General features: G+C 39.2%; 1 protein-coding gene, 2 long non-coding RNA genes and 1 other non-coding gene across 9 annotated transcripts; all 4 read right to left on the bottom strand.

Annotated features, from left to right (window-relative positions):
- Nucleotides 1-42,389: 42,389 nt before the first annotated feature.
- LOC109493621 lies at nucleotides 42,390-45,626 on the bottom strand. Its single transcript, XR_002147898.2, has 2 exons — nucleotides 45,515-45,626; nucleotides 42,390-43,592 (listed from the first exon to the last, which is right to left on the bottom strand). It is a non-coding gene; the product is annotated as an uncharacterized LOC109493621 (long non-coding RNA).
- Nucleotides 45,627-58,738: 13,112 nt separating this feature from the next.
- LOC102899622 lies at nucleotides 58,739-67,849 on the bottom strand. Its single transcript, XR_890970.4, has 4 exons — nucleotides 67,098-67,849; nucleotides 66,842-66,975; nucleotides 61,619-61,655; nucleotides 58,739-59,038 (listed from the first exon to the last, which is right to left on the bottom strand). It is a non-coding gene; the product is annotated as an uncharacterized LOC102899622 (long non-coding RNA).
- Nucleotides 67,850-70,768: 2,919 nt separating this feature from the next.
- Nucleotides 70,769-206,706, bottom strand: ERCC6L2 (ERCC excision repair 6 like 2). Of its 6 annotated transcripts, none has more exons than XM_045043706.1 (19): nucleotides 206,574-206,706; nucleotides 202,406-202,830; nucleotides 169,058-169,177; nucleotides 154,501-154,694; nucleotides 150,553-150,714; nucleotides 149,932-150,139; nucleotides 146,929-147,069; nucleotides 145,783-145,896; nucleotides 144,760-144,879; nucleotides 138,506-138,577; nucleotides 137,754-137,899; nucleotides 134,968-135,063; nucleotides 125,971-126,070; nucleotides 118,832-118,984; nucleotides 113,950-114,030; nucleotides 111,223-112,387; nucleotides 107,621-107,775; nucleotides 82,562-82,743; nucleotides 70,769-72,991 (listed from the first exon to the last, which is right to left on the bottom strand). In XM_045043706.1, exons 1-19 carry the CDS (start codon nucleotides 206,617-206,619, stop codon nucleotides 72,955-72,957), a joined length of 3,717 nt encoding a protein of 1,238 aa, XP_044899641.1. In that variant the 5' UTR covers nucleotides 206,620-206,706; the 3' UTR covers nucleotides 70,769-72,954. The 6 variants fall into 6 exon arrangements, with proteins under 6 accessions (XP_044899641.1, XP_011286597.2, XP_019671434.2 ...); XM_011288295.4 differs by lacking the exon at nucleotides 70,769-72,991 and adding an exon at nucleotides 73,859-76,230; XM_045043705.1 differs by lacking the exon at nucleotides 70,769-72,991 and adding an exon at nucleotides 76,499-78,136.
- Nucleotides 114,143-114,248, bottom strand: LOC111557714. The gene has a single exon (XR_002737941.2). It is a non-coding gene; the product is annotated as a U6 spliceosomal RNA (small nuclear RNA).
- Nucleotides 206,707-288,358: the final 81,652 nt, after the last annotated feature.

Below are 288,358 nucleotides of genomic sequence, written 5' to 3'. Positions count from 1 at the left end.
AGTGCATATACTAGACCCTTTATAGGACACTGATGAGGAGGGGAATTTGGGCTGGGCAGTCTCTGACTTAGGAACGCAGGCTTCCCAGAATTTGGGTAAGCAAATGGGCGTCAGAGCTCTCATCAACAAGAGGCAACTGCTTGGACCATGATTCAGATCTCAGAGGGTGGCCTTGCCGCAAAAGTGTGGCGGGGGTGGTGGGGAGGACACCTGCTTCGACCTGCTGCCTGGGTCAGAGTTTATTCACAGCATCCTTAGAGCTAGCAGAAAATAACATTTTGGGTGATCATTAGGGGTAATTCAAGCCACACTGTGTTTGACAGGTCTATTGCCCATTAATTAAGGCTTTGTGGGCAGGCCCAATACTTTAATGGCCATTTATAGTGTTGTTTCTAAGGAAAATTGCCTTCTGATTCCAAATCGCTATATTAAAATTAAACTCTTGAAATGGTTCATACAAGGTAGGATCTGGGCCCCATCCAAGAGACCCAAATGAATGAAAACCAATAATTAGCTTTTCTATCGTGTATTCTTACGTGTCAGCATTAAGGTCTGGTGAGCCTTCTGAGGTAGACAGAAAGGCTGGGTTCTAGACCTGGGGGTTCTCTATGCAGCCACCAGCCACATGTGGTCCCAGCTGTGATGGGCTCTATTAAGTACACACTGGATTTCAAATATGTAAAAAAAAAAAATATATATATATATAATATCTCATTAATAATTTTTAAAATATTGATAGCACATTGAAATAATATTTTGGATTTATTGTGTTTAAAATATAATATTAAAATTAGTTTCACCTGTCTCTTTGAAATTTTTAAAATATGACTAGAAAATACAAATTACATAAAATTTTAAATTACATATGTAATATGTGTAATTTATGGCTTGCTTTATTTCTATTGGAAAGCACTTCTCTAGACCAGGGAGGTTGGCAAAGTACAGCCCATAGCCAAATATAGGTCATTGCCTGTTTTTGCAATAAAGTTTTATTGGAACACAGCCACACCCATTTGTTTACATATTGTCCCTAGCTGTTTTTGAGCTATAACAGCACAGTCAGTAGTTGTACAGAGACTGTGTGGCTTGCAAAACCTAAAATATCTACTATTTGCCCTTTGACAAAGTTTGTCAACATTTGGTCTAGACTATCAGGGTTCAAATCCTGGTTTCTAGATTTACTTGCTGTGTGACTTGGGCAACTTTATATATGTGTGCTTCTGTGCTTTCTTTCTTTCTCTCTTTCTTTTGTTAGAACAACTCAGCAAAATAGAATTCCGGAATTATTTTTGGACAACACTGTTTCACACATAAATCAAGCAGGCCAAAAAAATAAAAATAAAAAGCAACTTCATAGACAAAAAAGCTAAAAACAAAAGAAAACTTTCATCTTTCGCCTTTTTAACCATCTTCTATAAGCCGACTTATTTTTTTTTAATTTTTTTGAGTTATTTATTTATTTTTGAGAGCAAGGGAGAGAGACAGGGAGAGAGAGAGCATGAGCAGGGGAGGGGCAGAGAGAGGGAGTAAGAGAGAACCCCAAGCAGTCTCCACACTCCTAGCACAGAGCCAGTTTTGAGCTCGAACTCACAAACCGTGAGATCATGACCCAAGCCGAAATCAGAAGTCAGATGCTTAACCAACTGAGCCACCTAGAACTACTTATAGTACAACTAAATATATACACACAAAAAGCTACTGGAATGCTGGGAATAAGATTGTTTTGTTGTTGTCGTTTTCACTTTTCTTATAAGGTTTGTCTTCTTGAAATTATAATGGACATAGTCACAGCACAAGTAAGGTCAGAAGTAGGACAGAGAATGCTGGGAAGTCTGGTTAGGTCATCAGAGATGACCCTAACAATATGTACAAAAATATAAAATGTAAATAAAAAATAAAATTTTCCTTTTTATTTATTTATTTATTTATTTATTTATTATTTTTTAAAAAAAACTTTTTTTTAATGTTTATTTATTTTTGAGACAGAGAGAGAGAGAGACAGAGCATGAACAGGGAAGGGGAAGAGAGAGAGGGAGACACAGAATCGGAAGCAGGCTCCAGGCTCCGAGCCATCAGCCCAGAGCCTGACGCAGGACTCGAACTCATGGACCACGAGATTGTGACCTGAGCTGAAGTCGGACGCTTAACCGACTGAGCCACCCAGGCGCCCCAAAATTTTCCTTTTTAAAATACTTAAAAAAAAATAAAGCAGGGCCTTGGAAGTTTTGGTTCTTTTTTCCTCCCCTGACGTAGATTTCCAGTGTGGTTTGGATGGGTGGCCAGGTGCACGTGTCACTTGTGGTGGCACCACTGGGTGGGACTGTCCACTGGAGGGTGACCAAGTTTAGCGTCTGAGACGGGAAGTGGAGGGTGAATAGGTCACAGTGGCCTTTTGTTGTTGTTGTTAAGTTTAACTTTTCCTTTCTTGCTGTCTAGTCTCCCTCGTTGGTCTTCTGCTTCTCGGTATGGACATCAACATCCTCATCATCTTCAGCTGCTGTGTGCCCACAGCTGCCTCAGCTTCCTCATCTTCCTCTCCACCCCCTTCCTCGCCATTGCTTTCCTCCTCTTCCTCCTCCCCCTGCCCTTCTCCTTCTTCTTCATCTACCTCACTGTCGGCCTCCTGCTCCCCATTTTCCTCACAAGCTTCCCATCACCAGGTGTGGCTCTTCCAGTCCTCACCTCCTGCACAATTTTCTTCTCTTGCAAGTCCTTGCTGGTCATCCTGAAGCTGGTGCCCGGGGAGTCTGACAGGAGGAGAGCCCCAGTAATCCCATGCAGAGGGTCAAAAGGAAAGGAAGAGGAAGAGAGGCACCTGGGTGGCTCAGTGGGTTAAATGTCAGACTCTTCATTTCAGCTCAAGCCATGGTCTCAGGGTTTGGGAGATCCAGCTCCACTTTGGGTTCTGCGCTAACAGAGCCTACTTGGGATTCTCTCTCTCCCTCTCTCTGTCCCCGTGCTCGGTCTCTCTCTCTCTCTCTCGCTATCACAAAATAAATAAATAAACTTTTTTTTTTTTTTTTTTTTTTAAGGAAAGCATGAGTTGGAGGACTCTGGCCACAAAACTGCAGGAGTCCAAGGTGGCAGAGGTGGTTGCGGTCAACCGAGAGCAATGTAAACATGGCTTTTCAGAGCAGCCGTTCGGGGGGTGATCCATGTTTTCATCTGTAAAATGGGGGTAATGATGAAGCTGACCTTATTCCAAGAGGTTGTGGTGAGGATCAAGAGAAATAGTACGTTGGGGCACCTGGGTGGCTCAGTCGGTTGAGTGTCCGACTTCGGCTCAGGTCATGACCTCGTGGTCCATGAGTTCGAGCCCCACATGGGGCTCTGGGCTGACGGCTCAGAGCCTGGGGCCTGTTTTGGATTCTGTGTCTCCCTCTCTCTCTGACCCTGCCCTGCTCGTGCTCTGTCTCTGTCTCAAAACTAAATAAATGTTAAAAAAAAAATTTAAAAAAAAAAGAGAAATAGTACATATCAACCATAGAGTCAATGTTGGATAAATGCATCATCGTCATTTTTCAGATGACATGACTGGAAATCAGAGAAAACAAAAGAGGCATGCCTGGGTGGCTCAGCCAATTGAGCCTCTGACTCTAGATTTCGGCTGGGGTCATGATCCCAGGGTTGTGAGATCAAGCCCAGGGTGGGGCTCCACACCGAGCATGAAGCCTGCTTAAGATTCTCTCTCTCCCATGGGGCACCTAGGTGGCTTAGTCGGTTGAGCATCCGACTTCGGCTTAGGTCATGATCTCACAGTTTGTGGGTTCGAGCCCCGCATCAAGCTCTGTGCTGACAGCTTGTTCAGAACCCGAAGCCTGCTTCAGATTCTGTGTCTCCTTCTCTCTCTGCCCCTCCCCTGCTCACGCTTTGTCTCTGTTTCTCAAAAATAAATACATGTAAAAAAAAAAAAAGATTCTCTCTCTCCCTCTGCTCCTCTCCCCACCACCTCTGCTCACGCTCTTTCTTAAAAAAAAATTAAAAATTAAAAAATATATTAAAAACAAAAGAAAAAGTCCTTAAAAAAAAAGGATTATTAGTGCCAAGAGGGTAAATTCACAGCCTGCATGAATACCGTCTCCCTGCTCAGATGTGTCCTCAGAATCGTTCTCAACACAGTTTTCCAGGCAGTAAACACAACTGGGCCTGGCATGTGGGCAGAAACCTCTTTGTCATTTCTGCTCCAAAGACATGGAATTTGAGGTCAGTTGTAGACCTGTAGATTCTGTAGACAGAATCCAATGTAAGTCACTCTTGGCATATCAAATAAAAACATATTGTACTTTTGATGTCCCCTAAGAGTTATAGAGGTTTTTTTTAATTTTTTTTTAACGTTTATTTATTTTTGAGACAGAGAGAGACAGAGCATGAATGGGGGAGGGTCAGAGAGAGAGGGAGACACAGACTCTGAAACAGGCTCCAGGCTCTGAGCTGTCAGCACAGAGCCCGACGCAGGGCTCGAACTCACAAACCGTGAGATTGTGACCTGAGCCGAAGTTGGACGCTTAACCGACTGAGCCACCCAGGCGCCCCCCTAGAGTTGTTTTTTAATTAGGGGCATAAAATACAAATAATATTTTGCACTTACAAAGTTCTTTGCAATTTGTAAAACATTCAGATAAAGTTAGTAGAGCAGACACTTATTCTACTTTCAAAGATGGGAAGATTGAAGGTCAGAGAATTGATGATTTCTCACCAGTAGAAAGCTAGCGAGAAAGAAGCAGGACTTAGGCCCTGGTCTGCAGGTCCATGATCTTGTATCTCTGGTCACCCTTAGAGCCAGAGCCCTCAACAGAAATGCTTTAGAGAACTGGCAGTATAAAATTTTGAAGCAAGCTGGGTACAAATTTTGGGCAAGCTGGTGTACAAATTCTGTAGGAATTTGTCTTCAGTTCCAAAAATGTTTACTTTCTTCAAATTTTCCAGAGATATGTCTCCTTCTTACATACCTTTCTTTTCTCCCTAAATTTGATAATGACAGGGTGTTTTAAATTTTTTTTTTAACGTTTATTTATTTTTGAGACAGAGAGAGACAGAGCATGAACGGGGGAGGGGCAGAGAGAGAGGGAGACACAGAATCTGACGCAGGCTCCAGGCTCTGAGCTGTCAGCACAGAGCCTGACGCAGGGCTCGAACTCATGGACCGCAAGATCATGACCTGAGCCGAAGTCGGATGCCCAACTGACTGAGCCACCCAGGCACCCCAATGATAGGGTGTTTTGATTAGCTATTGCTACATAAGAAACCACCCCCAAACTTAGTGACATAAAATAACCACCAGCCACTGACTACATCTCACAATTTTGTGGGTGGGCTGGGCTCTGCTGGGTGTTTCTTTCACATCATGGTGTATTAGCTTGAGCGGTGGTCAACGGAAGGCTCGACCAGGCCAGAATGTCCAGGATTGCTCATTTATATGGCTGAGAATTAGGTTGGCTGTTGGCTGGGAGCTCAACTGGGGTTCTGGAATGGAATGTTCTAGTCCTTTCTAGATAGCCTCAATAAGTGGAGTGGGCAGGATGGCTGAGTTCCAAGATGGAGTGTCCCAAGTATGTGGAAGCAGAAACTGCTAGTGTCTTATGACCCCATTTAAGATTAAGATTAAAGAAGTTATGCAGCATCACTTCTACTACATTCTGTTGGAAAGAGCAAGTCACTAGCCAGTCCTGATTCAAAAGGGGAAATTGATTTCACTTTTCGATGGGAAGAATGACAATGTATTTGCAGCCATCTTCAATTCATAACGTATGGTCAGAGAAAAAATATGTCTCTGCTGTAAGGAAAACAACAGAGCAAATAAAATGATAAATTACATCTGACGTTCAGCTGTGATCTGAAGAGATAAGAGAAAGTGTGAGACCATGGCAATGAGGGACAGGCAGGCCTAGGCAACTACTGCCGGGTAGGAATGTGGGCTCACCATTTCCAAAGGACCTCTCAATTTCCAAGAGAAGGCCAGAATATGAATTTTCATGTGAAGCCTCTACTTTTTCCATGTGAGCTCAACTTTTAACATCATACTGCATGGGACGAATTGACCTGTGAGCTTCCAGTTTTCAACATCTGCCTTATACCCTCATGGGACAGCTCGTCCTTTATGTGAAACACCTGTTGGCAAGACAGTTGTGAGCAACCCATTTACCAGAGAATATAATGTCACTACTTTGTGGTTGGTAATAAAGGGAGGAGAAAAGAACAAATTAATTATCATGAAGCAGGGTAGTCGCCAGGGGGAAAAGGCATTTCTGTCATTTATTTACTAGTATTTACTTATAGGACAATAAATCAAAGTCTCATGTCTACCAGAGGAAGCAGCAGTGGTCACAGTTGTGTCAGACACAGGTTTTTATATGATGAACACCTGGGGAAGATGGTTTCCAATTATTTCATGCAACTCTTATCAGATTCCAGGCTGGAGAAGACTAGGGAAGGGACAAGAAGGGCAGACTGAGTGGGGGGAGCCTAAGAGGAGATGCCCCAGCTCCCGGAGAGATGCGCTGCTGTCTGCAACAGAATGGAAGAAATGGGCGGAAGACGGACACCCTGGCTCGAGTGGTGTTCAGACCTATGGCCACCCGAAGTGATCCACCTGCCTGGGCAGGAGGTCCTCCCACCCTCCCCAGCCCCACGCTCAATGTCTGGGCCTTTTCTCCCCATGGAAACCAAAGAGCATTCAGTTCAGCAATGGAAAAAAATCTTTCCTGCAGGATAGGGAAGAGACACCCATGTTGAAGAGCTCCCTAAACAGACACTGGCTGTGGCGGGTAGTGGAGAGAACGCTTTGAAATCTGACTCCTGGAATACTGCATACACCAAACAATTCACAACATGTAAGGCCACCGGCGACTGGTGCCTTCTGATGGGAACTCTAGAGGGGACAGAAGCCACACTGGGGATAACATCCTCCTCCAGGGGGCTGCTTGAAGGGTTTCCCAGGGTGGGAATAGGAGCCAGGGATCTCTCCTTGCCTGCCGCCCATCCACACAGTATGTATGGGTACACATGCCAGGGCCTGGTGGGGCATTTGTGCCTCCATTTGCTCCAGTCATTCATTCAAGAGGGCTTATGAGCCAGGTGATTCCCCGGGCTCTGGGAACCCAGTCTTGACCTTGAGATGAGTGCAGGCTTTCCCTGCAGGACCTGCACTGCACAGCCCAGGAGGATGGGGTTATAGGTCAGGCGTCACCCCCGCTGCTCCCTGACTGCCAGGTAGATTAGGAATGGGGCTGCTGTCCCCATGACCTCAGTGAGCCAGAGGGCCAAAAGGATGTAGGTCATATTTTCCAAATGTAAACAGGAGTTAAAGTTGAAATTAAAAATATATGTATTTTAGTCTCCGCTTTGGGGTGAAAGAGGCAGTCTGGGAGATGTAGTTTGGGTGAGGAAAATATTTTGTTTCTAAATGTTTATGAGGACTGTTGGTCAGGATATTTGAAATTAGGGCCCTCTAGCGAATTCCTGACTACGTGGGATAAAATACTTCTGGGAAGAGCAGTAGAAACGTGGAAAACAAAAGAAGAATTGTAATTCTGGGGACAGAATTCTTATTTGTAATATTTATATAGCATATTCATTGCTGATGGGAAAACTGCCCTTATTTTGTATACGAGCATGAGAAGTAATTAATAACTAATAATAGCTGACATTTGTTGGACTCTTATTCTGTGCCAGATATTATCTTAGTAACTTTGCCTATATTGTCTTATTTAATTCTTGCATCAACCATCTGGGATGGGTACTCACATCACTCACTCCCAGAGGTAAGACACTCCCCCAAAGTTTCCCAGTTCATAACTGGCAGAACCTGAAATCAAACTCAGGAAATCTGAAAGAGAGAGAGAGAGAGAGAGAGAGAGAGAGAGAGAGAGGTAGAGAGAGGTAGAGGGAGAAGGAGTGGGAGATGGAGAGAGAATCCCAAGTAGGCTCCATACTCAGCATGGATTCCGACGTGGGGCTCGATCCCTAGGATCACGAACTGAGCTGAAATTAAGAGTCAGATGCTTAACTGACTGAGATACCTAGGCACCTCTTTTGTATTTCTTTTTTTAAAAAGTAATTGCCTTTAAGGAAACATACATACAAATGACTTGGGAAGTGCTTAACACATTCAAAGGAGCAAACTATTTTTGAGCAATCCAATTTCTTAGGTGAAACAACATAGAAGTACAGGACTTTCCCTGTTTATTACAGCAGCTTTGTCCAGGGTGTCTCCAGCAAAGTACTCCACCAGCACTTCCATGAATAAGTACTGCTAGGTTTGGAAACCACGAGGCCATGTGGCTACGTCTTCTAACGTATTTTGTATGACATAATCATTTCCCTAAATCTCTGCGTGCCCCCCTCCCAGCCCATATCAGCACAATTTCATTATAATCTCCAGCCAATTCCATTTTAGCACAATAAAAACTAGCGAGTTAATGGCCAGCAATTGAGGGTTCTGTTGAAAGTTTCATCTGGGAAAAGATATAGAAGATAGAGCTTTTGATCATCTTTGAGAACGCTCTTGCCTGCAGGCTGACGTGGTGGTCTGGACTTCCTCTGTGTTTATAGAACAGCCCTCCAGTGCTGGTCTTCTAGCGCAAAGCCACAGCCACATCTGCAGTGCCTCTGGTTTTAGAGCCTGCAACTGAAGCACTAGAAATGTTACATTTGTCCCCTGTTGCCCACCTCTCATTTTAGGTTTTTTTTTTTTTCTTCCTATTCCCAAAGGGGGACCACCTATTTTTGGTTAGATAAATGGTTCATCATCTATTGCTGTGGACTTCCTTTTATGATCAATTAGTTTGAGGCTGTCAGCGCCGCTTCAAAGCTACCATGTATCTTTCACACCCCTCTACCCTGTAATTTATAAGCCCTATGGGTTTCAAGAAAAAGAAAAAAAAAAGAAAGAAAAGAAACCCTCCAGTACTTTTATTAGCTGCTGAAATGCATCAGGGTACGTACACTTTGAACTGCACAGAAGAAGATAACCATGCCTGTAATTGGAATAACTCACATCGGTCCCCTCTTGGCTCCCTTTAATAACCTCTGCATTGTTTTATCCCCAGGATTTATTGATGACCTGCAGTACCCTCTCCCAGGCCCCAGCCCACTGGGGTGTTTGTGGGGGAAAGGGCAATGCGCGTGGCCCACTCCCTGACCTGAGCCGCCCCATAAATCAGGGCCTGCATTCGTCTGTGATGGTGAGCCAGATGGCAGCTGTTGTTGGAGGAGCTCAACAGGAATCAAGGCCTGTGATCTTTCCTGTTGCTAACAGGCCTGATTTTTTATGGCTGTCAGCATCCTTGGAATGGCTGAGGGAGGCATGCAGGGAGGCAGGGGGCGGGGGCCCAGTGGCTCTAGATCTCCGCTTTCTTCTCCCAAGGGGGCAAGGCACAAAGGTCTTTCTCTCTTCCTCACTGGCCAGGGGGCTTGGCCTTATACTGTGTTTCTGAAGAAGTTTCCTAGAGTGTGCAAGTGGAAAGCTAAACATAACCAAATACCTTGTTACAAAGGAAAATGGCGGTCAGCTTCCCTTTGTTGTTGGTACATAGGCCCTGAGCATCAACCTACCTGAAAGATGAGTGGCCCTTTCTGTTGGAATATTGCCTAAAACTCAGTAGCTTCTTAAAACATAGTCTTGTTTCCCAAATATCTTTTATATGGAAATAAAAGCAATAAAGCTAGTTGGTGGGTCCAACATTTGGATTTTTTGCTTTTCCAGAGTGAATGGACAGAAAATTCAGGAAGGATATAAGGGTAAAGGATGAAAAGCAAAGAGCTGGCCAGACTAAAGAAAGAAACCCCAGCTAGTTCTGAGGTACCTGATTAGGGGGTGTTAGCTGCAGAGATCCGGTCATTAAGGTGGAGTTGGACCACAGTGGGTGTACCGGCCTGAACACCAGTGTGGAGTAAACAGTTTATTAACAGTCCCTGTGTGGTCCAACAGCCTGCCTCTAACAGATGCAACCTCCCAGCAAGAACAGAGCCGGCCACAGGGCAGGGCCGTGTGGCCAACACCAAACAGAGCCTACAGAAGCCCAGAGGAGATAGTAATAGAATCCCAGATGCAGCCAAGTAGTTTATAGCACAGGAGAGTGAATCTATTTATTTATTTATGTAGGGCTTGAAGCTAGCCTCAGACCATAGCGACACTAAGCTTACAGATAAAGCAGGCACACCCAAGAAATCACATGCAGAAAGTTCTGGGGGTGGGGGGGAGGTGGACATCCAAGTTCTTAGAAACATTGTGGGTCCACTGAGACTCTTGGCTGTGACAATATTTGCTGCAGTGGGATTTAGCCTGCAGCCAAGTGTCCACTTTTCAAGTGTTGAGTCCAATGGACCACAGGTCCACTCCCATTTGGGACTGTCTGTAGGCCAGTGTCATGGCTCTTATAATCTCTAGAGGTCTTGCTTGTTTAAGAAAGAAAATTACTGAAAGAGCCTCAGGGACAGTTTACCAGTATAAGGCGTGTTCAAGACAGGCTGGCTGGAAGAAAACCATTCAGACGTTTCCCCCAAAGGGCAGGTGGTCTGCTTTCCTCCAGACCAATCGGGGAAGGGCCCAGGTGCTGTTGTCAAGGGGATCAGGCCACAGGTTAGACCTTCCTGACTAATATCAGGGCAGGTAGGCAGGGGTGAAGGTAGGCGTGAAGAATTCTTTTCCCAGAGCCAGGCATTTTGGCTTTCTGAGACACCTGTGAGATGCGCCATTGACTCATAATGTAAAAATGGTGGTCAGACTCTGCCTTCATCTGGGCCCACCTAAGCAGAAGCAGCGGAGGGTACAAACACAGGCAGACATTTTTTACTCCTCCTTGATTCAAGTGCTCTGACCAGGACTATGTTTGAACCCCTCCCATTGTAAAGCTTTCAGGAAGGATTTCCCATGTATGACCCACATAATTATATTGGGCTTTCTGGGGGAGTGCAGAAAGGCATCCACAGAGTGGTCATAGTGAGAGCCCGGGAACCTGAAGAGATAGAAGAGCTGTTGTGGTGGGCAGGATAATGGCCTCTAAGGATGTCCATGTTCTAATCCTTGGAACCTGTGAATATGTTACCTTACATGACAAAATGGGCTTTGCAGGTGCGATGACATTAGGGGTCTCAAGATGGGACATCATCCTGGTGGGCCCAGTGGAATTGCTAGAGTCCTTAAAAAGGGCAGTGGAGGGAGGAGAGTCAGGGGAGAGGTGACAATGGAAGCAGGGGTTGGCATGATGTGATGGATGGCCAAAGGGGCCAAGAGCCAAGGAATGGGGCAGCCTCTAGAAGCTGGAGAAACAAGGAAATGGATTCTGTCTTAGAGCAGAACACAGACCTACTGACACCTTGATTTTAGCCCAGTGAGATCCATTTTGTATTTCTGATGTCCTAAACTGGAAAGGTAAAAAATTTGTGTTGTTTCAAGCTTCTAAGTTTGCAGTAACAAACTTGTGACAGCAGAAACAGGAAGCAAGTACACTCATCACTTATGAAATGGTCTTTCCATGTGTTCACCTCCCTTGTAAAAAGGCTTTGTTGCCCCTCCTATGATTGGACACCCATGATGTTCTGAACAACTCTGAACAGGTGAAAAATGAAGAAATGAGGGCTAAGAGTAAAGAATTTGTTGTCTGAGAACAGATTCAGTGGCTATTTTAACAATCAGAACAAATAAGCCTTGCACATGAGACCCAAGGTCAAGAACTAGCAAAGACAGACAAGGGGGCTAGTCAGAGACTCAGCTGGGGAGTTCACTTTCATTCTGGAATAAATATGTTGGCACAGAAGTATTTTCCCCTCGGGCATCTCTGTCCAAGAAAAAAATACTTATTTTTTTCCCTAATTGTTAAATCTGACTTAAGCAAACATACACATGCAAATACATACACAATTCGGTCCTTGTTGAATTTCATTTTACATCTGACATAATGACCTAGGCTTTGTAAAAGCTGTTGAATAGGAAGGCAGTATCTTATAGTGGTTTGAGCATGCGCTATGGAGTCAGAGAGCTGGGTATGGATAAATGGCCTCTTTTCACATTAATGATTGACCATGGGTAGTTCACCACCATCCCCAAATCCCCATTGCCCCCATGTAAAGGGGAGCTAAATCCTGGTCCCTACATCACGGCATCATTGAAAATATTAAATGACATTGATGTCCTGGGCCCTTATCAGAGTTCTCAGCCCATAGGCACATAGCTGGTGCTCTACAAATATAAACTGGTTATCTTAATAATTATATTTGGTATAACTAAATGTACAGTTTAGTTAATTATTCATTTAATTAAGTTCATAATCTGACCCAAAGGTGATGAAGGTGGCTATGACCAAAAGAGCAAGCATTTGGGGTGCTGGGTGGCTCAGTTGGTGAAGCGTCCCACTCTTGATTTCAGTTGAGGTCATGATCTCACAGTTTATGAGATTTAATCCCGAGACGGGCTCTGTACAGACAGTGTGGAGCCTGCTTGGCATTCTCTGTCTCCCTCTCTTTCTGCTCCTCCCCCCACTTGCTATAAATAAACATTAAAAAAAAGCAAGCATTTATTGATCACTTGCTGTGTGCCAGACATTCTTTGAAATACTTTACCACGCAATAATGGAAGCTCAGGGAATTTGAGTAACTTGCCCAGTCACCTGGCTAGTCAGCAGCGGAACTCGGATTTGAACCCAAGCAGTCTCAACTTAGAGCCTAACTAACCACTCTGCCATGCTGACTTTCAAGGGATACCCTCTCAAGGCTTATGCCACGATTCCTATAACCACGGGATAACCAGCAGATTCACTTCAGCTCCTGGTTTTCTTATGTTCTATAGGGTCAGTGTAGTGCCCTGGGCATTTTCCTTAAGATTAAATGATGCCGATTAATATCTTGGAGATGCCATGCAATTAAAATCTTGGCTTCCCAGTGGAATACAGGTGGAGATGTGGGAGAGGGTAAATGATTGTTTGGCCAGGTGAGCTTGAAGCAAGTCTTCCAGGCGTCTCTCCAGCATTGTGGTCAGGGCAATCCCCAGGACTGCTAGTGATAGTTTAGGAATGATTCACTTGGCATTGTATTCTGGACACAGGGTGAGTACTAGGGCACTCACCTTTCGTGGGTAGTCATTTCCATGATTACAGACAAGCATGTGCTTTCCAGGATTCTGGAACATGTGGGTATAAGGAGCTATAAGTGTGATTTAATACCACTCTCATACGCAACTGGTGGCAGTTTACAGAGAAGCATGGGAAAGACAAGAATCTTCTACTGAAGGAGGCGATATTTAAGAATGCTTTCTTTTTCTTTGCTGTCATACTTTGAGTTTAAAACTAACAGTTTATATTCATACAGTAAAGTGAAATGAAATGAAATGAAATGAAATGAAATGAAATGAAATGAATAATGAGTTCCTGGTGTATTGCAGTGTAATTAGGCTGTCCTTGGGGGTGGAGAATCACCCAGTGCACTAAATTCAAAGTTCGCACTTTGCTTCAGTAGTAGGGAGGCTGCAGATTCCATTGCATGACAGTAACATTTCAGACTCAGCTTGTGAACCCTGATGGGTTCTGTAGCTATGAATATTATTGCTGTTGGATTATTTTATGTTGAGGCCTGGTTCTGTTAGTATTTTCAGAATCTTATTTCAGTTTGCACACATTTTAAATACCAGGAAGAGTTTAATGGGGAAGCCGGGCTTATGTAGGCTTCATAAACTGCAGGAAAACGAGCTGTCCTAGAGTCTTGGTCAGTTTTGTTGCCAGTTTGGAGAGCCAGGGACTCTTGTCTCAGAAACAACCAGACAGAACAGCTCAATGCCAGCAGGGGCCTTGGGGAAGAAGTGGGAAAACCTAATGAAACAATGAAACAATGGGTACCCAGGAGGAGCCAAACTAATAGAAACTAAAGACAGAGAAAACTGAATGATAGAATAAATAGGGCAAAGGTGATTTTATACCCTCTCAAGCTCTTCTTGCACACCCACATATGCTACTCAGTACGTCATTCATTCATTCATTCATTCATCAGATTCACTTCCATCTGATCATCATTTTCAGGAAAGATTCAGAAATAATGGATCATCAAAAATAAAAGCCACAGCATGAATGCAATGAGTGAGGGGAACATACAGAAGGCAAACTAAGGCATGAAACTTAACAGAGAAGTTAGGCAAAGGAACATTGTTCTCTCCAGTTCAATACAATCAAATCTCAGAGTGGATCTGGTGGTTGGCCTATGAGCATTTTTTACTTGCTAAAAAAAAAAAATCGGATAAAAGCAACAAACACTTTATTTTCATATTCCTCACTTCCATGTAAATAATGGAAGGATTGGGAAATAAGAGCGGTAAACTCCAGTAGATGAGAAAAAGAAGGGAATTAGCAAGACGTGGGAATCAAATGGGAAGTCACCAGAGGGTGGCTCAGAGAGAGGGGACAAGGAGGAGAGGAAGTCACAGACAAAGGCTCCACAGAGTATAGCATCACAGAGTGGAAGGAGCCCTGTCTGTACTCTCTAGCATCTCAACCTTCATCAGAAGGATCCATATTCAGTGAAATACTCTTTTAGCTTCTGTCTCCCCATTAGTCTATCAATTTCTCCCTAGGGAAGTTTCTAACCCATAGTACATCCATAAATGCTTGTTGGACTCGGGTCTAAAAACGATAAATGGAAAAACAAGTACAAGGAAAACGTGTGAGGTAGAGATGATGGAAAATAATAGTAAGGGACAAAAGGAAAGAGACATCTTTCAGGTGTTGGTTTGGATCTTTCCTGACCATTCTAGAATCAAGTGCCCCTCCTGTAGTTTTCCCCAGCACTGTGCACTTCCTTCACCGCAGTCTATGGTGGCCTGGTCTGTGTCCACCCGACTCTCTTCCCCAATGGACTTCAAGCTTTGAGCAGATGGCAAGTGTGCCCATCTGGCTCATTAGGGTGTTCTAGAAGCTAGCGTGGTGACTGGCTTCTTGTAGTTGTTCAATCTATATTATTTTGAATGAATAAGAAAATGAGGCAAAAGTTTTAACTCATCATGAAGAATCTCATGATGAAATAAGGAAATTTGTTTTCAAAACACCTGAGGGCATGAAAAGGTGTTTAGGCACCTCTGAATGAAGAGATTTATTTTGAAAATTAAAAAAAAAATTAAGGTTCTTTGGTGAAAAAGCAGGGAAAGCTGCTATAATAATAAAGATGTGTAGTATGATCTAGAATTTTGGTTTCTTTATCTTTAAAATAAATTAAGTCATCACCATATCCTTTTTGGGAGGGTTCAATGACACTGTGTGTAGAGTGTTGAGCGTTTACAATTTATTGGCCTTTACAATGAAGACTGGTAAGTTGAGTGAGATAGAAGCCCAATTTGAAGTGATTTATGAGAAAGAAAGGGGGGGTTGCTTTCCTGGCTTGTGTACCCAGGCCAAGAGGATGGCAGGAGGGGGCAGTATGGGTGAACCCCAGATTCTCTTGGTGTCTCCACAACTCTGGCTGTCTCCACAAACCTGTCACTGTGGCCACCAGCAGCTCCAGACTCATGTCAACAGTTTCACAGACAGAGAGGGAAATGGGGCTTTTCTCTATGGGCCCCAATTCAACAAAGCCCGAGAAGGTCTGTGATGAGCCCCACCCAGTTATGTCCTCACCTCCTATGCTCCACACCATGCTCAGGAACCTGATGTACCATGGATGCCCCACTCTGGGGTACATGCTTACCTTTCAAAAGAGGGCCAAAGCATTGCAGAAATCATTATAGGCCAGGAACTCATCCCAATTTCTGTCTCTGATATTCAGTAAATGGAAGCTATTAATGATAGAAGCAGTAACAACAAAATGCAGTGAAGGAAGTGAAGGAGAGGAAATGACCAACTTTTCCCTCAATTTTTCCACTTTATTCTTTGTTTAATAGCATGGACCTGCCCCTGGCTTTATATCTCAATCCCTACTCTGTATCTGAAAGCTTAAAAAATTGGAAGTCACATACTGCACTTTGTAAATAACAACGTTCCAATTTGATCAATCTGCTAGCCACACTCAAGGTAACTGGCATCTTGTAGCCCCTTCCCTTTTCCCGCCTCCTCTTGTTTGAATAAGTAAGTGTCAAGTTCCACAGAAGGAGGCAACATGCCTCCTGTTTTCTTTTGTGTACCTTGCCTTACCCACAGAGTACTGTGTTCCCAGGAAGTGTTTATTGAGTGCTTTTTAATAATTGAATGAACAAGCAAATGGATGAGCAAGCATGAATGGTGTTGCAAGATGAAACTCATGTGTCAAAACGTTTTCTCTAAAAGTAACTTGAGATGCCTGGTTGGCTCAGTCAGAAGAGCAGGGGACTCTTGAGTTTTAGCCCAATGTCGGGTGTAGAGATTACTTAAGAAAATAAAAAACTTTAAAAAATAAAAGATAAAATAGAAATAACTCACTGAAAATAACTGAAAACTCCGCCTTAGAAAATATGTCTCCTAAGCCAGTTAAACATATTTGTTGGATGACTAAGATGTACAGATCCGTGAGTTTGGCACACTTCCTGAAGATTTGGCCTCTGAAAAGTTTCCAATTAATGACTTCTTATTGTTTGTAAAGTAAGCTATTTTAATATTTCTCAGTGAAAGATTAATTTATCCCCTCGTATTTCAATTCTGAGCTGTTTTTGCTAATCCTACAAGTAAAACGTAGTCTGAAAGGCAGCATGGAAATCCAAAGAACACATTTACAAAAGAGCTCATCAACAAGGGAACATTAACACAGTGCCCTTGAATAGCTAAGTTCCGGGGGGCAACCAGCAAAGGAATGAATCAATTCATGTGCAATGAGTCCTGAAATGTTTCCTGAACGAGGTGAGTTTGGAATCATATTTTAAGGGAAGTTAGAACTGTGCATTGAAATTTGGAGTGGGGACAGGAAACTGGAAAAAGCAATCATCTAGTCACAAACATGAATTTTAAAACAAGACCGATAGATCTCTTTCTCCCTGTCCTTAGGAAAATACATTACCTCTGAGATTAATGAGGGGAAGTGGGGGTGCGAGAGCAGATGGAGGAAACTCGTGGGCAGTTGCTCAGTGAGCCCCCTCCTCCCTCTGGGCTGTTTCTAGAAGCAGGATCACTGTGAGACGTCGGCACCAGGAGGAGGATATGAGACATTGGACTAGACTAGCTGGAGTTTGAACACTGTCAGGATGCTGACAGGCTGTGAAACTCGGCATCTCTCAAAGCAGCAGAGGTAATCACTGGGGTATTTGGGCAGAGACATCCAGGTAACTAGGAGAGGCAACAAAGTATGTCGGAGGGACACTAAAACCCCAGTCCAAGCGTCAGTCTGGATTTACAGAGGTGATTAGTCTGCATGAAACAAACAAACATGACAAAGAGAGAATGAGAGACAACTGACTCGTTAGAAGAGCCTAGGCTATGCTTCGTAACAAACAATGCCCACGTATCTGTGGTTCAAACAAAAGTTTGCTTCTTGCTGACACTTCTTGTCCATTGCACGTCAGCATCACAGTCGCTTGTGAGGAGACCCAGGCTGATGGGAGTTCCATCCCGACACATGCGACCACCATTGACAGGATAGGACAAAGGGAGCTTGTGGATTCCTCCGCAGCGGTTCTTCAAGCTTGCGCCCAGAAATGACGCACATCTCTTCCTCTCGCATCTCATTGGCCAGAACAAGCCACGTGGCCATGACGAACTTCAAAGTTCTCCATCATCTCCTTTCAGTTTAATTTGCTAATAAAACTCGCTTCAGATTCTCAAGCTTCACACACTGTATTTTTTCTTTAAAGCCAGTCTTCATCTGGATTTATGTTAATATTTGTGAATAAATAAGTTATAATAAATGAAGAAAGCTTGGATTGTGTTCTGTGAGGAGTCGTCTTCTATGCCGAGTGAAGGGCATTGCTACAATAGAATATTCTTCGGGAGGCAGAAGTTTCAGGTTGAGAGCTGTTATGGTTGGTTAAGGACTGGCCAAGGGGAAGGCCCTTTGCTTTGCGTTATGCAAGAGCAGGTCCACAGCCAACGGTGCCTCAGTGCTGGGGGGAGAGCCTGCATGCGTGTAGTGGCCGGTGAAGGCAAACAGTCCACCCCTGGGTGAGTGGGGTCAAGGAGTGTCTGATAAATGTGTGTTTCTGTCAGTCTCTCTGTTTTGGCCTAAGACACTTGGGACAGTGAGGATAAAATCTGTCTCCTGTCCACTTATCTGCTCCAAGATTAATGAAGTAATGTCCTTTAGGGATTGAAATTTAAGATTAAACATAATAGCTTGGAGTGGAAATACAATGGTTATTCAAAGGGCACAGCCTGAATCTCAATCCACTAAGATTCATCTGCCAAAAACTTATTGAATTCCTTCCTGTGGACCAGGTACTGTTGTAGGCACCTGAGGCGTGGTGATGAGCAAGACAGATGTGGTGGATGCTGTGAGGTGCCACCCAGGTCCCCCTTTAGGAATGCAACTACTAGGAGTTCTAATGGCAGATGGCCCTCAGGTGTCTGCCCTCTGGGGACTGCCTCAGCTACAGGAAGCTGCCTCCCTCAAGGTCATGTCCACTTTAGACAGCAGCCCACATCCAGTGACTGATCAATGAGGGGCAACCTCAGGCGGAGAGGACAAGTGTAAGGGTCCTGAGGTGGAAATAGACTTCAGGAATCCGAGGAAGCACACTATGGCTAGAGTGGCATGAGCAGGGGGAAGTCGCCATGAGTTTAGTGAGGTAGGTGGGGACAGTCCATAGAGGCCAGGGCCATGGCAAGCACTTTAGATTTTAAGGGCAGTTAGAGACAGGGCACCACTAGTCCATAAGAGGCTGTCCATGATTTAGAAAAGGGTACTCATGTCTCAAGTTTAAAAAGAAAAAGAAAGAAAAGTTCTGTTAATGACCAGGTTAGTGCACAGTTTGAACAACCATTCCTAGGATCCCTGCTGGGAATATCAGGAATGAAGCTGACCGTGGCAGCTGAGACATGGAAATGGGAGGGGACAGGAGTAAGAGGGTAGGAAGAATATCAACCCTGGAGTTTAATCAGCAGCATCCAGCCTAGGTTGACCCAAACAGTGATTCCATAATTCAAACTGCATTTTAAATCGATGGCCAAACATATGTATCCTATTAGGACTCAGGCAAAGCTGCTGCTGTGTGGATGCACCGTTGACTCAGCCTGGCTCTCCCCACATGCACACTCTTAACCCCTTGACATGGGGGTGCACATGCAGTCAATAGTGTGCATACCCTTCCCACATACCCCCTCCACCTGTTCATGTCCCAGCTTATTTAACACAGCTGGAGAAGGCTGTGTTTCTTTGGATGGTTAGTTCCATATCTCTAAGTAAAATGGTGTATTTCTTGTATCAGATAGGAATTGTGTCCATCTGCCAGGACAGAGATCCAGCAAAAGCTGCTTAAACAAGATAAAGGTTTGTTTATCTCTCACATAAGAGAAACCAGACACAGGGAGCAGAAAGATAGAAGGAAGCCGGATCCTGAATGATTATAGAGCTACCATAGAAACCCTGGACTCTACATCTGGCAAGAAAAGAGATGAGAGAAAGGAAAAGGGGAATGCCCACATGCTTTTTGACCTTTTAAGGAGCTTTTCCATAAGTCCTACCAACAACTTGGTAGGATTCAGATTTCATTGGCCCTTAGTTACATCTTCTCTCTACCTCTGTCCTGACACAGATATGTCACTATTTATAGTTAAATTAATAATCAAAATTTCTATTTCTATTTTTATGACTATGTAAATATTGTTTCAGCTCCAAGAAATGAACCATTTCTTTTCTTACAAAGAAAAATTCTTGTAAAGTTCTTGGGTTTTCCTAGAGTTTTGACTAGCCTCTCCTTTTTTGTACTGCCATTATTATAGCCCCAGCTTCCCTCCACCCCCACCTTGACCCAGGGTCTCCATCACATTAAGTATTCTCTCTTTCTTCTTCCTCACAAAGTCCATTCTCCCAGGACCTCTTGTTCTTTAGTCTCACCCTCTACTGGTTGATCTCAGTCTGCTGCAAAACCGTCATCCTTGGACTTGTCATTACCGCTCTAATGGGTCACAGGCAGTGTGTATTGGGTTCCATATCTTCTTTCTTTGTTTACTCTAACATTTTTTTGGAACTTAGGAACTTGATCATCATAGATCAGCAACCAAAGAGGTGCTGGACTAGGCACCAGACATATGAACATCAGTGAAACATAATATAATCCCTGTCCTGAAGGGTTTCACAGTCTAGTGATGGAGACAGGTGGAAAAATAAGTAATATTACTTTAGTGCACTTACATGTGCTAGTAGCTAAAGCACAAGGCAGCACATGAGCAGGAGCAATGAAATCTATTTGTGAAATCAAGAAAAGCTTCATAGTAAAGGTGACACCAGGTCCTGAAAGAAGACTGTTTGCCGAATAGAGAAGTGGAGGAAGGGAATTCCAGGCAGAGGTAACAACATGTGCAAATTCACGGAGGCACAGAAGCCAAAGCCAGTTAGAGGAATACAAATTCAGAGATACTGAAGGATAAAACACCTATGATAAGGGTGCCTATGTGGCTCAGTCGGCTGAGCATCCAACTTTTGCTTTTGGTTCAGGTCATGGTCCCAGGATTGTGGGATCGAGCGCCATGTTGGGCTCCGTGCTGATGTGGAGCCTACTTGGGATTCTGTCTGTCTGTCTGTTTCTCTCTCTCTCTCTTTCTCTCCCTCTGCTCTTCTCCCCCACTCAAATGCTCTCTTTCTCTAAAATTAAAAAACAGCAGCAGGGCACCTGGGTGGTTCAGTTGGTTGGGTGTCTGACTTCGGCTTAGGTCATGATCTCATGGTTTGTGAGTTTGAGCCCCGCCTCAGGCTCTGTGCTGACAGCTCAGAGCCTGAAGCCTGCTTCGGATTCTGTGTCTCCCTCTCTCACTGTTCCTCCCCTGCCTGTTCTCTGTCTCTCAAAAATTAATAGACATTAAAAAAAAAGTTTTTTGAAGTTAAAAACAGCAGCAGCAGCAACAACAACAACATATAAGGTAGTCAGTTAGGCTGGTGAAGTAGGTTATGGCCAGAAGATACAGGACATAATATGCTTTCCAAGTTCCAAAAACCCCTTTGTAAACTTACGGGTATGTCTTATTTGCAAATTGTGGGTGGCCTAAGCAGATCTATAAATGTAGGCAGGGCATTAGAAACCCCAAACATTTCTGTAAAAGAAATAAAGTCTCTTCAATTCTGTTTGTTGATTGTTGGTTTCTCAGTCCCGATTCAGACAGAGGAGGCCAAGATGCTTCCATCGGGTTTACACACCCCTCACTAACAGACTGCTTGAAGTTTTTCAAGAGATAGAGTTTTATTAGAATGTAAAAACAAATAATTGGTTTAGTTAATCTAGTATGCAAAATCTTTGGTGTTCCTATGACACTATAAAATGTTAGGATTCGAAATAATTACAGATCTCTCTAGCACTCTAAATTTTCCCTGCTTTAAAATGCTAAAACGATTTTTACCTAGATGCATACTTTGCTTTCCCTTCAAAAGACAGAGTTAAACCAAGTCACAGAGGGTAAGGCCTTCCCCTTTCCACCTTTGCAGATTATTGGGTTTGTTCTATATTTGCAACATTTCTAAGTGCTTCAAAGGGGCTGTGGCAGACATAACCTCACCTCATAGACTCCTTCTGGCTCCACATCACAAGTCTCCTGGGTATTTTTACAATATTATTAGTTGAAAACCATTTAAAATATCTTTCCTGCATAAATGCATGCGTATATAGCTTCCCTGTTTCCCTGCAGTCCCCACATTATTGGTAGGAAGTAGCCAATCGGACAACTGTTTTATGAAGAGACTCATACCTGGAGAAAAAACTCCCTCACATTCCTTAAGGGTAGACCCCAGAATAAGGTACTTCATGGTTACTCCCTTTTCAAATTAGGTTTTGCCCTCATGGATCAAAGTATTCCATGGATTCTGCCATAATAGCTCTTTAGAGAAGAAAATAGTCAATTATTAGCTGAGGGAATGGTGGAAAGGTATATGTGTAGAGGGGAGGATTATACTGACAATATTTTGAAATCTACTTCTAAACTAAAACCTAATTCATAAGTTTTGTTAGGTACATTTGAAAGTATTGGGTTCATTCATTTACTTTTCCAACTATTATTGAATGTGTATCTAGTTTAACGCTAGGCACTTGCTGGACAATGAACAATGTCCTGCCCTCAAGGACCTTAGTCGTCCCCTGGGTGGTAGATGAGGGAGACTTTCTGCCACACAGTGTTGTCAGTGCATGGCGGAGGAGTTACAGCCCCCCACCCCTCACTGTTGCGCTCACATTTTCAGATTTAATTTCCACTCCTAAAATGACATCCTCTGTCCAATTCAACAAATTGCACTATTATAAAATGTCTTCAAAATTTTTTTTAAGGCTTTCTGGTCATTGCTCAACTGCAGATGATTTTCTTTGGGTTCAACCTACTTTAATATGGCTTTTCTTGGCCTGAAAATCTCGGCATTGCCACTGAGGACTCTCCTTCCTTCTGGAAAAGAATGTCAACTGCTTCAGGCTTCCATTCCAAAATTCTAAACCAATCCAATATCATTCTGGAATCGTTTCTAGGCATGTGTGCATGCATATTTATCCATATATATTAAAGTATATATATTCATGTACATATATGTAATATGTACACATATGCAAGTGTATATTTACACTTCTGGTTTTGCCCCTTTTTTCTTCATACTAGAAAAAATGCAATATAGGTAAAGAAACTAAAACATGAACTGGTTTAAGGCTCCAGATTTCACAACTCAGTGAATGGAAGGAATTTCGTAATGACCGAAAGAGGAGTATCCCCACGGTGTCCCACCTCTAAGTTTGCGGGGGAGACACCCTTTGGAAGTGAGTGTTATTATACAATTGTAGTTAATGAGACCATTTGGAGTTATCTTGACCCAAATCCTCATGTGGCAGACAGGAAACATCTGCGAGGGGAGAAGCTTATCCTGACAGCCAAATCCCTACAGGGCTTATCAGTTTTATGGGAACAATCGTCGACAAACACCCGTTCCATTTTGTGCCCCAATCGGATACCCTGCTGTGGGGCAGCCGTTCTCAACTTTTCTGGCACTCTGGAGTCACCTGCAGAGATTCTAAAGGCATTCCTGTTGACGTGCTGCCTGCAAGGAGTCTTCCCGGAGTGGGATGGGTGGGGCTGGGCACTGGACGCTTGAATAGTGATTCTGAAAATCAGCCCAGTTTGGGAACCACTGTGATGGAGTCATTGACCTAGCAGCTCCTGATATTTAGGGGCTGAGACTACCAAGGTGGCCTGTGTTCCATCTCCCTCTCTTTTTCCAGAGTGGAAGGTCCTGGAAGCAGGACAGGGATATGTGGAGCTGCCTGGACACCAAGGGTGTGGGCGTCCCTGCTGCTGTGGCCGTGTGGATGCCGCCACACACCTGGCCCGGAGCCCCACGTGGACTGTTGTAATGGGGAAAGATAAGCTTCTTGGAATAAAAAGAAGGCAGCCTGCCTTTTCTAGATTCTTGTGCCAAAGCAAGAGGTCTCAGAACCACAGGGTGGGGGGAAGCTGGTTTGTGGACGCAAAAAAGCCAAAGGACAAGAGGGCTCTGTGTTAGCAGATTCATTTATAAGGAAAATATCAGAAGCAAAAGGCACACATGGGAATATTGTTATTGGAAAGAGTATTTTGCTAAAGAATTTTTATAAATGGAAACTGCTTCAAGTTCAAGCCATATTTAAAAACACAACCACATGGGTGGCAGGAAGGAGGGTAACAGCTGTGTTCAAATATTTTTCTGAAGGGATGAACACCCGACCTCTTTCAGCTGTCCCTCCAGCAGGCCTGAAGTGGCTCTGTGGGTCTTGCTTGTGCTTGGACTGGCCCCCTCACCCCCTCTGAGGCCTCTGTGACCTGGTGAGGATGATAAAACATGGTGGTTGGTAAAAAAGATGTCCATTTTTTTTCACCTGGGGTGATTCAAGAACAGTTCATTTTGGAGGTGCCTGGGTGGCTCAGTTGGTTAAGTGTCCGACTCTTGGTTTCAGCTCAGGTCATGAATGATCTCATGGTTCGTGAGTTCAAGCCCCACGTTGGGCTCCACACTGACAACGCGGAGCCTGCTTGGGATTCTCTGTCTCCATTTCACTCTGTCCCTCCCCTCCTTGCTCTTTCTCTCTCAAAATAAATAAACATAAAAAAAGAAAGAATGGCTCATTTTGGTACTAGAGGGGAGAAATGGACAGAAACTATGTACAAGTTAGTGGAAAAGTCAAGGAGTCAGATTGCCTATGAAATTCATACCCAAGGAAGATCTTAGTCTGCTCAGGAATGTTTTTTTTCTCTCTCTTCTTTTGACCCATGGTAGAATGGACTGGGTTAATTTTGGGTGTTTCCAGGTGGCTTTTGAGGATGGGGGTTGAGGGGATTTGGGGAACTTGAAGCAAATAACTGTTTGTGAATAGAGCAAAAGTGAAGGTTTGCTGTGGCGTGCAGCCCAAAGCATAGTGTAGGCCTTCCTTGGTGGTATTTTTGGAAATTGCTCTGATTTGATACAACCTTTTTTGGCCTACTGGAACTATGCTTATCTAGAAAAATACATTTCTGTGTGAAACAAGGTATACGGCCCACCGTTAGACATGAGCTTCATGAGGGCAGGCGTTCTGGTCGGCTGCTCCCATGCAGTGTGCTCTGTGCCCAGACCAGTGCCTGGCACCAGCGGCAGGTACTCCAAATATATTTGTTGAACAAATGAAAGAGTAAGTGCCTGCCCTATGAACTCCCAGGAAGCATTTCTGAAGTAGACAGAAAACTCTTAATACCCATTTTCTCCAAAATTAATAACTTCAGTTCCCAGGAAACAAAAATTTTTCTGCCCTTCTATGTATTGTCTTATAGCATATAAATGTAATTAATGTAAATAAAATCTGTTCCATCCTGTTTATAATAATTAACATTTTGTGAGCACATACTGCAGAATCAGGCATTGTTGAAGGAGCTTTGCATATATTAACCCATTTTCATCCTATACGACCGTATAGACGAAACAGCTCTTCCCATTTCACAGATGAGGCAATGGAGGCACAGAGGATTTAGTACCTTACTTAGGGATAGTCTGCTAATGAGTGGCAGAATTGGGACTCCAGCCCAGGCAATCTAACTCTGGACTTTGTTCTCCTGACCACTGCCCGGCCCTGTATCCAGGGCTCATCAAGGGGACCCCTCATGGGTTTGTCTGCCCACATCCCACTCCTTCCTTCTGGACCAGCCATATCTGCCACCCTAAGGAGAAAGCTGTCTGCAACCAGAGAGTGAGCAGAAGGAAGCCAGATGCTCAGAGAAACAGGCAGGAGAGACCAAGAGTACTGGAGCATCGAACCTCTGCTTCCCAATGTCCTGGAGACCCACCACGTTCCTGCCATGGGATCCATGATCTCTGCAATGTTTCCCCTTTTGGCCAAAGCTAGTTGAAATGGGGTTTCTGTCACTAATGACCTAAAGTGTTCGAACTGGCAGAGGCAGAAGCTCAACTCTGAGTGCTACACCCAAGATTTCAGAGCCCTTTGCCTTTTTGTAAAGAAACAAGCCTTTGTCTAGAGAGGGATGTGAGCCCCTCTCACATGGCCTTCCCCACAAGGTGGGACTGTTCAGGAGTTGCTACCCCAGATGCTTTCAAAGATGCTGCAGCACTTTGTCTTGTGATCTCTTGTGAAGGGACTTTAAGATTCCTTTCAACAAGAGGGGGAGTCTGTTTCTCTCCCTCTTAAATTTGGGCCTGACACATGACTTGCTTTGACCAATTGACAGTTATCAGAGGTAGGTTATGTGACCCTCAAGACTAGGCCTTAAAAGTCCTTGCAGCTTTTGCTCTTGCTCTCTTGGGGCCCTGCCCTGAGGCCCCCATATAAGGAAGGCACCAGCCCCTGAAAGATCAGGGGCCTCGTGGAAGAAAACTGAAATGTCCCAGCTCAGAGACAGTGGCGTCTGCCAGCAAGTGCGAGTTGAGCGTGAGTCCCTGTTGGACCTTCCGGCCCAGCTAACCCTCCAGCTGAATGCAGCCACGAGAGTGAGCGCAGGTGAGCCAGCAGAGAAACCAACTTTCAGAATCAAAAGAAATAACAAGTCATGTCATTTTAAGCCACTAAGTCTTGGATTGGTTTCTTTCACAGCAACAGATAAGTGATACAGCCAGGTTCCATGTTGTAATTTTTCAAGTTCTTTAGCTAATATTCCTAATGGGAACAAATACAGGTGGCAGGGAGCAGGAAGCTTCCAAATGGCCTCTCCCTAGGTGCCTGGGTTTTGTTATTTGGTGAAGAGGTATGGGGATAGAAGGCATGACAGGAAAGGAATAATAACTTACAAAGCAGAGAGGCAATCGTTTTTTGGGTTTGTTTTTTTTTCTACGTTCAATTCCAGGAATTTTATTTTTTTATTTTTTTATATTTGTTAATATGAAATTTATTGTCAAATTTGTTTCCATATAACACCCAGTGCTCATCCCAACAGGTGTCCTCCTCAGTGCCCATCACCCACCCTCCCCTCCCTCCCACGCCCCCATTAACCGTCAGATTTTTCTCAGTTTTTAAGAGTCCCTTATGGTTTGGCTCCCTGCCTCTCTAACTTGTTTTTTTTTCCCTTCCCCTCCCCCATGGTCTTCTGTTAAGTTTCTCAGGATCCACATAAGAGTGAAAACATATGGTATCTGTCTTTCTCTGTATGACTTATTTCATTTAGCATAACACTCTCCAGTTCCATCCACATTGGTACAAAAGGCCATGTTTCATTCTTTCTCATTGCCAAGTAGTATTCCATTGTATATATAAACCACAATTTCTTTATCCATTCATCAGTTGATGGACATGTAGGCTCTTTCCATAATTTGGCTATTGTTGAAAGTGCTGCTATAAACATTGGGGTACCCGTGCCCGTATGCATTAGTACTCCTGTATCCTTTGGATAAATACTAGCAGTGCTATTGCTGGGTCATATTTTTAATTTTTTGAGGAACCTCCACACTGTTTTCCAGAGTGGCTGTGCCAGTTTGCATTCCCACCAACAGTGCAAGAGGGTTCCCGTTTCTCCACATCCTTGCCAGCATCTATAGTCTCCTGATTTGTTCATTTTAGCCACTCTGACCAGTGTGAGGTGGTATCTCAGTGTAGCTTTGATTTATATTTTCCTGATGTTGAATGACGTTGAGCATCGTTTCATGTGTCTGTTGGCCATCTGGAAGTCTTCTTTTTGAGTTTATCTTTGTGAATGGTGTAAGAAAGTGGTCTCATTTCATTCTTCTGCATGTTGCTGTCCAATTCTCCCAGCACCATTTGTTAAGGAGACTGCCTTTTTTCCATTGGATATTCTTTCCTGATTTGTCAAAGATTAGTTGGCCATACATTAGTGGGTACAGTTCTGGAGTCTCTATTCTATTCCATTGGTCTATGTGTCTGTTTTTGTGCCAATACCTTGCTGTCTTGATGATTACAGCTTTGTAGTAGAGGCTAAAGTCTCGGATTGTGATGCCTCCTGCTCTGGTCTTCTTCTTCAATATTACTTTGGCTATCTGGGGTCTTTTGTGGTTCCATACAAATTTTAGGATTGCTTGTTCTAGCTTCAAGAAGAATGCTGGTGCAATTTTGACTGAGATTGCATTGAATGTGTAGATTACTTTGGTAGTATTGACATTTTAACAATATTTATTCTTCCAGTCCATGAGCATGGAATGTTTTTCCATTTCTTTGTATCTTCTTCAATTTCCTTATAAGCCTTCTATAGTTTTCAGCATACAGATATTTTACATCTTTGGTTAGGTTTATTCCTAGGTATTTTATGATTCTTGGTGCAGCTGTGAATGGGATCAGTTTCTTTATTTGTCTTTCTGTTGCTTCATGATTAGTGTATAAGAATGCAACTTATTTCTGTACATTAATTTTGTATCCTGCGACTGCTGAATTCATGTATCAGTTCTAGCAGACTTTTGGTGGAGTCTTTCAGGTTTTCCATGTATAGTATCATGTCATCTGCAAAAAGTGAAAGCTTGACTTCATCTGAGAAGCAATAGTTTGACTGTACAGGTATTTACTTTGTGGCCTAAAAAATGCCTTGGCACATGAGACACCTGGCTGACTCACTTGGTTAAGCATCCAACTCTTGATCTCAGCTCACGTCATGATCTTATGGTTTGTGAGTTTGAGCCCTGCATCAGGCTGACAACACAGAGCCTGCTTGGGATTCTCTCTCTCCCTCTTTCTCTGCCCATCCCTCCTGCTTGCACTCTCTCTCCCACAAAGTAAATAAACTAAAAAAAAAAAAAAAAAAAAAAGGTAACAAAGGGTTCTTGTTCCCTGGCATTAAGTCTGAACTAAATGTCAGATGCCTTACCAGGTGCATAAGGAGAAACAGTACCTGCCTGGGAGAATGGGTATGTTAGCTGTGCAGTGTGAATCTATGTGGATAAAGCCCTGGGTGTCATTCAAGTGCTGGTCTGATGAAGTGCCCTTGCTAGAAAAGAATGTTCTGGGTGAGCCCTGAAAATATTTGCACTTAGAGTCCCAGGATCACATGGCCATGCATCCACTCTATCAGACCCTGTAATACTTGTGCTTCAGGAGAACCTGATACAGAACTAAGGTGGTCAAAACTTGGGATATGTTAAGCTTCCAAATCTGGAGTTCTTGACTCAGCCAGAATACTTATAAATTTAATGTGTTTTATACATCTCTTCTGATTGTACCAGTTCATTCAGGAAAAGGCTTTCCAATGCTTTGCTGTTTTTCCTCCTGGTTTGCTAGAATGCCATGGAATATAGAGCCACGGAGCCTTGAGATACAAGGGAGGAAAGGTCCTTGTTTTCTGTGAGGTTGGGGGTGTCTCTGATGGCTAGAGACAGACTTGAGGGGTGTGGAGTTGGATGTTGGCTCTTAGGGAATCTCTGTGTGCTCAGGGCCGAGAAAAATGCCTTACTTAATTGTGACCAAATTCTCACGGCCACATAAACTGGTGTCCAGCCAGATCTCTTGGGTTTCCTGGGATCTCACTAAAAAGAACGTAGGCCACAGGTGTGATTCAAGTGTCTGAAGGATTCGGGAGAAGGAGATTGCACGGAAATCTCTGGGAACGAGACTGTAGACAAATCTATAAGGGGACAGTTTCCTTGCATGGGGAAGGTATTCAGCATGTTGCAGGCTGCATGTTGGGTGCGGTGTGAGGAACGATTGGGGTCCAGGCAGGAATGTTCCCCCTCTGTCCCCAATGACACCAAAGCCTCTTTTTAAAAAAAGAATTTTTTTAACATTTACTTATTTTTGAGAGACAGAGAGAGACAGAGAATGAGCAGGGGAGGGACAGAGAGAGAGGGAGACACAGAATCTGAAGCAGGCTCCAGGCTCTGAGCTGGAGCTGTCAGCACAGAGCCCGACGGGGGGCTAGAACCCATGAACTGTGAGATCATGATGTGAGCCGAAGTCAGTTGCTTAACTGACTGAGCCACCCAGATGCCCCTTCTTTTTTTTTTTAATTTTTTTTTTTTTTAACATTTATTTATTTTTGAGAGACAGAGCATGAGCAGGGGAGGGACAGAGAGAGAGGGAGACACAGAATCTGAAGACACCAAGGCCTCTGGACACCAGGAATCTCTGCCCTACGGGGATAAAACTATAGCTTCAGGGACAAAGAAACAGTGCTGCGGGAGGGATGTTTTCATGCCTGCTGGGGAGATGGACTCTCCTGGGGGTGAGGCCGGCAGAGATTAAGAGCAGGTGGCCTGGGGTGTGGAGGGCACTATGGTTGGCATGTGTGTTGAGAAGTTTGGCCATGGAGCCCACAGATCCTTGTATAGAGCTTTAGCAGCAGGGCCATACCCTTAGTGCAGGCTGGTGAGATGAGCACAGACAGCCTGGTGGATGGATGTGGGGGCCACACACAGAAGAGGGATTACAGGGTTATTTATGTCTAAATCGTACAGCTATAGATATAGATGTAGATACAGATGTAGATGTAGATATATAGATATAGATATAGACATACAGATATATACTGTATATAGGTACATGTACATACACACACATCCACTGTTGGATTCTAAGGCACACAATAAGAGAGGGCTGATGTCCCATCCCAGAGCAAGTGGGGATTCCAGTCAAATTGTTCCAATGATTCTACCGGGGACCTACAAGCTGAAAGGTCACAACGTCCTCTGGACAATTTCTAGATGAAGACCTTAGGGCTCAGAGAGTAAAGTGATGTGTCAACAAAGGACAATACTGTAGACCTCACAGGCTAAATGTGGTCCAGGCCTGTTTTTGTGGATAAAGCTGTATGGGCACCCAGCCACAGCCAGTCAGTATTCAGAGGAGGGAAGGTTGGCATGTGGCTCCATCAAGGGCTTCGTTCCAGAGGAGAAGGTATCCCCACGCTCTCCGTCATGATCGCAGAGTAACGACCAGGGTGAAACCCAATGGCAATTCTGAATAGATGTCATCAAAACAAGGGCATCTTGGAGCAAAAGATTTTATAGCTCATGTCGCTTGCGGCGTTGAAGGCTGAGAGTGGCCTTGGCAGCTATGCTGAGACAATGGCTTGGGATGGAGTCAGCACAAACAGCACAGGCACTGCGGGTCCCCAGACAAGCTTCCTTTAAATTAGCTCATTCCAACCAGTAACCTGTAGCAGCTTGAACGTCAGTTGATGTGTGCTTTTCTTGCCAAGGGAGAGAGAAAGGGCATAAGAAACTTGTGAAAAGCTGCTAGAGAAGACATGATCCAATCTTTGGCAACTGTGTTTGGACTCAGAGCTTTGTGCCAGAGGTATCTCTACCTTTATTATGCACCATAGATATGCCAGAGAGCCGGGCAAGAAGGACTCAGTGGGGGAGAAGTGAGGAGGAGGGAAATTACGGAAAGAAACCGATGAACTTTATAGTCTTCAAGTGGCCGCTTCACAACACCTGGAGGCTGACAATCCCCAGACACCCAGCCATCAATCCTCTCAGACAGGCCTGGATGCAGAGGCAACCCAGGCCATAGGGCCAGAAGTGCAGCCAGCGCTGGTCCTTGCGGGGCGGGAGGGTGAGGAGGATGGCCTCTGCACCTGGGAGGCCACACGGGGCTGTCTGGTCCCCGAGGCTGCAGCAGAATGGGTCACGGCTGTCCCTGCTGATGTTCAGAGCCAACACAGCTCAGGTCCTTCTGCAGGAGCCGTGACGCAGCCTCACAGTGGCTCCAGTCCAGCTCCCCACTCTTCTTCCCTCGTTTTCTCCTTCAACCTCCAAGACAGCAAAATGTGCCACAGGAAAGGGCCTTGAGACTGCAAAGAAACCATTTCTGTGGGCACTGGCACTGTCACATGTGAAATGAGACAGGTGTGGAAGAGAACAATGAATTTCCACACTATTTATTTATTTATTTATTTAGAATGTGCTAATCTCTAACTTTTTAAAAATGTTTTTATATTTTTGAGAGAGAGAAAGCACACGTGAGCATTCAAGCGGGGGAAAGGTAGAGAGAGTGGGGAACAGAAGACCCCAAGCAGGCTCTGTGCTGACGGCAGAGAGCTTCACGCGTGGCTCGAACCCACGAACTATGAAATCATGACCACAGCCAAAGTCGGATGCTTAAGCTTAACTGACAGAGCCACCGAAACGCCCGACTAAACTTTTATTTTAAACCAACAGATCCATGTTTTTCAAACGAGATGTTAAAGCAAAGGGGGAACTTCGGGTTGGGGGATGGCCCAGGGGTGGCACACAGCCTGGTAAAGCTGCTATAACAAAGTACCCCAAACAGCAGGGACGAATTGTCTCCCAGTTCTGGAGGCCAGACATCCCGAAACCAGTGTCCACTCGGCTGGTTCCTGTGGGGGCTGTGGGACTGATCTGCCCCAGGCTTCTGTCTAGCTTGTAGATGGCGCCTTCTCTCTTCACGGTGTCCCTTCTTGTGAACATTTCCCCTTTTTATAAGGACATCGTTTGGGTGGGTTAGGGCCTGCCACCCTAACACCTCACCTTGACTTGATTGCCTCTGTAAATGCCCTGTCTCCAAATAGTTCATATTCTAAAGTACTGGGGTCAGGGCTTATCTGAATTTGGAGGGGACACAATTCAACCCAGAACAGAGTCTTTGGCCCACCACCTTCTGAAAATGGAAACACAGAGCTCCAGACACATTGCAAAGCCACATGGAGAAGCTTATCAGCCCCCTTCCCTGAGCTGGAACAGTCTACTTTGGCACAGACCTGTGCTAAATGAAACCCTTTGAGAATATGGGTTGTTACTTGGTGGCCTGATGTTGGTTTCTAAATGCCATTTGTATGGAGTAATGCCCAGGGAAAGGTCAGATTCCACGGCTGGCATAGGGAAATTAAAAGACAAGTCTGACATAAATGTCTGTGCTAGCAAGTAATGATGGGAGCATGTCAAAAGGACACGGCATGGGGCATGGAGGTAGAAAGTAGAGAGAGAGAAAAGAAAAAAGGACACAGAAGCTGCTTGAAAGGGGCGTCATTAGTGAATCTAGAATCATATGAACAGCAAAAGAAACAGTGCTTGTAACTGATTATAGCCTTTTGAATAAAACAGTGATCTAGGAGTTTATATTGATAGAAATGAAGGAATTGAAGAAAGAAACAAATGTGGAGAAAGGCATGTGCTTTCTTATAGCCATGTTAACTAATGCCAACTAATAATAGTTTAATAATTAGTTAGATTTAGAAAATCACCATTTGTAGCTGTCACAGTAATAATTAACTCAGGCGCGAATGACCATTACATGTTAACACCAGTGGGGGAGAATGTGATGGCAAAGAGGGTATTTAGATAGTCTCAAAGTCTCTTCCCACAGGTTATTTATTCGTTTCCAAGGGAAAAATAGTAACTTTACAGTACAGAAACCTGAGGGACATCACCTCAACTGAGTGATCATTGTTAACAAAATGACGAATGAAACAAAGTATCATCTTGTGCCTCCTCATATGATGCAGTAAGGACACAACAGCATGTCTGTGCTATTCCGCCTATTTGTTTTTTATGGCTGCTGTAAAAAAAAAAATTACAGCAAACTTGGTGGCTTAAAATAACAGAAACTTATTCTCTCACAGCTCTGGAGGCCAGACGTCTGAAATGGGCGTCAGTGATCCAACATCACTAGTTATCAGGGAAATACAAATCAAAACCGTAAGATATCACCTCACTCCAGTCAGAATAGCTACTATCAGAAAGACAAGAAATAAGAAGTGTTGGTGAGGATGTGGAGAAAAGGGAGCCCTTGTGCACTGTTAGTGGGAATGCAAATTGGTGCAGCTGCTGTGGAAAACAGTCTAGAGGTTCCTCAAAAAAACTAAAAAATAGGGGTGCCTGGGTGGCTCAGTCAGTTAAGGATCTGACTTTGGCTCAGGTCATGATCTCACAGTTTGTGTTTTTGAGCCCTGCATCGGGCTCTGTGCTGATAGCTCGAAGTATGGAGCCTGCTTTGGATTCTGTGTCTCCCTCTCTCTGCCCTTCCCCTGCTCATGCTCTGTCTCTCAAAAATAAATAAATGTTAAAAAAAAATAAAACAACTAAAAATTAGAATAGAATAGAAACATCATATGAACACTTCTGGTTATTTCTCTGAAGAAAACGAGAATGCTAGTTCGAAAAGAGCCTTTAAAAAAAAAAGTGTTCTTTTGGGAACACTGTATTGAGATATAAGACACATACATACAATTCATGCGTTTAAAGTGTACAATTCAAAGGTTTTTCGTATATTCACAGACTTGTGCAACCATTGCCACTACAACTTTGGAACATTTTCATTGCCCCCAACCCCCTCCCCTCCCCCAACCCCCAGCCCAGCCCAACGCAACCACTAATCTACATTCTGTCTCTAGAGATTTGTCTGTCCTGTGCATCTCATAAGGAATCCTATATGTGCTCTTTTGTGTTTGGCTTCTTTCACTTCACATCATGTTTTCAAGGTTCGTCTGTGTCGGAACGTGTATCAGCACTTCATTCCTATTACACGCATAGGCTTATTTGTGTAAAATTGTGTAAAATGGCCCGAGGTTACTTATTTCCTCACAGCAGGCTGAGACCCCTTAGTTCAAAAGCCACCGGCGCCACACTCAAGTTGTGCACATCCAGTTGTTTTAAGAGCTTAAGCTAGCAAATTTTTAGCCAGTTGGGGCCTGCCTGCTTTTCATGCTGTGGGAATCTACTGGAGTCTTGTGATCTTAAGGCCCAAGGGTGCTAAGGTCTTTCTGAGCTCTCTGACCTGAAGGCTGCCCGCCATGCTGCTGAATGGCCACACCTAGATATATCCATCCCCTTTCTGGCCCCTCCCCTGGGGTTGCCTTTGCCCTCTTCCGCTTCAGGCTGGTGGGCGCCTTGCCATCAGGCTCTTCAGGGCTCATGTTGTCAGGAACTTCTCCTTGCACGCAACCCTGTCCAAGTGCTCCCCAGGAGAGTCTGCTGTGTGTTACTGTCACTCATGGCAATTTCCTTTTTTTTTTTTTTATTTAAACATTTTTTTAATGTTTATTTTTGAGAGACAGACACATGACATGAGTGGGGGAGGGGTAGAGAGAGGGAGATACAGAATCTGAAGCAGGTTCCAGGCTCTGAGCTGTCAGCACAGAGCCCGACGCGGGTTTCGAACTCACGAGCTGTGAGATCATGACTTGAACCGAAGTCGTTGGACGCTCAGCCAACTGAGCCACCCAGGCGCCCCAACTCATGGCTATTTTTCCTTGATCACCTCCTCAAATCACTCAGAACTCTTACAATTCCTTTTTATTGCTGAATAACATTCCATTGTATGGATATACCACTTTCTGCTTATCCTTTCATCCCTTGATGGACACTTGGGTTGTTCCTAGCTTTTGGCTGTTGTCAATAGTGCTGCTATGAACATTCCTGAGCAAGCTTGTTTGAATGCTTGTTTTCACTTCTCTTGGGCAGAGGTGTACAATTGCTGGGTCATATGGTAACTCTATGTTTAATTCTTTGAGGAAGTGCCAGACTGTTTTCCAAAGCGGCTGCACCCATTTTGCATCCTTACCAGCAATGTATGAGGGTTCCAATTTTTCCATGTCCTTGCTAACACTGGTTATGATCTGACTTTCTAGTTATAGGCACCCTATGGGAAACGAAGCAGTATCTGATTGTGCTTTTGATTTTCATTTTCCTGATGACTGATGAGGTCAAGCATCTCTTCATGTGCTGTTGGCCATTTGCATATCTTCCTTAGAAAAATGTCTATTCAGATCCTTTGCTCATTTTTAAATTGGGTTATTTGGATTTTTATTATTGAGTTGTAAGAATTCTTGATACATTCTAGGAACAAATCCCTCATTTATATATATGATTTTCAAATATTTTCTCCCATTCTGAGGGTTGTCTTTTCACTTTCTTGATGATGTCCTTTGAAGCACAAAAGTTTATAATTTTGATGGTGTCCCATTCATGTACTTTTTTCTTGGGTTGCTTTTGCTAAGAATCATTTTAGTTCTTCCATTTTGAGTTAATTTTTTTAATATAGTGTATGTTCTTTTGCATGTGACTATCCACTTGTCTTAATGCCATTTATTTAAAATACAACCATTGAATTGTTTCAGCGTCCTTTGTTCAAACTCAATTGAGTGTAGACACATGGGTTTGTTCCTGGACTCTTCATTCTGTTCCATGCATCTATAAGTTTGTCCCTTTTTTTTTCAAACAATTTTTTTTTATTTGAGAGAGAGAGTGAGAGAGAGAGAGCATGAGGGGGGAAGGGGGGTACTGGGAGTGAGAGACAGAATCCTAAGCAGGCTCCATGCTCAACATGGGGCTCAATCCCATGGCCCTGGGATCATGACCTGAGTTGAAATCAAGAGTTGAAATGACTGAGCCACCCAGGTGCCCCTATAAGTTTATCCTTATGCCAGGACCGCAATGCCTTAATGCTTGGAGATGAAGTCTCTTGTGTGACTCATTCCCCCACCTAATGAACTGCTCAGGTCAGGATTCACCTCAAGCCCAGTGCCCTGCACCTGAAGGTGTGGTGTCTTTTTAGGGTGCTACTGCTCTAGGTATTAGGATTTGGCTATACTCTGTCAATGTCCTTTGATTTTTCTTCTTTCCAGCCCTTCTGTGATCTTTGTTGCCAACAGCCATTCCATTCCTCAGGAGTGTTCCCCTTAGACTGGGGCAGTGACTCCTGCTTCCTTGAAGCAGTAAGAGATCTGGTAGAGGGTAGTGGTCAAACCCACTGTCTACAAAGGGGGGGGCTTCCTCTGTGCTCCCCAACTCCCATGGACACATCTGCACCTCATTTTTGTAGCTCTGGTTTAAGAATACTAACATCAAGGGGTGCCTGGGTCGCTCTGTCGGTTAAGCATCAGACTTCAGGTCAGGTCATGATCTGATCGTGAGTTGAAGCCCCACATTGGGGTCTCTGCTGTCAGTGCAGAGCTCACTTCAGATCCTGTCTTTCTCTCTCTCTGCTTCTTCACCACGTGCATTCTCTCTCTTCCTCTCTCTCAAAAATAAATAAACATTAAAAAAATTAGAAAAAAAATAATGCCAAAGTTGAACCCAAGGTATGAAATGGCCTAATTAGAGAACTGGCAAAGATGTTCAAGAAGTAGGGGAATAACCTTGGAAGGAAAGAAAAAGGGCCCAATTCCTCAATATTTAGGCTTTTAGCTATCAAATGTTCTCCAGGCTTCTATCCCTTTGAAAGGAGGTTAAAAAAATGCTGAGAATTGAATTCATTCGTCATCAGGAATACTGTGCCTTTAAAACCTTCCCCAACCTGAAACATTTCCAAAAAGGGTAACTTTACAGACTCACAAAATAGAATCTAGAACTAGAAGGGCAACTGAAAAGAGGCAAACATCACTGCTTCAGGAGCAAAATACTGGGGAAAGGGGACCTCCCCAAAGAATGTTTTCATGGGAAAGAGGGATGTGCAGAAAGCTGAGATTGTACATCTCCAGAACAAGGTCACTTTAGGTGCTTTGCTAGAAACTGAGAAGATCTTATATGATCTGGGAATGTCTTCAGTGAAAGCATCACCTGCAGTGATTTTAGACAGAGGAAGTGTTGTTAATGTTTCTCATCTGGAGCCCAGCTGGAAGGGAATGGGGTGCGGGAGGGAGTCCAGGGACACCTAGAAGAGCTTCTTTGTTTCTTGGATGAAAAAACAGCATCATCATTTTGCAAATAGGAAGTGAAACATAAAGGGGTAAGAGACCAATACAAGATTTAAGTTGTGCGATCAGAATTTCAGAGTCTATGCCCAAGCTATAATCACTAGACCCTGACCCCAGAGGGCAAAGGAAGGAAAAATGGAAAAGGCATAGACTGGCTAGACTGGCCCGTTGTATCCAGGATGGCTCATCTTGGGGCCCCCACCCTCCTCTGCTGGGACACGGGGGTTGGTCTTTTCCCCTTGTCTATAACAAGGTGTAATTTTTTTTTGGTTTAAAGAGGTTTATTTATTTATTTAAGTATAATTTATTGTCAAATTGGGTTACATACAACACCCAGTGCACATCCCAGCAAGTGCCCTCTTCAATGCCCATCACCCATTTTCCCCTCGTCCCCCCCCGCTCCGATCCACCCTCAGTTTGTTCTATTTAAGAGTCTCTTGTGGTTTGTCTCCCTCCCTCTCTGTTTGTAACTTTCTCTCCCCTTTCCTTCCCCCATGGACTTCTAAATTTCTCAAGATCCACATATGAGTGAAAACATATGGTATCTGTCCTTCTCTGACTGACTTATTTCACTCAGCATAATACCTTCCAGCTCCATTCACGTTGCTGCAAATGGCAGGATTTCATTCTTTCTCATTGCCAGGTAGTATTCCATTGACTATATAAACTACATCTTCTTTATCCATTTGTCAATTGATGGACATTTAGACTCTTTCCATAATTTGGCTATTGTTGAAAGTGCTGCTATGAACATTGGGGTACATGTGCCCGTATGCATCAGCACTCCTGTATCCTTGGGTATTTTTAATAAGCACCAGGATAGACAAAGGGGTGGATTGCAATCTTTAAGGGGTCCCCTTTGCCCAAGATTAAGAGAATATCATATGATCAGAGCTCTATGGGATCTCTGGGGTTTTGGTCTGTTTCAAGGTGTTCTAAGCAGGGATTACCAACTTTTTTACATGATAAATACATGTTGATTTAAAAAGTACAAGTAAACAAAAGGATAATAATTACCTGGAACTCCACCTGATAAGATAACCATTGATGATATTTTCATCTCTACTCTTCACAACTTAAAAATACACACACACAGAGACACACATGTGAACACATATTTGATTTCTTCAAATATTGAGTCTCACTGTACGATAGTCTTTTGTAGTTTTTTTCCCACTCAGCTGTGTATGATGACTATCTTCCTTTGTCAACTGAAAGTTTTCACATCATTTTTTAGTGGTTTCTACCTATGAATGTATCACAGCCTTCTAGTGATACATTCTAGTATTTTTTAAAGTTTATTTATTTATTTTGAGAGAGAGAGAGAGAGAGAGAGAGAGAGAGAGAGAGAGCACGAGCAGGGAAGGGGCAGAGAGAATGGGAGAGAGAGAGAATCCCAAACAGCATAGAGGTAGATGAGGGGCTCAAACCCATGAACCATGCGATCATGCCCTGAGCTGAGATCAAGAGTCGAATGCTTAACCGACTGAGCCACCCAGGCACCCCTAGTGGATTGTATTTTAGATCAATTATCATGATCATAGCAGCATGTTTTTGCCTCTCCTGAGCACAGCCAGAACAGGGCTCTCTGTTGTATGTCCCTCTTGCTTTTCTTAATGTCTTAACTTTTCTTAATGAAACAAGGGTCTATAAGAGGGAGAACCAGTGACCTCATCCCAGGCAGACATGGAAATCCTGTTTAAGGATTCTTTATGTCTGGTGGTTCCCTTCCTTAAGCTCCAATGAAATTAATAGCTTTCTTTGAACAGATAATACTCAAATGGGATAATACATTTGGGATGATATGTAAGATACAAAATTGCTATATAATTGTTATAATAATAATAACAATATTGTTATTATAGATTAAGCTCTCGATTTTGGAATCCCATAGAACTTTTAGAATTACACAAAACAATATCTTGCCTCACTTTAGCCATAGATGTGCTCCTGAAATTTTGGGACAAACTAAACATTTAATGAATCAAATCATACATTCAAACCTAAATTTTAAAATGGTTTTTTTTCTTCCTTTCTGATGGGTGTTCAGTTTTCCCTTCAGACTTCTAATTCTCCCTTCAACTTTAGTTTCCTTTCAAACTTTTGTTTTAAGCCCCCACCCCCTTCCCACCAGAGGTGAAGGGTGGGCAAACACTGAAACCTTCAGAGGGACCTGTTAAAGGGCTGGTCTATGAGCAGGGCAACCTGTTTGCTGCCCCCCAGCCCTCCCCACTCTCTCCTCCCCAGGGAGTCTGGCCTGTGCGGACTGCACCCTACAGCTCCTGGGTTCTTTGTCTTATGGGTGGATTTGGCCAGTGGCAGCAGGAGATCAGAAGGAGGGGAGAGTGAGGCCAGGGAGTTCATTGCTCTCACTTTGTCTCTGCAAAGTCATTTCTCAAGGAGATATCCTCCTCATGACTTCTCTCTCCTTCTAGGTTCCCATAACCTCTCCCTCCCTCACCCCATCGGGTTTGGTGGTGGCAAAAGTTTCACTGCCTTAGCCCATACTTTGTAAGTAGCTCCTCTGTAAAGAAACCCTCTTCTATCTTCCTAATTTGAGCGTGCCTCTGTTTCCTATTGGGACTCTATTCAATAAAGTCTAGAGAGTTTAGAAACCCTTTGCTAGCAGATTGAATCCTTCCTTAATTTGGTGGCCAGAACTCAGGGGAGGCTTTGCTATTTCTCACAAGGGCTCTGTGAGTAAAGATAAGGGCTTGCAGAAGAGGGATAGGCACAGGGTCAGGCATCAAGGATCTGGGTGCTGAACAAATGGCAAAACCATCAGTGGAAAGAAGAGCATAGAGTTTAGGTATGTAAGCATTGGTGCCATGCTGCCTGGGTTCAAATACAGCACACTGCTTACTATGGCAGCCAACTTGAAGATGGCCGCCAGTAATCCTGCCTCCTGTATTTTGTCCTTGTGTAATCCCTCCCTTTGAGTGGGGGTGGGAACTTGTGACTTTCTAACCAACAGAATACCACAAAGGTGATGAGACATCATTTCCATGATTATGTTGCATAAGATTATAACTTCCATGCAAGCAGACCCTCTCCCCAGCTGGCTTTGATGATGTCAACTGCCATACTGTGAATTATCATTTAAAAAGGCCCATCAATCAACAGTCAGTAGGGAACTGAGGTCCTGTCCCGAACATCCCTCAAGGAATGGCCACTGGCCAACAACCCTATGAACTTGGAAGCAGGTCCTTCCCCAGTCGAGTCTCCAGATGAAACCCAGCTGATAGCCTCTTGAAAGACCCTGAGCTGGATCACTCAGCAATGCTGTGCCTGGGGTCCTGGCTCACAGAAGCTGTGAGATCATAAATGTGCTTTGTTTTAAGCCATTAACTATGTGGTGATTTGGGGCACCTGGGTGGATCAGTCAGTTAAGCATCCAACTTTGGCTCAGGTCATGATCTCGCTGTTCCCAAGTTCAAGCTCTGCATTGAGCTCTGTGCTGACATCTGGAACATGGAGACTGTTTCTGATTCTGTTTTTCTTTCTCTCTCTCTGCCCTTCCTCCACTCACACTCTGTCTCTCACTCTCAAAAATAAACATTAAAAAAAATTTTTTTAAGTATGGTGATATGTTGGCAACAAAAGATAACTACTATGGGCACCTGGGTGGCTCAGTCAGTTAAACGTCTGACTTCGGCTCAGGTCATGATCTCACAGTTCGTGGGTTTGAGCCCCGTGTTGGGCTCTGTGCTGACAGCTCAGAGCCTGGAGTCTGTTTCAGATTCTGTGTCTCCCTTTCTCTCTGTCCCTCCCCTGTTCATGCTCTCTGTCTCAAAAATAAATAAACATTAAAAAAATTTTTTTAATAAAAAAATAACTAATATACTTATTATCTGTGTAATTGCAAGGAAGCCACTAAACCAATTTATGTCTTAGTTTCCTTACCTCTAAGACCAGAATCAAACGCTTCTGCTTTGCAGAGCAGACACAAGAACAAATTAAGCTAACTAATATGCTTAAAGTAGCACCTGTCACAGAAGTGGCTCATCACATATCAATGTTGGTTAAGATTTTCAGAGCAGACTCTAGCTTCTTCAGGACTACAGCACCTTACCTGATCATAAGACTTGGTTGGCCCTTCTTCCTCTGCTCCTGTCCCCCAAGTTCACCTCAACTTTTTGCCCATTTGTCTCTTTGGTTAGCGTGGTATTCAATGACAGATTTCCACAGAGCAGAAAGCACTTTGCAGAGCCCTAAAGCATGAGTGTACTTTCCCAAACCTTTTCCAAGACTTGGCCACCCCTTCTGTCATTTTCTCTGCGGGCTCTCCTCCACTGCCATCTCTGAATTCCTTAGAAAACCAACTAAAACACAGCTTGGTTAACGCGTAGACAGCCCAGGAGCAGAGCACAAATCTGGATGTCTGTTCAACGGCATTTATTATAATGCATCCCTCTAGGGGCCAGCAGAGCATCAGAGAACCATGGCATGCATGAAGCTGGAGAGGAGTGTTTTCCAGCCTTGTGTCCCTCAAAACATAGTGTTCAGCTCAAATGTCACTTCACTGTTCTGCCCAGATCTTGGATCCGTCTCTCTTCCTAGAGTCTGAGAGATTTTTAGATCTCAAGGATCCTTTCCTGTCAGTCCTCTTTTCCTATACCTCCCCCACCACCCATACGCTCCAAACTTTCAGATCCATCTTTTCAACACAATGAGGTTAAGGTCTCTGAGCAACTTCTTTTCTTCTCGTACCCACCCTTGTACCTTTTCTCTCACAGCACTTACATGCAAAACGATTTCTCCTTTCCCATTCAGCAACCCACTCTATTCACTTCTGCCTCCCGTTCCTACCTACCTTGGTAGATTTGGTAGACATGGCTTTTTCTCATTGTCCCAAAAGTCAACCTCCCAAAATAAACGCACACCTGTTTACCCATGCAAATAAGCCAGAAAGAGGATTAATGGTTGTCTCATCTCCATGCACAATATTTTTTTCTGAGTATACGCTGCCCCACAGGCTGTGGTGGCGGGGGTGGGGTGGGGGCAGACCAAAAGAGGAAAAGGGACCTGTCCTAAATTAGCCACTTACCTAAATTAGCTCATTACCACTTCAGGAGTAAAACTCAGCAGTCCTGACCCAGAGCAGATTCTGTTAGACAACAGGATTGGCCTGTTGTCTGGGTCCAATCAGCTGGGCAATAGTTATGGTTCTTTCTGAGCTGTTAGGTAGGACAAGCCCACAGTGAATTGGAAATCCCAAAGGTCAAGGGTTACCTCCTATTTACATTCACCACAGAGAGTTGGATGTAAGAAGTACTCAGGAAACATGAGTGGATGTGACTCTGTTGTTTATTTCAGAGAAGAAGGCAGGGAACCTACAAGAGGTTGGAGCTGGTTTGGAAAAAACAGAAGACCGAACTTGAACTTCCGGATGGAGTCTTTCCAGAAGTTGTTTCATTGTAGCTATTTTGCCTTTTAGTGCACCTATCGCTTCAGGGGGCTCTACTGTACCCATTCTGTGTGATCACCAGGAAAATGATTCTTGGTTTTTTAACATGTGAGTAAGCGGATCTTCTGCATCTTTTAAATCTCCTCCAGCTGAGCAAGGAACCCTGGCACTGAGGGGAGAAGGGGGGTAACGCAGAGTGGGTTTGTCCACAGATTTATTCACTTAGCAACATCTTTGCTTTTTTCTGCTCCCCATTTTTTGGGTGGCGGGGGGGAGGACACTACAATACTGGGATGGGTGAGCCGACAAGTGGGTGGATAGACAGAAGAAGGAGTTTCCTCCTTGAGATTCTCATAATTGGTGTGTGGTTTACATCCCATTCATCTGGAGGGTGCTGATAGGAATTGGAAACAGTTTGAGCTGAATTTGCCTCTGGTGACACAAAGGTGCCAATCTCAGCTTGTCAGTGGTCTCTTGTCTCCTTCACACCCATCAGCTCCTGCTTTATTTTAAACAAAACACCTTCCAGTGTCCTTAACCTCAAGTAACCAGCACATGAAGCTCTTTGCATTTAAACTGAAAGCACGATGACGTACATAGAGTTTTAAAAAAATAGCAGGAGAAAGGTGCAATGAAGTTCCAGGTGTCCCTCTCTAAAAGAAGCTTTTAATGGCTGAAAACTTGCAGAGAAAATGTTAACCTCCCAAACCAGGAAACAGTACGTACTTTCCATTTACATGAAAGGAATTTCTCTATATCCACAACTCTGGCCCTTGCTGAGTTTGCTTACTACCTATGAGAGAGCATTCAAATCCACTCTGGTTCATTCTTTTCAATGCAATATATTCCATCGTATAGTTATATTTAATTGATCTATTTCTATTGATGGTAGTTTTGGTGGCTTGCAGTTTCTCACGGGGTGGCTTTGGGGACAGAAGTCTCCTGGCTGGAACATGGGACCTCGTGGTCATTTGTGTGTTTGTCTTGTTGAAGGCATCTGTCAGCCAACGGCCAAGCACACAGACTCTTCGAGATACTCCATCTGGCAGTGCGGGCCCACCATGGGAGAGGTCAAGGCCCAGAAACTGAAAGCCAAAGAGGTACAGATAAAGGCACTTGGGCCCCTGGGTCCCATATGGAGATGCCACCACACAGGGGCCTCTGTGGGGAGTGGGGAAACACCGTCTGGGAGTCTGAGACATGCACTCTAGTCCTACGTCTGCAGAAGAGTAAGGAACACAAGGAGCCTTTGTTGTGCTCCGACTTAGAGCCAGCCACCTTGACATGCCATGGCTTTCCTCCCCGTCCCAGGGACAGGTGTTACCAGCCCCTTGCAAGTAGAGGTGGAGTCACCTGTCCCAGGCCAACACTACTGTGGTCCTGTGGTGCATGCTGGGGTCCCTTCTCAGATAACTCTGAGTCTGAAATTCTTTCCCTCCCACCCCTGCCCTGGCCTCCTTTGTAACTTTTCTTGCCCTCTCCTTTCAGGATAAACTAAATGAAGTCAACACGTGTGTATTAGCTCCTACTCTTTGCAGGACACTTTTTCTCCCTCTCCTGTGGGTTTCCAAATGGGAGGCACCGTTGCCTAAGGGGCTCCAAGGTTTCAGATCACCCTCATGGGCCATAGATTCAAGAAGTCCCCCTTCTGGCAGCCTCCTTGGGAAGTTGTCACAGGATGCCCTCCTGACATACGGGACAACTGGTGTGAGGGCGGGGTGGGTAGGGAAGTGGGTCCTCCCTGCCTTCAGCCTCTCCTGCCAACCCGAGGAGCCCACGGCTCCTCCAGGCCACGCTGTGAGCTCCAGCTCTGAGTGTGCTGAAGGCTGGGCATCAGAGGCTGCACCAGGGCTCAGGCTTGGACTTGGAAGGGAGGGATCTTAGAGGTTCCTAGAGCCCAAGGTGGGGGATGGGTTGGTGAGGACAGACGGCACGCTTCCCCAGGTCTGGAGACTGAAGGAAGAGGTGCCTGCTGTCAGGAAATGTCAGACACCTGCCCTCTCCGCACCGCCCACCCCGCCAGCGCCCACCCGGCCAGTGCCCGTGGGAAACCGACGGGGAGAAGTGGATTGACAGCCAGTAGCCCTGGCCTCAGGCCTCCCGCTGCCATCCAGCCCCTGTGCTGTCAGCAAGGCTGTGGGACCTCCCCAGACTGCTTCAAGGTTTGAATAATAACAAGGGCAGCCTTTCACGGAGAAGTTACCAAGGCGGGAGCTCTCTAAGCCGAGGCCTTTTCTAAACCCCAGGACAGCAGGCAGGCCAGGTACCAACACCCACATTTTACAGATAGGAAAACGGAAGCTAGAGCGGGGTCCAGCTCTGCGTCTTAGTGCGCAGCGCACTTGGGAGCTAGGCAGACAAAGCGCGAGGCTGAGGAGGGAGGAAACCTGGGTGGCAGGCCGGGGTGGCTGAGCGGTGGCTCTGGCTGGGGCACGGGGAAGCAGTTGCATTATAAAAGCCCTTTGGGCCTTGTCTTTCTTGAATGGGGCTATTTAGTGGTGAATCCATAATGTTGGAGCAGATTGGACTCCTTGGCAAATCCCTTGGCAAAGCCCTTGGCAGGCTCCCTCTAATGGAACATCCAGAGAGAAAAAGTCCCCTGTCCTCCTCCGCGGCCCTCGTAACCTCCGGCCCCACCCACGAGGATCTTGTTTGCTCTGGCAGACAGGGAGCCCATTCAGAGCCCTCGGGTGGCACAGGCAGAGTCTGGCCCGGGAGCCTGGCCAGGCCGCGTCTGGGTGGGGGGGCCGGGGGCCCTCTAGAAGTCCGCGCTGGCTGGGGAGGGGGCGGGGTGCTGACTTTACTCTGGCCCGTGAGAATGACTGACTACAGTAAACCAGAAAGCCACTTCCAGCTGGTGGTACGAGGTCTGGTGGGCGGGTGTCCGGTGCCATCCTGCCGCGGGCGGGGCTGCGGTCTGTGCCAGCCGCAGGGAAGGCTGTTCCAGGGCCAGCAGCAGCCCCGGGCGGGTGCCGGGCTGCGCACACAGGGAGAATGTTCACTGTACCTGCCCCCCGGCTTTGGATACCCACAGCTTCCCAGCTTAGCACTTTAATTACGCTGCCATCAGAGGGCTTTGTTTTTATACAAGGAGGGGCTGCCCAGGCCTTTGTATTTTTCCACGGATGGGAAATACTACCTTACCTTAGGCTCAAACCCCATCTGATTATGACGGGGCTGTGAGCGAAAGTCACAGGCTGGCGCCCAAACTGCCCCCAGGGGTCTCCCAGCCTTGGGAGTCAGGTCTTCATTTCCAGCCTCTTGCTGGGGCAGCCCAGCCCCCACGCGGTAAGAAACCTGGCTGCCCAGGGGTGTCCCCTCACAGGAGAACAGACGCAGCATAAGGAATATTGGCGGCTTCTGCCTCCTGCCTTTCTTGTTTGCCACAAGTGTCATGACTAGCTGAAGGTTATTATGTTTAAATATTAAAAAATGCTTAGCTAAATACATCGGCTTGTTTGCTTTTGCTGATAGTAACAGTCTACCCACAGAACCCTTTCAAACCTCTTCAGTGTTTTGGAAAGTGGATAAGGGACTCATTCAGTGACGTGCAAGTTTGACCAGAGCCAGGAATGAAGCATGGATTTCATGAAATGAGGAATAGCCTCAGACCACACACAGAGACATTTCTGAACTCAGGGCCTCCCTCTCTCCCTCTCTCTCTCTCTCTCTGTGTGTGTCTCTGTCTCTCTCTGTCTCTCTCTGTCTCTCTCTCTCTCTCTGTCTGTCTCTCTCACACGCACACACACACACACACACACACTCCCCTCTTCTGACCCTGGCAAGCTAAACTGGCTGGGACTGACAGAGGGAAAGCCCTTAGTGGCATCCATAGCCAAAGGCCGAGGGGGCTTCCAGGGCTTAGGTGGCCCTTTGTTGGCAACAAGCTGATGAAAAAATGGATTAGTGCAGTGTGCACCCCACCCTAAAGAGAGCTCACACACACACACAAAGCCAGCGCCACCTGAACACAGCTGTTTCAGAAGGAAAAGTTGGAGCTGAATGGAAGGTTGAAATCGCCTTTGTGCGGGGAGGCAGGAAACACACACACGTTTTCCCCAAGAATGAGGCTGATTTTTTGGCGACTTCTCCCGAGTTCAGTGATCCGGGGAGTGCCCTTGGCAGCCCTACTGCCCAGGCAACAGTCACAGGAATCAGGTGGCCCTACTGGACATAGCATTTCTTCGTATCATACGCGGTACTGTAGGTCACGAGGAACACAGGGCTGCACAAAAATGAGATTATCAGATCTTCTGGGAGACACTGGGGCAAAACTATGTATCCACCCCTTCGTTGCAAACTTCAAATGGAGTGAACTGAACCTGACTGGAGCCCTGTTTGAAGTTTGGAAGATCTTAAGTTTTCTTTTTCCCTTTTGAACTTTTATGTAAATGGAGGTTCCAATGTATCCAGAGAGAAAATGAGGCAGTTCATTCCAGAAAGATTTATGGTGCTTTCCCAGGCACAATGAGTGGGGGTGACTATGTGGGATGAGGGCAGGGTGAAGGAGCACAGCCCCCTGTCCCTACAGCCCCAGAGTCCTAGTCACATGCCATAGGGCAGCTCATTATTAAAGCGATGAGCTCCCCCAAAGCCTCGGCCCAGGCAGACATCACCATCATATTTGGCTCGGCAAAGCCTGCAGGCTTTTTGTGGCTCTTGTTTTTCCCCCTCACCATCCATTGCCTCACACTGTGATTGTCCTTGGGGAGGTGGGAGAGGGGAATTGCCAGCACCTTCTCAGGCTGTCCCCACTCGCCTCTCATCAGGGAGCTTCAAGGACAGTGACCTGGAAAGAAGACTTGCGTGCCTTCTTTCTTCTTACACTCACACTTTTGAAATGAGAAGATGATTTTGCCAAGAATAAACACAAAGTTGGAAGCCCCGAGGTTCTGGTTTCGTTTGGAATGAAGAACCCACATAGTTCCAGGATGTCTCAATAGGTCACACGAGTTCTTCACCTCAAGCAGCACAGACCATCAGGGGAAGGAGTTCTCTCTCCTGAGCTTTCTCCAGGTTTTCCTGAAGCTTCCTCACATTCTGTGACCGTGCGGGTGAGACCGTTGATCCTGCCTTCTCCTGTCTACAGCATGAACCATGGAGATGGGACAAGAGCCAAACTCAGAGGTTCCTGGCTGAGCGGCCACTAAGCATTCAGGAAGGTTTCCTCCCTCCATTCTCTTCCTGGGTTGACGCCAGCTCTGACGATGATGTTACCTCCCGCGATAAACTCACTCATATTGTAACCCAAGACCTGCCCTTCAATCCCTTTGCCCTCTACCCTTACGAACTTGTGTCCACAATTCATGTCCCAAACCTCTGCCTCCAAGGCAGCTCTGCTCCTGTACCTCTACCCATCCCATGCACGTCGCTGCCACCTCTCGGGCACCCGGTGAACAGAGAGCTGGCTCAGTAGCAGCCACATGTCCTCCTGGGAACCAGCTTCTCATCTGTGGCCCCACTGGGTCACTCTCAGGTCAACCCGACTCCACAGGCCTCCCAGAAAGGGCAGAAGAACACCTTGTCCTCCAGCAGTGAAACAGAGACCATAATTTTGACCTTGTAGGACAGTGTGAAGACCAGGTGAGATTTCCCCCTTTTCTTTATGTCAGCAAATATTTATCAAATATCTATTATGTTCCAGGCCCAGAAAAATTGCTAATTCACAGGTATTTAATAAACATTCTGGAACACATTAGCAGAAAAAGGAGTAAGAGAGAGGGAAGGACTTTTTTCCACACAGCCATTCAAGGATCCAGACCCCCCCCCCCTTATGGTCCTGGAAGTGTCTCCATCCATCCGGTGGAAGGGGGAAAGGGCCAAGATTGTGTGCAGGAGGGGTATTGGGAGTGGTAATCAAACTTTTGAGACAGTTGTAGAGTTACACGAAATTATAAGAAATACAGAAAGATCCTGTGGACCCTTTACATCCAGGGTGCTGCCATGGGCCAGGGTGGGGGTCCTGGAGGGCTGTCTGTGTCCTGGCTGAGAATCGTGAGATGTGAGTGGTGCCCGTGACAGGTGCTTATCACCCCACTCAAATCAGCTCCCTGATGGGTACTCATGCTGGGTTGAGGACTGGAGCCCAAGCTGTGAGCAATCATGGGACACCTACAGGAGGCAAGCTGGTGTGACGTGACAGACCATCCTTAGCTCATAGGTGAGATGAGGGCGATGTGCAAATAAAGCAGGTGGAGAAAGAGGGATGCAGATATTCACTTACTTATCTGAAGCTGAAGGGGTTCCATGGATGGAATTAGAGGGCTGTGTGGTCTTTGACAAATCATTCAACCTCTCTGAGCCTGTTTCCACATCATCAATAAAATAAAAAGCACAACACCTTCCTCCAGGGCCTTATGAGGCTAAATGAGAGCCTTCATGAGAAGAACTTTGTGTGGTCCATGCACATATACTCTATTTTAAATAGACAAATACCAGTTGTAATCTTACCTTGCCTCATGAAGAATATACTCCACATTTTCAGAGTTAAAAATTACATTAATCTTTAATACAGTCTGCTTCTTGGGTTTTGCCATTGACATTGTTTTTAGAGAAACAAGTTAAACCAGAAGCAACTTTAAAATGGCTTCTAAGCCTGCATTTCAGTTTCAAGATGTTGATAGACAAATTCACTCAAAAGATGGGATAAAATCCAGCCATTGACAGATTAATTTAGTTCAAAAGTTGTCTGTTTATACTTTGAAAATGTCTAATGGTCTGTTAATCCCATGAGTAAGGATTTACCTGCTGGTAAGACCTTTTAAATATCAGCAGATAATTTAAAAGATGAGAAAGAAAGAAAAGAAGAAAAAGAGAAAGAAGAAGAAAGTTCTGGCTCTGGTTGATTGGTCTGAAAAATCATATAAATTGCTTTTTTATAGGTAGTAAAATTAACACATAGATATTGATGGATATATAAAGAAATATAAAAGGAAAAAGTAATAGTCACTCTTATTTCCACTGCCCAGAAGTAAACACCACTATTTTTTAAAAATGTTTATTTTTGGGGCGCCTGGGTGGCTCAGTCGGTTAAGCAGCCGACTTCGGCTCAGGTCATGATCTCACGGTTCGTGAGTTCGAGCCCCGCGTCGAGCTCTGTGCTGACTGCTCAGAGCCCGGAGCCTGTTTCAGATTCTGTGTCTCCCTCTCTCTCTGACCCTCCCCCATTCATGCTCTGTCTCTCTCTGTCTCAAAAGTAAATAAACGTTAAAAAAAATTAAAAAAAATGTTTATTTTTGAGAGAGAGAGGATAGACTATGAGAGGGGGAGGGGCAGAGAGAGAGGGAGCCATAGAATCTGAAGCAGGCCCCAGGCTCTGAGCCTGACGTGGGGCTTGAACCCACAAATCACGAGATCATGACCTGAGCCGAAGTCGGATGCTTAACCATCCTGGTGCTCCAACACCACTATTTTTTTTAATTCCCTCCTACTGTTTCATTTTTAGCCAGCAAGAATAAAGTGATTTTCATACTGTGCTGACATACCACAAAGTACTACCAAAGTAGACAACTCACTTTAGTTAACATCAGAAGACTCTTTGGGGTTTTTTAACCATTAAATATATATATATGTGCCCTCCAATATCTCTAGTTGTCTAGCAATATCTGCTTTTAATTTCACCCACATTTTCCATTTTTTTTGTCTCTCTTAAACTTTCCTAAAAACTTCTAGTACTCTCTATCTCACTGGTGTAAAAGAACACAGCTTTTAGAACCACACTGGGATTCCTCCATGACCACAGATGCTGAGGAGCCCAGTGACAACAAATATAGGGAGAGAAGGGGACACATGAGTCCTGCCTCACACGACTCTGTCCCCACGGATGTATTTCATGACCACCATGGTAGGATGGTGGTTGGGGCTCGGTCCTTCCTTTCATTCACCCTCCTCAACAGCAGGGGTTGTAATGCTACACAACTTTACCAAACTCTCTTGCAGCTGAGCTTTCGCACATGACTTTGAGTCAGCCACTCAGATCTACCTGTGATAGGTTTAGAAGATGTGAGTGAAGTGGGGACAGCATCTGTGGAATCTGGGCAAGCAGGAGGCACAGGGGCCTTCCACTTAGCCGGGCTGGGTGGTAGTGAGCAGGTGTGTTTTCTGGAGCCTGCAGTGGTAGTGGCTGTTTCTTGATTACTGAAGAGGCAGCAGCTCCTTGGCGGCTCAGTTCTGCAGAGTGGTTTGGGGATCATCCCTGAAAGCTCAGCCTACGGGTGTTTTTTTTTGTTTTGTTTTGTTTTGTTTTTTTTTTTTTAGCCCTTTCACCGATTCTGTAGGCCATTTTGCTTAATTAAGCCCAACTCAGTCACACTAGCTAGAGTGGATTCTGTTCTCTGCAACTGAGCCTCCCACTGATACTGCTGTTGTATCGGATCTATTTTGATCATCTGCGATGAGTCCATGTCCTATGAAGCAAGAAGGGGTCTGTCAGAGAAGTGCTATGATGGCTTGCAATGTGCCAAACTAATGTTAAGTTAATCTTCTCAATAGCCATATGAGCTTTGTACCATTATCCCTCCTATCATCCAGAAGAGGAAACTGAGTCACAGACGGATTATTTTATTTTCCTGGGGTAAAGAGACAAAAGCCAGCTTTGTCCCTGTGCAGTCTGGCTGCAGGAAGTATGCCACCCTACACCACCTGGCCTATGGTGCCTACAGGCTAGACAGTCTGATGGTTGGTCTAATGTGTCTGTTCTTTTGCAAGGACTAAAACCAAACACCATAAAGTACACAGTTATGAAGTGGGCTGTGTTTTGACTCTTTGATTTTGTTCATCGTAATAAAAGGTTTATAAATCAGGTTTATAAATCAGACCTGAGAGATTTTCAGATCTGAACTTAAACAAGAGACCACAAAGATCTCACTCCTACTATGTTTTCCCACGTGGAGAATTCACACTCTCTTTCCCACCCTCCCCTAACACCATGCCTCAGCAGAAGGACTTACCATAAGAAGACTTTTAGCTCTTAAAAACTGATTTCTTATGTCTTGCATTTGAAGTCTGGACTATTAACCAAGTTAATAACATATTTTTAGTCTGTTCCCAAAGAGGGCTGGGAGTATGAATCACACATACTGTATGGTCTTGCTTTCTTTGTAGGGAAAATTAGCGGGGAAAATGCTTTTCTCACCACTCCTCCACAGAGATAATTTATCACTACTTGAGGAGTTGTGTGTTTCTGTGACGGCTTGGTTTGGAATTGCAACAAACTCTCGGACTTCTGCAAAATTCCATTTATTTCTGCATGGAATGCAGCTCAATGCACCGATGTCTTCCATACAGCAGTCATAGCCCTATTAATAACAGTCTTCAGACCCCACTTACACTGAGAGCCTCGCCACTGCTGGCATCAAGTAGCTTGAGCTCGTAAGTTCACTGTACACCTCTAAGATCTTCCCCTCACCCCCTGTCCTACTCCAACCAGCACAAAAAGGGGCAATGCTAACTTGATGGAATTAAAAACTGCCAAAAACACATAAAAGAATTCAGGCCTGGGTGTAGCACTCAACTGCTAAGTCTGAAATCTTCCCCCGAGTGAATCCTCCACAAACCAGGTCAGTCCCCAAAGCTGACACTACCTTAGCCAGAGAGGGGCCCATGGCGCCATTAAAAACTCTTGCCAGTGGTTACTCCAGACAATGTAAATACAAAACTGGTTCTTGTGTTTACTTAAAGTTATTGGCATCAGACTCATTCCTGGTAGACAAAGATTATCTTGTTTACAGCAGCATCCAGATGATGGACAAGACTCTGTATAATATAAATTCAACTATGCAGGGTTGGGGGGGCACCCGTTAGCGTAAACAACTTTCCTCAAGCGAAACAAATCCTGCCAAGGCTCAAGCTGGAATTCATTTATTCTACTGCTTCAAGTTGACTTGCTCCAACATTAAACAACCACAAAAGCAGAGGGATAAGAACTGATGTCCGAGGCATGTGAGCCTGTCCCTTGAACTTCTGCATTTTTTTTGCAGAAGGTGTTTCTGGCCTTGCCATTCTGCAGTGTTCACTTCTCTGCAAATGTTGTCACCCCTGTCGCTTCCCAGGATGCTGTGGCTGTGAGCTGGGCATCCATACAGAGGCAGGAAGGGGCAGAGGCCCCCCTGAAGAGTTGCTGTTGTCCACTCGAAAGCATTTGGCCTGGTGGCTAAACCCAGACTTGGGAACCTTAGTGAACTGAGTGATATAGAGACAGATTTTAGGATTTCAGGGTAAATGTGAAGAGCTTGATGATGAGCTCCACCCAGTCTGGGATTCAGACTTGCTTGGCATTGGTGACACGGCCTTGCCGAGATTTATTCACATGAACAGCCGCAGGGCCTGCTAGGAAAGACTCATCTACGTGAAGACAGAATCCAGCAAAAGAGCCAGTCCCGTAGAGAGGCGTGACTCCAGGGCCCACCTGCTGACACGGTAGCAAAGACCCCTGAGCAGGAGAAATCCTGCTGGGGAACACAGTGACCTCCCAGAAGGCGGTGGGGACAGGAAGGAAGAGCAGCAGTGGCAGAGGTCACATCCGGGAGCCACCCAAGGAAAAGGAGACTCTGTGTGGGGGTGGGGTGAGTGGGGGAGGAACAGGACAGAGGGAGATCAGGATCCTGCCTCAGAACAGGAGAGGAATAAATGAATGAATGAATGAATGAATGAATGTGTCCCTTGCTCCAGCACAACGAAGGTGATCTAAGAACTGAAAGGAGACAGGCTGGGAGGGGCCGGCGGGACTTTGTTTCTCTGAAAGTCCTCTCCCTCTTAGGTTTTCTCCCTCTGCTGCCTGTATCTTCTGTAGATTAGGCCCACGTCTTTATTTTGGTGCCTTTGGTGTCTTGCAGGTGGTGGGATCTGGCATGGTGAAATGCCTCCGGGCCAGCTCTATCATCCGATCACCGCCCTGCCCTGCTTTCTTCTGGCTGCCCCCTCAGGGCGACCGGAGTTTGGAGTGCTCCTCTTGGCCATGTACAGGCCAGTATGCCTACACTCTTTGGAAAAACCTCCCTGAGGCCCCAAGCCACAAAGAAGAGCCACATTTACCCCCATCATCTCTTGGCTTGAACCACTCCCCACAAGTGTTGAGACCTTTGGCATCTGAAGGTAGGTCTTTCTCTGCAGCCTGAGCCCCACCCTTGTCTTGGCTGGTTCCATTGTCCATGAGCCTTGACTCCACTGATCCTCTCCTATCCTTAGCCTCGTCCACCCATACACGTTCCCCCGGACTGGAAAGCCCACTCTGACTTTACTATGGCTTGCCCACCCACCTCTATTCCCATGCATGTGTGCTTTGATTTCACAGACAGCTCTAGGCGTGTGGCTTCTCCATGTCCTTCTCATCTACGAGACAGGAGCCTTCTGGCCCCATTTGATTCTCTGATTCTCATGCCACCAACCCCTCTGTCTTCGTGCCCCTCAGACCTCTGCCAGGGCTCGCATGCCAAAGCTGGACTCTGGATCAGGCCCCTTGTCTGCCCTCTCTGCGCTCACACTTGGCCAGTATATGGTTTATCCGTTGCTCATAGAGATTACCCCAAAGCTTAACAGCTTACTACAACAAACACGTATTACCTCACACAGTTTCTATGGGCTTGGCTGGTGGCTGTGGTTTAGGGTCTCTCATGAGGTTGCAGAGGAGGGTGTTGGCCAGGGCCATGGTACCTGAAGGCTCGACTTGAGGCTGCTCCACACAGGGCTGCTGGCAGGGGGCCTCAGCTCCTGGCCACGAGGGCGACCCTGTACGACTCTTGAGCATCCTTATGACATGGCAGCTGTCTTCCTCAAAGCAAGTGATCCAAGCAGGAAAAAGGGCAAAAGGGAAGCCACATGGGCTTTTGTGACCTGGCATTGGAAGTCTCACACTTCACTGTCACTTCTGCTACATTTTGTTCCTTAGAAGCAAGTCCCCAAGGCCAGCCCACATTCATGGGAGTGGCATACTTTAAAACCACCACAGTTCACCTTATTCTCTTCCTCTCATGAGAGCAATCAAACCGTTTTCCTGCCCCCTTGACTGCAGCCAGAGCCAACTTAGGAAATCTTAACACTGGGTAGAAATTGCATCCACCTTCCAGAGACGGTGCACAGGCAGATGAACCCTGATGGATTCCACAAACAAGCCACGGGGGCAATGCTGATGCGTTTGCTCCAGCCTAGCTGGACCCTTCTGCTTCTGGTGCATCCTCTCCATGACCCCAGGGGCCTCTCACTGCTGTTACTTGGTGGCACATCCAAGTCCATCTCTCTCCTCACTACCAGACACCACTACTCCCAGCAGGCAGTTTGCCTCTGACTTCATTGCCTCCTCTCCTCTTGCACAAATGAACCTATATAAACTTACTTTTCCTCCCATCTTAGTGGAAGAGGGGCTTCTCTCCTTTTATTCAAGTTGGATCGTTCTGGATCTAATTCCATCCTTCCAGCAATTGGCACAGATTCCTCTCAATCTTTCATCTTTATGCTGGATTCCCTGCCCAACTATGAACAAACTCATGTTTGTTCCAGACTTTTCTTTTTTAAAGACAAAACAAAATAGCAATCCATTCTTGGCCCACTCCCTCTTCTACCACAACAACACACCCACAGCATCCTTCAGGACTGTCTTCTGTCTTCTCCACTTCACAGTTGGGCTTCTAGAAAGAGTGATCTGCACTTTGGTTACTTCTCCCATTCTTTTTCACCACTCCCCACCTCTCAATCCCCTGAAGTCTAGCCTCTACATCCCCAGCCTCCATGATATTGATGGGGCCATCATTGAGCCAGCTCCACAGAATATTCTGCTTTGTGTGGCTTCCACATAGCCCTGGGCTCCTTGTTGATACTTCCTTTCTGTTGACACACTCTCTCCCCATCCCTTTTGGCTCCTCACTCCCCTCTGGCTCCCTGATTCCTCCTAGAATGCTCTTGGTGTCTCTGAGGGATCTCACCAAACTCATGCTCTATCCCCTCCCTGGCCTTTCTCGACTGAACAGTCTTTGCTCGGGAGCTCAGAACTTACTGCCCAGATGCCCTTGGCACCATTCCACCTGGATGTCACTTGTGAACATTAACCTTAGCACGTCCCAAACCAGACCAGTTGTGTTCCCTCTCAAACATAGCACCCTTGTCCAACTCAAGCCAGAGCCTGGGAGCCTTCCATCTTTCCCCCACATATGGCCAATCAATTAAGCAATCTTGGGAAACAAAGCAAAACAACAACAACAACAACAACAACAACAACAACGATAAAGGCTGAGGCCATATTGCTGGGGTTCCCAGCTCCCTCTGCCACCTCTCAAGCTGCTGACATAGATCAGGCAAGGTCCTTAATCTCTGGGCCTCTGTTCTCTCATTGGTAAACTGGGCATAATAACAGTATCTACTCTGTAGGCATGTTGTGCTGGTAACAGGGAATAAGAGCCGAGAAAGGGTGGCTCTGACCATTTGGTCCTCTTCCCCCCGGTGGCAGGCATTGGCCAAGCAGTGCTACTCAGGGTCTGAGTCACAGACGAGAGCCAATTTGGGAAATGCTTCTTAATTGGTCTGTAATGGGGTAAGTGCAGAAGTTGAGAGTCAATGTTTTAACATTATAACCCTAAAGTGTTTTAAACAGTTACAGGGCCCAATGGATAATTTTATACATGTTAAATCTCATAATAAAAAGCTGGGGCTTCACTTCACACCCGTTAGGTTGTCAACTATCAAAAAACCAGAAGGTAGCAAGTGTTGGTGAGGATGTGGAGACATTGCAACCCTTGTGCATCGTTAGTGGGATTGTAAAATCCCAGTGCAGTCGCTGTAGAAAAGAGTATGGAGGTTCCTCAAAAAAACTTTTAAAAATGTATTTTTTTGTTCTTGAAAGAGAGAGAGAGAGGAAGCAGGGGAGGGGCAGAGAGAGAGAATCCCAAACAGGCTCTGAGCTAACAGTGCAGACGCAGGGCTTGATCCCATGAACCATGAGATCATGACCTGAGCCAAAATCAAGAGTTGTACGCTTAACTGACTGAGCACCACCCAGGCGTCCCTCCAAAAATTTTTTTTTAAATTACCATGTGATCTAGTGATTGTACTTCAGGGTATATTCCCCAAAGAATTGAAAGCAGGAAAGTGAAGAGATATTTGCACCCTCATGTTCGTAGCAGCATTATTCATAACAGCCAAAAGGTAGAAGAAACCCAAGTATCCATTATAGGATGAAAGGATAAACAAAATGTGGAATAATATTCAGCCTTAAAAAGGAAGGAAAACTGGTCACGTGCTACAACATGAGTGAATTTGAGGACACTATACTAAGTAAAACAAGCTGTATGCAAAAGGACAAATACTGTATCATTCTGCTTATAGGAGGTCCTCATCTAGGATAGTCAAAGTCACAGAGGCAGAGGGGAGAGTGGCTGTCACGGGCTGGTGGAGGGGGTGGGGAGCTGCTGTTTAATGGGTAGTTTCAGTTTGGCCAGATGGAAAAGTTCCAGAGATTGTCTGCCCAGCAATGTGGCTATACTGAACTCTACTGAACTGTATACTTTTAAATATTGTTTTAAGTTTATTTCTTAGGGACAGCACACGTGAGCAGTGGGGGGCAGAGAGAGAGAGAGAGAGAGAGAGAGAGAGAGGGAGAATCCTAAGCATGCTCCATGCATCAGCGCAGAGCCCTATGCTGGGCTCGAACTCACAAGCTGTGAGATCATGACCTGAGCTGAGATTAAGAGCTGGATGCCCAACCGACTGAGCCACCCAGGTGCCCCTACTGAAATGGATACTTAAAAACGATTACAATGGTAAATTTTATGCGTGTTTTATCTCAATTAAAATTTTTTTTGATAAAATATTAGGGCTTATATTTTGTATGTATTTTAAAATCACATTTTTCAGATAATTCATTTTATAAAAGTATCTATCCAAGAATTGGGACCAAAACACTGCACACTACAGATGCCTCCAGAAGCACTGGCCTAGGTCAGGTTCACCTCCATTCCTTACTGGTTTGCCTGCTTGCACTCTGACCCCTCTTCCACACATTCTCAACATTGACCAGAGTGCGCTTTACTAAACAGCAAGGTTACCGTTGTGTCTGTCTGTCTTGGGCAAAGATTTTCAGTTGTTTCATACTTGCTTTAAGGGAAATCTCAACCCCCTTAGCTGGGCACATGGAGCCCCCTGGGCTCCAGCGATGCCCCTGCCCGGCCTCACGGATCCTCATCCTGTGATGGATCTGCCATCCCATCCGGCGCCCTGGCACCTTCTCTTGATTACAGTGCCTTTGCCCCCGTGTCCCACCCACCTAATTCTTGTTTGTGTGTTAAAGGCCAAGGAAGCCTCTGAAAGTCTAGGCCTCACCATTGCCACATGTGTGATTAATCACGGGGAAATGAGCCTCCTTGGCATTGACAAAAATGTAAGACGCTGTAAAGTAAGAGGTCAGGCACTGTGATGGGCCACATGAGGGAAGCTTCAGGAAAGTGGGCACTCCTCAAATGTGGCTGGAAGACCCTCTGGCCTCTAGCATGTGTTTCTGGGTCTCCCCTGGTTCCTTCTCCAGATACATTAGCAAGCTGGAATGATCTGGGGGTCCTTCAAAGCTGGCAGGTGGTGGCATCAGACAACAGGACCTGTTGGCATGAACCCGTCGTCATGAAGTGCTCGGAAGATTCTGTCTTTCCTTTCAACCTGGGAGGATAGAGAGAGGCTTTGGGCCAGCTTTCTGATGTGCTTTCCAATGCGCAGGTTGCTGACTGGGCCAAGCTGGTCACCGCAACCCGGTGTGACCGCTGGCTCCTTCTTGGCTTCTTCCTGGGCCTCCCTCCCCATCCTGTGGGAGAAACCCACTCGCTGCCAGCCGGTGCTGGGCAAGATCCTGCTCTAGGAGTCTGGATTCGAACTGTGTGCCCAACTCAGAATAGGTTTTTGAGTGACTACTGAACGTCCATAGACAGAAAGGGCCTCTCTTACTTCATGATGCCTACAAGAAGGGGCATTGTCATTCTGAGGCCAGCTGTCCTTCCTGGAGGCCTAGTTCCCAGCCTCCTGGTGACAGTGTTTTTTGTTTTTTTGCTTTTTTTAAACAGTAAAAAATCTTTATATTATACATAGATCTAATGGAGGAATTAGGAATTATTTATGGTTTCCTGCAATCCTCCCAGGTATAATATGTCAGATTCAAACTGGAAACTATGCCTGGAATGAAATCCTACTTGAAACAGTTTCTTGTGGTTCATATTAATGACTGGCGACTGGCGGGTTTACACAAACAAAATGAATATTATAATTTGGTGGATAAGCAAATAAATTACTTTTATAGGGTTTAGACACTTTCCATGGAAGCTTTGATTTATCCAAAGAGGCGTCTATGCATACAGGTTACTAAATTGCCAACATGAAACCCTTGAGTCCTGGTTCTTAGATTAAACGGGAGCTTGGGCCCTCTTCTCTGCAGACTTCTTGCTTAAATGGGGAAATAAAATACTTGATAAGTAGAAAGATTCTTTGTTGACATTTTTAAGCCAGCTGGGAGCCTTGAGAATTTGAGGATGGACCTTTTCACAGGCCATCAAGGGCCTGATGGAGTCTGTGGAAGACAAAGGCATTTTAGAGATGGCCAGCATTGTCTCTTGCCCACTCTGGAGCTGTCTTTGGCTCTGCCATCCCCAGGCTTTTGGTGAGATTTCAGCTGGTTTTAACTGCCCCAAGGTAAGACAGGGTCTTTTCGGGTTTTCATTGCCCTGGAGCATGACGTTACTGACAGATAAAAAGGCTCTCCCAGGACAGCTATTAAAGCTCAAGGGCTGCATTTGTATAAATACCCAAACAAACCCATCAGGGAGATATATGACAAGAGACAAACTCTCAGAATCTCAGAGACAAAGATAAACAAAGCCAGTTGAAATGACAGAGCCAGACCAGACTGGGGTTCACAAGAAATGTCCCCTGAAGGAGCTGTTGCAGGCACACCTATGCGGAGAGACCAGGCTGAGAAAAAAAGGCTGAGCGAGGTGCTCAGTGTAACTTCTGTTTTAACAAAGCAGGACTCGCTCAGCTCAGCTCAAGTTGTACCAAATGAGATGAATTTGCTCTTTCCTGGAGGATCTGGTGGGAGACATGGGGGGGGGGGTGTGACTTTTCAGATCTGGGGCCCCTGGTCTTTTCTTGATGAAGGAATGCTGGCCTCGGAGCTCAAGGTGTGTGTAGAAGGTTCCCAGTGGCGGGGTAGCTGGGTCCAGCCAGGGAGCTCTGAGGAAGGGGCGTGTGCAAGCTGCCACCATTGTCCCCCCCCTCCCCCCCCCCCCCCGCCTCCAGGCACATACAGAGCTCAGGGGCAGGCCTCCAGACAAATCCATGCTACCCCAGTGACCCATGATGTGCCACTGCTCAGCCAGGGGCCTGTGATTTAGTTTTTCTACCCTAATATGATTCTAATCTTGTCCACAATAAGCTGGATCTAATAAAAAAAAATGGTGGAATGCCTGTGTGCAGTTAATGTGGATGGAGGATGACCAACCAGCCGCTCCCGGAATAGGCCCAGATAAAGAGCTCCCAGACCAGGTCTTGGGACAGCAGGCAGGGGGGCAGGTCTGCAGTGAGCAGGGAAGGCTTATGTTACTGCAAAGCTGAACTAGGTGGTGGGTCCTCAGGGATGCGGAGCGAAGAGGGCTCAGGAATCTGTACGCTTACTTTTTCTTTGCAACCAGTTATATAAATACATACGCAAGCTGGTTGCTGCCCGAAGGGTTCTGGCATGCAGCCAAACCATCCCCTGGGTCCTGGCACTTGGACACCTCAGCTTTCTAGCATTTAGAAGGCAACTTGATTGGAGTAGGCTGTGGATTTTGCTGATGCCGGGAAATTATTTTCTCTTGAATTCAAACCCTGCTTTGCTTGTTGAGAAAGGGAGATGGTGTGTTCTGGATAGGCATTGGCGAGAGATACCTCATTCTGGTTATTTTGGATGCCTCCAAACACCCAGCACGGATCTCTGGGTGCCCTTGGTATACAAGCAACAATTGAGGCCTTGACTTGAGTGTCATCTCCTTGGGGACATCTTCCCTGACCAGTCTTGCTCAAAAAGCAACAAAAAAAGAAAACAAACAAAACAGACAGAACAACATAAAATGACCCACCCTGGCATCTTTCATTTAATGCTATCTGGAAATATTTCTTTGCTTGTTTATTACGTCTGTCCCTCTGGACATGAGGTCCAGGAGAGCAGGGACCTTATTTGCATGGTCATGGTTCTATCCCTAGCATCTAAAACGGTACAGAAACACTGTGGAATGAATGGATATACTTTAAAACATACCCAGGGTTTGTATTTATCAGGTTGGTAAGATACGCAGAAATGACTGTCATGAAGGATGAAGCCTATACTCACAGGTTCCTAGAAACAGGAGGCACGGCACAACACCATGCAGGGAGACCTAGGGGAACACAGTTATCCAACAGGAGGCAGAAGGAGAGAGGAGGAAGCATGGGCATGAGTCTTTACTGTGGTTTTCAAGGGGAAGGAGTCAGTGAGCAGGCTAAGCAGCTGAGCAGATTTAGGATTGGCTAGTATGCATAATTTCTGCAGACTCTGAGTCATGAGGGTGGTCCCTCATTGTCTAGCACCAGGAATATTGCCTATAGTGCCTCCCAGACTGTAAAAGCCAGAAAGAAGAGGTGGTTTGGAGTCTAGGTTCCGGAGGGGGTAGTTTGCATATGAAAGACATGCAGGCAAGTTGTTTGCTATCTGCAGAAAATAGCTAATTCTGGGAAGGGCAGTCCCTTGCTTGGTTGGTCCCCAGGTTCCCAAGATGTCAAAGTATCATAAAGCACAGGCAGTAGAAAACATGATCAAGACAGAATGACGCTTTGACATGCATAGAAATGTAGAAGTTTACACAAATGTGAGAGAACCTTACATACTTGGAATGAGCTAAGACAACTAGGGCATCGTTCTATTTCTACAGGTCCCGAAATTGCCATGTTTCCTTTGGGTGGTTTTGCCAATGGAATACTCAGTGGGGAAAGATCTTTTCTGACATCACCTCTCCCCAACTTTTATTGAAGTATAACGTGTTTTCAGGGAATTGCATAAGGTACAGCTCATGAATGTTCATAAGCTGAATAGACCCAGGAAACCAGCACCCAGATAAAAAAAAGAGAACATTACCAGCAGTTGGAAGTCCTTCTTGTGTCCCTTCCATTTCCTACGGCAACATCGTGATGGTGCACAGGTTAGTTTTGTCTGTTTTTTTAACTTCACATATATGGATTCATCATTTTTTTCTAATTATATTTGCAAAATTCATGCATATCATTGCATATGGTAGAAAACAGTTGCTTCTTACTGCTATACAGTATCCCATTGCGTGTACACACCCCAACTTATTTATCCATTCAAATGTTAAGGGCCATTTGGGAAATTTCCAGTTTGGTACTAGGACCCCTCCACTGACTTTTCCCCACTCGTGTGTCAGCCAGTCTTGCAGCTGAGAGCAACAGACCTTTCCCTGGGCAATTTGACTCAGAAAGATGTATTTATTGGAACTGTTCAACGTAGCTCATAGAAGAAAAGGAGGGAGCAGCCGGGCTTTGAAAAGGGATGGACAAAGGGCAGGCATTTGGTGGAGCTGTGGAGTTATATGGACACAGCTGGGATGTCTACACCATTGCAAGCAAGGCCCTTCTCCGTGAGTCATGAGCGGGGAGAGAGGAGGGCAGGCTGCAGGCTGGGGCCGCCATGTGCAATCTGACTCAGGGCTCACAAATGTTAGGAAAGGAAGGTGACTAGGAAGGAAGGAAGGAAGGAAGGAAGGAAGGAAGGAAGGAAGGACCTTCTACTCGTGGCAACTCTGAATGACCACCCATCCTAACCTGGTATGGAACTGCAGGACTGGCCACTGGTTAGCAGTTACCAGGCCAGGAGGATGGCGGCTCACACGTGGCTTTTCCGGAGCTCCCGGACACTTGTGACTGACTCCCAGGAGCAAGAGTCTGAAATCCAGTCTCCCAGGCATCAGATTGGGATGACTCTGGGCACAACTGACCCTCCAGAGTCCCCAGCAGAATCAGGCTGAGCCTACTCTCAGGAGATGTAGCCTGAAATCATGCCCTTGTTTGGCTTCCCCTTCTTCCTCCGGGCTTCTCTCCCTCCATGACCCATCTACTCTGGTGCACTTCTTTAATATGTCACGTGCAGACCGCATCCAGTCCTGGAACTGCTCCTAGAGAACTGGACCTGAGCTAAAGAATCTCATGAGCAAAAGTATGGTATGCATGTGTCTGTGGTGGATTGTATATGTAGGTATGGTGTGTGTGTGTGTGTGTGTGTGTGTGTGTGTGTGGTGTGGTGTGGTATATGTGTGTGTGCTGTATGTGTATGTGGTGTGTGTGCATGGTGTGTTTATGTGTGTGGCATGTGTCACTAAGTCCGGGCTGTGAGGTAGAAGGAGAAGGGCTCTGATGCTGCCCTATGTCTTGAGGGTTTCTCTTCTGTGCCTTCTGCAGCCCAGAAGAGGTGACGGAGGTGGGGGAACTCTCCCACCTGCTCCCACAGCTCTGTCTCTTCCCCTCCTCATGATCCTGCTCCCAATCTCCTCCCTCTACCTTCTTCTCCCCTGTGCCAGGTATTAAGCATCCAATCCACCCCATCCGCTCTCCTCCACAGGACTCCCAACCCTCCATTATGCGGGTCGCCCTTTGGGCTCTGCCAATAGGGGGCACCAGAGGGAGGCTGCAGGACCTGTCCCCTTCTGTTTGTTCCTGTTCCTGTCAGCATCACCCCACAACAGTCGACTGTGACCCCAACAGTGGTTGGGGGTTCCAGTTTTCCAGTTTGCTTCCCTCACTCCTGGGGTCTGCCTTATCCCCTCCCTCAGGGAGGCCAGCACCTGCTGGCAGGGAGGTCCACTTCAGAGACGTGAGCCCAGTCCTGGGGAAGTCTACCTCCGAGCTTCCAAAGCTCCAGTGCCAGCTGGCACTGAGGTCTGGTTCCAACTCCTCAGGGCCCCTTCTCCAGGCTTCTAGGACCTGGGTTCTAAGATGCTGCCTTCTTCCCTTTGTTCCTCGGGAATGCCAGCTGCTTTCTTCAGTGATTCTCTGTGTGTCTCTTTTTAGAGTCTTTCAGCCCTCCAACACCTGTTCAACCAATTCACTATATTTAGCTGTCTCTATTAAAGTATGGGGCGGGGTCTGTCTTCCTGACAGGCTCCTAACTGGAAGTCCACTCTCCCTCTCCCCAGGGCTCCCAGAGGCATGGTCTCATGCATTGCTCAGGGTTCCCTTGCAAGTCAAGAGAGAAATCCAAATGATCAGTTTTAAAATTCAAATCTTGGGGCATCTGGTTGGCTTAGTTGGTAGAGCATATGACTCTTGATCTCAGGGTTGTAAGTTTGAGCCCCATGTTGGGTGGAGAGATGACTTAAAAATAAAATCTTAAAAAAAAATTCAACTCTTATTCAAGATTACTGATGAAACTATCAATGCAAACAAAGTGAAAAAGCTCCACAATGACTAAAATTGTGTATCGACAGAAGTCAAATCACCTCGACAAGGTTTTGATTGTTAAAGTCTGACTTAGGGAGTTGTTGGAAAATTCTATGTAGAGGAATAACAGGGTCAGATGTGTGGTGGGCTTCTGATGTGTTTTGGTTGCTCACTGTCTGTTCACACTACTCCCACCAACTGGCTCCATTCCATGCTGCCACCACTTTCAGTCCATGAGGTCAGGAGCTACTCTCCCAGACCAGAGGGAACACATGACTTAGGCCTGGCTCCTTCCTACAGGACTTGGAGTTGGCAGCACGCAAGCTGGAGTTTCTGTTGCCACTTTGCCACTGCATGCAGCCTGAGGATGAAGCCAGCTTTGGAAGAAGGGTAGAGCTGAGTGGTGAGAAGAAGGCCCTGGGCCTCAGTGATGGCCATTGAGTTTCCATATCAAGCCAGTCCTGAAACTAGCCTCACACCAATAATTCTTCTTTTTGGTTAAGTCAGTTTGTGTCACTGCAATCAAAAGAGTTCTACCAGATGGATCTATAGATTTTCTAGAAGACTTAAGAAGTGAAAGACGTGAAGGCACTGCAATGGTTGAAGCATTAGGACAGTGGTAGGAAATTTGAAAGGAGTCAAGAAATATTAAGACTTGGTTTCTGAGTAAACACAGTAATTGAGAGAAATGGAGACAACCAGTGAAAAAGATGGCACTCAGATTTGGGAAATAAGGTTGAAGATTGATGGTGAAATCACGGAGTTGGGAGTTAAACACAGGAGCAAGATGGGTGCAGAGCTGGAGATGAAGAAGTCCACTTTGGACACGAGTTGCCCGTGGATCGCCCAAGGCACTATGGTCACACCAGAGCAGCTGGGTGTGAGTGTGAAACTCAGGAGAGAGTCGGGGGTGGCACTGAAGGTTGGCAATCACCCCCACATAGACTGGTCACAAGCATGGCAATGAATGGAGATCGTCTGGTATGAGACTAACCCCAGGTTGAAGGCAGCCTGGCAGGACATGGAAAGGACAAGCTGAAAAACAGGAGCCTACCAGGGCAAGACTGACAGAGGTATAACGACAGATAGATGTGCAAGGACAGCCAGGAGAACAGCTTTCAAGGAAGGGAGCAAAACATTCAAGAAGGAGGTAGCGATTTGCTGTGTGATGTCATGGGCCACCCCATCCCCTCTAGAAAGCCAAGAGAGTTCTCTCCTGAATGACCAGACTGATGAGGCAGATTTCAAATAATGTTCGTCTCTCACTTCCCTTCATACCCTCTGCTTATATCTTCTCCTCTTCCCAGTCACCAGTGCCTCCACCAAGGTGCTGGAAGGAAGGAAGGAAGGAAGGGGGAAAAAAAAGAATGGAAGGGAAAAAGGTACTGATATAGGGACTCTGGCCAGGGAAAGGAAAGCTTTGGTTGCATGGTGTATGCAGCTCTGCCTCTGTTTATGATGTGACCAGACTATGGCACAGGAGTTGAATCATTTGGCTACTGGAGCAATAAGTTAGTAGCATTTCGTAGGGGGTGCTTTGGTTCACTTTTGGTAAGCAATTAGTGTTTAAAAGAGGTAAAGTTAGGAAGGACCTAACTTCAGACCATCTTTGTAGATAAATGCCAATATGAAAACACCCCTCACCAGAAAAAATAGTAAAATTCGTCTTGAGAAAAGAGAAAGCCACCCTTGTTTGGTTAGGATCTCTGGTTACTCTTTCATTTGATGGACATCCAGGGATTGTCCTGGAATTCTTAGATTCCAGCACCCAGCAAACCCTCCTATCATGATTAAGTCTTTCCAAACCTTGTATGTTGCACATCCTGCTGTATTTTTTGTTCTGGCCCCAGAGGAGACTGGGAAAACCTTTCAGCCTCTATTGGAGGTGGACGCCTCCTCATTCCTGCTGCAGCCCCATTTGAGAATAGAGCTTAGGCCACAGGATACAAGCTCCAAGCTGAGAATCTCAGGGCTCCATGCTGAAACTGTGCTGATTTTTTTTCCAAAGCATCAATTAGTATACTTTTTAGGTGTTAATACAAAAGACATCAAAAATGCAGTTAAAAGAAATGACACGTGTTTACACGTGTGGACTATTTCTGAAAAAGACATACAGGAAGCTGCTAACAGTTAGGGATGGAAAAGCTTGCCCCTGGTTGAGAGGGAGGGAAACTGTATGCTTTTTTGTACCGTTTGAATTTCATTTTATGGATGTATACCCCCAAATTAATTAAAAACTCTATAAAAAAAAGCAATAAAGCTGCTGATAGGGTATGTATTCCAGGAAGGAAAAGACAGCATAAGCATTACATAACAGATAAGGTCACAGAATTAAAACACAGGGATTCACTAGGGCAAATGCTAATCACATAGTCCCTGTTCACTGTTGGCCGGGAGCCTCTGCCCATCTTACCCAGGTCATGGAAGGATGGGTGGGGAGGAATCACCCTAATTCCCAGGCAGGAAATGGGGGCAGGGTGGGTCCTGGAAAAGGAACTACTGCTGACTCCTGATTTCCCAGCCACTAATTAGTGATGAAAATCCAACCCCCACCCAGGACAAAGGCAGCCCAGACATGGCCTCATTTATATGCAAAGGAAGTGGCCACAGGCTGATGCTTGGCAGGGGCTGGGGTGAGAGGACACTAGTGATGCCAGTGTTTGTGGGAGAATGAGGAATATGTCGCTAGTCCTCCCTGTGGGTGGGACACCTGTGGTGTCTCCAGGATGCTCCCAAGCAAGAGGAGCTGACTGAGGATAATAGAGAAAGCTGTCAGGTGAGCACAGGAGGGGGAGATAAATGTGGAGATGGTTCTAACTTGTCCAGGCCCAGAAATTCAGACCAGTAATCCACTAAAGGCTGGTGGAAGAGCAATGGGGCCTCTGAGGCATTCCAGATCAAACCTTACCTGACATCCACCTGCCCCATCCATTTAGTACTGCTGTTAACAGATCGTTTGCTGCCACCTGGCCCCCAGGATACAGCTGGTACTGTGGGTCATTCCATCACCGTTGGGAAGGTCAAGGTTTCTGCAGAAGAGCACTGCAGTGGTAGAGAAACAGACTCAAGGGCAGACTGCCTGGTTCCATATTGCCTCTGCTACTCTGTGTCTCAATTTCTTCTTCTACAAAGCAGAGATAGAAATAATACCTGATAATACCTACCCGGAAGGATTGTTGGCAGTTGAATGAGAATATCCACCTGAAGTGTTTAACAATGACGTGTATAGGAAGTCTTGCTCAATAAACGTGAGCCGAAGCCCTCAGTTTTCATTCCCCAGCCCAAGCATGCTTAACCTGAGTACCAGGGGAAATATGAGGTTTACAATCACCGAGGTCCCTGTGTGCTTTAACACGCTTTGGGGGGAAATTGGTGTTGAAAATAGATTAGGAAGGGGAAGAGGCTAAAGACTAGAAATCCAGGGAGAAGTCTGCAGGCATCCAGACGGAAGGTGGAGGGGCGGGAACTCGGGCCCTTGGCCGCAGGATTCGGGAAATACTTTGGGGAAATTCTCTCTAGGACTTGATAACAGGCTGCGAACGGGCACTTGGCCGAGGGCACCGGCTTTGCTGGCGGGAGGAAGGTTGGAAGGTAGGGAGGCGGCTGCGGGGCAGATCTTAAAGGTGTGGGAAGGAGACCGGCGGCTTGGGACTGGAAACTGAAACAGCAGGCCCAGAGGCGGCGGTGAGTGCCGGGGTGGGGTTCGGGCTGGAGTCGGGGGACCGGGTGCCGGTTCCCGAGTGCAGCTGGCGCTCGTCTAGGTGCAGTGTGCGTAGGCGCTAAGCCCGATTTCCAACTCCGACTGTCCGCTGCGCGGCAGTCGGGCGGGCGTGGCGGAGCCGCAGGGGGCACTCGGCGACCCAGCGCTGGGGACCGGCCGGGAGTTCCCCGCTTCCCGCTCCCTCCCTCCCTTCCTCCGCCCCTCGCCGGGCTCAGGGCTCCCATTCTGCCCAGCCCCCAGCGCCTCCGCCCTCCCGCTTCCCATGACCTCAGTTAGACGCGCTCGGGATCAAGTTCAGGCTGGTTTTCCAGCGGGCCGCGGGCCAGACCGCAGAAACCGCCGCCATTCACACCCGGCGGCCGCGCGCCTCCCGCGGCCAGGGCGGGTCCGACGCGGGCGGCGGGGGACGGACCTCTCGGCTCGGCCCCCAGCCCCGGCGGCGGCTGGCCGAGGGGCTCGCCTTTCACTACCCGCTCAGTTCTAACCCGGCGGGGCCCGAGGGGTCTGCGCGCGGGGGAGATACGCCTCTGTGCGCGGCTAACTGGGGTGGGTGGGCCTGCAGGAACTCGCGCCCACCTCCTGTCCGGGCTCCCCCGCCCCCGTCCAGTGCTAGTCACGGCCCACCCCCACCCCCACCCCCAGCCACCGCAGGCCCCGGTCCACCCCGAGTCCCAGCCACCGCGAGCCCGAGATTTCCGCACCCCCACCCGCCGCCGCTCCCCGCCCACCTCCAACCAGCGATCCTTCCTCCCTCCCCAACACTAGCCGGGATTCTCCGCTCCGCTCCCCGAAAGCCCCCAGGATCCCTTTCCACCTCAAGCCCCTCGCGAGCCGGGATTCCCGCCCCCACGCCACACAGCCTACCGCAAGCCCAGGAGTTCCCCCTTCCACAGCCCACTGCAAACTAAGGGTCACTTCCCCTCCACCCCAGGCTCCACGCAGGTCCAGGATCTCTCCCCGCAATCCCCGAGCCATCGCAAGTCTGAGATCTCCCTCCAAGCTCTCGCTCACCACAAACTTGGGAACCCTTGCCCCGCCCCCCGCCAGTTTTGGATCTCTTCCCATCCGTAGCCCTTTACAAGCCCGGTATACCCCTGACCCCGCTTGCCCCCCCCCCCCCCCGCGGGATTCCAAGCCCGGTCCAGTGCCCCAGACCTGGGGAGGGGGTTGGGTATTATCACGCGCGGCACACTCTCCCAAGCTCAAGGGGGAGGCAGGACCCCACAAAGGGCTGCCCCTCCTCCCAGCCTCACGTTTCGCGGTGCACAAGCCTCCAGGCGCGACTGGGAACGGCAGCCGGCCACCCAGGGCTTCCTACGAACCCTAGAACTTAGGACTTTCCCGAGGTTTTCGACTAACGGCAGATAACGCGCCCTGGAGGCGCAAGCCCCTGGAGTCTGCTTTCATGTTTTCCATCACTACAGCCAGAGCGTAACTTAATTAGCTTCTCCTTTCCCCAAAGGGAGAAAAATGAACCTGATACGGAGGAGCAGATTGTCTCCTCGGCCTGGGTGCGATGAATCCCGGGCTCGGGTGTTGCGGCCCCGCAGCCCGGGTTTCCAGCGAAGATTCTCAGCGGCGGTGGGTGGCCTTCTGGAAACTTCAAACGGCTTTACTTTATTTGACACAATTTCTACACATAGGCACCCTCTAATATTTGCCTGCGGGGCGGTGGGGTTGGAGGGAGGCGGGACCCGGGGCGAGGCGGACCCTCCCGGGAAAGGAACGCAGGCCGAGGGGGCAGAGCGCGGCGCACGCTCCGCGCCCAGTGCGGGGTCCGGCCCCGCAGAGCGGCAGCTGCGCGGCTCCCGGGGCCGACCCCGCCCTGCAGTCAGTCACACGCGCGAGAGGAAAGGCCAAAGAGCTCCCCTTGCCCGGACTCTGGAGGTGCTCCAGGGCCGGACTCCCGCGGGAAGCGCTGTCCCAGACATTCAGAGCAGAAAATTCCAGTTAAACTCCCTCCCTCTCCTCCCGCCGCCTGTTTCTCGCTCTCCTTTGGCACTTGTGTCTCCCGCTCCTTTGCGTAAGTTGGAGGTTAGGTTAATCAGAAGCGTTTTTATGTTTGGCCAATCCCAAACTCAAACTTCTCTACAAGGCACACATTCCTTGTCATTTGGCCTTTTAAAGTCCAGGGGAGACTGGAGGAAGTGATGCTCTGGCCTTCTCATTCTTTCAGGCTTGGCCCCCAGCCTATCCCCAGAATTTGGGGTGACCTTTTCTGATCACTCTAGCCCAAGCAGGTTTCTTCTCCCTCTTTTGGACTCTGGAAGCCACCTTGTTTCCACCAGTCAGAAAGCACACATCATTTTGTACTTGGGTTCCTTGGTGGCTCTTTCCTTTTACCCACAGATCTGCTCCTCCACTCCAACATGCCCTAGCACACTGCCATGCCCTAAGGTGTCTTTTAGTTGTACCTTTCAGGGCAATGTGGCAGCTCCAGGCCATTTCAGGAGGTCCCTGGCACCCTTGCAGGGCTGTTTTCGACTTCTCCAGGCAGGTTAGTGAACTACTGCCCCTGGAAAGGACTTGCCTGGTGATCTGACTTCTGGAGGGTCCTGGGTTTGACATTTAGTGTTCCTCCCACCTCACTCAACCTGCTCAACTTTGCTGCTGGCATTTCCCTTGGTGTGTGTGGGGGGGGGGGGGTGAGGGGAATGAGGGAGTGAAGAGGTTTGAGTAGGATGAAGTGTTTGGGGGAGAGCAGGGAAAGCTGATTTAGTGGGGGAAGCTATGAAGTGGCTGGACAGGGGACTGAGGCTCCACAACACTGGTGAGTGGGATGCTGGGGAGAGGGGGTGGACTTGGGAGTCAGGGACTGACCTGAAAGGATGGGGGGGGGGCTTTGCCAGGCAGCACTAAAGGGAGACTACTTAAGGCGTTGGCAATGGGGAGAGAGGACAGTGAGTGCTGGCTGCAGAGAAAGAGTCAACTATTGGAAGAATAGGGAAGGCGCTGGCAAGTGGGTGGGTGGCAGGATGGGGCCAGTGGGCATCCTCTGATCATGTGAAATCAGTTCTCAAGGAGCATGTGTTGGCATTTATGTTTTGAAAAATTACAACCTCTTCTTGTTCTTATCAATGCTTTTATAGTTTTAGGAAAGAAAGAAATTATGAATTAGCTGTTATGAACCTTCTTTTGGAAGTCTTTCAGTCCAGAAGCATGTATCACTTTACAAAAAAATAAAATCAAAGTTAAAAGATATATTGGGGGGGGACTAAGTCATATTTTGATAGGATGACTCACTAGAATTTTCTTAGAAACATATAAGACATTTAGAGATGCATACTTTCCCCCTTGTTTACATGAGTGAAAACATTATACAGTGAGTTAGTTATTTCTTTCAACAAGGGGCCCATTTAGTTAACTGAAAAGATGTCTGTAGAAAGAGGCATTCTTGATTTTTAACCATGAGAGACAGCAGTACAAAACCAAGAATGTCAGTTGGGCATTATCTGTGTCAGTGACAGAAAGGCATCAAACTCCCATAATTAAGACTAAATTTTCAAATTCAGGGGATAAATATAACCACTGCAATTGGTTAACCTACAGCAAAGCAAATAAAGTACATATTAGAAAGCTGAAAAACAATGCCAACGATAACTTTGGGTCTTGAAAAAGAACACTGTGGCTCCATGATGATCTCTGTTGTATGTCCATGGGTGAGGGGGCTCACTGAGAACGTCAGGTAGGTGAGTCCTGCCCAGTGACAGACTCAGACATCATATCATAGTGTGAAACTTAAAAAAAAAAAAAACAAATAGGTGCTTGTGTTGACCCCTAAACCTCCTGCACTAGGATCTCTTGGGGATGCACTTGGGCACCTATGTATGGAAAAGCCTCTGCAGGTGGCTCTGACTTGCCACTTTGGGCTGGGAACCACACAGCCTCTGACTTCCTTGAGAGGGAGGGTCAGTCTGAGTCTTTCCCCTGAAGGGCAGACAAAACACCCAAAGGGCTGTTTTTATATTTAAAACTCTGTAAGACCTTGTGAGGCAAGACAGCCCTCCTGTGGTTGCCCATTAACAGAGAAAAAGTGTGTTCTTCCCACCTGCCATAAACACCACATGAAGCCAGCACTGAGTATGTGTATGTGTGTGTATGTGGGGAGGGGGGGGGGGTTGGGTAGTGCACAAGGCTGTCACCCTGAGCAAATGCATGTCACTAGTGACAAGATGTGTTTCTGAACTTATGAGTCTTCTCTTTAAGGCTCCCAGAGGCACTGGGTAGAGGATGCTTTGCAAAAGCAGGTGGGGATGGAACTGGGGAATGAGATTACATCAATGATAACCCAGTGAGAATTAGGTGAGGGCTTAACAGGTGCCCTGCATGCTGGGCTCTTTGAAGGCAGATCCATCGTACAGGATCTTATAGATTCACTGGCATCCTTGGTGGGTCCTAGACCTACTGTTACCTGGATTTATGACATTGGTAGTAGCCATGGAGGTCTATTCATGAACTTTGAAGCAGATAGTTATTATATTCTTAACGATTTTATAGACTAGTAAATGTCAAATAAAACTTTTGGGTACTGACATATGGTTATCAACTTTTATATCAAGTAAGGACAATGAAAAAGACTGAAAATTACGATCTACCATCATTTTATACAAAGAAGACAATTTTAATATCATAAAGGAAGGATAACTTCAGAATTTAAAAACTGCACACACTGAATTTTTAAACTATACTGCCCTTGGCTTTCTCATTTTGTGTGGACTGGGGAAAAGTTTATCACCAAACTCCGCTCTGCAAAGTGAGGCTCCATTGTCTTGAACACTTAGGGGCAGCCACACTGCTTGCAGATGATGTTAATTTACTCCGAGAAGTGGTTTCAGGGCTTTAAGGGAAACCTAAGGAATTCAAGTGCAAAAGTCTCTCAGTATTTTGCCTCAGTTTCCAATAGAGTGCTTTAAAAAGAAGTAAGCAAAACAGACTATGGCAAATAAAATCTTGGAAACCTGAAGTTGGAAGGTTTTTTAGTAGTGATATGGTCCATGTGGGGTTTTTGTTGGTAAGTTTATTTATTTTGAGAGAGGGAGAGAGAGAGGGAGAGAGCACAAACTGGGGAGGGGCAGAGAGAGGGGGAGAGAGAGAATATACCAAGCTGGCTCTGAGCTGGCAGCCAAGAGCCCAATCAGGGCTTGAACCACCCAGGTGCCCCTGGGCAGGATTCTTATTGTCAGCCCTTCATAGTGTCTGTTCCCAGATTCATCAATGGTTTCTCCAACTCCTCCTACTGTTCCAGTGCAGGGAAAGTCAACCCTTACAGTTTCTCTCCTGGAACTCTGACTGGCTCCTCTTCATACCGGACCCTGTACTCTGCTTGACACACTGTGCCTGCATGAAAATAATGACATATTTCACTGATAACTGCTGAAAACTAATTTTTTAAACTCCAGGTCTGTATTTTTGCTTCCATTTTGACTTTTACTGATAAAAATATCTTTAATTGTATTTCATTATATTGTGTGAATATCATGACTTGAAAGTCATTATATTAAAAAATTTTTTGAAGTTTATTTTTGAGACAGAGACAGCGTGAGCGGGGCAGGGGCAGAAAGAGAGAGAGAGAGAAAGTGAGAAAGAGAGAGAGAAAGTGAGAAAGAGAGAGAGAGAGAGAGAGAGAGAGAGAGAGAGAGAGAATCTCAAGCAGGCTCTGCATCATCAGCACAGAGCCGATGCGGGGCTCGAACTCATGAAACCGTGAGATCATGCCCTGAGCCGAAACCAAGAGTTGGATGCTTAACCAACTGAGCCACCCAGGCACCCCTATATTAAAAAATGTAAAAGCATTTTATTTTATGAAAGGCCCACTTTCATTAAAAGTGGTATAAAAGCTGAGATGAAGGGGCATCTACTTGCTTATCCAACCTCCTCCCAACAGCTAGTCCCACAGCAGGCTGACAGCATTTCTATGTCAAGTCTACCACAGACTACACAACACATTCATTTTGTAGCAAGCACCTCAGTGGTGAAACTCAGCATCTGATAAATCTGAACACAACTCAGCTGCAAGTAGGAAAAAAAAAAAAGATTAATTTAAAACAATGATTTGCAAGCTGTGATTTTCAATCATTAATGGGTTGTAAAATCAATTCAGTGGGTTATGAGAGCATTAAAAACCACACATACACAAGAGCCAAAAGAGCAAATTCCTACGCATCTTTTCTAGATCAAAGTACAACTGCATGCCTTACAGGTAAATACTCTTTCATAAACATTTTATTTCATCACATATATACTAGGTCATGACATAAAATATACTTCACAGCCCTCAACCACATCACATTGAAAAACATATTTGGTTATTCAGTCTCTTAAAAGATTTCTTTGTTTCTTTGTTTTCGTTTTGTTTTGTTTTTTCCATTTCTGAGCCATGGCTCCCCACTGCAATGGCTGGGTACTCTGAAGCTCTCCCCGCTCAACACAACAACAATTTACGGTGCTCTTAGTACCACCATTTCCTGGTTCACTGCTATTTTCTATTTTCCCTCCTCTATTTTTCCACAGCTCCAGGAGCTCAACTTAAGGGAATTACCACTGGGCACCTGAATGTGGATCAGGTCCCTGCTGCCATGTGCCAGGCATGACGCCAGGGGCTCTACACACATGACTCTTTACAGATATGGTTCCTTATCTTTCACCCGTAGCAGTATCTCACCTATCCCTCTCGAGGCACTGGCACAGGACACATAGGGACTGAGTGAATGTTTCCACGTAAATGAACTCAACAATAAGCACATTCTGTTGATTGTAAACCACATAAATTCAATTCAGCAAAAGAGAACAGTTTCAAATAAAATGTTTCCTCATTTCGCCATACTTAATACAAAAGTACTATACAAAGCTTAATTTATATTGATTAAATCCTAATTGTTGTATAAAAAGTTGAGGCATTGGTGTTCTGTGGCTACTGGTAGTAGTTATATTACTTCGGTGTCATATCTCATATATTATAGTTATACAACATTAACCCTTTGATTTTGAGCAGTTATAAACTTATTTTAACACAACATCATATATTCATTACTAGTTATTACCCTCACCTAAAATAATTTAGCAATAGTACATGATACTGAGGGAAAAGGAAAACAGTTAACTTAATACTTTTCTAAATGCTAGTAAGAAAGAAACACATCAATGCACACCTGATTTGGGGGATGACCATAACTCGGCCTATGACTTCAAATGGAATCTGGGAAAGTAAACCAAAGGTGTTTTTAAGCTGAAAGGACACAAATGTTGAGTTCAAACCCTTCATCTTTCATATTAGGCAGTATCTACACACGAAGATAAATGACTTATCTACAGGCACATAATTACACAGTAAGAGAGATGTCCAAGGTCTCTTGATAACAAATCTAGACTTTTTCTATTTCATAACACAGGTTCATACTATAATACAATCATATTTTTAAAAGATCAAATCAGATATCAAGGAAAACAAATCCATCATAACCTTTTAGGCTAAAAAAAACCCTAGAGCAAGAGTTTAATAAAAATGCATGACAGCTGTGTTCAAGATAACATAGTGTGGAATACAGTGTTGTAAACATGGATGGCAGAAGTTCATGGTTACAGTAATTCATTGTGTGTTGACGCATTAGTTTTGTGCATTAGTTGTGTTTTCATCTGTATCACTTAAGCTAAATTTTTTCCACAAAAATTTCTCATTTGATTTCCAAAGCGAAGTTTCCAGCTCCTCTTTCCTTTTGGAGGATGCGGCAAGGGGCACTTTTTCACATAGAGTCTCTATCACTGCCAAGTCAGTGAGTTTACTAAGGCTGTCGTCATTCTGTTCATTCAAGATGTCCCAGAAATCTTTTGGTCTCTGTTTTGCTTTTTCCATGGGCCCTGAAAGAACTTTCTTTGGCAGTTGTGTGGGACTGTTCCCATAACTGTTAAAGAGGTCATCAAGAATAGATGTGTCGCCAAGTAAGCCTACCACAGAAGTGTTTCCTAACACTGGATTTTCTACCTTCTTGTTTTCCACTTTGAAAAGGGGTCCGTTTCTTGAAATGCCTGTTCTTGTTGGGTTTTGTTGCTCTTTCATAGTATTTTCTAATTTTTCTAACTCATATGCTTCAGACTTACTGTTCAGGGAACAGGATACTACAGTATCTTTGGATGCTTGGCTGTTTTTTCCATTGTCAGTCTCTTGGGTAGAGCTCATACGTGATTTGGTAGTCTCTCCGTCATTAGAAAGTACCTGTTCCCTATGGGAACCGTGATTTTGAAACTCAATGGATTTTTCTTTATATATTTTTGGGCTGCAAATTTGAGAAACTTTTTTGGGAGAATCTTTAAGTGCCAAAGTTGCAGAATCTGACAGCCCTTCTTTTATAAGAGATTCTGTTTTTTCAGATTTATTCCTGACTCTCTCTCTTTTCTGACAGGAAGTTTTAATGCATTCTGAAGCAAAATCCACAAAAAATTCTTTTACCTCCGGATACTGAGAAGCATAAAAGTCTTTTAGCATTTTCTGTCGTTCTTCTGATGTAGCATTAGTTATATTTTTAGCAAATTCCTTTACAGAAGGCAAGTTAAAATAAGAAGCCATTTCTTCAAATTGTTTTCTGAAGATTTAATGAACAAAACCAGTAGTTATTTTTATTATTTTATTTTTAAAGAACTCACCATCAGTGATATTAAAAAAAGACACAAAGCAATGTTCAGTTGATCCCTGAACAACACAGGTGTTAGGTTTCCCTGTGTAGTCAAAAATCTGAATATAACTGAATATCACTTTTGACTTTCCCCCAAATTAGCCTACTGTTGACCTTCTGTAAGCCTACAGAAGCCTTATTGATAGAGAGTCAATTAATACATATTTTGCATGTTACATATATTACATATACTGTATCCTTACAATAAAGTAAGCTAGAGAAAAGAAAATGTTGAGAAAATCACAAGGAAGAAAAAATATATTTGCAGTACTGTATTTACTGGAAAAAAATCTGCCAGTAAGTGGACCCACATAGTTCAAACCTGTGTTGTCCAAGGGTCAACTGTAATCTTATTGATTTCGTATATATTAACTTAATTCCATAATGAAAATGCATTTTACACTAGCAGAATGTGACCTCTTTCCTTATGCTAGTGAAAAAAAATTCTAGTTCATGAAATCACCAGCTTTTGAAGTTATTTTGATTTATACTATTAGGCATTTCCTGGGAATGATGGGATCCCAGCATGCTGCTCCTCCAGTCAGCCAACTTACGGCTGACATGAGAATCATAATTTATATAATCTGTCTGAAAATCTATATTGCATTCAAGTCCTATGAAATAAAATTGTCAAAAAAAGGTCTTAAAGAGAAAATTCTGAAAAATAAAGGGATTTTTTCTTCTCTCCTTTTTTCCCTTCTTCCACAAATACAACAAAGAAATTTCATACAACTTTTTGATGGTCCTAAAGGAAAATTCTAAACTGATAAACCTAGATTCTTTCTTCCCCCAACTGGCCTGCCTTGAGTATAGACAGCTAAACTAAGAAATGAAATGTCATTTAAAGGAGTGAGTTTTACTCTTAGTATAAGATACTAACAAAAGCTGTTGTATGCATGTGTGAGAAAATGGACCTTCCAGAACCCTGGTAAGACAGAGGCAGAAAGATTGTTTCACAACCTTGGACACCAGACTGTGCTCCTTTCCCCAGGTGAGGGTGCTATGGACTGAACTGCAACACCCTCAAATTCATTATGGGCTTCAAAGCCCTAAACCGCAGTCTGACTATATGGAGATAGGGCCTTTAGAAGGTAACTAAGGTTAAATGAGGTCATAAGAAGCCATCAGAAATATCTTTCTCGGCCAAGAGAGGACACGATGAGGTCACCATCTGCAAGTCAGGAGAGCCCTCACCAGGAGCCAAATCAGCTGGCACCCTGATCTTCAACTTCCCAGGCTCTAGAACTGTGAGAAATAACTTTCTATTGTTTAAGCCCCAGTCTATAGTATTTTGCTATGGCAGATGGAGCAGACAAAGACAGAGGGTATTGCTTTGCTGATGCTGAGTTGGGCCATGAATCAGGAGAGCTCAGTGTTTGTAAACATTCTTTTAAAAAAAGCCAGATGGTGTTGTAACACATGATTAAAAGTCCCAAAGTTTTAGAATTATGTTTATATTTGATATAGTTCCTTAAAACATTCATTTATACATTCAACAAACATTTATAGACCCTCTATGTGCTAGGCACCATAGAGCTATACAGCAGTGAACAGCCGACCACCATACTCTTCAAGGAGTTTATAGTCAAGCTGGAGGAGACAGACACATGAAAACCAAACCAGAAGAGAGTGATAAATCCCACTACAGATGTAAATACAGGGCCCTGTGGGTTCCCACAGAAGGGGTACCTGAGCCAGTGATGGATCATGGGTAAGGTAGCAGGGAAGGCTTCTCTGGTGTCACCAGTCAGGCAAGGGTAAGTGAGGAAACTGTCCAGGGAATGGGGAACATGCACAGGCCCACTTCAGAGAGAACCTGGTACACAGAGGGGCAGGAGAAATTGCCAAGGAAGAGGCTGACTATCATGAAGGGTCCATATGTCAATTTCAAAAGTTTGAATTTTATCCTGCACACACAAGAGAGAATCCTGAGGGTAAAATAATGATTTATTTGTAATGTATGTAATTTGGAGCTTTAAAGCCACTATTATTTTGCTGCTCAGGCCAGGTTATGTCAAGTTTGTGTTTCCTGTGATTTTAGTGGCATCCATCGTGCATGCTCATGACTTTTGTGGCTTCAGATGAGCACCCTGCCTTCTAGTCCACTTCACTGCACTGGTCCTCTTCACTGTTCCAAGTCCAGATATTATCTATGCCTGAGCAACAGCCACTCTTGCTGCCAAGAGAATATTTAATAACACAAATACAAGCTTCCAAATTTCTGTCCTGGAAATTGCCAATGTTCTTGTTGGAAAGCAACAAGCACGTTCTTAAAAGGTTCCAGTTTTTACTTCATATGAAGTAATGAGGTATTATTTTGTTTATTAATCATCTCCAAATCCATTTTCATGGCCTTTCTAATAAATATTTGTGCTGCGAAGATTAAGTTATTGGCAAAGTTACAGGCTGATGTCTTATTTATCCAAGACTTGGTGGTGTCTCAGCAGCTGCCAGAATACTTCACCTTTGCTGTGCTGACCTCACTCAGAATCTTACAATTCTGTCCCTTTTGGGAGGAGAGCTTCTGACCCCATGTTATACCAGTAGTATGCAAGTAAATTAGGCTGGGAGGTTGTCCTTTACAGGATGAATATGATTGATTATAATTCATTTTATTTTTGCCTTCTAACTTGCTTTCATAATTCTTGGTCTTTAAAAGAATTTTCTCTAAGTATTTAAGGAAGGTACACGCAGGAGGTATAAACTAGCCACTTTGTAAGGAAAATTTAATAAACTAACGTAGACACTCATAACTCACTAGAAGAAAGAAAAAAAAAAAGGAAATCAAAGACAGGTATATTTTAGCAAATATATCCAGAGTAGTTGTGTGTCATGTACATAATTCAAGTTCTCTCCCCTTTTCATGAGAACTGAGGGAAAATGGTGGGACACAGCTAAGTCATCTTCTCTTTGCCTGAGCTTTCTTAAGTGAAGGGAGAACTGAAACTTCATTCCGATGACCTGATGGCCACAGCTGGTACAGATTCGTGATTCTCATAAAAGAGGATGATTAGTGGGAAAGATGTGTCAGCAGTTCTGACATCGATCCCTAGGTCAGAGGTTGGCATTCTAACATTAGTCTTTCACTTAGCCTAAGGCATTTATTCCCTGGGATGGGCAGAGAAGAAAGTGAGAGAAGAAAAATCTAATCATTTGTTAATAGTTTTATTTTTATATACAGTGCTAACAGAGATAAAGACACTTGTGCTCTTTAAAAACTGGTAAAATCCATTATGGTCTGCCTCTGAACAAAATAATTGCCCAAAGCAAATTACCCCAAATTTGCCCAGAATCATCATTGTAAGTCTATTTATGAGGAGAGATGCTACTGTAGCATGTAGGGTGTTTGCCTTTCTGGGCAATGGTGGGTAGCTGAGAGCCACACTCTAGCCTACCACACCAGCACCCAAGGGCTGAGGAGCTACCTACCAAACCCGTGAGGAAAGAATTTGGAACAGGGAGAACCATCACCATTTGCCCATTGTCTGCAGAGGCCTTCAGGGTCAATTCAACCATGCCTTTCATCCCTGCTTAGCTCAGTCACTACTCCTCTGTCACCTGTAACCCCAGGCCTTTTCCTGGTCCTAGTCTCTTCCTCCCCAATCTAATGGAATCCCTCAGCCTTCCAGACCATTCCTCAGCCCCTGGAATGAGGCTATGCTCTACCAACTCCCTTGTTCTTCTCCCCAGATGGTCCCTCTATCCCTTCATGATGCCACCTCTTCCCATACGGCCCTCACAAGATAAGGCTCTTATACCTCACATCTTAAACCTCAGGGTTCATGCTTCACATGCTGCTTCCAGACCATTTTTTTTTTTCTTAAAGATTCCTTTCCCTTTTGCAGGTTTATGCTATCCTGCTAATCCATTCTTTCCCTCAATTTGTCAACTGACCTCTTAGTCGCTTCCTCCTAGTGACTGAACTCATGATCAATCCTGTTTCCTTTCCCATCTCCTGCCATCACTCTTGACAGCACCAACATCCATGTGGATGGCCCATGTAACTCCAACTCCTAGCCCACCAATTTCTTTACCACCATCCCCCACTCCCCAAGACTCAACAGAATGTCAGGTCCCTATTCCTAAGGACATATACTGCCTTTGTCATTACCATTAATTGCACAACCTGCAAATCCCTGAATTTAGTCACCTCATAATCCAGCTCAACTGTTTAATTCCCCCATGACAACAATGCTGGAAGATACTTCTGACCTCATCAAGCCTCCCCTTGTTTAGCTTAGGTTCGACTTTATAATTACTCCTTTGCAAACATCTTTCAGCTTCTTTGCTTCTCTCTCCCTCCATTCTAACCCCTGATAAAACCCAGCCATCTCCCTATTCTGTATCTGTAACTGAGCAATTGAAGCCTGGCTGAACAAAGTCTGCACAACTGCATGGATGCTTTTACTGGAATTACTCTCCAACAGGGACTTAACATGACCCATGAATTCTAGTCTCAACAAGCTTGCTATTCTAATTGGTAAATGATTTATTTCATGACTTTTCTCTCCTGAAATTTCTCTCCCTCTGATTTGATACTTTAATTCTCAGTTAATTGAGAAAATATCGCATCTATGCCCATCTTCCATCCCTCCTCTTCTGATGCCTCTCAAAGGCTAGACCTTCTTCAGTAGTCTGGATCCCACCCTCTCCTGCTCTGCAGGACTTCTGTTACCACTTCTCCAGCATGATCTCTTTTTTTCCATATTAGTTTTTTTCCCTCAACACACAAATAGGTTCTATTGTCTTCCCAACTTAAAAAAATTTACCTTTGACTGCACAATGCCCTCCAACTACCGCAACTTTTCACACTCACAGAGCAGTCTCAAGATTTGCCCATCCCCTGCTTCCCACCTCACCCTGAGTCTGCCTAGGGATTTGTAGACTGCTCACATCAAGGCAGCCAATGAGTTCTCCTGCCAGTTTTGGAAGGCACTTTTCCACTTCATCTGATTCTGGTTCTCAGCAGCATTTAATAAAATGAAGTGCTTCCTCCATTTTGAAATTTTCACTCCTCTTGGACTTCAGGACCTTATAGTGTGCCTCCTACCCAGCAGGCCACTGTCCCCTTAAGGCTCAGTCCTAGCTTCTCTTCTGTCTGTGCTGGGTTCCTAGGCTGTTCACATAACCTGTGGCTCTAAAACCATTTAAAATCTCAATGCTGATGACTTCCACATTTAGATCTTTAGTCCCCAAATCCCATTTCCATAGAACCTCAAATTTAATACAAGCAAAAGAGAAGTCTTGATTTTTTTTCAGTCCAAACTCCTAGTTTTCCCCATTTTAGTAAATCCAGTCTGTTGCTCCATGGAAAAGTTAAGAGTAGTCTTGTTTTCTCTCTTTCCCAACAACCAGTCCATACCAAACTGAATTCATCCACCAAACTCTATCTCCATGGGAACCACTCTACCGTAAACCACCATTGGCTAGTTCCTTATGGTCTTCCCTAGTCTGCTCTCTTCCACAAAGAAACTAGAACAATCTTTGAGAAACATACATCAGATCATGTTCATGCCTCAATAGCTTTGACACACCTGGGACAAAATCCAAACTCTTATCCACAACCTACAGGGCTTTGCATGCTCCAGCCCCATCTATGTCTTGGCCTTCAGCTCATGTCTTTCTGCTTGGTTTATTATGCACTAAGTACACTAGTCTTCTCTCAGTTCCTTGAGCACATCAAACCTCTTTGCTCCCTAGGGATGTCCTTAACCTAGTTCTTTGCCTGGTTATCCCTCAGGTCTCAGATGCCAACTCTGTTGCGAGGTCTTACTCTCTACCCAATAGAAAGCCATTGGCCCCCCTCCAGATCACCTTATTCTCTACCAACCAGGCCTGTCCACTTCTTTCCTATAATACACCATTTTATAATTATTTATAATTTTTTTTTTACTTTTGAAAGTTTTATGGTTTAACTCTCACTGCACTGTAAACTCTGTCCTTTTTTATCCTGTCTGTGTAAAACCTAGCACAATGCCTGAGTGCATATTAGGTGCTCAATATTCAAAGAGTAAATAAAATGCAATTAAGTGTTTCATTTATCCATATAAAATGATTTCATTTTTTTATCAGTTGAGGGATTAGCTTTCTAAAAACATCTAAAACATTTTGAATTTATTTTTTGAAGTATACAAATTCAGCTGCCAAGTATGGTTAAGATTCAAATTATTTGTGTATTTTATTAAGTAGCTATATTTCTTTTGAGAATAATTTTTAAAGTCCAGTGTTGCTATACACATACCTGCGGATCCCTTTTGGCGTTTCTCCAATTATAAAGGTGGTCTGGTCTGTGCGGTAGACTTTTTTCTTCTTTTGGCTTACAGGGTGTGAAATGTAAAGGGGAAATGAAATGTTTCCTTCACTTAGTTGTTGGTCTTTCTTTGAAAGTGTCAATATATCTGTCTTCATTTTTTCTTTATGTGTCTGGAAAGAGAAGGAATGCAAAACCTAAGTCTGAAAAAATAGTCATTTTTGGTCAAATGAGGAGATGGCCTTATTTTTTCCAAAACCTCTTTGTAATCAAGTATATCATATTCTCTAGTTGATAACAATATGAGAGATGTTAGTTAACTTAGATTTTTAAAAAGAAGATACAGGAATAAGTTACTTTTATATATTACTTTTATATATTTCATAAATATATATTTATATTTTATATATTTTATAGAAATATAAACATTTATATTTATAAAATATTTCATATAAATATATTTATATATTTTATATATTTCATAAATATATTTTATAAATATATATTTATATAAATATATTTATATAAATATATATATTTATGTTTTATATATTTATGAAATATATAAAAGTAATGCCAATACTACGATGTTTCCATGGTGTCCATCATTTAAAATATATGTTACAGAATATATCTTTCTTAAAGATATAATAAAAGTAATAGCAATAATATGATGCCTTCATTGTCAAGTTTGTTGGGATATTATATACATGCTGATATCCACAATCCTAAATGAGAATAAAAATTAATGATTATAAAAATAATGGCATAAAAACGAGATATTTAAAATTCTTAAATCAGTAATTTCCCTCAATATTATTAATCAGATTTTTGTTATTTAATTTTACATAAGTAGCCAAACTTTAAAATAATAACAATCTTTATGTGATAATTAAATAAGAAACCATTTTCATAAATCCTACCTTTTAATCTCTACTAGATTGCCAGAATATTTAGTGATTTTAAGATGCTAACTACAGTTGGTTGACACTATATATAGAATTATATTTATTTTACATACTATACTTGTTGCTTGTCTAACATAAATTGTTAAAAACACTGAGTCAAGAAAAAAATAATTTTAATTATTGGTTCCAATTTCCCTGAGAAGATGGTACAGTGAATACATGGAAAGCCCTACCCCACTCCAAAATGAGAAGACTAGATACAATTTGGTAACAACAACAAAATTACATTTGAGCTCAGAAGTGAGAAAGGTAAATCTCTAGGTGCCAAAAACAAAGAAGTGCTGAATAGGAGCTGATGCTCAGCAGTCCAGAGTTAGGGCCTTAAGTTACAGTTTACTAGACCCCATGTATAGAGGGGAGATGGAAATGACTGAACTCCCTGCATTAAAAAACAAACAAACCAAAAACACAGTAGGAATTAAGAGGCTATCCAGTTTGAAAATTAAAGCTAGGAAAGTCCAAACTGGGAACACAGAAGAGATTCTTCCTATTCTAGATAGGAAGAATCACTGGAATGCCCAGCCTGTGCCATTTGTGGAATCTGATTTTGTAGCACCTGGGTGGAATGGAAAATCTAAGCTAAAAACCAACATAAAAAACTGGTCCAGAATCAGTGAAAACCATAGATCTCAATGGGGAGTGAATATAAAAACATACCATGGGAAGATTTCTATAATCCAGAGAATGCTTTTGATTCTGATGGGTGGTGGTGGCGGGGGGGGGGGGGTGAGGGGGGGTGAGTTTGGGCAAAAATTATGAAGAATATATAAAACCCACCACCATGAAAATGGGCAGAAGCAACAAGTGTGAGAATATGTATCTGAGGAATTATAGATAACAAAGCAATCTGCAAGAGACTTTAAATCATTAGCAAGTCCAGAAAGATAAAGGAAAGAATAGAATATACTAGGGCTGGTATTATATAGACAGATCTGAAAGAGCCAAACACAAACTCTAAAAAGGAAATGTGGTTTTGAAATAAAAAATAGAGATAGGAACAAACTCAAAACATGGGTTAAGCAGCAGACTAAACAGCCTTACAATGATAGTTGATAAAGTGGTAGAGAAAGAAGACATGGCAGAAGACATACCAAAGTTTGTAAAATATTAGAAGGTAAGAACAGAGAAAACAGAAGAGATAATATAAAGACATAATGGCAGGTAACTGAAGAAGGCATGAATCCTCAAACTAAAAAGGGAAAGCAAATCTCTTGTGGGAAAAATAAAAATAAATCTGTACTTTGTTATATCACAGAGAATATCTTAAAAACTGCCAGAAAGAAAAAACAAGATATCCCACAAAGAAATGACAATCAACCTGAAGACAGACTTCTCATGAATACCACCACCACCAGAAGACAATACCTTCTACATGCAGACAGGAAAAAAAATATATAAACTTAGAATTCTATACCCAGTTAAACTATCTTTAAAGAATTCTTTTTTTCAGACATACATACAGGAGCTTGCTAGACACAGATTCTTGCTGATGACATAATTATTTTTCTTTTACAGGAGTTCAATGGGATTGAAATGGCACATATAAATGAATGTGTGTAGGGAAGAGTTTTTCATTCCACAAATATTTACTGAGCACTTGTTATCTTTCTGTCACCATGCTATGCATTTGAGAACAAAAATATTTACATATACAAAGAGGCCTTTCCCTTAAGGGACTTAAAAATGACAAGCCAATTTTTAAATTTTAAGATGGAACATTTAGTTTTTTTTAAAATAAATCACTTATCTCTTCAACTTATTATATTTAAACTCATTTTATTGAAATAAACTGAACATTGGATAACATGTAAGATATAACTGTATGCTATTTATTTTATTTTATTTTATTTTATTTTATTTTATTTTATTTTATTTCATTTTATTTTATTTTAAAGTGATCTCTATCTAACATGGGTACCGAACTTATGACCCGAGATCAAGATTCATGTGCTCTACACAGCCAGCCAGGCACCCTGTAACTGTATGTTTTTTTAGTAGCAAACCATTTCTAATGAAAATAAATTGACTTCTTAAATATCTATTGTGACTCAGATGAACAAACATAAAATGCTGAAAGTACTTTCTTTAAAGACATCATTTCTTGAATCTTAAAGCATCAACAAAGAGAGGAAAATGCTGACCTTTAAAGATAAATCTGTAAGAGATTTAAAAAAAATTTTTTTTTTTAACATTTATTTATTTTTGAGACAGAGAGAGACAGAGCATGAACAGGGGAGGGGCAGAGAGAGAGGGAGACACAGAATCTGAAACAGGCTCCAGGCTCTGAGCTGTCAGCACAGAGCCCGACGCGGGGCTCGAACTCATGGACCGTGAGATCATGACCTGAGCCGAAGTCGGCCGCTTAACCGACTGAGCCACCCAGGTGCCCCAAATCTGTAAGAGATTTGACACACTTATTTTACCTCACAAGAAAACAGATGACTGTTATAAGTTTCTAATAAAAAGGCTCATCATCTTAAGATGATTCCCAATAAATGATCTATTATTGTAAGAAGAGATGGTATGTTTACGTGAGGATAAGTGAAATAAACAGAAAAAGAAGGAACTGGGCCAACCAAGAACACTCCCTCCTCATATACTGCAATTTCTGAAGCCATGGAGAAATCATGCCAGACAATGGTAATTTTCAATAATTTACATGATTACTCTTGGTCTTTCTGACTCTGGCAAAGCATTACAAAGCTCACATTTTGTATGGATACATTTTTTTTAAGTCAGTTTTATAAATTCTTCAGGAAAATTCAGCTTTTCAACACAGGTATCAAACAGGTGGATCTTTAATTTTGCCAAGAATTCTATATTTAAAAACTTGATTGTGTTAGATAATCATTCTTTTCACACATGGGCTTAATACCCTATCCTTCATTAAAAACAAACAAACAAAAATCTATCTAGGTTCAGATAGGTTCATTTTAGTAGAGTACTTTGTACTGAAACAAGATTGTAAACAAAATTTTGTTTGTTAATTAACTTAATAAACATTTTAGTGGCCTTGTTACAAAGCTGGTTTCACTACTTTATAGTAAAATGGTATCCTTTACAATAGTGGATACAAGGAAAAAAGTTCCAAAGTTTAGTTCCAATTGCAGTGATAGTTATGCCATAAAGCAAAATTCAAGGCCTATGGCCAAGATGAAAAGTTTCCAGATTATGTGAATTGGACTCAAACTCATTCATTACCACTTATGTCAAAGCTGTGAAATCATATGACACTGAGGCAACACAATGAAGTAGCAACAGTTATAAAGGCTCGAGTAATGAAAAGTTCAGTAAAAAAGACTGGATTAGGAATTTAAAAGACAATACTGTCCCTCCTTAACACTAGGAGAGAGGGTGAGGTTGCTTGCTAAAGAAAGCAAAATAAATCCACTCCTCTTTCTGCTAAAGAGTAGAATGGCCAACAACTGGAATACTATGCCTGTATTTAAAAGGAAATTTTGCAATCATGACCTGAATAAGAAAGAAATGCCAGTTTCTGCAAAAGCCCCTAACTGTTCCTAATGTTTTCTTAAAAAGTTTCTTCAAAACTATACATCAAGATTTGCCTTGAGGAAGTACTTCTATATTCTGTGATTCTGATGAGTTTTTCGTCATATTACAATTTATGATTATAATAATAAGGAAATATAAAGATAAGAACTTTGTACATTGTATTGTATAAATATTTCTGCTAAGTATTTTAGAAAGCTTGACACTATTAGAGTATAATTTATAACTTAGTAATTGCTACATTCATGATTATTTGCCTAAGCTATTGGGTATTGTTAGGTGTTTCTACTATAGTGTTTTTATGAAAAAAATCAAATTCAATTTGTGGAATCTTTATTAAAAATAAAATCTAGTAAGTGGTTTACCCCTAGGAAATGTAAAAATACAGTTAAAAATTCATTTGATGATGAGATTAGTTGAATGGAAATGGGGGGATACTTAAGAAGAAGCTGGATTTATCGGAGAATTCTGAAATAATCATTCTAATCTATGGGTGGTAATATGTCTTCCTCCTTTGGACATACACATACTATATGCAGCCATCAGTTGAGAACTGAAAAAGTAAAGGAAAAACTGTCCCCCTTCAGACCACAGTTAACCAGGGCTAAAAAGGTAAAAGACAGGCTATGTCTGATTATGGTAAATCCTAATCTCATTCATATAATTAAGAATTTAAACACATGATATGCTGTTTTTACAAAAATAATGATTTATTATTAAAACTAAAGTTCATAAATATAAAAATTGTTTAATTCAGTTAAAACATTAAGTATATATCATTTCTGTAAAGGATAATTGTTCTAATATATTTTGGCCAAAATAGTCTCCTCATCTATTCACAGTTAAATGCTTAACTTGGAAATGGCTCACTTCAAAGACTTTATGAATATCACCTTTGATTTAATTTTCATGAAGTTATAAAATCATTATTGATTTTTCTGATTTGTCTGTAAATTGTGTTTGAAAATATATCATAAAAATTACTACTTAAAAATGTACAGGGGTGCTTGGGTGGCTGAAGCATCCAACTCTTGATTTCGGTTCAGGTCATTATCTTACAGTTTGTGGGGTCATGCCCCTGTGTAGGGCTGTGCACTGACAGCACGGAACCTGCTTAGGACTCTCTCTCTCTCTCTCTCTCTCTCTCTCTCTCTCCCTCTGCCCTTCCTTTGCTCATGTGCAAATATGCATGTGTGGGTGCACTCTCTCTCAAAAAAAACAAAAACAAAAATATAAAAAATGTATTTTGTATACATGTATACATGTATGTATATTTTGTAAAAAATATAAAAAAATGTACAATGTATACATTCTAAAAAATAAAACCTATAATTATTTTAAATTATAAAAGATCTACATTAGGATTATAGTGAATAAGAGAGCACTTTTGTAGGGAAAAATTCCTTCTTATAGAGTAGCCCAAATGAATCCACAGTAGACCTAAGCAACTGTATATAATTCTGTATAATTTATTTCTTACTGAGAAGTTTTAGGTTTATGTTGGTTCTATGAGGAAAGTTCCTTATCTTACTCATTGCTCTAAAGATCAATAGTAAGAAAGATTCAAATAACTTTTGATAATACTCTTTTGCCTTTGAACCAAAATTCTGTGTTTCAAGGCATTAGATCTAAGCCAAGTTACATTACTTTAAATGAAATAAGAGTTATTTTTTGAAAGGCAAAACTAAAAAGGAGATAAAGTATATATAGATTTTCAATATGAAAGTAAGAAAAATAAAACTGACTCTTAAAAAGTTTAAAGATAGCAATCTTTACTGTCAATGTGCTGAGAAAAGAAAAAAAGAACATTCCTCTTACCTCATAGCCATATGATTACATTAGCATGTTTCTATTTGCTATGTAGGAAATCTATCTTTATGTACTAGGAAGCTTCACTGGGAATAGTGCAGAGAATGTTTAAGTTAAAAAAACAACAAAATTTTCTACTAACAGTCTTTGAGGTAAAAAAAAAAACCCAACAACTTTGGAGGTAAATTACTGAAGAACTGCAGAGAGCACCTAGATAGGAATAGCAAGGAAATGAGCAGAGCTGATGGGGATCAATCTGTCCTATAGCCACCTACCTGTAACAAGTGGGGGCAAGAAACAGAACAATCCAGGACAGTGAGTTTCAAAAGGAATCATGAACAGCCTCCAATTCCCATTTTAGCAAGAGAAATATTATTGTAATTTCTGCCATCTTTTTTTAAAGTATTTATTTATTGATTTATTAATTTATTTGAATATGAAATTTATTGTCAAATTGGTTTCCATACAACATCCAGTGCTCATCTCAACAGGTGCCCTCCTCAATGCCCATCACCCACTTTCCCCTGCCTCCCACCCCACATCAACCCTTAGTTTATTCTGTTTTTAAGAGTGTCTTATGGTTTGCCTCCCTCCCTCTCTTTTTTTTTTTCCTTCCCCTCCCCCATGGTCTTCTGTTAAGTTTCTCAGGATCCACATAAGAGTGAAAACATATGGTATCTGTCTTTCTCTGTATGGCTTATTTCATTTAGCGTAACACGCTCCAGTTCCATCCATGTTGCTACAAAAGGCCATATTTCATTCTTTCTCATTGCCAAGTAGTACTCCACTGTGTATATAAACCACAATTTCTTTATCCATTCAAATAATCCAGTGAAGAAATCTGCCATCTTTCTAAAGCTCCTCAGGGCTAATTCCTGGAGACACAGCCAGAGCCAATGCAGACACTGTGACTCTTCCTCCCTGCTCATCTATGCATACCCTCCACGGAGGAAGCCTGGGCAGGGATAAGGTACAATGCAGAACAGCCTCATAGGATGGGTAGCCTTATCATAGTGGGCCACTGGGAATTATGGAAAAGTTTTATTAAGCAATTTTAGAATGGCTCTGTCTGCTAAGTTGGTCTCTCCAAAAAAACACCCTGTAGAACATATACCAGAACAAGGAGCAATAGATATGTAACAGACACATTCACTGTTTTGTTTTGTTTTCTTTTTTCCCCCATAACCAGATGTTTAGGTTTGATTAGTCATTGACAAAACTGGAAAGAGAGAGACTTTCAAAGGGATTGGAAGGTCCTGATGGCTTGGACCCACTGAGAAGCCTGAGTTTGGATTCTAAGATCACCAGAGTATCTGCCCATTATAGGAAAGCTCTTGGTCTACACCTTGTTCCTGAGAATGGCACAGAGCCTCACAAGCCACTCTACAGTCACTGCCATGTGTGGGTGTGGGTGCACCATGTAGCCACAGGTTCTCACAATGTCCTGATCACACCAACTTTGCCATAAAGACTAGAAAAAAAAATCAGTGTTCTTTTTTTTCTTCATTAAATCTTAAATAGTGAAGTCTGAGAGGCAGCAATGCTTTTGTTTACACATCTGTTCAAACAAAAGATTAAAAAAGAAATCTCCCTTTGGGTAAGGGCCAAACTCTATAAACACATAAGAAGTCATAAACTTCTTTGTCTTTGCAAAGCAGGGAATCAGGAGTACTATAAAAATATATAGCACATGTAAATACATTCATTCAAATGGCATCTGAGTGTCTAAAAGGACAAAAACTTTTAAGGGTCTTTGCACAGGTGTGAAAAAGCTCCTATCCTGAAAGTAATCATTCAAGATTTTTGCCTGGAGGTAGGAAATATTCCTGTAAATGCAGTTTTCCAATATTCAGGAAAGCCTAAGGCAACTATGAGCTACTCCTGAATTGTCTTTACTCATCCTCTGGTTGAAAGCCAGGTGGTTAGAGGACCCACCACAAATACATATTAAAGTCAAATTTTCTGCATGTTTAAAAATGACATTCAAATCTGAAAAAAAAACCCCACTTAGATTCAAATCCAAAATCTTTTTGGGGGCGTTGTTATTGCCATTCTGCTTTACTCCTGGAAGAAGTAATACTTACAATCCAGCTATATCTATGTATCTCTACCTGTATCTATATCTCTCTATATTTTTAATAGTATTTTGCTTTCTAAGTGAGTCACAACAGAACAACTTTATAATGGGTGTCCTGAGCCTAGGTTCCTTTTTTATCCACAACAGTCCATTTCTCATTATCTGATAGACGTATATATCTAACCCTGGGAGAGCAGGTGAGTATTATGGGGCATGCAGCACACACTGCAAACAGAAATAGAAAAGCCCCATCTCCTTGGGATCTGTGACCCTGAAGACACTGCCAGAACAGTCATCTGTGAGAACAGGCCAGGTGAGACAGTGGCAGTCAGAGCACTGGACTCAGCACCTTGGGCCCTAGGGTCCAGAGGAAACTGGGGAAGTTTTGTTAACTTTTTGAGCCTCATTACCCTGGGGGATAATGAGTGATTTGGGGATCAGGACCTAAGGGGGTAGGAATTTGGATCAGGGACTCCCATTGGTCTCTTTCATATTTAAAATTCACAATTCTGGGGCGCCTGGGTGGTTCAGTTGGTTGAGCATCCGACTTCGGCTCAGGTCATGACCTCCCTGCTCATGAGTTGGAGTCCTATGCTGTGCTCTATGGTGACAGCTCAGAGCCTGGAGGTTGCTTTGGATTCTGTGTCTCCCTCTCTCCCTCTGCCCCTCCCCTGCTTGTGTTCTCTCTTTCAAAAATAAACATTAAAAAAAAACAAAATAAAATTCACAGTTCTAGCAGTCCTTATAAGATCTTGAGAAAGTAGTAATCAGTAGGTCCTTAGCATCTTGTAGCCCTGACACAGTTTCAAATCTTTATATGTATTACTTGCATTATGGTAAAACTTTATCTAAAGACCATTTGAAGGTCCTGTACTTAATATTAATAATACCTGGTATGTGAAAAGATCACAGAAGGTGGTGCTGATGGAAAAATATTTAAAGAAAGCCTTCCTTGGCAGGAATCTGTCCCTACCTGCCTTTTCAGCAGCTGGCATTTCCCACAGGGAGCTTAGGCTCCTCCCTTGCTTCCTTCAGGCCTCTGGCTGGAGTTAAGGCTTCTAAATGTAGGCTGACAAAGCCACCAATGGTTCTCTAGCATCTTGGGAAGATCATTTCAAGCATGTCCCAAATGAGAGACATTGCAATTAGCTGTGATGTTTGATGCAGATTATTATTTGATGCAGATTATTATTAATAATAAAGTACTGAAATTTGATTATTATTAATAATAAAGTACTGAAATTAGCAAATTAGAGTGGATTCTGTATGGCCACACCATTCTGATGTGCCTTCTTGAATCCTGTAGAAAAGGAAGTAAAGCTTTTACACAGAGAAAAAGGCCAATTAAAAGTATATCCCACTAGAAGTGAATTTAATGATCAGGATCCTCTCTTCATATGGTCCAAGATGGCAGTTCTGAAACTATGGGTCTTAAAACCTCTTTACACTTTAAAAATTATTAAGGACCCCAAAGAGCTTTTGTTTGTGTGTGTTTTACCTATTAAACATTCAAAAATATTAGTTAATCCATTAAAAATAACAATAAGCTGGGTGGCTCAGTTGAGCGTCTGACTTCAGCTCAGGTCATGATTTCGCAGTTTGTGAGTTCGAGCCCCACATTGGGCGCTGCACTGTCAGAGCAGAGCCGGCTTCGGATCCTCTGTCCCCCTCTCTCTGCCCCTCCCCCACTTGTACTCTCCCCAAAATAAATTATTAAAAAAAAAATAACAATAAGCCAATTACATGTTAATCTGAAAAACTCTTTTTATTTTTATTTATTTTTAAATGTTTATTTATTTTGCAAGAGTGAGCATGTGCACATGCACTTGCATGACACAAGCAGGGGAGGGGCAGAGAGAGAGGGAGAGAGAGAATCTGCACCATCAGTGTGGGGCCTGAATCAGGGTTTGATATCACGAACTGTGAGATTGTGACCTTAACCAAAATCAAGAGTTGGATGCTTAATTGACTGAGCCACCCAGGCTGCCCCTGAATAACTTTTTTAACAACAATAACACCAAAACATTTTACATTTTCCAAGCAAACAAAAAATTAACATGAATAGTGGCTATTGTTTTTATATTTTTGTAACTATCTTTAACATCTGGATTAATAAAAGACAGCTAGAGTCTCATATCTGGCTTCTGCATTCAATCTGTTGCAACAAGGTTGTTTTGGTTGGAGTATATGAAGAAAATCAGCATCATGTAGACATGTCGTTAGAAAAGGGAAGAATATTTTAATGGCCTTTTCAGATAACTGTAAATATTTTTGATTCTATATCAAAACTCAGTTAAGGTTAGTTTCATGTAAAATCTGAAACCATACCAGTAAATTTTTACATTATTAAAATTCATTGGCATATGTTGTACTTTGGCCGGATTTTTTCCCCCAAGCATGACAGTGATATTCACTTGGTCATTTGGAAATACCAATGAACTGAGTTATGTAGATCTTTAAAATGTGACACATTCAATTACACAGCATTGGTAAGTCATATTTGTTGTTATCACCACCTATTGCATCAGGAAAAAATATGTAAGTATGGGGAATGTGTCATGGTCATGGTAGAAGATACAAGATTTTCAACATTTTAATTGAAAGCTTGAATTTATCCCTGGCAACACGTCCATGCCCACTGGTTTCCTTGAAGTACCAAACTCACTAGGTTCATTTTTAAGAAATTACCTACCAAATCCAAATAACCAGTCTGTCTGTCAGCCATTCTTTCAAGTACAAACGATGTTTTATTAAAAAAAAAAAGGTGGCTAGTTCACTTTGCAGCTCAGGTGTACAAGTGCTTATGTACACTCCCTATTTTAGCAAACAGAATAGAATGAAAGATGAGTATAAAAGGTTGAGATTTGATAAAACGAGCCATTTTTATCAAGGATAAAAATCAATCAAAGATATTCATCAGACAGTCGGTTAAGCGGCCAACTTCAGCTCGGGTCATGATCTCGCAGTCCGTGAGTTCGAGCCCCGCGTCGGGCTCTGTGCTGACAGCTCAGAGCCTGGAGCCTGTTTCAGATTCTGTGTCTCCCTCTCTCTCTGACCCTCCCCCGTTCATGCTCTGTCTCTCTCTGTCTCAAAAATAAATAAATGTTAAAAAAAAAAAAGATATTCATCAGAGAAACTAGCTTCCTTGTCCTGCAAGTATGTACAGAATCCAGAGACTACTAGGTATGATTTGGGGCCACTGAATGATTCATGATAAGCTGCCAGCAGTTTTCTCACCATTACTTTTACACCATTTGTGCAATGTCAGCAAGTGAAAAGGGCGCTTCAAGTTATTCTGAGAATAGTTCGGACCTTGCAGACCCCTGAAGGAGTCTCAGGTATCTTAGGGGTCCATGGACCACATTTTGGGAACTGGTCATCTACAATAAGCTGACATGCCTTCAATCAGCACATACATGATACCTCTATGCTGGAAACTCTGACCAGGATGATCGAGAGTGGATTCTGGTTTTACCCAGCTTTATGCCTACACACAGGAAAAGGCTTCCCCACTTCTTGAGTGAAAACAGAAGGGTCTTTCTGTCTGGAATAATGATTACCAGCTCCAGGCCTGGCTCTTAGCCTTCTTCACCAGGGAATGGTTAGATATTATGCACATGTTGAAAGTTACTTGTCGGAGTATAAACTCTAACATTTCAGTCTGTTCAGGTCAGTTTAACATCTTTTGATTATTTCTCTACATGCAAGGCCTTTCATGATGTGTTCCCTCAATGCAGTCTTACTCTTCCTGATGTCCAATAGATGCTGGCTTGGTTAGGCTAATCTTCTCACTACTGCCAAACACATCATGGATATTCATTTCTGGAGCCAAATTTCCTCAGCCTTGCCTTCTGCCCAACATAGTTCTACCCATGCTTGAAGGTCCAGATTCATGAGACTTTCCTTGCATACTTTTTTTTTCTTGCATTGTTATTTCAATTTCTCATTTGATAGCTTTATTATATAAATGGAATCTACCTTTATTTAAAATGCTATATAATCACATACAACATACCAAACCAAGCAGCAACAATGTTTGCATGTAGGCCAAAAATCCTAATTTCACCCACCAAAGGAATACAAGACCAGGGGGCTCTCTTTGAATAGGTAGGGCCCCTATTCTATTGGAAACGATTTTGATTGCTTAGACCTTACCTATGTAACTGGAGCTATACATGCCTCTAACACAGAGAGCAACCATATATATATTTTTTCATATTGAGTCCTGAGTCATTTAGCTGACAGCCTTTCAATAAATGAATGTTGGATGAAAAAACATAACGCAAGTAAGAAAAATTTTTGGAAGACAATTTACCAAAAGCAAAAAGTTCTTCCTCTTAAGGTATTCATTACTTCACCTGGCAAACAGTAAGAGATAGCCTTATATGCTGAATAAAAAGCAGGTTATGGCTTTCCAATTCCATTTTTTAAGCAGTTGCTGCTACAGTCATGAAAATTGTTTACAGATTAATTGAAAGTTGATTCTGATAGTAACTTGGCTATGAGATGAGAGTACCTTTTTTTATTTAAAAAATTTTTTTTTTAATTTTTTAATGTTTTATTTGTTTTTAACACAGAGAGAGAGACAGAGCATGAGCAGGGGAGGGGCAGAGAGAGAGGGAGACAAAGAATCCAAAGCAGGCTCCAGGCTCTGAACTGTCAGCACAGAGCCCGACGCGGGGCTCGAACTCACAGACCATGAGATCATGACCTGGGCCGAAGCTGGACGCTCAACCGACTGAGCCACCCAGGCGCCTCAAGAGTACCTTTAAAATAAAACATCAGCTTACCAACAATCTTAACATAAAAGTGGTGAGAGCTGACTCTGGTCATGTTAAAGGGGATATTATCCTCATCAGGAAAATTGCAAAAATATCACAAATTCCAATGTTTGATTAGGGACCACAGTTCAAACATATTTATCCTGCCTAAAGCCACTCCACTGCACAAGAATTCATGTTCATATTAAAAATTAGAGTAATTCCTCACATTTTTTATTTGTAGACTCTATTTGAGAAGGCTGTATTTAATAGCTACTAGAAATTCAATTAAAATCAGTAAGCTCTGATTGAATATCTATGTACCAGGTACTGTTCTAGCTCCAGGGAATAAGAGAATAAGCTTCCATTCCTAACACAAATGAGTTTCACAGTCTAACCAGGAATATAATGGCAGACATTGTTGATGGCCTATCAACAGCCACTGTTACTTTCTTTGTTGTCTGAACAAAATTGGAGTTCTCTTAGAGATGTGCTCCGGGATGGTGGATTGCTCTCTCAGTTCTCGGGGTGGGGGGGCTGGGGGGTGGGGAATAAATGGGGATTAGGCAAGCTAGTCATGTTTTGCAACAAAGATTGTTCTCCTCAACAAAAGGAGACATGTATGAGAGAACCATACCTTTCTGTCTTTGGATGATGCATTTGTATAAGAGAATGAGTTCTTGAGACGCAGTGGTCATCCTGCAACATGAGTCAAAAGGCCCAGGCACTAAATGTTGACTTACCAAGGCCAATGACACAGAAAATGAGAAAGCCTGAATCCTTATGATGTCATTGGGCTATAGCACAAAACCTAGAAATACCCCTCAACAGGCTTGCCATTATGTGAACTAGTTAATGGCCCACTGTATAGGTCACTTTTATTAATTAATCAATTATCTTTATTGAAATATAACTGACATACAATGTTACATTAGTTTCATAGTGATTTGATATGTCTATACATTGTACTAGGCTCACCACAAGTGTAGCTACCATCTGTCACCACTATTATAATACCATTGACTGTATTCCCTATGCTGTACCTTTCAGCCCTGGGACTATTCATTCCAGAACTGGAAGCCTGTATCTCCCACTTTCCTTCACCCATTTTGCCCATCCCCCCACCCTCTTTCCTCTGGCAACTATCAGTTTGTTCTCTGTATTTATGGGTCTGTTTCTGCTTTTTGTTTATTCGTTTGTTTTGTTTTTTACATTCCACATGTAAGTGAAGTCATATGGTGTTTGTCTTTCTCTGACTTATTTTACTTGGCATAGTGTCCTCTAGGTCCATTCATGTTGTTTGCAAATGGCAAGATCTCATTCTTTTTTGTGGCTGAGTAAAATTCCATTGTGTGCATACACCACATCTTCTTTATCCATTCATCTATTGATAGACACTTGTGTTGCTTCCCTATCTCTGCCACTGTAAATAATGCTACAATAAACATAAGGGTGCATCTATCTTTTTGAACTAGTGTTTTCATTTTTTTTGGGGGGGGGGGACAAATACCCAGTAGTGGAATTACTGGATCTATTTTTTTAAATTTTTTGAGGAACCTCCCTACTGTTTTCTGTAGTGGCTGTACCAGTTTGCATTCCCATCAACAGTGCACGAGGGTTCCTTTTTCTCCATGTCCTCACCAACACTTGTTGTTTCTTGTGTTTCTGATTTTAGCCATTCTGACAGGTGTGAGGTGATATCTCATTGTATTTTTTATTTGCATTTCCCTGATGATTAGTGATGTTGAGCATCTTTTCATGTGCCTGTTTGTATAGGCTAATTGTAGATGGTTATCCTATTCCTTGCAGCTGAAAGTATCCTGTAGACATATATACAGTATCACATAATACAATGGTAAGTACTATAGCAGATACACACACGTAAAAATGAAGATGAAGAAGACATTTACACTGCTTTGGAGAGGCCTTAGGGGACAGCTGTCTTTGATGATACAAGGGGAAGGAGTTCAATAAGCAGACACAGGTGAAATGGAATGCAAAAGCAGCACAGGAGCAAAGGTATGGCAGGGTAAAAGTCCACGGTGTGCCCGTAGACTGGTTCACAGTCTGAAAGCTGACCAGAAGAGTCTGTTCATCTTTACACCCCCAGTGTCTAGCACAGTGCCTGGTACAGAGTATCAATAATTTTGAATGAGTGTCTCAGAATGAGAATGAAAAAGCAGGCTAGGGCCAAATTGAGATCGGCCTTATGTGCCATGGAAAAGAAGCACGATAAGACATTTCACATAACTTTGGAAGGCAGAAACTTGAGGTCCTAAGTGATTGTTTAGATGTATTACTGCTAGATGAGGAAAGCTCACAAAGTCATAAATGGGTAGGGATATCTTTTCTGGCACTGTTACCCATGTTCTCCCTTCTTGAGTGGGTTTCCAATACCAGCACTGCAGCCAACAAATGGCACATATGGAGTGCAAATGAAGAATACCAGCATTTATGCTGCTCTGAAATGACTAAGATCTTTACATGATCTGCCAGTGTACTCTATTTAACGTCAACTTGTGGAGCTAAGACTTGAGAAGCCTTGACTTCATGGTGAAGATGGTTGTGCCTTATGTAATACTTTCATGCAGGAATTCAAGTGACCATCATTTTCTGCACTCCCACTCTGTGCTGCCTGTTGCTAGGCTGTGGTGTTTACGAAAGTGTACACAATGGTCCTAATCCTTAAGCAGCCTGTAACCTACCCAAGGAGAGAACAAACACATTTGAGGTAAGCAACACTAATATGGCGTCCACCGTGTCTACAATGATGACTGGCGCAGAGTATGGGTGTGAAGGGAACTTGGAACAGAGTGATCTCTGAAGACTGAGGCTTTATGAAGGGAAGTGGAACTTGAATTGGGTCCACCTGGAGTGGAGGATCAGACAGTAGATGATATGGATATAGAGGTGTAGACCGAGTAAATTTATTGAAGAGCATGGGTGCCAGGCAACCTGAGAATACTTCTCATTCAATAAGGAGGGACCATTTTCCCTGGCTCAATTAATTGTCCAGTGGTAGCTCTGACAACGTTTAAGTCATCTGCAGAGGATTTCCAGGAAAACCAGGAAAGTTGTTCATGGAATAGTGTAAACCACTTAAAATTCTCAAAACATAGTGATGGGTTCACTGTAACCTTACTGCAACTGAAAACATAAATTTATTCATAAGGTATCAATTATATATATATATATATAAAAGACACTATTTTAAATCTCTGTGGTTATCAAAAATGAGTCAGGGATATATCCTGCTATTTAGAAGTCCAGAGTTTCATTAGAAAAGAAGAAGAAGATGTGTACTTATAAAACAAATTTGGAAGTCATATTTTAGAATAACAGGCCATAGAAAGTACTACTGGGTGAAGCAGAAACAGTGTAAGAAGAAGGACATCTTAGTTCCAACTTAGGGAGAAGCTGGGTCAGGCTTTGTGGAAGAGACAACAGGATCTGAGGTAGGTTCTGAAAGGTAAAGAGATATGGAGATTTGGGGGGATGAAAAAATTAAGGCTCAAGGTTATTCCTGGTGGAGAAAAAGCATAAGAGAAAAAAGCAAAAAATTATGCCTTTGCCAAAACATCTTTGGCACAGTAGATAGTGCCAACAGTGTGACTGTTATTTCTTGAGTCCAGAGCTTTAACTATCTAACAAAATATTTTTTAAAGTGAAGGATACATTCAGTCCACTTAATTTTTTTGTTTAACTGCTAAAGTGAGGGTGATTCTTCACAAGCAAGTTATTTTGAAAAATCAGACTGATTTGTCATATTTGAAAAGTAAAATGGAGGAAAAAAAAAAAAAAAGTAAAACCACCAGAACAAAATAGAAGCCAAAGAAACTGAGGAAAAAGGCACAAGAGAAGATAGATGGATTGAAAGACTAAGGATTTAAATTGACTGACACTATTGAGCCTGAGGGAAGTCACCCTCTCATTTTTAAAAATCAGTAAAATGAGGGGCGCCTGGGTGGCGCAGTCGGTTAAGCGTCCGACTTCAGCCAGGTCACGATCTCGCGGTCTGTGAGTTCGAGCCCCGCGTCGGGCTCTGGGCTGATGGCTCGGAGCCTGGAGCCTGTTTCCGATTCTGTGTCTCCCTCCCTCTCTGCCCCTCCCCCGTTCATGCTCTGTCTCTCTCTGTCCCAAAAATAAATAAACGTTGAAAAAAAAATTTAAAAAAAAATTAAAAATCAGTAAAATACTTTTGCATTAAATAGTCTCCAAGAATCCTCCAAATTCTGAAATACTATGTTTTGCTAGTCTTATAATTTTGCCTCATTCATCCTATAAAAATTCAGAATTCATATGTTTAGAAACAAGATTCTCAGATGAAAAGGCAATAGGTATTTCCATTAAGTGGCCATTCCAATTGCTAACTGGTTTTCATAGAAGGATAAAATATACGTTGAAAAGGGCTATTAAGTGCTTAAATTTCTTTAAGTCATGAGGTAAAGTCAATCAGAGTTCATGAGGTCTTATATCTCTAAGCTTTTATATTGTTAATGAGAAGGCATTATTTGAAGAAACAGTATTTTTTAACTATTTAGAATTAATATTCCAGCTATTTATTTATTTTTTTTATTTTTTTTAAAATTTTTTTTTCAACATTTATTTATTTTTGGGACAGAGAGAGACAGAGCATGAACGGCGGAGGGGCAGAGAGAGAGGGAGACACAGAATCGGAAACAGGCTCCAGGCTCTGAGCCATCAGCCCAGAGCTCGACGCGGGGCTCGAACTCACGGACCGCGAGATCGTGACCTGGCTGAAGTCGGACGCTTAACCGACTGCGCCACCCAGGCGCCCCAATATTCCAGCTATTTAAACAGAGAAATTGTTCCAAGAAGCGACATCTATCTACTGTGCAATTGGAACAATGGCCAGCTGGGAGAGTTAGAATACAACTATTTCCTGATAGGCAAAGATTATTTTTTCTCAGTTCAGTTCATTGTGAAATTAGTTAATAATTGCTTTCAAATATAATTTTTTTCTATAGAATTCTTCATGAAAAATGAGTCCTAGCTCAAGGTAGGTCCTTTGTCTATACAATTAGAGAATGCGAGATATCTTTTATGGTATTCTAACATATGCTATTATTGGTATTATTGGTACTATCAGCAACAGAAATTGTATTGGGTCATTTCAGAGAATAAGAGAGGGAGTTTCACTCATCACCCTTACTGATAAGCAATAATAATAATTACAAAAAATAAAAATTTATATTTTGAGTAGTTTTAATGCCTTTATCACAAGGAGCTGAATGTGTTTTGTACACATCAGGTCAGTAGTCCCGTTTCTCTGTTAATCCTGGTAATACCACTGTGAGGAAGAACACCACATCTACTTGTAGCCATCAGCTAGGAGGGAAGTAGGTGTGCATGTTTAAAGGTAACAGCAGATTCTCCTTGCTCTGACTAGGTAACAGGTGTTCTTCACAAATGATACACTATCTTTCTGAATCAATCCTAGCAAAGAATCAAACTTGTCATGCCAACACTAGTTACATAATTTCGTACATATACACACAAAATTTAGACACTCTTGATCTCTCCTAAGATTACGTGAAGGAATAACTTTCTAATATAAATACCATAAAATTAACATCTAGCTACAGAAAGAAAAATGATGAAACCATGAAAAATCCCACCCAGTAAGAGTTAATTCCGTTACATGCTGAAACCATAAACCTTCCTTACTCAACTACTTCATAAACCAGTCATTTGTGAACGATTACTTTAAACCATCATGCCATTCAGTATCCTGAAAAATAGGATAATGGAATGCTATATCTCCCCAAAGTCTGCTTCATTGTAAACAGTCCATCCCTCCTAGCTGACTCCAAAAGCTGTATAAACATACTGCAATCAAATCCACCATAGCTCATAGAGAGCCTTTCTTTAAGTAATCTACAAAATGCCAACCTAATACAAATACAAGAAAGAGGAGTTCTTACTAACACGACATTTTGTATTTACAGTATTCTGAACAGTGCTTAAACCTGCACGGGTTATAAAAGGCACCCTTCCCCATGCTCCCCCCCTCCGGCCTGGGCCGACAGCATGCGTAGGCCTCTCGTTTACACCACACTGCAATAACATAAAGAAGGGTTTACTATTAATCCAGGTTTTACTACAAAGCGACCCGTTATTTCTCTGTCAAACACTGGCAAGAGTGCCAAGTGTCTGTCATCCAATTCAGGGGATTAAGTCTTCTTTTATAGTCTGATACTTGTACCAATTTATAAAAATACAGATATAGTTTCTTAGAGTTGGTCACAGTCTATATTTTGGCTTGGATTCAGGCAGCAGAGGTTGACCATGACAGCTGGCAGGAAACTGAGTGAGAATACATCCTCCCCCTCTCAGTCACCAGGTCTCAGTTGCCATAGTGATTAATCCTTAATTGAATGCTGTCTTTGTACATTTCTTTTCAGAAAACTTTAAGTATACTTAAGTTGAAAACATGCAGTTGACTGAAAAAATGAGGCAGCACATCACAAACAGGTATAGCTAAATTCTGTGACATACTTCCATATATTAAAGGAACAAATTAGCTCTAATAAAGGTATTATCAGTTCTTTCAAATGCTTAAAGCGTTTCTTTCTGGTCTGAGGTTAGACCTAAATCATACAGGTTTTCCCTCTTGTTACCAGACATTTCATCTTTTAAAATAAGCTGTCTTCAGACATGGTTCTAAAATATCTAAGTACAATTTAAGGCAAAACGAGTTCTTATCTTACATAGTTTGCATTACTCAATAACAAAGGTATGACCAGAAATTTATTATAGGGGAGACAGGTTTTCATTCAAGACATCTATAAAATATGTTACATAAATAGCAATTAATTTATAAAAGTATAAACTATAAGAAAGCGAAGGCAACATGGAAAAGACTGTGTATTTTAGGCCTCTTCTTAATATATGGTTGAATTTGAAAAGCAGGTTCAGAGCTCTTGTCATTTTGGCTATCAATAATTATATCAAAAGGACTGAGAAACTCTGAAGACCACAGGAGTTTATCAAGGATTGTGGTATACACTACTTCTCTTTTGTAACTTTTCCATTTAGTGTATTTCTTTGCAATTTAGTTAAAAGCCCTTACTTGGATTCAACTACAGTATTCCTTGGAAAGTGAAGCATCTGCATATTGTGACCACTTGCTAATCGCGTATTACCTTCATACAAAGAAACAGGATTTGTTTTCTTTTTCTTAGGAAACGAGACAACATATCTGCCTCTGGCTGCAGACACACACACAGACACACACAGACCACACACACACACACACACACACACACACACACACACACACACACAGTCTTTTCAAACACAAACAAAGGTCTCTAATAAAACTTTGGTGACAGACAAGAAGCACTCAGAAGAATTCTCAGTAATAAAGGTTCTGGATATGAGCTCTAAGATGAAAGATACTGTACTGTAGGTGGGAGGTCTGGGGATTTCTGGAGACTTTAGAAGCAAGAGGTTTGCAGATAATTTCTGACACTATTGCTTTTACCTTGCTTTGTTTCCCTTTACCTTAATTCTCTTTTCCTTCCTTAACCATTTTTAATTTTTTTTCAAAACTGCAAATTCACTGTTGCCACCCACCACACACTACAAGCTGCAAAACCTCTCCGGGAGTGACACCCGAATCTCTAATCGAAGATGATGGTGTGTTTCACTGACTTACTAATTAAAGGCGCTGAAGTAATTTTCACCAGATACAATGAAATCAGTGAATGTGAACATTTTTTTTTTGTAAAAATTCTGAGATGGCTTTGAAATGTTGTCAATATCTCATATATGTAAAATAATGTATTTTTTAAAAGTATCTTCAGAAATCCTTAATTTAACCATCTTTATAAGTAGTTTTAGTAAAGAGAAAAATGATACTATCATTGTTCCATTTCCCTGACATTACTGAGGTAGTCTTTAGTTTCCAGAAGACTTATAATGAGGAGAACCAAGAATATTATGTACAGAGATTAATGCAAAAGGATTAGTCTGATGGCAGAGTGATGTCTCACTCATTTGAATGTCTGTCAGCAGCTATGGCAATATCTTGAATTAAAAGCAGTTACTTCAATTGAAGAATCAAAACAGAAAATAATCTATCAGCTTTAAATAGAAAAGTTACTATTATCTTCAATTCTAACACAGAATATCTAAAATAAACTAATATAAAGTAATGAGTGGCTTTCTATTTTCATAAGCAAAAACTCAGTAGTCACATACAAAATTATGAAAGATATTCTACCAGGAATATTCTTGTTTTTCTTTTTTTTATTTAAAAAACTTTTTTAATGTTTATTTATTTTTGAGACAGAGAGAGAGAGAGAGAGAGAGAGAGAGAGAGAGAGAGAGAGGGAGGAGGCGGGGAGGGAGGGAGAGAGAAGGGCAGAGAGAGAGGGAGACACAGAGTCCAAAGCAGGCTCAGGCTCTGAGCTGTCAGCACAGAGCCCAAAGCGGGGCTCAAACTCATGAGCTGTGAGATCATGACCTGAATCAAAGTCAGATGCTTACCCAACTGAGCCACCCAGGTGCCCTTCTTGTTTTCCTTTTAAAGGGAGTCCAAAGCCCCAGATCTGCTAATATCACCCATTTTTAAAATTTATAATTAAATATGGCTGCATACAACTATTTATGGATTATTTTTCCTCATTAAGCCCCACCTTCCAGGAGAATTAGAGACCTGACATTAGTCTTATCCAGTGGTAATAATAACAATACTTATTATTCATTGAGTGCTTACTTTGTGTCAGGTACTGTTCAGAGCATTTTTACCTCAGTCTTTGCAACTTTTTGAGGTATAATTATTTGTATTTTAAACACAAAGAAAATGAAGCACAGAGAAACTAAGTCCCTTTCTCATGGTCACACAGGAAGTATGCGAGAGAGCTAGAATTTAAACTCTGACATTCTGAGTAGAGTGCAGGCCATAGGCTAATTGTAGCTATCAAAATTCCTCCTGCCCCCAGAAGAGTACAGAGTTCAACAAACTGAAAAGGAAACTCATTATGTGAGATCTTTATTACAAATTAAACTAAATGAGGAAAGTATGAGATATATCTCAGGGGTTGTAGTTTTATGTAAAAAATACAGTAGGTTTAGTTTTTGAGGTAGGTGAAAAACTAAGAACATCATAAATATGTATGAGCACTATCTATTTTGGAAACTCTGATTTTCTTATAATAAGTAAGATTTTTCTTTTTGAATGCTAAGTTTACATACTGTCCCCAGGTGATTTTTGCATATAGGTAATACATTACAACTTTCAAGAAAGTACAGCCATATTATTAACCTGATGTATTAAACAGTAGAGGTAAAATCTGAGGGACTCAATCTTATTCTGTTGGAATTTTACTGTATCAAGTATTGATTTAAAGAAGTTGGCCACTGTAATCAGTGTGTTTGTACAGACTGTTCTTGGCCTGCTAGCATTGGTGGCATGGGATTGGACCTCCTGCTTAGTGGCTTTAAAACTTCCCTGAATATTTTACACCCACTATGATTTAGTCACTAAGCAACACATTTCTTCATACTCCCTTCTTCAGGTTTACTAAGTTGGTCTGTGTGTGACGGGGAGACATACAGCCTCAAAGGGCATATTAGAAATCCTAGAGGATGAATATTACAACTTGTTTCTCAGTAAGAAATGTGTCTCACTCTGAAAATCACTGTGAAAAGTTCCTGATGAGATTGTGCTGTCGCCCTCAAGAATTTGTGGCTAAAAAAGATTCAGAACTACTGGTATTAAAGGCAAAGCATATTTCTAGCATTTTCATTTTTATAACTTTCCTGAAGAAGTTTCCAAAGGGATATTTTATTGCTTTTATATGTAGGGGGTTGCTTCTCAGGTCCATTGTGGGAAGAATCATATGAGGCTGCAAATTTCTTCTCTGAGAAATATGTAAATAAACTAACAACCAATACCCAATTAAATTATTTCATTGACATCTACTATAGGGGTTTGCCAAATTATGTGACATTTTCACATTAAAATTTGTTTGGATAAGGGCATGATTTAAAAAAAAAAAAGGTATGGTTGAAAAAAAAAAGCCCTAATAAAAAATCAGTTGTCTATTTAAGAAATTCTGCTGGCTCTAATACAGCCGATTTCTGGCAAACACAGCATATTGCTGATTAGTTTTTTCAGATAGTTCCTACAAGATAGGCAAAGTAGAGAAATGTTCTCTACAGTGTTGGTTGAGAAATGGTATCTAGATGAAATGAGAATATAAAAAAGCAGCACACTTGGGTCATGAAACTATACCTTCAGGCATTGCATTGTCCCTTTGGATTACAATAAAAAATGCTAAAAGCACGGTCTTCCAAAATCTGTTATTTACATTTACTCCAAGCATATTATAAGACAACTGGCTGTTCACTAGATCATTCAATGTCCTCATTTAAAATTCCAGGTGACAAATTTCCTCAAATTAAGTGCTTGGAAGAGAGTTTTCCTCCTCCCTAGAAGAGCTAGCTTCCCCCCCCCCCCCTTTTTCTTAAGGACAACCATTTAGCTCAGTGTTTCCCAGCAGGGTGTTATGGCATTTTGAGCAGAACAATTCTTGGCATGTGGGATGGCCCTTCCCACTCCCCCACCCACAACAGCCATTTAGTATCCCTGGCCTTCAGATATTAATGCCAGTCGGGCACTCAGTCACTGTGACCACCCAAAGTGCCCACACACATTTCCAAATGCAGTAGTTGAGAAAACACTAAATGGTTTACTTCCTTTGTTTTGTCTACCAAGAAACTTGATCAAATTTGTCATTAAAAAAAAAAAAATATCTAGGTAAGAACACTATGTCTTATATATCTGCATTCTAACTTTCTTTTAGTCCTGAACTTCCAGTTTAATTTGTATTTTCCTTGGTTCTGAATTTCATTTTGTATTCTGATTTTATTGTTAAGACAATCCAAATTCTTTGTGGAACCAGAGGAGGAACAAATAAATAAAGACAGCTTGACAGTTCAGAGGCATTCCCCCCTACCCCTTCATTCTTCAAAGTAGAACTAACTAGAAACAAAGTATGTATCCTTGTTACATACAGTACCCACTTTTAACTCCTACAGGTAAAGTGGTAGAAAAACTAATCCTCAGATACTCAGCTTAGAAATAAAGAACAGCAAGCCAAAGAGAAAAAAATATTTTTCAGACATTTGATGAAAGTGACTATGTGTAAATGAAATACATTTATGTAAAGCCTTATTTTTATATAACAGCAATTTTAAATGAGAAAATCATATAGAAAGTATTTATTACTTTTAACATTATATGAATCCTTTTGCTAAAAACACAAATTCTGTATGCAGCTAGTTCTTCCATGTATGTCTTTATGTAGGGTGAAACATTTTGAAGGGCATCTAATTATACACTTCTCTTTTTCTGTATGAGCAGAAGTGGTTTTGGTTCTGATTTAACTGCATGATTCCCTCAGATTTCTCAATTTTTAGCAATCTTTTATTGGGGGGATATTTCAACATTATTAGGCATTTAGATATAGATTTGCCTTTTATTATTTATTTAAAAACATTTTTTAAATGTTTATTTATTTTGAGGCAGAGTGCAAGCAGGGGAGGGGCAGAGAGAGAGGAAGACACAGAATCCAACGGAGGCTCCAGGCTCTGAGCTGTCAGCACAGCACTCAACGTGGGACTTGAACCCACGAACTGCAAGATCATGACCTGAGCCAAAGTTGGATGTTTGACCAACTGAGCCACCCAGGCACCCCTAGATTTGCCTTTTAATATAAAACATAATTTAGTGACTACAGTGCTCCAAATGGTGTTCTGTTTTTCATACTTATTTGTATGTCACTTATAGTCTAAGTAGCTACTTTCGAGGGAGTATTTAGAGAAGATCCTATGAAGTAACTTCTATGAAGATGAGATTAAATACTAAAGATGTCTGTACCCTATGTTCTCTTACCTTAGAAGTGCAAACGGCTATGTTAGCAGGAAGCTGGGAAAACTGCTTCAATTCAAAGACATCACGTGCTGCCCATCGGCTCATGTGATTTTCAGCTTTGCTTGATCCAATCACATTCTGGTTTGAGTGAATATAAGCCACTTCCTGAACGCCATCTAGGAGGTAATTGATGTTTATTAAGTGATGTCTCGTTGTGAAGCAATACGGTTGCGCATATATTTTAAAAATTATCAGCAATACCACTAAAAAGAGGTTATGCTTTATTTTTTATCCTCAAGAAAAACGCTGAATCAGTATGTTAACATCACAGTATTCTTTAAAAAAAAAAATTGAAAAGAGAAAGAGTCCTAATATATTGGTCTAGGTTATCTTAGAAATGACTTTTCATTCTCATCTATATGAGAACTTCTGAGATTAGGTAAAAATCTTTTGATTTAAACCTGAAATAAGGGGTTTTGGTGAAGAGAAAAGTCATGGTGAAGGATCATCTCTATGGATTTGTTGTTTCTGTTGATTTAAAAATTCTTTTACTAATTTAAACAGCAGTCTAGCCTCATCTATCTAGCAATGGAGTGGAAGAGTGAGGTTTGTGACCAGGGAGTTTCATTTGGTTGGCTTTGTTCAGTTTTACTCTTTGTATTCTGTCTTTTTTGTACATATGTCCAGAGAATGTCAAGATTGGGAGCTTTTTAGGGAATGAAAAAAATTACCTGACAGCTTTTATCTGAAAGAAGTTTAAAAAATGGCTACAGTTTTTATTGCTTTGCTTCTAGGTACCTATAACCTACTTTTAAATTGTGTTCCTAAAAAAGAAGGCTAGAACTGAGGTCTGTAAAGGCTCCTACAAACATCCCTGGCAATGAACCTCAGTTTTGACCTTCAACACTTGTGCTGTTTCAGTCTTGAACCTCTCTCAACCAAAATTGGCAATCACAAGAAAACAAGATGTTGTTAAATAAGGTACCTAAAAGGGCAACTAAGATAAAATTCTCCCTAAATTTCAAAACATCAGGTAGCGTGTATGGCAACAATTTAAAACCTCCAGGAGGATTCAAGGATTCTTCTGGTAGAACATTTACTCCGATTTCTTAATTTTGATGACATGTTTTATGCATTATTCAAAATAGCATTAGTTCCACACTACTGACATCTTTTACACAGTAAAAAACAAAAACAAAACTCAGGTGATCTTTTACAGAACGGTTTCTGCAATAATTCCTCAAACCTAAATCTAATTGTAGCACACACACCAAAGGACAGTCCAGTACTTAGTTACAAGGGTACCAAAAAATATATCAAATCGAACTTTTGAATAACCACAAAAGAAAGCTTGCTTTGTAAATAAGTCAAATACTTATGATTAAAGTTTTTACATCAAACTATCCTTGCTTATATATCAGCTTCTTTCACATAGTGTTTTTGGGAATGAGTCAGATACTTTTAAAAGCAGCGTTAACTCTTAAAATGACTAAACAGGTTCTCAGCAGATGGTGGTGGCAGGGGACACAGTTTTTCAATCTCCCTGAATCCCTACATAGAATGGACAGCAATGAGTCAGCAAAACAAAAGGCCATGCACAACACATACAACGAACTAAGATGACAAGATAACCCCCCATAGTTTGCCCTAAAATACAAATAGATGGCGACAATCCACCAATAGTACACTGTGCACAGCATCAGGGTGTGTGTGAAGGAAGCAACAGGGTGGCGTGTGATGAAGTTGAAAATAGGAGAGCCTAGAACACCCAGCAGGTGTTCCCCGGAAAGCACAGTGAGCCACTTACTGTGAGTAGCTGAATCTGGGTTTTCCATTCTTTAAAGCTGAGTGGGTACAGGGGGCTTATGAAAAGAAGGCCTGAGAGAATGAAGCAAACTCGCTCTGAGGAACCCCCAAACTGACCCACCAGGGCTCCCAGGTCAGGCCCACACAATGAAGAAAACTGCTGGGAGGGAGTCAAAATGTGCAGGGCAGGAAGATCAGGAAGGGGGGAAAGAGAAGGCCTAGAGCGGAGCAGTGGGCAGGGATAGAGGCAGGAAATCCCACCACGGTTTTGAGCGCTGCACAAAAAACCAGTTATGGATCTTTGTGAAATTGGAAAAGATTTCCTAAATTCTGCCTCACTTAAAAAACTCAGGGAAAATAATGTCTATGAAAATGAGCAAGAGGGTCAAATATCATAAAAATTATTACAAGAGAAAAAAGAATAAGCAGCAGAATGAAAACATGCCAGAAACATGTGCTCACAAAGCAGATTAAAACTGTAATTTCAAAACAGGCAACAGACATTAAGAAAATGGTAAGACACAGGAACCAACAACATTAAGTCATAATTAGAGTAACTCAGAAATGGGTGACAGGACTCAGGAAAAATTTAGAAGTTAAAAAAAATTCAGAAGTGAAGACAACTAGAAGGAACACAGAGGAAATTAACACAACTACTGCTTTCAGAGAATGGAAGGGTATTTTTAAAAAGCAGAAAGAAACAAAAAAAAGAAAAGAAAAAGGGCTCGAGATAATGTGACAAATACTGAAAACAGGTAAAGAAAGTTGAATATTTGAATACCAGGCATCTCTGAAGCAAAAGGCCAAAGCAAAGGAATAGAAAAAGTAAGTAAAAATAATAGTACAAGAAAGCTTTCCTGATATAAAACCCGAGTTGAAACTACATTATGACAATCTTGACCCAAGAATAACCAACAGTGCCAGGGTCTGAATGTCTTTAGGAGATAATTAGGTCATGAAGGTGGAGCCCTGATGAATGGGACTAGTGCCCTTGCAAATAGAGACATAAGAGAGGTGAGTTCCGTCTCCACTAGGTGAGGACACAGCAGCCTTCTTTAGACCAGGATGAGGGCCCTCACCAAGAACCTGACCATGCTGGCATCCAGATCTTGGACTTCCAGCCTCCAGAACTATGAGAAATAGATGCTTAAGCCCCCCGGCCTGTAGTAGTTTGTTATAGCAACTTGAACAAAGATAAACATTCAAACACAATCTGGTAAATTTACTAGGCAAGAATGAAAAGAAAAAAATTCTTTGGGTATCAAGGGGGAAGAAAAATGACGTGATAGGAAACTTCATGGCAAAAGAAAATGAAGCCTCATGTTAAAATACTTCAGAAAAAGAAAGTGTGAGTCAACGATTTCATATCTGGCAAAAATGACTTTTAAGTATAAAAGGGCATAAATAGTTATCAACAGGAATCTCAGGGAATATTATTCTCATGAGCACTTCCTGAGGGAGCTACTAGAAAATAAGCTTCTGACGAAATTGACAGGAGAGACACTGACAGAAGGACTGAAGAGGAGCACTAAATTTATAGTTACCTACAGGTCAAAAGTAAATGAAGTCTGGTGGGGGGACGGGGACGGCGATTCAGATGGGGCACATGGAGGGAGTCCTGGGGTGGATGACAAAGTACTCCATCTTGACCTAGGTGGTCTTCCCTTTATCCTGCCACCCCCATGTCCTCATTTGCGCCTCAGTGTAGCATCTTGATTATAGAGCTGTTTACAAGCTAATTTAAGAAACTTTCCCAGAACTCTTTGATTACACAAAACAAATATGTAACATAAAGTTTTCAAAATGTCTATAGTTACCTAAAAATTTATCCATTGATTCATACATTTGCTCTTGATTGACAACTCTCTCATTTGAAAATTGCATTGATTGTTTTGGCATAAAAGTGCTATTTTTCTTATGGGTAGGTAATTTTGAAGAGAAACCGACCCTATCTTTTAGAGTTTTTCGTGTATGGCTCTGTTTAGAGAAACTGATGTGGCGAACAGTTAAATCATCATCTGAGGATGAAAAATCATCGATAGCCTGAGAGCTACAATCCCCATCTGCTGCATACAGTTGATTTGTTTTCTTCATGGTTTTAGGACAAGTGTTAAGCTCCTTTTTATCTTCCTTTTTTCTCTTAAACCTCAAAGAACTAGTAGGTCTTTGCTTTCTTGCTCTTGACTCAGAGAAAATTTCAATGTCATCAGACTCGTCACTAATATCACTACTGCCTTTTCTTCTCATAATAGATTTCAGGGTCACATTCTCAGGGTTTAATTGTTTTGAAATTAGGCTATTTCCTTTGACATCAGTCTTTCTATCATCCCCATTATTTCTTATTTCAACAGGATGTTCTGTTTCAGAACCTTCAGATCCATCCACGAGTGGCTTAAACTTTACACCATTCTTGGGGCATCTCTGAGTTGTACACTGTGTGGGAAAGATGACATCACTATCTTCTGATTCTGTGACGTTCTGTAAAATGTGATGGTGGTCAGCTGTATTTTTTAAATTGTTGCCATCATCAGACTCAGAAGAAATATTTTGTTCTAAAATGTTCTGACTTTTATCAAAGATATATTTTTCATTTGGATTTAGGACGTTAGCTAACCTCTGATGTTTTGAAGTACCAAGAGAGTCACGACTTTGCTGACAACTAACGTCTTTGGCTTCTGTTGAAAGACATATGGGCTGTTCATCAGGACTTTCATCATCAGAGGCAATATTTCCATCACTTTCCTCAACTGTATTACATTTTGTTTCAAACAACTTAGAGAAACCACACTGGAGTAAGGTAAGCTGTCCAGGAGGACCTGAAGCTTTGCTTGAGTCAGAGGCTTTCTTTTTAGCAGTCTTTATTCTTGAGCTTCCCACTGATTCATCATCACTAAAATCACTGCAGAGATTACATGCTTCTTCTGTCGGCAACTCTGCAGGCTGCTCCAGACCTCTGTGTTCTTGACAGTCAGGGTCTGTAGGCTATAAAAGAAGCAGTCACAGAAACGTTAGAAAATGTCCAGATAATATCAAATCTATCATACTGCAAGGGAATGAAATTTGGATGGAAGATAACTTATGTACTAATATACCACTTGGTATTTTTTAAAAGTACAACATTGAATAAACAAATGTAAAGGATTTAATATTACAGTCTGGTACACTCTTTTTTCAAGTTGAATAACTTTCCAAAATAAAAGTTTAGAATATGACATAATCAAGTTATCTATAAGGAAAAAACAGAACAGAGCAGTCAGCTTCTAAGATGCCGGGACTGATTCTGGTCTCAAAAGTAAGAAGTACACAACTCATTGTTTTCCATGGTCCAGCACATACTTCCAACCACGTTTTAAGAAAAAAATAAATTTTCAGGCATTAACAAAGTAAAGAATTCACAACTGGAAAATGGTTCTAATAGATTAAAAATAAGATCTGATAGGATCCTGCCCATCAGAAATAAAGAAAATATTTTAGATATTTTGAAGTAAAATTTGCTACAAATTTAAATCCAGTATTTATTATTTTTACATCAATTGGAGCTAAATACATCCTTCACTTTCTTAAAGCTGAGGCTTTATTAGTAAACAATTTGGAGAAACTATTATCCAGTAATTACTCCTTTTTAGAAATCCAGTAATACATTTGATGTTTGTATATTTCTATAAAGTTAGAAAAACATTCACCGATATTCCAAATCACTAAGCTGGTATGAATTTACACTTAAATTCCTAAATGCAAGAAAAACCCAGCAACAACATAAACAAAATAAGAAAAAACCTTCTACATGTACATTCTTTACTTCTGAAGAGGGCTTATGATGATAATAGAGAGTTTGTAGTATGTGAGATGACAAACTACCAGAAAGATCACAAGATCAAGGGTGCAAATAAAATAAAATATCTGTCAGAGAGTAATTCTGATGTTTGGATTTAATAATCTTAAACACACAATGATTACTATTTTTCTATTTAATTTGTTGTTTAATTAACAGTTAGGTTTGATTGGCGTATTTAATTTTGGATTTACAGTTTGGTATAGTTAAAATTCTAGTTAGGATGCAAATGACTGGTGATTGTTCCTGAATGTGTTCTTGTGATACGAAATGTTAAATTAGCCTAAATTATTTTTTAAAGATTTTTAAAAGTTTATTTTTAAAACAGAGAGAGAGAGAGAGAGAGAGAGAGAGAGAGAGAGAGAGAGACAGAGCATGTGAACGCACAGGGGAGGGGCAGAGAGAGAGGGGGACAGAGGATCTGCAGTGGGCTCCGTACTGAAAGTAGAGAGCCCAATGGGCTGGGCTCAAACTCACAAACCGCGAGATCATAACCTAGCTGAAGTCAGATGCTTAACTGACTGAGCCACCCAGACGCCCCAAATTCACCTAAACTATTAATTTTACTGATAGTCTGCTTTGTATCCTTGACTTTTTTTCAAAGACTTTTTTCTTTACACGTTGAAAAATAAAGAAAAAGGAAAAATAGCTTAAAATTATCCCAGTACATGTTTTATAGCAGTTGTAGGCTACAGATTAAAAAATTGCTTACCGTTTCTTGTTTGTGTACTGGAGGCTCCTCTTTCAACCATGTTGTGGCTGTCATGATCCCTGCTTCCACTTTGCCTTCTCTCTAAAAGAATGCAAAAGAATTGTAAAATATGGGGTAAAAACAACCAAATAAACAATAGCAATGGCATGCTAAAGCTTAGGATTAACTGAGAACAGCTTGCTTTAGCTCTGTCTCTAACACGAAATGCTTCAGAAATTGGTGTGCCATCCTTGTGCAGGTCTATGCTAATCTTCTCTGTATTGTTCTAATTTTAGCATATGTGCTGTCCAAGTGAGCACTGCTTTAACTTTCTCTCAAGTTTTTTTTTTTTTAATTTATTTTTGAGAGAGAGAGAGAGAGAGAGAGAGAGAGAGAGAGAGAGAAATGTGAGCAGGGGAGGGGCCGGGAGAGGTGGACAGAGGATCCCAAGTGGGTTCTGCACTGACAGGCTGACAGCAGTGATCCTGAAGCTGGGCTCAAACTCACAAACCATGAGATCATTACCTGAGCCAAAGTTGGATGCTCAACTGACTGAGCCACCCAGGCGCCCCTACTTCAGCTTTCTTAATGTTATTTTTCCATTTTGTTAATTAATATAAACTCATATATAGTTTATATAACATTTTAAAATGCTCATAATTTTAGGTAGTACAGAGGTACAGTGGAAGTGTGCTGGGTTCATAAAGTACACTTATTTCTTGTATTAAAGCTTCTTTTTAAGTTAGAAAATAATACTTTCCAGCCAACTCCACTAAAAGTTCTGGTACAGGAGGGAGAATGAAAACAATGTTACATATTTACCCAGTAACAATATCCATAGTAACTATGTCTACACAATAGCTAAGGTAAGGACATATTAACAACATTTCAAACACTACAGATAATGTTGAATATTGGGAATTTGATATTCTAGCCTATATTGCTAATGTATTTATTTAGTTCATATTCATTAAAATTATTTTATTCATTTAGTTCATATTCATTAAAATGTTTATTGATTCCTTCAGTGTAACAGACATCAAATGAAAAGGACCATCTAATATGAAACTAAAAAAAAAAAAAGATCTTAATTGTGTAACAGGCTTGCTACATCCTTTGGGAAAGTATTTATGCTTTTAAAGCTTTTGTATCATTCAGCAAAGGTATTTAATGGACTAGATTCTAGAATATTAAATTCTCCTTCAAAAGGAAATCAATTTATTTTTCTATTTAAGGCTCTGTTTACTGAACAAGGGGAAATAACCACTACCATCACCTGAGTTACAAATGCCCAACTTACAGATACGCATATGTACCGGTAGCATGATTCCAGCCACCTGGTATCCAGGGCAACAAGTGAGAATCTCCCCTACAGAACTCTGGAGAACGATAAATAGTTTGTTGAGATATTTTCTCTCAATGCCTAGAGGCTGTTACTGCAAGGGAGGTGGGCGGGCGGGGGAGGGGGTCTGCTTCCCAGTACTGCCTTTATTCTTTCAACAGAAGCCAAATGGCTACAACACGTGGAACAGGGAGCACCAGAAATCCTCAATCCTGTTGCAACCCTCTTGTGAAAGGTAAATGGCAACTCTGGTCTTTTGTTTCTCAGGCCAACCATGTTGGTATCATCCTTAACTCCTCTTTTTTTCCTCAGACCCTATACCTAATCCATCAGCAAATCCTGTCAGCGACACCTGAGTAATATATTCAGACTCCAATCACTTCTCACACCATCTACCATGATCGCTCTAGTCCAAATCACCATCATCCCTTGGCTAGATTATTGCAGTATCCTCCTACCTGGCATTTTGCTTCTGCTTTTGTACTTCGATAGCCTAATTCGTAATATTTAATCTAGATGTATAGGTCAGACTATGTTTCTCTTCTGTTCAGAACCCTCTAATTGCTTTTTGTCTCACTCAAAGTCAAAGTTCTCACGTGGTCTGGCTTCCTCTCATCTCTCCGGCCCCATCTCTTGCTCTCTTGTTCACTCCACTCCAGCCACTAGGGCCTTCCTGCTGTTTTGAAATTATGCTGGACATGTTTGTCCTGCGGGGCTTTTGCATTTGTTCCTCTACGTAGAATACATCTTCCTCCTGCCATCTCCTCAAAGAATCAGTTGCAACCTCACAGTGAGCGCTTCCTTGGCTACTCCATCTAAAACCACAATGCTTTTTCCTTGACAGTCTCCCAATTTCCCTTCCCTGCTCTATTTTTAAAAATTAGGATACAATTTACATATAACACTGTGTACGTTTAAAGTGTATAGCATGTTTTGATACATTTATATATTGCCATATGATTACCACCATAGTTTTAGCTAACACCCCTATTATGCCATAGAATTAGCATTTCTTTTTTGTGGGGAGAACATTTAAGATCTAGTCCATTAGCAATTTTGAAACTTATAATACAGTGTTATTGACTATAATCACAATGCTGGGCATTCGATCTCCAGAAGTCATCTTCTACCTGCTCTATTTTTACCTTCAGAGCCTGTCATCATAATAAACTCTATGCATCATGATTTTTTCTGCTTATTTGTTTCCCCAAAATAGAAGGTAAGTTTTTCAGTGAGTAGAGCTTTTTGTCTATTTCATTCATTTCTGTATGCCTAGCTCTATGATGTATAGTACTTGACACTTGGCATACACTCAGTAAATATTTGTGAAATTAGCTCTCAATATCTGTCTCTAAAGCGGGACCATGACAAAGGTAACAAAGTTAGTGCAAAGTAGAGCTAAGCTGCCTGGACACTTGGTGGGATGAGCACTGGGTGTTGTATGTAAGTGATGAATCACTGGGTTCTTCTCCAGAAACCAATACCACGCTGTATGTTAACTAAATAACTTGAAGTTAAGTGAATAAATGAACAAGAAAAAAACGAAAAAACCAAAACTAACCAACCAAATGAAAAAAAAAAAAAAAGAACTGTCTGGAAATCATCAGGTTAAAAGTGTTCTATAAATTAAAATTTCTACATCTTAAAACATTTTAAAAGGGATTTTCTACAGCCTTGAAAAATTAAAAATGTCTCACAGGAAGTAAAATAATTATTTTACTTTGTGATATATGCTTCCATTACACAGGGCTTAGAATATTTTAAAACACTGTTTGGCCAAAAGCAGCATGAATCTAATGAGGCCTGAATAATTTTGCTATTTATTGTTTATTTATTTATTTTACTTTATTTTTTTAGAGCAAAAGACTGCCCTGTAAGCACCTGGCCTGAATAATTTTAAATTCTTACTCAACAAATATCGCAGTGCTGATAATGTGCCTGGCAAGAAGTTAAGCACATTTTGCCACAAGAAAAATGTAAGACATGGACGGTACTGTCATTAGTCAACAATCCTGGAGGAGAAACAAGATATACTTAGGACAACCAGAAAACAAGCGAACATCCCATTTAATAACTTGACATACTGAATGTCTTACTTAACATTTGCTTGAGGAATAGGTTGCTATTCTGTTAAAATAGAGGACTCAACTATTTGATAAATAAGAGAAAACAGGAGAAGTAATATAATGCTAACATATTTTATAGATAATAATTTCAAATGGAAAACACAAATACAAGTTGGTATGTTGGGTAGTACTCTGAGATGGAAGTAGGATCTGAGGGGTGGCCTGGAATACTGGAATACTAACAAGGCTACTGATTATAAAAGAGAAATGGGAAAGAAGAAGTCCATGAAATAGACAGCATACTCAAAACAAGAAAAAGACAGGGGGACTTTATTTTTATTTATTTATTTATTTATAAGTAATCTCTACACCCAACGTGGGCCTTGAACTCACGACTCTTAAGATCAAGAGTCGCATGCACTTCTGACTGAGCCAGACAGGCAACTCAAGACAGGAGGACTTTAAATGGGCCACTCAATTCAAATCAAATAGTTACTATAAAATAAAAATTCAGCAGTATACACCAGACACTGTGTAATAGTTGCAATATTCACAGAATACATACGATACACGTCTTCCTCTTAGCCATCTTGCTTACCACGCTTATTGATGTTACATGTTCATTATGTAAGTGTTCTCTTTCACCTCTCATCAAGATGGTCTACGTTCTTTAAGGACAGGGACCAATAACTGTTTTTATGAAACTCACTAAATCAATCAAGTACGTGAAGCTTTTGAAAAGCTAAGGGAAACATCCTTGAGTTTTCTGAGGCTCATTTTCCTCATCTATATGAAAAGGAAGATGATACATATGATATTCCAGGATTTTATGATACTCATATCAATATCAACTGGAAAATAGGTTAATATCTATAGTATTCTGGTATATCAAAGAATTTAAGCAATTAAAAAAAAGATATAAATTTCTGTTTGAAGAATAAGAAACATCTGTATGCTAAGGATGAACACAACTGGGAGAGTTTGAAATATTGGTGTGGAATTTTTATTGGGAACAGAAAACAAAAATCTCCATGAGACATGAGAGTGCATCTCAGGGAGTATTTGGTAACTTTTAATCAAAACACATTTTATAATTTTGTTTATTTAGGAAAGTCTCTCTCTCTCTCTCTCTCTCTCTCTCTCTCTCTCTCTCTCTCTCTCTCTCTCTCTTTTAAGTTCCTGACTTAGCAGCTGTTTTCAAAATACTACATTTCTCTCTGCCAGTCTGAAAATGGTCTTGGGAGGTCATACTATGTACTATATGTATCTGTATTTGTGTGCAGACATTACTTATAACTATGCATGGGGAAATCTTAGTTTTGAGGTACAATAATTCATTTCCTATTTCTAAAAGTAGAAATTCTAAACACAAGGCATTTTTTACAAGAAAACCCCAAAGTTCTTTGAAAAGATACCAGCAGTTATATTTCAAGGTTCCTGTTGGAGAAAATTGTATTTAAAATAGTACTGAAAATGTCAGGCAACAATTTCACACCTCCAGGATGTCCCTTGTAAGACAAGACGCTTGGGACCTTAGTTTGAACAGATTATAAACCCCAAAAAGCTCTCCTCGATGTTCTTTTGATCCTTGAACTGCTTCAAAATATCGCTTGGCATTTTCACTTCCAACCACCACACAGTGAAGTTGCTAAAACAGAAAAAAAAACACAAGATATTTTTGAAGTGTTTGCTCCAACAATATGTCAGAATTTCCTGGCATTCTCTGTATATACACAGCTTTAGCTGGAGCAGGCAGAATCTCCTTAGGGAGGAAATTTTATTTTAATCTCGCTGGCAGATGTTGCCATTATGGCGAAATAAATAATAATAAACTGGCCAGTCTTATTGAAGAAGAGATCTTACATTTCCTATTTTATCTGTGTTCTACCAACCAAGTCAAGATCCCATTGCTATGCAATATTCACTTGATGTAAAATGTTTAATGATAAAGGCATGTAATACATCTGAATACACTTTTCTCCTTTCTAGACTCATTACAATAGGGACTACTAAAACTGACAAAAATCATCACTATTTCACCAAAGTTAAATTATAACTTAGTAACTACATGATAACCACATTAGTATCAAACCCTAATTGTAGCCATTGTTATACTGTCAACTAACAGCAAAACCCAATCACTGTTTAGAAACATTTAGGCATCTTTGAAACAATTTGAAATACAGAAGGAATCCTGAAGGACATATATCACTTTAGTAACATTAGTGTATTTCTTTATTTGCTAGATATTTTGCTAAATATAATCTGATTAACCCCATGTACACTTTAAAATTTCTTGAAAGAAACAAAGAATGCACAGAGTGGAAAATAACTGTAGTCTGTTGTTAATGTAAGGATTAGTAAGAAGTTGCTTTGCACTATACTAAATTACTATAGGCAACTGAAATAATTCTTTTTTTAATTTGAGGGAGTGTGTGTAAGCACGTATGAGTGGGGGAGAGGGGCAGAGGAAGCAGGAAGGGGGGAGAGGGAGAGGGAAGGAGGGGGGGTGAAGCAAAGAGGGAGGGAAGAAGGGAGGGAGGGAGGAGGGAGAGAGAAAGAGAGAGAAAGAGAGAGAGAGAGAGATTAAGGGAGAGAAAATCTCAAGCAGGCTCCACACTCAGCATGGAGCCCAATGCAACATGGGGCTCAATCCCACAACCCTGGTATTATGACCCTAGCCAAAATCAAGAGTCTGATGCTCAACCCACTGAGGTGCCCATGAAATAATTCTTATTAATAATATTTATTTTTTGAAAACTTACTACCTGTGTAGCATTTGTTCATTCTTTCATTTAATGCCTACAACCCTATAAGACATTGCTGTTTTCTTTTTGGAAACAAAGACTAAAGTTTGGAGAAATTAAGTGCCTTCTCACAGCTGTCTAGCCAAGAAGTGTCATTTCTAGGGGCGCCTGGGTGGCGCAGTCGGTTGAGCGTCTGACTTCAGCCAGGTCACCATCTCGCGGTCAGGGAGTTGGAGCCCCGCGCGAGCCCCGCGTCGGGCTCTGGGCTGATGGCTCAGAGCCTGGAGCCCGATTCTGTGTCTCCCTCTCTCTCTGCACCTCCCCCGTTCATGCTCTGTCTCTCTCTGTCCCAAAAATAAATAAACGTTGAAAAAAAAAAAGTGTCATTTCTAGGATTTATACCTGGATTTGGCTGAATTCAAAATTTATACTTGTAACAATTTCTCATCTCCAGGAGTTCCCTTTTATTTTTTACTAAAGAAATTTTTTTAACGTTTATTTTTGAGAGAGAGAGAGAGAGAGAGAGAGCGCGCACATGCACGCGAATGGGGGAGGGGCAGAGAGACAGGGAGACAGAATCTGAAGCAGGCTCCAGGCTCTGAGCTGTCAGCACAGAGCCCATCACGGGGCTTGAACCCACAAGCCATGAGATCATGATCTGAGCCAAAGTTGGATGTTCAACCGACTGAGCCACCCAGGTGCCTCCAAGATGTCCTTTTTAAAACAAGACCCTTGAGGGGCACCTGGGTAGCTCAGTCAGTTGAGCATCTGGCTTTGGCTCAAGTCATGATCTCACAGTATTATGGGTTCAAGCCCCGCATCAGATTCTCTGCTGTCAGCACATAGCCCACTTCGGATCCTCTGTCCTCTCTCTCTGTGCCTCCCCTGCTCACATGCATGCACACATGTGTTCTCTTTCTCTCTCACAAAAATAAATAAACATTAAAAAATAATAAAAATAAAACAAGATCCTTGGGACCTTAGTTTGAGGAAGCTTTGAATCAACATCCAGGTTGATCAGTTGGTTTCAATGCCCCAGAAACATGGACTATAGTCCAGGAAATATGGAATCACAACAATAGCAACTGATGTATCTGATAGTCCAGACGATTTCACTCTTTGCTCCTGACTCTTTCTTAAACACTGTATTGTCACACTGCAACTACTTAATGTAATCACCAATTTGTAAGCATTAATCTGAATCTTTAGAAGTTCCCTACTTTATCGCAAAATTTATAAAAGGCACATTGTTTTATACTTAAAAGAAGTTTTTCAAAGTGGCTCCCCTAAAAGTGAAGGTCAGATACATCCATCTGTAGGCTGCTATAAAAAATAGGGTTGGAATTAAAGAGGGGAAGGGAAAAAAGTCAGTAATTGGAAAATGTAGCTTAGTTTCTGGCTTAAGAAAAACCCATTCAAGGATACAAAATGTTTGGATTTCTTCCTAACAACATTCAGGATACGAAAGAGGTAGAAAGAAAAGTAGTGTTCACCATGTTAAAAAGTCATGGCCCCTTCTTCCATCTTCAAGGCAGTAGCATGGCATCCTCATATAATCCTCTATGACCCCTTGCTTCTGCTGTCACATCTCCTTCTCTCCTTTCTCTGATCCTCCTGCATACTCCCACTCCCTTTAGTGATTACATTGGCCCACCCAGAGAATCCAGGTGGATTTGATGTAGATATCTTTGGGAGAACATTACTCAGCCTACCACCATAAGGACATGCATAATGAATGATGGAGGCTTGACAAATGACACAGAGGCCAGCTTGAAGGGGTTCTCACTGGACAAAACTGAGACAGTTTGAACACCAAAATACACAGTGATATTCAATAGGTTGTAATGTAATCCATTACTAATACAGAGTAATATTACTAATATCCCCTGAGTCCAAATATATTAAACAAATAGAAAAGAAGGGCAAGCTCTTTTTTATGGTAGAATAGCAACAAATAAAGAAGGAATCCTGGAAATTAAAAAATCACCATCTGGCAATCATCACAGTGGTGGCTGATTCAGGTGGGTTTCATCAGTGAATGCTAGGGCTGATGGGTACGGGCTTGACAAGGAACAGGATATTGGCATAGTCTCAGAGGATGTCCCCATAAAATACTTACTAAGGGAAAAAATGGTGACTCTGCAGTGAAGAAAGCTGGCAGGCACAAAACTGGTGATCAAGGTTAGCATCACCAATGGTGGGACAGGTCATCACCAAGTGCCTTCTGACCAACGCAATGAGAAGAACATAGAGTCATTTCTGTACTATTCTTGCCAGGGGTTCCTGGCTTGAATCTGGACATGAGGAAACATCAAATGGACCTATTTTAAAAGAGAGCTAACACAAGGAAAGGCCTTACTCTTTAACACTGTGAAGGTCATGAAAGACAAAGGGGGTTTGGGTAACTAACTACTCCAGTTGAAGAAAACTAAACAGACATGAAAAGAAAAAGTTGGTAACCATGATCCTGGATTGGATCCTGAACCAGAAAGGAAAAAGGAGACAAGAAATTGCCAGGAAAGTTAGTGAAATCTGAATGAGTTTTGTGGTTTACAAGGTAATGTTGTATCAAAGTTAATTTCTTGATTTGGATAACTGCATTCTGGAGAGGGTAATAGGGGGACAAAGCAAGTGCAAAACAACACACAAAATTGAATGTTTAGAATGCATAAAACTATTTTTATATGTACATCTAAACAGGAGAGTGTCCTTTGGAGGGAATACACACTAGAGAACTTAGAGGTGATAAATCTGCAACTTTCTCTCAAATGGTTCAGAAAAATAAATAAAGACCATGGCTGAGGGAAAGAGAAAAGCAAACGTGATAAATGTTAACAACTGGGAAATTTGGGTGAAGTTAATTGGGTGTTCTTTGTGGACTTCTTCTGCCAATACAAATATATTTCTAAATTACATATATATATATATATATATACATATACATATATACATATACATATATATACACACACATATATATTCCCCTTTCATATATACATGTACACATGTAAAAATGAAAGGTGAATTTCTGAATGCCAAACTTTAGATTATGCTCCAAACATGAAGACAGTTGCTATGTAAGTGATGTTTATATTTTTTAAAAGTATAAAATGTCTGAATGCATTATCACAACAAATATGAACAAAAACATCAAAGTGAAATTTCCCTTTGAATAATACAGATCATCCTTTATCAGTCTTAGCAACACTGTAATATTTAGGTATATCCTTCTAGATCTTTTTCAGTGCAGTTAGAGCTATTTATATACATATACAGAGATAACTTTATGCATCAACATAACTGATATACTTGTTCTGCAAGTTGTGTCGTTTTGTTTTGTTTTGTTTTAATCTCACTTAGAAATGTCTTGGAGATCTTGCCAGATCAGTATGTCTGCTCTATAGTTTTTTTTTCTGCTATTGGGTGTATCAGAATTTATGTTACCATTGTTATTATTGGACATTAAGGCTGTTTCTTTTTTCATTTTTTAAACAAATACTAACAATACCAAATATAAATCCTTGTCATCTTTCACTGTGCATATGTGAGAATATTTCTGTAAGGTAGATAGGGAGAATGTACTATGTGTTTTGATATGTTGTGATATTAACCTGTAAAATCAGTGTACCAAGTTATATTCTCGAAAGTAGTATATGAGTATCTCTGTACAAATACCCTCACCAATAATGAATATCACCGATCTCCCTGCCTCCCTAAGCACATACACACACTCACACACAACCTCATTAAGTCTTTGCAGAATATGTGTAACACATTATTATTTTATATTTCTAAATTACAACTGTGGTTAAGCATCTTTTCATATATGGGTTAACCATTTGTGTTTTTTCTGCAATAAAATGCAAAATTATAGTCTTTTTATTGATTTGTGGAAGTTCTTTATGTATTATAGATGCTAATCCTTTGTTTACCATATGTGGAAACTTTCTTCCTAGACACTTTTTAAATTTGGCTTGTTGTTCCTCTGTCATACATAAGTTTCACATTAAAAATGTAGTTAAATTTACAATATCTGCCTTTAAGACTGTATTGGTTTCCTAAGACTGCTTTAACAAAATGTCACAAACTGGGTGGCTTAAAACAACAGAAATTTATTCTTTCAGTTGTGGAGGCTAAAGGTCTGTAATCAAGATGCTGGCAGGACCACACTCTCTCTGAAGGTTCCAAGTGAAGACCCTTCCAAATGTCTAGTGGTTGCTGCCAATCTTTGGCATTCTTGGTCTGTGGCTGCACCACTCCAATCCTTGCCTCCTTCATCACGTGGCATTCTCCCTCTGTGTCGGTCTGTATCCAGATTTCCCTCTTATAACGGTATCAGTCACTGGATTAGGGTCCACCCTAATCCAGTATGACCTTATTTTAACTTGATTACATCTGCAAAGACAGACCCTACTTGGTTCAAACGCCAATCTTTCAATCACATCTATTGCCTTTTCCACACACAACTGCCATATTATCTTTATTTGTGCCTACCAAGTTGTATGGCTGAACCTTCCCTAAATGGCTCACACTTAAAAAAATATTTTAATAAGCACCTAAAGCATACAAAGTTCTGAAAACTGACATTATCCTCATCTTCTGAAGCCTTTTTGTTATTAGTAACATATAATAGGCCATCTTATTTCAATAAATGAGTGAGATAAATAGGCAAATGTATATAAAGTGATGGGACTGAGAAAAATTACTACATGATTGAAGAAAGTCTCTTACCTGTGACAAGTTCAAGACAGTATTCTAAAGAACTACTCCTAAGATGAAAAGAATAATGTCCTACTTTTTCCCAAGATTGGTTAAATATACCTGAACAAAATAATGTTCAAGTAGTTGTGCTATACCCAAGAACAAAAAGATGAAAGGTTTCTTATAGAGCTAAGTGCTTTAAGAAAAAACAAAAACTGCTGTGTACAATTCTATTTTTAGAATTAAGAAAATAGCATAAATTTAAGATTGGATCACTCTTAGGTTAACTACCACCACATGTGGCAGATGTTTGCTCTTAAATATATGACAACAGAATATATAGGGAGTAATTCAAATTTAACATTTATAATTAAACTTGAGCCTCATTCCAGATCTTCTCAAGTGAGCAATTATAAACTAAATAAATTTTATTTAGAGATATAAATGGTGAAGTAATTAATACCGTAAGGATATTAAAGAGTTAATGCAATTTCAGATGAACACTAAAAGCACCAGCACAGTAGTTAATACACTTGTGTTGTATTCCTATAATTCCATTTACTGGGGTATCCCTGGGTCCCAGTTTCATTATGTACAACATGAGATGATTGCATTAGATATCTTTAAGGCATTTTCCCCCAGTTTTCTTCATGTCATGGTACACACGGAAAAGGGTAACATATGAACACCTACCTGGAAAGGTTTCTTAAGGTTGGAAGTCAGTTTAGGTAATCTTGCCGCCCAGAGAGCTGTGTGATCATTGTGTCGGTGCACCTGTGTCGCGCCTGTAGTATATCATTATGTCTTGGCCCACAGGCTGGGCAGCTGTGACCTTGCTACTCAAATTATAGTCTGCAGTAGTGTTGGCACTCCTGGGAGCTTGTTAAAAATTTGAATCTTGGGCTCCACCCAGAGCTACTAAATTAGAATCTGTAGTTTGAACATCCCTAAGTAATTCATGTACACATTAAAGCTCAAGAAGCACTACTCAAAGAAAATTTCAGCTCTAAAATTCAATGAAAGTAAGAATCTGTTTTACAGGATTTATTCTACAGTATATTTCATAATCTTATTAAATTCCATATTACAGTTAAAATGAAATTAAAAACATTTTTACACAAATTTCTGGAAGTTTTGATATAGACAAATGTTTACTTCTTAATCTGGAAAAGGGAAATATATTTACCTGCTTGTATACCTGTCGTAAGTACATGATCTCCTCCACAGTTCCCAAAGATATCAGCCTAAACACTTTCACATCCCTGCATTGCCCAATCCTATATGCTCTGTAAAAAGATTTTTAAAAAAGCCAACAAAAAACAAGTGAAGCAAGGTTCAGGAGGTAGCTTTAGGACAAAAAAAAAAAAAAAAAAAAATGGAACATTACTAAAATTTTAACTTAAAAAGAAACATATGTGCAGTTTATTCTATGTTAATTATACCTCAATGACACTGTTTAAAATGGGGGAGGGGAACAGTTAATCAACTGGCAAGCCTACAGAAGTGCAGATTTGCAGCCCTAATTTCACAGAGATTTCTGTCTGAATTCACTCAGTTGACTACCAGCAAGCCCAGGTATTTTGACAGGGACTATAGTGCTAATTAAGACAATAATTAGCACTGATTCACCCCACTGGTGAACCATAGATCTAGTCCTGGCAGCTTTTCTCAGGTGAAGGCTTTACTGGATGCTCTGAATGAGGTCACCTGTTTCTAAATACCTGTTACAGTCACAATTTGGGGAATGGGGGTACTGACGTTTGAAACTTAAAATTTGGTGAAAATTTTTGACCTTATAAAGTCACTCTATGTTGTTGTATCTGATGCTCTCTCTGCCTCCTTCACCCAGTACAGTACTCCTAATAGAAAAGGACTTTACTACTAGAGGGTATCTTGGGGCCCTGCACATCTTGTACCCGAAGAGGGGGATGGGGCTTCCTGTGGCACAGCACAGCCAGGGTAAATTACTGCATTCTCACTTTCATCCTGCAGGCTAGATATAGAGGGGCTCATAATCCCTTTCTTTCTCACAGTGGATTTGAGTCTTAAAAATTTTTTTAAATGGATCTAAGGAAATGTCTTTTGGGTGTGTGCTCAATTGTTTCGTAAATAGGATAGATTCTGTTAGAATACATATTCTTCACAGACAAAAACCTTACAACATGTTACTTTAGACCTACCCTTCATCAATTTCTGGGTCCATTAAGTAGGGATATGTTAAGTGATGGTCTTTTTACCATGAAAATAAATACTGAGGAACTGTTATACAGTATGGAGGTCAAAATCTTCCTTTCTCTTCTTGGTTCCTCCTGCCAGAGTCAATTGAAGGGCAGGGAGGAAAAGAGAAATGTTGTTCATTTAGTTTTATTGTCAACTAATTTAAACTGAATACCAAAACACAGTACCCTAGGATAAATAAGATATTAGGTCTTGATATGTTGTTAAGACAAAAGAAAAAAAAAGTGAAAATTTTTCTGTGGCTTCCATTTGATTATTTTCCTTGATGTGAGTGGTGTGAAGCTGGTTAAAAGTGTGGGCTCTGTAAGAGCGCATGAATTCAGATCCTGAAATCATTGGCTGTGAACTTCAGCAAGTTACTTCAGTTTGTTGTGCCTCAGCTTCCTCACATGTAAAATGAGTAGGATAACACTGCCTATCCCATAAAAGCTTTGATATCAGGGTAATGCTGGCCTCACAGAATGAACAAGGAAGTGTTCAAGTTTTTGTAAGAGCCTGGGGAAGAATGGTATTAATTCTTTTTTAAATGCTTGGTAGCATTCATCAGTGAAGCCATCTGGTCATGGGTTTCTGTTTGTTGGCATTTTTAATTACTGACTCAATCTTCTAGTTGTTGGTCTATTCATATTTTCTATTCATGTTTCAGACTTGGTAAATTATATGATTCTTCAAATTTGTTCATTTCATCTGGATCATCCAATTTGCTGATGTACAACCATTTATAGTACTTATAACCCTTTCTATTACATCAATAGTAACATCTCCTTTTCCACTCTGATTTCAGTTATTTCAGTCTTCTCTTAGTCAATCTAGCTAAAGGTTTGTCAAGTTTGTTGATCATTTTGAAAAAGAGCTCATGGTTTTGTTGTTTTCTATTGTTTTTAGTCTATTTCATTTATCTCTGTTTTATTCATTCATTCATTCATTTATCTCTGTTTTAATCTTTATTACTTCTTTTTGGTAGCCTTAGGTTTAATTGGTTCTTTTTCTAGCTCCTTAAGGTATAAGGTTGGAGAATTGATTTCAGACCTTTCTTCTTTTTTAATGTGTTTACAGCTATAAAATTAGCACTGCTTTCACTGCATTGAATAAGTTTGAATATGTTGTGTTTTCCTTTTCCTTTTTCTCAATTTTCTAATTTCTTTTGTGATTTCTTTTTAAAACCATTGGATGTTTAAGAGCATGTTGTTTAATTTCAACATATCTGTGGATTTTCCAGTGTTTCTTCCACTGTTGATTTCTAATTTCATTCTATTGTGTTTGGAAAAGAAACTATAAGATTTTAATCTTTTAAAATTTATTAACATGTTTTGTAACCTAACATATGCCCTATCATGAAGAATGTTCCCTGTGCACTTGAGAAAAATGTGTAATTTCAACAATCTAAAATTGTTGGAAGGAGAATTCTGTATATGTCTGTTAGGTCCAACTTGTCTATAATGTCATTCGAGTCTTTCTTCCCTTATTGATCTTCTGACCAGATGTTCTATCCATTATTGAGAGTAGAGTACTGAAGTCTCCTACTACTATTGTAGAGTTGTGTACTGCTCCTTTCGATTCTGTCAATGTTTGCTTTATATATTTTACAGCTTGTTTATTTGGTATATTTATGTTTCTAATTGTCATAGCTTCTGGGTGAGTTAAATGAAGAATTATCATTGTATACCATCCTTTGTCTCTTATAACAGTTTTCAATTTAAAGTTTATTTTGTCTGATATTAGAATAACTACCCCTCCTGTCTTTTGGTTACTATTTGGATGAAATATCTTTTTTTATCCTTTCACTTTTAACTCATGCATGTCCTTAAACCTAAAGTGAATGTCTTACAGACAGTGTAAGTTGGCATGCCGTGTTAATTTATCCTGCCAATCTGTATCTTTTGAGTGGAAAGTTTAGTCCATTTACATTTAAATGTATTAATGACAGGGAAGGATTTACTTTTGCTATTTTGCTTTCTGTATGTCTCATGGCTATTTTGTCCCTCATTTCCTCCATTACTGCCTTCCTTTGTGTTATGTGATTTTTTAGTGACACATCTTGATTCCTTTCTCATTTCCGTTTGTGTATATTTTATAGATATTTTCTTTATGAAGATTACATATAACATCCAAAAGTTATAACAATCTACCTTAAACTGATACAAACTTAACTTCAATTGCATTAAAAAACTCTCCTTTGCAGCTTTGTCCCCACTTTTGTGCTTGATATCAAAAATTAAATCTTTATATTCATTATTCATTAACACAGATTTATATTTATTTTCATGCATTTGTATTTTATGTTTTTAAAAGATTTTATTTTTAGGTCATCTCAACACCCAGCGTGGGGCTTGAACCCACAACCTCGATATCAAGATTGCATGTTCTACCAACTAAGCCAGCCAGATGCCCCTGCATTTGTCTTTTAAATTAAAAAAAAAAATAGGGGTGCCTTGGTGGCTCTCAGTTAGTTAAGTGTCCAACTCTTGATTTTGGCTCAGGTCATAATCTCATGGTTCATGAGTTTGAGTGCTATGTTGGGCTCTGTGCTGACAGTGTGGAGCCTGCTTGGGACTCTCTCTGCCCCTACTCACCTCTCAAATAAATAAACTTAAAAACAAACTGTGAAAGTTTCATTAAATAAAAAATAAAAAGATTTATAAACCAAAATAATAGTAAGACTGGTTTTTTATATTTGTCCCTGTACTTACTAGCACTGGAGAATTTTATATTTTTATATGGTTTTGAGTCACTGTTAGAGTCCTTTAATTTGAACTTGAAAGTCTCTCAGCATTTCTTTTAGGGAAGGTCGAGTGGTAATAAACTAAGCTTCTGTTTGGGAATGTTTTAGTTTCTCCCTCAGTTTTGAAGGACAGTTTTGGCTGATATAGAATTCTTTGTTGATGTTCTTTTCTTTTGGCACTTTAAACCTATCATTCTACTGCCTCCTGGCTTGTAAGGTTTCTGTTGAGAATCTGCTAATAATCTTACTGGGGAATCTCTTGTACACTACAGGTCATTTTTCTCTTGCTGCTTTCAAGATCTGTCTTAGACTTTCTCCAGTTTGATAACCTGTCTCAGTGTGAGTTTCTTTGGGTTTACCCTACCTGGTGTTTGTTAAGCTTCCTGTATTTGCATATTAATGTCTTTCCTTTGAATTTGGGACATTATTTCAGTCATTATTTCTTCAAATAGCTTTGTCTTTTTCTCTCTCCTTTTGTATTCCTACAATGTGTATATTGGTCTATTTAATATGTTCCATGAGTTCCTTAAGCTATGTTCATTTTCCTTTGTTTCAGTCTTTTGGTTTGTTGCTCCTCAGATCTGTCTTCAAGTTTGCTGCCCAAATATGATGACTCTTTCTAGTGACTTTTTTTTTTTCATTTCAGTTATTATATTTTTCAGGTTCAGAGTTTCTACTTTGTTCTTTTTATGTATACATAATTTCAATCTCCTTGCTAATATTTTAATTTTGTTTATATGTTGTTTTCCTGATTTCCTTTAGACCTTTGTCCATGTTTCCATTTAGCTCTTTAAGATAGTTGTTTTAAACTCTTTGTCTAGTAAGTCCTATGCCTGTGTTTCTTTAGAAGATTTAATTTGTTCCACTGAATGAGCTAGTTTTCCTCTTTCTTTATAAATGCCTTGTACTTTTTTGTTAAAAATTAGCCATTGATAAAACAGCCACTTCTAGTCTTTGCAAACTATTATTGAAAACATTCATTAATTAGCAGGCTGTGTCTTGAGTCTTAGGAGCAGCTCAGGGTAAGGATTAAAAAATTGTCTTTGGGGGGCACCTGGGTGGCTCAGTCCATTAAGCGGCCGACTTCAGCTCGGGTCATGATTTCGCGGTCTGCGAGTTCGAGCCCCGCGTCAGGCTCTGTGCTGACAGCTCAGAGCCTGCAGCCTGTTTCAGATTCTGTGTCTCCCTCTCTCTGACCCTCCCCCATTCGTGCTCTGTCTCTCTCTCAAAAATAAATAAACGTTAAAAAATTTTTTTTTTTTAAAAATGTCTTTGGTCATTTTTGGTTATGTGTGACCAGGGCCTGTGTGTTTGGGTGTGTATGTTTTCCGATATCTCCTGTATACACAACTGCTTTTAAATGTCTTACTTTCTCAAAAAGTCTCATCTCAGCCTCTTCTCAGGGCTTTAGATATATTCTACTGTATTCCTCTACTGTAATATACAGTCCCACTACTGCTTTCATGCACAATGAATGGCCTATAACTGTCTTCAACAGCTTCTGCCAGTCTGAGATTCAAGCTATGCCACCGTTTCTTACCGAAGCACTGTCAGGTGAAAAAGAAACCATTCCCTCTGGCAGCTCACAGATAGGTTAGAAAGTTGCAAAGGAGTTCCACACTGCTCTTTCCAACCTGAGAGGGAGGGAACAGGGAACTAACTGTTACTTCCTCTTCCTGGCTGTGCTGTGCCAGGAAATGGGGTGAGGCAAGAATGGGTAAAAATGCCATGAAATTTCCTACAGTTTTGAATATAGCTTCTTCTTGATTGGGAATTTGCTTGATAACTGTAGATCTTTGATTTAAATAGCTTCCATAAAGTTATTTTAATCAGTGTCTAGTTTTTTAAATCCACCCATGGGGAAACATATACCTAGAGCTTCCAGTCTGCCATCTTGCTGGCATCACTCTTTGATTTCCTCTTTAATACAAGAGTTATTTAAAAATATATTTTATATTTTAAAATGTCCATATGGAGAGATTTTTATTAGCTACAAGCTCATTGTTACTTTCTAGGGTCTTGTCTTTTGTATTAATTAGAGGCATGTAATCTAGTCCTTGTGGTTTCTATTAAAATATATAGTTATTTAAAAGTATGCTCTAAAAGGTTTTTTGAAAGAGTGGGTATTTTCAGTTATTATATGGTTAAATACATTTATTAAGTTAAAGGCTAAATAACTGTTAATCAAATAATTTACATACTTCCTTTTTTTGCCTAGTTGATCTATTAATCTTTGAGAGAAGGATATTAAGTTTCCCATCATGATTGCAGATTTGCCAACTTCTCATCATAAAAGAGTTTTGTCTTTGTTATGTAGTGACTATTATACTTTCCTCATCGATTGTTCCATTTTGTTTTCCTCAATGCATTTGCCTTGAAGTCTATTAATATTTTGCCGTTCTTACTTTTTGTTATCATCTCCCTGATGAGATTTTAAATATATTTTATTTTTAACCTTCTATGTATTTTTGAATTTTATAAATATATAAAATTATATCTATAGCAATAAGCATAAATCTGAATCTAACATTTCATTTTTACCTTCTTTTTTTGTTTAAAAGGAAGTTTTACGTTTGGTTTTATTTCTCACAGTTTACGTTAGGTTTTATATTTGCCATGCTTAGTTTCTTTTACCTCTTGCTATACACTCATATTTCCAATCATTTTACTGAAATAATCACATTTTCTCAGTGATTTTTTAAAAATTTCTTTTAGTTGTTGCCCTTAAATTTTTGGCTAAAATTTTAAGAACACTTTTTTTGGCATAAATTTGCAATCTGACCAGCATATCCAAATTCTTTTTTGATGAAATATAACTTCTAACACAATTACCCCCACCCTCCCAATGTTTTATTGAAATTATATGAAATTTTAGTGTTTGATTCTTATTAATTTTCTTATACCATCCCTTTATATTTCTCAGAATCCTTTCTTTATAACTGCATTAAGTCTCTCAACTAAACCATCAATAATTATTTAGACTTAAATATAAATTTTTCAGTTCCTAGATGTCAACAGATGATTTATTTCCCCTCACATATTGATATATTAGTCATTGATTACAACTATAAGTCAAAATTATTTTCTTGCAGATACATCATATGAATTTTGTCACTTTGACAACTTCTGTTGTCTTCTAGAATTCTATAATGCAGATGAAAAGTCAGTTCTTCAAAGTCTATTTTGCAGGAACAGTGGGATTTGCAGAAATGAGTGGGATTCTCATTTGTTGGTAATCTGTTTTGTTCTTTTTTCTTTTCTTTTCTTTTTTTTTTTATAAATAATTTCCTCTCCCTCTTTCTCATTCAGGCATTGTTTAGTCCCCTTATCTTTGGAACTTAGAAATATCAGCAAGATGTGTTTCTGTTTTTTCTCCTGCTCTGTCACTGTGTTTTCAAATATTCATTCCTTTTATTTTCCATATCAATTTTCACTTTCAGTCTTCTCCATTTTATTACTCAGACCTTGTAATCAGTTATTTGGTAACACTTTTAAATTCTAAGCATTTCTAGTTTTCTTTTCCATGCACTTTTTTTCAGGGTGCCCTATTCTTATTTTATTTCCTTAAGGGTCAGTTTTTCATCTTGGCCCTTTTCTTTCATACTGCTGGTTTTATTAAACTGTCTCACAATTATTTTTTTTTAATTTTTTTAATGCTTATTTGAGAGAGAGAGAGAGAGGAGTGTGAGTGGGGTAGGGGCAGAGAGAGAGGATGACACAGAATCCAAAGCAGGCTCCAGGCTCCAAGCCATCAGCACAGAACCCAACTCAGGGTTTGAACTCATGAACCATGAGCAAAAGTTGGAAGCTTAACTGACTGAGCCACCTAGGCGCTCCATAAAAGGTCTCATAACTCTTAGTTTTTCATTCATAATTACAAATGAAGAACTGGGTGGACTGCATAGGAAAGCTGGTCTGGATTTCCATGAAGGTACATAAGTCTATTTAATCATTTCCCTGTTTTGTGTTCCACAGAGACCTGGGAAGCAATCCTTCAGGTTCAGTTCTGCTTTATGATCTGATCCTAATGCTCACTGTAAAAACCTTTTGTCAGTCAGATTCCCCACATATTTATACAATTTATGAAACAATTCTTTCAGTTTTGATCAAGGGGCATCTGTTGTAGGCCAACCTCTCTTTATATTGGGTATGGGAGAGGAAATTGTTTTAGAGTTAGCACATTAATTAATTTCTAACAAGAATTCACTCTGGTCTGTTTCTACATCCTATAGTTACTGACCCCAAGCTTGAAATTTCTCTGTGCTCTCCTGCTGACTTTGGATTGTGGCTTTTCTCTGCTGGTTTCTTGATTACACAGATGCTGTTGTAAGACAGATTCTGCCTTCTACCTTCTGAGAGTTTCTCCAAACTTCTGATCTACTAGTAGTGACCTTTCCTATCTTCCTGCAGTATGATGGGTTTGTTCCCTTTTTTTTTTTTTAAGTTTTTACTTATTTATTTTGAGAGAGCGAGCAAGTGCAAATGGGAGAGGGGCAGAGAGAGAGAGGGAATCCCAAGCAGGCACCATGCTGTCAGTGCAGAGCCCGAGATGGGGCTCGAACCCACAGAGCCGTGAGATCATTACCTGAGCCCAGACCAAGAGTTGGACACTTAACTGACTGAGTCACCTGTCCTTCTTAAATCAATCCTGTCAAAATGGGATTCTGAGATGGAAAGAAAATAAATTGCCGTTATCAGCCTGCCATTTGGGTTCAGATCTGAATACAATTTTTAATTACATTTTTTTTTTTTTTTTTAAGTAGGCTCCATGCCCAGCAGGGCCCAACTCATGACCCTGAGATCAAGAACTGAGCTGAGATCAAGAGTTGGATACTTAGGGGCACCTGGGTGGCTCAGTCGGTTAAGCATCTGACTTCAGCTTAGGTCATGATCTCACAGCTTGTGAGTTCGGGCCTTGCATTGGGCTCTGTGTTGACAGCTCAGAGCCTGGAGCCTGCTTTGGATTCTGTGTCTCCCTCTCTCTCTGCCCCTCACCAACTCATGCTCGGTCTCTCTCTCAAAAATAAATAAACATTAAAAAAAAAAAAGAGTTGGACACTTAACTGAGTCACCCAGATGCCCCTTAAATGCAATTTTTTTAAATAAGGTTTTCTCTGTCTTCTAATCATAGTCATATTATAAAAGCAACTTAAGAGAATCACAAGGGGGTATTTTCAGATTCAAAGTATTTGCAAGTCACTTTAAATTTTGTCAGTATTATACCTGTCAATTGCTTGAAGATCATTGGCTGGATTCCAAGTAGGATCAAACAATACAACAACATTGGCACCAACAAAATTGAGGCCTAGTCCACCAGCCCTGAGGAAACAGAATTGGGCACATTAAAATAGCAAAAGCATAGTCATTGCCTTCTAATTCAATTGTGCCAGGTTTCTGTAACCAAATCAACACAATACTGCATTAACATCATAAAAGATGATTAAAACACAAACATGCCACAAACAAAACAGCTACAGAATAGTTTTTCTACCATTCTAAGAATAATCCTAAAAGAAATTGACCATTAAAGCCCACGTAAATAGGTTGTACTGTTTTTTCTCATTGTTTTGGATATTCAAATACGATGCTGTAAGGTCTTCCTAACATAATTTTTAAAAATTGTAAGTATGGTCCAACTAAATAAAGTAATATACACATTTTTAAAAACCAAGGCAGGAGTAGATGCACTTCTTACTCCTCTCAGTAAGTGCAGCTTAAAATGCTGGGCATCATATATAAAATAAATGTAAGACCTGAAAGGTAGAGAGAACAAAGCATGGCTAGAGACTATAAGAACTAAGGAAGGACATGGCAGTGAGTTCTCCAGCTTTGTTTTTGCTTAAAAATCCCAGACTGGGTTCTGGAGAAACCAGCAAACTGGAAATGCCAACAGTCAAGACCAAAAAAAAAAAAAAAAAAAAAAGGCCCAAGAAAAGCCCTTTTCCTTTAGCTAAAGAACCAGGAAAGGTATAGACTTTTAACACAGAAAATGTTAGATAATAACCCACCTATTTTTGGAAACACCATGGAAAAAAAATCTATGACCTGAATCCCAACCTGGTCAGTAAAGGCTGAGTGAGATTAGATTTCCACTCTTGTTTGACTAAAATGGGGTGCCTCTCACCTCCACTCAGAGGATATCACAGAAGACTGAGGAGCTGGGACATTCATTTCTGCCCAGCTATCACCCAGTCGCCTCTGTAATGTCAGTGGAAGACGTACAGAAACAGTAATCAAGTGCCTCACTCTTGGGATGTCAATAAAAGCCAAGCAAGAAACATGGATTCCCATCCCTATGTGGCTGGCATGATGTCTGGCTAAAATAGAGGGGGAAAGCCCCTCTATAGATAGATAAGCTCAAAATAAAAAATTACAAAATGTGTGAAGAAACCATGTACCATGAGCAAGAACAAGAGGGAACAACAGAAGGATTAGCAGCCCCAATTCAGGAGTTAACAGAGCAAAAATGCCATTTAAAAAGGGATTTTAAAAAATAATGATTGAAATTACTAAAGAAACAAAAGAAAAGCTAGAAAACATAAAGAACAAAATATAAGTAAAAATGATTAGGCAGATTTGAAAAATACCAATAGGGCTTTAAACATGAAAAATACAGTCTTTAAAAACTCACTAAATGGGTTAAATAGAAATTTCTAACATAGAGATAATTAGGAGCATTATGGCAGATCTCATCAAATTAGATGGGGGTGAGCAGACAAGGAATGGCAGATGACAGCTTGTCTAGAAGTTCTGTACTATTTAAGTATTGTTGAAGGCATTTGTTACTTTGGAGACATTATTTAAGAAATTAAGCATGTTTACGTACTTTATAAAACTTAACAGAAGACAATATCCTATGTCATTTAATGCTCGTAGGTAAGGGCTCATATGAGAAATTACTTCTTGAATCCATTCACAGGAAAATGGGAATCCAGAGTGCCTCTCAATGCAAGAGTTCAAGGAGAATTTCGGTGTTCAATAGTAAGTAGTGCATTCATCATATATATAATTTTATGCCTCATTTTAAGTAATTTTTTGTTGACTTTTTACATTTTACATGTTTGCTTTTAACTTTTTTTTTTTTTTTAAAATTATTATCCTTGAGAGAGACAGCACAAACAGTGGAGGGGCAGAGAGAGGGGACAAAGGATCCAAAGCAGACTCTATGCCAAAGCACCCAGCCTGATGTGGGGCTCAAACTCACAAACTGTGAGATCATGACCTGAGCCAAAGTTGGACGCTCAATGACTGAGCCACCCAGGCACCCTGCTACGTTTGTTTTTAAAGTCCTCTGAAATTCTTTTTGCAAGATAGTGGGGGTAAATCTATAAAGTACTTATTACATTAGATGTCAAAAGTTAAGGATTTGTTGCCCCCCAAAAGGGATTAATCTTCTTAGGTGTTTATACTGGCATAAATCTTGCTCTAAAGTGTATATATTCTTTAAAAGGTTTTAATGAGAGATTCATAAATAGGTGTTAGAACTGACTTAACTTTTATAAAACCTATTAATGTAGAGCTGCTATGGTTGAGACCAGGTAGACAGAGGGAGGAAATACCTGGCCCACTAACCCTAGTGAGCTCTCTAGGGCTGCTTGAGCATACTTTAAAAGCCACTGCTACAAATGATTCTTAGTTATTTGATTAATAACTCAATTACTCAATTAAGTCTGACTGTTCTGACCACAGACATGAATAAAAACACTACCACAGAAAATTCCTGGGAGGAAACATCCATTTCTTTTGATTGTTATCTTTATAAACCCAAACATATAAAGAGAATCCAGTGATGATAAGGAAATTGAGAAAAAAGGTTAGGTAAAACTCAAGATATTGTTATTTCAGTCATAATTAATATAATAGCATTTTTGCTGCTTCTCCTCAAAGCCAAATAAAACAAGGCAATATAATCATAACCACTGAAAATTAATCCAGTAATAATTTTTAAATTACCCTAAATCTTAAAAGCAATTACATAAAAATCAAGTTATCAAATTTTATTTTCTTACATTGTGGAGACAAGGCAAATGTTAACATCTTGTGTACTGTTGAACTCTTTCACGATCTTGATTCTTTCCTCTGATTTCGTACTTCCATCAAGTCGTCGGTAATCAAGGCCAGCTGCCATACAGTATTGCTGCAGAACATCAAGTAACTAGAGAAAAGGTATGGAAATGGGCAAAGACAAATGTATGGTTTAATAAATTTTGTACCACTATAGAGAGAAGATTTACTAAGTATTAATAATTGCTGCTCACAAGTTCTTTCTTATAATTACAAGAGCAACAAATATTTTCCTGACTTCTGGCTTATGTATTTCTCCCCATTATCCTGAAACTGACTTTAATATTCACCAATGTTTGTTTTTTAAATCAATCTTTCAGGGAAAAAAAAAATCAACTTTATTTTTTTTTGAAACTAAAACCAAATAAAAAGTATTGGCCAAATAATTTATGTAAGTGAATTTCATTATTTGTGCTATTTTCCAAGTTCTAAAATCTCTTACATGCCTTAAAGAACACTTTAATTATTAATAAAAACATCAACAGAGAATTAAAAATCTTTGAGTTTGCTCTTTGACAGTAATCTTGATATCATTGAGATTTAAGTGTCTGTTTTAAAAGTTGCTTATGTCACTACTATTTTCTACAGTATGTATAAGATAAAACTGTGGCTGGACACTGTTTTATGTCTCTTAGGATTTATGCCTCAAGAGTTAGGGCTGGGCCAATTAAGAGTATATACTTCAGAAGGAACTTACCTTGGTGGAAAAGGAGAAAAGAAGTATTTTATCTTTGTTTTTCCTACAATGATTTAAAAGCTGCTGAAGGACCTAGAAATGAACCACAGAAATCAACCACCAATGAACCAGTTCCAACTAAAAGCACACTTTATACATATAAACATCACTAGAGAATTTCTTAAAAATTATTTTTATACAACATAACCTCAGTCCTCTTTCCTAATTCCCTTCATTTTTGCCAAGTTAGAGAAATAAAGTATTAGATATTACATGAAATGTTATTCATCATCATACTGTCAATAATGAGGTAAGGTTCCCAAAGACTTTTGTTTCATCTCATATGGTTTTAATAAAAAGGAAACATTTTAGATTATGGGATGCATTTAAATGAATTAATTTAATTTCCAAAAAACACTTTCTTTATACCTACAATATGTTCAGAAACTAAATTACAGAACAGCATTCCTTTTAGGAAGTATTTAAATTTTTTCTAGATAGACGTAATGAAATGTGTTTAATTACATCTAGGTCTTGATATTTGTTTTCTTAAAATAATCAGTCACATATACACCTCTTCTTATTTTATCCTCTCTGCTTCTCTATTTACAGTAAGTCCTGACTTCCAGATTTGATTCTGACCTCAAAATGTCAATAATTTGCCCCAAATACAGTGCTTTTAGGGAGGAAGCAAATAATCCAAACCTGTGTATAACAGTATCACTGTTATTTTTAAAATAGGCATTTCCACATATGGCAGTGACAGTTCCAGAACACTGTGGAAAAGTAATCCACAAAGGAAAGAAAAGGAATTTTCTGTACTAAGCCTAAAGTTTTTCTGAATTATGCAATAAACACTTCAATTTTGTTTATTCACTGATAAGCATTTAAACTTAAACAAAAAATCATATTCAATATAATACTCTTTTAATAATTGACTAAGAGAAGATATTGTGCTAACTCTGACCCCCATGGTCCAATCCCTCAGAAAAAGCTATAGAAAAAAAAAAGCTACTCAAATAACCAAACGGTGATAAAAATGTCACAGATTAAGTCAACATAATTTTAATACTTGCAAAACTTATAAAGTAAGTTTTGCATTAGCTTTATTTTTTAATAAAATAACTGATTCTGTATAAAGGATGTGCATTTGAACTTCACATAACACAATAACTTTTTAAAATTAAAGACTTTTTTAGAGCAATTTTGGATTTTCAGAAGAACAGAGTAAAATATACAGAGAATTTGCCCAGAATCCCTCTCCCGCATCTTATATCCCTGCCCCTCCCTGCACAAAGTTTTCCCTATTATTAACATCTTGCATTAGGGTGGTACATTTGTAACAACTGATGGACGAATAAATTGTTATTAATAAATTATTATTATAAACTATTATTAAATTATTAACTATTATTAGTAACTAAAGTCTGTTAACATTATTTATAATAGGGCTCATTCCTTGTGGTGTACATTCCATGAGTTTTGACAAATATATAATGACATGTATTCACCATTAAAGTATTATATGGAATTGTTTCACTGCCCTAAAAATTCCCTGTGCTCCATCTATGTATCCCTCCTTGCAAACTCCTGACAACCATTTATTATTTTATTTTCTCTACAGTTTTGCATTTTCCAGAATATCATAGAGTTAGAATCATACAGTAAGTAGCCTTTCAGACTAGCTTCTTTCACTTAGTAATATGCATTTAAGGTGACCATGTCTTTTCGTAGCTTGATAGTTCATTTCTTTCTATTGTTGAATAATAGTCTATTGTCTGAATGTATCACAACTTATCTATTCATCTACTGAAGGACATCTTGGTTGCTTCCAAGTTTTGGCAATTATAAATAAAATTGCTAAAAGTATCTGTGTACAGGTTCTTGTGTGAACTAAGTTTTTAATTTACTTGGGTAAATATCAAGGAGTGCTGTAAATAACAATGTTCACACTAAGAAATCTTGAACGTAACTTTTCTCAAATTAGTCAAGCCTAGAGAAGAACATGACCCCTATATGATCCCAACAGCACTAAACTCGTTTTTCTAAGCCTTTTCCCCCACCCCTCACAGTAAGTGGCTCTGTGGTATTTCCCAAGGGAAGGGAAAATGAGGATTCTTATCAGGGGAATAAGTGCAATTTTTGACCATCTGCTTGAATAGTAGTTGAGGTCAAAAAAAGACCTTCACATTTAACAGAAAGAGCTGGAGTTCATGAGTATAGTTCTGAGGGTATGAAGGGTACAGTGAGCATTATATCAACAAATAAATTGCAGCTGTAGGCTGACCTATAATAAGAGAAGCAGAACTAGTATCTTTCATCATTTGAATTCAAGAAGTACATGCAACTTGGATTTCTTAACCCCAGAGACAATAGATTATAAGCCTATACATTTTGTATCACGAAATTACCAGGTGATGTTGATAATCAAATGATGAAACACAATTTTAAAAATATAACCTTAGGTTATTAATATCAGTCTCTTTCTTGTTGGTGTTCTCTCACAAAGTAAATTATAGGCGCCTTTCACATATAAAGACATCAACCCAGACTCCATCAATAATTCATGCTTGCTTTTTCCCTTCTAAAACTCATAACAAAAAAAATGTAATAATTATTTTAATCAGACATTATTTCTAAATATACACTGAGTAGTTATAAAATTCCATTTAATATCAAGAGTAACTTTTTAGTGAAGAGTCACAATGAATGATATTTAAATATATAACAATAGATAATACAGTTTTCATAAGGAGGCCATGATTTCTGAAAATATTCTATTGGCTTGAATTATGGGATAATAAGTGCTCAGTTCCAAATTAATTGAGCTTTTTATATAGTTTTATTTAAAATAAATAAAGTCGGGGCACCTGGGTGGCTCAGTCAGTTGAACTTTCCACTCTTGATTTCAGCTCAGGTCATGATCTCACAGTTTGTGAGATCAAGCCGTCAGGCTCTGTGCTGACAGCATGGAGCCTGCTTGGAATTCTCTTTCTCCATCTCTCTCTGTCCCTCCACCATTCATTCTCTCTCTTTCTCTCCCAAAATAAGTAAACATTAAATAAATAAATACATAAATAAATAAAAGTCAATAAAATGGATGACAAAAATAGATTTATTATTGTTAGGAAATATTGGTAGGAAAATTACTACTATGAGTTTGAATTATTTATTGTGATAATAAAACAGAATATTCTCACTAATACAAACTTATTTATTTAAAAATATACAACTCTCAACAAAGTGGGTATAGAGAGAACATACCTCAACATAATAAAGGCCATATGTGACAAGCTTACAGCTAATGTAATATCCACTGGTAAAAACAAAGCTTTTCCTCCAACATCAGGAATAAGACAAGGATGCCTACTCTTGTCACTGTTATTCAACACTGTACTGGAAGTCCTAGCTAGAGCAATAAGGCAAGACAAGGAAATAAAAGGCATCCAAATGGCAAAGGAAAAAGTAAAAGTGTCTCTGTTTACATATGGCATGATCTTATATATCAAAAACCTAGACTCCACAAAAAACTGTTAAAACTAACAAATTCAGTAAAATTACAGGATACAAAATCAATCTACAAAAATTCATTGCATTTCTGTACATTAATAAGGAACCATAAGAAGAAGAAATTAAGAAAACAATCCCATTTACAAATGCATAAAAAAGAACCAAGTAAAAATAAATTTAACCAAGGAGATGAAAGGCCTATACATTGAGAATGATAAGACACTGAAGAAGACACAAATAAATAGAAAGGTATTCAGTGTTCGTAGGCTGGGAATGTTGGAAAATGTCCATACTACTCAAAGCAATCTATAGATTCAATGCAATCCCCATCAAAATTCCAATGGCATTTTCCACAGAAATAAGAACAAACAATACTAAAATTTGCATGGACTCACAAAAAAACCTGAATAGTCAAAGCAATCTTGAGAAAGAGCAACAAAACTGGAGGCCTTGTTGGAAACCACACTTCCTGATTTCAAACCATACTACAAAGTTATGGTACTATATGGTACTATATGGTACTGACATTAAAACAGACAGGTCAATGGAACAAAACAGAGAGTCCAGGAATAAACCCAAACATATATAGTCACTTAATTTATGACAAAGAAGCCAAGAATATACAAAGGGGAAAGGATACTCTCTTTAATAAATGGTGCTGGGAAAACTGGACAGCCACATGCAAAAGAGTGAAATTGATCTCGGTAAGACATCTGCACCCTCATGTTTACTGCAGCATTGTTTATAACAGCCAAGACTTGGAAAAAATGTTAGGTGTCTATTGACAGATAAATGGATAAAGAAAACATGAAATACACATATACAATGGAATATTCGGTCATAAAAAAGAAAGAAATCCTGGCATTGCAACAACATGAATGACATTATGCTTCATGAAATAAGAGAGACCAAGAAATATAGATACTGTATGATCTCACTTATACGTGGAAACTAAAAAAAAAAAAAAAAAAAAAAAAAAAAAAAAAGTTTGAGGGGTGCCTGCATGGCTCAGTCGTTTGAGCATCTGACTTTGGCTCAGGTCATGATCTCACCATTCATGAGTTCAAGCCCCGCATTGGGCTCTGTGCTGACAGTTCAGAGCCTGGAGCCTGCTCCAGATTCTGTGTCACCCTCTCTCTCTGCTCCTCCCCCGCTCACACTTTGTCTCTCTCTCTCTCTAAAAAATAAATAAAAAATTTTAAAAACTTTTTTAAAAAGTTTGAATTTATAGGTGCAGCGAACAGATTGGTGGTTGCCAGAAGCTAGGGGTGGAGGCAGGCAAAATCGATGAAGGTGGTCAAAAGGTACTTTTCAATTGTAAGATAAACAGGTGCTATGGATTTAATGTACAGCATGGTGACTATAGTTAACAATGCTGTATTATACATCCGAATGTTGCTAAGAGAGTTGATCTTAATAGGCCTCATCATAAGAAAAAATAACTATGTGTGGTGATTGATATTAAATAAACTTATTGTGATAATTATTTAGCCATATACATATGTATCAAATCATTATTTTGCACCCCTAAAACCAAAACAATGTTATATGCCAATTATATCTCAATTAAAAAAATACATACCCAAGTATTTAAGGTAATCTTCTTGGCTTTTATTCTATTTTATTGAATTTAGAGGTCCAAGTAAACTACACTATGATGAATTTATGTAGATTAACTGCTAAAAATATTTCCAGGGTTTTAGAAACAACAACAACCTACCTCGAATTACTTCTTATTTTATTTATTTAGCCAAAAGAAATAACTTACTCTTTAAAAAATTAAACCATAAAGTTGAGAATTGTTCTGTAATAGTCTCTGAATCCATAAAGATTCTTGACAGTTATTAAAGAGTTAAACAAGCAAAGTCTGCTGCAAAAAGGCTGGAAGCTGTCAGCAATCATGCAGCTGTCACAGGCCTACGTCATGGGTGGAGAACCTAGCCATACTTTTCACACCTTCCCTTAGTAATATATCACCAAGGGCAGCACCTACAGGTCAGTTTCCTAGTGTACAACAAATGCTCCCTTGCCACAAATGAGATTAGCAACCTTCCAATACAGATTGGCAAGTGAAACCAAGAGGCAGAAAATTCAGTATAGACAGAAAGGTCTTGTCCACCTTGAACTCTTTAAGAAGTTCCTTTCTCTAAGTCCAAGCTATTGTATAGCCTCCTCCTCGTATTTGGCATTAGCGTTTGTATTTCTGGTAGATTATCTCCTTAAACATTTGAAGACAAGCTATTATATATGCGGCACAACAGCGCACATTTTTTTAAAAAAAATTTTTTTTTTCAACGTTTATTTTATTTTTGGGACAGAGAGAGACAGAGCATGAACGGGGGAGGGGCAGAGAGAGAGGGAGACACAGAATCGGAAACAGGCTCCAGGCTCTGAGCCATCAGCCCAGAGCCCGACGCGGGGCTCAAACTCACGGACCGCGAGATCGTGACCTGGCTGAAGTCGGACGCTTAACCGACTGAGCCACCCAGGCGCCCCTACAGCGCACATTTTTAAGCAGGCATACGTCTAATACATTGATAAGGAGAGTCTAAAGTGTATTTGATGTAACCACTAAGTGAGACCCTACTGCATGTATGGTTCATTGTGAGCTAGTAAATGCTGACACAGCTACGCCAGTCCTCTTTGGCCAGTCTCTTCTGAATGATTGGGTATCTGTTCTGATTAGTTGGTGTCCCTGTCACACTACTGATAAATATTTTGAATATCATCCTTGTGTGTATGCAGCCTGAGAGAAGAGCACTTACCTTCATCTTACCACTGTATTTTGGGTCAGAGAGTGTTTCAAAGGCTGCATCTTTGCTTTTCTGCACAAAATCTGGGAATTTGGAAAATACCTGATCACATATCCTTTTGATAAGTGTTTCCTTAAGGGGAAAAGGTAGAAGAAAAGAAATTTCAACTTAACACATTTAAACCTATATAAATTGAGATTGTTTATGAAAAAAATTCTATTTAGAAGGAACATATTACTTTGAAGATATTATCTTCTCTAAGTCAGACTAATAATTCAGAAAACCTTAAAGTGATAATGTTAATTACATATGGTTTTGATGAGTTCTGAGATAATGATAGGACTAATAATGTTATCGTTATTCTTTTATGATTTCCAAAACAAGAAATCAAATACTTCCTAAAGAGCAAACAGTACTATCAAAGAACAATATTAAATTCTTATTAAATTTTAAAATTACATTTAAACAGCATTAAGATTATAACACAAAAAGAAAATAGAAAATCATTATGTAAAAAGCTTTAAAGAAGTTTTTTAAATTTATGTTGTGCTCTAGAATAAGATACAATCGAAATGACCAAAGTCAATGATTGCATTTGTCTAAACTTTGAAATTACTCATTTATGCCAGCTTGGGAAATACTCCTAATATTTAATATACAGGTTATTACAAATACATTTTAATCCAATAGATTGAACAGATGGAATCAGACACATGATTAGTGGAAGAGGACTGACTCATCAAATATCTTACTTAGTAATTACATCAAAATATGTTAGGAAAACGAATATATGAACGTTATCATAGGTATAAAAAAAGAACTGTTATTTTAACTTAGGCTTTAATTTTCTCACTTCAATTAAAAACATATGAGCATATATTTCTTTGACACCTAAATTTAAAAATGAGCAAGTTCAGTTTCCTCTTTAATTGCATACAAAAATAAAGATATCTTTATTGGCTAAGACATTTTATACCAAATATAAAATCTTTATACTGGTAGCATCATGAAGAAGTACAAAAAGCCAACTCAAACCTGTTGTTTGGAGGTGCTAGCAGTCTGCAGTAGTGCAACATGGTTAGCTACCTTTTGAAGGACTGCAAGGTAACTGAAATACAAGGTTTTCACTGTTTCGCCATGTGAATTGGTCTGTAACCAGAAAGACAGAAAATAAGAACAGCAAGGAACTAACATGGCTATGTAACTACTTACTTCATGAAATCTATCACTTACACTAGTATTTATCATCTGGTTACTACTAGCACAATACATTTTGAGAAAATAATGGTCAACTGTTACACAAAACATCCATGCATCACTAATGTGGAATCATACTTTTGGTGAACCATAATACAGTGATGTTTAAAAAATAAAAAAAAAAAAAAGAGGGGAGAAAGTCCTCATTTCAGAAAGTATTTATCCTCATGACACACAGTGATAGAAATGCTGCCAGAAGAGGTCTCTGGTAATAAAACTATGGCATGGAGGCAGGGCTGTAACAGAGCCCTTCACTATTCTCATTTATATTCCAAGGCTTCCTAGGAAACTGTGCATTTACAAAAGAGTGAGGTGGCTAAAAACAGCAAAATAAATGAGAGGTGGAACAAATATCAATCTAGAGAAATATTTATTTAGGGTCCCTCTATGTACATGGATATTTGATAGATAACTCGATAATAAAATAGGTGAAAACGGGCAGGAAATATAGATAGGTTAAAAAAATACAAAATATATTTGTTTCTAAATAAAAATAAAATACTCTATTATACCAAAACACAGTTCTTATTAATATTCTATCAGAATATTTTAAGCCTGCTATCAAAGAGTAAGTTTACTAGTAAGGGATAATGAGAAAGTTTTAAAAATTAGATGAAATTTCAAGATGAAAGTAGGCTACTTTCTAATAAAAGTTGAAAGGGAGGATATCAAATTGAAGCTACTAGTTTCTGAGAGCTACTGAAAAACTGGTTTATTGAAAAGATATATGAATATTGTATTTTGCTATGATTACTATTTGATATTGTAAAATATTTTTGAAAACTATTCCTTTTTATTAATTTATGGTTTCTAAATTTAGGGAACTGAGGAAAAGTTATTTTATCTGCTCCTCACTCTTACAGTAGAATAGACAACTGTGTAATCAAAACCAAGATCGTGAATATACCACACAGAAATGCTTGCCTTGAAACAACAATTTCTCTTTTTCCGGCCACTGTTACAGCTACAAGGCTCAGAAGACTGAAGTATCAAAGTCACATCTTTTGTTTCTAATACTGTTTGATAGACAGCTTTCTGAAAATCTGTCAGAGAACAATACACCATCTGCCAAGATAAAACACAAGGTGATTATCGGTACTTTTTTATAGTAGTAATAGTCACAATGCACATCAGATTTTATAAATTTTAAGAGTGAAAACTGCTGATAAACTATTTTTCTTTTAGATACATTATTATGACAAATTCTCCTGATTTTCCTATACTCTTTGCTACCATCTTACCCTAAACTACATAAATATAACTTTATTTTCAAATAAATCTCACAGAACTTTTTTTTCAACTGAAAGGAATCAAACTATGAAAAAATAAGTTAAGTGTTTTCCTTATATATTTCTATATAGAATGTACTCTATATTTCAGGGTTTCATACTATTAGCCCACCATGCAAATATATGACTACAGTTTAGGTCAGATAAAAAAGTAGATGAGAAAAGGGAAAACTTTAGAACAATCGTATGAATAGTATTTAACGAATTACTTGAAAATTTATACTAAAAACAGCATAAAGTATTTGTATTTTATATCCTGGTATAGATTTCTAATATTAGTAAAGGTAAGAATTAAAAAATACACATAAAACAACTACAAGTTTCTATTTTGTGTCCAATTCCAAGAAAAGAAGAAAATATGATAAAATAATGCCACTAAGTTATGTGGGATATAATTTACCTTAGATTTCTAGTAGGACTGGAAACTGGTAAACGTCTTCTAGATGTAGCTCTATATAATCAAGGTCATAAAACTCATAATAAGATTTTGAAAAATGTGAACAAAAAGGAAAAACCATCTATCTATAAATATTTATGTATTTATATCACTACAACAGAATAGTATTGCTAAAAAATGACAAATTCTGTTGTTTCTTTTGCTATAAAGAAGCTTTTTAGTTTGATTAACCTCACTTTTTAAATTTTTGCTTTTGTTGCTTATGCTTTTGATGCCATATTCAAAAAAATCATCAGCAATCATCACAAGATCAACGTCAAGGAGCTTTTTCCCTGTTTTTCTAGGAGTTTTACAAGATCACATCTTGTGTTTTAATCTTTAACCCATTTACAGTTACTTTTTGTGAGTAGAAGATAGGAGTCCATATAAATATACAATTTTCCCACTACCACTTATTGAAAAGAGCATCTTACTGAGTATTCTTGGCTCCCTTGTCAAATATTAGTTGACTGTATATACATGGGTTTATTTCTGGGCTCTTTATTCCACTCTACTGGCCTATGTGTCTGTTTTTATGCCAGTACCATACTGTTTTGATTACTATAGCCTTGTAATATAGTTTGAAATCAGGAAATGTGACACCTGACAACTTAGTTGTTCCTGCTCAAGATTGTTTTGGCTATTTTGGGGTATATGGTGGTTCCATACAAATTTTAGGACTGTTTGTTCTATTCCTGAAAAAAACTGCCATAGGAATTTTTATAGGGATTGCATGGACATTTTAACAATACTAATTCTTCCAATCCATGAACATGAGTATCCTTCCATTCATGTGTGTCTTCTTCAATCTCTTTCATCAGTTTCTTATAGTTTTCAGTGTATAGGTCTTTCACCTCCTTGGTTAAATTTATTCCCAAGTATTTTAAAACAGGTAGTAACATTTACTAAACACTTCTTACATGCCATAACTTCAGAGCAACCATGTGAGGCAAAAACTATCACCATTCCCATTTAACAGATGGGAGCCAAGGTTTGAGAGACTTAGCAAATTGCTCAAGGTCATAAAACTCGTAAGTAGGGAGCCAGGATTCAAGCCTATAATATTTGACTCTAGAGCCCAAGCTCTAGACACTCTGTGCACAACTCTTTCTTCATATTTTAGTTGTTGTTCCTACTGGATAGACAAATAATATACATAAAATTGCACAAAATATTTTTAAAAGTGAGGGTTCATTAAGTATTCCAATTAAATGACAATATCTGCTTTAGATCAAAAAGTCAAATGTTGGGGCACCTGGGTGGCTCAGCTGGTTAAGCATTCAACTCTTGATTTCGGCTTAGGTCATGATCTCACAGTTCATGAGACTGAGTCCTGTGTCAGGCTCTGCAATGCGTGGAGCCTCCTTGGGATTCTCTCTCTGCCCTCCCCTGCTCACACTCTCTCTCAAAAATAAAGAAATGAACTTAAAAAAAAGTCAAACATTTTATCATTTTCCCCAACTTGCATATCAGTAACATATTTTCCTTTCAAGTCTATCTTTTTAAAGTAATAATCAACAGGACATCCTAAGACTAGAGAGTATTTGATAGCATTGCCCTTATTTGGGACAACATTAATTAAACTTAGTTCATGGTAATTTATAAAACTTTTTTTCCATTACTTGAGCAAGAAGAACTACCAGATTAAAAACTATACAAGAGGACCACAACATTAAAAAAAAAATCTCTTAAGGTTTACTCTTCAAATGTTCTTAAATAATTAACAGAATTTAATTATAACTTTCCTAAAGTTCTTCAAACTAAGTTAGTTGTATAACTGCAAATAGCATTCTAAAAAAACAAAGGTTTTAATCACTGTGGCCCTATAGCTGTAATTAAGGTCTCATGGAATATACTGGGCTGTGGATAGTAGGCAATATATGAAGGATAAAATATGAATGGATAACAAATTAGGGACAGAGCTCTTCTTTTCCAACTGAGGAAGAACTGCAGCAAAAGCCTTCTTATAAGAGAAACGAATTTAATGCATACTAACAATAAACCTGCTAGCTAACCTGCTAGATTGGGTTCAATTAACATTTTCTGAAATTTTGCACATAATATTTTTTTCCATACTACTCAGGCAAAAAAACCTCTATATTCATTAAATACCATAGGAGACAGATTTTCTTTTAAAAAGAATTTGTTCAGGAAAAAAATAAAATATGAGAAATTAATAATTTAAACAAATGCAGTTCTCACCCGGTCTTCCTTCTTAGGCAACTGATCCTTGATCAGAGTCTTGGTACGCCGGAGAAACCAGCCAGACATCTTCTTTGCAAGCCTTTGCATGGCCTTTCGGCCAGTAGCTAGTTCTCTTTTTGTTGCTGTGTGTCTCTGACCATGTTCTACTGGGTCAGAAAACTGCTTCTTGAAGTAGATCCTACTACCTAAAAGTCCTGGCACAGCCCTATATAAAGGCAATAACAAAAATATTAGGGCTTTGGTCAATTATCTAAAAAGAAACACATTGACTTCTTTCTGAGTCTAAGAAATAGTACTAAGTCGCTTGTTCATGAATGGTAACAATAACAAAATAAAACAGAGTGTTCTTTCTTTATGACAGTTTCAGTAAATAACTATAAGATGACAGAATTGGTAAATACGTTCAGATATTTACTTCAAGGACCAAGACTAACATATAAAGAAAGGTTTTCATGGGACTCTACTCAGTATATCATGTTTGGGACAAATACATCTGTAAACATAGCTGTATTTGGGTCCCCCCTCCCCACCCCAGAAACTATTAATTAGCAAACAAGGTAACACTAAGTTAAAGAAATATTAAAAAATTTCCAAAACATAAAAAGTGTTTTTACTCACCAGTCCATAACACACCACAGTTCTTTCATGTTGTTCTGAAGAATGGTTCCAGTGAGGCCAATGCGGACATTACATTTTAAAGCTTTCATAACTTCTGTTACTCTAGCCTTTGGATTCTTAATTCTATGAGCTTCATCCACAATGACAGCTGACCATTCCAAACTACAAAGTGAGAAAAAAGGGGGAAAAAGTTTAGAAAACTTATCCTACATGGTGAATGAATACCTTATTACATTTATGTAAGTGCAGAACATCTTTTGGGATCATATAATATGTTAAATAAAAGCTCAAGTTCTGGAATTAGATGGTCAAAGTTTAAATTTAATGTCTACCACTGACAGCTGTTGTAGGCTTAGGTGAGTTACTTCTCCATGCCTCAGATTACCCCTGTCTTTCTGACAGCTTTCTTGAAACAGGAGCATACTATTATTAGCTTCTAAGTGAAGTAAAGTCAAATCCTAGATCTGACAAAAATGGTAAATCTAAATCAACTTTAATAAATATATCAAATGTAAACGGATTAAACACTCCAAATAAAAGGCAGGTTATCAGAATGGATACAAAAGCAAGATCAAACTATACATTAACCACTAAAGGCTCACTTTAAATATATAAAAATATATTCAAATAAAAAGATAGCAAATGATAAATATTCAGTAAGTACAAGACGACTATATTGTCCATATTGATATCAGATAAAACTTCACAATTATTAGATATAAAATGGAGCATGTTTTTTAAAGATAAAAGGATTAATTCATAAGAAAAAATACTAACCATAAATGTGTGTGTACCTAATAAGAGTTTCAAAACACTGTATATAAATTGAAAGCTGACAGAATTGAAGGAGAAATTTAACAATACTCAAGTATAATTGAAGATTCCAACATTCCTGTCTCAGAAATTGTAAAACTAGAAAATCAGTAAGAGAACACTTAAGTGTTAACAGCTCCTAACTTGACTTTATTGATATTTATAGAATACTACACCTAACAACTGTAGAATAAACATTTTTTTTCGTGAATACATAGGCCAGAAAAATGCAAATTATACAACAGAATACCACCACAGACACACTAAAATATCTAAAAACAAAAAGACCGACAATGCTAAATGTTAGTGAATATACAAAGTAACTGAAGTCTTGTAGATCACTAGTTCGAATAGAATGATACAACCACTCAAGAAAATGGTTTGGGAGTTTCTTCTAAAGTTAAACCTATGCTTAACCATAAAACCCCAAAATTCCACTCCCAGGAAATGAAAATATGTCTACCCAGGATAAATGAAAATGTATGTTTAAAAAAAGGCTTATACATAACTAACTATTCCTTACAGTTTTACTTATAATAATGAACTGGAAAACCCAAATATAAATATCCATCCTCAAATAAATGGGTAACAAAATATCGTATACTCATAAACTGCAATACAACTCAACATTAAAAATACATTCAATAGCACGGATGAATCTCAAAAATATTATGGTGAGCAAAAGATGCCAGATACAACAGTTCTAGAATCTAGAAATCCAAGATCAAGGTGTTGGCAGGCTTGGTTTCTTCTGAAGCCTCTCTCCTTGGCTTAAAGATGACTGCCTTCCTGCTGTGTCCCCATGTATTCTTTCCTCTGTGCACTTAAATTCCTGGTATCTCTTTCTCTTCTAAGGACACAAGGCAGATTGGACAAGGGCCTCACCTTAACGGCCTCATTTTGACTTTATTGCTTCTTTAAGAATATTTTCTCCAAATACAGTTACATTTTGGGGTCCCTGAGGTTGGGACTTGAACCTACAAATTTGGAGGGGACATGAGTTAGCTCAAAATAAGCCTCCTAATTGGTCTTTCTCCATTTAGTTTGGCTCTCCTTGGTCTGTATACACAACAACTAGATTACTTATAAAATGCAAATCTAGGGGCGTCTGGGTGGCTCAGTTAGGTGAGTGTCTTGGTTTCAGCTCAGTCATGATCTCATGGTTCATGAAATTGAGGGAACTTTCTCTCTTTCAAAATAGATAAATAAGGGGCACCTGAGTGGCTCAGTTGGTTAAGTGTCTGACTCTTGGTTTTGGCTTAGGTCATGATCTCACAGTTTTGTGAGTTTAAGCCCCACACTGAGCTGACAGTGCTAGCCTGCTTGGGACTTTCGGTCTCCCTCTCTCTCTGCCCCTCGCCCACTCACGCTGTCTCTGTCTCTCTCAGGATGAATAAATAACTTAAAATAAATAGATAAATAAACCTTAAAAAATAAAATAAAATGCAAATCTGACCATTTTTATCATATTAGTAATCTACTGAAAACATTTCAAGGGTACTCTATCATTCTAAGAATAAAGACCCCTAGGGGTGCCTGGGTGTTCTGTCAGTTAAGAGTCCAACTCTTGAATTTGGCTCAGGTCATGATCTCACAGTTCATGGGGTTCAAGCCCCACATGGGGCTCTGCACTGGCAGCATGAAGCCTGCTTGGTATTCTCTCTCTCCCTCTCTCTTTCTCTGCCCTTCCCTCACTCACTCTCTCTCTCTATCAAATAAATATTTAAAAAAAAGAATAGGGGCGCCTGGGTGGCTCAGTCGGTTAAACGTCCGACTTCGGCTCAGGTCATGATATCACAGCTCAGGAGTTCAAGCCCCGTGTTGGGCTCTGTGCTGACAGCTAAGAGCCTGGAGCCTGCTTTGGATTCTATGTCTCCCCATCTCTCTCTGCCCCTCCCCCATTCACTCTGTCTCCCTCTCTCAAAAATAAATAAAAACATTAAATTTTTTTTAAAAAACTAAAAAAAAGAATAAAGATCCTTAGCTCTCCAGACAGCTTTCAATACCCTTTATGATGTTCCTTGCTTACCACACTGTTGTTGTCTCCCAGCCACTTCCCTCTTACACGTATGCTGCAGCCATGAGATACAGAAAGTATCAAAACTGCTTTCATTTATTCAAAAGTAATGTGATCTTTATTGTTTGAAGGCCTCTGCAAATGCTGCTTGTTCCCTCTTCCTGCATTACTCCCCTACTCTTCAACTCTTACTTATCCTTCAATTCTTTTTTTTTTTTTAAGTTTATTTATCTTGAAAGAGAGAGAACATGCACAAACAGGGGAAGGGGAGAGAGAGAGAGGCAGAGAAAGAGACAATCCCTGCCAGCTCTGCACTGGCAGTGTGGAGCCCAACACAGGGCCTCAAACTCACAAACCGTGAGATGATGACCTGAGCCAAAATCAAGAGTCACACATTTAACCCGACTGAGCCACCCAGGCACCCTTCGTCATTCAATTCTTACCCAGCTCATAGGTCATCTTCTCTGGGAAGCTCCCTGACAACTCTCCTCACTCTGCAGCAAAGTTAGGTTCCTTATGTTCTTTCTTACAAAGGATGCTCCCACGGCATCCTTTCTTACATACTGCAACACTCATATGCCTTTATAATTATGTCTCTAGATGCCTCATTAAAATCTTAAGATGAAGTCAGTTCATTTCTTTTGGGTACTTATAGTCCTGGAATACTGATTCTCAATATGTATAATGTATTTTTTGCCAATCTACATTCACAACAAACTCCCATAATTAAAATCATTCATGAAAATCACCATCTTAGTCTAGAGGTGCCATATGCATAAAAGGTTGTACATGAGATTTAGGACAGTCTTATCCTTCTGTAACAGGCATTGTTTGGAGAGGGAATAAAGGAAATACAATGGACTGTATAAAATCTGAAGGTTTTTCCTTCTTAGAAAATAAGTTATTATAAATTAGTTCAATAATTCTTAAATGAAATTAAATTATGCTATGGATATTTGGAGCTTTTTTGAAAATCACAATATAAAGGGATATAATACAATATAAGGGGAATATAATACAATTATATACAATTATATACAATACAATTATACAATTGTAAGGGATATAATACAATATAAAGGGAATATTAATGTAATCATTCTCATTATTCCCATTACCTGTTCAGTTCATCCAGACATAAGCGCAGTGTTTCATAAGTTGTTAGAGCAATTTCACATTTCCTCTGCTTTACACGAATCAGTTCATAGTCTTTTTTGTTACCATGTAAAACAGTGACTCTGAAATATCCCCAGGTGTCCAATTCATCTCTCCAGTTGTAGAGTACAGAAAGAGGAGCAACTATTAAGAACATCTAAAAGAAGAAGAAAAAAATTATGATATATTTTTTAAATGAAAAAAAAAAAAAAAAGAAATCCAGAATACCAATAGTCCTATTTAGTTTCTGGCACTGCAGTTAATAAGAATAAATACAACTTAGTGATTGGATATATCTGGATATAGAAGACTGTCAAAAATACTTTGTCATCCACTTCTCTTTTATTAGGATAAAACAGATATCTAACTCTGTCCAAAGGAAGAGTTGTTTTTTATTTCCCCCCTCTCCCCGCCAAAAAAAAAAAAAAAAAAAAACAAAAAGGAGCTGAGAGATAAGAGAGAAGCAATTTTCCAAAAGAGAAGAGTATAATCAGGACCCAAATAATAACTTCAAGAGCCAAGGGGGTAATATATAAAGCAGGACAGGTTTTTTTCTTGAAATACATGGTTTTCTGAAGCTCTTTCCTTTGCATTGCCCTAGTCCATTTCCTCTTTCCCTCTTTCAGATACTGTCAGTTGGAGACCTGGAAAATTCATTAGAAAATTGAAGCAATTAGAAGAAAACCTCTACCTCTCTTACCATTAGGTCAATAATCTACCTGTATTTATTTTCATGTATTCTGCCCTCCCACACATTACCATGGATGAATTGTCCATGTTCTTATCTGAAAATAAACCTTAAACTTACACCGTGGCTGCCATCATTTCTTGCCAACATAAAATCAATGCTGGAGAAACTGCCTCCAACTGCCCTATGAGACTAACTTTCCCTTTTTAGTGTACCACATCCATCCACAAGCAAGTAAGTTCTAATTTTTCCCAGAGTTAAAAAACAAAACAATACCCCAAATCCTCTTCCTTAAACGTACAACTCTCTTCAGCTATCCCCTATTACTTTACCATCTTTATAGCAACGATCCCTACGAGTTATCAATACTTATGTTTTTACTTAATCTCCTCCAGTTCTCCCTTGAATTCATACAAATGGGACGCATGTCCTAACCCTCCAACCAAAGCAGTCCTTGTGAAGATTAACAATGTATCTGTGTTTAGTTTTCACATGAATATTTTGGGGTTCCACTGACCTTCCCTGTACTAACCCCAAATCCTGCTGTCATCACCCATTTTAATTTTTTAATGTTTTTATTTCTCACTATTATCACTCTTTCTAAGCTATTATATTTAATAGTGTTACAAGTTTCTTTCCTAAAGTTTTATATTTGTCCTACTCGATAAAGATCAGCAAATTAAACATACTGAAAATTTTCAGTTTAGCAAAAATTAACTAATACAATACTAGTCTAAATCTTGCTCTCTCTTCTATGAAATATTTCAGCTAGGCCATTTGTCAGGTATAAGAATTCAAAGCTGTGATTGTATTTTGGAAAGAGAAAGAAGAAGAAAGAAGATTAACCTACTGAATGGCAGAGCTCCTTTTTCCCACCCAACATCAAACACACATAAATACTTTCTTGTCATACTTGATTCATCTCAAATACTTTTGCCTTTTGGCTTGGAGTTTATCCTATGAATTCTATTATTCTCTTACCTTCAAAACAAAATCTGGGATACAAATACTAAGTCCAAGTATAGTTTCATCCCATCCCCCCCCATTTCTGTTATTACAAAATGAAAATGATGGGTCCAAACTCCATCTGAGCACTTTGAGCAGTTTTCCACTTCAGATATCATTCATCAAAGTTGCCAATGAATCTAAAGATTCCTAGAATCAGCCCTCAGATTCAACAAGTTTTAAAACGAAGACATTTCTTATTATTGGTCTTTGAAATTGCAAAAGGTAAATAAAATAGTTCAGTGACCCGTTTTAGTACTGAGAGGTCAGAGAACTGAGTTATGCCATTTGCAAAGTCCAGAGAATGTATATAAGAAGAATGTAAAGTCTTTACTACCATGCTATGAATAATATTTCATTTAGCAAGCCTTACTTAAGCACAAGATGTCAAAACAATAAAATGGAAAGCAGTGTCCAGCTAAGTCACTGCACATAAAATAACATTATTTGTTATTCTGAAGCTAAGAAACAATTTTATAAAACTAGATCTAAAATGTAATATACATAGAATTAAAAGTTGCTTACTTAAATATTACTAACATCAATAGAGGCCACATTTAATCCTTCAACTAGAGAATACTGAATTACTTTTATCTCTTTCAACAAATCTAGTTCAATAATTGAAACACATGCTTTTAAATCTTGAATCTTCTTGTACTATGGCTTTAGGAAAATGATGTGATGTGGGCGGTGACAAAATACCCAAAGATGTTTTTCATGTGATGATTTCTGTGGTAGGAGGTACAGTATTAACGATAATCACCATACCATTATTGAGCACTTGCTGTATGCCAAGGACTGTGCAAAGTAGTTGACAAATACTAACACAAGGACTTTACATAGAAATGCTACAAAGTAGGAGTATTTAGTATTTTCCTAATAAAGGATGAGATGAGATAACTAAGGTGCAGAGATGTTAAATAACACACCCAAGGTCCTACTCCTATTAGATGGCAAAATAAGTATTTGAACCCGTGTCTGTCTAATTCTAAAACTCAGCCACTACTATATATCATATTAGTATTGTAATTTGCAAAGTCCATGACCATGAGATACAGAGCTCTCTTATTTACCACTATAACTCCAGAACTTTGTATAGTGTTTAAAAACAAAGGTGTTCAAATGATAAATGAAATAATAAATGCAACAATGCATGTCAGTGCCAGAATAGAAACAGCAATGTATATTTAGAGACCAACAATAGACAAACAGAACCAAAGCAAAGGTCTCACATGGGAGGAAGTGAAGATATCAAAGTGAAAAATAATATGTACCTTTACAGAGAGAAACTATAGACCATAAAATTGAAATTTTTGCCATACATAACTCAAAGTTCTAAAAAATATTCCCTGTAATTACCTCTACAATGTTAATTCCTTAAAAAAATGCCAAACCTTAAGAAAGAAAGAAAGAAAGAAAGAAAGAAAGAAAGAAAGAAAGAAAGAAAGAAAGAAAGAAAAAGGGAAAATGCCAAACCTGGAGTGCCTCGGTGGCTTAGTCAGTTACACATCCAACTACTGATTTTAGCTCAGGTCATGATCTCATGGTTCATGGGATTGAGACCCATGTCAGGTTCTGTGCTAACAGTGTGGAACCTGCTTCAGATCTTCTGTCCCCCACTCTCTCTGCCCCTCCCCACTCATGTGTGTTTGTTCTCTCTCACACACACACAAAATAAACAAACTTTAAAAAACTTTTATTAAAAAATGCCAAAACTAATTAATTTAAACCCTATAATACGTAATTGATAACTTTTCCTTTGGAATACTGTGGCTGCCCAGAGTTGGGCTCTGTGCTGATAGCTTGCAGCCTGGAGCCTGTTTCAGATTCTGTGTCTCCCTCGCTCTCTCTTCCCTATTCCTCTCATGCAGCCCCTCTCTCTCTCAAAAATAAATATTAAAAAAATTAATATGTATATTAAATATATATGGGAATTTAAGTTTAAAATCCATTCTAGTCATGAGCCTCTCCAAATCTTTTTTTTTAAAGTTTATTTATTTTGAGAGAGAGCACACGGGGAAGGGGCAGAGAGAGAGAATCCCAAGCAGGCTCCACACTGTCAGCACAGAGCCTGTTGTGGGGCTCAATCTCACGAACTGTAAGATCATGACCCAAGCAGAAATCAAGATTCAGATGTTTAACCAACTGAGTCACCCAGGTGCCCCCAAATCTTTTTTTTAAAGTAGCAGAAGAATGTTACCAAAACTTGACATTCTTTAAAAATATAAAATTACAGACCAATAGCACTTAAATTAATGGACACAAAACCAACAGATCTCAAATCTTGCAATTAAATAAATAAGGTCTGAAAATGGAAATGACAAGTAAAAGTATAAATATTCATAGAAAATATATGTAAAGCAGTAAAATGAACAGTAAATCAATTATTAAGAACAGTAAAATAATTAAGAAAGTGGAATTTATAAAATATATGTCTCACCTTAAATGACATTATTAGACCTGTTGGATTTAATATCTACAGAATATTCTATCCCAAAGGAGCAGAATATACATTCTCTTCAGTGCACGTTACAGTTTTTGGTATAGACCATATGTTAGGCCACAGAACAAATCTTAATAAACTTAAGGAGACTGAAATCATATCAAGCATCTTTTCCTACCACAATGCTATGAAACTAAAAAGGAAAAGGGGAGAATTCACAAATATGTAGAGATTAAACAACATGCTACTCATGATAAAAACCCTCAACAAGGTAGGTTTAGAGGGAACATACCTCAACATCATAAAGGCCATAGATGAAAAGCCCATAGTCAACATCATCCTCAATGGGGAAAAACAGAGCTTTTCCTCTATGGTCAGGAACAAGGCAGGGATGTCCACTCTCACCACTGTTATTTAACATAGAACAGGAAGTCCTAGCCATAGCAATCAGACAACAAAAAGAAATAAAAGGTATCCAAATCAGAAAGGAAGAAGTAAAACTTTCACTATTTGCAGATGACATGGCATACTATATAGAAAACCCAAAAGACTCCACCAAAAATACTGCTAAAACTGATATGTGCAGTCAGTAAATTTCTGTGAGTTGATTTCAGGACACAAAGTCAATGCACAGAAATCTGTTGCAATTCTATATACCAATAATAAAGCAGCAGAAAGAGAAATTAAGGAACCAACCCCATTTACAATTGCACCAAAAATAATAAGATACCTAGGAATAAACCTAACCAAAAAGATAAAGGACCTGTACCCTGAAAACTATAAAACACTGGTAAAAGAAACTGAAGATGTAGAGAGCCCAGAAATAACCAACATTTATATGGCTAATTAATTTATAACACAGGAGGCTAAAATATCCAATAAGAAAGGACAGTCATGGGGCACCTGTGTGGCTCAGTCAGTTAGGTGTCCAACTCTTGATTTTGGCTCAGGTCATAATCTCAAGGTTAGTGAGATTGAGCCCAGAGTTAAGGTGCATGTTGACAGCATGGAGCCTGCTTGGGATTCTCTCCCTCTCTCTCTGTCCCTCCCCTGCTCATGTGTGCTCTCTCTCTCTCTGGCTCTCAAAATAAATAAATAAACTTAAAAAATAGAGAAAGGACAGTCAAGTCAATGAATGGTGTTGGGGAAACTATACAGCCACAAACAAAAGAATGGAACTACTATCTCCTACGGCACACAAAAGTTAACTCAAAATGGATTAAAGACTTGAATGTAAGACCTGAAACCATAAAACTCCTAGAAGAAAACATTGGCAGTAAGCTCTTTGATATTGGTCTTAGTGATGATTTTTTTATATGTGACTCCAAAAGCAAAGGCAACAAAAACAAAAATAAACAAGCAGTACTACATCAAACTAAAAAGCTTCTGCACAGAAAAGGATATCATCGACAAAATGAAAAGACCACCAACTGAATGGGAGAAAATATTTGCCAATCCTATATCTGATAAGGGGTTAATAACCAAAATATTAAAGAACACATACAACTCAATAGCCAAAAAAATCTAATTTAAAAATGGGCAGAGAGAATCTGTATAGATATTTTTCCAAAGAAAAGGAAATGGCCAACAGGCACATAAAAAATATAACTGATCATCAGGGAAATGCAAATCAAAACCACAATGAGATATCACCTCACATCTGTTAGACTGCCTATTATCAAAAAGACAAGAAATAACAAGTGGTAACAATGATTTTGAGGCAAGGAAATCCTTATGCACTACTGGTAGGAATTAAAATTGGTGCAGCTACTATGAAAAACAAAAAATTAAAAACAGAACTACCATATGATCTAGCACTTTCACTTCTGGGTAGTTATCTGAAGAAAACAAAAACATTAACTTGAAAAGATATATGTACTCCCATGCTCATTTCAGCATTATTTACAACAGCCAAGATATGGAAACATCTAAGTATCCAGTGATGGATGATAAAGAAGATGTGATACATACGTATCACATATATATAAAACATGTCACATATGTACATATACATGTATACACACACACACACACACACACACACACACACACACATATATATATACAAATGTGGAATACTATTCAGCCTGGACCTTAAGGGCATTATGCTAAGTGAAACAAGTCAGACCAAGAAAGAGAAATACCATTTGACTTAACTTATATGTGAAATCTACAAAATAAAACAAACCAAAAATCAAGCTCATATATCACATATATATATCACACATCACATATATATGTGTGTGTGTATATATATATATATATATATATATATATATATATATCTCACATATCACACACACACACACATATACATACATATATACATGTAGAATACTATTTTGCCATTAAAAGAATGGAATTCTGTCATTTGTGATAACCTGGATGGACCTTGAGGGCATTACGCTAAGTGAAACAAGTCAGACCTCGAAAGAGAAATAGCATTTGATTTCACTTATATGTGGAGCCTACAAAATAAAACAAACCAAAAAATCAAGCTCATAGATACAGAGAACAAATTGGTGGTCGCTGGGGTGAGGGGGTGGTATGCAAAACAGGTGAATGGGGTCAAAAGTACAAGCATCCAGTTATAAAATGAGTAAGTCATGAAGATGTAATATATGCCATGATGACTGTAGTTAATAATACTGTATTACATGTTTTAAAGTTGCTAATACAGATTTTAAAAGTCCTCCTCACAAGAAAAAAAATTTCTAACTATGTATGGTGACAAATGTTAACTAAACTAGACTTATTTACTGTGGTGATCATTTTGCAATCATTACGCTGCATACCTGGAACTAATACATCAATAATACTTCAAAAAAAAAAAGCCTGATAAAGCATGTGGCTTTAACATATACACACACACACACACACACACATGTGTGTGTGTATATATATATATATATATATATATATATATATATAAACATGACCAATTAGAATATAAAATTTTAAAAATTCCATTTGAAATAGCAACCAAAAAGAAAGAATACCCAGTTAAACTTAATGAACAATAAACAAGGTCATACAAAGAAAGCTAGAAACTCTGAGGGGCATAAAATAAAAGTTAAGCAAATGATACAACTACTCTAGGATATGCAGTATTTACAGTGTACAGATGTTCACTCTCCCTACATCAATCAATAAATTCAGAAATACTACCTAAAATATCAATAGCTTTTTAAGAGAAAGTTGAGAAAATTTGAAGATAAACTAGTCTTACCAAACATTAAAACATATTATAAACCCAAAAAAGTCAAAACTGTTTAGCACTGAAAGAGAAAGGAGCAAATAAATCAATAGGACAGAACAATATATCTAGAAATATACCCACAAATATGGTGTTGTTTTACTCAAAAGTGACCCTTCAAATCATTGTGGAAAAAGAGGGCTTATGCAATAAATGACAGTTAAAATAATTGGCTAGCCATCTGAAAAAAAAATAAAGCTGAATTAATAGATTAGTCATTATAGCAACATAAATTCAAGCTTACACAAAGATGTAAAGGTATAAAATAAAATCATATACATTACAAAAGAATCATGGGTGAACTTACAATCTTAGGTACAAAAGACTTCTAGGCAGGCATAAAACCCAGAAGCTATAAAGATAAATATATTTAACTACCCAATTTTTTTTTTAAATGCAACCAACAAGTCAAAAGCTGACTCTGAAAAAGCAAGAAAGAAATATTTACAGAATATATAATGGACAAAAGATTAGTTTGTAGAACATATGATTAAGGACTATTAAGAAATATGATTAAAACTAGAACTTGATTTTTTAAAAACTATTAAAAATGTCTTTTAAGATTCTGAAAAGATACTCGACTTCACTCATAATTAAAAGAATAGAAATCAAAGCAAGATATAATTTTTCTAAATCTCTGACATAATTTATGTAACAAACATAAATCCCTTGGATAAATAAAAAGGTGGGAAATAGACCCTATTCTGTTTTCCAAAGTGATTTTCCAAAGTGATTCTGTTTTCCAAAATGATACACTATCGGTAAGAATACAAACTAGAACAAGCTTTTGAAAGGCTATTTGACTCTAGCTATCAAAATATAATATGTAAATACTTAATTTCAGTATCACAGATTGTGTGATTCCAGTACCAAGAATTTATACGGGTATGATGGCAAGACATGTGCATGAAGATTTTCACAGTAGCATGTATCTTTATTTTCTCATGAATACCAAGAGGATTATCTTGGTATACATCAGAAACTAAAGAAATAGTGTATAGCAAATGCTGGAAACTTATTTTTTGTTCAGTCACCATTGAAACTGCTTCTCATACTGTGATTATTAGAAAAATTCTCTGCATTAATACTGATTATGAATTTTCATAGATTCTCTGAAGTTTTATCATATTTTAAAATTATCGTATTTTAAAATTAATTTACCTTGATTCATTTTCTTAAAGACTGAATTCCAATCCTAATAGCTTAAATCTAAAGAATCATTCCAAGAATTAATATTTGAAATGCATACTTTGTGTCTTTTCATTTAGGAATTTGTTCTTGGCACAAAGCATTTATTTCATGCATTCCTAGATGACTTATTCACACTTGAAAAGTTTCAAAACGTATATGAGATGTATCATATCACACACACATACCTCAAATCTACCACTCCTTAAATTGTTGCATTTAATTCATTAAAGGATTTTTTGCAAGGAGTTCCAACATTAATTTTTCAGGATTCCATTGCAATTCTTGCATTAGCATAATAAATATAAAGTAATTTATTTTTTCTCTAGCTATTTCATAGACCATCTTTTAAAAATGCACAAGATTTTATTTTATTTTTTTTAAGTTTATTTATTTATATTTGAGAGAGAGAGACAGAGCACATGAGTGGGGGAGGGACAGGGAGAAAGAATCCCAAGAAGGCTCTGCACTACAAGTGCAGAGACTGATGCGGGGCTCGAACTCACAAACAGTGAGATCATGACCTGAGCCGAAACCAAGAGTCAAATACTTAAGCAACTCAGCTACCCAGGCGCCCCTAAAAATGCACAAAATTTTAAGTGGACCAATACAAATTTATCTTTTAAGAATTTCATCACACAAAATTATAGTATTTGAATTCACTTCTGGGGAATACTTTAGGATGTCATTGGCAATCCCATTAAAAGCTTTATGAAATTCCAGTTCACCTGATCAACTAAACACATGTATTTATTGATGCCACTTGAAACAAAAGAACAAATATAAAAATAAATCCATAATAGTGTAAAATGCTTCGAAGGGGCACTGCCAGAGGACCAGAAGTGTGTAAGAGTATATGAAAACTGCCATACTTAAAGAACTGAGGAATCCATCCTATACTTATGTGAGAGAAAACTTCCCCAAAAAACACAAAGTGAATTTTCCTAAAAAATAGACTTCAAGCCAAACACTGTAACAAGAGACAAAGATCACCAGATTATAATAAAGGGGTCAATTCATTAACAGAATATAACAACTGTAAATATTATATGCAACATCAGAACATCTAACTATATAAAGCAAATAACAGATAGGAAGAGAGAAAATGACAGAAATATAATAATAATATGGGACTTCAACACCCTACTTTCAACAATGGATAGATCATCCAGAGAGAAAATCAGTAAGGTAACATCAGACTTAAACTATACATTACACCAGATTGGACCTAAGAGGCATATACACAACATTTCACCTAAGAGCAGCAGAATATATATTCTTCTCAAGCACATATGGGACTTTCTCCAGGATAGATAATATGTTAGGCCACAGAAGAAGTCTTAAATCATATCAAACGTATTTTCAGACCACAATGGTATGAAAGTAGAAATCAATGACAAGAGGAAAACTAAAAAATCCATAAATGTGGAGATTAAACAGTATGCTCCTGAATAATGAATGGACCAATGAAATCAAAAGGGAAATAAAAAAATATCAAGACAAATAAATATTGAAACACATATCAAAACTTTTGGGATGCAGCAAAAGGAGTTCTAAAAAGAAAAACTTTCTACATTAAGAAAAAAGAAAATTCTCAACTAAACAACCTAACTTTACACCTCAAGAAACTATAAAGAGAAAAGCAAATTGAGCCCAAAGTTAGTAGAAGGCAACCACAAAGGTCAGAGTGGAAATGAATGAAATAGAGACTAAAAAAACACTAGAGAAGATCAGTGAAACTAAGAGCTGGTTCTTTGAAAAAAAACAAAAAAACAAAATTAGCAAACCTTTAGCTAGAATAAGAAAAAAGAGAACACTCAAAATTAGAAATGAAAGAAGAGACCTTATCACTGATAACAAAGAAATACAAAGGATCATATAAAATTACACAGGTATATACCACAAAATAGGTAACCCAGAGGAAATGAATATATTCCTTGGAAATACATAACCCAACAAGACTGAATCATGAAGAAAGACAATCTGAACAGATCAATTACTAGTAAAGAAACTGAATCAATAACCAAAAACCTACCAGCATAGAAAAGTCCAGGACCAGATGGCATCACTAGCAAATTCTACCAAATATTTGAATAAGTAATGTCAATCCTTCTCAACAATCCTAAACTCATTTTTCAAGACTAATGTTATCCTGCTATCAAAGACAAGGATAGCACAAGAAAAGAAAATTATAGATGTAAAAATCCTCAACAAAACATTAAACAAACAGATTTGTCAGTCCATTAAAAGGACCATACACCATGATCAAAGTGGGATTTGTTTCTGAGATGCATTGATAGTTCAAACATAAGAAAATCAATAAATGTGATATGTCACATCAACAAAATGAAGGATAAAAATCATATTTCAATAATTGCAAAAAAAAAGCATTGGACAAAATTCAACATCCTTTAATGATAAAAACTCTCAACAAATTGGACACAGAGAATACATACCTTAACAAAATAAAGACCATGTGGGTACCTCGGTGGCTCAGTCATTAAGCATCTAACTTTGGCTCAGGTCATGATCTCACAGTTTGTGATTTCGAATCCTATATTGAGTGAGCCCCAGCCCTGCTTCAGATGAGCTCGAGCCCCACTTTGGGTGAACTCAAGTCCCACTTTGGGTATGAGCTCCAGGTGAGCCCCACTTCCCTCTCTCTCTCTCCCCATCTCTCTCTTCCCCTCACTCACTTGCACTCTCTCTCAAAACAAAATAAAACAAAACAAAACAAAACAAAACAAAAAAAAGCCCATATATGACAAGCCCACAGTTATCATCATGCTCAACAGTGAAAAGCTGAATACTTTTCCTCTTAAGATCAGTAACAAGACAAAGATGCCTCTTCTTTTTTTTTTTTTTACGTAATTTATTGTCAAGTTGGCTAACATAAAGTGTATACAGTATAAAGTATATTCATAAAGTGTATACAGTATAAAGTGTATTCACTTGGTTCTTGGTTTTGGGGGTAGATTCCTGTAATTCATCGCTTACAGATGACACGCAATGCCTATCTTGCCCAGTTTATTCAACATATTTCTAGAAGTCCTAGCCAGAGCAATTAGGCAAGAAAAATAAACAAAAGGCATTCAAATTGTAAAGAAAGAAGTAAAATGTGTGTTTGCAGATGACATTACACGTAGTAAATCCTAAGATGACAAAAACAAACAACAACAACAACAACAACAACAAACAACCACTTAGAACGCAGTAAAATAAGTTCAGTAAATATGCATGACACAAAATCAATACACAAAAATCACTTGTGTTTCTATACATTAGTAATAAATTACTGAAAAAAAGAAATTAAGAAAACAATGTAAAGAAATAGCAGAGTAATTTATTTAAGGAGAAACAATTATGCCAATCATCTGCTCCTGAGAAGCAGCACTCTGCTTCCCCTACATAAAGTACTGTGTATATTTTTCCAAAGCAGGAGAACATCTTCAAAATTCATAGTGAGTGTTCGGGCTAAGGAAATATCTGAATTTCAAGGTTGAATAAAAAGTCCTATATACTTTAAAACAAAAAGAAAATTTCCTTTCCAAGGAAAAAGTCAATTCAGTATTGAATCCTCATCTATGACAAGGAGTGACAAAAGAAAATAAAATTATTTTGGTCAAGTTTTAAGAGAAAATCCTTAACTTAGAATTCTACACACAGATAAACTATCAATCCAGTATGACAGCAATATAAAAGTACACAAAATTTTTGAAACAAATAATAAAGTTGTTAAACAAGCAAAAAACTGATACAAATGCAAGAAAAAATGAGAAAGCTAAAAGATATAGTGGAAATTTAATCCATTTCTCTCAGGATCTAACTGCTCAAATAGATTTAAAAAAGAAAAGCATTAATTTTAACAATACAATTAACAAGCCTGATCGAAATATTTATAACTATGTGGCCATAATAACAAAGAATGCACAAAATACTAGCAAACATTTAAAATTAAAAAAAAATAATGTTTATTTATTTTTGAAAGAGACAGGGCTTGAGTAGGGGAAGGGCAGAGAGAGGGAGACACAGAATCTGAAGCAGGATCCAGGCTCTGAGCTGTCAGCACAAAGCCCAACACAGGGCTCGAACTCACAGACTGCAAAATCACGATCTGAGCCAAAGTTGGGCACTTAACTGACTGAGCCACCCAGGCACCCCAGCAAATATTTTAAAATAAGTGAAACTACATAATATTCACAGCATTAAAAACACTTGACCATGGATTTAGCCACACACACACACACACACAAAATACCAACCCTATTATCCCAAAAACAAAAGTAGAAAGTAGAAATCAACAATAGAGGCTAAATACTCCCATCATTCTCCATTCCCCAATGATATCTATTTACTTGGAAATTTTACACTTTGCTTTATTTTTTTTAAGTTTATTTATTTATTTTGGGAGAGAGAGAAAAAGTGTGAGTGGGGGACGGGCAGAGAACGGGAAAGAGAGAATCCCAAGCAGGCTGTGCACAGGCAAGATCATGACCTGAGCCAAAGTCGGACACTTAACCAACAGAGTCACACAGCTGCCCCTAAACTTTGCATTAAATAGTACTTGAGTAAAAGCTATAACTGGAGTCACAGATAATTTAGAAAAGAATACTGAAAGACTACATAGTAAAAACTATGGAATGCAGCCAAAGTAGTACTCAAAAAAACATTTACAGCTTTAATGAAATTTATTAGAATATAAGAAAGATGAAAAATAAATAATTAAGAATTGAACCGGAGACAGAAAAATACCAGTGTATATATATGTGCCTATATAAATATATAAATTTAAATAAATATATATTACAAATACACATTATATATAAATATCTTTAAATACTTAAAGTATTACTTTTCCCTGCTGTTTACTCTGTCTGCTAATTATCACAACTGACATAAGATATTCATAAACTCTGCACTGATATTTAGAATCAAATAACAACTAAAAACAGGACTTGAACTCTAGAAGATTTAAAACACATCAAGAATATGTTTTAAAAAAAGAAATTAAATTTAACATAGGATGTATTTATAATATTAAAAATAATAAAAAATTTAAAGTAATAATAATACCATAAGCCATTACTTCTCAAAATTTTGCACAAAATTGCCCCACTGATAGACAAGAGTAAATTGGTCTTCTCAACAATCTTATATATATATAAGACTTATGGATGAGACTGTTTTAAAACTTGTGGAAAGTGATTCATTACCATAATATAACAAAGATTTCATAAAATCACTTCATCTTTATTTCTATCCAGTTTCCTGGTGCTGAGAACATAAAAGTCAGACACAAAAGTACACCTTTTTCTTTCATTATTTTATTAGAAATATATTATTTTTATGAGTCATATATGAGATATCTATAAACATATATTTATAGAGGAGAAAGCTGATGTACAGCTATGAAGAGCATTTATAGTCACATGGGCAAAGATAAGTTAAGACCTTAATTGTTCTGACTCCAACTTCAATGGTCCTGATATAGGAAGAACTTGTTACATATTTTCAGGATGTAATTACTCTGCTAACAACTTTACCAGTTAACATACCTTTGTTAGCAACATCTACAACTGTCTTCCTTTCATTCTCCCATAAATAAAAAACAGGATAATAGACTTCAATGAACTTTACATACACAACAATGGAAATTTAACAAATTAATGAAAGTAAGTCCTGTAAATCCAGCCAAGGAAAAGACTGAAACCCTCTAAAACAATTTAAGCTAAAATTGTACTTTCCCATTTTGAGAGTCAATCATACTTAATTTGAGGATGAAATTGATAATCCTTCAAGAATTAGGCTTATAAAACAAGTATTTTAACAATGTTTTTAGATTCTATGTTTTAAATTTATACTATAATGTGTGATGTTTATAAGTTTCTATATACTTTTCTAATACCAGCTTCAATAGATGTATGCTTCTAAACATCTTACCTTTTTTGCTATAGAAGGGGTTTCCTTTTTCATACTTCTTAGTAAAAACTCTGGCATGTTGTTTTCAATATCCTCACGAGTTCCCTTTTTATGCAAAACTGCAGCCAAAAATGAAATAACCTGGGAGAAAAAAAAAAAAAAAACAAAAACCAATGTTTCAATTACTGGGTAAATGTTTCAAGATGGACAAATTTCATGGCTTACATGATTAACTACCCAATTAGTGACAATTTGAGTATGTACAAATAGATTTGTTACAGGGAAAAACAACATGAAATACCAGTATTAATTTTCTTTATATATATCAACAACTAAATGTACAGTACACATTACCCTTCAATATAGTATAAAAGAATTTTCATGTTGCTGTCTCTTCCACCATAAGTTCTACCTACTCAATGAAAGCTTCCTTGATCTCATCAGTCGGGACATTACCTTATTTGTTTCTCTCCATGGAAACTATCTCTTCATATATTCTATTAGAATGAACTATATACATTCTTTTTTCCCTGTAGAAAACAAAGCCCTTAAGGGAGTAATATTTGGCTCATAAAGTTGTGCACTTCTGTTTATCTAATAAGTATAGATGGAATGATAGAATGTTATTTCAGGATAGACTAAGACAATTCACTCATAGACACACCACTTAAATAACAGCTATTCTCCAAATATCAAGTAAGAAAGACAAAGAGACATTATAAAGGAAATATAATCCCCATAATGAAGAGCAAGAAACATTTAATCAACTGGACGTTGGTTCAGATTTTAGCATTAGTTGCCTGGCAGCTATGTAAACTTGGGCAAGATGGTTAACCTCTTAGAATAACTGTAAAAATACTTGAAAATAGCAAAAATAAATATTTGCAGAGTTGTAGTAAAGATTGGGGGGGGAGGGGCACCCGGATGGCTCAGTCAGTTGAGCGTAGGACTTTGTCAGGTCATGATCTCATGATCTCATGGTTCATGAGTTCGAGCCCCACATTGGGCTTGCTGCTATCAGCCCAGAGCCCGCTTCAGGACCTCTGTTCCCCCCCTCTCTGTCCCTCTCCTGCTGACATGCTCTCTCTCAAAAATAAAATAAACATTAAAAAAATAAATAAATAAAAATAAAAAATAAAATAAATATTAAAAAAAAAGTTGGGGGAAAGTATTTGAGGTATCCATATGGGAGAAAATAATTAATCATTACTTTAGAAAGATAAATTATATAAATATTAAAACCGAAAGAAAAAATTTTCAGAAAATTAGGAAAAAACCCAGAAAGGTGTTTTTAACATGAGTATGATTACCTATAATCTCAATCCCAAATGACAGAAGAAAAAAATGGTGTAAGAGAAGTAGTTGAAGAGATAAAGGCTGAAAACTTCTAAAAACTGATTTAGAAAACATTAAGCCATATATTCTAGATCCACGAAGAACATTAAACCAATAAACAAGTAATAAATAAATAAACAAACAAGCAATCCACAAGTAGGTGTTTCATAGAAAACCTGGCCAAAACTTGAGACAAAAAAAAAAAAAACAAAAAAACAAGAGAGGGGGACAGGAGTTAAGCTGGCAGAGGCGTAGAGAAACCCTAAGCTTGTCCTGTCCCTCCAACATAGCTAGACAGTTATTATATATCATTCTGAATACCCAAGAAGTCAATCAGAGGTCTGAGAGAACAAAAACTGCAAGTCTACAAGTACAAAAGTGACCACCTTCTGGAAGCTAGGAGGTGTGGAGAGTTGATATGGAGGAGACAGCTTCAGGTACAGCAGCAGGGAGGGAGGCCGCTTACGGAGGCTACCACAAAGTATTATAAGCAGCAGAGCACAAAATCAGAAATTTTAGAAGTACGTTATAATGGGGGATGTGCCTGGCTTAAAGGTGCTCAGGTGGTGAAGCTGGGCAGAATCCCAGATGTGACAGTGTGGTCTTAGGATCCCCTGGGTTGCAGGAAGAATGGGTGGCACCAATGTACTGCACTTTTTCTAGGCATAGGAGTGGCGACTCAGGCTGAGGGCAGCAAGCAGGGGTGACAGCTTTTGGCTCTGTTTTGTCATAAACGTTGAAGTACTATAGGGTCATGCAACCACTTTCCTCACATAGGCCAGCAAAAGCTCGCTGAGACTCTCCCCCAGAGGAACAGTGTGGGTCTACACCATGGGATTCCCTAAAATTTGGAGTTTTGAAACTCCTGAGATAAAAACAAAAACAAAACAAAAAAACAACAACCCTCAGACATGGGTGGCAGGGTGAACGCAGGGTTCTGCTGGAAACCAGGTATACAAGGGGGGTGAATGACTGCTCTTCTGTGAGCATTCCCTGAAGGAGGGGGCATGATTTTCAGCTCCAGGGCTAGAGACTGGGGCACCACCATATACATCCCGTCCCTCAGCACTGAAAGCCTTCAGTGAACAAAACAGCGCCACCTGGTGAAGGTCAGAGCCACTTCACCAAGTGCTGTCCCCTTGCGCCCTGAGGCACATTTGTATTGAAACAAGTAGGCCTGAGAATCAGCACAGCAGGCTCCTCCCCCAGAAGACCCGCACTTGTTTGCACCAAGTCTACTGATCATACAGTGCTACAAAGCTTCAGTTCTAGGGGAAATAGGATCTAGCTTCCTGTTTACTTTTATCCTTTATTTTTTATTATTATTTATTCATTTATTCTCAGTTTTTTCTATTCCTTTTACTTATTTTTATTTTTTTTATTTTTACTTTTTTTTTTAAGTTTATTCATTTATTTTGAGGGAGGAGAGCATGTATGAGCAAGGAAGGAACCAAGGTGGGGGAAGAGAGAAAGAGAATATCCCAAGCAGGCTCTGGGCAGAGCCCAATGTGGGGCTCAATCTCACCAACTGTGAGATCATGACCTGAGTGCTTAACTGAGCCACCCCAGGCACCCTGCAGACAAGAATTCTTTACCCAACAAGGCTCTCATGCAGAATAAAAGGAGAGATAAAGAGTTTCCCAAACAAACAAAAACTAAAGCAGTTCATGACTACTAAACCAGCCTTGTAAGAAATTTCATGGGGGACTCTGAGTGGAGGGGAAAAAAAAAAGACAAAAAGCAACAACAAAGGCTAGAAAGAACCAGAGGGCATCACCAGAAACACCAACTTAACAGGTAACACAATGGCACTAAATTCATATCTTTCAATAATCACTCTGAATATAAACGGACTAAATGCTCCGATCAAAAGACACAGGCTATGGATAAAAAATAAAGATCTGACTATATGCTGCCTACAAGAGACTCACTAAAGACCTAAAGACACCTGCAGATAAAAAATGAGGGGAACCATCTATCATGCATGGATGTCAAAAGAAAGCTGGAGTAGCCATACTTACATGAGAAACCAGATTTTAAAATAAAGACTGTAACAAGAGATGAAGAGCATTATATCATAATTAAGGGGTCTATCCACCAAGAAGATCTAACAATTGTAAATATTTATGCCCCCCAAATATTTATGCACCCAAATATATAAATCAATTAATAACACATATACAAACTCATTGAAAATAATACACTGATAGTAGGAGACTTTAACACTGATAGTAGGAGCAATGGACAGATCATCTAAGCAGAAAACCAACAAGGAAACAACAGCTTTGAATGACACACTGGACCAGATGGAGTTAGCAGATATATTCAGAAGATTTCATCCTAAAGCAGCAGAATACACATCCTTTTTGAGTGCACAAGGAACATTCTCCAGAGCAGACCACATACTGGGTCACAAATCAGCCCTTAAAAAGTACAAGAAGACCAAGATCTTACCATGCATATTTTCAGATCACAATGCTATCAAACTTAGTCAACCACAAATGTGGAAAGCTCTAAAATACATGGAAGTTAAAGAACATCTGACCCAAGAATGAATGAGTTAACCAGTATATTAAAAAAGAAAAAAATATATATACAGAAGCAAATGAAAATGAAAACATGATAGTCCAAACCCTTTTTGATGCAGCAAAGGCATATTGCAATTAAGGCCTATCTCAAGAAGCCATAAAGGTTTCAAATACACGACCTAACCTACACGTAAGAGAGCTAGAAAAGGAACAGCAAATAAAGCCTAAAGCCAGCAGAAGGGAAATAATAAAGATTAGAGCAAAAATAAATGATATAGAAACAAACAAAAACAGAACAGAGCAACAAAACTAAGAGCTGGTTCTTTGAAAGAATAAAATTGATAACCCCAGATCCAGACTTATCAAAAAGAAAAGAGAAAGGACCCAAACAGATAAAATAATGAATGAAAGAGGAGAGATCACAACATCACAGAAATACAAGCAATTATAAGAGAATACTATGAAAAATTATATGTCAACAGACTGGGCAATCTGGAAGAAATGGAAAAATCCCTAGAAACTCACAACTACCAAAACTAAAACAGGAAGAAAACCAGCAAAGGAATTGAATCAGTAATCAAAAACCTCCCAACAAACAAGAGTCCTGGGCTAGATGGCTTCTCAGGGGAATTCTATCACACACTTAAAGAACAGTTAATACCTACTCTTTTCTAACTGTTCCAAAAAATAGAAATGGAAGGAAAACTTCCAAACTCCTTCTATGAAGCCAACATTACCTTAATTCCAAAACCAAAGATCCCTCTGAAAAGGAAAATTACAAGTCAATATCTCTGATGAACATGGATGCAAAAATTCTCAATTACTACTAGCAAATCAAGGGGCACCTGGATGGCTCAGTCAGTTCAGTGTCTGACTCCTGATTTTGGCTCAGGTCATGATCTCTCGGTTCATGGGATTGAGCTCCATGTCAGGCTCTGCACTGACAGAGCCCCCACATCAGGCTTTGTGCTGACAGTGCGGATCCTGCTTTAGATTCTCTCTCTCCTCTCTGCCCCTGCCCTGCTCATGCTCTCTCGCTCTCTCTGTCTCTCTCAAAATAAATAAACATAAAACATTTTTTAACTTAAAAAATTAAAAAAAAATACTAGCAAATTGAATTCAACAGTATATTAGAAGAATTATTCACCACGATCAAGTGGGATTTATTACCAGGCTTCAGGGCTGGTTCAATATTCACAAATCAATCAACATGATATACCACATTAATAAAAAAAAGAATAAAAACTATATGATCCTGTCAACAGATACAGAAAAATCATTTGACGAAATACAGCATCCATTCTTGATGAAAACCCTCATCATACAAAGGATAGATGGAACACACATCAACATCATAAAGACCACAGATGAAAACCCTACAGTCAACATCATCCTCAGTGGGGAAAACTGAGAGTCTTCCGTTCTATGGTCAGGAACAAGACAAGGATGTCTATTCTCACCATTACTATTTAAGATAGTACTGGAAGTCTTAGCCTCAGCAATCGGACAAAAAGAAAGAAAAGCCATCCATATTGACAAGAAAAAAGTCAAACTTTCACTGTTTGCAGATGACATGATATTTTATGTAGAAAACCCCAAAGACTCCAAAAACAAACTGCTAGAACTAATACATGAGTTCAGCAAAGTTGCAGTATATAAAATCAACATGCAGAAATCTGCCGCATGTATACACAAATAACGAAGCAGCAAAAAAAGAATTCAAGAAATCAATCCCATTTGCAATTGTACCAAAATCAATCAGATATCTAGGAATAAAACTAAAGAGGTAAAAGATTCAAAAACTATAGAACACTTATGAAAGAAATTGAAGAATACACCAGTAAATGAAAAAGCATTCCATGCTCATGGATTGGACAAACAAACAATTTCTATAGTACTGAAAGCAATCTATACATTTAATGCAATCCCTATCAAAATACCACCAGCATTTTTCACAGAGCTAGAACAAACAATCTTAAAATTTGTATGGAACCACAAAAGACCCAAATTAGCCAAAGCAACCTTGAAAAAAGAAAAACAAAACTGGAGACATCACAATTGAGGATTTCAAGCTATATTACAAAGCTGCAGTCATCAAGACAGAATGGTACTGGCACAAAACACACAGATCAAGAGAACAGAATAGAAAACCTAGAAATGGACCCACAACTATATGGTCAACTAATCTTCAACAGGAAAGCAGGAAAGAATATCCAATGGAAAAAAGACAGTCTCTTCAAAAAATGGCTTTGGGAAAACTGGATGGCAAACATGTAGAAGAAAGAAACTGGACCACTTTCTTATACCACACACACAAAAAAATCAGAATGGATGAAAGATCCAAATGTGAGACAGGAAACCATGAAACTTCTAGAGGACAACACAGGCAACCACCACTTTGACCTTGGCTGCAGTAACTCCTTAGACATATCACCAAAGGCAAGGGAAACAAAAGCAAACATGAACTATCAGGAATTCATCAAGATAAAAGGCTTCTGCACAGCAAAGGAAACAATCAATAAAACTAAAAGGCAGCCTATGGAATGGGAGACGATATTTGCAAACAAGATATCTAATAAACGGTTAGCATCCAAAATCTATAAAGAACTTATCAAACTCAACACCCAAAATACAAACAACCCCATTAAGAAACGGGCAGAAGAAATGAATAGACATTTTTCCAAAGAAGACATCCGGGTGGCTAACAGACACATGAAAAGATGCTCAACATCACTCATCATCAGGAAAATGCAAATCAAAACCACAACAAGATACCACCTCACACCTGTCATAATGACTAAAACTAACAACACAAGAAACAACAGGTGTTGGCAAGGATGCAGAGAAAGGGGAACCTTCTTGCATTGTTGGTGGGAATGCAAACTTGTGCAACCACTCCAGATAACACTATGGAAACTCCTCAAAAAACTAAAAATAGAACTACCCCATGATCCAGGAAGTACACTATTAGGTATTTATCCAAACAACACAAAGATACAGATTTGAAGGGGTATGAGCACCCCGATGTTTATAGCAGCACTATGAACAAGAGCAAAAGTATAGAGAGAGCCCAAATGTCCATTGACTGATGAATGGATAAAGATATGGTATAAATATGCAATGGAATATTACTCAGCCATCAAAAAGAATGAAATCTTCCCAGTTGCAATGACGTGGATGGAGCTAGAACCTATTATACTAAGCAAAATAAGTCAATAAGAGAAAGACAAATACCATTTGATTTCACTCATATGTGGAATTTAAGAAACAAAACAGATGAACATATGGGAAGGGGGGGTAACAGGAGACAGGGAAACAAACACAAGAGTCACTTAAGAATACAGAACAAACAGGGTTGATGGAGGGAGGAGGGTGGAAGATGGCCTAGATGGGTGATGGGTATTAAGGAGGGCACTGAATGTGATGAGCACTGGGCGTTGTACATAAGTGATAAATCACTGAATTCTACTCCTGAAACCAATATTGCACTGTATGTTACCTAAAATTTAAATTTAAAAAAAGGTAGCAAGAGGAAAAACACAATAGATTATCTACCAAAAAAGCAAAAATTGGACAAAGCAGCTGACCTTCCAGAAAAAAAAATGAAAGGCACTGTATGATAGATATTTTCAAAATAGTAAAGAAAATAAAACAACCTATTTTTATACCCAGTGAAGATATCATTCAGGAATAAAGATGAAGATATTTTCAGACAACAAAACCTGAACAAATTTCTAATCAAAAGAGTCACACTAAGGAAAATAACTAAAGGATGTTTTCAGGCACAAGGAAAATTATCCTATGTAGACATTCAGTGATGCAAGAAAAAATTAAGAGCAACAAAAATGGTAAATACATAGAAAATATAAATATATTTTGATATTATTAAACAAAACTAAAATGTCTTCTTGAAATAAAAGTATTGAAACATATGACAACAAATGTATATGAGTCAGAAAGGGTCCGATGAAGTTATAATATTCTGAGGTACTTATGCTGTCCAGGAGGAAATAATAAATACTAATTTATATTAGATTTTGATTAGTGAAACATGTCTTATAATCTCTAGAAGGAAAACATCAATGTATAAGTACTAACCTATTAAGTGAGAAATAACAGAATAATATGAAATAATCTATTCAAGGGGCACCTGGGTGGCTCAGTTGGTTAGGCATTGACTCTTGATCTTGGTTCAGGTCATGATCTCATGGTTCATGAGCATGGTCACGCTTGGGAGTTTTTCTCTCCCTCTCTCTCTGTCCCACCCATGCTCATGCTCTCTGCCTGTCTTCTAAAATAAATAAATAAACTTAAAAAAAATCTACCCATAAGGGGGCAAAAAAGAGGATGCAAATAAACATAGGTAGAATGCAACAAATAAAAAGCAATAGTAAAATAGTAGGCTTATCCAAATATATTGAAAGCACATTACATGGAAGGACTAAGTGTTCCAATTAAAAGACAAAGATTGTCAGATCCATAAAATATACATGCCATTTACACAAAAACATTTAAAACAAGGGATGAAGTTTGTAAGTATAAAAATCAAAAAGGACCATTGAATAAAAACCAAAAGCAAGCTGATACAGCTGTATGAATAGACTCTAAGGCAAAAACATCACTAAATTAAAAGGACACACTTCAAGCTTTGATATTGATTTAAAATTTTAATTCACTTGGAAGATCTAAGAAGTGTAAATTGTTAAACAAAAGAAAAATTTACTGAAACTAGTAGACAAATCCACAAGCACAATGGTAGATTTTGAAATAACTCCATAAGAACAAACAAAGTAATCAGTAAAGATACAGAATATTTGAGAAAGATGGTTTGCAAATTTGACCTAATGAACATCTGATCAAATACTGTACACAATTGCAAAACACAGTTTCATTTAAAGTACACATTATTCTCTCTAAAAAAAAAATAAATGAATAAAAATAAAAAGAAATGCCTGGGTGGTTCAGTCAGTTAAGCATCTGACTCTTGATTTAGGCTCATGTCATGATTCCAGGGTTATGGGATCGAGCCCCGCATCAAGCTCTGTACTGAGTGTGGAGCCTGCTTAAGATTCTCTCCGTGTCTCTCTCTCTCTCTCCCTCTCTCTCTCTCTCCCTCTGTGCCTCTCCCCTGCTTAAGCTCTCTCTCTCTCTAAAAAAAAAAAATTAAAAGGGACACCTGGGTGGCTCAGTTGGTTGAGCATCTTACTCTTAATCAGCTCAGATCATGATCCCAGGGTTGTGAGATCAAGTCCTGCATCAGGCCCTGCACTGAGCATGGAGCATGCTTAAAATTCTCTCTCTCCCTCTGCTCCTCTACCCCACTTATGCATGCTCTCTCTCTCCCTAAAATTAAAAAAAAAAATCAGAAAAAATTTAAATTAACCTAAAAAAGCAAAAAACTAAAGTGTAAATGAAATATTTACTAAAATATCATACACGATCATAGAGTAAATATGAATACTCTAACACATTTCAACAGAAATCATATAGAATATGTTATTTGATGCAAGAAACTAGAAATAACAAAGGTATAAGAAGTAAATCCACAAATATTTGTGAAGAAATATACTTCAAAGAAGAAATAAAATTTAAAGTAGAATTTACTTCTAATCTCACAATTGAGATTACATATTAAATTACATATTAATTACATAATAAACTTGCTGAATACACCTAAAATCATGTTTTAGGGACATAAATGTCTATAATAGGAAAAAAAAGAAGCTGTTAATAAGGTATCTAAAAATCTACTTCAAAAATCTATAAAAATGCAGAAAACATAACACACACACACACAAAAAAAAAAAACAATTATGAACACAATAAGTGAAAAAGCATATATTATAAAAAGGATCAACACAGCCAAATGATCATTCCATGAAAGAATTTATTTAAAAAGACCTAGAAAATTAATAAAGAAGTAAAAACTAAGAGAAGAAGCAAACACACAACACACCACACACACACACACACACACACACACACACACACACACACACTCACACACACACAGGATATAGTAAATAATGTCATGCCAACAACTGAAAATTTAGAAAAAATGGAGGAACAGAACTTATCAACACTGACACAAGAAAAAAGAGAAAATTTACATATTCATAAAACTATTAAAGATATCTAAATACATAATTATAAACCTTACACAAAGAAAACTAAAGATCAAATGGTTTCACCAATAAAGTCTACCAATCCTTAAGAAAGATGTAATGCCAGTCTTAAACTCTTCCAGGTGATAGAAAGGAAGAAGTGGTCTCAACTCGTTTTATGAATTGAACATGATTTTGATAAGAAAATATGACAAGAATATTATATGTAGGAGATTTACATGCCAATTTTTCTTAGAAGCAAAACTCTTAAAATATTAACAAATGTAACCCAGAAATATAAAAAAGAAATACAGACCAAAACCAAGTTGGACTGATTCTGGGAATGTAAATTTGGTTTAATCTTCAAAATTTAGATATTGGATAGTTATTAGTTAGGTATCTTAGATATTACACTTAGCTTTCCTAACATTAATTTCCTTAAAATAAGAATAGGACAATCTATTTCATTACAAGATAATTACATTTTACATGAAGTGCTACATTATTAACTTTAAGCACATTGTGAAAAGTTGGGAATGGATATTTTTATCACTAGTTCAACCACCAAAAAAATGTAGAAGGTATAGTTAAAAAGCCAATAGAAGAACTGAAATCAAAAATTTTTAATATCTTATCAAACCAAAAGAAAGCATAAATGGAGGAAGAGTAAAACAGAAAACAGAGTTCAAATAAATAACAAATGATAAAATGGTATGTACAAATACAAACATAATAGAAATTAAATTAAATGTAAATGGACTAAACACTCCAATTAAATATCAAAGATTGCCAGAATGGATAAAGATTGATCTATAAGAAACATGCTTTATTTTTTTTAATTTTAATTCCAGTATAGTTAGCATACAGTGTTATATTATTTTCACATGTATAATATACTAATTCAACAAATCTATGTATTATTCAGTGCTCATAATCAAGATGAGTGTATTCTTACTCTCCTTCACCTATCCACCCACCCTCCTCCCCTCTGGTAACCCACCTGTTTGTTCTTTATAGTTAAAAGTCTGTTTTTTGGCTTGTCTTTTTTTCCCTTTGGTTGTTTTCTTAAATTCCACATGAGTGAAATTATATGGTATTTGTCTTTCTCTGACTGACTACTTCACTTAGCATTATACTCTCTATCTCTGTTTGTGTTGTTGCAAATGGCAAGATTTCATTCTTTATGGCTGAATAATATTCCATTGTGTGTGTGTGTGTGTGTGTGTGTGTGCGCGCGTGTGCACACGTGTGTACACATCTTCATCCATTCATCTTTCGATGGATGCTTGAGCTGCTTCCATAATTTGGCTATTGTAAATAATGCTGCAATAAACATAAGAGTGTATATATCCTTTTTTTTAATTTTATTTTTTTAATTTACATCAAAATTAGTATATAGTGCAATAATGATTTCAGGAGTAGATTCCTGAATGCCCCTTACCCATTTAGCCCATCCCCCCCCAACCCCTCCAGTGACCCTCTGTTCTCCATATTTAAGAGTCTCTTATGTTTTGTTCCCCTCTGTTTTATAGTATTTTGCTTCCCTTCCCTTATGTTCATCTGTTGTGTCTTAAAGTCCTCACATGAGTGAAGTCATATGATATTTGTCTTTCTCTGACTAATTTCGCTTAGCATAATATCCTCCAGTTCCATCCACGTAGTTGCAAATGGCAAGATTTCATTCTTTTTGATTGCTGAGTAATACTCCATTGTATGTATATAGCACCTTTTCTTTATCCATTCATCCACTGATGGACACTTGGGCTCTTTCCATACTTTGGCTATTGTTGATAGGGCTTCTATAAACATTGGGGTGCATGTGTCCCTTTGAAACAGCATACCTGTATTCCTTGGATAAATACTTAGTAGTGCAATTGCTGGGTCATAGGGTAGTTCTAGTTTTAATTTTTTGAGGAACCTCCACACTGTTTTCCAGAGTGGCTGCACCAGTTTGCATTCCCACAAGCAGTGCAAAAGAGATCTTCTTTCTCCACATCCTCACCAACATCTGTTGTTGCTTGAGTTGTTAACGTTAGCCATTCTGACAGGTGTGAGGTGATATCTCATTGTGGTTTTGACTTGTATTTCCCTGATGATGAGTGATGTTGAGCATTTTTTTCATGTGTCTGTTGGCCATCTGGATGTCTTCTCTGAAGAAGTGTCTATTCATGTCTTTTACCCATTTCTTCACCAGATTATTTGTTTTTTGGGGTGTTGAGTTTGATAAGTTCTTTATAGATTTTGGATACTAACTCTTTATCTGATATGTCATTTGCAACTATTGTCTCCCATTCCTTTGGTTGCCTTTTAGTTTTGCTGATAGTTTCCTTCACTGTGCAGAACCTTTTTATTTTGAGGAAGTCCCAATAGTTCATTTTTACTTTTTTTTCCCCTTGTCTCTGGAGACGTGTTGAGTAAGAAGTGGCTACAGGCAAAGTCAAAGAGGTTTTTGCCTGCTTTCTCCTCAAGGATGTTGATGGCTTCCTGTCTTATGTTTAGGTCTTTCATCCATTTTGAGTTTATTTTTGTGTATGGTGTAACAAAGTGGTCCAGGTTCACTCTTCTGCATGTTGCTGTCCAGTTTTCCCAGTACCACTTGCTGAAGAGATTGTCTTTACTCCATTGGATATTCTTTCCTGCTTTGTCAAAGATTAGTTGGCCATACACTTGTGGGTCCATTTCTGAGTTCTCTATTCTGTTCCATTGATCTGAGTGTCTGTTTTGGTGCCAAGGAGTATATATATCCTTTTGAATTACTGCTTTTGTATTCTTTGGGTAAATACCCAGTAGTACAATAAGTGGATCATAGGGTAGTTCCAATTTTAATTTTTTGAGGAACCTCCATACTGTTTTCCACAGTGGCTGTACCAGTTTGCATTCCCACCAACAGTGCAAGAGGGTTCCTTTTTCTCCATGTCCTCTCCAACACTTGTTGCTTCTTGTGTTTTTGGTTTTAGCCATTCTGATGGGGTAAGGTGTATTTTTCATTTGCATTTCCCTAATGATGAATGAGAATGAGAACATTTCATATGTCTGTTGGCCATTTGTAGGTCTTCCTTGGGGAAATGTCTGTTCATGTCTTCTGCCCACTTTAAATGGATTACTCATTTTTTTGGTGTTGGTGTTTTAAAGGTTCTTGACAGATTTTGGATACAAATCCTTTCTTTCTGTCATTTGCAAGTATCTTTTGCCATTAAGCAGGTTGACTTTTAGTTTTGTTGACTGTTTCCTTTCTTGTGCAGAAGCTTATTTTGATTTAGTCCCAATAGTTTATTTTTGCTTGTTTCCCTTGCCACAGGAGACACATCTAGAAAAATATTGTTACAACCAATGTCAGAGAAATTACAGTACTGCCTGTACTGTCTTCTAGAATTTTTATGGTTTCAGGTCTCACATTTAGGTCCTTAATTCATTTTGAGTTTACTTTTGTGTCTGGTGTGGATAGTAGTCCAGTTTCATTCTTTTGCATGTACCTGTCAAGATTTCCTAACACTATTTGTTGAAGAGACTTTTTCCCACTGCATATTCTTGCCATCTTTGTTGAAGATTATTTGGCCATATAATTGTGAGTTTGTTTCTGGGTTTTCTATCCTGTTCCGTTGATCTGTGTGTCTGTTTTTGTACCAGCACCATACTGTTTTGCTTAGTACAGCTTTGGAGTATAACTTGAAGTCTGGAATTGTGATACCTCCAGATTTTTTTCTTTTTCAAGGTTGCTTTGGCTATTCAGGGTCTTCTTTGGTTCTGCACAAATGTTAGGTCTGTTTTAGTTCTATGAAAAAATGCTGGTGGTATTTTGATAGGGATTGCATTACATCTGTACATTGCTTTGGGTAGTAAGCACATTCTAACAATATTTGTTCTTCCAATCCATGAGCATGGAATGTCTTTCCATTTGTTTGTGTCATCTTCAATTTCTTTCATCAATATTTTATAGTTTTTAGACTATAGGTCTTTCATCCCCTTGGTTAAGTTTATTCCTAGGTATTTTATGATTTTTGATGCAATTGTAAATGGAATAGTTTAAATTTCTCTTTCTGCTGCTTCATTTGTGGTGTACAGAAATGTGACAGGAGCACCTGGGTGACTTACTCAGTTGTGTCCGACTTTGGCTCAGGTCATGATCTCACAATTTGTGAGTTCAAGCCCTATGTCGGGCTCTGTGCTGACAGCTCAGAGCCTGGAGCCTGCTTCAAATTCTGTGTCTCCCTTTCTCTCTGCCCTCCCCTGCTCACGCTGTGTGTCAAAAATAAATATTTTTTAAAAATGTGACAGACTTCAATATATTTATTTTTGTGTCCTCTGGCCTTATTGAATTCCTTTACCAGTTCTAGTTTTTTTGGTGGAATCTATAGGGTATTTTATATATAGTATCATGTCATCTGCAAATAGGGAACATTTTACTTCCTCCTCACCAACTGGATGACTTTTAGTCCCTTTTCATACCTCATTGTTGTGGCTAGAATTTTCAGGACTATGTTAAATAAAAGTGGTAAGAGTGAACCTCTTTGTCTTGTTCCTAACCTTAAGGGAAAAGCTCTCGGTTTTTTCCCATTGAGTATGATGCTCACTGTGGGTTTTTCATATATGGCCTTTATTATGCTGAGGTATGTTCCCTCTAGATCTACTTTGTTGAGGGTTTTTGTCATAAATGGATATTGTACTTTGTCAAATGCTTTTATGTTTTACTGCATCTATTAAAGTGATATGGTTTTTATACTTTCTCTTATTGATGTGATGTATCACATTAATCGATTTGTGAATATTGGACCACTCTTGCATCCTGGGAATAAAACCAACTTGATTGTAGTGAATGATCTTTTTATTATTGAATTTGGTTAATATTTTGTTGAGGAATTTTGCATCTATATTCATCAGAAATATTGGCCTGTAGTTCTCATTTCTGCAGTGTTTTTATCTTGTTTTGGTATCAGGATAATGCTGACCTCATGGAATGGATTTGGAAGTTTCCCTTGCTCTTCTATTTTTTGGAATAGTTTGAGAAGAATAGGTATTAACTCTTCTTTAAATGTTTGGTAGAATTCACCTATGAAGACATTTGGTCCTGGATTTTTGTTTGTTGGGAGCTTTTTGGGTTTTTTTTTACTGATTCAATTTTATTGCTGGTAATAGGTCTGTTCAAATTTTTGCATCCTTCCTGATTCAGTTTTGGGAGGTTACATGTTTCTAGAAATTTATCCATTTCTTCTAGGTTGTCCAATTTGTTGGCATAAAATTTTTATAATATTCTCTTACAATCCTTTGTATTTCTGTTGTGTCAATTATTTATCCTCTTTCATTTATGATGCTGTTTATTTGAGTCCTCTTTTTTTGTTGTTGTTTTCTGTTTGCTTTTGATAAGTCCAGATAAGGTTTATCAATTTCTTTTATCTTTTAAAAAAACCAGCTTCTGGTTTCATTGATCTGTTCTATTGTGTGTGTGTGTGTCTGTGTGTGTCTGTTTTAAGTTTCTATTTTGTTTATTTCTGCTACATGAGACACACTTTAAAAACACAAATACACAGAAAGCTTGAAGTAAAGGACTGTAAAAAAGCATACTTTGCAAACAGCAAGCATAAGAATACTGGAGTGGTTATCTTTATATCAGATAAAGTAGATTTCAAATAGCATTACCAGAAATAGACATTTCATAATAATAGCAGACTCAATTCCTGATTGAAGATACAATGATTATAAATATTTATAACCTAGTAACATAATTTCAAAATACATGAAAATGAAATTGACAAAATTAAAGGGAGAAATAGACAAACCCACAATCATAGATTTTAACCTCCCTCTCTCAGTAATACTAAAAACATAGAAAATCTGAACATTATCAATTACCTTGATTTGCTAATTTATAGAACACTATAACTGAAAAATGCATTTTCTCTTCAAATGTACATACTATATTCAATAAAATGGACCATTAAAAAAACCCTCAATAAAATTTTCAAAATGCTGACAACTTGGAGAATGTATTCTGTAAACACTATGGAATTAGAAATCAATGATGAAATATCTTAAAAAAGAATAAATACTGGCAAATCAAACACTTGTAAATAATTCAAGGACCAAAGGAAAAAATCACAAGAAAAATTAGAAAATAATTTGAATTATATGAAAATGAAAATATAACATCAAAATGTATGAAATATAGATAAAGCAAAGTTTGGACATAAATTTAGGGAATAAGAAGATAGGTATGAAATTAATGACCCAAGGTTCTACTTTAATAAGCTAGAAATTCAAGAGCAAAATACATCCAAAGTAAGTAATAGGAAAATAAAAGAAATAATTGCAAAAATTCATGAAATACCAAAAAAAAAAAAAAAAAAAAGGAAGAAAGAAAGAAAGAAAAGAAAAACAAAGAAAAAGCTTAAAGTTAGTTCCTTGAAAAGATCAACAAAATCAATAAACCTCATTGGGCTATCAAGAATAAAACAGATAGGGGCGCCTGGGTGGCTCAGTCGGTTGAGCGTCCGACTTCAGCTCAGGTCATGATCTTGTGCTTTGTGAGTTCGAGGCCCATGTCAGGCTCTGTGCTGACAGCTCGGAGCCTGGAGCCTGCTTCCGATTCTGTGTCTCCCTCTCTCTCTGCCCCTAACCCACTCACATTCTGCCTCTGTCTCTCTCAAAGATAAACAAACATTTAAAAAAAATAAATAAAACAGATAGAGGAGGAGGGGCTGAGATGGTGGAACAGCATGGAAGTTTTTTTTTCCACCTCTCCTCCCCAAAATGTAGCCAAATCAACACTAAATCATCTTGCACACCTACAAAGCTGATTTGAGGATTAACACAACAATCTGCACAACCTGAACCACAGAACTCAGCAGGTAGAAGTGAACTGGGGGAGAGAGAAGACACAGAGGGCAGGGATCTATTTTTTCTTGCAGAGAGAGGACAAACACAGGGGGAGAGTATGGGAAAAGCAACCCCTCCCCCAAAGCAACTGTAGAGAAAAAGAGTGAAAACAGCCACAGGAACTGAACAAAAAAAGGAGAAAGGATAAAGGAGAGGGTTTAAATTCCACTAAGACTCTATAAACAGAGGGAGCGCAAAGTCTGAAACTCCTCAGCTTGATACCTGGCAGTGCTCTAGTGGGAAGGGTGAATCCCAGGGAGAACAATCGAGGGGTCCTTGGGCCACACAGGGAGAGGCGGTTCCCCTGCTGGGAGAACATTAGGTAGAGGTGGTGCATACTCCCCACAGGCAAAGGTCCCAGCAGACCCTGGAGAATGGCCATATTCACTGGTGTTGGAGTGAGGACATTAAGGATGAAAACTGGTGCCACATGTGTGTTGTGATTTGCCATAATCCCTGAAACACTGCTGCTACACAATCCCATGAACTTTTTCTGGGGTGGGTGGGCTTATGCCCAGTCAGTCTCTGGGCATGGCAATGGCCTGGTCTCACCAACATTCCTGAGGGTGGGCTAGCACCCAGCCATTACTCAGTGAGACACTCCTCCAGAGAGTTAGAACGGGTCAAAGCTGTAGTCCTTCAGAAGTGAGGTTTGGAAAAAACAGTTCCATCTGAGATAAAACTCAGGACAGAGGTGCCACCTGGAAGCCTAATAGCTTGGTCATGGACAGTGTGGAAGCGGGACAGTGTAGAAGCACGGAGTGGACGGAAGCCAGAGAAGAGAGGGGTGCTTGATTGCTGACTGGGGAGAGCACAGAGTTCTGATTCTAGATACTGGGTAGCTGGGTGACGCCATTTTCATCCCTCCTGTGCATGCACATAACATACACGCCTACACGCACCACAACAATCCACCGCAAAAGCTAAGCAGCGCCACCTAGTGGAGAATGGAGCTATTACACTAAGTGCTGCCCAAGTGGGCCAACCACACCCTTGAGGAACACAAATCTCTCTGCCTGCTTAGTTTATGTACTATAAAGTGCTTCACAGTTGGACTTCTAGGGGAAACCAAACGTAATTTCAATCATATTTGATTCTGTTTGCTGGTCCATCTATTCAATTTTTTTTCTTTTCTTATTGTTGAATACAGAAAGGGAAAATATTTGTTTTTATTTTCCATTTTTATTAAGATTTTTCTTTAATTTTTTTCTACTATATTTCTTACTTTTTTGTAAACTTTTATATTATATTTTACTTCCATTATCTAATATTATTGTTTTACTGTATTCATTTTTCCAAATTTTCAAACTTTTTTTCCCTTTTTTTAAATCTTTTCCTTTTTTTCTCTAATCTATCAAGTTTCCTTCAACAACCAGACCCATCCTTTATTTGATTTCCTTATTGTTTTTAATGGTTTAATTTTTATTATTTTTTTACTTTATTAATTCCTTTCCTTCCTTCAAAATGATGAAATGAAGGAATTCACCCCGAAAGAAAAAACAAGAAGAAATGACAGCTAAGCACTTAACCAACAAAGATACAAGCAAGATGTCTGAGCCAGAATTTAGAATCACAACAGTAAGAATACTAGCTGGGGTTGAAAATGGATTAGAATCCCTTTCTGTGGAGATAGTAAAAGCTAGCCAGGATAAAAATCAAAAATGCTACAACTCAGATGCAATCTCGAATGGATGCCACGGTACAAGGATGGATGAAGCAGAGAAGCAATTCAGCAATATAGAGAACAAACATATGGAGAATAATGAAGCAAAAAAAAAGAGGGAGACTAAGGCAAAAGAGCACAATACAAGAATTAGAGAATTCAGTGACTCATTACAAAGGAATAACATTAGAATCATAGGGGCCCCAAAAGATGAAGAGAGAGAAAAAGGGGTAGTATGTTTAAGTGAGCAAATCCTAATGGAACACTTTCCTAACACAGGGAAAGACACAAACATCAAAATCCTGGAAGCACAGAGGACACCCGTTAGATTCAACAAAAACAGACCATGAACAAGGCATATCATAGTCAAATTCACAAAATACTCAGGCACAGAAAGAATCATGAAAGCAGCAAGGGAAAAAAAGTCCTTAACCTACAAGGGAAGACAGATCAGGTTCGTACCAGACCTATCCACAGAAACTTGGCAGGCCAGAAAGGAGTGGCAGGTTATATTCAATGTGCTGATCGGAAAAATATGCAGCCAAGAATTCTTTATCCAGCAAGGCTGTCATTCAAAATAGGAGAGATAAAAGAGTTTCCCAGACAAACAAAAATTAAAGGAGTTTGTGACCACCAAACTAGCCCTGCAAGAAATTTTAAGGGGGACTTTCTGAAGGGGGAAAAGATAGGAAAAAAAAAAAAAGACCAAAAGCAACAAAGACTAGAAAGGACCAGAGAACACCACCATAATCTCCAACTCTTCAGGCAACATAATGGCAATAAATTCATATCTTTCAGTACTCACTCTAAACATCAATGGACTAAACACTCCAATCAGAAGGCTAAGAAAAGAAGATCCATCTATATGCTGTTTACAAGAGACCCATTTTAGACCTAAACACACCTTCAGATTGAAACTAAGGGGATGGAGAACCATCTATCATACAAATGATCGCCAAAAGAAGGTGGATTAGCCATACATATATCAGACAATCTATATTTTAAAATAAAGACTCTAACAAGGGATGAAGAAGGACATTATATCATTTTAAGGGGCCTATCCACCAAGAAGATCTAACAATTATAAACATTTATGCTCCAAATGTGGCGCACCCAAATGTATAAATCAATTAATGACAAACATAAAGAAACTCATCGATAATAATACCGTAATAGTAGGAGACCTCAACATCCCACTTATAGCAACGGGCAGATCATCTAAGCAGAAAATCAACAAGGAAACAATGGCTTTGAATGACATACTGTACCAAATGGACTTAACAGATATATACAGAACATTCTCATCCTAAAGCAGTGCACATTCTTCTTGAGTGCACATGGAACATTCTCCAGAATAGATCACATACTGGGACACAAATCAGCCATCAACAAATACAAAAAGATGGAGATCATACCATGCATATTTTTAGACCACAATGCTATGAAACTTGAAATCCACCACAAGAAAAAATGTGGAAAGACAATAAATACTTGGGGCCTAAAGAATATCCTACTGAAGAATGAATGGGCTAACCCAAGAAGTTAAAGAGGAAATTACAAAGTTCATGGAAGCCAATGAAAATGCTAACATCACAGACCAAAACCTCTGGGACGCAGCAATGGGTGGTCATAAGAGGGAAGTATATAGCTATCCAGGTCTTCCTAAAGAAGGAAGAAAGGTCTCAGATACACAACCTAACCTTACACCTTACATCTTAAAGAGCTGGAAAAAGAACAGCAAATAAAACTCAAAACCAGGAGAAGGCAGTAAGCAATAAAGATTAGAGCAGAAATCAATGCTATTGAAACAAAAAAACAAAAAAAACAAAAAAACAAAAAAAAAAGAAAAGAAAAGAAAACAGTAGAACAGATCAATGAAACCAGAAGCTGGTTCTGTGAAAGAATTAACAAAATTGATAAAAACCCTAGCCAATTTGATCATAAAGAAAAAGGAAAGGACCCACATAAATAAAATCAAGAATGAAAGAGGAAAGATCAAAACCAACACAGCAGATATAAAAACAATAATTAAAGAATATTACGAGATGGGGCGCCTGGGTGGCTCAGTCAGTTAAGCACCCGACTTCAGCTCAGGTCATGATCTTGCGGTTCGTGAGTTCAAGCCCCGCGTCAGGCTCTGTGCTGACAGCTCAGAGCCTGGAGCCTGTTTCCGATTCTGTGTCTCCCTCTCTCTCTGACCCTCCCCCGTTCATGCTCTGTCTCAAAAATAAATAAACGTTAAAAAAAAAAAAAAGAATATTACGAGCAATTATACGCCAATAAAATGGGAAATCTGGAAGAAATTGAAAATTCCTAGAAACACATAAACTACCAAAACTGAAACATGAATAGAAAATTTGAACAGTCCCATAACCAGTAAGGAAATCAAATTAGTAATAAAAAATCTCCCAAAAAACAAGAGTCCAGGGCCAGATGGCTTTCCAGGGAATTCTACCAAACATTTAAAAAAGAGTTAACATCTATTCTTTCAAAGCTGTTCCAAAAAACACAAATGGAAGGGAAGCTTTCAACCTCATTCTATGAACCCAGCATTACCTTGATTCCAAAACCAGACAAAGACCCCACTAGAAAGGAGAACTACAGACCAATTTCCCTGATGAACATGGATGCTAAAATCGTCAACAAGATACTAGCCAACCAGATCCAACAATACCTTAAAAGAATTATTCACCATGACCAAGTGGGATTTATACCTGGGATGCAGGTCTGGTTCAATATATGCAAAACAATCAATGTGATACATCACATCCATAAAAGAAAGGGTAAGAGCCAACGATCCTCTCAATAGATGCAAAGAAAGCATTTGACAAAATACAGCATCCTTTCTTGATAAAAACCCTCAGGAAAGTAGAGATAGAAGGATTATACCTCAAGATCATACGAAAGACCCACTGCTAATATCATCCTTAATTGGGAAAAACTGAGAGCTTTTCCCCCAAGGTCAGGAACACAACAGGGATGTCCACTCTTGCCAATGCTATTTAACACAGTATTGGAAGACTTAGCCTCAGCAATCAGACAACACAAAGGAATAAAAGGCATCCAAATCGGCCAGGAGGAAGTCAAACTTTCACTCTTCACAGATGATACAATACTCTATATGGAAAACCCAAAAGATTCCACAAAAAAACTGCTAGAACTGATCCATGAACTCAGCAAAGTTGCAGCATATAAAAATCAATGCACAGAAATCAGTTGCATTCCTATACACCAATAATGAAGGAAAAGAAAGAGAAATCAAGGAATCTATCTCATTTACAACTGCACCAAACCCCACAAAATACCTAGGAATAAATCTAACCAAAGAGGTGAAAAATCTATACACTGAAAACTATAGAAAGCTTATGAAAGAAACTGAAGAAGACACACACAAAAAAGGAAAAATATTCCATGTTCCGGGATTGGAACAACAAACATTGTTAAAATGTCAATACTACCCAAAGCAATCTACATACTCAACGCAATCCCTATCAAAATAACAGCAGCATCTTCACAGAGCTAGAACAAACAATCCTAAAATTTGTATGGAAACAGAAAAGACCCCGAATAGCCAGAGCAATCTTGAAGAAGAAAACCAAAGCTGGAGGCATCACAATCCCAGACTTCAAGACATATTACAAAGCTGTAATCATCAAGACAGTATGGTACTGGCACAAGAACAGACACTCAGATCAATGGAACAGAATACAGAACCCAGAAATGGGACTCACAAACGTATGGCCAACTAATCTTTGACAAAGCAGGAAAGAATATCTAATGGAATAAATACAGACTCTTCAGCAAATTGTGCTGGGAAAACTGGACAGTGATATGTACAAAAATGAACCTGGACCACTTTGTTACACCATACACAAAAATAAACTCAAAATGGATGAAAGACCTCAATGTAAGACAGGAAGCCATCAAATTCCTGGAGGAGAAAGCAGGCAAAACCTCTTTGACTTCGGCTGCAGCAACTTCTTACTCAACATGTCTCCAGAGGCAAGAGAAACAAAAGCAAAAATGAACTATTGGTACCTCATCAAAATTAAAAGCTCTGCACAGGAAAGGAAACAATCAGCAAAACTAAAAGACAACCGAAGGAATGGGAGATGATATTTGCAAATGATATATCAGATAAAGGGTTAGTATCCAAAATCTATAAAGAACTTACCAAACTCAATACCCAAAAAACAAATAATCTGGTGAAGAAATGGGCAGGAGATATGAATAGACACTTCTCCAAAGAAGACACCCAGATAGCCAACAGACACATGAAAAAATGCTCAACATCACTCATCATCAGGGAAATACAAGTCAAAACCACAATGAGATATCACCTCACACCCGTCAGAATGGCTAACATTAACAACTCAGGCAACAACAGATGTTGGTGAGGATGTGGAGAAAGAGGATCTCTTTTGCACTGCTTGTGGGAATGCAAACTGGTGCAGCCACTCTGGAAAACAGTGTAGAGGTTCCTCAAAAATTAAAACTAGAACTACCCTATGACCCAGCAATGGCACTACTAAGTATTTATCCAAGAGATACAGGTGTGCTGTTTCAAAGGGGCACATGCACCCCAATGTTTGTAGCAGCACAATTGACAACAGTCACAGTATGGAAAGAGCCCAAACATCCATCAGCAGATGAATGGATAAAGAAGAGGTGGTATATATATACAATGGAGTATTACTCGGCAATCAAAAAGAATGAAATCTTGCCATTTGCAACTCTGTGGATGGAACTATTATGGGTATTATGCTAAGTGAAATTAGAGAAAGACAAACATCATATGACGTCATTCACATGAGACATTTAAGATACAAAACAGATGAACATAGGGAAGGGAAGCAAAAATACTATAAAACGGAGGGGGACAAAACATAAGAGACTCTTAAATATGGAGAACAAACAGAGAGTTGCTGGAGGGGCTGTGGGAGGAGGAATGGGCTAAATGGGTAAGGGACATTAAGGAATCTACTCCTGAAATCACTGTTGCACTATATGCTAACTAACTTGGAGGTAAATTAAAAAACTAATTAAATAAATATATATATGTTAAATTAATTAAATAAACATATATATATACATATATATACACACACACACACACATATATTTATTGCTGGAAAAAAGAATAAAAGAGATAGAATATAAAATATTCACATAAAAAACACAGAGGTATCATTCAGATCCTACAAACACTAAAAAAGTAAAGAAGGAGTATCATGGAAAACTTCGTCAATTTGACAACTTAGATGAAATAGATAAATTCCTTGAAAAATAAATTTGCAAAAAATGATATAGCGAGAAGTAGAAAATCTGAATAGCTTCATATCTCTTAACGTAATTGAATTCATTATCTAAAACCTTCCCTTGAAGAAAACTCCAAGTCCAAAAGATGTCACTAGTAAATTCCTTGAAGAAAACTCCAAGTCCGAAAGATGTCACTAGTAAATTCCATCAAATAAGTATAAAATAACACAAACTTTACTCAATTCTTTTTAAAAAAAGAGAAGAAACACTTACCAGTTTATTTTATGAGGTCTGCATAACTTCAATACCAAAACCAGACAAACATATTATGAGAAAATTATAGACCGATATCCATAGTAAAGGCAAAAATTCTGAAAATATTAGCCAATCAAATCCAGCAACTATAAAAACCATACTTCATGATCAAATTGGGCTTATCTTAAAAATACAAAACTGGTTTAACATTAAAAAAACAATCAATATAAATCATATTGACTCATATAATATGTTAACAGAGAAAAGGAGAAAAAACGATTATCTCAACGGACGCAGAAAAAGTATTTAATAAAATTCAGTACACATTAACTACAAAAAAAAAAATCTCAGCAATCAGGACTAGAAGAAAGCATCAAGCAACTTATAAAAGATGGCATGAAAATCCTACAGCTAATGTTAATGTTAAAATACTGAATGTTTTCTAAGACAGGAATGAGATAAGGATGTCACTGATTGTATTCAAATTGTCCTAGAATCCTACCTAGGCAGTGAAATAAGGCAAGAATAGAAATAAAAGACGTAAAAATTAAAGAAGTAAAACTGTCTATTTGTGAATGACATATACCATTTACATAGAATATCCTAAGGTATGGCGCCTGGGTGGCTCAGTCAGTTAAGCCTCCAACTTTGGCTCAGGTCATGATGTCCTAGCTCGTGGGTTCGAACTCTGCTCAGGCTCTGTGCTGACAGCTCAGAGCCTGGCACCTGCTTCAGAATCTGTGTCTCTCTCTCTCTCTCTGCCTCTCCTCTGCTCTCTCTCTCTCTCTCAAAAATAAACATTAAGAAAAAAAAAAGAAAATCCTAAGGCATCTACCAAACAACTACTAGAACTAATTAAGTGATGAATTTAGCAAGGTAGCAGGATACGAGCTCAATATATAAAAATAAATTTGACTTTTATACTACCGGCAGAAAATCAGGATATTAAAATTTTAAATTCCACAAAAAACAGCATCGAAAATATACAATTACCTATGACAAAATATGTGTAAGACCCACATATAAAACTATAAAGCCCTGCTGAGAAAAATTAAATAGCTAAATGAATGGAGCTATCATTCCATGTTAATTCTCCTCAAACTGTTGTATAAATTCAATATAATTGAACTCCACAATCCTAATAACACCCTAAAAGATATGTTGTTGGAACTTGACAAACTGATTAAAATTTTACATCAAAATACAAAGGGGGAAAGATAGACTATGTATAGCAAGAAAGTAATTAACACAAAATTGAGCATAAGGATAGTCAAACTGAAATTGTATAGAAGAAAAAGACCAGAAAAAACCTCATACGTATATGGACAAGCAACTCAGTTTAAAAATGGGCAAAGGACTTGTATCTTAGTCACTTTGGGGCACTGTAACAAATTACCATAGACTGCGTAGTTTAAAAAACACTCTTACTTCTCACAGTTCTGCAGTCAAAGTGCTGGCAGATCTGGTGTCTGGTGAGGGCCCACTTCCTGGTTTGCAGACAGCATGCAGTCTTCTTATTGTATTTACAGACGATAGCAGAAAGGGGAAGCAAACTTTCTCCTATCTCTTCTTACAATACCACTAATCATCCCTAATTACTCCTCAAAGGCCCCACCTCCAATACTATCACATGGGGGATTAGAGTCTCAACACATGAATTTTGCAGGGACACATTCAGTCTATATATCAACTTGAATACACATTTCCCCAGGAAGACATACAAATGACCAAAAAGCACATGAAAAGTTGTTCAACACCCTTGGTCATTATACAAATACAGATAAAAACCACAATGAGATACCACTTCACATGCATTAGGGTGGCTATAATGAAGAAAACAAAATAATAAGTACTGACAAGGATATGCAGAAATAGGAAACGTCACACATTGCTGTTGGGAATGTAGAGTGGTACAAACACTGTGGAAAATGGTATAGAAGTTCCTCAAAAAAAATAAACATAGAAATACCATATTACCTAGTAATTCCACTACTAGGTATATATGCAAAAGAAATGAAAGCATATGTCCACACAGAATCTTGTACATAATAGTAGCCTTTTTCATAATAACCCAAAGGTAGAAATAATCCAAATGTCTGCCAAAAGATGAATAGATGAGCAAATTGTGGTATTTACATACAATAGAATATTTCTCAGCCATAAAAGGAATGAAGTACTGATGCATCCTACAACTTGGATAAGCCTCAAAACATTACACTAAGTGAAAGAAACCAGGCACAAATGGTCACAATTGAATGATGCCTTTTACATGAAATATTCAAGAAAGGCAAATCCATTCGGATAAAAGGCCAATTAGTCGTCACCAGGGAAATGAAGATGATTACTTCTGGGGTGTTCTGTGCTGACGAAAAATTTTGAAACAGAGAGAGATGGAGTTGCATAATATTGTGAAGGCATTAAGTGACTTGTACACTTTAAAATGGTTGTTTATGTTATGTGAATTTCACCTCAATTAAAAAATTTTTAATTTTATTTTACATTTTTATAAGATGCATTTGTGCATTCGAGGTATAATCAGCATTATTTTAGTTCCTGAAAAAAGTTAAAACATGTAAAATGTCAAGCTAATACATATCAATGATTCATAAGCAGGAGCTATTTTTGTTAGCATCATTCCACTGTGATAAGGAGACCTGTATACTATCTTGTATACCACAATAAATAGATTTTTCGGTAAATTATGTTATCTAAAAGATTATAAAATAATGATATACAAGAATGGTCAAAACTTGTGTTGAGTTTTAAAATATGCTAACGAAATTTGCATTTCTAACACATATTATATAAAGCAGTATAATGCAGGAGTTATGGCAAAGATTTTGTAGTCTGACCAACCAGCTTTATACCAGCTATGTGACCTTGGGCAATTTTCATAATGTCTCCATAAACTTCAATTTTTTCATCAATAAAATGGGAGCAATAATGCCTAATTAACATGTATGTTTAACAGAAAATGCCTGTCATAGAGCCCAAGGGATTATTAAACATAAGCTATAACACATGATTACCTAATTCAACTTAAAATTCATTAATGCCTTCAATAAAAATATATTTATTACCTACTACATGCTGGGTACTAGGCTAGGCGCTGGAAAAGTTTAGATGAAAGGCTTATTTCTATCTGCCAGCAGTTTGAAATCAGTTGATTTGGGGGTGGGGAACCATGGAAAAGGAGATGAGTTGAGGAAGCATGACTAAGAAAAAAACTGATGAGCAGAAAAAATTGATGAGCAGAAAACAGGTATTAAATTCAGCAAGAGATTGATGTGAGCAAAATGGCTGATGCAGAACTTAGGAGATAGAAAGGATATTTCACAAATGATGGAGCTTAAGCATTGGACAACATGAAAAGTTTGGTACTAACTGGAAAGGGACATGAAGAAACTCTATGATGAGGGAAATGTTCTGTATCTTATTACAGTACTGGTTATATATATGAGTTAAATATGTATAACTGTATACTTTATATCCATGCATTTTACTGTTTGTAATTAAAGACATAATGACATAATTAAAGACAGAACGACAGACACACATGCACACATACAGATATATATATTCTTTTGAATTACAGGCAAACTGGTCCTCAAAGACTACTGAAAAGGCAGACACAATACCTATTGGATACCATGTGACCATTTAAATGAGGCAATATAAAACCTAATCCATTGTTTTGCTCTTAAGTCACCTGCAGATTGTTTCATTATAAGAAAACTATATTATGGGACGCCTGGGTGGCTCAGTCAGTTAAATGTCCAACTTTAGCTCAGATCATGATCTCACAGCTCATGAATTCAGGCCCCAGGTCAGGCTCTGTGCTGACAGCTCAGAGCCTGGAGCCTGCTTCAGATTCCATGTCTCCCTCTCTCTCTCTGCTCCTCCCCCACTCACACTCTGTCTCTCAAAAATGAATAAATGTTAAAAAAAAAAAAAACAACCTTTTTTTAAGTAAGGAAACTCTATTCCCAATTATAATTCATAATTCAATCTATTTATATATCCAAGATGATACAAATCTGAATTTTAACTTGTCAAATTCCATGAATTTGAGAATTCTGTAAAATATTGGGAAATTTTAATAAAAATCTAGGATTTTGCATCCATTCTCAATTTTAATTTCTTAGTCAAGTTAAAAACCAAAAGTGAAAACAGTAGATGATGAATTACTGATGTTGAACACATTATGGGCACAATGTATACAAGGAAACTTCTGGGGTGATAGATATGTTCATCATCTTGACGGTGGTATTGTTGTGATCATTTCTTGGGTGCATATATTTGTAAAACGTGCCAAACTACATACTGTAAATTTATCCACTTTACTGTGTATCAATTATACCTTTAAAAAGTACATAAACAACATCCAAACACAAATATACACACACCCCCAACAAGTATGCTAAAACTAATAAGCCTGACAGAACCAAATTTTGTGAGGCTATGGAGCAACCATGATGTCATAGATTGTTGGCAGGAATGCAGAATGGTATAAACACTTTGCAAAGGCTTGGCAATTTCTTACAAAACTAAGCACACATCAGTTTTTGACCAAGTAATTCCATCCATAATTATTTACTCAAGAGAAATGAATACACAAAAGATTGTTCAAGAAAGTTCTTAACAGTTTTCTTCATAACAACTAAAAACCAGAAATAGCTCAGATGTCCGTCAGCCAGCGGGAGGATGGATAAACAAAATGCAGTATCTATACAATGGAATACCACTCAGCAATAAAAAGGAACAAACTATTTATGCACTCAATAACATGGATGGGTCTCAAATACTATGTTAAGTAAAAGAAGCCTTACACAAGAGTGCACATGTATGATCCTATTTATATGAAAAAGCAAAACTAATCTATGACAAAAAAGCAGAACCGTGATTGCCTCTTAGGAGTGTTGGGAAGACCAGCAAGAAACAGAATAACCTTTTCTGGAGTGATGATAAAATTCTGTATCTTGAAAGGGTTTATTTGGCTTATGCAGAAATACATACTGGCCAAAACTCATGGAAGGGTGGGTACACTAAGATTTGTGCATTTCATTATAAATTTTACTTCAAAATGAAAAAAAAAGAATTGTAAATAAATACTGACTAGCTAATGACATGTATGCTCAAGTGTTTGGGGCTAGGATATGCTAATGTCTGCTGCTTTAAAATGCAACAAAACATGGCTTGATGGATGGACAGATAAATGATAAGCCATGTATAATGACACGTTAACAGAATCTAGGTAGTGGGTATTCCTTGTACAATTCTTCTAACTCTTCTATAAGTTTGAAAAATCAGTTTGTAAGATCGTAGTGATACCATTTTTTTGCACATTTATGTATCTGTGTTTCATGGACATGTATATACGAAGTATATGCATGTGTATGTTTATGTGTGGTATATTCAACTGCTCCCTCTCAAATCAGATCCTTCCAATTCACTTAAAAAATACTCAAGTTGCTCCTATTCCCAAATAATACAAAACAAACAAAAAGAAACTTCCTCAAAATCTTATCCTCCTTCAGCTACTACTAGATCACTCTTGTTCCTTTCAAAGCCACATTTCTTAGAGACGTAAACACACTTCCTATATCTATGCCTTCACCCTATCTCATCTGGCTTGTGATTCCCCCACCTCCCAAATTCCAGAAAAATAGCTCTTGTTCAAGATACCAATACTTTCCAATGTCACTAAATCAAATGGGCATTTTAAAATCCTCATCCCTTGAAGAATGTAAAATAACAAATTGACTTTTTAAAACTTTGAAATGAGGGAAGCAAACTTTATACGGTTTGTAAACCAAGCTTTTTTGAGAGGGGGGAGGAAGGAGGGAGGGAGGGAGAGAGAGGGAGGGAGAGGCAGAGAGAAAGAGAGGGGGAGGGAGAGGCAGAGAGAAAGAGAGGGGGAGAGAGAGCACATGCATGTGCATGAACAGGGGAGGGGCAGAAAGAGGGGCAGACTCCTTGCTCATCACAGCGTCCAATGCAGGGTTCGATCTCACGACCATGAGATCATGACCTGAGCTGAAAGCAAGACTCAGATGCTTAACCAACTGAGCCACACAAGTGCCCCTGTAAACCAAGCTTTTTTAAAAATAAAAGCTCAATTTCATATTATAGCCAAGTCAGAATGTGAGAAGGGGAAAGCTTAAAGGATGATATCAGAAAAAGGGGGAAAAAATGAAGATTATACTATAGTCCAAATGGTAAATGCTACTAGGAAAATTTCATAGACCATTTTCACCTAATTCTACTGTATTTTTGAAATTCTACTAAACTTATGAACTACTGTTAACATTTCTTCAACTGGTTTACTCACTGTATCTATAGAAACTCCATCTTAAATGAATCTCCCAAATCACCTATTTATGCAGAAATTTTTTCTTAACTTTTTTCAATGTTTATTTACTTTTGAGAGACAGAGCAAAAGCAGGGAAGGGGCAGAGAGAGAGAGAAGGAGACACAGAATCCGAAGCAGGCTCCAGGCTCTAAGTTGTCAGCACAGAGGCTGAGATGGGGCTCAAACCCATGAACCGTGAGATCATGACCTTAACCGACTGAGCCACCCAGGCACCCCTATTTATGCAGAAATTATTACCTGAGTGACAAGAATAATAACCAGAGATGTTATTCTCCAAGGATGAAAAAATCCAGTGAAGTATCAAAACTAGTATAGAAACTATGTCCTAATCTTCAGAAGATAAGCCCTCAAGCTTTTCATAGCACATTTGTAACACAATTCAAAGCCTTTCAATGATTTTGGTGTATCGGGTAACAGAAAACTGTACAGTAAAATCACTTTTAAAATATATATCATAAAATAAGGGGAATTTCTTTATAACATGGACTTCAGAGATGAAAGACAAATTTGAGCTTAAAACATGCAAAAGAATTTGAATTGTATTTAGTAGTTTTAGTGGGAGGAGATTCCCAGATACTCCCCAAAACAGTCACTTTTTGTAGCACACTCGTGTTTCTGATTTTGCAGATACTCAGGCAATGGGTAGTCAAAGAAATGCTGGAAAGGACTTTCCACCATGGGCAAAAACAATAAAGTATATGTAAAGATAGTCACAGAGGGACTTTATCATCTATTTTCCTCTGGTATTCATCTATATACCCTGGTCACAGATGATAGTTTCCTAAAGGCTCCTTTCTTTATTCTTGCCACCTATTCTCCTGAGAAAGTAAATTTGCTTATTCCACAAACAATTATTTAGCACCTTCAACGTGCAAGCCTAGAACTGTATGCATTGCCTGGGCTGAAAGGGACAAACAGTATGGCTAATGGTAATACACTACAGTTATTGAAGGACTTAATTTTACTCTAACTTTTTACATCAGAGCTTTATACATAATTGTATTAGACTATTTTTAAATGTTAAAATTAGTTGTTCACTTACCTTTGAGTTCCACTAACAATGGAAGTGTCATGAAGAATAAAATAGCTTAAATTCAATTATAAGGAAGGAAACATGGAAGGATTTAATCACAAACGAGACAAACAACCCTGAAAATCCAGAGTGATTGTATAGTATAAAGTCTAGCTTCAGAACTCTAATCTTTTTGGATCACAAACCTTTGTGAAAAGCAGCTTCTAGCCCCAAGTTGGGGCTGCTTGGGATGCTCTCCCCTGCCTCTCCCCTACTTACATGTGCACCCGCTCTTGCACTCTCTCAAAAATAAATAAACATAAAAAAATAAAGAAGCAGGAGCGCCTGGGTGGCTCAGTGGTTGAGCGACCGACTTCAACTCAGGTCATGATCTCACAGCTTGTGAGTTCGAGCCCCACGTCGGGCTCTGTGCTGACAGCTCAGAGCCTGGGGCCTGCTTCGGATTCTGTGTCTCCCTCTCTCTCTGCCCCTAACCCACTCACATTCTATCTGTCTCTCTCAAAAATAAATAAACATTAAAAAAATAAAATAAAAAATAAAAAAGCAAATTTGGCAAAAGGGCTATCTCTTGTGTGATTAGGTTACAAAAGACCACAAAAGAGGGTAAGTGCTCTCTCTTACCCTCTAGCTCTCCCTGATGAAGCATGCTGCCATGTTATAAGAAACTCTATAAAGAGGCCCATGTAGTAAGGAACCAAGGGAAGCCTTCACCAATAAATAGCTCACAGTGAACCGAATCCTGCCAACAACCATGTGGCCAGGAAGGGAATCCTCCCTAATCCAACCTTGAGGTGACTGCTCCCTTCTGAGAGGTGGAGCCAGAGGACCCAGCTAACCTATACCTGAATTCCTGACCCACAGAAAGTAATGATCAATGTGTACTGCTGTACACTGCTAAATTTTGGAGTAACTTGTTACACAGCAATAGATAACTAGCATATATCCCCTCTGAAGAAAAGTACATCTGTAGGGGCGCCTGGGGGGCTCAGTCAGTTGAGCGTCTGACTCTTGGTTTCGGCTCAGGTCATGTCATGGCTTGTGAGTTTGAGCCCCGTGTGGGGCTCCACGCTGGCAGCACGGAGCCTGCTTGAGATCCTCTCTCTGCCCTTTCCCTGCTCACACCCTCTCTCAAAAAAATAAATGAACTTAAAAAAAATAATAAAAGAGGGGTGCCTGGGTGGCTCAGTCAGTTGGGCATCCAACTTCAGCTCAGGTCATGATCTCATGGCTCGTGAGTTCAGGCCCCAGGTCAGACTCTGTGCTGACAGCTCAGAGCCTGGAGCTGCTTCAGATTCTGTGTCTCCCTCTCTCTCTGCCCCTCCCCTTCTCCTGCTCTGTCTCTCTGTCTCTCAAAAATGAACAAACACTAAAAAAAAACAAAAAAAATTTTTTTTAATTAAAAAAAAGAAAAGTATAGAAGTTTACAAATTCTGGCACATATTATGGGGAAATAGGAAGCCTCTCTGAAGTCCACCAATAGAACTCCTAGTGGTCCAGGGATCCCAGATCAAGAAACTTCTGATATGATAAACTCTAAACAATATACATAAAAGTCCTACAGAAAATCAACTTAATTATGCTAGTAACTTAACAAATGTCAGAATACCTTCTTTCCATACAGTATTGCTAAGAAAGTTCAATTATTTTAAATATAAGCTGATATCTTAGTACCACTATTACCAAAGGTAAAATCAAGTCAAGTTATACCAAATCATTATTTTCAATAATGTATTTCATAGATACTAAATAAGTACTGACGATAAAATAATGACTAAACACCATCCTAACTTTGAGAATTTTCCTGTTCAGTGTGTGAGAAACATAGGCACACACAAAATAGCCATTATAAGATTTGGGAGTACAAATAAAGAATTGTATATGGTATCTACTCATGGACATAATAAAATGACTTTAATGAATTTTAATTATAAAGTAATTTTAAAAAATACCTGTACTGTTTTCCCAAGTCCCATGTCATCACCAAGAATACATCCTTTTCCTTGGATGAAGTGTGCATAGAGAAACTGGGCTCCTTCCCTTTGGTAGTCTCTCAAATACCTGTTAATAGTATAAGGAATAGAGTCTCCGTCTTCAGATAATGGAAAAGCAACGGCAGATGATGGAAATTTTCGGTCTGGGAAATAAGGTTTTTCCAAATCTTCATCATCAAATATAAAATTCCTGGAGCAATCTTTAACAGATTTAACTTCATGAATTCTTTTAAGAGGTACTTTCCTTTCTTGAAAATCTGAATATAAGATGATTGCAAATGATTTCCCATTTTCATCCACTGTGACAGATTTTATGCTTGCTTCACAAAGTGTCTCATTATCTGGAGAAGGGGCAAGACATCTTTCTCCTGGATGCCATATGTCTGTAATAATACAGAAGAAAATAAAATTTCCAAATATAACTTATAAAGTAACCCCCCATTTAACCACTGCTATGAGAAAAAAAATATATAACTCACACAAATACCCTTTCCAAATTATTGAAACAAGATAAGTTATAACACATATAGATATCTTCCTAAAATATATTATCAGATATTCTCCTATAATAATCAGAATAAAGGGTATATAATTTATTTCCAGTTGTTCTCACCCTGGCTGTCTGTCATAATCTCCTCAAACATGCTTGAACACTAAACCACAGTGGTTTAGCGGATATGGGCCATGGGCATCTGGTTTTATTACTTTGGCAGATATTGTTGAATTCAAAGGGTGATTCTGATTCACAGCCATGGTTGAGAACCACTGACTGAGATATTCATGATGATTCATGAACATTATATATATTATTCATGATATGATAGACTAATAGTAAACGGGACTTGATAATGAGTAAGCAATCCTCTAGACAGCAACACTTTTGTGATTCTTGTGTCTGCTTTTTTAGTTATCCCATCGCCTTTCTCTGGAGACAGCTGTTTCTTCTTATTGTCAATATTGCTGCTTCTAAACCATTGCTTGAAATTGTATACAACTAACCAAGGCAATCTCCAGTTCAACTACAAAGTTATGTGTGCCAGCTTTGTCACAGCTTTCTTCCTTTCTAGGTTTTGAAGGGTTCCAGTTCTTAAAAAAGAGATGAATTCTAAGATCTCTTTCTGCTAAGATTCTATTACTGTTTGAAAATTCTGGCCCCTTTCTATATGTGTATTTATGCCATCCTTAATTGTACAGCTTTCTGTTTTATTTTCTATTCAGAAAATACAGCACTATGACTAGGGAGGGGAATATCTTTAGAGCATACAGCTAGTATAATTAAAAGACATGAATAGAGGAAATAAAGTAAAAATAATTTTCTAAATGGAATTTCTAATAACAAGAAGTCCAGAGGAATTCTATGGCTACAATTGTATGAATAATAGGAATTTTTTTTTTTTTTTAAGTAGGCCTCACACCCAGTGTGGAGCCTAATTCCAGGCTTGAATTTACCATCTTAATTGCAGAATTAAGACCTGAGCTGAGATCAAGGAGTTGGATGCTTAACTGACTGAGCCACCCAAGTACCCCTCTCAAATATTTCTTATTGAAATCAGACAATTATTGGTAGTTTCTTAGGGTCTTTCCAATGATTTCTTGTTAGGTTTTTATGACATTCATGATTATAATATGACTCGTATATCTATACTGTCTTAAGCATGAATAGCTCACTAAGCTATTCCTCATCGATTTTTCCTCAAAAGTAAAGTCATTATTCCTACCAACTTTAGTAAGGTTGTTTTACATAACAATCAGAAGTACACCAAGAAAAATCTGTTCTCCTACTCTGATCTCTGGATCCACACAATTTGAGAATTGTCACACAATTCTAAAAACATAGTTTAACGTGAAACTAAAACCTGGATCCACCGTAGAGGGCTAACAGATAGATCTGTGGGCTCTATTTTCATAACAGTACTGTTTGAGCCTTCAAACCTCTATTAACCCCTATAGCAATTCTTAACACATTTCTGTTTCACATGATTTGTTTGCCTATCCAGAAAATGCTTTCTAATTTTTAGGCTTAAGTCATTAATGTGTGTACTATTCAATGTATGTTTTAACATCAATTATCTGCCAAATACTGTACCACACAATAGGTATAAAATGAAAAAAAACCAATGTCAAAAATAATGATTAAACCTTACTCAGAACTAGTCTTTCCTAATCTCGTTAAATGGCATCATCACCTAGCCAACTTGTCATGGTAGAAAACATTCAGCCAGTCCTTATTCCTCTTTTTATATTACTCTCTACATTCACCACCTCAGAAAGTCCTGCTGGTTCTACCTCAAAATATATCACTTTCCTTCATCATACTACCACCTCTCTAAAACAACTGTTGGCAAACTTTTTCTGTAGAGTCAGATTTTAGCTGTTTGTTATTTTAGTTTTGCAGACTATACTGTCTCCTACCCTTGTAACACAAAAGCAGGGACAGAAAACACATAAACAAATGTGCCTGGTTAGTTTGTGCCTGGTTAGCTGGAATCTCTCTGTATCAAACTCTAAAACAAATAGTTTAAACTGGGAGGATTTCCTGTTGGATTGGAGAGTCATCTTTAACTTCATTTCCTCCTGTCCTTCATTCCAAACTGGCCTCCTCGCTGTTCCTCAACCATGACAAGCATGCTCCCACCTCAGGGCCCCAGAGCATTCTTTCTGTTCCTTCCACCTGCACTCTCCCAAAATACCCAAATGACTGACTCATTCACTTCATTCAGGTCTCTGCTCAAATGACATCTCCTAAGAGGTGCTCTTTCTGACCACTGAACCTAACACTCGCCACCACTCTCACTTTACCCTGCTTAATTCCATTTTCAGAGAAAAATATGAAATGTTTGTTGTTTATCTCAACTTCGTTCCCTAGAGCAAGGACTTAACTTTGTTCACTGCTATATCCTGGGCACCTAGAACAATGTTTGAATCTCAAATACTTATAGAATTAACAAATACATATAGCTAACATGTGAAGACTGATGTGTGCCAGGCATGTGCTTCAGATGCAGTAGTTCATTTAAGCCTCACCACCACCCTTTCATTAGTTCATGTAAGTAATATTGTTAGTTTCATCTTACAAATGGTGAAACAGATAAAGGCTAACCAGCTTGCCAATGGTTACACAGCTAAAAGCTGGCAGATCCTGGATTTGAACCAAGCGATCTAACCCTGTAGCTACCACCGGTACCATTCACACATGGACGAACAAGTCCCTGGAACTGAATGGTCCCTGCCCCTTTTAACTGAGAGATGAGCATCCCAGTCCCTACAAGCTCCATTCAGCAGCTTCATTACTTAGTTCATCTGCCAGGCTTCTATGAGCGCTTATATTTGTGATCCCTGAGTTATAGCGTCATCAATTCCCAGCATTCAGAGTTGAGGCTTGTTGTATAGACCTCTAAACTTCTGCTCTGAATTCTTCATCTATTTAATAAGATCGATATCTTCCTCAAAGGAAAGCATGTAGATAAACAATCAGCATATTGCTGGGCACAGCATTCAGTATCTGATAGCTTTTACTGTATCACTTTTAATAATGAAAGCTATTAATTTGGGGGGCAAGAAGGCATCCCTTTTGACCTGTAGCAGATAACCACACCCTCTTTAAACTCTCTCTTGATGGCCCATTAAAGGTTGACCGTAAGGCTCTTACTCAGTACATCATATATTAAGCTCTTTGTGAAATAAAGTGAACTGAGTATCTCAACCTTTAGTCACCTACGTCACAAATTTCTACCATTCGCTAAGAACTGGGGCATATAAGGATAAAGAATAAACATACCATATATTTATTGAGTGCTTACTATGGGCCAGAGCTGGGTCACGTTAAGTGCTTTGCATACACCATCTTATTTAGTAATCACAAGAACTCAGCAATGATCTCAATTTTACAGATGAGGAAACTGCCCAAAGTTTCTCAGCAACTGTCAGAGCCAGCACTAGATCCAGTCTGACTCCAGAGTCCAGGTTCTCAACACCAAGTCCCAAAGAACTGGTCCCAGACTCCAGGAGCCACTCAGAAGAGCCACGGGTAAAACCCCAACCCCAAGAGAACTGGCAGGAATGGGTCCAACCCGGGGCAATAAAGACAGGTGTCTGGGCGGAGAGGTGAGCTCGGAGCTTGTTGTACCTTTGCCGGCGGCTTCCGCGCGAGGCTTGGGGGCAGAGGCATCCATCTGGCCAAGGGGAGGGGCTGGGCGGCCTGGTTGCGTAGAACACCCAACAGGAGGCCGAGGACCCCGAGGAGGCGGCAGGCGGGAAGACCACTTCCTGCAGCCCTCCGTACATCGCCCCCTGAAGTGCGACGCCGCGGGACAAAAGGGAGCACAGGTGGGGCCCTAGAGAGAAGGGACGGCGGCGTCCGAGGCAGTGGGAGAGCCGGAGGGCGCTGTGTTGGCTGGCAAGGCGGCGCTCACCTAGGCGTCTCGAATTCGGCCAGTGGGGGAGGGGGGAACAGCAAGCCAGCAAGTGGACCCCTCACCCTCCCTCTCACAGTTGGCCCTCCCTGTCTCTACTTTCCCCAGCAATTTCCAACCCTAAATCGGAAAATCCCGCGAGATCAGGCTCCTGAACTGTCATTGGGATCTCGCGATAACAAAATCTTGGTTCACAAGGGCGGAGCAATCTGCCTGCCATCTTTGCTCCGGGAAGCCGGTGAAAGGTTCGCGACAGTTGCAATTATCGCGAAGTTTAATGTGGCTTTCCTTCCCCGCGCGGAGCTTGCGGGATACAAGGAAGCCGGAAGACAGATGTGGGCTAACACCTACCGTGGTCTTTTAAGGGCAGACCTATAGCGGGAGATCGCTCCGCGATCGTGGCCCGCTGGTTTATGTTTGGTGCTTCCCCGTGTATGCACACGCCTTGGAACCTGAGGTGGCGAGTGATTCCCTCCTGGAGTGCTGTCTCAGCCGGGTGGATCATCCACCCGGATGCTGACGCTTCACGGCACCCGCGGGAGGCTGAGTACATTCAGCGCGTTTTCTTGGGTCACACAGTAAATAAAATACAGTCCTAAGTAACCTGAGTGCAAAACCAGCAACACATGCCAGAAGTAGAAGACAAAGGTTAAAAAATACTATGAAAAGGTAAAGTGTTTTTACGTGTACCGTCTAGTTATAGTGGTTTGTGTGACACATTATGGAAAAACACTAGGCCGACTTTCGGGCTGTGTTTGTAAAAGCATCATCAGAGCAGCACGCTGCTCACAAGTTAAGGGATACGGCTTATTTATACCACAAATTTTAGTGGCTTAAAACAGCCCAGAAGGATTAGGGACAAGACAAATTTATTATGGTACACTTCTGTAAGTCAGAAGTCTAACTGGGGTGTCTTGAGGCTAAAATCGAGGAATCAGCTGGATTGCATCTTTCCTGGAGGCTCTCCAGCAGAATCCCTTTCTTTGCCTTTCTACACATTCCTGCCACCTGCCTTCTATCTTCAAAGCCAGAGCTGTTGCATCTCTCTGATCCTTCCATAGTCACATCTTGGGTAAAATACTTAGATCCTAAGAGCTCTTACAAGATTGGGGCTACTGGAATAATCCAGGATAATCTTCCCATTTGAAGGACTGTACCCTCAATTACATCAGCAAATTCCTTTGCCAGGTAAAGTAATGTATTCATGGGTTCCAAGATTAGGATGTGAACATTTTGGGGGGCTCATTATTCTGCCTACCAAAGGGTTTAAATGAGGAAAGCTATATGGCTGTTTGCTTTGCAATAGATAACTATTCTTTGAGAGATACAAATAATTAGCAGTATGTTTTCATAAAACCCTTCATCTAGAATAGCACTTGTTTCTGTTTACCAACAGGCAGAAACCTTATATCTAAGAAAAACATCTAATTCATCCACTGTGTGTGAGATGTTGGCCCTCACACATCTGGAGAGGTTATGTCATTTAACCTCATTGCTTCAGTGTCCTCACCTATGATAGCAAGTACTTAGTCATAGGAAGGAATGTGTGGATTGATATTAATGTTATTGATGGAATGCATCCTCTTGAACGTTGCATGATTCTGCATAAACATTGCTTCATTTTAGTATTTTGGCTAATTTTAATATTTTGGTAGTATAGCTATTAGATCTATTCTAATCTATTAGATTAGAATTTTAGACTACATTCTAATTTCAAACACCATGGACTGTAAGGCATATTATTTAGGTACAGCCAAAAAAAAAAGAAAAACTGCTCTTTATATAAATTGTAACTCTTAATTTTTAACATGCATCCTGATACTGGAAATCTTTTTTTTTTTTTCTAATGTTTATTTTTGAGGGAGAGAGAGACAGAGTGTGAGCAGGGGAGGGGCAGAGACAGAGGGAGACACAGAATCCAAAGCAGGTTCCAGGCTCTGAGCTGTCAGCACAGAGCCCAATGCAGGGTTCGAACCCACAGGCTGTGAGATCATGACCTAAACTGAAGTCGGACGCTCAACCAACTGAGCCACCCAGGTGCTCCCTAGAAATTTTTAAACATAGGAAAAAAATTTGCTTCTTGGAACTGATGAAATACATCTGTTATACTTAAACTCTTTTCAAAATTCTTTCTAAAATCAATGGCGATTGGAAATTTCAACCAAGCTTACTTTTTCTTTTTACAACTACCAGAGAAGTTTGATGTATTCCCCAACTGAAATAACTAGTTGTGTAATACTTACTCTTCCAGAAGTCTACTAATTTAAGATCTTGATCTTTAAAAATCAAGTGGTAAGACAAAACCAGAAGTAAATTTTTTATTTTTTATTTATTTATTTTTTTAAGTAGGCTCCACACTCAGCATGGAGCCCAGTGCAGGGCCTAAACTCACAACTCTGAGGTCAAGACCTAAGCTGAGATCAAGAGTCAGACGCTTAACTGACTGAGCCATCCAGGTGCCCCAGAATTTTTATTTTATTTATTATTTTTTAAAAATATTTAATATTTATTTATTTTTGATAGAGACAGAGAGAGTGTGAGTGGGGTAGGGGCAGAGAGAGAGATACAGAATCCAAAGCAGGCTCCAGGCTCTGAGTCAGCTCAGAGCTTAATACGAAGCTCAAACTCATGAACGGTGAGATCATGACCTGAGCCAAAGTCAGATGCTCAACCCACTGAGCCACTCAGGCACCCCTAAATTTTTATTTTAATGAAAGAGATCATCTGGTTGAAGGAATACTCTTGTGACTAACAAAGGAAGAGGGGTCTTCAGTTTCTGAGTATTTATTTTTTAACCTCACCACCATGTTTGTAATGCATAGTGAAAGCAGAAAAAATCATGACATAAAAATATGTTTTAATGGGGCGCCTGGGTGGCTCAGTCGGTTGAGCGTCCGACTTCAGCTCAGGTCATGATCTCATGAGTTCGAGCCCCGCGTCAGGCTCTGTGCTGACAGCTTGGAGCCTGCAGCCTGCTTCAGATTCTGTGCCTCCCTCTCTCTCTGCCCCAACCCACTCGCATTCTGTCTCTGTCTCTCTCAAAAATAAATAAACATCAAAAAAAAATTTTTTTTTAAATATGTTTTAGTGAATTAGATGCTTCACAAAATTAGATATCCTTAAACATCCCTTCTCCCAGGTAACAATAGCTGTTGTCTGAGGCCATTGCAATGATGTCCTTGTCTAGGTGCTGGTGTTATAAACATCTAATACTGTAATACTAATCACTGCAAAGTGAAATTCAAAGTCTTGGGAAATACTTGGGAATTCCTGAAGCCAATATAAAAAATAAAAAAGGATCTAGCAAAATTAAGCCTATTAAAACAAAAAGAGGGGGCGCCTGGGTGGCTCAGTCGGTTGAGCGTCCAACTTCAGCTCAGGTCATGATCTCGCGGTCTGTGGGTTTGAGCCCTGCGTTGGGCTCTGTGCTGACAGCTCAGAGCCTGGAGCCTGCTTCTGCTTCTGTGTCTCCCTTTCTCTCTGCCCCTCCCCCACTCATGCTCAGTCTCTCTCTGTCTCAGAAATAAATAAATATTAAAAAACAAAAACAAAAACAACAAAAAGAGAAGAAGCACAGATGACGATAACAAAGACATTTCAAAAGAATATTACTTTGATATCAAAGAGGCCCTTGAGAAAGATGATTAAACCTTCTAATATTTTACCAAAAAGTCTTTCTTTATGCTTACACTGCAAAATTCGAACATATATCTATATGTGGTCCATAAACCTCCAAAATTGTGAGTTAATTAATCAGAAGGGCTCAAGAAAGAAATAGGTGTTTCAGTCCATTTGTGCTGCTGTAACAATACCACAGTCTGGATAACTGATAAACAACAGGAATTTATTTCTCACAGTTCTGGAGGCTGGGAAATCCAAGATGAAGGCATGAGTGAGCATGGTTGTGTTCTGGTGAGGCCCCTTTTCCTGGTTCATAGCTGGCAACTTCTTGATATATCTTCATATGGTGGAAGGGGCCAGAGAACTCTGTGGTATCTCTTTTTTTAAGGGCACTAATCCTATTCATGAATACTCCACATATGTGTGCGACATCACATTGGGCATTAGGATTTCAGCATATGAATTTTGAGGGGACACCAACATTCAAGCCATAGCAATATGAAAACTTTGAATAAGAAATTCTTAGTTAGATGATTTTAAGTTGTAGCATTTCTCCCTTGATATAGTGTTCCAGCCACTGTATCAAGGGAAGGAAAGGGAGAAGAGATGAGTAATTTCTTGTTCTTACTCATCTAGGCATGGTAGAAATAGATATGTTGTTTACCAATAAATGATCTACACCCTGAAGTTTCAAAGTCAACATTATTCAACAGTATTAATATACCTAACATTACTGAACTGTAAAGTTAAAAATGATTAAGAAGGTAAATTTTGTGCATGTGTGTGGCAGGGGTGGGGGATGGTAACTGCAATTGAAAAAACAAACAAACAAACAACTAAAGACCTGGGTCAACAGAAGGACAATTTAAGACTTGACCAAGTGTAGTGAAAGATCCGTAGTAAATGGCAGTACTAGGAATATAATGAGTATTGTTACATCTTGAGTCTTCACCAATGCCATTTTTACTTCATAGACTCATTTAACATTAAAACTTGAGGAAATCTCAGAGATCCCTTGATCCAATGTTCTAATTTGAAGATAATAAGGTAATTTGAAGGGCACCTGGCTGGCTCAGTTGGAAAAGCATGCTACTCTAGATCTTGGGGTCATGAGTTTGAGCCCCATGTTGTGCGTAGAGATTATTTAAAAAAAAAATCTTAAAAAAAGAAAATGTTTAAAGATAATAAGATAGTTTGAGAAACATTAGCATATTTTCCCCAAGGTTGCAAATAGCAAAGTCAGGACTAGAACATGATTCCTCATTCTCATTCCAATATGATAGGTGTATATAAATATTATTTCACAGGAGATATTTTTAGATTTGAAAAGTTAAAACTTTTGAGTTTGTTTCCTGTAATATTTCATATCTCATGTCATATAATAAGCCTAAAAATCCTGTAACAAAACACCAAGACCTGCAGATTGAAATACTTTTATAAAAATACTCAAAATGCATTGCTGGCTGAGCAGAAAAAAAATGTAGAATACTCAGAGGCCAAAAATAAGGAGGAAACTGAAAACCAGCTTTTTTTTTTTTAATTTTTAACGTTTATTCATTTTTGAGAGACAGAGCATGAGCGGGGAAGGGGCAGAGAGAGGGAGACACAGAATCTGAAACAGGCTCCAGGCTCTGAGCTGTCAGCACAGAGCCCAACGTGGGGCTCAAACTCATGAACTGTGAGATCCTGACCTGAGCTAAAGTCTGACGCTCAACCCACCAAGCCACCCAGGCACCCCTGGAAACCAGCTTTTTAAACTGACACTTATGCCACTGCTGTCCTGGAGGCATTTGCCCATCTCAGTTACAGAAAAGATCTGAGTTTTATCTGTCCTATGGGGACAGAAGACATGATCTTAACCTCTTACAAGGTCGCAAATTGTAACTGAGACCCTCATTTGAAATCAGACACCCTGAAAGGCCACTTTGTCAGTGAAATACTGGGTAGAAGAAAATCTGGACAGCAGAAATGGGGGAAGATGAAGAAAAGTGACTTGTCTGTCTTGGCATCGGCTCTTCCAACAGGGTGTGCATGTGTGTGAGTTTCCTTTGGTATTTTGACACCACTGCCGTGCCCTCAAATGGATTTAGGATTTGAATTCATATAACCTGTATGATCTAGGAAACTCCAAGCCAAGGTAATAATGTAGTGCCAGGTTAATTGCATCCAGGCTGGTAAAAGAAGCAAGCTCATGCTCTCTAAAGGAAAACAAAGATTTGTTAAAACAAAGATTTCTCAGGGTGCCTGGGTGGCTCAGTCAGTTGAGCATCTGACTCTTGATCTCGACTCAGGTCAAGATTTCACCATTCATGAGATCAAGCCCCGTGTCCAGCTCTGTGCTGACAGCACGGAGCCTGCTTGGGACTCTCTCTCCCTGTTTATCTTCCTATCCCCTACTTGCTCTCTCTCTCTTAAAATAAATGAATAAGCTTAAATAAATAAATAAATAAATAAATAAATAAATAAATAAATGTCCCTCCAAGTTCTCAGAGATAAATCCCAAACAATTTACAATCCCCAAACTGCAAAACATGTACAAAACAAGCCACCATGAACAAAAGCCAGGAAGGAAAACATGCAACAGAAATAGACTGTTAGTAAGTTCAGTTAACAGAAGTATTAGATACAAGTGTTTTTGTGTATGTGTGATTAAAATATTTACTGATATTTTTGGAAGTGGAACTGAAAACATGAGAAAGAAAAAAAAGACACTGTCAGAAAACAGCAAATAGATTTGTTAAAAGAGCCAGAGCTTCTGGAAATGAAAATTTTATTGTTGATATTTCAAACTCTATGGTAAATTAAACAGCAGATTAAACACACCCTAATAGAGAATTCATGAACTGAAATATCTAAAGAAGTGACTCCAAATGCAGAGTAGAAAGTTACATCAATGGAAAATACAAAAGAAAAGTTAAAAGAAATGCAGGCTAGAATTGAATTTTCACAAGTAATGAATAGAAAGGCTGAGAGGAAAAAAAATTGAAAGAAATGATAGTTGAAAATTCAGAATCAGTCGGGAATCATAATGAATTAAGTGCAATACAAAGAAAAAGATCAGTAGTTAGAACATTGTAGTAAAATTACAGAAGCAACAAAGAATCTTGGAAGCAGTCATTAGAAAAGACAGATTACCTGTCTAAAATAGAATGACAGTTTGATAACAGTTAACTGATAGCAGTTAATAGTAACAAGAAAGCCAGAAGACACTGGGATAGTAACTTCAAAGTGCAAAGAAAATAACTATCAACATAGAATTTTATAGTCAGCCTAACCATAATGAGCAAAACAAGAATATTTTCAGACAAAACAAAACACCTATGGACTCTCACTACAGGCCTTTTTTAAGGATTTTGAACTAAAAAAAAAAAAAAAATCTGAAATGTAAGAATGATTAAGCCTAACAAAATGAACAAATAACCATTGACTGTATAAAACTATAACTGATGATGTAATTTGGATATATAAAAAATAAAGGAAAATTAAAACACTGGACAGATATAACTTAAAAATATGATAACAGTGGAAGACTTTAAGATGTTGAGATAAAGAGAAGAGATATTGATCAATTTTACTGACCGGAGTATTCACGTTGTCAGAGTATATGTAATGGAATAGTAAAGGAATACATAAGTTCTTAATAAAAATGTGGGTAATAAAGTTCAATTAATCCAATACAAGGCAGAAAAGGAGGGAAAAAAGCAAAAGCACAATTAATAGCACAAAATAGGAAAAATTCTTGTACTTCAGTAAAAGTAATAATGTCTTAAACAGATTAAAATTTTTGGTAAAAGTGACACTCAGATTGGATAAAAACTAAATCCAGCTACATGTCACTTATAAGATATAAACTACATCTATCTACATGTGACTTATAAGATACACACTTAACAAAATAAAGGCAAGGTTGGGACTTTGCCTATATTAAACCAGCTATAATAGAGAAATAGTAGAGAAAAAGAGTTAAAGTAGCTAAGAATATTAATATCAGACAAAGCAAGCTTTAATGTAAAATGCATTAAATATAAAGAAATTAACCACATAAATGATAAAAATCTTAGTTTGCCAAAGAGGTAAAAAGTTTTCAATGTATCATCACCTCTTAACAGTCCCAAATATATGAAAGTTGTCAGAATTTCAAGGGGTAATTGATAAATCCACAAACATGGTAGGAATTTTTAATATTATTCACAATAATTGAAAACTAAGAAGAAAAGTAGAATCAAGCCACACAATTAACAGTCTTCATCTAATAGACATATATAGAATATTCCATTCTACTGTTAGAGAATAAACATCTTCACAAGCACATAGGGAACACACATAAAAATTGACCATGAATGTGTCATCAAGCAAGTCTCAACAGCTTTCCAGCAATCTGCTTCACACAGATCACATTCTCTGATCCCATGAATTGTTATGAGTCAACATTTAAAAAATATTTTTTAAGGTTATATATTTGGAAATTTAAAAACACTTCTAAATAACTTAGAGGTCAAAGAAAAAAATCATCGTGGAAATTAGAAAATAATTGTACAGCAGAATTTAAAACATGTTTTTAGGCTCTTTCAGCTGAAGCCATACTAAGACAAACCCCACATATTAATGTAAGATAGTCTTCCATATAATATTTCCAAAGAAATTCACCAACATAGATTTTATGATCCTAACTCTTCATCTACATTGACGATACAAAAGGGTTGGATGAGAAGAATTGGAAGAAGGGAATGGGAGATTAGAGAAAGAGATTGATAAGGCTATTGCAGTACTAAGTCCCACACTTCAAGAAAAACAAAAGTGATTCAGAGGAATCACTTGCAAAGTTTAATATGCATCCCCTGGAATATGTGGGACATGGGGGGGGGGCATTTGCCTCAAACCTTAGAAATCTGAAGGACAAGTACTGTGGTTGGCTAACTGCCCTGAAGTTGAATAAGAAAAGTTGAGGCATTGGGGGGCCACCTTACAAAAGATGACAAAAAGATACACATTTCCCCTGGAGCAGTGGTAGGTCTTGGGTGAGAGGAAGCCAGCAGAGACTTCAAGATGACCCTATTTGGGGCCCTGGATAGCCTGTGCCTAGGGGTAAAGCAGTGACTGAAGAACAGAGAAAAGCATCCTGTGAGAGGAAGATGTTTAAGGAGAGCCTATGCAATTTCATGGCAGTTAAGTAAGACCTTTGCTGTTCCTTACTTTATCTCCTTTTCCCAGGATCAATCCTGAAAAAGTCAGAAGCACCTTAGTAAGTAGGGGCAGAAGGCAGAGGCATAATTCTTATGAAACAAGCAGTCATCCCCACTTTTTTCACGGCACACAACTCATCTGAGGCAGATATGAGCTCTGGTAGAGGAAGACATTTAGGTTTGAATGAGTGTAGAAATCTTAATTTTAATATCACAGCGACTTAACTGCTAAACTGAGGCTTTCTGTTTGTCTAGTGGCTGAAACTAACCACACGATTTTTTATTGAGAGATACCAAGAAGACTCTGTGGTTTTTCCTAATTTTCTTTCAAGGGTATGGAGAAAAACTAGCTCTCAAAGTGGGTTTGAATGAACAGCAAATAAACGAATTTCTATTCTAATTTCGTCTCATGGGCCCTGCTGTTTCAACATCCATTAGGACTGAATAAATAATAGAAATACCACACATCAAAGCTAGTAGGAAATTAGTACTTAGGAAGTAAGAAAATGCTTATACTGAGGAAGAAGAAAAGCTGAATGATCTATACCTAAAACATAAGTTACAAAAGAACAACTAGTCCTAAAGAAAACAGAAGAAAAATAAAGAAAAGAGATTAATGAAAGAATAATAAAAAATACAATAGTGATAATAAAGCCAAAGGTTAACTTCTAAAAGAATAAAAAACTAGGCAAACCACTGGTGAAATGCATCAGGAAAAAGAAAAAATACAAATAAACATTACGAATGAAAAATAGGGCAAAACTAAAGACAATTCAAAGATTAGAAAAATATGGGAGTATACTACAAATAATTTCATGCCAAAATTTTAAATGTATATTTCCTTAAAAATATATCAAAAAATAAAAAGAGGCCCTGAATGAAACTATAACTGTTAAATAACTTGAGTCAGCAATTGAAAATGCCCCTCTAAGGAAAGGCCAAATCCACATGGCTACATAGGCAAATTCTTCTACTAAATATTCAAGGAAATAGATAAATTCAGTATTATTAAACTCTTCTGGAGAATAGATGAAAAGCTTCCCAACTTATTTTATTAACTTAGTGAAATCTTGACAGCAAAATCTAATAAGGACTGTATGACAAATGAAAATTACAAGGCCAACTGTAGTTATGATTACTGATGTAAAAATTCTTTAAAAAAATTTTTTTTAATGTTTATTTTTGAGAGAGAGAGAGCGCAAGAAGGGGCAGAGAGAGAGAGAGAGAGAGAGAGAGAGAGGGAGATACAGATACGGAATCTGAAGCAGGCTTCAGGCTCTGAGCTGTCAGCACAGAGCACAAACGCAGGGCTCGAACCCATGAACTGTGAGATCATGACCTGAACTGAAATCGGTGGCTTAACCAACTAAGCTACTCAGGCGCTCCTCAAAAATTCTAAGCGAAATATTAGTGAATCAAATCTAACGCTGAATAACAACAACAATAATAATAATGCATCATGACCAAGTTAAGTTTATCTGAGGATTTCAAGTATAGTTTCAAATTGGAAAATCTAATAGTGTAATTGATTAGCAGATTAAAGGAGAAAAATTCTAAGATCATCTCAGTAGATGGGAAAATCATTTTATAATATTCAAACAAATATTAGCAAGATAGCAATAGAAGTAAACTTCTTTAACTTAATAAAGGTGTCTACTCCAAATCTGTAGGAAACCCTATGCTTAATGGTATACACGATCCTTTTAAAACCATGAACACACGATTATCAGTTATTTCCACATCTGTTTAACATTGGTCCAAGTCATTTCAATAATAAAAGAAAGCTAAATATAAATTATAGATATTAGAAAGGAAAAATCGAAACTGCTGTTATTCAGGAGAGGATTCTGGGTAGATGGTGGAGTAGGAAGCACCAGGAATCTGTCTCTCCACTTGGGCAGTAATTGAGCTGGAAGAATCTGCCTGATGTAACTATTTTGGAACTCCAGAGTTTGTTGAAGGCTTGCAACTTCCAGGGGAAGACTTGGAGAGGTAACTGTGGTTAATTTTCGACAATTTCAGATCTTAGCACAGTAGCAGCAATCTATCCACCTCCCCCAGCTGCTAACAGGTAGTTGTGCATGTGTTCCTTGCACAGTTTGCACAAAGCTGTGAGAACTAGGGTGGACTTAAAGGACTCTGTCCTCTGACTATTGGATATCTGGGATCTGATTGCTGATTGTCCCTTCCAATCACAGAAGTACAAAGAGGAAGCAACCATCATTGCACCTACCCCCATTTTTGCGAGCCCCTCCTTCTCTGGCTTAAGTGATAGACAGGATTTAAAGGGCTAGCCACCCTTTTTTCCCTGCTTCATTTTTTGGCCATTTTCTCTTTCAGAAGCCAGACATTAAAGAGTAAAACATCCAAAAACAACTGTATACATTAGAGACTGACCACACATGCCCAGGGAAAGGCTCAGAAGAGACCTGAGAATACATTATTTACACCTCAGGTTGATTCTCAGCACAGAGACAGCCCACAAAAAAACAAAAACAAAAGCAATAAAAGATAGCAAATCTTGGAGAAGGTAAGAATCTGGTTTCCAGAGTTACTGCATTATTAGATTTAAATGTCCAACATTCAACCAAAAAGATCACAAGACAGAAAGAGAAACTGGAAAATATGGCCCCTTCAAAAGAAAAAAAATAAACGTGCAGTGACTGTCCTCAAAAAAGCACTAATGGGAGATATATAAGATAAAAACTTTTTAAACACCATCTTAAAGATGCTAAAAGAACTATAGGAAGGTTTGGAGAAAGTCAAGAAAATGATGTGGGAAGAAATTAGAAATCAAAGAGATAGAAAACGTAAACAAAATAAAGAAATTCTGGAGCTGAAAAGTACAATAACTAAAATGAGAAACTCACTAGAAGAATTCAAAAGCAGATTTGAGCAGCCAGAAGAATAAGTAGACTTGAAGACAGGACAATGGAAATTACTGAGGCTGAGGAACAAAAACTTCAATACTCCATTCACAATAATGGACAGAACAACCAGACAAAAGGTAAGTAAGGACTTAACACAATAAATCAACTAGGTAGACACAAAGAATATTCTGCCCCAAAACAACAGCATATACATTCTTCTCAGGTGCACATGGAACATTTTCCAGGACAGACAATATGTTAGGCCACAAATTCTCAATAGATTAAAAAGATAGATATCATACAAAATATAATATAAAGTATCTTCTTTGACTAAAATGGAATGAAGTTAGAATTGATAACAAAAATAAAACTGGAAAATTCACGAAATGATGGAAATTAAATAATACACTTTTGAACAACTAATGGATCAAAGAAGAAATAGTAAGGGAAATTAGAAAATCCTTAGAGAATAATAAAAACAAAAACACAATGTACCAAAATTTATGGAATGCAGCAAAACCAGTGCTATAGGAAATTTATAACTATAAATTCTTACATTAAAAAAGAAGAAATCTCAAATCAACAGCTTTAACTTTACAACTTAAAGAACTAGAAATAGAGCAAAAAAATCCAAAGCTAACAAAGGAAGGAAATAAAAATTAGAGTGGAGGTACATGAAATAGAAAATAGATAAACAGTAGAGAAAATCAATGAAAACAAAAAAATGGGTTCTTCAAAAAGACCAATAAAATTGACAAACTATTAGCTAGATTATTAGCTAGATGAACTAAAAAAAAGAAAACTCAATTTAGTAAAATCAGAAATGAAAGTGGGGAAAGATTATAAGAGAGTACTATGTATGATATGTATGGCAAAAAATTGGATAACCTACGTGAAATGAACAACTTCCTAGAAACAAAAAATTTACCAAGACTGAATCATGAAGAGAGGCTCCTGGGTGGGTCAGTCAGTTAAGCATCTGACTGTTGATGTCAGCTCAGGTCATGATCTCATGGTTCCTGGGATCGAGCCCTGTGTTGGGCTCTGTGGGCTCTGTGCTGACAGTACTGAGCCTACTTGGGATTTTCTCTCTCCCTTTCTCTCTGCCCCCCCCTCCTTTTCTCTCAAAATGAATAAATTAATTTCTTTAAAAAAAAGGATAGGGGCTCCTGGGTGGCTCAGCCGGTTAAGTGCCAACTTTGACTCAGGTCATGATCTTCTGGGTTTGGGGGTTTGAGTCCCACATCAGGTTCTGTGCTGACAACTCAGAGCCTGGAGGCTGCTTTGGATTCTGTATCTCCCTCTCTCTCTTCCCCTCCCCAACTCATGTGCGCTCAAATGTAAATAAAAAACATAAAAAAATAAAAAATTACATAGACTAAATCATGAAGAAATAGAAAATCTGAATAGACCTATACCCAGTAAGAAGATTGAATCAGTAATTGAAATCTCCCAGCAGAGGAAAGTCGTGGACTTTATGGCTTCATTGGTGAATTCTACCAAACATTGAAAGAACTAATGCCAATTTGTCTCAAATTTTTCTAAAAAATTGAAGAGGAAGGAACATGTCCTAACTTTATGGACCCAGCATAACTGTGATATCAAAGCCAGAAAAACTCACTATGAGAAAAGAAAACTAAAGGCCAAATCTCTATGAACATTGGTGCAGAAATCCTCAACAAAATACTAGCAAACAGGATTCAGGAGCATATTAAAAGGATTATACACCATGACTACGTGGAATTTACTCCTGGAATGCAAGGATGATTCAACACATAATATTTGATCAATGTAATACTCCATATGAACAACATGAAGGAAAAACCACATGATCATCTCAATTGATGCAGAAAAAGCATTTGACAAAATTCAACAGCCTTTCATGATTAAAAAGAACACTCAACAAACTAGGGATAGAAGGAAACTACTTCAACATACTAAAACCCATTCATGGAAAATCCTGACATAACATTGTACTCAATGGTGAAAGACTGAATGTTTTTCCTCTATCAGGAACAAGGCAAGTATGCTGACTCTCACCATTTCCATCAACATAGTACTGGAAGTTTTAACCAGAGCAACTGGGCAAGAAAAAGAAATAAAAGAAATCCAAGTGGGAAAGGAAGAAGTAAAATTATGTTTGCAGATGACATTCTCCTAAACACACCGCAGAAAACAGCTGTTAAGACTAATAAATGAATTCAGCAAAGTAGCAGGATGCAAAGTAATACACAAAAATCAGTTGCGTTCTATACACAATCTAGAAAGTAAATTACAAAAGATTTCTATTTATAATACCATCAGAAAGAATAAATACTTAGGAATTAACAAAGGAGATTAAAGACTGTACACTGAAAACTACAAAACATTTCTGAAAGAAATTAAAGAAGACAAATAAATGGAAACACTGCCTATGTTCATGGATTAGAAGACTTAATACTGTTAAGATGTCAGTAGTACCCAAGGCGATATACAGATTCAATGTAATCCTTATCAAAATATCAATTTTTTTTGTTTGCAGAAATAGAAAATCCATCCCAAAATTCATATGGAATTTCAGGGTACCCATAACACCAAAAAAAAAAAAAAAATCTAGAAAGAGAAGAAAAAGCCAGAGAGGCTCACACTTCCTGATATCAAAACTTACTACAAAGCTACAATAATCAAAACAGTGTTACTGGCAAAATGTGAGATCAGTGGAGTAGAACAGAAAGCTCATAAAGGAACCCTCACATATATGCCCAAATGATTTTAAACAAGGATGCCAAAACTATTCAATGGAAAAAGGACAGTCTTTTCAACAAGTGGTACTGGGAAAACTATGCAAAAACTGAAGTTGAACCCTTACCTAACACCATATACAAAAATCCATTCAAAATGGACCCAGGACCTAACTATAAGACTTAATACTTAATAAGACTCTTAGAAGAAAATAGAATAAAGTCTTCACAACATTGGATTTCTTCCTGATTTCTTGGATATAACACTAAAAGCACAAGTAACAGAAGAAAAAACAGACAAATTGGACTTCATAAAAATTTTGTGCATCAAAAAACTATTCACAGGGTAAAAATACAACCCAAAGAATGTAAGAAAATGTGTGCAAACCATATATCTGACAAGAGATTGATATCCAGAATATTAATATCCCGAAGTTCTTTATGAACTTCTAAAAGTCATAAACAAAAACCAACCTTATTAAATTTTTTTTAACATTTATTCATTTTTGAGAGTGAGAGAGACAGAGCATGAGCAGAGGGCAGAGAGAGAGGGAGACACAGAATCCGAAGCAGGCTCCAGGCTCTGAGCTGTATAGCACAGAGCCCAACGTGGGGCTTGAACTCACAGAGTGTGAGATCGTGACCTGAGCTGAAGTCAGACCCTTAACTGACTGAGCCACCTAGGCGCCCAAAAACCAACCTGATTTAAAAAGGACAAAAGGTTGAATAGTTATTTCTCCAAAGAAGATATACAAATGGCCAATAAGCACATGAAAAGATGCTTAAAATCTTTAATCATTAGGGAAATACAAATCAAAACTACAAAAAATTAAATTAATTAGTTAATTTTTTAAAAATTAAAAATAGAATTGCCATGTGATCCAGCAATTATATTTCTGGGAATATACCCCAAAGAATTGAGAACAGGGTCTCAAAGAGACATTTTTACACCCATGTTTGTAGGTGTTATGGACAATAGCTAAATGTGGAAGCAACCCAAGTGTCCATTGATCAACAAATGGATAAGCAAAATGTGTTATATGCATACAATGGAATATTACTCCACTTTAAAAAAGAAGGAAATTGTGCAACATGCTACAACACTGATGAAACTTGAGGACATTGTGCTGAGTGATATAAGCCAGTTACAAGAAATCAAATATTGTATGATTCCACTAATATGAGGTATTTAGTGTAGTCAAAATCATAAAGACAGAAAGTGGAATAGTGGTTTCCATGGACTGGGGGGAGGGAAGGGTGTGGAGTTATAGTTTATTAGGTACAGAGTTTCAGTATTGTAAGATGACAAGCGTTATGGGGATGCATGGTGATTATGGATGCACAACAATATGCATGTATTGAATACCACTGAATGGTACACTTAGAAATGTTTAAGATGGTAAATTTTATGTTACGTGTATTTCACCACAATAAGAAAAAGAAAAACTATTATTTACAAACAATATGCACATTTACACGAAAAACAAGAGAATATACAGATACATTTTTAGAATAAGAGAATTCAACAAGGTTTGTGGGTGCAAGTGCAGTTTATGAAAATCAACTGCATTCCTACACCAGCAATACAAATTAAAACATAAAATATTCAAAAGATACTATTTATGGTAGCAACCACAAATATATGAGAATAGCTAATAATTATCTTTAAGACTGCATGTGACATATTTGTAGAGGGAATAATAAAATTTTATTGGAAGTCTCCAAAAGGAGAGATATGCTATGGTATGAAACTTTAATATGATAAAAATTTTAGCTTTCTTCTAATGCAATTCCTTTTGAATTACTGCAAAGTTTTCCCCCTTGTCAAGGGGACTGTAAAGGGGAAGTGTAACATGCCAAGAATAATCAAGATGATTTTGATAAAATATCAAAGGAAGGGAGGAACTGTTCAATAAATGACTTCAATACTGGAACAATTGATTTTTCACAGGGAAGAGAAATGGAGTTGAATTTTTATCTAATGCCACACACAAAGTTAAATTGCAAGTAAATGAAAAACCAAATGTAGTACGCAAAACTTGAAAATTTTTAGAAAGGTTTAAATTTAGAGAGAAAGAAAAGAAACAAACACTGACCCAAGATTCTTTTTCACATGCTCAAAATTTCTAGTAAGCCCAGCACAGCTATCAAATACCAAATGAGTGGTAAAGGAATAGAATGATGAAGGAAGTGATATAATAATACCATTTGTAGGACTACATAAAAAGCAGTTACCTTACTAGACATGCGTATATGTTTATGTGACTGTTTTATTGTTTATAGGTCAAATATTGCATGTTAATGACACATATATGGTTGTGTTTGAAGTATTTCTTTTAGCATATTTTTATTTCAGTAAATATTTTAGTATATTTTAATTTAAGCACAGTCAAATAAAAGAGTTAGGAGCATAGAAGTGTTTATAAAAGGTCTGTATCATATATAATTAACTTATGAAAACAATCAGCATAAAACCCTACTTGTAACTATGCAAGAATATGCTACTCAAATTTAAGTTAGCATTATAGGAATGAGATAGATTGCTTAAAATTAAAATGTAAATCAATAGTTAATATTGCTTTAACTAAATACATCAAATACAGGCTTAATCACATGACATTTTAAAATGCCAAAACTAACTTTTAAAAACTAAATTAAGGGGCGCCTGGGTGGCGCAGTCGGTTAAGCGTCTGACTTAAGGCAGGTCACGATCTCGCGGTCCGTGAGTTCGAGCCCCGCGTCAGGCTCTGGGCTGATGGCTCAGAGCCTGGAGCCTGTTTCCGATTCTGTGTCTCCCTCTCTCTCTGCCCCTCCCCCGTTCATGCTCTGTCTCTCTCTGTCCCAAAAATAAATAAACGTTGAAGAAAAAAACAATTAAAAAAATAAAAACTAAATTAAAAATTGAATGTAATTTCAGATAAAATATTGAAAAATAATACTTGGACTATCTCCCTTCACTCATTTACCTAGAAGTGTGGCAGCATAGAAAATTAGCTGATATAAGTACCATAGAAAGACTTTTTGCCCAACTAGGAAAATACTAATGAAGATGTATTTTCCCAAGGAATTAAGTAAACTCCAAAAATCCATTACATATTTATAATAGAATCTTTTTTCCCAAAAGATTCCAGTTAAAATAGTGAGGACTACATTTGAATAACATCTAGATAATGCTAAAAATGTAGATTTATTTTCATTAAACAGGATAGAAACATTAAATACTGGGGTACATTAAAAATTATAAAATTTTTACAATTGAAAAAGATTTCAGATTACATGATTTGTAAGGTCCATTTCACGTCTAAAATTTTATGTGATTTCTGGGGTGCCTGGGTGGCTCGGTTGGTTAAGCATCTGACTTTGGCTCAAGTCATGATTTCGCAGTTCATGAGTTTGAGTCCAGTGTCGGGCTCTGTGCTGACAGCTTGGAGCCTGGAGCCTGTTTCAGTTTCTGTGTCTCCCTCTGTCTGCCCCTCTCCTGTTCATGCTCTGTCTCTTTGTATCTTTCTCAAAAATAAATAAAACATTAAAAGTATTTTAAAAATAAAATTCTATGTGATTTCTGTAAAAGATAACCTTTTCCCAAGTTATTTTAGACCACATTACCTCATCATTGATGACTTTACCTGGACATTCATTGCTTAAATTCTTTCAACAAGGCAACTGTTTCAAAAGAGAATCTGTACATGGTTTAAAATGTTAACACTCACATTTTTAACAGTATGCCTGTGTACTTTATAAAGATGGTTGCCAAAGTTTTACTTTTCAAATATGTTTCTAAAGGGAGTGATACCTTAGGAACCATGAAACAATGGTAAAAGGGAATTCTGTGGTCATTAAAGGATGTACAGACTTGAATAGGAGTTTATTTTGAAAGCAAATATAATATTGTGCTTCCTTAGTATCATTTTATCACATTGCCCTATATTTATCAATATATTTGAATGAGATGGCATAAGCTGGGAAATGACAGTGTTTGGTTAATAAGAAGTTAACTCAAGGAACTAATTAAAACAGGGAAATATGAAAAGCATGTAAAAGTTAAATGAGTTTATTTTTAAACTGGACACTATTTTTGTTAATATAAAGCAACTCTTTCAGGCGAACTACTCTTTCCAATTTATGCATAGATTATTTGACAGACTGGTTGAAATACTCCATACCACTTTTGCACAGTAGAAATGCAAAACCCAAAGAATTCATATTTTCAAGACTGTTAGCACTTTCTTAAATTTCAATAATTTATTCAATTTCTGCAGAAAAACATGGGCTTTTTCTTTTTCTTCTGTTAGTTATTTATATAGTTTATTTTTACAGATTCTCAATGTCTAACAGCCTGCAATAATACCATCATTTAAAGCATTTTCTTAAGATCTTCTTGCATTTAACAGTGTTGTCACAATAATGCCTCTTGTGGCTGTGAATTGTCCTGAGTCTTTCCACATTCACAATCATGATAGGATCTACCTTTTCTTTTCCTATCAACCTTTTTATTACTTTTCTTCAGGAAAGATTATATCAGTTCCTAAGTCTGTGACAATTTGCATATCTGTTAAAGTTGGACATTATTGCCATTATTTTAGACGGTAATTAAAAGAAGCAGAGAATATGATGCTGGGGCTAATACGTGGTTGTTTATTATCAGAAAAAAATTATATGTTGAAGTAGAATAAGCCTAGAGCCAAAACAAAGTGATTTAAGCAAAGAAAGTCCCCATTCTCTCTTCCATTTCCTAAAAAACTTAGCATTCATTCATATATATGGATATTATTTTTTTATTTATTGAGATATAATTGATATATACCATTCCAATAATTTCAGGTGTAACACATAATGATTCAATATTTGTATATATCGTGGGGTGCCTGGGAGGCTCTGTCATTAAGCGTCTGACTCTTGGTTTCTGCTCGGTTATGATCTCATGGTTCCTGAGTTTAAGCCTCCGCATAGGGCTTTGCACTGGCATGGCAGAGCCTGCTTGGGATTCTCTCCCTCCCTCTCTCTCTGCCCTTTTCCAACTTGCTGCACATGTGCTCTCTCTCTCAAAATAAATAAACTTAAAAAAACATTGTATATATTGTGAAATGATCACCATAGTATAGTTGACATCTGTCATCATACGTAGCTATAAATTTTTTTTCTTGGATGAAAAATTTTAAGATTTATCCTTTTAGCATCTTTCAAATATGAAAAATACAGTATTATTAACTGTAGTCACCATGGTGTATGTTACATTCTAAGTGGATATTCTTGAAGTAAAAAAAGAAAACCACCACTTCTTTCTAAAGAGTTTTAATTATTATATAGTGATACATATTACTAAAGGAGTAAAGTACAAATTTTGTCATCTATATTATTCAAAACAGGTCGTCCCTCCAAGCTGATCATAGTTTAGTAGAGGAGAAAAGGCTATAGACCAATGTGATAAATGACCTGTACAAAGGGTTGCTGCATGTTTTACTGAAACTAGTATCTTTCAGACTCTGGATACAACTGTATAAACCAATGATAATTTGGATGGTTCTTTTCTCAACTATGTAATTTTTTATATTATATATAACCTAACCAATAGACCATTTTATTAGAGTAACCCAGTTTAATGTTAAATTCTATGAAATGTCAATTTCTTTTCTGCCATAAAAATTCTCTAGCTATTGGGGCTCCTGGGTGTCTCAGTCGGGTGAGCGTCCAACTTCGGCTCAGGTCATGATCTCACAGTTTCTGAGTTCAGGCCCCGTGTCAGGCTCTATGCTGACAGCTCAGAGCCTACAGCCTGCTTCGGATTCTGTGTCTCTCCCTCTCTCTGCCCCTCCCGTGCTCATGCTCTGTCTGTTTCTATCTCTCAAAAATAAATAAATGTTAAAAAAATTTAAAAAATTCTCTAGCTATTGAGAAAAATTACAAAAGAAATATTAATAAATGTTACAGAATCTTAGAAAAGTTGGCAGTCCCCTTAGTGTCTAATTCATTCAACAAATATTTATTTTGTACATCTAGCATAAGTCAGAAAACTTGCTAGGCACTGAAGATACAGCCATGAACCAGAAAGACATGGTCCCTGCCCTATTAAAACTCCAAGTCAATAACTTGTCCAAAATTGTTAAAGCATAAAGATTTCATATACTTCCAAACAGTTAATTAACACAGATTGCTATTATTGGAATAATTTTTATACTTAGCCCCATTATAGTAGAACTTAAGAATATCAAGGTGCACTTGGGTGGCTCAGTCAGTTGAGCATCCTACTCTGGATTTAGGCTCAGATCATGATCCCAGGGTTATTATCAAGCCCCATGTTGGGCTCCCTACTGAGCATGGGGCCTGCTTAAGACTCTCTCTCTCTCTCTCTCTCTCTCTCTCTCTCTCTCTCTCTTTCTCTCCTACTGCCCCTCTCCCCCATTCATGCTCATTTGTGTACTCTCTCTCTCTCTCTAAAAAAAAAAAGAAAAAAAATTTAAAGATCATCAAAATGAAGAAAACCTTCCAGAAAGAAATAGAAGATTACTTGCAGATGAATAGATAATATTCATTTTAGACACTTCGAAAACTTCTGCAAGAGGACCACTGAGACACACACACACACACACACACATACACACACACGCACACTGAAGGAGAGAAAAATTTCCAAAACCAGTATTTTGGACACTTATCCAGACTGTCATTTAAATATGAGAGTGTAGTAAATCTGCTACTTAAGGCCTCAGAAACTTTGCCACACAAACACCTTATTTATGAAAAACGATTCTTGAGCACAATAATAGTAGGCAAGTTTAGTACACCATTTTTAATAGTGGATAGAATAACTAGACAGAAGATCAATAAGGAATGACTACACTTGAATGACATTGTGGACAAATTGGACCTAACAGACATAAACAGAATTCTCCTTCCGGCAACCATGTATTACACGTTTTTCCCAAGTGCATAAGTAATATTCTCCATGATAGATAGATAGGCCACCAAATAAGTCTTAATAAATTTTAAAAGACTGAAACCACACAAAGTGTCTTTTCTAATCATAATGAAATGAAACAGGAAATCAACAGCAGAAGGGGAACTAGAAAATTCATAAATATACAGACATAAAACAAAGTCTTAAATAACCCATAGGTCATAAAACAAATCACAGGGAAATTAAAAATATCTTGAGAAAAATGAAAAAAAGACAACAACTTATGGGATGCAGCAAAAGTCGTGCCAAGAACGAAGTTTATAGCTGTAAACATATTAAAGAGGAAAAGTCTCAGATCAACAGCCTAACTTTACAACTTAAGGAACTAAAAAAAGAAAAATGAATTAAATGCAAGGCCAGCAAAAGGAAGGAAATAACAAAGATTAGAAAAGATCTAAATAGAGAGTAGAAAAACAATAGAGAAAATGAAACCAAGAGTTCATTTTTTGAAAAAGATCAAGAAAATTGACACTCAGCTTATATTAACTAAAGAAGAGAGAAGACTGAAATAACTAATCAGAAACGAAAAGGAATATATTATTTCTGATGTTACAGAAATAGAGAGAATTATAAGAGAGTAATAAACAACTGTACACCAACAAATTCAATAACCTAAATGAAATGGACAAATTCCTAGAAACATACAACCTACCAAGACTGAATCATGAAGAAGTAGAAAATCTGAATAGACTTTTTACTAGTAAGGAGATTGAAGCACAAATGTCAACAAACAAAAGCCCAGGACCAGATGGCTTCACTCGTAATTTCTACCAAATATTTATTTATTTATTTATTTATTTATTTATTTATTTATTATTAAATTTTTTTTTCAACGTTTATTTATTTTTGGGACAGAGAGAGACAGAGCATGAACGGGGGAGGGGCAGAGAGAGAGGGAGACACAGAATCGGAAACAGGCTCCAGGCTCTGAGCCATCAGCCCAGAGCCTGACGCGGGGCTCGAACTCACGGACCGCGAGATCGTGACCTGGCTGAAGTCGGACGCTTAACCGACTGCGCCACCCAGGTGCCTCTCTACCAAACATTTAAATAAGAATTAGTACCAATCCTTCCCAAACAGTTCCAAAAATTTAAAGAGGAGGAACACTTCTTAACTCACTTTATGAGGCCATTATTATGCTGAACTAAAATAAACTAAGAAAATTATCAATCAATATTTCTTATGAATGAAGTGCTCAACAAAGTACTAGCAAACCAAATTCGACAGCATATTAAAAGGATTGATTATCCACTATAACTGAATGGGATTTATTCCTGAGTGCAAGGGTGGTTCAACATCCAAAAATCAATGTAGTACACCGTATTAACAGAATGAAAATCAAAACAAAACATGATTGATTGATGTAGAAAAAGCATTTGACAAAATTCAATACCCTTTTACACTCAACAAACTGGGGACAGACACTAATTTAATGTAATAGAGCCCATTTATGGAAAGCCTACAGCAAAAATCATACTTTATCAAAGATTGAGTGCTTTTCTTCTAAGATCAGGAACAAGGCAAGTATGTCCACTTTCACCATTTCTATTTAACATAGTACTGGAAGTCCTAGCCAGAGGAATTAGGCAAGAAAAAATAAATAAATAAAAGGAATCCAAACTGGAAAGGAAGAAGTAAGATTATTTCTGCTTGCAGATGATATAATCTTATATAAAGAAAACCCAAAAGACTACATACACACTCAAAAAAAGCTGTTACAACTAATATACAAATTCAACAAAGTAGCAAGACACGAAGTCAAAATGCAAAAATCAGTTCCATATACATTCACAAGCAATGAACAATCTGAAAACAACCCCATTAAAAATGGGCAAAGGACTTTAATAGACATTTCTCCAAAGACAATATGCAAATGGCCAGTAAATACATGAAAAGATGCTCGATATCACTAATCATTAGGGAAGTCAAGTCAAAACCACGATGAGCTACCTCACTTCACGCCATTAAGATGGGTATTAAAAAAGACAACAACAACAACCTACAAAACATCAAGTGTTAGGATGTGGAGAAATCGGAACCCCTGTGCTTTGGTGATAAGAATGTTGATGTAAAACTGTGCAGATGCTATGCAAAACAGTCAGTTCCTCAAAAACTTAAACATAGAATAATCATAAGATGCTAGAATTCTAAATTCTAGACTCCTCAATTCTAGGATTGCCATAGATCCAGCAATTACACTTCTGTATATATATCCAAAAGAATTAAAAGTACAGACTCAAATAGGTATTTGTATACTGGTGTTCATGTCAACATCATTCTCAATAGCCAGAAGGTTGAAGCAATCTACGTGCCCATCAATGCATGAATGAATAAATAAAATGTGCTACAATAGAATATTATTTGCCCTTAAAAAAGAAGGAAATTCTGACACATGCTGTAGCATGGATAAACTTTGAAGACATTATGCTAAATGAAATAAGCCAGACCCAGGAGAATAAATGGTATATGATTCCACTCAGATGAGGTACATAGAGTAGCCAAATCTATACAGATAGGAAGTAGAATAGGGTTTGACAGGGGCTGAAGGGAGGAAAGAATGGGAACTTACTGTTTAACGGGTACAGAGTTTCAGCTTGAGAAGATGAAAAAAGTTCCTGAGTAGAAGAGTGGAGATGGTTGCACAAAAATGTGAATGTACTTAACACTACTGAAGTGTACACCTAAAAATGGTTAAGATGGTAAATTTTATGTTATGTGTACTTTACCACAACTAAAAATTTAAAAATGATTAAAATGGTAAATTTTATGTCACATATATTTTACCACAATTGAAAAATATATAAAAACTTCTCAAAGAACTCCAACAAGAGAAGTAAATTCTGTATGATGTTATACAGATAGGGGGAAAAAAGGGTGAGCAAGTAACTTCTTAAATTTATTATTGTCTAAAAATGTAAGGACAAAACAATAAAGAACAAAAAGGGAAAAAAGAGGATAAAAATGAGAAAAACCACATTCATAACAACCCAAAGCAGATGTGAACTAAAACATTTCAGAGAGGAGCTAGAAAGAGAGGAGAGAATACTAAATGATTTGTATTGTTTGAGGCAAGGTATAGATATTGATAAACTTGGGAAATAGAAAAATAAGACAAAGTGTAACAATAGGTCTGAATAAGGTAGAGGTAATCCTTTAGAAGAATAAAATTAGAATGTAAACCTCAAACCAGCAGAAGAAATTTTTATCTGGAAGAAGGAAAGACTAGGAAGACGAAATATGAAACACAGAAATAAATCCTGTTATAACACTAATTACAGTAAATGTAGAAAGTACTCCTATTGGATCACAATACAAAATGTTAAGAACAAAAATAAGAGACATTTAAAACAAAAAATTACAGAAAGGTGGAATTTAAAAGCATTGAAAAAATATAGTATTCAGGAAATATAAACAATGATCATAAAAAAGATTAATGTAATAATCTTAATATCTATCAGAAGAGAATTTGAGGCAAAATATCATAAAGGGCAAAGAGCAATATTATATATGATCTTACACAGGTCAAGAAGGTAAAGCAAATCATGAAGTTTAGCAAAGATCAATTTTAAGTCAGTAACATTTCTCTATACCATCAATGAGCATCTAGAAAACATAATAGAAAATAAGCTACTATGCAGAGCAGTAGAAAAACAGTGAAGTGTCTAGTAATAAAATTTTAAAATAATATGCAAGATCTCTATGGAGAAAGTTTTCAAAGCCCAATTATGGGATATAAAGATCTAAATAAATGGAGAAATTGTTTATCCTCATAGAAAAGATCACTTGCCATTCTAAAATGCATTGATTATTTTGAATACATGTATTCATGGACTCATTTTAAGGAACATTCGACTTGTAGCAAGTGAAGACATAGGCAGTCTAGTGTACTTATGACCATTTTCTTCTAGTGTAGACTTTTTAATAAGCATTGACAAAGAAATTTGTCTTTAGGTTCTTTACATTTGCTGTTCCTTCAGCCTGACTACTCTTCCCTCAGATATCTTCATGGCTCACATTCCAAGTTTATTCTGATTTCTGTTGAAATGCCATGTTTTCAGATGCTTCACTGAATCCATCTATTTAAAATAGCACCCCCGTCACTCATCTAGGGTAAGGACCATGGATCCATATGTAACTTTAGCAGTGTCACTTTCTTGACTTTCTCAGCTGCTTGCCAGGGGATGGATACCTGATCCAGACCACTGACATCTAGTCAGGAAAGAAAGGAACAGGAGGTATGGGTGGGACTTTTTAGCACTTATCACTACCTGATATTACTTTTTATATATTTTATGTATTCATTGTCCATGTCCCTTAGGCACCATGAGGGTAGAAGACTTCTTGTTATTGACGCTTCCTGTTACAGGCACAACACATAGAACATTGCTGGATATAGTAGGCACTCAATAAATATTTGTTGAATGAATCAATATATACAATAATAATTTATTCCTAGTGGGAAAATTATATGCAAGAAGAATATCAGCTAAAATTAATTTTTGGCAAATTAGTAAATTGACTTTTAATAAACTGATTTTTAGAATGTTGGCCTCTCAACCACCAGATAATGCACCCCAAGGAGTTACCAGCTCTATTTAATTCTCAATTTAAATGACTAATTGAATGGATAAAAAGATATCCTTTTCTGGCTTTAATTCTTTTCTATACTATGTATAATGATTCTCAGATCCAAGATACTGTGTAGTGATTCATATTGTACATTTTACTATGTCTTTTTATAATTGAGTTTATGCCCCCTAGACCAGCAACATGTATATTTATCTATAAAAGGCTAATTACCCCTCAATATCTATTTAAGGGGCAAATTTTGAAAAGACTGAAATGTTGCCCTAAAACAGATATTACATAGTCACATCAGTCATAAATACACATTCAGCTTTCATTTTACCTTGAGAAGAGCTTAAAGAATGAACTTATCAATTGTAATAGATTTGTAATTAATGTGCAGTCACTCTGAAACCTTTCAGACATAAGTTTTCCAGATACTCATAGCTTAGATGAACTTACAATGTCACAATTATTTAGAGACTTCATGTTACTTCATGTTACATTATAGAGCAACATAGGGATTTCCCTCACACTTAGTTGGTGCACTAAAGAATTTAGTTATTTTTGTATATTGTTTTCATTTTTATATATTCACAATATATATTGTTACTCTAGAGGCAAATACCTTGCCGTCTAGATAGTTCTAAGCCCTACTACCTATCAGTACAAAAAAGTATATTTAATTAAAAGTCACAAACAGATTACAAAGGGGAAAAACAAAGATTGTATGCTGACAGGAAAAGACTAATTTTTAGTATAATATACCACATTCTAGATGAAAATGTTTGGATGACTTACAGGAATGCAAAGAGGTTAAATATGAATGGCATGATTCAACTGGTAAATGTGTGGTATATATTTTGCTAAGAAATTATAAAGCAGAGGAGAGAGGTCTTACTTAATGCCACTTATAGCTATATCTTATGAAATCAGAAAGACTTTAGTTTGTTGAATAAGGCCAAGTCTTATGTCCATACAATGATAAAAAAGCCAACCTAAGTGGCTATAACTCAGGTAAAATGTTTAAGATGAATCTAAAGGACTCACAGTTCACAAGAAATACATAGGGGAGGTAAACAAGTTAACACTCTGAAGAAGTAATCAAACAGATCTGGAATGTAGAACATTACATAAAACAACTGGCTTGGACCCTTTAAAAGTTAAATGCCAAAGAAAAGAAAACGTGTATTGAGGAGTGGGGAATACTGGGGAGAACTCTGTTCTAAATTAAAAGAGATTAACGAGGGGCACCTGGGTGCCTCCATCAGTTGAGCATCTGACTCTTGTTTCAGCTCAGGTCATGGTCTCAGGATTCATGGGTTTGAGCCCCATGTTGGGCTCTGCACTGAGAGCAGGAAGCCTGCTTGGGATTCTGTCTCATTTTCTCTCTGCCCCTTCCCCACTCCTGCTCTCTCTGCCTCTCAAAATAAAAAAAATAAACATCTAAAAAAGAGAGAGAGATTAAAGACACACACAACAAAAAACCCCAACTATACAATATATTGGGGAACAAATGAAGAAATTTGTATGTGGTCTGGGTATTGGATAATATGATATTATTACTGTTAATTTTCTTGAGTCGTATTAATGATATGATTATGTAGTAGAATGATGTTTTTAGGAGATGAGGCTGAAATATTTAGGGAAGAGTATCATAAAGTCTGCAGCTTATTTTGAAATGGATTCAGCAAACATACACATAACACGCACACAAGCCTATATAGCAAAATGTTAACAACTGTTGAATCTAGATGGTAAGTATGTGAGTGATATGAGTGTTCATTGTATTTTTCTTCCAAACTTCCTATACGCTTAAAAATATTCACAATTCACAATAAAAAGTTGAAGGGGGCTCCTGGCTGGCTCAGTCAGAAGAGCATGTGACTTTTGATGTTAGGGTTATAAGTTTGATGCCCAAGTTGGGTGTAGAGATTACTTACATAAATACTTTTTTTAAAAAGTTGAAAAAAACAAAAATTATTTAAGCATTCATAATAAAATTTTCTTTAGAATTAAAAAAATATTAAAGATAAAGAGCTAAGCTCAAATATGAATGAGCACTCTTTACAAAGGATGCCGTTGGCCTATTACTAAACAAAATGCCAAGAAAATAATGATAGTCTTCCTTAAGGTACAGGTAATTGGCCTTACAATATCAATTATCTGTGTTTCTAAGTATTATATATGCTTTCTGGATAAACAAGGATGCCAGTGGCTTACACAGCACGAGGATGTGTGGCTACACAACTTTAAGCTCACAGAGGTCAGTATATTAATTATTTCCACTATGATAGATACCCAACCTTTACATAAATTTTATACAGGAGTCACATGAAATTCTTAGTATAAAATCTAAAAATCTTTGTAAGCAGAATGAGTAAATATTTTACCATTTAGCTAACATAGCACATGAATTAGTGGGTTTACCTGAGTAACTGTGGATCTCACTGAAATGGTGTCTTGGCATCTCTGTAATACTGTATTAAGTGCAAAATGCTTCCTAGAGGATGCTGGTTTCTTTACAGCCCAGGCTGGAGAAACAAACTGAGAAGCAAACTGGTCTACCTGTTAAATATAAAAGCAAAACATTTCGCTAAAGAAATACATTAGTGTTGTACATTGGTGATAAAAATTACTCCCTGAATTATCTGGCATTTACATTTATTAATGTCAGGGGTAAGTTATTTATTAATTCAGGGGCTTTTGAGAAAATGTAATAATAATTATATAATTTAAAATAAGGTTTATGGGGGTGCCTGAGTGGCTCAGTCAGTTAAGCATCAGACTTTGGCTCAGGTTATGCTCTCATGGTTTGTGAGTTCAAGCCCCCCATCGGGCTCTCTGCTGTCCACTCAGAGCCTACTTCAGATTCTCTGTGCCCCTCTCTCTCTGCCCCTCCCCCACCTCAAAAATAAATTAAAAAATAAACTAAATTAAGGCTGATGCACAAACTATGTCATATGCTATGATCTAAGTAAGCATGAAAGATCTATAATTAAATAACTGATGCTAAATAATTCTAATTATCCTTGCAATTTACTCTGAAATTAATACTCAATTACTCTTTCATGTTTTTCTATTTATCTTGCTTTTATTCTACCACCCTGTATACCTTTCTGTTTTCTTTTTCCCTTCACTTTAAGCATGTGTGGAAAATATGTCATGACATCCCATTGTTTCCAACAAGCCCTGAGAGCGTTGAAAGTATTGAGTCATCGTCCCTCCATCATCTTCTCAAACCCCCTCTATCACAGCAGCTTCATTTTACACCTGAGCGTCCCTGTCATCCCCTTCTTAAGTGCCTTGATGATCCAGGTCTGCTTTGAAACCCACCATGAATAATACACAAGGTTTCTCAGGGTGGTTAGGAAGAGAGGACCTGGCTCTTATGGCATCCTAGTAATAAACATTGGCTTTCTAGTTACCTTAAACTGATTGTAGATTTCCACCTTGCATGCAAAAGCCTGCTTTCCAGTCAGCTGCATTCAGAGACCTTATGCTGGTGAGCTCTTCTTAGGAAGAATGTTCTTATTTGTCTGAAAATCTGAAGCACGAGGAAAAAATATTATTGTCGGGTGCCAAGTAAAGAACTCGTTAAAAAAGATCTCTACAGGAACAGAAAGTCAGTGTCTTCTGCCATTTTGCAAGGTAGAATTTGGCAGCAATAAGTACTTTGCATTAATATAGCATTCTGATCTCTTGAAAAGAAAGTCTCCTATTATAGAATTGGTTATTTGTTAAAATTGAGGTAAAGGCCACCTGAAGGGAAACTTCTACACAGCAACTCATTTCTTCTACTGGAAGATGTCAAAAGTAGAGGCTGGTTAGTCATAGTGAGATTGCTTATCACCAATGAACATGTCAACTGAGTCATTTAAGAAACATCTAAAATGGACTTTCAAGAGGTTGAAAAATTTGCTTCTCTTGATCAGTAGAGCAGGGAGGGGATAAATAGGTATTTAATGACTAATTGGTAAATGTCCTTTCCCACACTCAGGACAACTGAGGAAGTCCAGGAACGCCAGTAGTGCTAGTATAAAAGAGAATCCTTTCTTTTCTTGTGTCTACGAAGACTGTCTTTTTGTCTATAGATTCTTACTAGTGCAATAATCCAGAGAATAGGGGATATTATGCCAAAGGTTAAAATAAAACTTGAAGAATCACCTTAAGTATCTAATTATGGTTTTAGAAATTCCCCATCTTGATTTGCCAGAAGTTTAGACCCAAGGCTTTTGCAAAATTTTGACATAGAGGCAGCTTCTAACAACTTTGCCTCCATCTTTCCTTGTGGTTGCACTTGTAGTTCCTGCCTCTCCCTCACTGGTGTCCCTCCCTTCTGGTCATGTCCCCCGTCTGCACCTCCAGAATCTTCTCTGATTCCTTCACCACAACTTCTCTGCTCTCTCAAGGATGGGTTAAATGACTGGCTTGATAATCTGCCCAGCAGAAGATTTGAATTCCTCTATTTTTCTTTCATGGCACGGTTGATTATGGGGTACTGGAGTTGTGTTAAAAAAAATTAAAGCATATCTTTCCAGTGAATTCTATTTTGTGATGTGGTTGTTGACTTTCATTATAAAATTAGACATACATTATCCTGAAAGTAATCTGATAAGGTTTAATGCAGCAGCTGTTAAAATCACATATTTAAATGAACTATTGTGGGTAGAAATATGAATGAGTCTCAGAAATATTAATAATTTCCAACACGTTAAAAAAGTTCTAGACAGTAATAACTGAAAATAAGATGCCCCAGGTCCAATTTTTGTAAAGTACCTGAAATTTAGTATTTTCCACACATTGTTCACATAATTGTGGCAATTTGGTACTTTTCACACATTGTTCACATAGTTGTGACAATTCTGTATCTTTACCTTTAAACCTTTACAGCAATTCAGTTCATCTTCCCCCAGCTTGAAATGACCTTAAACTTAAGTTTATTTTCTGTATCGAAATATGTAACTTTCTATGCACACTGAGATTTTCCCTGCTTATAACTGGAGCCCTGCCCCAGAAGTCTGAACAGCTTTCTGCTCCTATTTTAGAAGAGACAGAGAGGTTGGATTTGACATGTTCATGGCTGTCCAGATGACAGACCCCTGAAAATAGATCTCCTCCCCCTCCACAGGCCCACCTGTGAAGAAGTAATACTCCTTTTCCAGTCACCTTGGGGCAAGAGGCATCTGGTATTGTGACAATTGCGTTCTGACTCAAATCTAAGGCTGCCTTTTTTTATTTATTCCTCACAAACAGACAAAAAATATCATCTTTCTCCTGTTGCCTCCTGATACCCTCTCAGGCCCCTGATGTAAGATGATGACAGCCAGATGTCATCACAAAATATCCTAAATTCAGGGTGTGCCATTCCTTTGCAACATAATTCCAAGGTCACACCATCTGACTAAAAATAGACCATAGTGATAATGACAGCTCTAGGAGAACTCAAAATTCTCATATTCCTGCCAGATACGTGGGGCAGTTGCTGGAAGGCACTCATTCTCCATTGCTGAGGTTTCCAGGTAGAGATCACCTGTTCATGAGGCACGGTGCTACCTCGCTTTCTCCTTCTTTGAGTAGGGAGCTTGAGATAATGAACTGGACACTTACAGCTTAGGTCCTTCCTCCTTTGTTATGGGGTCTGCTTGCTTGCAGAGGAATGTGCTTTAGGCTGCTCTAGATCATGAGGTAAATAAGAAAGGCTTTGTGACTGCAGGGGAGAAAGGGCTGTGGTTTTCCAGCACTGCCTTTAACGGGTGGGTCAACCTGTCTAATCCTGAGGTTAGGTATTGGGAATCTCCTTCTCGTGTTTGTGCACCTTCTTCTCCCAGTGCTCTATCAAAAATGATAGAGCCATCTGTCTGGTTCCATCTGTCTGGTTCCACTTTCTATCTTGAATGACTCAGAACTCTAGTGGAAGATAAAGGTGTAAATGCATGGACCTCCTTGTGTGTCACCAGTCTCCAGAAGATGTGGACTCCACAAACTGGTTCTCTTGGCCCCCATAAGGTAGCCTCCATTTTCCCCTTCCGCCTCGGTGCTAAAATCTCCACTCCCTGAGAATATCAAAAACAGCTGAGATGCCCCCAACGCCACAACAGCTGTAATGAAAGGTACTGTTCCTGCTGTTGATGTGGGAACAAAAGCTGTAAATGCTTGACAATGAGGACATTACTGTCCATGTAAAGGATCCTCTCTATTGCTGCTGATGGTTCCACTCCTTGTTATTACCAAAGCTGCTGACACCTTCAGCTCTCAATGTCCCACATGATTTCAACGGATGAGCTCCAAACATCCTTTACCCTGGGGTCCAGGCATGAGGATATGGGGACCAGTGTGAAGAACAATCTGGGGGAAAGAGTACTTGCTGTTCAGCAAAGTGCACAAATATGTACAGCTAGATGAATTTTATATATAAATGCAATGGTGTAACCACCACCCAGATCTAAAATACAGAATATTTTCAGCACTCCAGAAGATTCTCTCATGCTTCCTCGTAGCTCAAGAGTCCCCCTACCCAAAGGTAATCATGAACCTAATTTCTATCACTATAGATTAGTTAAGCCTATTCTTCAACTTGATGTAAATGGGACAATAAAATGTGTATCTTCTTTTGTCTTTTATATGGGACCTAAAATGTGAATCATCTACCCTGTTGTATGCAGCTGTAGCTTTTTCTTTTTCATTGCCCTATATAATATTCCATTATGAAAATGCGATCATTTATGTTTCCATTCTGCTGCTTTGATTGTTGTAAAATATGTCTTTTGATGGGCAAAGCACTCTTTTTGTTTTAGTGGACTTTATGTTATAGAGCAGTTTTAGGTTCACAGCAATATTGAGCAGAAGGTATAGAGATTTCCCATCCCCTTCCCCCACACATGTACAGCCATCCCACTAACAACATCCCCCACGACAGTGGTACATTTGTTATAATCAATGAACCCACGTTGACACACCATTACCTAAAGTCCAGAGTCTACATTAGGTTTTACTCTCGGTGTTTTGTACGCTTAGTGGGTTTTAACAAATGTATGATGATGTGTATCCACCATTATAACATCACACAAAATAGTTCCCCTGCTCTAAAAACCTTCTGTGCTCTGCTTATTCATCTCTTCCTTCTCCCTAATCCCTGGCAACCACTGATTGTTTTACTGTCTCCTTACTTTTACCTTTTCCAGAATGTTGTATGGTTGGAATCCTGTAGTGTGTAGCCTTTTCAGATTAGCTTCTTCTACTTAGTGAAATGCATTTAAGTTTCTTCCATATTTTCTTATGGATTGATAACTTAGTACTTTTTAGAACTGAATATTATCCCATTGTCTGGATGTTCCATAGTTTATTTATCCAGTCACCTACTGAAGGACATTTTGGTTCCTTTTTTTTTTTTTTTTTTTAATGCTTATTTATTCTTGAGAGAGAGACCAACAGAGCATGAGCGGGGGAGGGACAGAGAGAGAGGGAGACACAGAATCCAAAGCAGGCTCCAGGCTCTGAGCTGTTAGCACAGAGCCAGATGTGGGGCTCAAACTCATGAACCACAAGATCATGATCTGAGCCAAAGTCAGACGCCCAACCGGACTAAGCCACCCAAGCACCCCTTGGTTACTTCTAACTTTTGGCATTTATGAATAAGGCTGCTGTAAACATCTATGTGCAGGTTTTTGTGTGAACATAGTTTTCAACTTCTTTGGATACATTCTAAGAAATACAGTAGCTGGATTGTATGGTAAGAATACATTTAGTTTTGTAAGAAACTGCCAATCATCTTCCACAATGGCTGTACATTTTGCATTCCCACCAGCCATGGATACAAGTTGCTGCTGCTCCTTATCGACATTTGGTATTTGTTGGTATTCCAGATTTTGGCCGTTCTAACAGGTTTGTAGTGGTAACTTGTTATTTTTAATTTTCATTTTCCTAATGATATATGGTGTAGAGAATCTTTATATGTACTTGCATACTATCTGTATGTCTTCTACTGTTAAAGTCTGTGACCCATTTTTTTAATTAGGTAGTTGTTTTCTTATCGTTGGCTTTTGAGAATTCTTTGTACATTAAAAATAATTTTTTTAACGTTTATTCATTTTTGAGAGAGAGAGAGAGAGAAAGAGCGGGGAAGGGGCATAGAGAGAGGGAGACACAGACTCCAAAGCAGGCTCCAGGATCTGAGCTGTCAGCACAGAGCCTGATGCAGGGCTCAAACTCAAGAACCACAAGATCATGACCTGAGCCGAAGTCGGACCCTTAGCCGACTGAGCCACCCAGGCACCTGGAATTTTGAATAACAGTCCTTTATCAGATGTGTGTTTTACAAACACCTTCTCCAATCTGTTGCTTATCTCTTCATTCTCTTAAGAGTGTCTTTTGCAGAACGGAAGTTTTTAATTTTAATAAAGTTTTTCAGCAGATACTCTTAAAATGATTTTTACCAAGCTTCATCTCAAATTTGTTTATGGTAAGCAATGTTCATCCCAAGTTTTGCTGGTAGGGAGTTATGTTTCTTATAGATTATGCCACTGGTATTGCATCTAAAAAGTCATCACCATACCTAAGGTCACCTAGATTTTCTCATATGTTATCTTCTAGGGATTACATAGTTTTTCATTTTAAATTTAGTTCTATGATTCATTTTGAGTTAATTTTTGTGAAGGCTAAAGTCTGTCTAGATTTTTTTCATGTGGGTGTCCAGTTGTTCTAGGATGTCTAGTTGTCTAGACATTCCATTTGTTGAAAAGACTATCTTTTCTCCATTGTATTGCTTTTGCTCCTTTGTCAAAGATCAGCTTTTTATATTTATGTGGGACTATTCTGGGGTTTCTGTTCTGTTCTATTTATCTATTTGTCAATTCTATCTGTCTATTCACCAATACCACACTTGATTACTACAGCTTTATAGTAGGTCTTGAAGTCTAGTATTATCAGTTCTGTGACCTTGTTCTCCTTCAATATTATGTTCGCTATTCTGCATGTTTTGACTCTCATAAAAACTTTAGATTCAGTTTGTTGATATCCACAAAATAATTTGCTGGAAACTTGATTGGGATTGTGTTGATCTATTAGACTGTATTGGGAAGAACTGGCATCTTGATGCTATTGAATTTTCCTATCCATGAACATGGAAAATATCTATTTAGTTCTTGCTTGATTTCTTTCATCAGAGTTTTATAGTTCTCATAAAGATCTTATACATATATATTAGATTTATACTTAAGTATTTCATTTTGAGGGTGCTAATGTTCATGGTATTATTTTTAATTTCAAATTCTATTCATTCATGCTGGCATATAGGAAAGTGACTGACTTTTGTATATTAATATTATATCCTGCCATCTTACTATAATTACTTATTAGTTTCAGGAATGTTTCTGTCAATTCTTTCAGATTTTCTTCAGAGACAATCATGTTGTCTACAAACAAAAGACAGTTTTATTTCTTCCTTCCCAATCTTTATAACTTATATTCCCTTTTCTTTTATCAATTAGTTGATACTTCCAGTACAATGTGAAACAGCAATGCTGAGAGGGGTCATCCTTGCCTTGGTCTTGTTCTTAGCAGGAGTTTCTAGTGTTTCACCATTAAGTATGATATTAGCAGTATGTTTTTTGTAGGTACACCTTATCAAGTTGGGGAAGTTTCATTCTATTCTTAGTTTGATGAGAGTTTTTATCACAAATGGGTGTTCAATTTTGGCAAATACTTCTTCTGCATCTACTGACATGATCATGTAATTTTTCTTTTTAGCCTGTTGATGTGATGAATTACATTAATTGAATTTTGAATGTTGAAACCGCCTTGCATATGTGGCATAAATCCCACTTAGTTGTGGTATGTAATTCATTTTATATAGTGTTGAATTCAATTTTTTAATAATTTGTTGAGGATGTTTGCATCTATGTTTATGAGGGGTACTGTTCTATAGTTTTATTATAATATCTTTTCTGCCTTTGGTGTTAGTGTAATTCTAGCCTCAGAATAAGTTAGGAAGTATTCCCACTACTTTTACACTATGGAAAAGATTAAGGAGAATTGGTATAATTCCTCTTTACATGTTTGGTAGAATTCACCAGCGAACCCATCTAGGCCCAATGCTGTTTTGGAAGGTGATTAATTATTGATTTAATTTAGTTAATATACATAGGCCCATTTAGAGAGTCTATTTTCTATTGCATACGTTTTGACAAATTGTGTCTTTCAAGGACCTGGTTCATTAAATCTAGGTTATCAAATTTGTGTGCGTGATTATTCATCATATTTCTTTATTATTCTTTTAATTTCCATGTGATCAGTAGTGATGTCCCCTATCTCTGATAGTAATGATTTGTATCCCCTCTCTTGTTTTCTTAGCACAACCAGAGGCTTATCAATTTCATTAATCTTTTCAAAGAATGAGTTTTTGGTTTCATTGATTTTCTCTATTGATTTCCTGTTTAAATTTCATTGGTTTCTACTGTAATTTTTATTATTTATTTTCTTCTAACTTATTTTAGATTTAATTAGTTCTTTTTTTTAAAAACTTTCCTAAGGTGGAAGCTTAGATTATTGATTACTGATTTTAGATCCTTCTTTTCTAATACATGCAATTCAATGCTATAAATTTCCCTCTAAGCACTTCTTTTGCTGAATCCCACAAATCTGGTAAGTTGTATTTTAGTTTTCATTTAGTTAAAATTATTTTTTAAATTTGTCTTGAGATTTCTTCTTTGACCTGTGTTTTATTTAAAGGTGTGTTGCTTAATCTCCAAGTATTTTGGGATTTTCTAGCTATCTTTCTATTACTGATTTCTGGTTTAATTTTATTGTGCTCTGACAGTAGACATTAAATGATCTCTCTTCTCTTAACTTCATTTAGGTGATTTTTATAGCCCATAATGTGGTCTGTCTTAGTGGATGTTTCATGTGAGTTTAAGAATATGTGTTCTTTTGTTGTTGGACAAAGTAAGCCAAAGATGTTAATTATATACATTTGATCGATGATTCTATTGAATTCAGCTATGTCTTTACTGTTTTGTGTCTGCTAGATCTGTCCACTTTTGACAGAGAGTGCTGAAATCTCCAATCATAATAATGGATTAACCTATTTCTCCTTGTATGTCTACCAGTTTTTGCCCCGTGTATTTTTCAGCTCTGTTGTTAGGTGCATATACATTAAGGATCGTATGTCCTCTTGGAGAATTGACCCCTTTATCATTATGGAATACCCTTCTTTATTCCTAATACCTATTCTTGCTCTGAAATAGCTATTCCTGCTTTCTTTTGATTAATGTTAGCATAGTATATCTTTCTCCATCCATTTACTTTTTATCTATGAATGTCTGTATTTAAGGTGGTTTTCTTATAGACAATATATAGTTAAGTTTTGTTCCTTGATCTGCTCTGACAGTTTCTCTTCTAATAATATATGAATCACTATATTGTATCCCTGAAATTAACATAATACTTTAAAAAATAAAAATAAAGTTACACTTACATAAAAATAGTATGCTTGACCATTGGCTTTAAAGTTACTGCTATAGTTGGATTAATAGCTACCATTTTTTTTTTTAATTTTTTTTCAACGTTTATTTATTTTTGGGACAGAGAGAGACAGAGCATGAACAGGCAAGGGGCAGAGAGAGAGGGAGACACAGAATCGGAAACAGGCTCCAGGCTCTGAGCCATCAGCCCAGAGCCTGACGCGGGGCTCGAACTCATGGACCGTGAGATCGTGACCTGGCTGAAGCTGGACGCTTAACCAACTGCGCCACCCAGGCGCCCCAATAGCTACCATTTTTGTTACTGTTCTCAATTTGTTGCCTTTGTTCTTTGTTCCTATATGTTATTGAGGTATAGTTGACATATGACATTATATTAACTTCATGTATACAAGATAATGATTGGATATTTATATATGGTGCAAAATGATCACCACAAGTCTAGTTGACATCTATCCCCATACATAGTTACATTCCTTTTCTTGTGATGAGGACTTTTAAGATCTAGTCTTAGCCACTTTCACTTTGTTCCTATCTTTACATCCCATTATTTTCCATATTTTGTGATGGTAATTAAGCATTTTACATGGTTATATTTTCTCTCCTTTCTTAGTGTATTGATTATACTTCTTTTTTTTTTAACTTTTTTTGTTTGCCCTAGAGATTGCAATATATACTGACAATTATTCCAAGTCTACTTTTGAATAACAGTATACCACTCAATGTGTAAAACAAATACCTTTCAATATCAAAAGAGTGCCCCAATTATATATATATATATATATATATATATATATATATATATATATATGTATTTGCTATTATTATTTTGAACAAACTATTATCTGGTAGATAATATCTTCTTACTTTTACTTACTTTATGTAGATCCTAGTTTCTGACATATATCATTTTCCTTTCTCTAAAGAATTTGTTTTAGCATTTCCTGTATGCTTGTTTGCCTGAAGAAGTCTATTTCTCTCTCACTTCTGAAGGATAATTTGGCAGGATACAGAATTATGAGTTGGTGGAGTTTTTCTCTCAACACAGGCAATATTTCACTGCACTTTCTTCTTGTTTGTGTGATTTCTGATAGGAATCTGATATCATTCTTATCTTTGTTCCTTTATGGATAAGGTGTATTTTTCTTCCAGCTTTTTTCAGAATGTTTTCTTTATCTTTGATTTTCTTTTTTTTTTTTTAATTTTTTTTTCAACGTTTATTTATTTTTGGGACAGAGAGAGACAGAGCATGAACGAGGGAGGGGCAGAGAGAGAGGGAGACACAGAATCGGAAACAGGCTCCAGGCTCCGAGCCATCAGCCCAGAGCCTGACGCGGGGCTCGAACTCCCGGACCGCGAGATCGTAACCTGGCTGAAGTCGGACGCTTAACCGACTGCGCCACCCAGGCGCCCCTATCTTTGATTTTCTGAAGTTTGAATATGATAGGCCTAGGTGTGTGTGTGTGTGTGTGTGTGTGTGTGTGTGTGTGTGTGTGTTTTAAGTTTATTTGTTCATTTTGAGAGATAGAGAGCAGGAGAGAGTAGAGAGAGAGAGGTAGAGACAGAATTCCAAGCAGGCTCTACACTATCAGCACAAAGTGTGACATGGGGCTCCATCTCATGAACCACATCATGACCTGAGCTGAAATCAAGAGTTGAATGCTTTACCAACTGAGCCACCCAAGTGCCCCATAGTATGGGGGTTTTTGTTTGTTTTTGTGTGTTTGTTTGCTTTGGCATTTATCCTACTTGGTGTTCTCTGAACTCCCTGATTCTGTATCTGTGGTTTGGTGTCTGACTAATCTGGGGAAATTCTCAGTCATTATTGCTTCCAATATTGTTTCTGTTCCTTTCACTCTTTCTTCTTCTTGTACTCCCATTGTGTGCATCTTTTTTTTAGTTGTCCCACAGTTCTTGGGACACAGAATAAAATTCTATATAATTTTTCAGTCTCTCTTCTCTTTGCTTTTTTTGTAACTTTTTTTTTTTAACGTTTTATTTTTATTTTTGAGACAGAGAGAGACAGAGCATGAATGGGAGAGGGTCAGAGAGAGAGGGAGACACAGAATCTGAAACAGGCTCCAGGCTCCAAGCTGTCAGCACAGAGCCCAATGCGGGGCTCGAACTCACGGGGGCTCGAACTCACGGGGGCTCGAACTCACGAACCGTGAGATCATGACCTGAGCTGAAGTCGGACGCTCAACCGACTGAGCCACCCAGGCGCCCCTCTTTGCTTCTCAGTTTTGAAAGTTCCTATCAACATATTCTCAAGCTCAGAGATGCTTTCCTCAGTCATGTCCAGTTTACTGAGTCCATCAAAGGCACTCTACAGTTCTGTTACAGTGTTTTGTTTTATCTTTAGCATTGCTTTTTGGTTTTTAGAATTTTAATCTGTCTGTTTACATTACCCATCTGTTCTTCTATGTTGTATCCTTTTTCCATCAGAACCCTGTAATACTGTGATAGAATAAGAAGTATGTATTTCATCTTCATCTCTTCCTGGTTGACCTTCTAAAACTTGTAAATTCTAGAGTGATAGGGATAATAGCAGTGTCTTTTGTTATTCATAATAAGCCCCTTTCAACCATACAAGAATTTATGCAAATAAGTTGATACTTGGAGCACTGGAACTTTCAGCTCCACCCCCTGAACTCCAGGGATGGGAGGCAGGAAGGAAACTGAGTTAATCACCAATGGCCAATGACTTCGCCAGTCATGCCTACCTAATGGAAACTCCATAAAACCCTAAATGATGGGATTTGAAGAGCTTCCAGATCAGTAAATGCATCCACATGCTGGGAGTGTGGCACACCCCAAACTCTATGGTGACAGAAGCTCCTGTGCTCGGAACTCTTCTGGACCTCACCCTATGTATTGCTTCATTTGGCTATTAATTTGTATCCTTTAAAATAAACTGGTAAATGTATGTAAAGTGTTTCCCTGAGTTCTATGAGCTGTTATAGCAAATTATCAAACTCAAGGAGAGGTTGTGGGAACTCCTGATTTGTATCCAAGTCAGACGACCTGGGAGCCACTACTTCCAATTAACATCTGAGATGGAGAACAGTCTTGTGGGACTGGGCCCTTAACCTATGAGGTCTGTGCTAACTCTGGGTAGTTAGCGTCAGGCTCGAATTAAATTGAGGGCACCCAGTTGGTGTCCACAGAGAATTGGAGAATTGCTCAGTGTGGAAAAACCACACATTCGGTGTCAGAAGTATTGTGAGTAGAGACATAATCTTCCTTTCATCCTTTAGCATATTAATCACAATTGTTTTAAATTCGTAGTCTGATGTGTCCAACGTCCCTGCCATAGCTGATTGTGATTTCAGATACTTGCCGTATTTCTTCAAAGTGTGTTTCTTTTTCCTTTTGGTATGCCTTGTGACTTTGTCTTGATAGCTGGGCGTGATGTACTAGGTAAAAGCAACCTCAGCATATAGGGCATTAGTGGTGTGGTGCTAGAGGAAGGGAAGCATTCTACCTACCATCTTGTGGTTAGCTCTCAGTGTCTTTTTGTGAGCAGTGTCCCTGGGCTCTGAACTTCACGAGTGCTTCTCAGTTCTTCCCCGACCCAAGGCTAGAGTGAGCTGGGGTTGCATGTTTCTTTTCTCCCAAGTCAGTCTCTGACAAAACTCAACAGGCTAGGCTCTGGTAAGTTTCTCTTGAGGTCAGTCCTTGCTAAGAAGAATGGAATGCTCTGGTTTATTTCAAAATGGTTTCTTTTCCCCTCTCCTTTGCTGAAAGCACGAGGGGATTTTTCTCTGACATTCACTATGAGAATCTGTTAATGCTCCTAGAGCCCAAACTCACAACAGCATGCCTCCTTCCAGGGGTGCCTGGGTGGCTCAGTAGGTTGGGCGTCTGACTTGGGCTCATGTCAGGATCTCACGAGCCCCATATCAGGCTCTGTGCTGACAGCTCGGAAGCTGAAGCCTGCTTCAGATTTTGTGTCTCCCTCTCTCTCTGTCCCTCCCATGCTCACTCTTTCTCTCTCAAAAATAGATGAAAACATTTAAAAAATTTTTTAAAGTATGCCTCCTTCCAGACTAGACCCCTTCCCCTGAGGTTTTAAGCCTCAGAGATGTCCACACCAAGCTTCCAGCTATTTGTGGGTTACAGTTCAGGTTTTCCTACCTCATTACTGGTTCCTGTGGAAGTTTTTGCTCATGGGTTTCAGCTCCAGTAAAAATTGTGATTCTCTGTATTTGCCCCCTCCAATATGGGGGGCAGCTCTTTGCCCTATGACTTCACTTCTCTGACAGATCAAAGAAGAAGAGTTGTTGATTATTCTGTTTGTTTACCTTGTTAGGATGGAGTGGTGACTTTCAACCTCCTTATATTCCAGACTGGAAACTGGGCTATGCACTTATTTTTGTCACCTAAGAATGGAATTTCTGGGTTATGAAACATTTGCACTTATGTTTATATTGATGGGGAGTTTTCCAAAGTGGTCATACCACTATACCCTATCTTGAGCAGTGTGTAAGACTTCTAGTTGATCCACAATGTCACCAGCTCTTGGAATTGGCCATGTTTTTATTTTAACCATTCCGCTGTGTGTGTAGTTGTATTGTATTGTGAGAGATGATGATCGCGATGCTGAGCACGTTTTTATTCCATGCTGTGTTTAACTTCAATTTAAGTCCCTTCACTTTGGATTTATTTACCTAAACTTCTTGCTTTCTGAAGGTATTTGACTTATATTTCCCCTTCACTTCATGCTTACTGCTATGTGCTGGCTCTGCACAGTAAATTCTCCTTCAGCTTCCAGGGTATTTCAGCCTGCCTTCTGCTCCAACTACCTGGAAGGGTAGTTAAGAAAGAACTAAATGCCAACACTCTCTTCCTCCAATAACCTTCACCCTACAACTTCCCACCAAAGTTCCCTGGATTCTTCTGTGAACAGACCCCTGGGAGACCAGCAAATTTCTTTGACATATTTAATTATGCCCAAGTCACACAGTGAGTACGGTCCCATCTCAAGCTGGGGTTCTGCTACCCTTAAGTAAGTCAGAGGCACAATTAAAGAGTTTTGAAATTTGATTCTGTGGATTTTTATTGAACAGAAAGTACCAGAGATAGAATTAACTCCTCTTGGACATGGCTAAGTGTTTCCCCAAAAAGCCAGTTGGATTTTGCAATTCACAAAGACCCTCAAACCCAAAATTTAACTATTGAAGTGACTGTCATCAACTTCTGCTATTGTAACTGGTTATTGTGATGCCACAGGCTTGATGAAGTCCTTTTGCTAATAGAGATTGTCTTGTACCTTTGTACTAATAAAAATATATTTTTGCCTGGGGATGATTTTAGTTTGGAGAAGGTAGTAAAAGTCAATTATAGAGAGAATTGGCTTAATTTGGAATGAAGTTGTTTCCAGTTGCAGTACTCATGCATATTACTAGTCACTATATTGAACTGAGATACCCATTCTTTGGGCAAACTAAAAGTGATACATTTTCCACAGTGAATTATGAAAAACTATAAACCTTACCAAGAATACACAGAGTATATAAAAATAGCTGAAGAGAACAGAGAATATCATGAGTTTTAAAGTTACGTAAGCAAAATCTTTTTTTTTAAGCTTTATTCATGATTTGAAGATTGTTTTCACTAGTAAATTGCTCAATTTTTCTCTGTGTAGCATTGAACTAGCTCCAAAATAAAAATTAAAGACTTGGTCTCAAACCCATAATAGTGAATCTTCTGTATTTTAATAGCCTGGAACAAACTCCACAACATCAATCATTATGCATCTTTGAAATGTAGAAAATTATTGTTATGAAAGTTGAAATGAAATTTTAAGGGTTTCAGCGGGTCTTTTTTAACATGTTAATTGTAGCATTCATTCCCCAAAGTGAATTCTAAAATAATGAAATGCACCCGGGGATATTGTAAAAATGTAGATTCTGATTCATTAGAACCTGGGAGGGGCCTCAGATTCCACGTGTCCACAAACTCTCAAGAAATGCCATATTGCTGGTCCACAGATCATACTTAGAGTAGAAAGGGTAGGTGACCCCTAATGAGCCCTCATTATTTATGAAAGCACAGTGGGGAAGGTAATGTGTTGCAACAGGAAGAGCAATGCCCCAGTATCAAATGACATTAGTTCAAGTTTAAGTTCTGCTACTTGCTTGCTGTGCATCCTGGAATAAAATCATGCACTGATAGTGAACTTCTGTTTTCTCATCTACTATGTGTGTGCAATTTCTGCCCCTACCCAGCTCAAAATAGGGAGGAGTTCTTCCAACTTGAAGTTTACATTCTAAGTAAATGTGTAAGGCAGAAATGTATATATGCATATACTCTGTGTGTGTGTGTGTGTGTGTGTGTGTGTGTGTGTGTATGATCTGTATGTATATATGTGGAAGGACATTTAAATCTCCCATTGTGTATATTATTTCAATAAATCCAACACAAGTACATAGAGGCTTTGTGTACTCACCTAGACGATCATCTCTTCCTGGACAATTGGCATCATGGTTTGTTGTGACATCTTTTAGTTCCAGTGAGGTTCACATTACCTTCTATCACCAGGAAAGGGTGGAGAATACAGTAATAGTACAAATCTGCTAGGGATTGCCCTCTGATCCCCAAAGACACAAGAGTAATTTCAAATTAACTTTCAAATACATTTGTATAAACGGTTGTTTCCTTTTTCAGAAAGAATAATCCACAACATTCACTTATAAACAGAAACTTAAATTGCAACAGATGTTTCCCTTTTTGAAAAGGTTCTTGAATTCATTGACAGACCTTTGGCTAAACTGATGAATTAATTTGTCCAGGCCAGAATTCATAAATCCTCTAATAATTCTTCCCTTTACACATGTTGACTTGATTTTTGAGAACTACAGCATGTGGTTTCAAAGTTTGAACCTTTACTATTTTAATCAACTAACATTTATTGTGGGGCTGGATGATGACCGATCACCAAAAGATAGTTAACTCAGACATAAAGTCCAATTTGTCAATTAAACAAGCCTGGATACCTAAATAATAAGCAGAAATCGATCGGTGTCACTGAATTTTGAAATGTTTGGCCATTTTGATATAACTCTTTTTCTTCCAACTATATTGAAGATAAATTTCTAGGTATTACTACAAAGCTTGGAAATGTATATCATTGCTACATTTAGATGTGGTTGGTTTAGCCTAGCTGTATACAAGCCAGCTATTAACTATACAAAAAATTTGTAACTAAACTGTAAATAGATTTATTTATAATTCGTCAGTTTCTTTTTTTTCATTAATACATGAAAGCTAAATTGCAATTTAGCAGGGTTCAAGCCAGGCTTCAATAAAACATTTAGCAAAGCTTTAAAAATTTTAGTCTTGTTAACTCCCTACACTAAAACCAGAGGTAAACATTGCTTACCATAAACAAGTTTAAGATCATGTTGGGTAAAAATCTTTTTAAGATTATCCATTAGAAAACTTCATTTCTACAACCAAGTTAACCAGTTATCATGGGTCTTTCCTTGTGGTTAATTCTAACAGGTCAATGGGGAAAATGTACTGGATCACTTACTAGTTATAACAAATATGGATTTAAATTGGTAACACTTTCCTTTTTGATATGAATCAAATGTCTTGGAATCCTGTTAGATAATTGTAGTGAGACTAGTCATAATTTCAAGAATAAATGCCTTCTATGCATTGGGAAGTCCAGATTATGACTGCCCCATTCTTATGTTAGTTAAGTATAAGATAAAGGATAAAACCCACTTAGAATAGTGGTTCTTAAATTTGGGGATACATTAGAGCCACCTGGAAGTCTAGTTAAAACACAGATTGTTACCAGGGTGCCAAGATCGTTCAATGGGAAAAGGACAATCTTTTCAATAAATGATCCTGGCAAAATAGAACATCCACATACAAAAGAATGAAGCTGAATCCTTGTACCACATACAAAATTTAACTCAAAATAGATCAAGGACCTAAGAGCTAAAACTAAAACAAATTCAGTCTATGCATACAATGGAATATTATTCTGCTGTAAAAAACAAACAAACAAACAATGAAACTTAGATAGATGCTACAACATATATGAGCCTTGGAAACATTATGCTAAGTGAAATGATCCAGATACAGAAAAAAAAGTGTTGTATAATTGCATTTATATGAGGTATATAGAAAAGGCAAATTTATAGAGATAGAAAAGTAGAAGTAAACAGAGAGACTCAGGAGTGGGGTGGGAGGAATGCGGAGTTATTACGTTTAGGATGATGTTATGTTTAGAGCTTATGTTTAGGATGATGAAAACGTTCTGGAAATGGATAGTGGTGATGGCTGTACTACAATAGCTGTGCATTTAATGCTACTGAACTGTATACTATACAAATGGTTAAAGGGTATATTTATATTACGTTTATTTTGTAACATAAATATTTATATTACGTTTATTTTGTAACAATAAAAAAGATAAAACTCATGGACTCCTAGGCTCTGTCCCCAGAGTATGTAACTAGGTCTGGGTTAGAGCCAGAGAACTTACATTTCCTTTTTTTTCTTTTCTTTTTTAATGTTCTATTTATTTTAGAGAGAGAGAGAGAGAGAGAGAAACAGAGTATGAGCAGGGGAGGGGCAGAGGGAGAGGGAGACACAGAACCTAATGCAGGCTCCAGGCTCTGAGTTGTCAGCACAGAGCCTGACACGGGGCTCAAACTCACAAACCACAAGATCATGACCTGAGCCAAAGTCAGACGCTTAACCGACTGAGCCACCCGGGCGCCCCCATGAGAACTTACATTTCTAACAAATTCCCTGGTGATGCTTATGCTACTGGCTTAGAAACCACACTTGAAGAAACCTTTCGTTTAAAGACTAGTTCTTCCCACCCAATAAAAGAAGGCATTCAAAAAAGGATTTAAAAATATATGTACTCCAAATTGTGGACCAATTCTGGTTGAAAGTGGTAGATACGGTGTTCAGAAGGATTTTTTTTTAATGTTTATTTATTTTTGAGAGAGACAGAGACAGAATGTGAGTGGGTTAGGGGCAGAGAGAGAGGGAGACACAGAATCCAAAGCAGGCTCCAGGATCTAAGCTGTCAGCACAGAGCCCGATGTGGGGCTCTAACTCACGAGCTGTGAGATCATGACCTGAACCAAAGTTGGTCACTCAACCCACTGAGCCATCCAGGTGCCCCCAGATGGATTCTTGAACAATGTCCAGGCTCAGTGGGAAAGAGCTTTAGGACAGAGTAGCAGTGCACATGATATACAGGAGGAGCGGTGGACAGAACAAATGCCACATATTTATTATCCACAAGGTTGGTTGGTTTTGATCTTGTTCTTATTGTATCCATTTTATAATACAGAGTCATTCTTGCACTTGAATTTAGTTCATATCACAGAACTATAGCTCTTTGGTGCTGGCTTCAGCCAAAGTTAAGTCGATATTGCCCAGCCAGGTCAGGGTGTAGGTTTGTCTTGTGTAGGGGTTGGGGAAGATGGTGAGGTGGGGAAATGGAGGAGGAGAGAAGAGAATTGGACTAAAGACAGTGAAAGCTGATAGGATCAAGTTGGAGAAAAGAGTAGCAAGTAGAAAAGCATGTGCAAAGATTTCTTGTGCATTCTCAAGCACTCAATTAAAAGCAGGCCAAAGCTTGAGAACTGGGTTGAAGGCTAAAGACTGTGTGTGGGAGGCAGAGGTGGGTTAAGGGTATGCAATGCATTTTTCAGGGACAGGCCCCAATACTGGCTCAGAATCTCTTAGGCATGGCTTTTTTAAGGCAAGTCGTACCCAAAGCCTGGTTTACATCTGGAATTCAAGAACTCTCCGTGTTTTGAATATGGCCTAGAGAACACATGTGGTCCACAGGCTGCATTTTTGCCACCCACAACTTTGGGCCACATTTGTAGGAGCCAGCAAAAGAATCAATCTGCTGAGTCAGGATAAAATCTCACACTTTAGAAAATATTATCCAAATAGGCATTCATACATGTTGCCATATTAAGCACTCAAGTGGCCCCATTAATAATAAACTCTTTAGACACAGAAGCACTTACATCACAAATTATGTTATGAATTATAAATAGAGGATAAAACAGCTGAGAATGTGAAGCCAGGAGTTCTAAGTTCTGTTGCTAGCTCAAGCATAGGGCTAAAAAAAAGGCACGCACCTCTCAGTTCAGTTTAAGAATTTTCCTTGAGCATTTTTTTACAAGGCACTTAGGCAAATGGTATATAAATGAGACCAAGTGTCTGTCTTGAAAGTGCTTAAAATCTAGGAAGGGGGTAAAATAAATACACAAATTAATACGTGCAAGACATGGAAATAAAATGTTATGAGAGAGACACAAGCAAAACACTGACTAAGGTTCAACAAAAGAACAAACAAAAACAGTGTATTATTAACTTCTCTGTATCCATTAGATTCTCTTAGCATGTCTGGTTCCCAGGACAGAGTAAGCATTTGATAAATGGTTTTTTGAATGACCAAATGATCATGTCTCTTCCAGTCCTAAACAGTCTGCTAGTGGCCCGGTCGGCAATTTATTTACTCTTAATTTGCATTATTAGACCCAGTATCTATTTCTGTGCCACAAAGTCACACATAGGTCAGTGCATTAATAATCATGAACTGGTTTATAGTCCTGTGCTCCTCCGGTGGAAGATAAGCAACTTTGGTACAATCTATTAAATAGAATATAATTCAAAGAGGGATTTAAATAAAAGAAGATATTGATAGACCCATAAATACAAATACAGGAAAGAGAAGTTAAGAATTGCATGTAGGGTCAGTAGAGTTGGAAGAAATGATTATGTACGGTTTACCTCCAAAACTCACGTCTATTTCTACCAGAGGAGCTTGGAACAATTCTTACAACTGTGAAATACTAAGAGCCATGTATGAATCAGTCATGACGGTTCCTCTTAGCATCCGATTCATATCACATATCATATTTGGCACACTAACCCATTTTTGCAGGAGGCCAAGCTGGAATGTGCCTGATAGTTGAAATCCTTTCATTTTGCAGACTGGAGATTCCTGCAGATGAGGTTTCATGTGCTTGGTAATATGGAGACCATGTTGCAAAGGAAAAGCAAAAGGAGTTCGGTTGCTTGGAATTTCTTGGCTGTGGAAAACATCTTTTAAAGAGAAGTGACTTCAAGGCAGTGTTCTCAAAAGTTATGAAGTTCTAAATGTGTTTTAGCAACTTTTTTTTTAAAGGCAAAGCTCAAAACTGATTAATTTATTTCTGTTCCACTGAAGAGTACAATAAATATGTTATGGTTCTTAATCTTACTAGGCAAAATTAATCTTTCTAATTACATAAGCAAACATGAATCCAGAGCTAGTAAAACTGCAACCACAAAGGATAACAAATGGAGAGAATCAAGCCTTTTGGCAGAATATTATGATACAGTGTTGCAATACAAGAATTTTATTATCTGCTCCACAGTTTTTATGATAACAAAATTACAATTCCTTTCACTTTTTTGTCTATTTAATGCATTACTATTTGACAAATAATTCAAAGTCTAAGTCACTAACATAACAATATCACATCTTACCATATAAATTTTTAGGTGAATAAGGCATCCCTTCGGCCACTGACCAAGCATCTACACCTAGGGAAATTACCTGGCTTCTCCAAACTTTATTTTCTGTTTTTATGTTCCCCAAGAAGCAGACCCTGAAACAAAGATCTGAGTGCAAGCAGTTCTTTAGGAGGGGGGAGAGAAGGGGTGGGTGTGGAAAGCTGGAGGCAGCTCCTACTGGCTGGTGAGAACTGACTGTACACATTTCTTCTCAGGTCCATGTTCAGTGATGTCACACTGAGAGCTTGAAATAGGCCACGGTGGGAGCATTTACACCATGGAAAGCAGCAAGTGCTAAACATCAAGGCTGTTTTTGTTTTTGTTTTTTGTTTCCTTTATGCTTTGAGCACCATTAGTACAGGATACACAGTAACAGAGTGGAGCCGTAAGACAGGAAAGAGGCACACTATTAAGGACCCACTAATAAGCCTGTTGTCTGTGGACTTAAGCTGCAGTTTAATTCTGCAGAGAAACTGTGGGCAGTGATAGAGGACACACTGCAAAATTGTAGCACTGCTGAAGGTAGAATGAGCTGGGGCATTTATATACCCACTCAGTCATTGGAAAGGTGTCTGGGCATGGGTGGTCGATTCCCCCTGACATATCTGCCTCTAGTGAGTGGGGAAAAGAGGCCTTGCCTATCCTCACCCAAGAGACACAGGTCCCAGCAGCTGGAAAGTGGCCCAGCGGCCACTGAAACAATAGGACCCAGGAAATATGGGGGGGGCCCCAACAGCATCTGCTATAGTTTCTTTATAAAATAAAAATAAAAGCATCTACCATCTCATTTCATTTTTTTAAAAACATTTTTAAACGTTTATTTATTCTTGAGAAAGATAGAGACAGAGTACAAGCAGGGGAGGGGCAGAGAGAGAGGGAGACACAGAATCTGAAGGAGTTCCAGGCTCTGAGCTGTCAGCACAGAGCCCGATGTGGGGCTTGAATCCACAAACCATGAGATCATGACCCGAGGCAAAGTCAGATGCTTAACCAACTGAACCACCCAGGTGCCCCTTTTTCACTTTAAATTAATGGAAATATTCTAATGTAAATATATATATGCTTACATATGGGTATTTATTAATTATATACTTTTTTTCTAATTTTTTAGTCGATGCATAATGTTACATTAGTTTTTTATAGAAATACTTGGCATTCCTAAGAGAAAGGCAGGATGTTCACTCATTGTATTACTGTTATCATCATAAACATGATAATGAATAATAGCAACCCATCAATTTAGAGAGCCAGAGAAATGAAAGAAAAAAACAATTCCTTAATGGAAAGACTAGTTTACTTTTTTATAAGTAGAATGTCACCACTGGAGACCAACAGTTTGTGAAGGTGACATTGACAGGTAGGCACGTTAGGGGCACAGACAAGACCTCTACTTAAAATTACCTCCTCTGGACTATTTTGACCCCAAAATCTCCCCCATTGGTTCTCTGTATGGGTTTGGAGCCTGACAGGCCCTGATGATGATTAAGTAGGATATTTAAAAATAATACATGAACCCACAAACTTCACTGATATTGGTGCCCTGATGATTTGTCAGGGTACTGGATGCTAAGGAATCAGACTGTAAAAGGAAGTTTTATAGGAGAAGAAGGTTAGGAAAGTTCAGAGCCTGGAATTCTGGGTGAGGACAAGGCAAGTGCAGAATGCAGAGGTCAGAAGAATGCCACTCTGGTCCCAGCTTTTTCCAGAGCTGTCCCTGCGTCCCCTTGGCCCTCCCAATAATTGCCTACCACTGTCGCAGGCTGGTCTTAACATATTGGATGAAAGTAGTTGGGTGGCAACAGACCCTAAATTACCTCCCTTACTCTTTTTCTGATGCCTGAAGTTCTATTGTCAAAATTTCTTTCTTGGACTTAAAAGAGAATTCTCTGAAACTGTAAGCAACTAAGTCTTAACAATACGTTAATAGTTTGCTCCCAGGTGTGTGGGTGAGGGGAGAAGGCAGGAGAGGAGAGGACCAAGAGGTAGGAGAGCACAAGAGTGCAGGATCCCTGCAAAGTCCGTAGGGTTTGAAGAAGATACTCAGAGAGGATAGAAGTAAGGACACTAGGAAGAGAAGAAACAGACATGTTCCAAAATGACCCAAGCCAATCTGGCCATGTACCACTCGTAGGTTCCCTTTGGTCCTAGGTGAGAGCTGCTGAGGATGAAGTTTTCCATGGTAAGGGTTAGTGGCATCCCTCCAAACTCACTGTCAGGTTATAACAAAAGCAATTCTCAGCGAATTCTGCTACCTTACAAACATTTATCAAACACACATTTGCAGGCAAGAAGGTCCCAAACATTTCTTACCACCTGTTTCATTGGCCCCACAAGGTCCCAGCCTCCTATCCTTCTAGGTGCTCTGACCACTACGTTTCATGAAAGGCTCACCTGAGAAAAATGCAACAATATTCTACAGGCAGGATTCTATTCATCTTATTAGTTCTCTCATCAGAACATAAACCAAAGACTGGACATAGGACTGTTTAGGGATTAAGGACCATTTAGGGATCAAGCATGAAAATTATGGCAAAGGGCACAGGCTATAGACTCATTAGATTCTTACATCCCTTACATTCGGGGGGTGAGGGGGGAGAGAATGTTTAAAAACAAACTTTTGATTAATCTTTAAAAATTCAACATTTAGAGCTCATGTATAGCGTTTGTCACGACAGTCAACAGGCCATTATTTTAATCAATAAAAACTCATTTTCAACATTCACTAGCTAATTAGAAAAGCCCCATGTGTTAGTCAAGGAATGGCCTCTGAGTGTGCCCTCTCTGTTAGGATGCAAGCTCACCATCTTAGATGGGAATTCCTGGTTAGAGCAACTCATAGTGCCGGACTCAAGGCCAAGTATTTTGTGGCCAAGTGCAGACATTCTAATCATCAGCTTTCGGAGTGGAGAGGGGAGTGGGGGTGCACCAAAGACAAAATCCACAAACTTAACAATTTTGAGTAAAACTAACCTACCGATTGGAGTTTCCCATCCAAGTATTTTTCTGTTTAACTTTATTAAAAACATTCTATCAATTTGATTTCTCAGGCTTTGTGTTTCGAACAAATAAAACTGTTGGCTCTTCTCCAACAAAGAAAAATGTATTCTCTTTTCTAATCACTCCTGGAGACGTGCACTTTTCTCACTTCACTCCTTCAGTTAAGCCTAAAAGATAAAAAGTTGAAATCCTAACAGACTTTAAAGAATATACTTTAATCTTATCCACTGCCTGGAGTGCAACTGCAGGTTACCTAGCTGATTTTTATAAAGTTATCTTTCAATAACAATTTGGGACGAATGACTACTTTTCATTGTTGTGTCTTCTTGGAGTTAAGACATCAAAACTGCAGAGATATTATGCTCACATCGGGTTGGAGGCATTCTGGGCAAGTAATCTAAATCTTACTAATCTGGGCAATGGTTCTGCTAATCTACCAACAAATAATCTAAACTGAAAAACTAAGTGAAGAGTCAGGAAAGGAGGAGTCAGAGAAGAAAACACTTGTCCAAATCCATGTGCAATCACAAGTAATACTGTTTATTGGCAGAAAAGTACAAGGGAACTTCTACTGTCATTTCCCATCAAGAGAACAGATGTAGGGATTATTTATAATTAACCCATGAACTAGGCAGCAAGATCGTTAATTCCTACTTAACATATCCATGAACATTCAGGTTCGGAAGGGTAACTAATCATGTGTCGAATAACTACAAGGGTTAATGAAACTGAAACAAAGTGAAGGTGTCCTGAAGTTCATAAAACTTACTTGGTGGAGCCAAGAATTCATGAGCCTTGACTTGGCTTTTTTGTTGGAGCAGCTTCCTCACTAGCCATGGTAATGGGCAGTCTAATAGACAAGCTGTGACTACGCCACGCCTGGCAGCCCTGGCCTTGATTTAGTAGACACTTCTGGAATAAATAGTCTGGCTAAGTAAGAAAGCTTCATAACTAGAATTCTCAAAAACAAACAAGTCCACTTAATTTTGAAAGTAAATTCATCTTTTAAAATATAGAAGTAAATCAAATCTCAGTGGAAGACAGCCACCCAGGCTACAAGTGAGTGAGGATGTAGGGCCATGATGCTGCATGATGGGGACCTGGTGTGAGATGCAGGGTTTCATAGTTAGAGTCTGGTAACTTTCGGTTCTACCCATCCTCAGTACAATACAAATGGTTATTAGTAATCATTTGGAAAATGGCATTCAGTGAAGATCCTTATGCCTTCAGAACTGTTTAAATCCTGCTATGGATTTGAATCTTCCATAACTATTTATTGCAATGAAACAACAGGTATCACTTGTTCAAGGTGGACTCACAGGTACCCCATCTGATTTTCAGAAGAGTCACTCTCCACCTTGCTCAATCACATGGCTGACTCAGCATGTCCACATCCCCAGGCTGGAGGTGTCTTCATCTGATGTTTTGCAGGAGGGTCAAGCAGCCTTTTTTTTTTAGTGGCAATGACTTTCCGTAGATCTTTTCCATACTCAGCTTTTTCTTATTGAGAAAGTGCTTGAAATGTTTCTCAGTATTTACTAATCTGACATGGTAGGCTAAGCTGTATGACCTCAGAAGATTCCAGAACACAAATATTCTGTCAAAGACTGTGTGGTTAAACCCTAGTAGAAACATGTATATCAGAAAAATAAAAATCAGATTCCATTCTTAAGTGGTATAAAATTAAGATACTGTCCTAGCCCTCCTTCCTGTTAAACTTAAATCTGTATACTAATACAACATGCCAATGTCATGGTTTTTAATAATATAATCCAGTAGGTATGATGAGAAACAATGACTGTTGGTTAAGTGTTATTGGGAAAAATGCCAAAGAGGTTACTGCCTGTGTTCTCTTCTAGGATTTTTTATGTTGCAGGTCTCACACTTAGATCTTTAATCCATTTTGAATTTATTTTTGTGGATGGTGTAAGAAAGTGGTCCAGTTTTCCTAACACCATTAATTGAAGAAATTATCCTTTCCCCATTGTAGATTCTTGGCTCCCTTGTTGTAAATCAGTAGGGCATATATACCTGGGTTTATTTCTGGGCTCTCTATTCTGTTCCATTGATCTATGTGCCTGTTTTTATGTCAATACCATACTGTTTTGATTACTATAACTTTGTAATACGGTGTGAAATCAGGGAGCATGATGCCTCCAGCTTTGTTATTCTTTCTCAAAATTGCTTGGGCCATATGGGATCTTTTGCGGTTCTATACACATTTTAGGATTGTTTCTTTTATTTCTGTGGAAAATGCCACTGGAATTTGGGTAGGGATTGCATTGAATCTGGAGATTGCTTTGGGTAGTATGAACATTTTAACAGTATTAATTCTTCCAATCCATGGGTGCAGAATATCTTTTCACTTATTTATGACGTTTTCAATTTCTTTCATCAATGTCTCTAAGTTTTCAGTATATAGATCTTTAACTTCCTTGGTTAAATTTATTCCTAGGTATTCCATCTTTCTACCTCTTGTCTCTCATTGTTCGAAGTTTGCCAGGCAGCTTCTTTTTGGTGCTGGAGAGACCAAAGGTGAGAATGCATGGGGTTTTCTGTCTAGCAAGAGTGAGGAGCAGAGGGGGTCAAGTGAAGCTAGGGAAGCTGGGGTCAGTGACAGTGATGATCCCAAGTGTAGAATTTAGCGTCTGTCTTCACAATTTTCCTCTGATCAGTTCCCCTGGGCTCAGGCCTGAGTAATAATAATCAGGTGCTGCACCAGAAGAGAGTATGAAAACAAGAAGCTGTACCACTAAAGCCATTATAAGCATCAGCAGCTTTGGCCCCAGTGGCACCACAACATCAAGAGATAGTTACAGGTGCCATGGCAGAGATGCCTGGTTTCTGGCTTCTGTGGCCACTGAAGATAGTAACAGCAGTTTTAGCAGCAGTAACAGAGAGCTGCCTGGGTATTGACCACGCTAACTTTGACAAGAGACGTGAATGAGCCACCCCACTGTGGAAGGTCTGGGTGTCAGTGGCAGTGGCTGTGGCTGTTTCGGTGACATTAACTGTGGCTCTGACATGGACAGCAGGAGGAGACCTAGCTGCCGGGAGTCTGAGTGAGAGAGGGGGCAGTGGTGATGCCAGTGGCTCCAGTACACAGACCACCCAGCCAGGGTGACTGACTGGTATAATCACCATATTTTACCCTTAAGTGGGGTGGTTCTACCTGGCGTAAGAAAGATTTTGCTTCTTGCTATCAAGGAATGGATCTATTAGGGTGAATCAGAAAGAGGTCACTTCACCTCAGCAACCCAGAAACCTTCTTCTCATCAGAAATTAGCTTTTGAACTGTACAAAAGTCACGTTTTCAGCATCAACCAGAAGAAATATGAACTTAAACTTTAACATGCCAGGGGTGCCTGGGTGGCTCGGTAGGTTAAGCGTCCAACTTTGGCTCGGGTCATGATCTCATAGCTTATGAGTTCGAGCCCTGCGTTGGGCTCTGTGCTGATAGGTCAGAGCCTGGAGCCTGCATCAGAATCTGTGTCTCCCTCTCCCTGTACCCTTCCCCCACTTGCACTCTGTCTCTTTCTCTGTCTCAAAGATAAATAAACGTTAAAACATTTTTTAAAAAACTTTAACATGCCAAATCCCTGTTCCTCTTCTTGGATCCTCTTGTACTGCAGCTTCTGGGTGGCTTGGCCTTATCTTAGTATTCACCTTATTGGTCAAAGACACTGAAGAATCATACAGTTTCATTACATTTTTTTGGTAATTCTCAGCTCCTTGAAAGGGGTAGAGACCACACTTCCATGGAGAAGCGATTTTTTAAAAGGAATTTCATAGTCAAGAAGGAGAGGAACACTTGGAGTAACTGATTGAATTTATTCAAAGTCACATCCAAGAAGGACAAGTACCACTCAGGGGAGGAAGCAGACTATTCTGTAACATTTCATCTACTCATTGCAGATCTGGATCAAGATGTGGGACATCTGGGCAGAGGTACAAGTGCAAACTGCCAAGTGATGAAGGCTCTGACATGTCTTCGGAAATGTTGCAGGATGTAGACCAGTGTCCTTATCAGGACTCCTCAAGGAGAGTGTGTCATGTGGCCAGGAGGTGGGGTGGGCTGGGGGAGACCCAGCCAAGCATAAGCTTAAGGAGAAAAAGATGGCCAGTAGTTTGTCTTCAAAAGCGTAGGTAGGTAGATATTGAGGAGCAACTATTGAAAAGCAGACACATCTGGGGCTGACAAATGACAAGCCTGCCCTAGGCTCCGCCCACTTTTACCCCATCCCGGGTGCTACCAGGCAGAGCTGGTTCTGGCCCCTCAGGCCTCTCCTCCAGACTGCATTTCCTGAGGCTCCAACCATCTCGCTTCCATGTTCCCAAGCCCCCAGTGATTTCCCATCCACAACTCAAAGAGGCCCAACACCTCATTCTACAGTGTCCAGAACCTGCTCTTGCCACCATTTTAACTTTATTTTCAGTTCCTCCCTCTCCGTATCCCTATTCTGGTCAAATTAAATTCTTACTGATTTGTTGCACACCATGTGCATCAGCTTTTTGTGGCTGTGCTCATGAAACTCCTTAGGTGACATTGCTCTTGGTGGCTTTCCTCCCTCACCGCACCCCTGCTCCTCCACATCCGAATCCATCCTGGCCTTCGCAGCCCGACTCTGTGCCACCCCACCCCCCACCCCCCACGGAATCTTCCATGATCTACGAAGTCTAACAGCTGGACTTCAGGTGCATTTCATCTACACGACTCCCAAGAGATGGAGTGTCGTGTAGATTGTGTCATGGCTGATCAATGTTTGTCTTATTCCCCTGTGATAAGCCTGTCAATTCTTGGAAGCTCCCCCAGGAATCAGTGTGACTTCTTGGTGGCCATCTAATACAGGACCAAGCATCTTGCTCCTCCTATTGGAGGAATGTTGTCAATTAAAAAATGTTTAAAAGGAAATGCCTATGTGTAATTCTCCCTTGCCTACCACCAAAATAAGCTTATCATAGTGAATAATGATATAACCTGCCTTAATAATATGTGAGTATCATTTAAAAATAAAATATAATCATAGGTATAATCAAGGGATGCAGAATGTCTGAGAGATCAATGAAAAATTACCTTTTTACATTTAATATTTATCTTGCTCAGGTCTAAAACTATATACACAAAAGGAGTAGGGAAACAGTTCAAAATGGTCAAGAAAGAACTATCCAGTTGATTGGAATATTGACATTAAAGGAAAACACTCAGTGTGTCAAAAGGAATATTTCCATCCTGAATTGGGACAGTCAGAAGTATGATTGTGATTTGCAGCTATGTGAATGCCTATTAAGTAAAGCAAATTGAGAAACCCCCAATGAATAGAGAAAACCAGTAAAGCAGTACTTTGTGTTAGTGTAGGAATTTAGTAGATCTCTGCTGTCTTATTCTAGCCCATTCATTCACTATACACATAGTTATTAAGCTCCTATGAAGTGTCATTTACTTCTCTAAGCACTGGGGATATAACAGTGAACAAGGCCCTGCTTTCATGTGCTTCTATTTACAGAAGAGAAATGAGCCATAACCAGCAAACACATAAATGAGCAAGTTAATTTCAGGCAGTAAAAAGTGTTATGAAGAAAATAAAATAAGGTGATATGAGGGCAAGTGAGAGAGAGACTATACATAGTCTGGATGGGTAGTCAGAGAAAACCTCAACAAGGAGGTGACTTTTATTCCGAGACTTGAGTGACACGGAACCAGCCATGGAAGGGCATACAGCAGGGTAACTCAACCATGACACCAGTGACATTTTGACAGGATGACTCCTTTGGGTGACTGTCCTGATATTGTAGGGTGCGTATTAGTAGCATCCCTGGGTGCTGCTCTCCAGTAGCAGCAACCTCACCCTCCCCAGACTTATGACAATCAAAATGCTTCCAGATTTTGCCAAATGACCCCTGGGGGCTAAAACTGTGGTTGGGAGCCACGGAATCGGAGTGAAGGCTCACAGTAACAATCAAGCTTAAGGTGTCCAATGTACAGAGACAAGGTCAAGAGACATTTTTAGCACTTGCTCCCTCTATATGACAAAATTATTTTCTATAATAATTATGTAACAATCCATAGAAATCATTTTATTCATTCTTCAGTTATAAAATAACCAGCAATTAAAGAAGAAGAAATTTTGATTTTACATTTTGAATACAAATAAAAACTTCAAATAGATACATACAAAACAGAATAGAAACAAGTCAACTCCTGTTTTTCATCTTTACAAGCATTTCTGTCTCATTGGGTTGGCTACATACTGTGTCTAAAGAGAGCTTGAATGATCCCGAACTGTTACAAATTCACCCTTGGAACTAGCATGCATAGTAGAGTCCTCCCTAACTGCTGTATCTGGGAGTACTCCAAATTAACCTACACGTAAAATACAAAGTGCATTAAAGGATAAGGGATAAAAAAATATGCTCCCTTAAAGCCTACCTATATATCATTAAAACTCTACATACTTTAAATAATTGTTCAGAACTCAGACCAACACATGCTTTTTGCAAGGAAGGAGTGTTTTTACCACTTACATAGCTTAGAATTACTGGCTCATGGTGATAATAAAAAGCAGACTAAGTGGGTTTTACCACAGTTTTTAAATTTTCTGTAGCAAATGCATCCCCTTATTGTCCACACCCAGAACTGACCGTTCCCCTCACTCTGCCCTTGGGGCAGGCAGGGCCACAGCGTGTATGACTCTGGAAGCCCAGGGTAAGGGTTTGGGATTTTATTTTTACTTGAATGTTAAGTGCAGAAGAAAGCCCCTGGGGGGGCAGGGCAGGGCGAGGGGGGATTATGGATCAGAAGAGTAACTTCACTTTCATTGTGGTTTCTAATGCAATCATGTTGGCAGGAGTAGACACAGGAAGATGAGTCAGAGACTGACACAGGAGTCCAGGTGAGCCCTAGCAGTGGCCAAGAGGAGGCGGAGAGTCAGGCAGAGCCATGTGAGCCCAGTCAGTAAAGGTAAAATCCAAAAGAGTGAAGTGCAGGCCCAGAGCCCAGGGAAGAGATCAGTACCCGGGATTTCCATTTGGGAGTCACCGGCATGCATATTGTATTTAATGCCTCAGGCGTCCAGGGAAAGTGTAGCTAAAGGATTGTGGCCTCCTTGAAGACAAAGAGGAGCTAGCAAAGGAGGCAGGAAGGAGAAGTGACTGGATGAGGTGCCCTGGTTTAAGGAGGAGGGAGTGGCTCTATGTCATCCTGGTGAGATGCTAACAATGACAGATTACAACCTGGCTTTGCATGCTGGAGATTATCAGAGGACATGGGCAAACTTGGGGATGCCCATCTGTGCAGTAATGGAACAGAAGTTCACCAGGTGATGATAAGAGCCCTAGGTTGTGACAATAGGCAATTCTTTTAAGACATTTTGCTGAATATGAACAAAGAAATAGGACAGAGCTGGAGGAAGACATGGGAACATTTATTTTCCTTTCTTCTAGTCATGCCATTGACTTTTTTCCAAGGAACCTCTCCTCTCCCATGCTCAGCACATGTGGTTCAAGAAAGGCTCAACCCCTACTCCAGGGACAAAGCATGTGACCCAGCTTGACCAACTACAACATCATATTCCATGGCCACAGTGCTTGGTTAAGAAATGGGTACATGAGTTGAGTTGGTACAACCCAGAACTTCTTTGGAAGCTACGGAGAAGTCACCTTCCCAATTCACCTGAATTTGATCTGGGAAGATGTGTGTCTGGATCTGCAAGCAGCTGCTACAGGAATTCTTAGAACACGATGAAATATTCTGAGCTGAGAGATAGAGTCCTTTGCCTGGATTCATCTACCCCTTGAGTCAGTGAATTTCCTTTGTTTTACTTTTCAGTTTGAATTTTCTGTTTTCTTGAAAGAGAAAGTGTCCTGACCAGTAAGTTCCAAAATTTACAAAGGGCACCCCTACACAATTTGCATTAAGATGGTCAGGACGGGGGGTGCCTGGGTGACTCGATCTGTTAAGCATCTGACTCTTGACTCAGGTTAAGGTCATGGTCTCATGGCTGTTTGAGTTTAAGGCCCACATGGGCTCTGTGCTGACAGCACCAAGCCTGCTTGAGATTCTCCCTCTTTCTCTGAACTTCCCCTGCCTTCACTGTTTCTGTCTGCCTCAAAATAAATATTTTTTAAAAATTTTTTCCAAGTTTTTCTATAAAGTCCTTATTAATTTCCAAGAGAAATATAATTTTTTCATTTATTTATTTATTTATTTAATATGATTTATTGTCAAATTGGCTTATATACAATACCCACTGCTCATCCCAACAATTCTCAATGCCCATCATCCACTTTCCCCTCTCCCGCACCCCCATCAACCCTTAGTTTGTTCCCGTATTTAAGAGTCTCTTAACAGTTTGCCTCCTTCCCACTCTGTTTGTAACTATTTTTTCCTCTTCCCTTCCCCCATGGTCATCTGTTAAATTTCTCAAGATTCACATTTGAGTGAAAACATATGGTATCTGTCTTTCTCTGACTGACTTATTTCACTTAGCATAATACCCTCCAGTTCCATCCACGTTGCTGCAAATGGCATGATTTTATTCTTTCTCATTGCCAAATAGTATTCCATTGTATATATAAATCACATTTTCTTTATCCATTTGTCAGTTGATGGACATTTAGGCTCTTTCCATAATTTGGCTATTGTTGAAAGTGCTGCCATAAACATGGGGGTACCTGTGCCCCTATGCATTAGCACTCCTGTATCCTTTGCATAAATACTAGTAGTGCTATTGCTGGGTCATAGGGTAAATCTATTTTTATTTTTTAAGGAACCTCCACACTGCTTTCCAGAGTGGCTGCACCAGTTTGCATTCCCACCAACAGTGCAAGAGGGTTCCCGTTTCTCCACATCCTCGTCAGCATCTATAGTCTTCTGATTTGTTCATTTTAGCCACTCTGACCAGTGTGAGGTGGTATCTCAGTGTGGCTTTGGTTTATATTTTCCTGATGGTGAATGACGTTGAGCATCATTTCATGTGTCTGTTGGCCATCTGGAAGTCTTCTTTGGAAAAGTGTCTATTTATGTCTTATGCTCATTTCTTCACTGGATTATTTGTTTTTCAGGTGTGGAGTTTGGTGAGTTCTTTATAGATTTTGGATACTAACCCTTTATCCAATATGTCATTTGCAAATATCTTTTCCCATTCCATCAGTTGCCTTTTAGTTTTGTTGTTTCCTTTGCAGTACAAAAGCTTTTTATCTTCATGAGGTCCCAATAGTTCGTTTTTGTTTTTAATTCCCTTGCTTTTGGAGATGTGTTGAGTAAGAAATTGCTGCAGCTGAGGTCAAAAATGTTGTTGCCTGCTTTCTCCTCTAGGGTTTTGATTGTTTCCTGTCTCACATTTAGGTGTTTCATCCATTTTAAGTTTATGTTTGTGTATGGTGTAATAAAGTGGTCTAGTTTCATTCTTCTGCATGTTGCTGTCCAATTCTCCCAGAATCATTTGCTAAAGAGACTGTCTTTTTTCCATTGGAAACTCTTTCTTGCTTTGTCAAAGATTAGTTGGCCATACATTTGTGGGTCCAGTTCTGGGTTCTCTATTCTATTCCATTGGTCTATGTCTGTTTTTTGTGCCAATACTATACTGTCTTGATGATTATAGCTTTGTAGTAGAGGCTAAAGTCTGGGATTGTGATGCCTTCTGCTTTGGTTTTCTTCTTTTTCAATATTACTTTGGCTATTGGTGATCTTTTGTGGTTTCATAGAAATTTTAGGATTGTTGTTCCAGCTTTGAGAAGAATGCTGATGCAATTTTAATTGGGGTTGCATTCAATGTGTAGATTGCTTTGGGTAGTATTGACATTTTAACAATATTTATTCTACCAATCCATGAGCATGGGATGTTTTTCCATTTCTTTGTATCTCTTTCAATTTCTTTCATAAGCTTTCTATAGTTTTCAGCATACAGATCTTTTACATCTTTGGTTAGGTTTATTCCTAGGTATTTTATGGTTCTTGGTGCAATTGTAAATGGGATCCATTTCTTTATTTCTGTTTCTGTTGTTTCATTTTTGGTGTAAGGAAATGCAACCGATTTCTGTCCATTGATTTTGTACCCTGTGACTTTGCTGAATTCACATATCAATTCTAGTAGTCTTTTGATGGAGTCTTTAGAGTTTTCCATGTAGAGTATCACATCATCTGCAAAAAATGAAAGTTTGACTTCTTCTTTGCCAATTTTGATGCCTTTCAGTTCATTTTGTTGTCTGATTGCTGATTGCTGACTTGCAACACTGTGTTAAAAAACAGTGGTAAGAGTGGACATCCCTGTCATGTTCCTGATCTCAGGGGGAAAGCTCTGTTTTTCCCCATTGAGGATGATATTAGCTGTGGGCTTTTCATATATGGCTTTTATGCTGTTTAAGAATGTTCCTTCTATCCGGACTTTCTTGAGGGTTTTTATTAAGGAAGGATGCTGTATTTTGTCAAATGCTTTTTCTGCATTTATTGACAGGGTCATATGGTTTTTATCCTTTCTTTTATTAATGTGATGTGTCACATTGATTGATTTGTGAATATTGAACCAATCCTGCAGCCCTGCAGGAATGAATCCCACTTGATCATGGTGAATAATTCTTTTTGTATACTGTTGAATTCTATTTGCTAGTATCTTGTTGAGAATTTTTGCATCCATGTTCATCAGGGATATTGGCCTATAGTTCTCCTTTTTTGTGGGGTCTGTGTCTGGTTTGGGAATCAAAGTAATTCTGGCTTTATAGAACGAGTCTGGAAGTTTTTCTTCCCTTTCTATTTTTTTGGAACATATTGAGAAGGACAGGTATGAACTCTGCTTTAAATGTCTGGTAGAATTTCCCAAGGAAGCCATCTGGTCCAGGACTCTTTTTTGTTGGGAGATTTTTGATAACTGATTCAATTTCTTTACTAGTTATGGGTATGTTCAAATTTTCTATTTCTTCCTGTTTGAGTTTTGGTAGTGTGTGGGTGTTTAGGAATTTGTCCATTTCTTCCAGGTTGTCCAGTTTGTTGGCATATAATTTTTCATTGTATTCTCCGATGATTGCTTGCATTTCTGAGGGATTGGTTGTAATAATTCCATTTTCATTCATGATTTTATCTATTTGGGTCATCTCCTTTTTCTTTTTGAGAAGCCTGGCTAGAGGTTTATCAATTTTGTTTATTTTTTCAAAAAACCAACTCTTGGTTTCATTGATCTGTTCTACTGTTTTTTTTGGATGCTATATTGTTTATTTCTGCTCTGATATTTATTATTTCTCTCCTTCTGCTGGGTTTGGAGTTTCTTTGCTGTTCTGCTTCTAGTTGCTTTAGGTGTGCTGTTAGATTTTATGTTTGGGGTTTTTTCTTGTTTTTTGAAATAGGCCTGGATTGCAATGTATTTTCCTCTTAGGACTGCGTTTGCTGCATCCCAAAGGGTTTGGACTGTTGTGTTTTCATTTTCATTTGTTTCCATATATTTTTAAATTTCTTCTCTAATTGCCTGGTTGACACATTCATTCTTTAGTAGGTGTTCTTTAACCTCCATGCTTTTGGATGTTTTCCAGACTTTTTCCTGTGGTTGATTTCAAGTTTCATAGCATTGTGGTCTTAAAAGTGTGCATGGTATGATCTCAATTCTTTTATATTTATTGAGGGATGTTTTGTGACCCAGTATGCGATCTATTTTGGAGAAAGTTCCATGTGCACTCAAGAAAAATGTGTATTCTGCTGCTTTAGGATGAAAAGTTCTGAATATATCTGTCAAGTCCATCTGGTCCAGTGTATCATTCAGGGCCATTGTTTCTTTATTGATTTTTTGTCTAGATGATCTGTCCATTGTTGTAAGTGGAGTATTAAAGTCCTCTGCAATTACTACATTCTTACCAATAAGGTTGCCTATTTTTGTGATTAATTGTTTTATATGTTTGGGTGCCTCCGAATTCAGTGCATAGTCATTTATAATTGATAGCTCTTCTTGATGGATAGACCCTGTAATTATGACATAATGCCCTTCTTCATCTCTTGTTACAGCCTTTAGTTTAAAATCTAGTTTGTCTGATATAAGTATGGCTATTCCAGCTTTTTTTTTGACTTCCAGTAGCATAATAGATGGTTCTCCATCCCCTCACTTTCAATCTGAAGGTGTCCTCGAGTATAAAATGGATCTTTTGTAGACAGCAAATATATGGGTCTTGTTTTTTATCCATTCTGATACCTTACGTCTTTTGATTGAAACATTTAGTCCATTTACATTCAGTGTTATTGTTGAAAGGTATGGGTTTAGAGTCATTGTGTTATCTGTAAGTTTCATGCTTGTAGTGATGTCTCTAGTCCTTTGTGGTCCTTGCAACATTTCACTAACAGAGTCCCACTTGTAGGTCTGGTTTAGTGGTGATGAATTCCTTCAGTTTTTGTTTGTTTGGGGAAACCTTTATCTCTCCTTCTATTCTAAATGACAGGTTTGCTGGATAAAGGATTCGTGGCTGCATATTTTTCCTGTTTATCACATTGAAAATTTCCTGCCATTCCTTTCTGGCCTGCCTAGTTTCAGTAGATAGGTCTGCTACTACCCTTATCTGTCTACCTTTGTATGTTAAGGCCCACTTATCCCTAGCTTTCAGAATTCTCTCCTTATCTTTGTATTTTGCCAGTTTCACTGATATGTCCTGCAGAAGATCAATTTATGTCCGAAGGGAGTTCTCTCTGCCTCCTGTATTTTGATGTTTGTTTCTTTCCCCACATTGGGGAAGTTTTCAGGTATGATTTCAGGCAGAAGTACACCTTCTGCCCCTTTCTCTCTTTTCTTCTTCTTCTGGAACTCCTATGATACAGATACTGTTCCATTTAGTTGAATTACCTAGTTTTCTAATTCTCCTTGTGATCCAGATTTTTTTTTATCGCTCTTTTTCTCAGCTTCCTCTTATTCTGTAATTTTATCTTCTATTTCACCTATTCTTCCCCCTGCCTCTTCAATTCTAGCTGTCACCAACTCTAGTTTATTTTGTACCTCGTTTACAGCATTTTTAAATTCATCATGACTATTTTTAAGTTCCTTGATCTCTGCAGCAATAGATTCTCTGCTGTCTTCTGTGCTTTTTTTTCCAAGCCCAGTGATTAATCTTATGACTATTATTCTAAATTCTCATTCATTTTTGATCAATTCTCTAACTGTCATTTCTTCCTGGAATTTCTTTTGAGGAGAATTCTTCTGTTTCATCATTTTGGCCAGTTTTCTGTCCCTTATGTGTTTTAAAAGCTCGTTATGTGTCTTGCACCTGCGAGCACTACTATATTAAAGAGGGATCATACGCTGTCCAAGGCCTGGCCCTTCAGGAGGTGTTTTTTGGAGAGTTGCTTGCTCTCTGTTGTTGTTACTGTGGTTGCTTTATCTCCCTACTTGTAGTGATGTTTTGGACCCTCCACCAGGTGTGCTTTGATTTGTTCATTGAAGTAGCCCTGGAAAGGAAACAAACAGACAAACAAAAAACAAACAGAAAACAAAAACACGCAAACACACACACAAACAAACAAAACTCCCAAAACAAAAAACCAGAAACACCAGCTACAAATAAACAACAGGGTGGAGGCGCTGCTGATGGAAGAGACCTTATCCCATACAAAGAGAGAAATGACAGGTGTGGAAAAAAGAAAGAATAAAAATTGACCAGAGAAACTATAGGGCTTAATCCAGAGAGAGAGAAAGGAAAATAAAGAAGGAGGCAGGGATAAAGAAAAAGAAAATAAAGTTATCTGGACCGAGAAACTATATGGCTTAATCCAGAGAGAGAGAGAGAATGGAGAATAAAGAAAGAGGTGTGGAACATGTATCAAGAGAATGGATTAAATATGTCTGCTTAAACAAACCAACAACCAGAGTAACAGGACTAGAGGAGGGAAGAGATAAGAAGAAAAGGAAGGAAGAATATATTTATATAATAAGAATTGTCAGAGAATTAAACCAGGCAATGAAGCAGCACAGGTCTGGAGGAGGGGCTGTCTGGTTCATCAGCGTCAATCCCTCCCCAGTAGATACCAGGCTGGAGGGGCGTGGTTTGGTGTAGGCAGTCCCACCTCCACTGTGGACTGGCTATCCAATCCCTGAGGCCCCATCTTGGGGGGTTGTGGGGAGAAAGATGGTGACACCCCAGTCTCTCCTCCACAGAGTACTTTGTTTGAGCTGGCATCATTATGCTGTGGAGGTGGTTTGTCCCACTCCACCAACTCCAGTGCCTGACTTGGCTGGGATTCAAACTCTTGTGCTGCCTGCCCCAGTACTAGGGAAGTGTCTCTTTGCGCTGCCCATATGTGGTCCCTGGCTGACAGGCACAGGCAGGCTTTGTCTTGTCTCACAGCAATCCAGGGAGGAATTGCTTTCTCCTACTGCAGACTGTGCCCCTGACCTAGCCACCCAGCCCAGGGGTGGCTCCCCTCCTCCCTAGGTGCACAATCCAGGCAGCTGGCCCCTGTTCCAGAGCAAGCCCTACAGTTAGAGATTGGATTTTTCTCTATCCCAGTCCAAGGTTTTTCTCTTGTCCAGATACAGTCCTATGCTTTCCCAGCAGCTCTTTCTCTTCTCTTTGTCTCTCCACAGAAGGAGATCCCTCCCCACCATTCGTTTTATCTCTCCCAGTTCACAATCATGAACCTATGGCCCATCAGTTTGTCCCATTGGGTCCCTGGAAGCACAACTGTCTCTTTTCCTCCTGAACTGTTGGGATTCAAGGTCCTTTGGCTTCAACTCTTCTTTATTTGAGAGGCAAGGGACGTTTGGATTCCCCCTACTTCTCCACCATGTTGGCCCTTCCTCCCCTCTCTCAAAATTAATAAATACATGGAAAGAAGAAAGAAAGAAAGAACGAAAGAAAGGAGGAAAGGAGGAAAGAAAGAAAGAAAGAAAGAAAGAAAGAAAGAAAGAAAGAAAGAAGGTGGGGAGGCACTTGGATGGCTCAGTCAGTTGGGCATTTGACTCTTAATGTCTGCTCAGGTCATGATCCCACAGTCATGGGATTGAGCCCTACATCAGGCTCCACACTGGGCATGGATCCTGCTTAGGATTCTCTCTCTCTCTCTCTCTCTCTCTCTCTCTTCCCCTCTACCACCCAAGTGCCTTTCTTTCTTTCTTTCTTTCTTTCTTTCTTTCTTTCTTTCTTTCAGGAGGAGGACAGCCTTGTCCCAGTTTTAGGTTTGTGTGAGGAGCAGTGGGAAGTTGTGTCAAATTCCAAGAGTTGCAGATTACTATCACATTGACAGAGGCTTTTATTCCCCATCTCCTTTAATGCTCTTGCATTCAATATTTGGATGGTATGATTTTGTGTCACTGCATGGCCCCAGGGGCTCCTCCTCCAGGCCACATCAGTCGGTTAAGCATCCGACTTCAGCTCAGGTCATGATCTCATGGTTTGTGAATTCAAGCCCCTGTCAGGCTCTGGGCTGACTGCTCAGAGCCTGGAGCCCACTTCAGATTCTGTGTCTCCCTCTGTCTGCCCCTCCGCTGATTGCACTCTGTCTCTCGCATTGTCTCAAAAATAAATAAACATAAAAAAATTTTTTAAAGTTTACCTAATTATGTTAGAAGAGGAAGAAGATTTCTATAATAATGCTGATTTTTTAAAAATAACCTACTTTCTGACTATTTTATGTGTCACATACCCAGATGCTGAAAGAATTCAGGAAAAGGCCAAGAAAAGCAGACAATAAATGTAAAAGAACATAATCATTTATACTCTGTAAAACCCATGCCCTTGAGTGGTAGTTTACATGGAGATCTTGATCTGGAGCTGAAGGGGGAGGTGTCTTGATATGTTTGCATCCAGTGGTCTCTGGCTCTCCCAGAAGAGGGTCAAGGAAAAATTAGAAAGCTGATAATATTTTTTAAAGCAGATGGGCCCCAGGAAATATGGCCAATAAAAATTCATTGCATTTAGCATAGCTTTCAGAAAGCTCCCCAATATAGCTTACCTTTCCAGTTTCATGTCTTCCTGTGTCCTTTCTAGGCTTTGTTCCAAGGACATTGACCCATTTACAGATATATATTTTGTTGCTTTGTATCTCCAAAACTTAGCACAAGTCCTGGACCATAGAAGCCACACAACAGATGTTTGTTGAACTGATGGCTGAACAAATGGAAACCTAGCCATTCAATATAGATTGGATCTCATCACGTTCTTTCTGATTCCCTTGTACCATGGAGGGCAGGATTAATATGGTGGAAAGCATCAATAATAACTGGAAATGTGAGGAGCATTATTGTCTGGGAAAATGAGGACACGTTGAACCATCTCAGTCCCGTCTCATAGAGAATTCCTCAATTTCAGCTGAGGAGAGAGGGCCTTGGGCATTTGGAACCATTAATTCCATAACAGGAACTGAGAAGCTCACATTTCACTGTCTTAAAACATCTATACAGCAACTGATGACAAATGGACTCACAAATCCTTCTCCAAATCTTCAATCTCACCCACATTATGTTCATACTAGGGAATTTTTATTGGTCTTACTTCCCAGGGGCTCTAGGCTTGGTGAATAGAAAGGCCCAGCTCCTTTGCAGCCTGTTGAGACAAACTACCATGTACCATACACTATAGAGTCCCCTATAGGATTAGGCTGATGCCACCACCACCCCCACCCCAGGCCTCAGCCTGAAATAGCTCCCCTGTTTGGCTTCCACCCCTTACTGTCCTGCTTCCCTCCCTCCTGACTGGGCTTCCCACAAGTACTTCCTTAATAAATCCCTCAAAATCCCTCACACGGAAATCCTCATCTCAGAGAGTGAGTTCTGGAGAAACTAACCTTACAAGGGTGTTTACTATGTGGGTGTATGAACATGTATAAAATGTTGCAACAATTCTTGAGGCCTTTTCAACCAAGTTGAACTTGATTTGAAGTTGTATACTTATTTCTCGTTGGAAAGTAACCCCCCTCAAGCCTAGGAACAGCTCGATTGTATAGGTATTCTTGGAGTCCCGAGGACAGTCCTTCTGTTTTTACAAAGAGCTGCCTGCCTCATATATGGCAGTAGGTTTGACAATTTGGCCTTGCCTCACTAAATTAAACAAAAACAAGCATTATCAAATGTTTAGATTTCCTGGAGTCTTGGCTTCAAGTAGCTTGATGAGTCATTCCTGACAAGTTCATATGCAGACCTCTAGTTGTATTAAGGCCTTAAGCTTTGTGGTGGTGAGGTGAGTTTCCTTTGTTTTATTTTTAAATCTAACAGCACAAGCAATGCTAGCCACACCAATTAAAACAAGGAAAGAGTTAACCTTCGAGATGACCACAGTCCAGATGGCAGCATGAAAGTCACCAGAGCCATTTCATCTTCCAGAAGATTTATCACTGCAGAAATCCAAGTCTTTCATGTGGATTTCTGCCACAATCCATATTGCACACTCACACAAGGAATCTGGAGTTCAAGAGTCTGAAACAGCACTGTGAACATGGATTTGTGCTATAAACAGGACCCTAGAGGCGCAAGGTTGGCCAGGAAAATGATGCAGCTTTCACAAAATCAGGATATGTGAAGACAGGCACCCTGATGACAAGAATATCCGAAGCCCTTGGTGTCACTTTGCAGGCACCCACTGCTTTGCTCTCCTGCTTTTGCCTCTGGTCCTCATTCTCAATCTTGCCAAATGCCTCTTTTTTTTTTTTTTTTTTTTTTTTTTTTTTTTTTTTAGCTACAACACATTCTCTTTTCTCTCAGTTCCACCCCAGATGTTTGCCCATGCTCTGTTCCAAAAGCCTCAGTTTCCCCTTCAAAAGCTGTTCCTTAAGAAGCATTTTCCTTCAGGAATCCCAAGCTGTGGTGTCCCACACTGGTAGTCTGGAACCCAGGGAAAGAAAAGAATTTAAAGTGCTGCCTGGCTTCTGGGCATTGGGGTAGCACACTAATGTCCTCATACCCAAGTCTTGTTTCAGACACCCTGAAATCAAGTTTAAGAGCTCATTCTCAATGGTCATGAAATTTTACAAAATGCTACAGAGAATCAAATTTAAATGATGCAACCACTTTATTTTCAGTACAATGTATTTTTAGCTGAAAGAGGTTTTCAGAGGAAAGCCATATCTTTTATGGGATATCATGCTTGTCAAAAGCAATTAAATAGTACATGGAGGCCTCAGAGTGGGCTCCAGCATAATCTGGATATAGTTTGGGTACATGAATAAATATAAATTTGATGAAACCTCCTCGTATATGAAATGTAGCCTAAAACATACTACTTTTGAAAAGTAATGAAGTTATTCAAATACTTTGATTTCAAATTGCTTCCACCAGTCATTGATTTATAAATGTCATTTGCCATGTGATTCCAAATGACTTTACAGACTACAGAGCATGGAACTATGGGGATAAAGGAGACTTTAATGATCTTACATAAACCAGAAAGACTTTATTTAAACTTTATATAGAACAATGTATTGATTGTTTGGTCTAAGAACCTCTTGTTTCAGACACCTGTCATTTGAAAGACAGGATTTAAGAGAATACATGGCATTCCTAGAAAACTGGACCACAGTTTATAACAACTAAAGAATGAATTTGTTGTTTCTATAGTCCAATATATTTCAAACCCATGGCACCCATTGCTCATTCCTTTTAGACACGTGATCTTAGGTCCGTTTACACCATCCAGACAGCCCAAAGCAAAATTATTAGTCTTGTATTTTGCTGCATAACCAACTCTCCCAAACTTAGTAGCATAAAACAACTACCATTAGATTATGCTTATGAATTCTGTAGGTCAAAAATTTGGAAAGGACACAGAAAAGCATGGGCATACAAGGACTCCATGATGTCTGTGGCACCAGCAGGGAAGACTGGAACAGACCGGCCTGAAGGATTCACTTCTGAGATGGCTTCTTTACCCGTAAGTCTGGCTTCTGGCTGGGCTGCTTGGAGCTGGGTCTCTGGAGCTGGTGACCCAGGTACTGTTATGTGCCTCTTCTCTGTGCCATGACTTCTCACAGCATGAGAGATAGGATCCAAGCGGGAACATTCCAAAAGCAAGCATTCCAAGAGCAAGGGTTTCAAGAGAACCAGATGGAAGCTGTCTTTCTGATCTAGTCTTGAAAGTTATATAGCATCATTTCTGCCATACTTATTGTTTAAAGTACTCACATTCGGTTTTGAATCCTGATGCCTCCACTTCTAAATGGGTGACCTTAGGCAAGTGGCTTCATCTCTTCCTCACTCTACAAACACAGATGCTGATCGATCACAGGGTTGTTATGGATAAACACAAATCCATGTTAGAGTGCATCACTAATTTATAAACAGTTGGCTAATTCTAATCCTCTTTCTTGTTTTCTTAGCTACCTTTATTTCCCACATTTCTCAGGCAGAAGCATGTGCAATCTCCCTGCAATAATTCCATCAAAATCTGCCCTCAAATCTGTTGTTCAGAAGGTGGAATCTCAGGGGCGTTCCTCAATGGCTCAGGGAAGAAATGGTAGATGCCCACTGATGTTGCACCTTGCAGAGACCCCCTACTCCACCACGCCTAAGAGCCTGTCCCTCCTTCTGGCTGTGCTAGAATTCCACATCTCCTCTCTTGTGACACCTGAAGGAGCCATTGACAGACATTCTTTAAGCCCTCAGGAATTTACTTTTTCTTTTAAAGAAAGTGAAACGGAATTCCAGAACAGGGACCCATGGGATGGAGTTTTTCTGAAGTACATGTTTCTGTTCTTTCTACTTCCCATCCCCACCTGGTGTCAAATCAGTTGAGGAAAGGGCACGTTCAACCTGGCTTTCCTCTCTGCCTAATTTCTTTGAGCACATTACCCAAATCTTCTCCAGTCACTGGAGCAGTTGCACTTCACTGGTCTCTTTACTGTCACTACTGGTCTCCTCAGATTCACCTTCATACAAGGGTCAGAGATCCTTCTAGAAGCAGCCAGGCCACACTGCTCCCCTACTCAGAACCTGCGGTGGTTTCCTATTGCACTTGGAGTAAAATCTAAGGTCCTTGCAGTGGCTTACAAGGCCATCTACAGTCAGCTCAGATATTTCTCAGACTTCATTTCCCTCCTGAGACAGGGCCAGCCAGGCTGACGTGTGCAGGTGCCCAGGCCCTCAGCTTAGAAGGGCCGCACACTCATTTCATTTTCATTAATCTCTTCAGTGCTCTGCTATTGCTATTTTGAAGGTTTTAATAATTTTCAAACAAGGGCCCTACATTTTCATTTCATTTTCATTTGGCACCAAGTCCTGCAAATCATATAAGGGCTCTCTCTGTAGCCACACAAGACTCCTCCACTCTGCAAATGGGCCAGGCCGTAAGCCACTCGTGCACCAGGAATCAGCCCGGTGCTGCTCCTTCCCAATTCTGGGAAAGCTCTCCGTGATATGTTCACTCGGCTGCCTCTCTCCTTCGTGCAGGTCTCACATGTCCCCACCGGAGAAGCCTTCTGTGACCACCACATCCACGCTGTCACTGTCTCCCCACATGCAGAAGTATTTCTTCTTCAAAGCACCATCACCACCCACATTATGGAGTAGATTTACTTGGATGCAGTTGTTTCTTCTTGGTCCCATAGAAGTTCCTCCAGGGCGCGGACCTAGCAGCTTGGTCATTTCTTTGATGTTGGGGACTAACACACTTGCTGGCACATAGCTATTTCCCAGTATGCTTTTGTTGAGTTAACTTATTCTTCACTAATACCACACACATGCTGCCCTTCACAGCAGGAGCACATTTTAATTCTATGAATTTAGTTGTGAGAAAAGTTCAGAGGACACATTTGGAAATACACTGTTTTGCTTTCACTGTGGTCACCTGGCTTTTCTCAGGCTGCCACTCATCCCCATTCCGCTCAATCTTTCTGCCTTCTTTTCCTTCTTTCTCTCTCTGCTTTGCAATGACTCTCTGTGCTTCGAACATTCGAAGTATGGAGACATTGAGATTCGTTTTCTGATTTTGGAGAGAGAAACAAGAGAAGTCATAGGAAGTATCAGAATGATGCCTACTTCTGGGGCGCCTGGGTGGCACAGTTGGTTAAGCGTCCGACTTCAGCCAGGTCACAATCTCGCGGTCCGTTGAGTTCGAGCCCCGCGTCAGGCTCTGGGCTGATGGCTCGGAGCCTGGAGCCTGTTTCCGATTCTGTGTCTCCCTCTCTCTCTGCCTCTCCCCCATTCATGCTCTGTCTCTCTCTGTCCCAAAAATAAATAAAAACGTTCATAAAAAAAAAAAAAAAAAAAAAAAGAAAAAAAAAAGAATGATGCCTACTTCAACCTGAATTGGACCATCTCAGCTGGAGGAAATGGCAGCTGCCCAGTGTCCTGACTACTGACCCCAGTGCCTTGCCACAACCCACGCAGCAGCAGGGATGTCAGAGCCAGAGGCACCTTTGATATCATCTAAGGCAAACTCGTGACATTTTGTGTTCTTTCAGGAAGGAAAGGATATTTCAGGTTAGAAATAGAGAGGAGGGGAGGGGCGGGCAAGGAAAGGGAGGTGAAAGGGGGAAAGGAGTGATAAAAGGTGTGCTTGAATCATTCTAACCCCTGACAAGGAACGTCATCTCTGGAGGTCGCAAAACTGATTGGTTGTAAGCCGGTGCAAAAATTCAAATTTTCTGACTTTCTCTTTGATATTAAATGTCCTTTAATTGAAGAAATAATTGTTGGCTTCAAATTTCCAATATGGTCTGGTAGTATTACTGTCCTCCATGTTCATTTTCTACCACTGCTTACTTCACAGTCTTTTAATCAGGAACTGGTCTTCCTGCGAGTAGGTGTCAGGTGGCCCTGCCTGCCAGGCAGGCAGCAGACTGCACATGGGGCCTGCATCAAGGTCAAAAGGGAGCCAGGTTCCTTGGCAGAGTCCCCATGATGTCACATCTCTTGTCCTCTTTTTCTCTCTGCACCTCGGGTAGACAGAAATCTTAGGTTCTTGACATACTCTCATCAATGGTCCATACATGCCCTTCTATGGTTTATGTGTACATTTGTGTGTTTTTAATAATTGTATCAACTCACATGATCTCACCATCCAGCTCAGGAACTGGCCACACTGCTATCATCCACGTGGTTCTGCCCATCCAAGCCCCAGAGAGAGGTGGTCACTATTCCGAGTCTTATGTTGCTGATTCCCTTTGTTCCAAACCACTGTCTTTCATGAAATATAAGACATTTTTGCACATATTCTCAAAAGGCACATTTAGTTTGGGTTGTTTGTATCCACGTATAAAAGTCTCAAGTTGTAGGTAATTTTTCGGGACTGGCCCAGGAAGGGGAACTGACTGCGTGTCGAGACCAAATCCTTCCGTGTCAGGTGGGGTGGAGAGGCCCCAGCCGTTAGCTGGATCTGGCCCTGAAATGACCCACCAACATGGAGAGGCCTGCCGGACCGCTCCTGCCTCTGCGGAGGGAAGCCCACAACACCAGAACACACAAGCCTCTTCCTGGGTTTGCTTTTCTTCCAATAGCCCACCTGTGCTCCGGGGCAGGGCTCCCAGCCACCCACTTTGTGAGGCTGCTCGCTCCCCACCTGTGCAAACACAGGGCTTCCTGTCACCACGTGGCCCAAGCAGAGCAGGCCTGCGGACGCCCAGCTTCGCATTTTTAATTTCCTAATGAGAATGATTGCAGACCTGGAAAACAGCTGTTATCCCAGGGGCCACGACACAATGTAATTCAATTGCACCTTTTTGATTTCTGTCTTGTCTTTCACAATTTCCCACAAACCTGAAACGTGTTTCGCTACTCACTTTCTGCCTCAGAGCGATCACAGCACTTGGCCCTCAGGGAGACTCTTGCATCGTGAAATGGCTTTTACTCTGCAAATCCCAAGTGGAAATGAGAGGATATTGAGTTATGAAATCATGGTGCAACACAAAGACGCCAAGGCTGTGAGGATAACCCAGTCCTAGGTTAGGGTCCCCTTCCGTGTCCTCTGTCACCACCTATAATTAACTACTATTAAAAACAAGAGGCTGGGGGCACCTGGCTGGCTCAGTTGGTAGAGTGTGTGACTCTTGGTCTTGGGGTTGTGACTTTGAGTTGGGTGTGGAAGTTACTTAAAAATAAAATCTTTAAAAAACAAACAACAGAAATAACAAGAGGCTGATGTGTCACGATGAGTAGAAAGAACAAAGATTTTGATGCCAGAAAAAAAAAACAAAAAAACAAAACATGAGTTCAGGAGTGTGTGGGTGGCTCAGTTGGTTGAGTGTCTGACTCCTGGTTTCGGTTCAGGTCATGATCTCACAGTTTATGGGTTCAAGTCCTGTGTCGGGCTCTGTCCTGACAGTGTGGAGCCTGCTTGGGATTCTCTCTCTCTCTCCCTCTCTCTCTGCCCCTCCCCTCCTCACGCACACATTCTCTCTCTCCCTCTCTCTCTCTCTCAAAATAAATAAATAAGCTTAAAAAAAATGAGTTCATATCCCACCTGCATCCTTTGCTCCTTATGTGACCTTGGACCTCTCAGAGTTACTCTCCTGCTTTGAAAAATGGAACCAGATACCTACTCTGTAGAATACTGGGAGTTACCTGAGGAAGGTGCAGAATGGTGAGCTCACTTGGCCTGTAGCATGGTTACAGACTAGGTGCTTCATCACTGGGGGCCTTTCTCATTTCCTCACACCAAGTCTACTGGTCCCTGACTCTCCAGCCTCTCCGTTCTGATCAATCACACGTCACAGACAGATGAATCATCCTGAAGCAGCATTGGTGTATATCACATTTCCCCACCTCCCTCACCAGATCCAGACTCCCAGACAACAGCAGAAAACTTCTGTGGTTTCCCAGTGCCATTAAGATGTCCAAATCCCTTAAATTGACCTTTTATCTCCAGCACAATTTAGAATCAATGTACCCTTCACAGTGGCCTTTTCTTGCTCCTATATCTGAATCCTGTGTTCTAGGGAAACTTCGTCTCTGAACATGCCAGATACATGTCAGGCCCGTCTCTACCTCCGCATTCATACTGTCCCCTTGCACACACTGCTTGCCTCCCCCTTTTCACTGATATGCATTCCATCCTTTCTTGGAGGTTCAAGTAAAGTCCCCACCTCTCTTCTTTCCTGCCTTTCCTTCCTGTTGGCTAGTTAGTGTGTCTTACCTTGTTTTGTCATTAGTCATCTGTGTATGCAGCCGCTGACACCTAGCTTGGGTTCTATGGAAGATGTGCAGAAGCATGTGGTGATGATTGCAAATACAGAAGCACAAATTTCAAAGACACTTCTGTTTAGAAATGCCTTCGTAAATTTACCTGGAATTTGACTTATCACAATTTCCTTCCATTAAAGTTTTTTCAAAATTGTTAGCAGTAGCCAGATTGAAATAATCAAGCATTGAGTTTGTGTTGCTGTTAGGGTGGGGTGTGTGTATGTGTGTGCATGTGTGTGCATCAGGGAGCTTCACTGACTGGGTTAGCTTCACATCAATCCCAGTGGGAAACAGTTATCTGCACTCTGCTCTCCTTTGCCACTTTCAGGTGACAGTTTTCATCAGCTCACATCGGTTGTCCAAACATCCAAGATTGTACTGGAATTTAAGAAAGATAACTGAAGCAAGTATGAGCCTGATGGTTGATCAGTATCCACCATTTTTTGAGCAGATCACCTCCCTGCAATGGTTTAATCTTGTAATATGCCAAGGTAAGTTGACTTCGCAGAGTTCCCTGGCAGGACCTCAGGCAAACGAGTGGCTGTATTGGCAGTAAAAGGACATGAGGAAGGGGGTTCTGTTGAAGCTCTAAACTTGGCTGTTTAGATTCCAGGTATTCTTGGGAAGAGTTATACCTAAACCTGAACTTGGACAAAGGCCAAAAAATTATGCATTAGTACCATACCCAGAATATCTGGGGATGCTGTCAAGTTGAAAGTTGGTCAGAATCCCTGTGCAATGGTGTAGCCTGAGCAGTACTGAATTTGAAACAATTAAGCCTTGAGTGAGAGGCTGTTTAGGAGGCTGTTAATTGGTGTCCATTTTTTTTTCTTTTTCTTTCTTTTTCTTTCTTTTTTTTTTTTTTTGCCTAATAATGGAAGAGTTTTAAGTCTCAACTCCAAAAAGGAAGACATTGATCCAGCTCAGAGATTTGCAATACCTTCATCATACAGAAGGTTGCTAATGCTCTCAGAAGAAAGCCTCTACCAAGGAGAATATTTGCATATGGAGCCCTCCCAGGTTAGCCTGAGAGAAGCATGCTATGTCACATAGCGAGAGCAGCCCTGGTAGCCAATAGAAGGGATTAAGACTTGCAGATCACTCCAAAGTTGTAGAACTGATACTGATGTCCAGTCAAAGATGGCTGGTCAAGCACACACCTCAGGCTTAGTGAACAGCTAGTCCAGATGGAGCCAGTCAGAAAGCTCTGGGAATATTTCTTCAAATAGATAAAACTGATTGCATCCCAAGTGCATTTGAACATATTCAGAGGACATCATACAACTTTTGAATTAATGATAAGTCAATGGGAAGCTAAGAAAATGAAAAAAATAGCTCAATATCACCTCTGGGACAAACAAAATTTTATTCAAGAAAGGAAAAGCATCCATAGTATACTGCAGAGATCAGTTTTATATACTATTTCCATTTGTCCTAATTATATAAACACTAAATATTTATCTATTTAAACTTACAACATAACTATTTTTGGAGGTTTGGAAGGGATGGGTAGCAGGTGTGCAGCAGTATGGAGAGGGTGGGAGAGAAGGAGAAAGAGAGTGGAATATTCAAATTCCAAATTGGAAACTCAATAGAGAATGTCTATATGAAATATCAGATAGAAGTATGTTATTTAAACATATTATGATTGGTTCTGGGAAAAAGAAAAGAGGATTTAAAACAAAGATATATGGATGAAAAGACAGGTTATGCTGCTTTAACAACAACAACAACAACAACAACAACAACAACAACCACTTCAAAATACAAATGCTCAAATGACATAGGTATATCCTTTCTTGTTTGATATTGTCCAGAGAGAAGCATTTGGGGGTGGAAGGTTGATGTTATAACCCTCAATGTGGCTTCCATGTCTGGGACCACAGCAGCAATTCTGGTTCTTGTCATTCCAGCCAGGGCGGGGGTGGGGGGAAGTGGGGGGTGGAGAAGAGGGCAATAGGTCAGGGAAACACATGTGCATACTTTGACAGAAACACTCCCCAGAAGTAGCACAGATCTATTGGCCAGACTGTGGGCATATGGCCTCACTGAGCTGCAAGGGAGCCTGGGAAATGCAGTAACTAGCTGTTGGCTATGTGCTCCACTAAAACATGGAAAAAGACAGGAACTAATGTCAGGGCTCAACCAGCAGCCTCTGTCAAATAAACTTTGTAGAATTATTTGACTCTTTTAACCAAGTGCCTATGTAACTTCAATACAAACTAAAATGGAATTTAAGACAGGGTGCCTCAAGATCATCTTTTGAACAATGAAATAAATGAACAAAATGTAGAAACAGGGTCCTGAAGCAGAATGCAGGCACCACCAGAATAGACAGTACAGATGGCATGGAACCAAGAGGATCCAGTCCTGTTTGGCACTATGCTTTATGTCCTCCCATTTCAGGATGCTTATAGCTCTTTTTCTGGTATGAATATGCTATACATTCTGCAAGAACACATGGGCACCCCTGCAGACCTATGATTTTATAGTAAATCATTCCAAAACAACAAGAGTCTGAGATGGAGATTAGTGTGTAGGACATAGGCAAAGGGAAGGAAGCAGGATTGGGCAGGGGGAGAGGCTGGGAGTTCTGGAGCTGGGATGGACCAGAGGTATCAAGGCAAGGAAACCAGACTTTTATATCCCAGTATCGATCAGTCTGGATGCTCATTGTCCCAGGAACTTGCAACATTAGGGATTAACCTCGTACAGAGCAGCTGTCTTTAGCTTGGGCAATTCACAAAAGGTCTGAGAAGTTTGTCCTGCCTCTAGCAGAGCTACTACCAGCTCAGGGAACAAGTTCTTCATTACTGAAGAAGCATCTGAGCAATGTATCACAGCATCTACTGTATGTGGATCCTAGTAGCTGTCTCCAGGTCTCTGTGAAATCAATCATTTAGATTTGGGTTCCAGCAGGAGTGGCTCTTCCATTCCTCTAGAGGAGAAGTTCAATGGTGGTGATCTCATGAGGACAACAGAGGGGTTGGGAGATGCCAGAGGACTTGGATGTATGTAGCAAGTATGCTCTTTGGCTTAGGTTATACTTTTGCTGGAGGTAGCTTTAAGACTGCTGTTGGAGATTAAAGGGAAGGGTCAAACCAGATACAGGCAAACCAGATAATATCTATGATTATACTTTGCTTTCATCTATGCTTTAGGATGATTAGTCAACAGTTGTTGGTTAACATAAAGAACTCTTATGAGGAGCTTAGGCTCCAGAAGAAACAAAAGCAAGGGCTTCAAATAAGCCTATCTCCATCTGCCTCAAAGGGTATTTACCAGAGGGAGTATTAGAAGTAAGTTTGTTCCAGAGAAATGAGTGGTGTGAAAGCCTGTGGTTGGCTAAGAAGATTTCCAGGGGCACCTCCTCTTTTGATCTGGCAGACCCAGCAGTCAACACCTTTGGAATGATGCCCTAGGGATAGAATTCTGCACTGTAGTCCCCAACTAATGGAGGGCAGGCAGTCTGTCACCTCTGTCACCTAATCCTGATGTCAAAATTTCATCGTGACCACATCAAACTGAATATTTCCTGCAAGGGGTTTGTCAGCGTTCCTAAAAAGACAAGAGAATGGGGACAAAAGGTTGAATGGTTTTCTGTGGGTACCTGCTAGTACACGTTTGAGTGTAGGTGGCAGGATTTGGTCTGAGGCTTGTTTTCATTTAAACATATGTCTTGTTGGTGAGGTTGTCTGGGGAGGGGACACAGACCTTTAATGGACGGAGGCTATCAATATTTTTCAAAAGAATCTCATAATTGTGAATAGTCAAATTAGCCTAGGGGCTGACAAAGTGAATGATGGCTCATGTTATTGCTGGTTAACTGTCCCAATAATTAACCTGTAAAGTAATGACACCTGAAACAAATGTGATTATTAACACATTGGTTTAGTGCAATGATTGATTATAAAAATCAACTGCCCTGTCTTAGGAATTCAGTGCATGATATATGATAATAACAAAGTAAACCTAACTTGATCATTCTAGTTACTCGTTTGACACTTACGTGTTCTCTGTTATCAGACTTGGTCTTGGGCAGGTTCAGTATCTGGCTCAGGCTCTAGAATAAAGTCTCTCATGTACCTGATGATCTGTGGCATGGCTGTGGAAAACTGTTTCATTCCTATGTGTGAAAATCAAGAGGATTCTAATGGGAGAACATCACAGAAAAGTGAATTCACAGGCCTGCTTTTGTTGATGTGGCCTGGAGGAAGGGCCCCTGGGGCCGTGCAGTGACACAAAATCATACCATCCAAATATTGAATGCAAGAGCATTAAAGGAGATGGGGAATAAAAGCCTCTGTCAATGTGATAGTAATCTGCAACTCTTGGAATTTGACACAACTTCCCACTGCTCCTCACACAAACCTAAAACTGGGACCAGGCTGTCCTCCTCCTGCCCCCAAGGGCTTACCCATAGATTCACATCTTGGCCCAGAAATCTGATTGCTCTTCTGTCTTCACAAACCCTCCCCACCCTTCAATAATCTTGTCTTCATAAAGACAAAGATGTCTCCCCCAGCTCCATTGGCCAACATTAATCCCTTTGTGTGAACTCCCTTCATTTTACCACTTACGTATCTCATGCCTTTTCTTTTTGAGATCATCAGTCCCAGGAAACTGAGGAAGAGCTTGTATCTGTCCAAGGCATCTCCATAGTGCCTTAACATAGGCTAGGAGATCAGGAGGTCCTCAATGTGTGCTTGCTGAGTCTCAGAGGTTGGAAACTCAGAAGACCTAGGGGGGCTGAGCAGGAGCAGCTGGGCTAAGGCAAACTAGAGAAGGAATTCAAATTCAAATGATTTTTTTTTTTTTAAAGCAGTTATAGCAAAACAGGACTGCTGTTGATCTGCAAGCATCAGGTTTGCAATTCCTGGTCTTTAAGAGATTAGCAAACAATGTCTGGTCCCCTACACTGGGTAAACCAATGGAACAGCAGAGAAGCATTACTTGCTTCACTCTGGACTTCTCCCTTAACCCAGGTTTGCTTCTGGGCAAAGAGTCACCCCAGGAAATCACATTCAGATGATGTAAATGCATCCCTCTGTAAAGGGGCCATTATGCTCAAGGTACTAGTGTCCTTCAGATCTCACCCTGACCCTGAGTCCAGCTCTTTTGTCTTCTAGAATCTGCGCTGGGTCTCTGCTCCAATATAGTGTGCCATGCAGCTATGGGGGTAGTGTCAGAGGGCAGGTGGACAAAGGATGGAAACCAGCAGACTTTTCCTGTCCATGCAGTGCTGCCTGAAGGCAGAAACCAGCTTGTGCTTCTTTCCTAAGGGTTTGGGATGGTGATGTTGGCATTTGGGAAAACAGAGAGATGTAGGTTAGTTAAGGAAGAAGGTAGAACTATCTTCTGAAAGAAGGCTAAATGTGGAAACATACCCCCAAAATGTGGGAAAATGGGAGTCTTTATATTTCATGTGAACAAAGAATATAAGACAATCGAAAGATGAATGCAAGTATCTTTCGATTTGCTTTTTTAAAGAT

The sequence above is a fragment of the Felis catus genome, chromosome D4 (genome assembly GCF_018350175.1).
Source record: "Felis catus isolate Fca126 chromosome D4, F.catus_Fca126_mat1.0, whole genome shotgun sequence".
NCBI lineage: Eukaryota > Metazoa > Chordata > Mammalia > Carnivora > Felidae > Felis > Felis catus.
The sequence above is the reverse complement of the archived record's forward strand: the minus strand, read 5'-3'. Positions and strand labels throughout refer to the sequence as shown.

Excerpts from the sequence above, each read along its gene's own strand:
- ERCC6L2 (XM_011288295.4), bottom strand. The coding sequence starts at position 206,619 with ATGGATGCCTCTGCCCCCAAGCCTCGCGCGGAAGCCGCCGGCAAAG. Across the intron at positions 150,715-154,500 it reads TGTCTGGATGAACTGAACAG|TTTGGAATGGTCAGCTGTCA; the intron begins GTAATGGGAATA and ends CTCACTTTGTAG. Across the intron at positions 114,031-118,831 it reads TTACAAGGGACATCCTGGAG|AGAGAAGGCAAAGTGGAAGC; the intron begins GTGTGAAATTGT and ends GCATTCTTTTAG.